The sequence below is a fragment of the Natator depressus genome, chromosome 11, assembly GCF_965152275.1.
Source record: "Natator depressus isolate rNatDep1 chromosome 11, rNatDep2.hap1, whole genome shotgun sequence".
Classification (NCBI taxonomy): Eukaryota; Metazoa; Chordata; order Testudines; family Cheloniidae; genus Natator; species Natator depressus.
Window position 1 is genome coordinate 26217593 of NC_134244.1, and position 288358 is coordinate 26505950.

The 288358-nt window shown below is 41.0% G+C and overlaps 2 protein-coding genes across 5 annotated transcripts; both read left to right on the forward strand.

Annotated features, from left to right (window-relative positions):
• Positions 1 to 5686: 5686 nt before the first annotated feature.
• KIF5C (kinesin family member 5C) lies at positions 5687 to 125819 on the forward strand. 3 transcript variants are annotated; one of them, XR_012641416.1, is made up of 27 exons: positions 5687 to 6123; positions 47121 to 47211; positions 55491 to 55564; positions 60253 to 60357; positions 61826 to 61874; positions 62900 to 62955; positions 64211 to 64298; positions 68673 to 68797; positions 70628 to 70732; positions 71116 to 71264; positions 75949 to 76097; positions 81721 to 81896; positions 85084 to 85152; positions 91575 to 91781; positions 93520 to 93666; positions 95925 to 96113; positions 98269 to 98386; positions 99827 to 99903; positions 103158 to 103267; positions 104286 to 104387; positions 106154 to 106214; positions 110039 to 110110; positions 111164 to 111268; positions 113087 to 113303; positions 114571 to 114683; positions 124232 to 124462; positions 125378 to 125819. XR_012641416.1 is itself a non-coding variant. In XM_074967323.1 (26 exons), exons 1-25 carry the CDS (start codon positions 5998 to 6000, stop codon positions 114678 to 114680), a joined length of 2877 nt encoding a protein of 958 aa, XP_074823424.1. In that variant the 5' UTR covers positions 5687 to 5997; the 3' UTR covers positions 114681 to 114683; positions 124232 to 125155. The 3 variants fall into 3 exon arrangements, 2 of the variants coding, with proteins under 2 accessions (XP_074823424.1, XP_074823426.1); XM_074967323.1 differs by lacking the exon at positions 125378 to 125819 and having other exon boundaries at positions 124232 to 125155; XM_074967325.1 differs by lacking the exon at positions 125378 to 125819 and having other exon boundaries at positions 47124 to 47211; positions 124232 to 125155.
• Positions 125820 to 180087: 54268 nt separating this feature from the next.
• On the forward strand, positions 180088 to 251818 carry LYPD6B (LY6/PLAUR domain containing 6B). Of its 2 annotated transcripts, none has more exons than XM_074966813.1 (6): positions 180088 to 180145; positions 236301 to 236389; positions 238503 to 238657; positions 239889 to 239987; positions 242577 to 242707; positions 247639 to 251818. In XM_074966813.1, exons 3-6 carry the CDS (start codon positions 238543 to 238545, stop codon positions 247801 to 247803), a joined length of 510 nt encoding a protein of 169 aa, XP_074822914.1. In that variant the 5' UTR covers positions 180088 to 180145; positions 236301 to 236389; positions 238503 to 238542; the 3' UTR covers positions 247804 to 251818. The 2 variants fall into 2 exon arrangements, with proteins under 2 accessions (XP_074822914.1, XP_074822913.1); XM_074966812.1 differs by lacking the exon at positions 180088 to 180145 and adding an exon at positions 235373 to 235387.
• The last annotated feature ends 36540 nt before the right edge of the window (positions 251819 to 288358 follow it).

Consider the following 288358-nt stretch of genomic DNA (forward strand, 5'->3'; position numbering starts at 1 on the left):
AAAGGAAAAGTTTTTTCCCCAATCTTAAAAGTTCTAGCCCTCCCATTGGCTCTTTTGGTCAGGTGCCCACTCCCTTCTTTTTACCTATGGGTTTTCTTAACCCTTTACAGGTAAAGCAAGTAGACAACTGCTACCAAGAGGGATTTTATAGCTAACTGGCTGGCTGGGTGTCCATAAAAGGAAGCTACTCTCCCCCCACCCCCCCTTAATTTATCACAGATGTAGTTGCTTTTTTTTAGAACTGTATGGGAGCCTACACTAAATTGCCAGCTGAGTTTATGTCAGCCCACCATAATGAGGTTACCACCATCTAAAGAGAGAAATGAAGACGACTCTCCTAGGAAATGCAAAAGAACTGCCCCCCCCACTTTTTGCATGAGTGTGATTCAGCCTCACACTAATGCAATCTGGTAGGAAACTAACCACAGAGGTTGAGAGTCATAGAATATCAGGGTTGGAAGGGACCTTAGAAGGTCATCTAGTCCAACCCACTGCTCAAAGCAGGGCCAATCCCCAATTTTTACCCCAGATCCCCCTCAAGGATTGATCTCACAACCCTGGGTTTAGCAGGCAGATGCTCAAACCACTGAGCTATGCCTCTCCCAGTCCATGCACACGTTTAGGTAACAGCTCCTACTTACCAGCTGACAAGAATGTTTCTTGCTCACAGCATTCAGCAGCTATGATGAGCTCCTGTGGGGGGTGGGGGGTGGGCGGGTTTGAGAATAAGAAATTTGTTTAGCTTGTGATTATTGTAAAGCTTGTTTGCTTTTCTAAGATTAAAGGTGGCAGAGTCTGAAATGCCTGCCTGTGTAACCATACGCATTCCCTGTCAAGCTGAGCTTCATTTACCTCTTCTGATTGCCTAAGGGTGCTCCCCTGTCAGTATTGTTTAAACAGCAAATGATCAGGCTTATCAATCTTCTCTCAGTTATGTACAGGCACTCAACATTAGCACAGATACTTCATTTAAGCCTCCCCCCACCTTCCTCTTCCTTTGAGCCTAATTTTGCCCTTGTAAAAGCATATGCAGTTCTTATTGAAGTCCAGGAGAAGTGTGTGCACTTATGTGAGGGCAGAATTGACTTCTAGGGTTTTAGGCCTTTTTTGGTCAGTACTTCACATTTTTATTTTATGTACCGAATTTCATATATGGGTGATGCATACTTAGGCAAGGATAGGTGCGTGTGAATATGTTAATGGACACTGTGCAATGAAGAGAGTGTTTGGAGTTTTCTAGTTTATTGTGTTTTACATTCTTCATCTCACACACACATGGATTCTTTATAAAGAAATCAGCATGGTAAACATATTCTGGTATTCAATCTCTGCTGAGTTTTTTTGGAACATATGAGCATATATTTTGTTTTTGGTCAGCGTTAATATGCCATTTTACTGACAGAATAGTTCTAATACATTTATTGAGGGCAACCACAGCTAAATCTTGTATGGCTTAGTCCTGTATAGAATATACAGTGGCAAACTATTGGAGTGGCACAGAGAGAATTCCTTCCTACCCAAACTCTTTGAATGTTTCCCCATTTGTATCTTTGTCCTCTTCTATGCTATCCCTTACACTTGAAATTCTGTTGCAAAATCTTCATGTTACGTATAAAGGACTTCTAACACATGGGATTCTGAAACCAAAGTGCATTTTGTACTTGAATGTTCTTATCTCTGATTAACTTGTAAGATCCTTAGGCTTGAGATTAAGACTTCTATGTTTGTACAGTAGTTGGCATGTTTACGGTACTCAACAAATAACTACTGTAGATTGGTAAAACTGCCTATTTATCTCCGGGGGGTGAGGGGGGTGGGGTGTCAGAGGTCTCATTAATGTTCATAGAGTGCTTTGGAGAAAGATAAAATGCTATAATAATTGCTACATGATACTCACTGGCCTGTAGTTTTGGTTTAGTAGTGGATTGTTTGTGAATAGGTAGCAAGGAAGGTCTGGCATCTACCAGAGAACAAACCAACAGGTAAAATAAAATGAAGCTAAAGCACCTTTGACTTGGCCATGGATTGTAGCAATGAAAACTAATGGACAGCAACTTCTGTGAGGGCCACTTGCAATAATAATTGTGAGACAAACTGATACTTTGTGCAGGTTGTATTTAGCCAGAGATACCCGTTTGACACTAGGTGAAGCTTGCATCCTGCAGTGGACTGAAAAAGTCTGTTGTGGTGATGATGGCTTTCCATCATTATGGAATAATGTCAGTTGTTCCATAGTTAAAGATAAGATTGCAACAGAGGTTCTGTTATAAATTTTTGCATATCTCTTCTCTAAAAAATAAAATAGAGAGCGAGAGAGACACACACAAAACGGGCTCAAAACTGGTAGGTTAGATCTGAGCCTAAGGTAGAATTGTTTCGAGTATCAAGCGATTGGCTCACGAACTGCCTGAGTTATGACACCCTAAAAACAATCCAGTCAGGACAGTCCCAACAACTTAGCACATTACTGCCCTTTTGGAGCATGACAGCTGTAGTCATATGTTTGTTTGATCCATGACTAATCCTGCACAGTAAGCAGGGTATTGTATCTTTCATGTTAAGTTATTAATTGGACCATAATAAAACAAACAGTGATCTATGTCTGTTAAAAAAATAAAGAAAATAGCATCTTTATTACAACATGCTATTCACAGGGGGCTATATTCTTTCAAACTTTGTGGCTTCCCCCACCTCTTGTGAATTTCACAGCCAGATCATTTCAGATGTAGTTGTTTTGCTCCACAATTCAGTACAATCTCAAAAAGGAAAAAAAAAGGTAAAAGCGGTTTTTGAGCACTTTGTTAAGCAAAGAGAGCCCCGCCCATGCTAGATGTCAGCAAATGAGGGGTGACCCTAATCAACCAACCAAATTGAAATAGGTTAGGTGATGGATAGACAACAATTCAGTGGAAGTTTTATTTTTCATGTACCACTTTGCTCCTCCTTTATCACGTCAGAGGAGCCTGGATCAAGATAAACTGCTAAGAAACAAAACTTCTATTTTCATGCAAATGTATCTCATGACAACTCCCTTCCTACTGCCCCACCTATAAATTTATTGTTTCTAAGTAGAACTTTTTTCTAAGCTTCCCAGGAATTGATAACAGCTCATTTAAAAACTTTTATTTGTAATAAAACTGCATAATGAGGAGTTTCCTGTTAGAATTTGGGGTAAGCTGCAGTTATAGCTTGCTTCATGGCCTCTCAACCTAGAGAAGGTTGCAACTCATGGACTAGCTATATCGCTAAAACAGAGATCCCCAAACCATTGTTTATTGTAACATGGAATCACAGTTCAGGCCAACTGCACCTGTATTTCCCCTCAGTGACCCAGCAAAGGCATCTTCACTCAGGTTTCTGGCTTCCTAGCCTTTGCCTTTCTTGGGTGGAGATCTACATCTCTCTCCCTCGTGACCTGGGTATGTCCAGGCTGAACAGTTCAGTTCCTTCACTGTGTTATTCCCAGCAAAAGACAGTCCACCTAAACATGCTTGCTTCTTCCCACAGAGACAGCACACAGTGTAATTTCCTACAGTTATAAGTTACCACACAACTCTTCCTATGCAGGCTTATTTATTATGGTAAAAGTATTAGAGAAAATACATTAAAAACAATAAAAGAATCTACAAGCATGCTAAAAACAAGCTTGCAAGAGATCTCCCCCCACTGTCTGCACCATGCACACTGGCAGGTGAGCTCCCACAAGAGGTCTTGTTTGTGGTCACAAGTTTATAACAGCCTCTGCTCAGAACTAGCACCTAGTCTTCTGGAGCCTCAGTAGGCCATGGTGTTCGAACCCTTCCCTAAGGATTGGGGCCCGCCATGGACCAGAGGTCCTGTCCATTTGCTGGATCACAAAGAAGCCCTGAGTCATCTTAAATTCAGGCTATGTAGTCAAACTTTTTTTCTTTGTCAGTTACTCCCTGCAGAATGCAGACGGGGTCTCTGAACTGTCCTCATGTCACAGGTGACCAGCAGACAAAAAGTTCCCCATCAGGGCAAAACTTCAAAGGCTGAGTCAGTAGGTGGGGGGTTGCAATCCCCTCCTCCCCAGTAACCTCCTAAGAATTCCACTTCACACATATTGTCCCAAAAGATCAAGCATGTCTGCTATATTATTCATCATAGTCTTTTGAAATTCACAGTATCTCCTAGAGATTACATTAATCCTTCTTCGTCCTAAAGAAGTTCCATACAATGCCACAGTAGTACACAAACATTTTCATTTTCAATACAATGGACCCAGAAGTTACTAAGTGTAATTCAATACGGTTTTACTTAATTCCATAAGGTTTGCACATGATATTGCAGGATATTGTCATATCTGTCACAAATGGTATGGAAATGGTTGAGAACCAGTGCTCTACTTACACCCATTCATTAGGTGCTAAAAGAACCAACCCACCAATAGAACATACAATAATCCAATCTATTGTCACATAGACAGACACAAAAAGAAAAGGAGTACTTGTGGCACCTTAGAGACTAACCAATTTATTTGAGCATAAGTTTTTGTGAGCTATAGACAAACACAGGGGGTGAAGTCCTGACCCCCTGGAAATCAATGACAAATCTCCCATTGACTTCAACAGGGCCTGGATTTCATCCAGAGACTACTACAGAATGTTTGCTTCATTTCACATTTTCAGAAAAGCCTGGGATAGTGACTATAAAGTAAAAAATCCTGTGACATATCCCCTAATCAGGTGTACAGAAGCTCTTTAGCATGGTTTAATATTATGGGATATTGATTCTATTATATTTTCCATATGCAAAGAACAAACACACACTTGCAGTCAGAATGACCTTTATTTTATATTAAGAGTCCAACAAAGCAAGAAGGAACAAAGGTAAAGTCTGCAAAAGAGAGTACAGTGTGTGTGTATGTCTCACGTGCAGCAGGAAAGGAAACATCTGCATTTAAAAGTGTACTTCGTAGAACAAGTCATAACATTAACAAGCCACATATACCATAGGGTCTATTCCCCTTTTCTCTCTCTCATTTTTAATTAAGCATAACTGGGGTTTCTGGATTTAGGGTTAAACTGATAAAACTCCATACTGGAAACAAAACAAAAGGAAGAAAAATAATAATAAAAAAGCTAAACAAACACCCAAACTGACATGTTTTGGAGTGTTGAAAATGTTTAGGGGGTGGGGAGAGAGGAGGAGTTATGAAAAATAACTCTCTGAGAGCTCATTCCCTGCTGAGTGGTGTAATGTGAATGTAAATTAACAAAAACGACCAAGACTGGAAATTCAAGACCCTGATTGGAAAAAGAGCTGTCCAAAACCAGGGAAAATATGTTTGTCATTGTGAAACACTTTAAAATTGTGTGTGATTTATGAAACTTTGAATTTCACCCTGATCTAATTAGGAGAGGATTTCCCCTAGCTGGGGAGCTGTAAACGGCTTTCAAAATAGCGCCTACTGCCACCACCCATCAATCCTCACTCCCCAGCTATCGGTAGTTAGCCAGACACTCAAAGAAAGTGGGACACGGCCTATGCTTCCCCCTTTATCGTCCAGCACCCTACCTGTACACCGCTCGGAGGACTACATCTCCCAGCATGCTTTGTTGGCTCCTCTCCCCTGGAGCCCGGGCTTTGGGCGGGGTTGATGTAATGCGGTGAAGTCACAAAGCCTCTCGGGGAGGCGAGAGGCGGTGGGGCTCGCAAGAGGCTGCCGAAGCTGAAGAGGCAAAGGAGCGGCCGCTTTGTCTGTTTGCCGCCCGCAGAGAGCCACCTGCAGTCCCCGCACGGGCTGCGAGCCCCGCCCCGGCGCTCTGCAGAAGTGGTTCTGCCGCGGGGCCGCTTGGTTTTTTGCTGGAGAAGCTGGACAATGCAGGGTCGCTGCTTTCTCTGACTCCCCCCGCCCCATGACCTGCTGACGGTGGGACCCGGGTGTCTGCGGTCCCTCCCTGCCTGGCTGGACGCTGGATGCATTAGGCACGCGGGTTGCAGCTCGCCCTTCAGCATCCCTCCCACCCCTCCGAGATGGCGGACCCAGCCGAATGCAGCATCAAAGTGATGTGCCGGTTCCGGCCCCTCAACGAGGCGGAGATCCTCCGCGGGGACAAATTCATCCCCAAGTTCAAAGGCGAGGAGACGGTGGTGATCGGGGTAAGTCTCGCCGGGATGCCCCCCGCTCCCAGCTACCGCAGGGCCGAGCATCCCGGGGCCGCTGTCCTGCAGCCTTGGCGAAAAGCACCATCCCCCCCCCCCCTCCTTCGCGCGCCGCGCAGCACCCGCGCCCTGGGCACCTGGCTGCCTCCCTGCCGCGGCCCATTGTTCCCGCCCTCCGGTGTAGCTAGCGGGGTCCGGGCAGGCTCCTGCCGCAGAACTGCAGGGGAACCCGCTTCCTCCAGGAGGGGGCTGGGGCAGGAGCACGGGCACACCCCCAGGGTTTCTCTCACTTCCCAACCCTCCCCCCCTCCTCCTTCTCCTTCTTCTTCTTCTTCTTCTCCTCCTTTGACTTGGAGTTTATTGTCTCTCCCTCCCCCCCCCCCCCCGGGAAAGCAGCCCTGCGGGCACGCGGCCCCCTGTGGGATGAGAAGGGTCTGGGGGATGCAGACGCCGGGGCAGGGGGGAGAAGTTCCTCAGAGTGGGGCGGGTGGCACGAGCCTGCTCTGCACACCCCGGCTTTCTCCCGGGGACCAGTGACCGCCTCCGCTGCCCGCGGCTCCAGCCCCGGGGCCAGGGGCTGGGCGGCAGAGGGCAGCCCGCGTGCCGCGCTCCCCTCGTTCGTACCTGCGGTGGGGAGGAATTGAGTGGAGTCGGCCTCGCTTCCCACCTGGGTTGCAGCCTCCCAGCCCCCAGTATTGATTAGGCTGATGTCATTCTGCTCATTGGGCATGCTCGCGCTCTCCCTCGCTCGTGGGGTACCTCAAATGATTGGCAGGTGACAACAATTTCGGGAGAGAACTGCAGAGCTCAGTGTGCGTGTGTCTCTTCTCGTCCCCTCTCCCCGGGCTTGGCTTGCTCTCAGCCTCCGTATCTCACCAGCGGCGCTGTGTAAAAACCTGCCAGGTTGCGGTCGGTGCAGATGGAAGGAGAGAGGTGTACGGGCTGCGTGTGCTCTGGTGATTGATGGGTTCCCTTCAGCCCCTTTGCTGTCACATAGCTAGAGAGAGCTCATTGCGGCAGTCGCTGGAGGCCGCCTTCTTTCCCGGGAAAGTTTCTTCGCTTGAATGGATCGAAGAGCCTTCCGCCACTCTTGCTGTACGCGAGGAGTCGTGCTGGGAGTTCTTACGGGCTTCTGAGCACCGGCCCGTGGTTACTCCGCGCCCAGTGTGTTTTGTGGACAACAGGATCGGTGCTCCCTGAACGTGCTCGGTCAATGATCGTTCTGTTGCACCTGTTTTGCATTGTGTTTGCACTGGAGCCATGTGAGGTCAGGAGCAGGAGGCAGAGATTAAATCCTAACCTGTTCCTTCGAAGCAGAAAAAAAGTGTCGTTTTGCAGTATGTAGTTGTTGAGTATAGTTTGGATGTAAAGCCATCATTAAATTTTATTATGCATTATTTATAGAGGCACATAGACAAAGGGTTACAGATTCCAGTAGAACAAATAGTTGTTTTGAATCGTCTGGAAGCACAGTGTAGTAAAATCTCATTCCATGGGCAGGTTAGTGATATAGTTGAAATGTTCATCCTTAGATAAGTAGATCCGCATGTGGTGGTTCTTTCTACCACAAAGTCTAAAATATATATTTAAGCATCAGTTCACTACTCCAGGTCCTAGTGACAACAGATTTCTGGACAGGCCAATATTCTTGTTCCACCAGCATATCACGCTGGGAAGTAACCTTCATAACAGCAAAGGGCTCTGGAATCACTGATTAGAGCATATCTAACATGATCACTAAAAAAGCAATCTATGTGGTTATTTGGATTCCTGTATGATCTGGGACTAGGGTGACCATATTTCCCTATGCTGAATATGGAACACCTAGTAAAATTACTCGTATTCAAGCAAGTTCAATGGCAATCAATCAGAACTATGCAGTACAAACATTCAAAGTAACATCAAGTTGACTGAACCCCTGTTAAAAAGAAATAGTGCACAGTTGGATTCTTCTTCTTTACCTTCTTATCTTTAAGGCTTTAGGGCTCACACGGGAGAGGTGACACACACACATACTCCCATACGCCTTTCTCACACGGGCAGTGACTGACCCGACCCAACCCTCCCTTCCCGGCGATCTCGGCCCTCCATGCTTGGTTGGGCCCCCAGCGTGGACCCACCTCTCCTGGTACCTGGTGTTGCCTCTTCCTGAGGCAGCACATGGAGGTGGCATGCAGGGTCATATGCCCGCCAGATTTTTGCCAGGGTTCACCCCAGAAAGTGGCCAGCAGCAGCCTTTCGGCACTGCATGGGAGGGCAGGGACCGGAGCTGCTTCCAGTCGAGGGGGGGGGAGGGATGACCTGGCCCCTGTATTTGCAGAGCTCATCTCTTCTTCCCCTCCCCGCTGTGCCTGGAAGCAGCTTGTCCCTTCCTGCTCACATAGTGTCGAAAGGCAGCTAACACCTCCAGGCTGCTGCTGGCCACCAACATAACCCAGCCGCCTCCTGTCCCCCAGGTAGAGGTGGTTCAGCAGGGTCCCTAGGGGACGGAGCAGCCCCACGCTCCTTGGGGGCAGGACCGAGGGCAAGTGACGAGGATGCTAAGACCCTGCCCGGGGGCTGCTATGGAGCCTGCAGGGTCGGGGTGCTAACAGACTGGAAATCACTTCCGCCCCTCTACTCCAGAGCTTAGATGAGGGGCAGAGACACTTCCCTATGCCAGTGCTGTGTGGGGCTTTGGCACGTTCAGGGCTCGGCTCCTCCTGGCCAGCGACCCAGGCCGGAGGGTCTTGGGCTTTCCCAGGGTGCTGTCCCAGCCAGAAGCAGTTGGGGAAGGAAGGAGCCTGCCAGCGAGGCTGTTGGTGGGCTGAGCACTCTGACCTGGGGCTGGTTCTCCGCACAGCGCTGGGAATGGGATGCGCCCCACCGGGGGGATATAGAGGAGCAGCGGGGCTGGGGGGGTGGTGGTGAAGGGGCAAAGCAGGGAGAGGACAGCGAGAGGGGGAGCACATAAAAGGCAGATGGGTGGGCAGCAGAGGTGACACTTAGCCAGCTGCTGCCTAACACCTGCCTGCACTCACCAGCCACTGCAGCGCACTGCCAGTGCCGGCCAGAAACAGGATGGGGGTGGGGCCCTGCTGGCCAAGAGCTGCCATCCAGCGGGGTCTGTGCTGATGGACCAGCAGGGGGAGCGGCCAGCCCCGCATGCTCCAACCTTATCGCACCACCAACCTCGCACGCCCACCCTCATTGTCAGTTATTGCCCTCTCCCCTCTCACCACTGGTGGGCAGGTGGTTGGTGAGCAGGGATCCGGCCAGCAGCAGGAACCACCAGTACAGATGCGGGGTGGGGAGAGAGACAGAAAATACGCCCACTTTTAAGAAAGTCAGGACACCTACAGGAGGGCTTAAATATGGGACTGTCCCTTTAAAACCAAGACATCTGGTCACCCTATCTGGGACCCAACTCTCCCACAGACTGTTTGCTTATCATGGCAGTTAAGATTGTCTGGGGTGTGCTTGCTGTTAGTTCTTGGAGCTGAAGCTTTCCAATGGAGGCCCTTATCTTTGGAATGGCTCCTTTTGGCAGTCTGCCAGCATGGGGCTTTGGTGATCTTCAGTGCATGATGTAGGACCAGGTCATTTCTACTTGAGCTAGTATGTGGTTAATTGTCTGACTTGCTGGATTTTGTTTTCCCTTGGTGCTTTGTTTTGTATTTTGGCCTGCAGTGATCACAGCCATATTTATGCTACTCATTATAAGGTTTATTTTTATAACCAAATACTTAGATAAGTGCTTGAGATAAATAAATAATAAACCACATAAATGGCTAGTTGGTTATTAACAAGGTTTTTATTTCAACTGCTTACAGGTATTGTCAGAATTTATTGGAAGGACAAGCAGTTTTTCATGAGAGAGCTGCTAAATGACTCATGAACGACTGAAATGTTTTGAGATAAATGTTATAGAAAAGTTTATTTCTCTTCTCTTTTTTAATTACTGAGGGCATTGCATCAAAACAGGATATTTGCTTTCTGAGCAGATTCTCATTCCTCACCTTCAGTTTTAATCATAATAATCTTCACAGCAATTAATCTGATGTCAAAACAGAGGATTGTGACTTCAGGCAATGAATGTTTAGAATGAAGGAGAAATAACGAGCAGGAAGAGATGAAACCTTATAAAAGAGAGATCTTCTTCATGCAAATGTCAGTGACCTTAAACAACACATAAAGTATATTAATTAAACTAAAAGTAGAATTGTTTTAAAAAAACTGGAATCTGACTAAATCAGTTTACAGAGAATTTGAACGTAAAGTGGTATTTTATTTTTTTTCATGGAAGTGAAACCATGTGCAAATTGTAATTCTGGTTATAGCTCATCTCTGCTTATAATGTAGTTCTTTGGAAAACACTGAGTTCAGTTTAAAATGATTCAGGTGAAGAAAGAGCTCAAACATCGCTATAAAGCGTTAGCTGCTCTCTCCAAAGACAAAAACGAAAAACAGATATTTTCTCGTTCTTATGCATTGGAGGTCTTAGTCTCTAATTTATGACATGTAAAAGTGTATTTTGAACCTTGTGTATAACTTGTGGTTTGGCAGGATAAATCTTCATCACCTTTAGTTTATCATCCTGGAAAGCTTGTCTCAACCAGAACAGCTTCTTCCTTTCTCTTTCTCATGACATGGCTAGGGTCTGGGAAGAAGACCTAGTGACATCCAATGAGACTTAGGGCTTGTCTACACTACCGTCCGGATCGACTGGCAGTGATCGATCCAGCAGGAGTCGATTTATCGTGTCTAGTATAGACGCGATAAATCAACCGCTGATTGCTTTAGCATCCACTCTGGTACTCCACCTCAACAAGAAGCGCAAGGGGAATTGACAGGAGAGCATCTCCCATTTACACTCCACAGTGAAGACACCGCGGAAAGTAGATCTGAGTACATCAACTTCAGCTACATTATTCACGTAGCTGAAGTTGCATAACTTAGATCGATTACCCCCATAGTGTAGACCAGGCCTTGGTTTGCTTAGTTGTAAGTTTGTCACATTAAACAGAGAAAAAAATGTATCTCTTGAGTTGGGTTCGCTGCCATGATGCCTGTGAGGAAATCAGCTAGTTTAAACTGGCTTGAGGGGCTGATGTTTTCTGTATCTCTTTACAGTTTTTGAATTATAAACATTCATAAGAATATTTTCACACTTGAGGCCTTGACCTTAACTGGAACCTGTGGGTACTACTGCAATATACTATTAATAATAGAATGTATTATTGATCTTCATTATTTAGTGTGTCAGATTGAATGCTCAGCTCCAATAACTAGTAATACTTACCCACAGAAAAATCACATTTCTGCTAGAAAATGTTCCCAGCATAGTCTTCATTTTAGAAGAGCGCTCTTTTTCTTTAACATTCATAAAGTTATTAAGATGGAATTGCCAAGCTAAATTAAACAAATCAACCACAATTTCAAATGGTCCTCTGTTGCTTCTGAATAAAGGCCGCAAAGTGGGTCTTTTGTTAGTCCAGCATCTTTTTCTTTTTCTTCAGCAATATCAGGACTGATTTTTCTATGAGAAGACTGTAAAACTAGTGGAGTCTTGTCATCACAAAAGATAAGACTGAAACCTGAATAACTGAAAGGGGAGAAGATGTCTAATCCAACTCTTCTGAATCCTTAAAGTGAGATTATTTTTTTTCTTAACTCAAGCTCCTGACAAACAACTCGGGGGAAATGCTTTCTTTGTGAAATATTCAACATCATGCACCTCCTGTTGTTTTCTCCTATTACAGTTTTATGGGGTTTCAGAAGGTCCTCCAGCAGCTACAGGATGGGAAGACTTAAAATTACTGCTTTCTCTTTTCTTTTTCTTTTTTTTTAAAAAAGGCAAATGACTCCTCCTCCCCCCCAACTTCTTTTGGGACGTCTTTGAGTCTATTTCTATACATCTTGAGTAAAGCTGTATTTTATCATAACCATGACTCTGTGACTTTCAGGATTTGCTTATCTAAAACAGTCCTGGCCCCATTGAAGTCTATGGCAAAATTCCCCTTGACTTTAATAGGAGTGGGATTTCATCCATGGTCTTTGTCACCTGAACCAGCCTCCTCCATGAATCTTCTTAGATTTGGCTGTACATGTGTACCGTTTACTATGGATAAACTAATATAATTAAATGGCTTTAAACAATTTTTAATGGCAAATTGGAGACTAATTACCTTTTCTCAATTTTCCATGGCCAACAATATAATAATTAAAATTTTAGTGTGTCAGACTTATTTTTAAGTTCAAATTGACTCCTGCGTTTTTACTGTGACTTAACCCTTTTTTTGCCATGATGGCCAACTTACCTTGATCATCCTAGGGCATGAAGAGGCAAAAGCAATAAATAAATTGCTTTCTTTTGCAGTTCACGTTTAACTAAGCTACTGGATTCCTTATTGAGTTTCAAACAGATTTTCAGTAGACTGCTGCTTAGTTTGTTGTCTTTGTTCCTCTGTACCATCAAGGTGACTCTGTTAGCTATTTGGTTTTGCCTGATGTGTCTGCAAATGTATTTTCCTTGACAGGTTTTTTTTTTCCTTGTATTTTGTGAGTGTTAAGCGGTGTGCACAGTTCAGCCAGTGAAGTATCTTGGTGACCTGAAAACACTTAACACCTGCAGCTACTGTACTCACATGCCTAAGTGTTTGCAGGATTGAGGACTGGGAGGGATACACTGGGAGACTCTGCGAGGAAATAAGCTGCCTGTGATGTAAAAAGACTATTTTCCCAGCTAAGTTTGTGGGCCTGCAATATATTTCCCCCCCAAATTTAAAAAATAAATAAAGAGCAAGGAATTGAACTTAATTGAGGGGAAAAAATGCAGGAACAAGTTCTTTCTTTGTTCTTCAGGTGGATCTGTAGTGCCCACTCATTTTGAAGCTTGCTGTTAGTGAAAGGCAGAAACGGATGTTCTTTAGTTTTAGTTATGATATTTAGCATTGTGGATTGCCTGAACTAATTTCTGGCTGTCCTAATGTCAGTGTTTTGTATTTCCAGGAAGGAGACAGAAATTAACTTTTTGGTTCTGGTTTCGCATTCCTTTTTGAGATGAAACGCGAGCAAAATATTGGCATGTACCTCTGCATACTGAATCTGCTGAGTTTTGCACATCTCTTGTTGTGCAGGCAACATAGGGGGAGGGAGGGAGAGGAGTGTTTGTTTTTAGTTGTTGCTCAACAGGATGCATTCCAGCTGACTAAGTGTGGCACTGGTGGGCTTTGAAGCAAGTCCTTGCCAGTTGTGCTTGACTAGAAGGATGATGGCTATGATACAGGACCTTAAAGTGTGTGTGTGTGTGAGAGAGAGAGAGAGAGAGAGAAAAAACCAGTAAGGAAAATGGAACAAGTCTAAGGGTCCATATACTAGCATCCGATGAAGTGAGCTGTAGCTCACGAAAGCTTATGCTCAAATAAGTTTGTTAGTCTCGAAGGTGCCACAAGTACTCCTTTTCTTTTTGCCATTACAGACTAACACGGCTGCTACTCTGAAACCTATACTAGCGTAACTTGTTCTCTCAGAGGGAAGTCCTACTATCTATTGTTTCAGCCTTGATCTGCTCTAAAGAGTCCTTATTGTGTTCAGTGACTACATTTTTTGTGAAGAGACATTGAATAATTTTTTGTTTTGTTAATCGGACACTAGAGAACATGTAAGGATGTAGGGAGCAAAAGGTCAAATGATGTTTCACAGCATAACACAGTACTTGTCAGACGCAAATAATGACAGCCCATTCTTCTAGGGAAAAAATGTCTATTTTTACCTAGTTTTCTAATGCGTTTACTATTGACACTATATTTTTCCCCTTAAAGTATCAGGTCAGACTATTCTCTCTCTCTCTCTCATGCAGGAATGATAGTGAAGTTAATGAAAGTTGCACTCGTAAGAAGAGAATTAGATCCATAAATTCTTTCGGTTTAAAGATCTTCGCAGACTATTTATCTGGATCATTCATGCCTAATTAACTTATTTAGCAAAAAGACCTAAAACGACTGGATAGTAGAGCAGCGACAATGTGGCATAAAAATCCTCATTGGTTCTTGAAAGCCGTTCACATGATTTGGTGGTTCCCTTTGATGCTGCATGGCACATTGCTCTTTTAATGAAATCCACACCGATATTTCCACCTCTGAATGCACAAGGGTAGACTATCATATCTTGATGTGAGACACCCTAGAAATACTAGAAATTATACTCTCATAGATTGATGTGGGGTGGGAATGTCTGTATTGCTAGTGAAGTTGATTTTATTTTAACTTATCAAAATCTAACCTGTCAATTTGTTCTGTTAAATATGTTAATATTTTTTTGAAAAAAATATTTCGCCATGTGTTGAGATTGTTTTCTTTCCTTTTATACAACACACACAATACATACTTGATGTACAGTCATTCATTAGGTGTGTGATATATTTTTTGTTACAATTTTTCTAGTGGGAAAACTTAAGCTGGAAACCTTTAATGTGTTATAACTGTGCATCCTTAGTTCATTTCCCTGCCCTCTCCTAACTTCTTTATTCCCATGAAGTTTAAGCATTGTTTCTGTAAAAGAGCTAGTCTGAGATACCTGTAATGAAATACAAGCATCTTGCAGAGATAAACATATTATGTCTTTGAAGCCTATCATCTCCAAAGACACTATGAAATGATACAAATGTGTGGTGGGTTCTTCTCTTTTAGAAAACATGACTAATCCTCCCACACCATCAAGTTTTCCTTCAGTATGACATAAGTTGATACATTGCAAAGCATGTGGTTGACCCCGATGCCTTTCATCTTTCTGCTTTATGTATAAGATGTGTCATGCTGTGCTAACTTTCCTGTCGTGTTGGGCTGTGTTGTTTCCATGCCTGATTATTTCTAGAGATGGAAAAGTGGAGTGCTGGCAAATCTGTCACTTTATTTCTGTGGTGATTTCCCTCCTACTCCAACCCATGAATTAGCTTAAGGGGAATGGGACACATCTTTTATAAGTACCACATTTTCTGTCAGTTTATAAGGCTTCCCGATCTGCTGCAGAACAAACATGTTTCACTAACTTAAGGACTGTAGTTGTAGCCATCCAGGGAATAATTGTTGGAACTGCTAAAAAGAGTAGATTGCTCTAGGTTCTGTTATGCTTAATAATTAATTGATTGAAGGGGAAGCTGTTTAGGAGGTGGAGTTCTTACTGCAGTGGAATAATTAGTGGAGTAGAGTTTCTGGTTCTAACAGAGGAGTTAATTGTCTGGTACATGAGGGCTGGCTGGATCTGCAGCTGCCTTCTTTATTAGGAAATTAATTTTTGCAGCTTCCCTCTTTGAGAAACAGCCAACCACCCAATGAATTTAAAAATCTAATATATTGCATTCTCAATTGTAATTTAGGGCAACGAGAGATTTAACAGCAGATATATATTTGTACAGATAAGGGCTTTCTGCAGACATTTCTGTATTCTCAAATTTAAATTTGCTTTCCTTCAAACCACCTCATCTCTGATCCTGCCAGATTTCATAAGCTAGGCTGGGTTAGTACATGATTAGGCCACTTCTAAGGGCCAGTCTACACTGGCAATGCGGCAGTGCTTTAATGTGCCTTGTGTGCTTGCAGCGCAGCGCTGGGAGACAGCTCTCCCAGTGCTCTTAAAAAAAAAAAACAAAACACCTCAATGAGGGGCGTAGCTCCCAGTGCTGGGGCACTGTTTACACTGGTGTTTTACAGCGCTGCAACTTGCTGTGCTCAGGAGGGTGTTTTTTCACACCCCTGAGCGAGAAAGTTGCAGTGCTGTTATTTGCCAGTGTAGACAAGGAACATATTGGTGTTGTCTGTTTCTGTGAAATTTCCCTTGTGTGCAGGAGCAGTGGGAGTTCTGGTGTACACTAATTATTGGTAATGTCTTAAACCACTGTGTATGAGCAAGGCTAGATGATGTGATTGTACAAATGCTGGTGGCTGGACTTCATTAACAGTGATTGCACCAGCACAAAAGCTTAATGGTGGGAGGTTCCTGAAGATGCAGCCTTAGGTACTGCAGGAAGAGCTGTTGCTGATTTCACCATTGGTACCCTGTGAGCTGGTACAGGACCAGTTCTCTAGCACAATTTTGAGGCAGAAGTGTTTGCCTTTCAGATGCAAAACCAACATCATGAACCCTGTGGTGGCTATTAAAATTCCTTCTGGAGAGTTATTTGGAAAGAGCATTCGTTATGTCCTATCCTAAGGTGTTGTGCTCCTAATTGAAAAATAATGTTTCAACCCATATTTGCATTTCAGTGGCGGATGAAGCGATCCTGTGGGTGTTTTGCCTATAAAATGCTGTAGGCTGCAGTTGTCTGTGTATGATCCTTAACCTGAGGGGGAAAATGAAATGGAAAAACAGCTTCCATTTACATTCATTTCAAACATGTGTGTTTCTTATAATGTTCATTGTTTTCACTGAAGCAAGTTCCTTTCAGCACTCCTCATGTACTATAGGTTTTTTGAATGCAGTCTTTTCCAAGCCCCAATCCACTTTTATTTTATTTTTTAATCCCCATGTCCTATAAACACCAGTATGTGTGTCAACAGTGTGGAATTATAGCTAAAGGTTTGACATTTTGAAGTTTAGATTCTTGATTTTTAGGATAATTGATTTATAAAATTCTAAACAATTGTAGAAATAGTTGCAGTTACATATCTCTTGTGCCTTGGTCAACCATGTTTTGCTAGCTGCTATATGGCCTCTTTCTCTTGGAGGAACACACTGGGGTCAATTTTTTAATAAATAGAAGTATATGATTTCACATGACTTTTCTGTGTGATGATTTTTTTTTGTTTAATTATATATTTTCTTGTGGACCGTGTTCTAGTCTGGGAAAAGAGGTGATGATGGATTTTTAATTCAGTGCTCCAAGTGAAGAATTTCACAAGGTAGACAGAAGACAAGGGTCTCTCTGGGTCATCCTGTGACCCAGAGTAAGGGAGGAGTTAAATTTATAATTTACATGGGGAGAGGGGAGAAGAGACGGGTGAGGGCTCCTTTTAAAAAGTGGACACATCTAAGATCTTGAAATCAAGGTCTCAGCATTGATGATTAGATTCCTTGACTTCAGGGAATAGTTCTGTCTATGGTTCAGTTTCTAAAGTGGGTTGCTTCCCTTTGTCTTGAATATATGATCATGAGTTAGCTTGAAACTAGGCAATAGAGGTAGCCAGACAGGAATTGGGAAACCTTTATTGAAATATTTTAGAGGGAGTGGGATTGAGGAGTCTTGAAAGTTAATCTAACACCGTGGTTCTCACCAGGGGTATGCATACACCTAGGGGTATTCAGAGGTCTTCCAGGGGGCACTTCAAGTCATTTAGATATTTGCTAGTGCTTTTTATGTAAACTGTTGTACTGACTTTGCCTAGTTTTACAAAGTAAAATTTCATGCAGACAGCGTTTTGTTCATGCTGCTCTATATACTATACCCTAAAATGTAAGTATAATATTTATATCCAATGGATTTATTTTATAATTGTATGGTAAAAATGAGAGAGTAAGCACATTTTTCAGTAACAGCATGCTGTAACACTCGCTTGTATTTTTATGTCGGATTGTATAAGCAAGTAGGTTTTAAGCGAGGTGAAACTTGGGGTACACAAGACAAATCAGACTCCTGAAAGGGGTACAGTAGTTTGGAAAGGTTGAGAACCACTGATCTAACAAACCAAGTGGGATACATGTGTTCTATCTTTCAGACTCCAGCTTGCATTAATTAATGTCTGTAAAGCACTTTGAAGATAAAAAGCACTATATAGGCACTAATAATGTCAATCCCTGAGATGGAGATTGAGTTATGATTCATAAGCATGGGTATTTCATAATTTTTTATTATGTCTATCCTTTATATTACTTAACTTTCCAATAGCAAGAACATCTTAATTGTTACCATATTTTCAATTTCTAGTGTCTGTCTTCTTCCTTGTCAGTCATGTTAAATGCTATCACTTCAGTTGTCCTTGAGTGTGTCCTTTCAGAAGATATCTGGGAAGTACGGTATCTCAAAGAATAACCATGCATTATGGAGAAAACTAACCAACCTCTTTAGCTGGGCATTAAGAGTATTTGAAACAGATCCTGGGCCAAGGTGAACCCCTTAACTTACTGTAGGACAAGCCCAAAACTCTGGACCAGAGGAGCGCAATTTTGGTGATCCTTAGTTCCCAGCTTTGTCATATGAGTGAATGCTGAACATGAGTAGATGTGGTGCCAAGGTGCCTGAGTCCATGGCAGAGAGCTAAATTCCCATGTTGCAGCCTGTTCGTAATGGGAGCTGTGCAAGGTGCTGAAACACTAACCTTCAGTAGATCTTGGTTCCTCATTATCGTTGACTTCTAGCAACCACAAGTGCCATTAATCCTTTTCCAATAACGGCGATCTGGATACATTTGTCTGAAGCATCCCAAAGCAAACCTTTCTTTAGCTACAATATGGTCCTGCCTACCAAATGACAGGCTTTTTCTTTTCTTTTTTTCCTCCTGCTCTTGGTGCAAAGAGGAGGAAATCTAACTGATGTGAAGGCAGGAGACTGTGCATTTAGTCTTTGGCAGAGCTCGGAATAAAAGTCAAGAAGGTCTTATCTTATCTTTCCTGTGACTCACCTATCAAGTGAAGATTAACTAGTTTTTGTAAAGCACTTTGAGGCCCCCTAAAGGGTGTCCTTATAGAAGTGAAAATAAGTCCTCCAATTGACATTTAGTTTATCATATGTCTTGACTTGATGTCACAAGATATGTTTAAAATGTATCAAATACTTCAGTTAAATGTATTGTGCCTTAGTAATGCTGTAGTTAGGCATTCACATTTAATTTAAAACAGACCTGATTTGTGTCTTAGCCTTTGTCAAAGAGTTTAAATGTTTCCCTTATTTAATAATATATTTACACATTCTTTAGTCACAAAATTGTTTGCATTAAGAACTTCTGTTAGCTTCATTGTTGTTTTGTGACCATGTTTCTTAGCTGTTGTAGCTATTCTAGCACATATGAGGCTTCAATGGATTTTCCAAGGAGGCTTTTCCATTTATATTATGTTGTGTGTGTTCGTGCACCAAAGCTCAGTGTTAACAGCAATGGTAGATGTAAAGATTTAGAGGAATGCTAATTGCTTGCAATGTGTTCAGCAGCTGGACTTGTCTATATCTTTCTAGTTTGGCAGACTTCATTGTGTTGTTTGTACATCTCAGGGGAGGCAGTTGATGGTAGTGCTGGGATTGACTTCTGGATATTCCTGTTCACTCTGGTACAGTCATAAGAGACGCTTTCAGAGAATACTGCTCCATCCATCTGGATTTTTTGTATGGTCTGAGGAGACTTTGTATGAAATCTCCACTTCCCCTGAGGTTAAACTGGGGAGCAGTGGCTGTTTTGGTTAAGAAAGTGATGTGATGCTCTATACTGAAAGAAATGCAGAGATGCTTCACACTTTGCTTAACAGAGCGCTGTCAGTGATTGGCTGTAGCAAAAGATAAAATGGAAGAGGAAACAAGAGCTGCTGACCCTGGACCTTCCCATAAGAACATGCTTATTTTTTCCCTATAATTTTTTCAAGATTAATATTTCAGTTTTGAGTGTGAAGAATATTGGAATTTCATAATATCTTGTAAAAATGCACTCTTGATTACCATTACCCCCCCACCACCACTGGTCACCCTATGTCCTTACCACCACCTACCAACAGCAGCCATCAAAGTGAGTCACTTAAAGATTTCCTATTTCTTCTATGTTGATTTGTGTAATACCTAATGTGTTTCTAGCCATTCATGAACCTTCTCAGCTGTGTAAGTTGCATTGCAATCAGCCTGCTAAAACAGCTGACTGTATTTAGATATCTACAGCTGGAAAGAGGGAACCACTTCCATGTGAACAATGTTCAAAGTTTCAGTTGTAAGTAGATGTCTCACCTTTGTCTATTTTCTTGTTTAAAAGGCTTAGAAATGTATAAGACTTAGATGTGCATAAGTGAAGTTATGTAGTGGTGGTTGTGATACCTTTCTAAATGGCCAAAACCGTAACTTACTGACGAGTGCAGAAGGGGGAATATTTTTACTGAAGAAAAAGATGAATTGCATGATCTAGTCTCCTTTTTGGAGCAAGGTGTGTGCATAATTGAAATTACATCCATTTAGCCTCCATGGCTTGGAACATTTTGGTTGATTATCTTTTCCTTTAATTTGCTAGCTCTTGGTGTCTGGATTTTTTTTTTTTTAAAAGTATGAATGTACAGAATGCAGGCAAATTTCGGTTGCAACTTTTCATTCAATGTAATTTTTCTAAACGGAAAGAACTTCTTTTCTTACTAAGAGCACCTAATGCATACAAATACTTTGTGTCCATTTTGTTAAATCTCTTAACTGAGCCTGTAATGCTACATCTAAGTGAAGCAGAACAAGATCTAACACAACCTATTTACCCCATGCAGCTTCTTACAGACCCTTCCTTTTCCTTCCTTCATTTTTATCTTGCTTTAGCCTTTCAAAACCCAAAGGTCACGTCTAGATGAGACCTTGATTCCATAGTGGTGTTAGTCATGCCAGTCTGATCGCTTGAAGAAATTGTGAATGTAGAGTTGAATATAGATGCAGAGTAGGTTTTCTTTTAAGAAACTGTTCAGACTACTGCAGTCTGAAGCAGCAAAGTTCAGAGCATGTCTTTCAGCAGTGTCTGCGGGATATTGAGTGCAAGTCATTTGAGACAGTAGCCTGTGTGTGCAATATACAGTAAACCCTGCTTGAGCTGACACTGTTTGTATGGAAGCAGAAAAATGACATAGGGGAGAAGGGCAGGAAGGTGGGCAATTACTGAGTGACTGTGGGGCAACCAAGGCTTTCCTTAGCTCCAAAGAAAAATCCATATTGGAATATTAGTGGATTCCCCATGGGAATATTTTACAATATACTGAGCAGGGGACTCTACCTCCCTTCAAATTATCAGGTTTTAGAGTGTGAGAAAGCTGTCTATTAAAAAAAAAAACCCATAAAATACCCCAAACTCTTCCCTTTAATAACTCTTAAAGAGCTGTTGCTCAGAGGCACATGTCTGTCCTGTTGGGTCTGTCTACTGGAGAAATCAAAGTCTCTTCGAAATAGGGCCACAATATTTCAGACAGCTTTCCTTCTCTTTAAACCTGTTTTCCTGAAATGGAAATCTACTGACTTCATCTGAAACCACAGTGGTGGAGGCAGCCATGGGGCCTGGCCCTGGAGAGGGGTGTGTGTGTGTGTGTGTGTTATCCTTCAAGTGGACGTTGACTTTAGAAGGCTGATTGTGGTCCTCCTTGTAACTCCAAGAAAACCTCCTAGTTGGGGTTCAGGATTGTTTAAAACCAGAACACTTTTTTTGAAATACATGATTTATCTGGATGAGTGCTTCTTTAGTAAGAGACATAAAATGTCAGAAAAGAGTCTTATATTATGCAAAGTGTCTACAGTATTTCTCTGTGCCCCTCTGTCTGCTGAATGAAATCCTATTGCACTGCAAAATTTGAAACACCAGTAAACTTTGCTGTTCATGCCAGAGACTATCTTCAAGTGCACTGTAAAACTTTGGTTGTTTTAAAACTAGGTACAGTGCTGTCCGTGAAGCTGGTGGAGAGGAAGGAGGTGGCAACAGAAAATAATTTTCATCATTATCAATCTTTGAACTGGCCCAAGCTAATTTTGAGAAGGAAATGGAGCATTTGGTAAAATGAATTCTTTTGTATTTGTTACCAAAATACACCTTCACCTTTGTTTATCTCTTACATACCTATGTGGTCCCCACTCTTATAGTATCTGAATCAGATACTATAAAATTCCTGGAAATTTGAAGGTATGGAAAAAACCTGGGTAAAATTGAAATTTGCAGTAGTTACTTGCTTATCAAAACTAAACTTTATTTACTTATTCAAGAATGAGAAATGTATTCTGTATAATTTACTTGTCACATTGTGACAAGAGTGCTGAGAGCTAGCAGGTAAGCCAGCACTCTGATCAGTCGGCTCCTCTGGAGAAGGCTGGCTGGGGATATGCAGGCTGATTAGCTGATCAAGCTGGGAGAGCTGATGAGCCAATTCGTCCAGCAGCTGAGGGGTATAAGAGACACAGGAAGGGAGAGGTGGGTAACCAGGGCCAGGTGAGTCCAGTGTATGAAGAGGCCTCAAGAAAGGGGGACCACTGTTCCTTCCTGGCCCTGCAAGAGAGGGCTAAAGGCAGAGAAGCATTGTATATAATATTGGTGCACAGGACTGTGTTGGTAGTGATGTAACTCGGTAGAGAGAGTCTGAGGGGTTCCTGGAGCATCTGAAGTGGGGATGAAGTGTGCTCATCCCACGCATGGAAAAAGGACTGTTCGGTATGATATAAATAAGTATCAATTCTTTAGTTTTGATTTTATAGAATAGTGACATCTAGCATTAGGGGTGGGGTTGCAGCTGCAAACCAAGGTACTTAGGTGTATTTTCACCTGTTGGCAAATAGGAAAAAAATGTTGAAAATAAAAACCATCAATATTGTTGTAAACAAAAGGGAAGGTTATCCTTAAGGTTCAAACAGTATGTAAATAGCGCTTACATACATGCACACACAGATGAAATTCAAATTTTTAGAGAGAGCTCAGGAAATGAACTCCTTATAATTTAGTTAGCAGAGCTCAGTATTAAGGACTAATGGTAAATTCGGGTATATATCCTAACTTTATAGTAACAACAACACCAGAGTCTTTAATAGTGCATTATCACTGATACAGTAAGTGTCATCGTACATGAAACTAGCTATTGTATGAACCAGTATACTTAGGGTGACCAGATGTCCCATGTTTTAAAGGGACAGTCCCATATTTAAACCCTCCTGTAGGTGTCCCGACATTGTCTTAAAAATGGGCAAATTGTCCCGTATTTTCTGTCTCTCCCTCCCATTGGTACTGGCGGATCCTGCTGCTGGGCGGGTCCTGCTGCTGGCCGGATCTCTGCTCGCCAGCTGCCCACCCGCCAGCGGTGAGTGGGGGGGTCCAGTGGCCGACGATGGGCGTGGGTGTGGCAGGCTGGAGGTGGGCAAAGCTGCAGTGCGCGAGCCGGATGATCCTACTGCTGGTCCGTCAGCACAGCCTTCCGCTATGTGCTGGCTCTTGGCTAGCAGGGCTCTGCCCTCGGTCCCGTTACCAGCTGGCACTGGCTGTGCGCTGCGGTGGCTAGTGAGTGTAGGCAGGTGCCAGGCACCGGCTGGTTAGGTGTCGCTTCTGCTGCCCAGCCATCATCCCTTTACGTGCTCCCCTGCTCGCTGTCCTCTCCCTGCTTTGCCCCTTCACCTCCACAGCTCTGCTGCTCCTCCATATCATCCCTGGCAGGGCGCTCCTAGCACTGTGCAGAGAACCAGCCCCTGGTCAGAGTGCTCAGCTCACCAACAGCCTGGCCGGGAGGCTCCTTCCTTCCCCCAGTGCCTCTAGCTGGGCCGGTGACCTGAGAAAAAGGGGGGGAAGAGATGAGCTCTGCAAACATGGGCCAGGTCATCCCTCTCCCACCCACCTCCTCTGCTGCTGGAAGCAGCTCCCTTCCCTCCCACACAGTGCCAAAAAGTTACTGCTGGCAGAAATCTGGGGGAGGGGGCATGTGACCCTGCGTGCTGCCCCCCCCCCCCATGTGTTGCCTCAGGAACGTGCAGCGCCAGGTACCAGGAGAGGCGGGTCTGTCCCAGGGGCCCAGCCAGGCATGGACGGTTGGGTCAGTCGGTCACAAGCGTGAGAGAAGTGTATAGGAGTGTGGGTGTGTCACCTGTCTCTGTGTGTGTGGGGGTGTGTGTGTGTGTCTCTCACCCCTCCCTGTGTGAACCTTAAAGGTAAGGTAAATAAAAAGAAGCCAACTACGCAGTACTTCTTTTTAACAGGGGCTCAGTCAACTTGATGTTAATCTGAACGTTTGTACTGCATAGTTCTGATTGATTGTGGTTGAACTCGCTTGAATACAAGTAATTTTACCAGGTGTCCTGTATTCAGCATAGGGAAATATAGTCACCCTAAGTATACTGTTAACAGTTACTCATGTATTCGTGGAAATGCATAGCATTTTTCTGTGTCTAACCAGAATCCGTGTCTGAAAGATCCACAACTTCTGATTCTGAACTTCATGTACTTCAGACTATGTATGCCAATGATATATACGAATTGTAATAGCCTAAGACTGTAAAATTTGTAAATAAAGTACCTTCATTTCTAATACTCATTAAAATGCTTTGTAAAGGACTGAAGGGCAGCAGCAGCAACAATATTTTAAACATTACTTTAAAAATGTTTACTGCTCAGTCTGAGAGAAAATACTTCATGTAACAGTTTCTTTACAATGTTCCCCAAAACTTCCAATTTTTCCATATGGGGCCGTGGGGGTGGGGGTGGCAGGCAGCTGGAGGGGAGCAGAAAAAGGGTCTTCCACCCCCTTATTTCTCTAATCTGAGTGCCTCACAGTCTTTCTAGTGTAAGTATTTTGACAACACCAAGTGAGATAGGAAAGTATTATTATTATTATCCATATGTTACAGATCAGGAACTGAGGCACAGAGAGACTGACTTGCCTGCCCCGAGTCACACAGGGAAGTCTGTGGCAGAGAAAGGAATTGAACCTGTGTCTCATGAGTCCCAGGACAGTTTCCTAACTATTGATCCTTTCACCGAAGGGGAACGTGCACAGGCCTATTATCCAAATTGGGGTAACTGAGTAATAGAGGGTTTAGTGGAGTTGTTAACTAAACCCTGACTACATCGTTCCTCTTGCAAAATACTTCAAATATATGTATTTACATCAACCAAGATTTGGATAATAATACTTGTCCACCTTTGTAAAATGTTTGAGATCTTACATCTGTAGAGCAAATCATTATTAGCTACATTTTTCAAATAGGTTGCCTAAAGCATAGAGTGACTTTGCTGGGAGGGACCAGAGCCTAGTGAGTTAAGTGTTGTCTGGAATCAAAAAGCCAACCTTTGGTCTAGCACTTAATATATTTATGAGATCTCTTGCACATTTGACAACGCTTTGAGCAAAGGTGGACTTTGCTGAATGTGCAGTTGGGACTAACTTAGCTACAATGCACATTCACTGTGCACATCTTGTCAGGTACTCATCGAATGAGACCGGGCTCTGAAGGATTCGTTGTTTAGGCTTGGCCAGTGCATGTGCTCCTTTTTAATTAAATAATTTAGTGACCTTTCTGTTCTCCTTCATCCCCTACAGCTCAGATCTGCTCAGATCTTCCTGCTGTTGTTTCCAAAACACTTCTAAGATCTAACTTTTTTGTTTCTAACCATGCAGCAGAAACGCTTGCCATGCCCTTTTCTCTTGACTACAGCAGACACCTTCTCTCTAGTGTTCCCAATATTGACTTCATAACCTTTCAATTGGTTAGAAAATGCAACTGCTAAAATGATCTGGCCTGTTGATCTAACTTTATTACTCCTTTCTTGAAGCAATCCCAGGGCTCCCTCTTTTCATCGAGTTCAAACTTAATTGTTTATCCCTTTGGCAATGCATAACTACTCCCAAAAACAGTCTACAAGTCAGAGTTAAGGTGGTTGTGCTGAAATATGCATTTCTTTATACTTGATGAGGATTTGTGTTTGTGGACAGTGCAGGATTGATGATGTCTTAAGTGCTGCTTAGGTCTTCTAAATGTCACATAGCAACTGTAACTGTGTGGAGTGTGTGTATTTTTTTTTTAATTGTTTGGAATAAAAATGGCTCCTGCCTACTACTCATGGAGCCTAAAGCACCTTTCAAATGTTAATTAAGCCTCTCCTCTCCCATGTGAAGTGGTATCCTCCATTAACAGACAGGGCAAAGAGAGTGACATTCCTCAGGATACTCTGCAAGCTGATGTCAGAACTGGGAATGGGACTCAGGAGTGGAATGAACTGACTGCCAATTCTCTGCTCCAAGCATTAGACTAGAATGCTTCACTGCCTTTTTCTCTTATGGTATAATCTTGTTAAGGATGGGTTGTTCTATGTCTGTCCTGTAAGTGATGACCCTGATTGATACCCAGTTAATCTAAAATCAGATTTATCACCATCTTGCTGAGGCAGGCAGTACATCCCCCCCACAAATAGCTCTGTGACTTTCTGCATTTGTCACAGCGGTAGAACATGCATATGAGTCTGAAATGTCCCTGTCCTTTAATCAAAAACATTTTAAAGGCTGCTTATTCAATTTGGTGTAAAAACTGACAGTGCTGCACATTCAGAAATGGCTAACTTGTTTGCTGCAGTAACTAAATGCAGTGTTCAGTAGATCTCTCATCTGTTAATCAATCTGCCAGAATACACTTCCTGACAGGGAAGCCTTCCCCGGTGCTGTGTGGTGTTCCTGATGATTTGCTGTTAATCCTGGGGGAATTCTGTGCCAAAAAATAAAAAATTCTGCACACAATAATTAAAATATGCAGTAATTTGCAGAATTTAATTTTGTCAAAATAGCACAAAATAATTACACCAGTTTCAATTATTTTGGTAATTTATTTTAAAATACCTGTCACCAAGTATGTCTGTAACAATATAGACAACAACAAAAAATTCAGGAAATGTGTTTTGACGAATAGATTCCTTATTAGGCATATTAATACAGAACTTGGAGTAATTCATTTAAACTACAATACAGAAACATATTTCTGGCACCCTCAGAAGCAATGGGCAGTGTAAAGGCTTGGGGGAGGTAAGGGTAACAGAGAAGCTGAGGGAGAGGGAAATAATTGCTGGGAAGGAGCCTGGGAATGAACCTGGAGGGTTGTTGGGGGTGTGTGTGTGTGTGTGTGTGTGGAGTAGGGTTGGGGAGGGAAGTATGGAACAGGGTTTCTTTTTGTTTTGTTTTTTTTGGGGGGGGGGGGGGATTATTAGGGAGTTGGGGAGCCTCCCCCCATGCAGACTCTGGCTGACCCCTAGCCTCTCCCATTCAGTCAGGAACATTTGCCCCGTCCCCATGTGTCCCTGCACCCCTACTACCATTGAGCCCTAGCTCAATGCTGTCACCCCACTAGCTCCTGTGCCCTGCCCCAGTCTGTTCCCCCCACTATCGCTTCTGAACCCCAGTCTGTGTGAGGTGCCCCCCAGCAGCCCAGTGTGCCTTGCTCTGTATGTCCGTCCCTGTCTTCCTCCCCTCCCCCCATAACCTGTGTCTCCTTATCTGTCTCCATGGGCAGGGTTTCTGTGGGGAATTCAGCTGTCCTCCCTCTCTGCAGCTGGCTGCTCTGGCCTGTGAGCCAGCTGCCCTTTGTTCTGGTGCCACAGCAGCCCCTGGTGGTCAAAAGTAGTAATTGCAGCAGCTCTCTGGCAGAACCTATTTTCTGCAGGCAACATAAATTCTGTGTGTCTGCAGTGGTGCAGAATTCCCCCAGAAGTACTGTGTACTAGACTTTTGGAAAGGCTTATTGAAGTGGATGTTTTCTAACTGCAGCCTGAACCATTTATTTGCTGGCTACCTTTATTGCATCAGCAGAATTGGTGAATGTCGCACCACACAGAATAGTATTTCTGCTTTTTAACCCATCTCCCTGTTACTCTTGTAATGGCTGCATGAGGCATTTACATTGGACCTTAACTGAAATGCAGAATTTTTATGTCCATTGGGGTGTTCTCTACATGTTGCTCTGGCTTGATGCACCTCATAACCTGTTTAGATTTAACAGTACTTCCGCAGTTGAATGGTTTTATGATTAAGACATTGGACAGGGACTCAGGAGATCTGGGTTTAATTCCCAGCTCTGTCACAGATTTGTGTGACCTTGAGCAAGTCACTTAATTTCTGTGTCTCACAATCCCCTTTCTCTCAACCTTTGTTTGTCTTGTTGATTTATATAGTAAGCTCCTCTGGACAGGGACTGTCTTTAGCAATGTAATTGTGGTTCTGATGATATGTGGAGGCCACAACCATCCTAATGCTTCTAATAATAAATTAATCTGCCAAATGATTAGTAGTTGTGTTTTTTTTTTTGTTTTTTTTTTTAAATAAACATGCTGTTCAGTTTTTGGCCCTTTCAAAGTGTAAGTCAACAGTGCATATTTTACCTAGTGGACAGTGAAGATAGGATGGTGCATGCTGGCAATTGGGATAGGAAATACTGGAAATTAAAAAAAACAAACAAAAAACTGTGTCAAATGGCTTGTATCTTAATAAAAAGAGCAGCTGCTTGTGGCTCTTCAGTGCAAAGATGTTAGTGACTCTTTGTTTTTTCCAGGGAATGCCTGCCAGACACAATGAGAGAAGGATTTTTGTAGAATGCATTGATGGTACAAACAAGATTGATGAGCTTAATGCCGCCAGTGGAGCACAGGTGCTAAATTATCTGACAATCTTGGTCCTTCGTGCTCTGGGAAGAAGGTTAATGTGTGAGAGACCTGACATAATGACCACCTGCACTCTGGGCGGTCTAGCTGTTCTGAGTAGCTGTATTGTGAAATCCAGATCTTCAGTGAATATCCTATGTATGCTGTGTTCTTGGTTTGGTTGCTTCTACTTTCCTAAGGAGCTACGTATTACAGCTAGTTGACCCATCCTCTCGTGGGTTTATTAAGGGAGTACATATTTAGGTGTGTTTTTGTTTGTTTGTTTTGTTTTTTTCTCCCTGGTACTAAGATTTGGGATACCAGTATTTCCCCATCTGAGAATCTGACATTTTTGGCTAGAAAACTTGGTTGACTAACCGCTTCTTGCATGTTTGTCCCAATATGTTTACTGTTAATTGGGTGTAGTCCTTTCCTCTTCCTACATCCTGCAGATTCCTTCTGTTAGGTGGAGACATGCAAGGAGGCCTGGATTAGCCATGATCCTATGTTAATAGTCCCTTGTTTTGATTATTGGGATTATAAGGAGGTTGATCTTGTTGTCTGATGTGGACATGGTCCTTTCTTCCACGGCTTTTTTCAGTGAGGGTGAGAAATTAAGCCTATGTTCCTTCATTTGAGTCTGAAACTAGTGTTCCAGAGGCTGTGTTCACACTGTCTACCTGAATCCCACTACCTTTATTCCCTTAAGACTCCACGTCCTATTAATTAATTTTGTATAATAAGAAATTGCAGACTGGCAAGACTATATACTGTTTGGAGGATAAGTCAGGAAATTCTACTCCGTGTGACCAGTTTTAGCGGAAGAAAACTGAAAAATGTTGTTCTGTTTCAGGCATGCTAGTTGTCTTCATGACGTACTCCAAAATTAGGAGAGGAAGGTACTTCAACGTTCTTGCAAGCTTGAACTTTTTCTGCCCACCTAATATGATTTAAAGACCTAGGTTGATACTTTCAAATGAAGACTGCCCTTATTTCCTTGAAATAAGGTTGATTATACTGAGTAATTCTAAGTATTCAACCATTAGATCAGGGTCCACCCCCAATGTTCCCTCTAATTTTTCCCATCAATGTGCGGAATGAATTTTGCTTTATACACCAATATGGACATGATGTGTGGCGGGGCTGGGGCTGAGGGGTTCGAAGTGTGGGAGGGGGCTCATGACTGGGACAGAGGGTTGGTGTGGGGGGTGAGGGCTCTGGCTGGGGGTGTGGACTTTGGGGTGGGGCCGGGGAGAAAGGACTCCCAGCAGCAGCACCTGGGCCGGGGTAGAGCACCTCTCCCCGCCACAGCAGCTCCAGGGTTGGAGGAGTTAAGTGTGCGGCCCTTGGTGGCACCTTAGCGGGAACTTAGTCCACCCCTCCCTAAAGTATGAGATTTAAAAATAATAAATGTTGGGATCTTTTTATTTGCCATCTAGTTTTTGAACTTTTAGGGTTCAGATTTTCAAGCTATTTTTTCTGCAACCACAAGTGCTAGAAACCTTATTTATAGAATCTGAGATTTTAATGTAATCGCCTGATTCCAGATGTTGGAGCTTTAAAGACAACACCAAATATTGTGAGACTTGTGTTTAAAATCATGAGTGCTGGCAATGCTGATGACTCACCCTTAAAATCAAGGTGATCTGTTTTCTTTCTCAAATTAATGAGAGATGATTCATCAGGAAAATATTTCTTCAGACTGAACAGCAGAAGCTCATGGATTTCAAGATCATGAATAGAAGGGTCTTGACTGATGTTTACAGGGCAGGAGCCCCACTGATCAGGGTCATCTTGTTAGAATCAAAGCTTCCAGTGACTGACTCAATTAGTGACCACTTTGTGCCTTTCCGTTGGGCTGCTGTTCCCTTCCTCAGATTAGAAAACTGATTTGTTTAAAAAAGATGGTCATGGATGCCTCTCAACCCTTCTCTAAGATTGGAAATTACTTCATGTGCCTGACGAGTTAGTATGTTCAAGTGACTTGCTTATGGCCTTATAGTGAGTCAGTCAGTGATGCAGCAGGGACCAGAATTTAGGCGTTCCTGGGCCCTAGTAACATACTCGTTCCACTACTAGATCACAGGCTCTGTTGTCATGCTCTTTCTGCTACCTTGGAACACTACTTGGTTTTGACGTCTAAGAATCTAGAGTTTTTCTCATGTAGGATGGGAAAAACCCCCTAAATGTTCCAATATTGTTTCTAGTACTAAAATTTACTATCTGTGGTTGCACGTTAACAGTAATGGGATTGTTACTGTTATGGTAGTCTGGATGTTAAACACTCAGAGTTTGTGGAAATATCCGTGTCTCAGTTACTTTGACTTGGATATATCTTCAGGATAGTGTTGCAGAGGAAATCGGTCAGTGTGGATAACAAGCAATGAATCTCATGTGCAGAAATACATGGGCTTTTTTTTTTTTTAATATGGAAGTTTTATATGTGCTTGTGAGTTGTGTTGGCTCAAGTGCACTGCCAACAGAACAGGTATTGTATAGCACAGGCAGTGGCAGTGCAAGCTTCCATATGTTTTCCTTCGAATGTATGTCTGCCCTGACCTGGCGGGACCACCTTGAGCAGGAAGCCGCTAATTTAGCTCTCCATTCCCATTCAGGCCTTGGCTTTGCTGAGAGTGCCAAGAAGGATACTGTATATGTGGACCAAGACTGCCATCTTATTTCACGATGTCCCCTGCTGACCTGACTTGGATTTGAATCTGTGACCTAGAATGCTCCGTATCCAATTACTAATCCCCTGAGCCATCTAGTCTCCCATAAATCTGTAAGTGATACCTTGACCCAAGATGCTAAAGTGAGGTTACAATGAAGGGGGTCACATACTATGGTCACTGATGCTGCACTTCTCTTCCATATGCAGAGTTGATAATCAGCAGCTCCATTTATCATTTGTGCTTCCCCAAAAGCATGTTTAATTTTTCTCAGATTGTGTTTGCCTATCTCTTGTGCTTAATATGAATGCTTTTGTAAAAAAACCTCATGTTAAATAGACTTTTTGCTCTATTTGTAGTTCATCTGAATATGACCATTTGCCATTGACTTTTTGAGAGGGCATTGTGTGTCGTCTGTTGCTATTGTTATGATCTGGCTGAGAATATCTTATTAATAAATTCATTTCTGTGTTGTTATGAATAGTAGTATAATCTTTAAATTTCTGGTTTTCTTTAAATGGGACTTAAAAACAATACTTGATGCTTCTCTAGTGGTTCTGCAGCAGAGTTCTTTTGTGTGTTTTATAAAAAATGGAATATTAAAAGCGATGTAATTCTGGTGCCACTTTTAGTGCAAGGGGAGAATAAAGATGGCTTATTAGAGAAGTGCACATGTATTAGAGTGTTAGTTTCAGGCCTAGGGGAGGGTATTACAAACAATAACTGCTCTTCCCCTTGTCCTTCTGTAAAGCTAGGTTTTGACAGTGTACCCAAGTTATTAATTTTACACACACAAAAACAAACCTGGGAGATGAATTGGAATCCTATCTTTTTTAATTTTTACAACCCAATGATTCAGGAAAGCAGCCATGTTATCCTTGACTTTTGTCCTCAAACCCAGTAAAATTTGAGTAAAGGATTGTCGGAAAAATCATGAGCCCATCTTTTATTCAAAAGTCTGCTTGGCAATGCTTTAGTTGGATGCTTACAAGGAACCTGTCATCTTGCTGGCCCTGGAATATCACCATTGAAGATGGAAAGCATTGAACGTGTTGGAAAAGAAAGCCAACATGTTAATTGCGGCCTGGAATAATGTGTCTAGTGTCCTTACCTGACTTTTGTTTACCTAAGGACTTCAGAACATGGTCTGAGAGAGCATGGCTTGTCTTAAGAGCAGTTGGAAAGCAGCATTTTAAAATGTTTAGACTGACTTTGGCTGTGTTTTGTGGAAGTAAAATGAATTGGTTTGTGATTGTGCTGAATAGGACTGCAAATACATTCCATACCAATAAGGGTATTTTAACCTAAAATAACACTGACTTTTCCCCCTTAATGCAGTAACACAAACTAGTGGAAAACTGTGAGAACAAGTATTGGGTTGGACAGAATGTCTTGCTTTCTCTTGTGGTACTATTTCAACTGCATCTGTAGGTAAAAGAGTAAATCCAGTTTCACTGTGTGTTGGAATTGCATCTGTTTATGCTAGTGGTTCATTTGATACATACTGTGTGATATAGTGGCCCAATATAATGGGAGAGATGTACACCTATTTTAGATGGGTGCAAACTAACACCTCAAACTCAGAATAGGTTTTTCCTTGCAATCTCATTTTGGCAAAAAATTACCCTTTTTTGATCTGCCTTTATCTACATTTGGATTCTTAATGCATCCCCCTTTCTGTGATTTAGGAATAAATGCCTAATTTATTGTGTGTCTGAAATATTTTTTTTTTATTCTGCCTTAATTCATATAATTTAGAGGAAAAAGAGAGGGAGGAAGGCCGGGGGAAGCCCTTTAACCTCATGAAAGCAACTTAAGTTGGAAATTCATGATTTTAATTCCGCAGCACATGGTGAATGACCCAAATGGTGAGGTTGTGAATGTGCATTTTAAATCAGTGTTATATGGGGCTCTAAATGAAATCCTCCTTCCAATTCATTATTATGGCTTCTTCTCTGTGAAGACTAAAAATGAAGCTTAAATTAGACTGCAGAAAGATAATGCTGCTGTTCAAATGCCCATTGTTTGCTGTGAATTAATCAAGTGGTGTGTATGAGAGAGAGAGGGGAAAAAACAACCTGATTGGGAGGTGTTACATACATTGAAAAGTAATTAAGGGCCCCATCTGCAAGCTGCTTGGGTCCCCCTGAATGGTGCAGCTTGCTATATAAGGGCCAAAATTAAGATGTAGAGAAATATTATAAACTTTCTCAGAGACAAGAAATGGGGGGAAGGGGATTTCATTTATCTGATTTATGGTTATTTCTTGGTGCTCATCACTGTAGTATCTAAGCATCCTACAAAATGAATTTATCCTTGCAATACCCCTGTGAAGTGGGAAGTATGTCCCTCTTGCAGCAGGAGAAATTAAAGTGCAAATAATAATTTACGTGACTTGTCCAATATCACAAGTTTGTGGGAGAGCTGTGACTAGAATCCAGACCTTTTGACTTCATTCCAGTAACTTACTTATCAGCCCATCCTAATTCTTTGTCCATTATTGCCCTTAATATAGGCAGTAGGATTCCTGATCATATCTGATAGCAAGAAGTCATCCTACTCTGCTATAGAAAGGTGGTGTTTGTTACCATTCTTCTGGATAAATCCATTTGAGGCTTTACTCTGGTAATTTTTAATGATAAACTTGCCCTTCTACCAAAACGCAAATGCAAGAACCAGCCATCTTAGTAAGTATTTTTAAAAACTGGAAAATCCACCAGAGTTTAGATTTATTTTCTCAATCACTGATACGAAGTAGGATTTTTTTTTTTGTATTTATGCCAGATTAATTTTATAGAATCTTATTCTGAATAGCCCAGGCACCAAAATTGGTTCTAAATATATTTGTTCTCAGAGAACAGTTTAAATTTATCCTAGAGATATGAAGTCACTTGCTGTAAAAAGACATGAGAGTGTTTCATATAGACTACTTTATTTTTAGCTAGATAAGCCATCCTAATTATATCTTTTTTGAATATGAGGCCATGTTGTCACTGATAAATTATGGATCTTGATATATTTTTGCTAAAATGACCTGAAGCATTCAGGGCTCATCACCTAGGAAATTGTTGCTGTGACTTTCTTTGTTATGGACTCTAATACAAACAAAATGGAAGGTGGAAAAAGAGGAATGGGTATCTTAGTTAAAGCTCAGGACTAGGATTAGGTACATCTGGGTTCTTTTTTTGCTCTCACAGACTTGATATATGACCTCTTTGCTTCAGATTTCCAGATGTAAAATGGAGATAATTCCTATTTCTGCTTTTATTACTAGTACCTCTGGTAATTTACAATTGATTATACCCCATTTTTAGACTAGCTTTCATGTAAATCTATTATATTTACATCACAGCTTCAGATCAACCTGATAAATAAGGTAATTATATATTTTTTAAAAGTCTATTTGCAAGCTAGAGTATATGATCGGTGGTGTTTTTGACAGTACAGACGCATGTTTGATTAAAGATATAAACTCTGTGGCAAAACTTCTTCTTCTTTTCAAACAAGAAATGTGTAAAATGTTCCTTATTAAAACTGATCTTATGTAAACTACAGATCCTGGATCCAGATACCCTTTGACTTTGAGGTGCTCAAAATCCATATATGATTTTTTTTTTTTTCTGGGTAAGGCCTATTTGTAATTTAAACTTGGTATGTGTAATTGTTACAATTAGTAAAATGGTGAGTTCTGACCCGTTGTCACAATAAGGGCAGATAAGTGACACTTTAAGCACCAAACATACCTATCTGGGGAATCCTACAAAATGTAGTTAATTCTTTTCCTCAGGCTTCCCTGCAATTTCTCCTTCCTCCCACTAGATTTCTGTTTCGTCCATAACAGGATGGGCACTATGGCATACCCAGAATACCAGACATTCTAGTGCTTCCGGGAATGGCATGATTGCACCTTGCCGGAGTGATGTATGAGGTGGGTCACACTGGCTGGGGGTGGCACACACTGAAAAAATGGGGTCCTCCATGCATCCACGAACTGCATGTGAAAATACCAGACAACCATATCCAGTTCTAAATTGCTACTGGACAGGGGGAAGTACTTTAGAAAAACAGGACTGTATGGCTTAAAACTGGATGAATGGCTCCACAAAGCAGCTTCAAAGGTCCAGTGCTGTCGTGACCCTCCCTCTGGCTAATAAGGGCTGGATGTTGCTCCCTGTAGAGCCCTCAGCAGTATTCTTTGCATCTGCACGGGGAGATTGTTAAAGACGAATGCGGGGCTTCCTCCCTTCAGCATGGGTCCTATCTCAAAGGGTACGTCTACACTGCAAACACCTCCCCCCCCCCTCCAAAAAAAAAAATCCAGCCAAACTGACCCACTGAGGCTTGCATTATGGGGCTAAAAGTAAATGTGAATGCTACTGCTTAGGTTGAAGCATGGGCTCTGAGGCCTGTCAAGGGGGGTGGATCTCAGAGCCTGGGCTCTAGCCTGAGCAGTAATGTCCATTTTAGCCCCAGAGTGCAATCCCTGCAAGCCTGAGCCAGTTTATCTTGAACTCTGAGATTTGCTGCCATGTCCCTTTTCCCCCCGCCCCCCTTCTTTCAATGTAGATGTACCATAAGAGTTTTGTACTGCTGCCCATCACCATAGTATCTGAGCACCTTCCATGTAAAATCAGTAGTGATAGTGAGGTCCTGAATGAATTTCATGGAATCTTTTTTTTTTTTTTTTTTTTTTTTTAAAGGGGGTAAAATCCCTGCTTGGGGTATAGGGCTTTTGTTGTTTGATTTCTGTTTGTTTCCAGTTGGTGGTTTTTTTTTTTGTTGTTGTTGGTTTTTTTTGAAAGGTGGGTGATTGAATAGAGTGTCATTCTTGCTATGATGGAAATCTGAGACTGAAAGCTGAGGGTATGTTTACACTCCAGTTAGACACCCAAGGCTGGCCTGTGCCAGCTGACTCAGGCTTGTGGGTCTCGGGTTAAGGGGCTGTTTAGTTGCAGTGTAGATGTTCAGGCTCAGGGTGCAGCCCGAGTTCTGGGACCTTCCCATCTCGAAGGGTCCTAGAGCCTGGGCTCCAGGCTGAAGTCGAATGTGTACATTGCAATTAAACAGCCCTGCGAGCCCACTCAGCAGGCATAGGTCTTCTGCGGGTGTCTAATTGCAGCGTAGATATACCCAGAGACATATTCTATTTAAGGAGGACATGATTGTCTACCAGTATGATCACAAAGAAGGGAGAAGGATGTATCTTGGAATGGAGTGTAATTTGGAGTAATAGGGTAAAATTACACAGAAGGAAAATTTAAGTTAAACAGTTTCCGAACAAAGACCTGTTACTGTGGAATAGCTACTCCAGGGAAGTTTTGGAAATTTCAGCACTTGGGACACTTAAAACTGGACTAAGCACAGGAGGTTGAACTGTAGAGAACAATCCTGCACTGGTAAGGGGATGAATTAGATGACCTAAAACAGTTTATACATCTGTACCTCTTGACAGTGGACACTAGGCTTACATTATCAAAATTTATGAATGGTGAAGACTGCGTGTTCTGTTCACTTAGTGCATTTAGCAGTTGAAGCTTATGGAAAGGTTGGACACTTAAAGAATTTATTTTTCTTAGCTATTTAAGCTATTAGCTTTAGCAGTTAGCTATTTAAGTTGGCTTCATTGTATTATGAAGATTTTTTATGTTCATGCAAATTTAACACCATTAATTTGGGCTTGAGTAGGGACTGGGAGTGGCTGGTTCATTACAAAAGCAGCTTTGCCTCTCATGGAATTGACACCTCGTCATCTATTGTTGGGAGTGGACTACATCCACCCTGATCAAATTGGCCCTGTCAACACTGGTTCTCCACTTGTGAGGTAACTCCCTTCCCTTCATGTGTCATTATATAATGCCTGCATCTGTAATTTTCACTCCATGCATCTGAAGAAGTGGTGTTTTTACCCACGAAAGCTTATGCCCAAATAAATCTGTTAGTTTTTAAGGTGCCACCAGACTCCTTGTTAAATCTGAGGAGTGACTTCTAGAACTTCTATTTCTAGATTGCAAACTATTCCACTGTATCAACAATTACATGGTATAAAATTTCTGTACTCTTTGAACATGTTACAAAAGGTTAAAGATTTTTTCTGCAGAGAATGAAAGTTACAAATTGCACTGCAGCTATGTGCTAGATTCCAGCAACCACAGCGAAATACTCAAGTCTGCTGTGTGGGCTGTGAAGCTATTTCCTGACTTGAATTGCTCTGTGGCGCCTGTTTGTATGTAATTGCTTGGTCTCATTTATTTTTTGGTTGAGGATTAGGATTATTATCAGGATTTAATAGTTCATGGGAGATGCTGTTGGCATACATTGATTATGGTATTCCAGAAAGATTATGAGCTGAGTAATTAATTTAGTTACCTGTAAAACCTTTTCTTACACCTGTCTTTAAATCTTATTTATTGTTAGATGTATTTTTTTTTTTTTAAATAAAGAGCAGTTAGTCAGAAAATGTCCTGACTAAAAAAGGCACATCCTTACTCAGTAAAACCGCTGGCCTCTTCCTTTTTATTTAATCAAATTTGTTTACTTTCCAGACAAATACTTTTTTAACCTCATTTTAATTCTGCTGGCACTCTGAAGCTAACATAGCTATGAGAGAGTGAGATGGGTTCTGTTTGTTGTTGTGCACCAGAAGGAATTGTAAACTAAGGTTCAATTGTAGAATCTGTATTATTGGTGAAAAAGAACCCATTTAGACTTTCAGATCCAGACTGATTTAGGAGGGAAGGCTGTTAGCCCTTTCTACTTGTGAATGAAACAAATTTGATATAGCAGTTATGATGCAATCAACATGGTCCCGACACTTAAAATTTTGAGATGGCATCAGCCTTACTATTCTGACACTAATATAGGCCAGGAAGATGACATGAAATACTTGTTCTCTTCTTGGCAATAATACTAGTAGTAGACATGGGGTGGCTGAGTTAAAGATTGAGTGCCTCTGTAACGGGGTTCACGCTGTGCCCCCCCTTCAATGAGTTAGGCACACTTCAGTCTGGTGCAACATCTGTGCTCTTTATTCTCAAAAGGTTTCCCACTACCAGTTCCCAAGTATATACAGACTTCACAGCTACTTTGCCTACAACAGGCCTGGCCAGCAACAGACTAGGAGGCTCCTACTGCCTTCTGTGCTTGACCTTTCTCTTTCCCTTTTCTCCCCCACCCCTCTCTGCCTTCCTCCCAGCCTTTATAGCCAGGCTAATAAGACTGCCTGGCTGCTCCTACCACGGGGCTATTTGCTCAGCCCCAATCCATCCTCCTTGATTGGGGCTGGAGTGGTAGGAGCTGATTAAGGGCTTCTCAACCAGCACCCTCCCACAGCCTCCAATAATACATTGCTTTCCACTCTCCATAAAACTTACGTTCTTATGTTCCCTTTCAGGCATGCAACAAATATTCTTTTCTTGTTTGTGTTCTATATGAATGGTGTCATTTTTTAAGTATGCATATTTGAATGCTCTGAGATATTATACGTATAATGAAGTCATATGATCATCTATTAGAACTTTCTCTATCCTGGTGAATGTACTTTGTTTGATATGTTAAACCCAGTTATACATTATTTATTTTAGCATCAACACAAAAATCTCTGACCTGAATTAGCAATGATGCAGAATAATGACCAAGTTTTCTCCTTAGTCATAGTGAACGCAATCCAACTGGTAAAGACAATTATGTGGTCTAAATCCTCTGAGAGGATCAAAAGGATTTGGTGCCACTAAATGATTGGCTGACAGTAACTATCAGAGTCGCATCTCTGAATGCACCTCAAAGGCATTGTCTGGACTAGTGGGGGGAGGGGTGGAGGAGGGTAGTGGCTCATTTAAGAGTCCCCGCTCCCTTGATGGTTGTGAGTGGGAGGTCACTGGGAGAGGGGGCCCCATCACCTGAGTGGGGATTGGGGACGGCTATCAAAGCTCAAGTAAGCCATTGGCTCCTGCAAATGTGGGGGAGGGTATATTAAATCCTGTGCTTCCAGAGTCTAGCCTGAGTCCCCTCACATCTCCAGATTAGTAGCTCAACCCTCAGGAGCTCTTTCCCATCCTAATGGTAGGGACTACCTGCAAGAATGAAGTCCCGAGTGAGAGAGGTGATTCTGAAGGATAAAGCAGGCAGTGATCTACAGTGGTAACTGCCAGTTCTTCAAATCACTAGAAATACAAGGTGGACGAAATTTGAGTGTTGGTGTTTGGGGCCAGCCAGCCATTCAGGGGCAGCTAGATCTCTGGAACCTTGGTTCTTGACCAGTTTGACTTGTTGCCAAGCAACTAACATCTTGAACATTCAGGTTGACATTATGGAGGAGTTTACTTCACTTTATTTGAAGGCATGGGTTTGTCCTCTGAGTTGTCGACACTTCACTGTGCATTGTTATGGCTAGTGCAAGGATAGCCTCCATCAGGGTTAATAAGGGGATCAGCAAGGACGGATTTAGATACGGCTTTGGAATTTGGGGATCTGCAATTTGGGGGAGAGATATGAAACTCTGATTCTGAGAGTGTCAAAACAATAAGGAATGGTGAGGTGCGTGTTGGCAAGGTGAATAACCGTACTATGAGAGTATGGGGAGCTGGGATTTTCCCAGTCAAAGCAGGACAGATTTGCTTAGTATTGGATGCTGGTGTCAAGCTGCTCTTTCTTCATGGGGAAGGGAGTTACTTCAGAAAAGGAAACTTCAGTTCATGGTCATGTCAGAGAGTGCATGCTGTTGAGGTTCCCTGGTATAATGGGATCCCATTCATTCGGGATCGCACTGGTTACATCCACAGCACAGCTTGGAATGGGAGCCCAACAGGTTATTCCTAGCTATTGGTCTCATCCAAATGAATATAAGGGTGTATGGAGGCTCCCTGTGTTGAGGTTAATTCAGTGGCTTATATGTTTAAACTTCCTTCCTTCAGGATTGCGTGAACAGGTCACAGTTGATAATTGGATGTGGTGGTATAATATTTTGGTTTAGCCCACAGGTGGGTGGCCAGTTCCCCCTGGAAGTTCACTGATAGGCCTCATTAGTGAGGTAGCTCTTGAGTTGGTGTGGATACAGGGGCACGCTACAGGGAGCAAGGGAATGGGTCATGAGCTGGTGTTCAGGTCTGCGGGCACAGTATTGTGTATTGGGCCCACAGGCGGGTGGCCAGCTCCCATGGAGTTTCACAGCTGAATCTCGGTGGCAAGGTAAATCTGAGTTGGCATCAAAAGAGGGATGTGCTTTGGAACCAGCTGATGCCCCTCTTTTAGGAGACCTTAGCAGGCAGGAAGTAGCCACCTGCAATGAGTTTTCACCTAGATGTACAATAATATTTGGTAATTTGTTAGGGATCTGATTTAATAGCCAGGGCACAGAAATTTAGGCCAGTTCCAAGATTTTTTTCCCCTAGGGTCACTGTAGACTGGTCTGATATGCTGCAGTGGAGGGTGTGGCAGGAAGCTGCCAGGTTTCTATGAGTTGACGAGGCCAGAAGACGTGTGAAGTATTGGGAATGGGGAGTTTTGGTAATCCCCCCCACAAAAATATTGTAGTTGCTACCTGAGTTATCCAGGCACAATGGAGTACCCTTCTCCAACTGGGGAGAGGATCTAGTGTGTCTGATGTTAGGGCAGAAACTGTTTGGTATTTGGCCATGCTAAGTGCTGGTGCCTCCTTTGACAGGCGTCCAGTGCAAGTACTCATCCCATACAGAATCCAGCTCCCTGATAAATCAGAATTTGAAGGGGAATTAGGGGAAGGCATCCTCTAAAGAAGAGGAGGAATGGAACTGGGGCTTCTGAGTCTAGTACAGTGAGGAGACAACCCGCTTTCTAGTACAGGTGAGGAGGCTGGTGAAGTCCCAGCAATGGATGGGGGACCAGCACTGTGGGACTGATGGCAGTCCTCCACCTGGTGGAAGCAATTATGGAAGGAACCATGACCTGCACAGTCTGACTCACTGCTGGATAGTTCCCAGCTGAATTAATTTACCGAAGATGTGGCCTAATTCAGTGGTTCTTAACCAGGGGTATGGGTACCCCTGGTGGTTCGCAGAGCTCTTCCAGGGGGTACATTAATGCATCTAGATATTTACCTAGTTTTACAACAGGCTACATAAAAAGCACTAGCAAACTAAAATTTCATACAGACAATGACTTGTTTATACTGCCCTATATGATATATACTGAAATGTAAGTATAATATTTATATTCTATTTGATTTATTTTATAATCATATGGTAAAAATGAGAAACTAAGCAATTTTTCAGTAATAGCATGCTGTGACTTTTTTTTTTTAGTTGTTTATGTCTGATTTTGTAAGCAAGTAATTTTTAAGTGAGGTGAAACTTGGGGGTATGCAAGACAAATCAGACTCCTGAAAGTGGTCACTAGTCTAGAAAGGTTGAGAGCCACTGGCCTCACTAAATCACATCCCTTGTATCTTGTCTGTCTTTCCATGTGTCTTGCCATCTCTTTCCCTGTTCTTGCTCTTTACTCTTGATTAGCTGAAGTGCTGCTGTTGCCCATAGACTCTAGATTTGTACATCTGGGAGCAGAGGGCTCTCAGTGAAAGGCACTCTTCTCTGTACTTTTTTACCCTTGCTTCATTCTTGAAAACAGCAAAATAGCTGGATGGGTCTTTCCCTGCAATTGCAACTCTGGGCTGCTGCAGGCTGTGTCAGGCCCAAGCACTTGAACTGAGAGCAGGGAGTCTCTCTCTTCTTGCTGGAGGAAGCTGCCTGATTTAAACACAGGCAAAGTTGAGGAGGAAACTGCCTGATTTGAACGCAGAGGGGTCAAAAGCCAGATCTGCAGGGCAGGGGTTAAGGAGCACCGATTGGGACAAAAGCCTGGGATGGGGAGCGGAAACTGTCTGGAAGCTGGGGGCAGGTGAGGAGTGCCGGGGAGGGAAAATGGGACCACGAGTTGGGAGGAGGGTTGGGGACTGGGATTGGGACTGCTTCTCCAGTTTTTCTTGAGTGGGTCCTGCGGGAGGGTGCTCCCCACTCACTTCTGGCCCACAGAAATTAATCATTGGGCCCCTGCCCTGTGAGCCTCCCTGGACACACCCAATATGCCACCTGAGCTGCCTGCACAACATTCAGCCAGTCTGCCTCTGAGGTTAATCCAGAGAACATCTGTATGTGGTCATGCTTCATAATATCCACTTCCTTGCCCTTGTGTCCTGCCCCAACACCAAGTGGCCAGACCTCTTACCACCTTAGAAGGACGAGGAACCCCCGTGGGCCAGCCTGTACTCCACTCTGGTTCTATGGCCCTCTGGGGCTACTAGTTCGTGGCTCCTCTATGGAGTCGTGAACATGGGTGTGCACTGTTGCGATTCACAAACTCCCCTGACACCTGTCCCTTGTGCTGCAAGAGGGAGACCCTGGTGCACATCTATTTAGTGTGTCAGGTTGCAGCCCTTCTTCCGGCTCCTCTAGAACCTTCTACTGAGGTTCTGGGTGCATTGTTCCCCACACCTCCCGATGTATGTACACCCTATTTGTGGCCCTAAAAAATTGCAGGACCTCCTCATCAGTCCTGGCATTGATTAAGATGGACATCCATCCAGGAGGAGGAAGCTGCACACGGGGCGCTCTGCGGATGCAGGGCCTGTTTCTGATCCCTTGTCTTCTCTCATATCCTCGCAGAATTCCTCTGGGTAGTGTCTGACATCTTGGACACCTTTGAGGAGTTGTGGGCACTGTCTGGGGTTCTCTGTTTGATGTCCCCTTCTGGTTCTTTAATTTTTCAGCCTTTGACCTCATTCCCATTCCTGTTTTCTCCTTTGTCCCCCATAATCAGTTGGAACCTGGATAGAGTGGTCCCTCTGCCTTAGTTGAGGGGGAGGACCTTTAGTTATGGGTGGGCTTAGACCCACCTGTACAAGTACTTCAAATAGTACAGACTTTCCATCTTCAGGAAGATCTGAGGGGTCCTGCTGTATTAATTTAGATGGAATAAATGGGCAAAAGTCCTTGCAAAACCCAGTCACTGTTCAACAGTATAAAGAAGATTTGGGGTTTGGTATACGGAGACCTCAGCCCGCTTAATGCTATGGCAAAGACACCATTAAAAATCCTTCTAACTTTTTATTAAAGATACAGAAAAGGAGGGAAACCAGTTACAGCATTTGAAATGTCAAATATTAAGTAAGGCTTTCATTTTAACAATATCCCTCATTCCTTTCTCTTTACCTGGAGAGAGTTTTTAGATGGAAACCTCCCCTTGTTTGACAGTCTTTTAGAGGGTATCAAAGATGGTAATCTCTTTTCCCCAAAAGGACAGTTAAGGTTTGAGGTGGGCTGGAGCAGTTGTTGTTGCTGTTAGTCTGATCACATTTCATCCCAAGTTAGTGGTTGAGATTCATCTGGAGCTGGCAGAGGGTGGCGATGTTATCTGGGTCCCCCTCTCTCCCCTGGTCTGGTCAAGATATCTCTTCGGATTAGGATAAAGAAGCTTCTGAGTTCCAGAAGATGGTGAAGGTAGCAGCCAGGATGGTGAGGCTTGCTTCAGTAGCCTACAACTGTTATTTTATCTCTTCCTCAAAAAAATTTTTTAAGGATGCAAAAAGGGGATGCTGATTGGAATAGCTCATCCTCTTGTTATTTATTGTCAACAAATTAGGCCTAATGTCCGATTTTGGTTCATTATTTTCCAGTTCCCTATCCGTTTATACAAGCATGATTTCAACACTGTCCTTGAACTTTCTAAAGGCCTATGATCTTTGGACTAATTTAGTCTCTCCGTGTTCTCTTTTACCTGCTTGTATCATTCTTTATTGAAAATGTCTTGACCTATTTTCCATGGTAAATACCTAAGCAGGCAGACATTATAGCCCAATTGTCACAACAATCTTGTGGAAAAAATATATGATCATGTAATTGAAGACTGTGTTGTCATGCATATGCATAAGGGGTCTGAATTAAGGTTGTAGACTACCTTAATTCTTGCATTTCCTGACTTTTGAGTGCTTGGTGTTGGAGTCTTAATGTTCCTTTAACATAGGTTTTGTGTGTGTGTATGTTGCTGTTACAAGTTAAAGTGAGCTCACATTAGTCCCTTTTATAAAACATTTGCTACTTGTACCTTTTTTTCACATGTGGAAAAAAACAAAGCAAAGGTGTGAAGAGTTATATATGATACTTTTAAACATTCCAAAGGCAGCTGTGCACAACGTTAAGATTAAACCTGAAAACGAACAGGTGTGGGAGGAGCTCATGGTAGGAGATGGATGGTAGCCTAAAGAAGGGGTGTGGGAGGGATAGAGGAGTTGTAGAACTCTGTTTACACTACCTTAAATGTAATTTATAAACTTTTTCCTAGAGAGAGCACTGTCCATTGAATTGGATGGATTGGGATGCATTCTTTAGTAGCTCCAGAATTTGGCTACCAGTAACAGTGTTTGGTAGAGATTACTTTATACCAAAGCCCTGGATCTAAAGAGCTCCTTACTCTAGGAGTTTGAATGATTGCCCAAACTTGTGCCTTGAGTCCATCTCTAATTTTAGTGTGTGATTTCAGGGATACCTCATAAGGTCAGAAGTGAATGGTTCTAGACAGCTGTGATGAATCTTGCAGTCTAATTTTCTTTAGTTAGTTCTTGTTGCTATTAGTATATCATTTTTGAAGTTCTCCTTTCTAAAGTGCAAGTGATCATCTGGGTTGAAAATTAATGTGGTGAGACTGCTAGAAGTGTTATAAAATAAATTTAGCTGGCATTTTTTTCAAAAGAACTGTATGAGGTAATTTAACCTACATGGCACTTTTTGAGCTGTTTGCTCATACTCTTTTACTTTATAGTTTGATCAATAAAACTATTTAATGTTTGTAACTTGCAGATAGTGCTTGTGGTGAAATTTTCCCTTTCAGCTGTGTACAGCAAAATTGTGATAGTCTACCTGGGTTCTTGAAGATCTCTGACATTTTTGTTGTTGAGCGCTCATGAAAGAGCTGGATTGATTGCCCTGGAGACTGAAGTTCTCTGTGTACATGGTAACGACATGGTGGAAGGTCTGCCATATTGCTTGGCTAATGGGCCTCAACCCTAACCAAGGGCAAATGTCTCTGTGGGTGAGAGGGTAGTTCAGGCTCCATCATCATTCAGTTCTTCCTCAGCCATTCTGCTCATGGCCTGTCTTACATGGGGAAATTAACCAGGATAGCTATTGTGGATTAAATTGAAGTGGGAAAAAATGCCTTTTTTTCTACTCAGGAAGTTATTCCAGAATAGCCATAGCACTTTAAATTCACATCCTACCCTATTCCAGAATAACTTCCCAGTGTAGACAAGCCCCTACGATATCAAAAAAGGGGATCATGCATGTGCATGAGAGAGAGATGGAAACCTATTAACTAGAAACTGGATGAAGGCAACTACATTCATTTCACATAGGCTACTCAAGATCTGTGCTTTGAGACTATACCATGCATGCTTTATTACAGCAGGTCAGTACATAGCTTTATGTGCCTCCAACTTTTTAAAAAATGATTGGTAATATATATTCTTATCTACAGTATTTCATATCTCAAGGATGAGATTTTTCTAATATATTTTATATTTATCTTGTATGTGTTTTACTTTAGTTTAAGGAGTGAATGTTCAGAGTTATGGAGATGTCATGTATATAGCTTAAAATAAATCGGTGCAACAAGAAAACAGTGAGTCAAGCACATATATTTGAACAGCTGGCTACAGATGGCAGATGTGATTGCATGATTGACACGAGCATGACCATTATGTCAGATTTAGCCATTGATCAGTTACTTGGAGATCCCTGTAATGCTGTTTCAGAACAAATATTGTATTTTGGATTGGAAGTATTGCATTCTTTGATGGGGAGAGAGAGAGAGAGAGAGAGAGAGAGAAGAATTGGCTTCTGTTCTTCATGGCATTTAACTGAAGAAATCTTATTTTAAATGAAGATAGCTTAGCATTTACTTGTTTTTACTGATCTCTGAGGATGCTATCTAAGCTTCTGTCTTAAAAATGATTTACCTTTTAATGTCTTCCACATCGAAGGTTTATTTCAGATTAGCTGACATGTATTTCTTTGTAACCAATCCCATGTTGCTGCCAGAAGGAAGAAAAAGCAGAGTCCATTTTGTTAATGCATGCAAATCGTTTTTCCCCTTACTTATTCACGTATTTTTCAGTGCACCATTTGCCATGGTATTTAGAAGCCATGACTAACTTTGTTTCTGTGGCAGAATCATCCTCTGCAACCTGATAAAATCCCAGTGATAAAATCCCCAAAGCCAAATGTTTTTGTTTCATTTCATAAACACATGCTTCACTTTGTAATCATATTTGTTTCTAGCACACACAAAAGCATTCATATCTTTCAAGCTGAAAATCTTTGTAATTCTTCAAGTAAAAGACCAGTCTACTAACTGGCTAGACCTTCCGCTCCTGGGCTTCTTTCTTTGGTTACTGCTATGCTGCAGCTTATTTGCATTTTCAGTACTTAGCTGAAGCCCAGCTATTTTCTTTCCAAATAATCAAAATGTGCTAACAACACTCAAGATTGATATGGGGCTGGTTAGACAGCAGTGCAGGGCTTTTAAAACTGATGATGATTTGAATTCATTTGGTCTGTCTTCAGTGATCTTTACCCCTACGGTTAGAATGGTAGGAAATTGTGATGAACTTTGACACAGATTCCTTTTCAATCATAGATTGGGTTAGAAATATGGATCTTCTGTCTTAAATTCTGGAAGAGAGGGGGAAGAGCTCAGGATTACATTAGTCACATTTTAGCCCATTGTTTCCTACCACTTTCTTTAACTTTATCCAATTAAATGAGCTAAATACGTAGGAAATTTGAGGGCAACAAGTGCCACTCCATTTTTGCTAATGACTGGGAATAGACTTTCAGACACTAGATGTGGTGTTTATTCATCGTTTGTTCACTGAAATACATCATTTCTGTTGCATTCGACATCTTCCCTAATTTAAACAGCCATGCCTTTTATCAGGGTGCCTATTAAATGGGTTCTGCCTTCTTTTTGCTTTGGCTATAGGTTTTTATCATTTTCTAAAACATTATTTTGTGTTTTTTTTTTTTTTTTATTTCAGCAGGCAAAACCTTATGTCTTTGATAGAGTGTTACCGCCAAACACGACCCAGGAACAAGTTTATAATGCCTGTGCCAAGCAGATTGTTAAAGGTAAGTGATGTCACAATTGCTCTCTATTACAGCAAATGTAAATGTTAGGTTTTTTTCCTGGATTTAAATATAAAAACTGTATTGTTCCATTTATATTGGAGTTCAACCCCTGGTAGAAACAAGCTTTTAAATGAGCTTTAGAAGCAGTTTCTGCTAACGTAGGTTAAACACAGTTTGTTTAGTGAGCGTGGAATCCTTTTAAAACGCTGTCGGAAACTATTTTCTCCACTAGGTAAAACAATAGGAAAACACCTCGTCTAGAAAATGGCTTTCTAAAATTGGTTTACATGTTTTTTTGTCTGCTGTACTGTGACTAAGGAAACTGTATTTTAAACCCATGTTAGCAGTAACTGATTTCGAAAAAAAAAATCCCACAAAACAGTCATAGAGACTGCTTTCTAAAAACTTTCCTAAATGTGGGCAGGACCATAGGACAGGGCCTGGTCACCTATCCAACTGAAGATGATAGTGGCTTCAAGAAAGATGAGAAACTACAGTTTTGCTAAAAGGATGGAGATCAGCTGCTGATGAGGTACTTTACTAGAACAATTTATGGCCTCAAAGATGTCTCTTGTCTAAGAACATGAAGGGCTTGATTCTGCTGCTATTCCCATTAAAGGGAGTTAAACACATAAAAAGTGTACATCTACACTGTAGCTAGGAGCATGCCTCCCAGCCTAGGTAGACAGACATGCATTAGTTCTGGTCAATCTAGTATACTAAAAATAGCAATGTGGACTTTGAGGCGTGGGTAGTGGCATGGGCTAGCCACCAAAGTATGAGCATGCCTGACCCCCTGAGTTTGAGCTTGGTTGGCTAGCTCATTAGCATGCTAGCTCAAGTAGAGCTTGCATGTGTCTGCCTGCCTGCCTGGGCTGGGAGTCACGCTCCAAGCTGCAGTGTAGACGTACCGTAGTGACTGTCAGATTGCACATCTGCATCTGAAAAAAAAATACTATAAGTCATTTCAGTTTTATGATTTAACTTGAAAACCCTGAACTTATTCGACACCCACTAAGGTTGTGATCCAGAGGTGCTGAGCAGTAGCAGGTGGCCATGTAGTTATTCAGTACCTCTCAGGGTCAGCCCAGATCTGTTTCATAATGGCAAATAAGACACCCAGGTTGATGATTGTGCTTTTTGGATGTTGAAATCACTTGACAGCCTTGCTTGAAGCTTTTTAACGCTCCTTTAGGGTGTTATAAACTGTCCAGAGGTGCATTGGCTTGTTGTTTAATGCAGTGTTACTCTCAGTGTGAGGCATGCTCCCTGGGGGTGTGAAGGGCTGGCTGGGGAAATGTGGACCGACCTCTCAGTTATTCTCCAGAGTCTCACTCTCCTTCCCTCCCCCCCCCCCCCCCAAATGAAAGCTGTGTCTTCAGCTGTTATGGCTGTAAAGGAAATCTTCAAAACATGAAGTGAGTGTAACAGATGGATATCCATCTACCCGAGTTCATAGAGAGCCTGAAATAACAGCTCTGAGGTATGAACTGCCTCATCCTTTTTAGTGGGGTTTAACTCCGATGCCAATGATGTTGTTTTAAATATCAACGTTAACTATTTCACAGGGCTCAAGGTATTTTTTAAAAAAAAAAAAGTGGTATCCTGTTATGAAGGTCTACACCCAATACTTTCCAAAGGAGGGGGCCCAATTGTAGGGATTGTGTAAATTGGGAAGGGTCTACCTTTAACAACACAATGGGAGTTGGGTTGGGGAAGTAGGGGAGCGATTGGTTTCATTTTCCGGAACTGGGGCTCAGCTTTCAAACGTTTTTGGAAAACGCTGGTTTAATGTATTCCATTGAAGATATTTACTGATGTTATCTTGCTGGCATCCTGGGTGCCAGACTCATTGTTTTTATGTTTAAGTAGCTTTCCAATAGTTATCTTGTATCCTTATTCAAAATATACTCACACAGGACCCAGTGGTTTCATTGTGATTAATATAATTGTAGAGAATGCCATCTAGCTTAATGACTTACCACTGGTTTCTAAAATGGTTATAATAATTGCATTGACAGTAGAATTTTCTAAATGAGGACTTTTAGCAAAAGATCAGAAAAACAGCAGTCCTTTTTAATAAACAGCAATAGCTGAGTCAAATTATTTTCATATCCCTATGTATATGGAACGTATGAAACCATACACTTTTGTACAGAAACAATCTATGTAGGACAAAAATCTAGATTTTAGAGGCATTTGTTAATCTCTCTAGTGTAGTGATTTTTTAAAATCCATTTTTTTGGGAAGGATTATAATATGCAGTGGTGGGTTGTATAGTCATTTTTTCTTTTGCTCTATTTTCCACCCTCCTGTTGCTTTCCACTCTCATCTGGTCTTTTATCATCAGGAAAAAAGCTGAAGCCTTTTTTCTATACAGAGAGATGATTAGGTCTGAGGTCTTTATCTTTCATTCACTGTCCTGTTGGAAGAATACTGCTGACTGAAAGGAATTAAACACCATGGTTACTAGACATTGTTGTTAAACTACGTGGTCAATATGTAATGGCCAACACTAGCTATTCAGTGGGCTTCGCTTTTTAGTTGTAGCAATTTTTACTGTGTGTGTGCAGCCTTGGAGGAAGAGACAATGAATTGTTTTAATGATTTCTTTGTGGTAATTGCTTTCTGGGTAGTTCTCATTGAATAGCCTATTGACTATCTCTTTCCATTACTTGTGTACTTTTTTGAATATTTAATTATAGAACTGTAGGTGGAAGAGAAATATTATTATACTGCCTACCTCTAGGATAATTGATTCAACAATATTTTTAAAACTGTATATTATTTTAGATTATATTTAATATTTGAAAGTCTTCCCTTAGGACCTTGTACCAGATATAAATACCAGTAGTCTGTTTAAACAGAATGAGCAGAACAAGCTTTTTTTTTTTTTTTTTTTTTTAAATAAAAAAACGGTTCATGAATTCTGTAAGGAAGGCATTTTTTCTTCACAGAAAATAGGAGCACTGAAGTTATTTTTTTTAAATTTAAAAACACATGCAAGAAAACTTTCATTATACAGAATCTACAAAGAGGTTTAAGGACACGAGTAGCCTTATTTTCAAGTTTAAGTGTTTCTTTTTACAGGCCATTCTTTAGCACTGCTTAAAAAAAAAAAAGAAACTGTGGAAAGGAGCAGACAGACTCTGTGAGAGGGTATAAGTATGAGAGGGCTAAGTAGCAAGGACAGGAATGATAACAAAGGAGAAAAATGAATGGAATGGACCAGAGAATGTGGTCCCATATGACATGACCGTCAGTGGTCAGCATGCATTAATATTTACTACACAGTACAAGCTGAATGGCTGAGCTCACTGTGTCGATGGAGGGAAGCAGGGAGGGCAGGCATGTGGGTACAGGGGGATGTCGTGGATTAAGGAGTAGTGTTGTTTGGATTTTAATGAGTTTGAAGAAAAGAATAACACTTAAAATGTGTTTGTAGAGAAGGGTTGGGTCAGGAATTAAGTGACTCGGAGGGGCACGTGTGTGTGTGTGTGTGTGTGTGTGTGTGTGTGTAAATGTGTACAGACCACCTCTCACTCCATGACCCTTTGCAGGAGCTGCAGTCAACGAAGGCAATATAACTGACAAAGGCCAGAGCAAAAATCTCTCTCACGAAGGAAGAGGACATTTTACATGGAAAGCTTTCCACTGTGGAACCTTCTCTGTTTATATATTGCAGCAGAACCCTAAATGTTCTAGGCTCTGTCTCAAAGCAGAGGAAGATAGTCCATGTCACAAAGAGACTACAAGCCAAAAGAGCAGAAAACAAGAGCGAGAGAAAGGGAAAGAAAATAGAAAGTGATAAGGGCCAAGTGTGTATGTGCACGTGTATGCATGTGCACACATCCGTCCAAATGTGGTGTAAGAGAACCTGAACCTAGAACTTTCAGGGCTGTAGTAGTCAGGACCAATCCCTTGAAGCAAATGCCGTATTTTATTCTGGAGCCAGTGAAGGTTGCATAGCAATTGTGTAACATGCCATTAGTCTGGATTGTGCCCCGGTATATCATAATGAATAGCTCTGTCACACCTTCCCTGTAATCTGGGGTGTCCCTTATAATGCCTTGCTACTGTAGCCTCCAATCTGGATGGCTCACAAACAGCCTCCAGCGTGTAGTCACTCCCAGATATGGCTGTGTACTGCAGTCAGCCTTGCCTTGGCTCTTACCAGCCTTGGTTATACTTCAGGGTGATCCCAACATACTCCCAGTCCCAGCTGTTCCCCAGAAATATATGTCCTGCACTGCCCAGCCCTCTCCTCAACATTGCAAATATATTTAGTCCATTATACCGTTAAAGGAATACTACGCTATTTTATTATTTTAAATAGCGTACCCAAACAGTCCAATTTAAACGCACTGGATTAGATAAAACAGTAAAACAAGTTATTAACTACAACAAGACAGATTTTTAGTATAAGTAATGAGACTCAGAAGTGGTTACAAGAAAAATAAAAAGAGAACTTCTTTTAGTGCCTAACTTGACAAACGATATTCAATTTCAAGCAAAGTTTCCCACCATATGCTGCAGCAGATTACTGACCAAACTCCTAGGTCAGGACCCCTCCTCCAGAGTCCAATGGCTGTTTCCTTTTGTCTTCACAGATGCAGAGAATGAAGTGGGCAGGGAGAGAGAGAGAGAGGGATCCCTTGGACTGTCTGCCCCTTCTTTTTATAGTCCTGTCCCCCTTCCCTTTCAGAAGCATTTCCATCTGGGAGTCAAGGGGAGAGGCAGGCTGGTGAAGAAAGGAAGCTACATGCAGTATTTTTGCTAAGATGTATATTTTTATCCCAGTCCTCTTCCTTGCCAAAGAATGGCCACTTAGCACGTCATGGTCCATCAGCCTTGCTGACACCTGGCTGAGGCGTCAGCTTGCCCTTTTTCTCTGAGGAACTGGCTTAGCCTCTCCCCAGATTTATCTTGGAAACGTGCTTATGTTCATACCTTTACGTATAATGTTATGTGTATTTTGGCATGATATTATTGATCAGCAAATTGAATTTTTAAATATCTCACAAGCCATACCCTGTGTGACCCTCCTCTCCTCCACCCCCTTCCCACGAGATGTCTGCTGCTCGCTGCGTTCCTCCTCCACCCCCATCCCCAGCAAGGCTCCCCTCCTTGCCATATCCTTCTCCTCTCTGTGAGGCCACCCCCCACTTTGGGAAGAGGAGGGATGTGGCGAGCAGTGGCTGGGGGGGGCTGAGTGGGGAGGGGGTGGGGCCCAGGGGAAGCTTCACCCGCTGCTCTTGCCTCTTCACCACAGCACCCCAACCTGAGTATGGTGCCCTGGGATGTCGCCCACCCCTAAGGTCGACTCTCTGGTTCTCCCTCCCACTTTCAGTATCACCACAGCTATTTCCCAGATTCTCGTTGCTTTAGGCATTCCTCCCTATCCACCCACTCACAACAGCCCTCCCAGGCTGCCCCAGGCATTGTCCGTTGCCCCTAGACCAATAGATAGAAACTCAACATTTAAGTTTCTAGGGCAAGCCATTTTAAAGTTTTGATTATCCACAAAAGTTAAGAAAATGTTAAATGAGAGACTCCCCCATCTTTTAACCATCATATCTTCTAAACACCTTGTCTGATGTGCCTCAAGCTCTCTAGAAAAGTGACATTAAAATCGCACCCATGAAATTACAAGTGAACTTGTTTAGTTTTGGTGTAGGTAGGTATAATAGTGGTCAGAATCAGGGCCTATAAATAATTGAAGGCTAGCTGCAACCAGACCTCTGGGAAGGCTGTTGTGTCTATAATATTCAGGCTAATACTGCTGTAGGCATTTCTGTCTGCCCGAGCTCACACTTCATTTAACTGCAAATCAATAAGACGCTTCTTCCAAAAGGAATTCTGAATGAATGTTGTGAAATAATAAAGAGAAACTCAGACCTGTTTAGAGGCCCCTTGCTAAATGTAATGGGCTGTGCTGAATTCATGGACTTGTTTGTTTATACCAGAGTAGACTTCTTTTAATACCCATTTTCCATTTGTGAATTTATTATGGGCCTTCTCTCGCTAGGGAAGGGGGAAATTACATTTTATTTCTGTGATATTTTTATATATGGAAAGAGGAGAAATGATCTGAGTACAAATGTGTTTTAATCACCTTGATGCGCAGATACTCTGGTGCTCTGCATCATTATCTGATTATTTGAATTCAGGGCCTGAAAAATTTACCCAGTACTACTAGCCTGAGTTCTTAAAAATCCATGAGTGTTATGAACATCTGTGTATATTTCCCCCATGCCTGCCTGAAGATCTTGCTTACATTGTAAATAAACAAACAATTATGCAATGTTGTGTGCAGTATTGAAGTATAACATTGTACCAATCAACTTTCTTTTTAATATATTTTTTAAAATATAACTTTGCTCCTTTTCTTTTTTTAGTCTTATTGTACATCAGATCATGGTGTCTCTTCACTTGAGTTGTCTTCAGTCTCTACTCCCTCCTTTTTCTTTTTTTCACCTTTCCTGTTCATTTATCATTTTCAACTGTCTCCCTGTATTTTCTCTCTCTTGTCCCACTTTCCCCTCTTCATCTCCATCTCCCTCCTAATGTATCCTGTTAATCTCTCTCCTCTTCTCTCTGGGCCCCTCCATGCACATATCCTCCTAATACCCATCAACCTGCACAGAAACAGAGGTTGGAAATCTTATCAGATACCTAATAGCCAGAGAGGACTAAACCTAAAAGCCAAAGACTGCTAGGAAAGATGGAGGGCCCATTGTCAAAGGGCAGTGCCGAGGTGAGGATTCATTTTCCCTCATCCTGTATGCACCAGAGAAAGGACAGAGTACTGGGGTTCCTATGAAGTTATTGTCCCTGGACCCTGCTTGGGACTCTGAGCTGGAGGTTAGTTTAAAAAAATAAAACATAGTTGGTTGACCAATTTGAAGTCTCTATTCAGCCTTTTCTACATTCTAGAAGGGTGGGGGAGAGCATTTTTATTTCTTGTGTACACACGGGCTCTCGCTCTTTCTCTGTCTCTCTTCGCCCTCCCCATCTGGCTGCTACAGTGGCAGGTGGCATGTCTCTGGTACTTAATACCGCTCCTCAGTGGCAAGAGGTGTGTCAGAATGGGACACAGTGCCACACTGAGGGTGTAGCTACACAGCAAAAGCTGTGCACAAGTGAGCCAACCCAGGCAAGCTTGAATCCTATTGCAGTAAAGACATCTCTGTGTGAGCTTCGGAGCAGGCTAGCGAGCAGAGTAAGTACCCAGTGTCCATGCTGGGTTTGTACTATCCAGAGCAGGTGTGGGCTACGCTGGCTCCAGTGCCTACCTCTGCAACCGCTGCGTGAAACTACAGCAATAGAAACTGAGAAGATGTTCATTTTTCACTTTGTGGCAGTATAGGGAAACTCTGAGCAGCCACAGAGGCTCTGGAGCTGTCCCTCTGCAGTGACCTAGGAAGACAGCACTGCATTGGTTATACTCGATTCATATTCAGTGATTTGGTTTGCTTGTTTACTGGCAGCCATGAGGATTAGAAATTTAAGTGGTGTGTGTATTTTAGTGTGTTGTAATAAAAGCTGCGTAAGTATGTGGTCATTGTCTAGAAAAGCTTCCTACTCTCATGGGTAAGTGAGCTTTCACCTTGCTAACACTCCTGGGAGATTCCTGTATTTATATTTGTAGAAACTAATACTTGGTGGTATGTGTTTGTTTTTTAGAGTGCTTGTCTTTTGTGTGATAACTCCTTGTTTAGAACTTTCTGGTTACTCCATTATTTATTTATTTTTAGATTTTATAAAAACGTGTATAGGCATCCATTCTATAAATTAAAAACATAGTGCTAACAACACATTATAAAGGATTGTTTATCCTGCCTTAACAGATAAATATTCACCAGCAAATATAACCAGAATAAAATAAACTCTAAATCCTCCAGCTCTCAGGGTGCCCCTTCCGCACTACTCCCTGGAAAATTAATGAAGCTGTAAATATTGCCAATGCCATGGCTATGGGAAATGGTAGGTATCAAACTTATATCTGAGTTTTTCATTTTCTCTCCAGCACTTGATAAATTTAGGGGGTACAGATGACTTTCTAATTATCAAAATTAGATCTTGTAAAGAAATCCCACGTTTTTCATTAACATAGTGACTCAGTGCATCTGTGTCCTTTTCTATTTCTTTCCACGAATCTCTGGATTTTATTATTGACTTTTGATCGATGTAAACAGTGATTTGCTAAACACTCTTTTCTGAAAATGCAGTATTTAAGACAACAATGTGGATTTTGATTATTTTCTTCTTTCCTGCAGATGTTCTTGAAGGCTACAATGGAACAATTTTTGCTTATGGACAGACATCTTCAGGAAAAACACATACTATGGAGGTAAATTAGCAATATTTTATTGTAATTGAGTAGGAATTTGGGAATTAAATGGAATCAGTTGTTTCAGACAATCTGGATGCCTAGAAAAATGAATTGTACTTCTGTGGCATGTGTCTTGTTTATAATGCTTGCAGAAATTTCTTCAGTGTGGAGTTTTCTCAAGGATTTTTATTGATAAGTAGCTGAAATAAGGAACAGTGAATGACAAGTGCAAACTGCAGCTTCTCCAGATGTATCATACCAGGTTAGATGTATGTATTTTTAGAGGTTTTGAATGGGATTTGTTAATCACAAAACAAAAGCAGTAATAAGGGTTTGTGTACTCATCTTGCATGCAGCATTGTGAAAATTCATCCTTCAATTTTTGTTTTTCTCCTTTGCAATCCTCTTATGGGAATTCTACTCATGCATGCTGCAGCATAAAAAGCTGAGCTTTTGAATCATTGCTCTTGAAGAGAGGAATGCAAGGCCAAAGGCTGAAGTCCCTGTGTATATCCATGTTTCCAGCACAGAGAAGCATAATGTGGTCTGCAGTCTCAGGGCATCTTACCCTTAACAAGGGGAAGGTACCCTACAAGCAGAGGCAGTTAGATGATATTTTGATCTCTTGATCTAATCCTCTGAATCTCTACAAACATTTAATTGTGTGATGGGTTTACTTACGTGTGATGCAGTCTGCGTGTTGGGCTGAGATCTGTCTCACAGCAAGAGCCTCCCAAAGTCAGTATATAAGAAACTGGATAACGTTTTTCCACCATATTTTCAGTTCAAGCTACAAACCGTAAATAGAGGGCTGTGAAAGAAGCAGCTCCAACCAGGAAAGAAGTCCTACTCAAACTTGTTTAGCAGCATCAAGCAGATTTGCTGCATGATTAATACAAGTGACCTAATTACCCTAAAGGTGTAGGGGAGAAAGCCAGTAATATTTTCTTCAACTTTTTAATTTTTGTTTTGTTTTCAGGTGTTTGTAGAATTGCTGTTAGTTTAGCACAATTGCTCCTTTACAGAAGGATTTAATAACTGATGGCTCATGTCTAATTAAGCCTGCCCTTGCTTCCTTTTTGAAATTGAGGGCTGGAGTGGGAGGGGAGAGGAAACATCAGCTCAATCCACACAGATGGTGGGATGACTGAATAATCCACCAGCTCAGAATGTAATTAAATCAAAATGTCAGCAGGGCTTGAGCTGGTGCTTTCACGTACTGTGAGGAAAGATCTCTTCAAGTCAGTTTATATTCAGAATTACAGACTCTGATAAGGAAAACTGCCTGCTGTGGAAAAAGGGGTATTTTCTTCCTTTTTTAATTTTTTTAAAAAAATTAATAAAGCCACCTGTCACATTTAAAGAGGAATCATGTCTTGTTTTCAGCTTTAATCCCTCTTTTTAACCCAACATCCTCTTGTAATGCCATTACAGTACTTTAAAGGGGGAAAACATAAGCTGATCTAAAATTGAAGAAATATTAAATCCTCAAGGTGAAGCTTTTATGGTGGATTTTCTGCAGTATATGTGAAGTATCTCACATTTCAGTAAAAGCGGCAAAGAGTCCTGTGGCACCTGAGAGACTAACAGACATATTGGAGCATAAGCTTTCGTGGGTGAATACCCACTTCGTTGGATGCATGTCACATTTCAGTGTTACACTTAACAGGACAAAGTAGTACAATGGAGCTATGGTAAACCATGTCTTGCATTTGTAACTTGCATAGGGAAGCCTGAGAGAGCCACATTGAACTAGATAAGACTCATATCAATCTGCATTTGTAGGGAGGTACCTTTTTCTTTTGTCCACTAATCTCACATGAGCTTACATTCAGTTGATTCACATTGGCTTTGAGCTTACTCTAGACTCTTCAGAAGCAAGTCTGCCATAGGTCCTCGTTATTGTATCAACGGCCTGAAATAAGAGCACTGCCTCAGTGTTACACGTTGCTAGTGGCTGCTTGTCTGCCGCGTTAAAATGTGGGAAATAATGTTCCCTTATTGAAATGAAGGGTTTTAATGAGCACAGCTTTGCTGTTCTGGTGTGTTCACTGACAGCGCTGTCAGGATAGCAGCAGTAGAGCTTTCCTCTAAACCCTTCTTGAGGTTACAGCTGGGACACTGAGAGTTTTGTAGCTTTAACTTCTGTGTTGCCAGGCCGCCGTGGTTTCTTCTGCCTTCCAACGTTGGCATGAATGTGGGGTTTTTTTGTTTTTTTTTTTTAAATTCTAATACAGTGGAACCTGCTTCAGTGAACTCTGATTTTAGTGAAACTCGATTTATCGTGAGACAGAATACAATTTCCTCCTCTTTCAGTGCGTCACAATGTGCAAATGTTAATAAATCCCACTATGCTGAGCCTCTTGAAAAAAGTATTTCTGTGTGGCAGGAGGAAAAATGTCTTTGCGAGCATGATCTTGCTTCCATTGAAGAAAGTACCTACTGTCCTCAATGGAAACAGGGTCTGGCCCTAGAAGAGGATTACAAAGTGTGTACTGGGTGTTCAGTTTGCATGCACACTTCATTTATCCTTTTTTCACATAGACCCTTTGTTTTCTGGGACTCGGCTATGTATGTGAGGAGAGGGTGGAGCATGAGAGCTCATTAGGAAAAGGAAAACTTTTTATTTTATGTTTTTACATTGTCATTTATTTGGGGTGAGATGGAATGTGTGGAAGATATTCTCTTCCCATTAGAGAAAGCACACTCCAAGCAGTACTATAGGGCAGGTGTGCTTGCAAAGCTGATTGCAGACTGATCCAAAGGGCAGGAATTAATGGCATTAAAGTTATACTGCAGTGCCAGTTCAGTAATAGCGTGTCTTAATGGCACAGATATAGGCAATGAGGCATGAGCCCTTTGGTGGCAAGGTAAAGCATGGGATCATCTCCACTCCCTCCCCCACCCCCCCAAAATAATCAGAGATTCAGAAACAATTTATATTTAATTTAATATATCACCTCTATTTTCCTTCTCACTGACTGCCGCGAACCACTGTGCTGAACAATGCAAGCTTCTCATTCCTTGAGGAGCTGAATGGTTTTGCCATACATATAGGCTTGGCAGAATTTGATTTTTTTTCCCCATCAGATGATGTCAATGTTTATTTTGAGCATTTCTACTTCCATTGATTAAAATTTTCAGTTGTGTGAAATTATGGGGTTTAAGTATTCTTTTTTTTTTTATTTTTTATTTTTTTTTTATTTAAATGTTCCAAGTTGTGGGAAATTATGAGATCAGACAATTATTTAATGACAGACATTGAGAGTCAAAAAGTTTAAACTTTGACCATTAAATCACAAATTGTCAATATATACAGAGTAAATATAATTAAATCAAACACCAAGTTGTCAGGCATTTTTCTTACCTTGCCTATCTGTAAATTTTAATTATTGTCAATGGAAATACTTTTACAGTGGTTTGTATTTGTATGGTGAAATCATGTTTACTAACATTTACCAATAAAAATCTAATTCTTCCAAACCAAACTATATAGTGGTTAACGTTGACTTTTGTATAAATACCAAAACATATAAACGTTTTAACATTAATTGAATATTCATGGTCTAAATGTAGCTGAGCTCTGCTTTTCTAGAAAGGGGCATTTAGCAGTATAACTGATTCGGTTTTTCCCTAGGATCTGTAATTCAAGGGCAGAAAACTAGTGGATACTTTGAACAAAACCCTTGAGATAGACGGCTATATATATAGAACGTACCAGTTTTCATGTTTAATTTCTGTCATACTGGCTTAATGTTTATAAGATGACTGTCACTCCACCCGCTCCAGTGTATTTAAATGTAGCAAGTTGTGTCTTCAGGGACTGTATCTGAAAACAGTAATAATAGCTGACTGATTGGTAGGACAGTTGTATATGACAAACCAATAAGATCCCAGAAATCTGTACATTATATAAAACGCTGTATAACTAGTCTGTAAATTCATAGTTTTTTCTTCCTAACTTGCTCTGATTTTTGTGTGTGTTGCTTTTACAGTTGAAATGGGTTTTACTCGTAGAAATGACTACTGACCATATTTTTAAAATGATTTCTCATGATTCATGGCAACATGGATATCTACCCAATTTTTAAAAGTAAGGGTATGATCGTGAAATCAACATCTTCTCTGATGTTCACCATTTTTATTTGTGATGTTAACACTTTTTTGTATGGGGTTTGTTTTTGCAGGCCATATCTTTGAGTCCATATGTTTTTTCAATAATAATCCATAATCACTGGAAAAATCCTTTTATATTGTATCATCAGGCCCTTTCTTTAAATATGTGTGAACGTAAATGACTGCACAAGGGGTGAGATCTTTTTCTGTTATGTTCATAGAAAGATTTTGTTTCAAGCTCTCATCATAATTCACTTAAGGTTGATTCATCTGTATAAAGGAAAGCAACTGAAAGATGTCATGCAGTTAGGGAAACTGTTTTTACTTAATATTTGGAACTGCTTGATAGGGCATAGGAAGCTGGCTGTGCCCACTAATACAGAGAATGGTCCTGTTTGCAAGACTGCATCTTGGCAACTTGGCCTGACAAGCCACAGTGTAACCAAAATACCCTCCTTCCCAGATCTCTCTTTTGGCTGCCTGCACCAGTGAAGAGTCTGATGAATGCAGCTTCAGGAGATTTTTTTCTTTTCTATTTTGGCACACACAAACAACCCTTTCCAAGTTACAGTTTGCCGTTGTGTCTTTAGGGGAAGCTGCATGACCATCAGCTAATGGGAATAATTCCAAGAATTGCACATGACATCTTTGATCACATCTATTCCATGGATGAAAACCTGGAGTTTCACATAAAGGTAAATGCAAAATGATATGTTATGTAATGGGTCAGATGGAAGACAATGAACTGGACGGTAAAACTCCATTTAGTAACAAAATGTAACATTTCACTGCAGAGTTTTTCATTTTTCCTTAGGTGATTCAAAGACCCATTAATATAAAAGAGGTTTTTGTACAGGAATCCGATGTAGTTGTGTCTGCCGTAGTTAGGCTATGGGAAATATCCTTGCTGGGATTTTTTTCTGTTTGTATTTCTTTCAGATCTCTGTAATAGTATAATGCACTGTTTCTCTATATTCCTTCCCTAACTCAAATACATGGAGTTTCAGATCAGCCCTTGTTGTTAGTTATTAGCAGTTTGGTATGCATGGCACTTTACTGAGAGACTATAGAGCAGGGGTGGGCAAATTGCAGGCTGCGTTCAGCCTGTCAGACCTTTTAATCCGGCCCTCGAGCTCCTGCCAGGGAGCGGGGTCGGGGGCTTGCCCCACTCCGTGCATGCTGTGGCTCCACGTGGCTCCTGGAACCAGTGGCATGTCCCCCCTCTGCCTCCTACGCGGAGATGCGGCCAGGCGGCTCTGCGCACCACCCCGTCCGCAGGCACCGCCCCTGCAGCTCCCATTGGCCATGGTTCCTGGCCAATGGGAGCTGCAGAGCCGGCGCTTGGGGCGAGGACAGCATGTGGAGACCCCTGGCTGCTCCTATGTTTAGGAGCCGGAGGGGGGACATGCCGCTGGTTCCAGGAGTTGTGTGGAGCCATTCTAAAACAAATTGGCAACAGAGTTATGAGTATAGCTTATTTTTTCCATAGAATAAAATTATTCAGATAAAATGGAGCCTAACTATACAAATACTCACTGGACAAAACTTAATCCGGATACTAGTAGTCACAACTCCATTAACTTAAATGGGGTTTTGCTTGTTTGTGCCAATGCTGAGTTAGCCCTTTATTTTGAGGTTTTTGTTCATTGTCTCTCCCAATTTTTTTTTTTTTTTTAAACAAAGCATCGTTTCTCTTCAGCTCACTCCTCCTTTTGGTCCTGATTCAGAAAGCGCTTATGCAGGTGCTTAACTTTAAGGATGGGCTTAACTTGGATTAACTAGATTAATACAGATGTTGTACTAAACCTGCTAAAAGTGTCGTCTTGTAATGTATATCAGTATAGCTTTTGCAAATGTCAAAGTGGTACCTCACTACATATGCTAAGGTAACATTTGAGCTTATTTAATTTTCTGTGATCTCAGTTTGCATTTTCAATTCTGCATATCTCAAGGGACTTCGTGAAAGAAAAGAGCAAAGGTAGATTGATTCACCTTATTTTGTTGATGGACCAGTGTGAAATTACCCTTCACTGGGTAGTACTGTACACCTTTTTAGTGGAGTCATTTGCCTCCTCTTATTTTCATAGATATGGCAGTGTACGTAAAGAACAACACTTTTGAGTCAGTGCTATAAATCTAAAACAAACACTTGTTTTGCCCTAGGTTTCTTACTTTGAAATTTACTTGGACAAAATAAGGGACTTACTTGATGGTAAGTAACGGCATGCTGTTTTGTTCCCCACTGGCTGGGTTGTGGGGAGTTTGGGGAATGTATTTCTTTCCTATTTATAATTGATTCAGTGCTGTCGTATTGAAAAGCTTGAATTAAATTTACAGTTGAAAGACTGAATTTCTAAATTTTATTTAAACTGGCTTAGGTTATCTGATTATCTGTCTCTTACTTTATGATAATAGAAGAGGCATTTGAATTGTTGAGACACTGTGTGCCACAGCTTTTCTGTGTAAACAAGGATGTTTCAGTGGTGTACAAAATCCAAGTGCCAGAGGTGCATTTGTGTCCAGTGTCGATACACATAGCTTGCTTATAAGCTATAGACTTCTGAGATTTTGTACTTTCTTGCCAACCAGACTACTTCTGAGTCCTGCAAACTAACATTTTCATGCATACTGTACATGTAAACCTCATGACTTACAGCCAGTCTGCAACTGAAATGCAGACTTTATACAGTATTTGTCAGAAGTTAGGTTAGATTTACATAATTACATTTTAGCCCAGAGTATGAGAATAGACCAAGCTTTAATCAGTGTTTTTACTATGTTTCTGTCGGTTAGAAGAACTTGGGAACATTACAAAAATAATAGATTGTTTCAACTGTTGTTCCAGCCTGCACCTATTCAGTTAGTCTGGAGATGTGGGAGGGGGGTAAACTGTAATATTAACACAAGAGCAGTGAAGTTGGCTGGAACTCTATTAAGCCTTGGAAATATTTGCTTTGTTCAGGAAATCCAAGTTGGTTTCATGTTTCTTCAATACGTGTTTATACTGATTTGAGCATGCAACAAAAACTCTCAGCCATGAAAATCATTTTAGATAAAAAGCCCGCCCCGGAAATTAAGGGTAACTTTTTTTTAAAGTAAGGAACAGGGAAAAAAATCCTCATTCTGAATTTGAGTTTTATAATGAGTTATACTGTGTTCAGATTATTCTTTTGTCATTCCTACAATTGACAGAATTTGTAAGTGAAATGCTCCTAATACATGTAATCTTTCTTCCAGTGTCAAAGACGAACCTTGCAGTACATGAAGATAAAAACAGAGTTCCATATGTAAAGGTATAAGGAAGACTTTCATATGTTTGATTTAGTTCATTTTTCCCCTTCTCCCCACCCCATGGGTCCTTAAACCAGCTTCTACTTTTATGTGGGGATTTCCATTTGGACCTTCCTGAACATGCACTTTGTGTGTGTGGGGGGGAACAATTAGGAGTCTGGTGGCACCTTAATAAATCTGTTAGTCTTTAAGGTGCCACCAGACTCCTCATTGTTTTGGTGGATATAGACTAACACGGCTACCCCTCTGATACTTTGTGTGTGTGTGGAGGAAATAGAATTTACATAATAAAAACCCTGAGCATGTAGGCAATTGTGAGGAAAATAAGGGGTGTGTGCATGTGCATGCCAACACGTGTTGAACTAGTGAATTTGGTGGTTTTTGTATTTGTTTGTTTGTAGGTGGTTGTTGCTTAATCCGTTCTGAATTGTAGCTGTAATAGTCCTTGCATTTAAACAGTTTTGTGAAACATTGATCAGATTGAATCATTTCTCTTTGCTTCACTTCCCAAGTGTTTTTAAATGATTACATTTCATTATACATGCTTTTAAAGTGAAACATTTATATTAATATTTAATACGGAACATGATAGAGAATTGAAGAGCATAATTTTTTTTCTTCAGAATTCATTGGTATGGATGCTATGTTTGGTTGATCTATAATCTTCCAACAAACATAATGCAAAATGTTGTCGTTTTACAAACAACAATGTAGATTGTTGTTTATCAGCTTCTTGCTCCTCTACTTAAATTCCATAGAAAATGAAATTGGACATTTCTGATGAAAAGGGGAAGTATTCTATTTTCTCTTACCTCTTATCTTCAGATGGGAGAGCAAAGAAGGCCAAATCATTCCATAAACATTACCATATTACAGGAGAGAAGGAGAGCAATCTCCCCCCTGCTCTTGAGCTGGGAATGAAAAAGTAATTGTGGCACCGGAATCTAAAAGAACTTAGAGGTTTTACTGGAAGTTATTTGATACTTCAGCATTTTCTGATTGTATAGAATCCTCTTATTTGGAGTGTTTGATTTGATTGATCCTTTAATGCAATCTGAGAGTAGAATCTTCTCAAGTTACCCACCATAAACCCTACTGAAGTCAATATGAGGGCAGATTTTGGCCATATCTCTTTTAAATGTTCATATTGGATATTTTTTTTTTTTTGCCTGAGAAAGATGAACATTTTACATTACTATGAAAAGATGCAAAGACACATTTTCTATACTTCTAAATACTGAATTTACATGTTTCTAGGGGTGTACAGAGAGGTTTGTCTCTAGTCCTGAAGAAGTTATGGATGTCATTGATGAAGGGAAAGCAAACCGCCATGTAGCTGTTACAAGTAAGTGATCTCAAACAAGTATATAAAGAAACAATAGTGCTTAGTACCTATATTTTGTCTCTTGCTTAGATTAGGAAATAACAGCCCAATCCATCAAAGCACGTGGATAATCCTATTGAAGTAAACAGGACTACTCATGTGCTTACAATTAAGGATGTGTTTAAGTATTTTACTGACTTACTCACTCTAAGATACCAGTGTGCTAGAACAGTTGGTGAACGTTGACTTTTTAATGATGATCTGTGATGTGAGAAGATCTTTTACTTTGGCCCAATAAATGACTCTTGGAGAGCATTAAAAAGCAATTGGGAAAACCAAGTGCAAATACACATTTAGGGCTAGTCCAGCTCCAACTGATAATTTGAAAACTCCTATTGACTTCAATGGGAGCTGAATTGGAACCTCAGTTTAACATGCATTGCAATTTCTCGACATAGGCTTTGTGAGATTCCTTACATTTTTAGCAGCGATATATACTATTGTATAACTGTGCAATGAAAGGTATAACTTTTTAAAGAATGGCTTGTGATACTGTTTTCAAAATAACATGGAGATTATTTTTTTAAGATTTGTCTTAAAACACATTAAAATATTTTTAAATACTATTTTGTAATATTTATTTTAGCAGCCAAAAGTTATAGAATGAAAAGTTATGAAATATTGTCAAGCTAGTGGGTTTTTTAAAATCATTGTTAATTGCTATTTTGTATTGTGGGTGACTGTTGTGTAGACAGTCTGTTAGTGTTGACTTTAGTTATGATGTGTGTTTCATTAAGAAAATGAGCAGTGGATGGATGCAGTAACTACATATAGCTCACTATAGTTTGTTTGACAAATTATACCTGAAAAATAATTTCTGAGCTTTTACCAGGGGAAAACAAGTAATTTTTACTTTTGAGCAATGGATTTCTATTCAATTGTAATTTAAATCAGTCCAAATTATAATGCTAGATTTCATAACTTTGGCTCTAAAATGTATTAGCTTGTCCACAGTTTACTGCTGTTCAGTAAACCTCTGATATCTTGAAAACGTGAATGTAGGCATCCGATGGGTTCCAGGCTGAGGTTTTGTTTTGTGAATTCTAGGTTTTGTTCCATATTCCCACTATGCCCCTGCCCTCACTTTGTGATTTGCTCTAGGTTTATGATTTATCTCTGCCTCAGTTTACTCATCTGTAAAGTAGAGATAATAGTTTCCTACCTAACTGATGATGAGATTCTTAACGTTCACAAAGTGCTCTGAGATTACTAAGTGAACGGTGCTGTGTTTTAATGGAATTGTCACTACTGCTGTTGCAGAATGCATTTGATGGAATCCTACTGATTTGGGGCTTCTTTGCATGCATACATTTCATTGGCTACATTTAGAGTTTTGAGACCTGAATATAACACATAAGATTTTAAAAAGTGGAATTGTTTATCCTTTTCTGTATTATCATTCAAATTTGTGGAGGAATCAGTTGCTCACAATAACACATAAAGACGGCAGAATAAGCTCTTATTCTGCTCTGTCTTTTGCTTTGTTTCCTTATCCCACTGAAGCAGTGGCCTGGACTGAGTTCCAGTAGCTGGAAAGCAAATAAACCTTTTAAAACATGTATTTATTATTTTGTATTTTTACTGCACCCTATACCAGAAATCTGTAACTATTGTCATGGTGCATTATACCATGCTAGGCATGGTGATGAAAAAGACAGATACCTTTTGATCCAGTCCCCAGACTATAGCATAGGCTGCCTTTGATGCAACTAGTGACTTTGGCACAGACAAATCTCATTACTCAAGTATATTTGGAAACTTCTTCCCTAAAAAAGCAAATGACTACCTCCTAGCCAATTCTGGCAGTTCCTTCTGAATCCTTCTTGTTCTTCAGTTTGCTGTTACTCAGTGGATTTTCCCCTACACTCTCACCTTCTTCTTTTCTGAAGTACTGTGCTCTTCTGCTTTTGCTTTGCCTTTCTTGCCACACCTAAAAAACTTCTATAGAACAGCTTTTCTTTCTGTCTTTCTTTTGACTGAACACCCAAATCTACTCTTACCTCATATCCAGCCCCACACCAAGGTGTAGAAGTCCAGACAGGAATCAACCAGAGAACGAACTAGTGCCGGGGTTGAAAGTAGGGAGAGGAAGAGGAAAACTTTGGGAATGTTGTAGAGAAAGTGAGGGGAGAAACAGAGTGGAACTGAAGTGAACACAAAGATTGCAAGCTTGGGAGAGAAGAAAGCCAGTAGTGAGGTCAGTGGTGATAGAGAAGTGGGGGTGGAGGGAAAGGAGGTGGTTACTTTTCTGACATCTTCTCTTGGATATCTCACTACAACCTCCAACACAATGTGGTTAGATCCAAGCTTATGTTGTATGGAAACTTGCACTGCACCTGACCATGCTGTACCTATTGTGTGGATCATTGAGGATTTCAGGCCCCAGAGCTCTCACTCTGACACACAAGCAACAAAAATCACTTTAAAATTCCCATACAAATCCTCATGTGTATTTCTGAGGAACTCTATGGCAACGATTACATCCAGACCCATTTCAACTCAGATGCTTTATGACTTGCATCATAATTCTCAAAAACACTTGCACTCCACACCTTAACAAACTTCCTTCCCATTCCAATATACTGTAGTCATTCTCTTGTTACAGTACTATCTTTCTTAATAATGTATTTTCTAGCCTCTGTGTGTGTGTGTGTGTGCACGCGCGTGCGCATGCTATGTCCTTGTTACCAAACACAGCAGGGGAATTGTCACATTCGGGGGGGGGGGTGCAGTCCAGACCAGCGAGAGGCTGTGTCACCGTCTGCCCCGCAACCTTGGGAGCCTCACAATGCTTTGCTATTGTAGCTTCCAACCAGGGCTGCTCACAAACAACCTAACAGCATGCAGGCCACACCCTGAGTGTCTGTGTACAGCTACACCCCTGGTCCAGCAACCCCAACCCCAGCAGCTTGTCAGCAGCCCTCTAGTCACACTCTGTCTTCTGCCAGCCTGGATTACTAGTTGCAGGGTGATACCAAAACACTCCCAGTCCCAGATTTTCCCAGAAACATGTTCTGCACTGTCCAGCCCTTTCCTGGGCAGGTTAGATATTAAAGTTCTATTGCCCCCACTAAAAGGTCAATATTCAACAATTTGCTACTTTTATTTGGCAACTGGATTAGTTTAGACAAATGTATTTAACTACAAAGAGAAGTTTAAAGCGAGTATAAGGTATTAAAGTTAGAAATGGTTATTTAAAAAAAAAAAAAAAAAAAAGATAAAACGCCTCCTACTAGCTGAAACTTACAAGCTAGACTTGGTGTAAGGTAAAATCTTTACGACATGTTCCCAGCAACAGGGGTAATCAAATTCTCATGTCAGGATCAGTCGGTCCCGAAGTCCAAGGGCTGGTTCCTTTGTCATCTTATGTGAAAAGAGAGAGAGAGCTTGGGATGTTTTTGCCCTGTACTTTTATAGTCCAGTTACCTGTTGAAATTCATTTTCCTGAGGATTACCCCTAGATAAAGTTCATTCCAGCTGTGAGAAAAGAAATATGAAGTCTCTTGGTGAAAGAGGTTCCATGTTTGCTAAGATGCAGATAGATCTGTTCCTGCCCCCCTTCATTGCCAAAGAATGGCCACTTGACCGGTGATTGCCAATCCGTTTTGATGACACCTGGGTAGAGGCATCATCTTGTCGTTTGTTTACCTCCTCCCCAGACTTGTCTGGTAAACACACTGTAGTAATAATTTCAGTTTGTTCATAACTCTTAATATGCATCTTATACATAGGTTACACAAGAAGATTGATCAGTGTGGTGTTAGTTTTTAAATGATACCTGACACGGCATATTTTGCACAGAGATTATTACAATAATGTGTAGCGTGTGAATATAGGGGTGCTTTTGATCACAGGAATATCATCTGTAATTCTGCTTTGTACTCCTAAATCTCTTGGGTTTTCATTGACTTTTTATTTTAATGAAAACAAATTAGGATTCTCAATTTTGGCCCAAAGTGTATGCTGTTTAAGAAAAATTATTTGGTGAGGGTCCTTCTAAAGAAACACTTCACATTTTCCACCCCATCACCCCAAGATCATGTCATTTATCATGAATCTGGCTAATTTTTTAGCCATGTGAGTGGAAAATAAAAGCTCATTCTAGACAGCATAAATGTTATCCACTCCTCTTGAGGGGCAACTGCTTTCAGAAGGGTTCAAGAAGTTGTTGTCTGAAATTTATACTTTCAAGTAGACTATGGTGTGGAGTTTCCATGCTTATTGACTAGTCACAGGCCAACTATGATAAAATGAAATAAGAACACATATTGGCAGATTTTTAAAATTTCTACAAATGGGAGTGTTAAAACCATTAAAAGTATTATTTCTTTATAGATATGAATGAACACAGCTCTAGAAGCCACAGTATCTTCCTGATTAATATTAAACAAGAGAATGTAGAAACTGAAAAGAAACTCAGTGGAAAGCTTTATCTGGTGGACTTGGCTGGAAGTGAAAAGGTAATGAGTACATTTTTATCAGTAATTTTTACCAGGCTTAGAAGTATTATTGTATTCCTAAATTGAGTGTGTTTTGTTGCAACTTAAATCTATGGATGTAGCTTATGCAACTTCTGGAACTAAACGTAGCATATCTATTATTATTATTATTATTTATTATTATTATTATTATTATTTATTATTATTTTATTATTAAAAGTCTAGTATGTAGGTAAGAATATTGGCTCAAACTTAATCTGTGACATGTTTGGAGTTCAAGGTCAGGCAAAGCAACAGGTCACTAGTACTAACTAGAACGAAATGCAAAACACAGCATCTGTAGTTGGTATTTAATTTGTAATGGAGCAAATTGCAACAATATAATTTTCATATAACTTGACACATTCTGTATCAGAGCATGTATCTTCATGTTTGCTTTAATGGAAGGCCAGGTTTGTTCACTAGCATCTAGAGAAAACTGTTATGGGCATGAGTATAGACTTTCCACCAGTTTTTGTTTGGGGGTGTGTGTGTCATGTAAGATGTTAGATTGGGCCATTACTGTAGTTTTAATTCAGACATATCCCATTTCCAGTGCTTCCGTTTTTTAGCATATTAGGGTGTTGAGACATTAGTATTTAATACAGTTGGTATAGCTGAAGGCTACATGTATGTTATTGAGGCTCCCTGCATGATAATTTTCATAACACTGATGGCATAAGCTATTTTTGCTTTCATTTGGATACAGAAAAAATGTTAAGCAGAATGAAATTTATATCTGTTTACTCAGAAGAATGAGCCCAAACAGAATTACAATGGAACAAATCTCCATTTTGTTGCCCAGAATTGATCTGAACATCAAAGAAAATGTTCTTAACATGCAGCCAAACAGAATGTCTGGTTGCAAATAAATAATAATAAAAAATTCCTTGGTTAGAAGGATTACTTCAGATCTAATTTAGGACTTTGTTGCATTTCTCTGCGCTGTCCACCCACACACTTTGGACTAAAGTATTTGAGAAATAATCAAACCTAAATAGTATAGATGGGTCTTCCATAATGGTAATAGACTTTTTTTTTTTTTTTGGTCACTTCAGAGACAAATGGGTAAAATAAAATGTTGTGTTGCAGTATATTGCATGGTTGGTAAAATAGCCTTCTTCATATATTGGTTGATAATTCTATTGGTGATTGGCAGCAAAAAGCACTTTCACTTAAAGAAATGTATGCATGGATTTATTTTATGTCCATTAGAGAATTCAGAATATTGTTATAGCAGTTTGGAAAATGAGTTCCCAGTTAGCTTCCCCTCATCCTTAAATTCACAGATTTGTGATTTTGTTAAATTGGTTTGGGGGCATTAGGAAGACAACCTGAAATTATGCAGCCTCTCAGTAGGTTAGCCTGTTCATTGATGGAAAAATTTTTCACTTGTCCGTGAGGTAGCATCCATTTCCCACAGCTGGATGCAGAAGTAATATCAGACATATATTGTACCTTTAGCGGTACAATTAAAAAGAAATATATGGCCTGATCCTACACTTCTTAAAATTCCCATTGAACTCAGTGGTTCCTTTGACCAAGTAAGGACCCACCCATAGACGATGTTTCTTCTTTGAGCTAATGGGAAGAGAACCAAGAGAAAGATGGGAAAATGCCATTAAATAGACTTTGTCTAAGGTACTTTAAAAGTATTAGATACCCTCAAACTAAAGAAGTTATTTTAAAAAATGTAACATTTTTGCTCTTCCAAGGTTCTGTAACTTTTCCATTGTCTCTTCCTGTATCGTAACATTATTTGCACAAGCCCTCATTGACAATTTAATCTGACATATTTCTGCTATCTGGTAGGTCAGCAAAACTGGAGCAGAGGGCTCTGTTCTTGATGAAGCTAAAAATATCAATAAGTCTTTGTCTGCTCTGGGCAACGTGATCTCAGCCTTGGCAGAGGGAACTGTAAGTAATCCTTTTTACTTTTTGTGCTACTAAATAATAATTAAAAAAAGCTATATTTGTCAATCAGCTTTCTTTACCATGGATACATGAAATAAGCCGACATTTCCATTTAGGAAGGAGAAAGGGGAGTATTAGCTTTGAACTGTAAACTAATATAACACTGTCCTTTTCTACTGAATCTAGAAAGTATAATGAAAACTAACTCCTAGTGACTACCAGTTGAACTATTAGCAGGCACAACACATCTTAATAGAATTAAAACAAGTATACCTATGTCACGCGTTGCAAACTCAGTAAAGTCTAAATTGTTGGTATCTCGTGCTCTTTCTAATGTGCCTATTAAAAACATTGTTTGAAGAGTAATTTATCTGTCTTTCAATTAGAAAACCCATGTTCCATACCGAGACAGCAAAATGACCCGAATTCTTCAAGACTCCCTAGGTGGGAACTGCAGAACTACCATTGTTATCTGCTGTTCTCCCTCTATCTTCAATGAAGCAGAAACCAAGTCTACCCTAATGTTTGGACAAAGGTGAGTCCACCCAGCATTGGCCTGGACGTTGTTTCTTCTGTCTGCCCGCCCTGGCTGCAGGTTCTGAACCAGCTGAATTGCAGAGTGTTTAGAAGAGAACTATGTTAGGTGGACATTGGTTTTTAAATAGAGGCTTCAGTTTCTGTACAACCTGTAGTTAAAAAAAATTATTTTGTCCTGAAGGATGCTTCAGAAATATAAATGGTATAGTTGTTCCTTGGATTATAAGAAAAAATAAATGTTACAATGGCAAGAAACTAAACTAGTCAAGAGTTCAAAGCTTGTCACTGGAAGGACTAAGCACAGTAGCATCACTTCAAAATGTTATGGAAATGGCAACAGCACTGTGTTTTTCATCCCCGAGCTAACCCCGTAGCCAACTTCTGGTTTTGCTTCATCTAGGGAGCTTTCACTTGAGGCTGCTTTTGAAGCTTTTGAGGTTTAGTTTTCCCTTGAATGACAGCTTGATGTAACTGACTGGACTGCAAAGGAAGCATTTTCTGCTGCCACTTAGGAGGAATATAATGTGGATTTGTGTGTAATGTCTTTTTCAGTAGGTTTATGCATAAATGGGATCTTGCCACTTTTAAAGATCTCTGGAGATGAAGGCAAGGATGAAGCAAAAAGGGTGGAAATGGTCAGAATGAAAATCTTTGTCTCACACTGGTCCACAAGAAAGTTCTATGAAGTCCATGGTGGGAGTCTGTAAAAATATGCCAGACTCATTGAATAATTAGTGTTTTTATTATAATCTATGGAGCCTCTGATACTTTTGGAAATGACTTGCTTTGTGTAGTGTATGACTGATAAACAAAACAATATGTGCTAATAATTGCTCTTTGCAATGTAATTTACTTAACCATTGTATAATATATTGGAATCTCATTTATCTGTCAGAAATTGGGTTATGTTTTTTCAGGTGCACAAATTGCAACAAAACCCACCCTTCTGAAGGAGCATTTTACAGGGGATGGTATAAGAATGTGTAAAGTTTTACCTGGCAACCCTTTATTCATTATGGCCCCATTCCAGCTTCTATGAAAGTTGATAGCAGTTTTGCTATTGACTTCAGTGGGAGAAGGATGGGACCTGTATTTCTTAATCAGTGCCTGATGATGATGACTTCCTTGCATATAGACCAAAAGGGGCATAAAGAGTGCAATATGTTGGGGCGGGGGAGCAGTGAGGGGGCAAAGGAGGAGGTGAAAAGGCTCACAATTCCTGTCCCTCTCTATGCATTTGGAGCTTTGCTGTGTGGGGCAGTTAGTGGGTGGAGCCAGAGGTGACAGTGAGTGGAGCCATTCTGCAGCACTCTTCCCTTATGGACATTCTGATGCTGCTCCAGTATTAACTTGCCCTTGGCATCTGCTAGGACCCAGATGTGGCAAAGCAGACATGAGCTATGGGAAGCATGACTGACTTCCTGTGAGTTCTGCTGCCACTGGGGAAGGATCTTTGTCCCCTTCCCACTCTGTGGCACCATAAACTGCTCACTTTGAATAGGAGCATGCGGAAGAACTCCCCAGGGAGAATTTTATGGGGGTTTTCATTCTGGGTTTTTGGTGGGAGTGGAACATCTGGCCCATTGTAGTTATGACAAAATTTTATAAATCAAAAATCACTGTAAAATGGAGAAATAGTCATTTCTATGCTTAGACTGAGGGATTATTAAAGATTTTCTTGTTCATTAATTTTGTTTTCATTTAAATGTATATCATCATGCAAAAATAAATTACATTTCTTGGAGACATTTGCTCCTTATTGATACGTAATAACTGAGTAGTGAAACTGAGTAAAATGCAAATATTAGGATGCAATAATAATAATTATAAAAACATTGCTATGTAATGGATCAGTGGTTGTGGCTTATTGGCTTGAATACTGCCCGCTGTTAGAGGCTGGGAGCGGGGAGTTACTGTTAAACAGTATGATGGGGTCACAATGCTGTCAACTTCATACCTGTAATTTTTTCACTTTGAATTCAGTACATTCTGGTGAATGTTTACACCTCCTCATAACATAACAAAATAAATAGTCCCTATTGCACCAACTACATCTGTCTGAATAAATTGCTTGTCCCTTTTCCTTTTTGGATAGCGCTTCAGTCCAGTGAAGCAGTTAAATAGGTGCTTAACTTTAAGCATGTGAGTAAATGCTTCATTGGGGCCTCGATGAGGTTAACACTGAGCTGCCTGTTTGTAGAGATAAAGGTCAGAACACACCAAGTTGGATACCATATAATTTTACAGTTCCGTTTAGGTGACTATAGGTTAACATATTTTTAAAGCTGTAAGAACATCAAAGGTACTTTCCCTTCATAAACATGTATTAATCCCCTCTAACATTACTGGAAATGATATGCACATTCACTGTGTGTAGATAGTGCCATATATGTATCAAAACCTCATTTTATACATACATAGCGAAGCTCATTGAACATCTGAAGTCCAGTTTCTGTATTTGGATTTTCATCACTCTGGGATTCAAAAATAGACCTTATGTTCAGAAGGCAAATCAGTTTTTAGAAACTGTATGACTTAGCACAGTTTGGCTAACGAGAGCCTTGATTTCTGCTGCATGAATAATAGATGCAGTGCTGTGAATTTGTTTCACTTACTGTGTCATATGTAAAACTAGAAATAAGTTTTTTTTTGTTATCAACCACGCTTTTAGAATCACCTAATGGAGCCATGAAGAAAGTTTGTTAAAAGAATTACGATAATCAGGCTTTTCAGCTAATAATTAGCCTGTGTCTCTGGGCTAGTCATTGGAAGTAATCTATTTAGAAAAGTAGTTTCTTTATCAGCTCTTCTGCATATGTGCTTTATACACTGCATCTTTGGATTGTTAAATTGCTTGTCCTAGGTGTATTTAATATTCCTTTGCTTTAAGTTTGTTTAACTTGATACTGTTGCCTTCACTCTGATCAGCTCAATAGTTGAGCAATCCAAGGGCCGTCAACACTGTAGCTTGACTAACTAGAGCTGGTGATATTTGTGTGGCGAACAGTAAATTCACTGAAAACTGCATTTTTTTTTCCCATGTCACTGAAACTATTTGCTAATTTGAGTTGAATTTATTAAATAGTTTCAGGTGAAAAAAATTGGGCATTTTTTTAAAATCTAAACTGCTTGTTTTGACAATTTTGAAATGTTTTGACTTTTCATTTCAAAATGGCATTTTGTTTCTAAGTTTAGATTTTTTATTTAAAGTAAAAAAAAAAAAAAAAACCCACCTGAAAATGATCCAAAATAAAACAAAAAAACTGACATTTGTATATGGTTGAACAAAATGTTTTCTTTGACCCAAAACAATTTTGTCCCCCTTCCCGTGAGGAAAAAACAAAAAAATTGATTTGAACCTAAAATTGAATTTTTAATTTTTCACTTTGGCCCCCAAACTGAAAAATCAGTTATTTGCTCTGTTCTATTCCTAACTCATTTTATTTTTAGAAAATATATATTCAAAAGCAGATGCCCTGCTAATTCTTCTGCATGTTTTGGGTGGTGAGTTGTGTGGGGATTTTTTTGTGCAAAACTGCAATCACTGCTGGGGTAAAATAATTGCAACTGAATCAACTTCATTCATTGTTACTGTTGATATACGTATTAGGGTTTTGCTTACTTCCTACTCTAACAGTATAATAAGGCTTGTAGTTTTGTTTATGCTTTTCTAAGGCACACAAAGGCCTTTGGATATTGAGTACCAACAATTTAAACATTTATTAGTATTATTGGCCTGTATCGCTCTTGGAGCATATCAGGCAGGATCTCTCAAGTTCAGCAGTTTTGGCCCTTGTCAGTATCTGGATGGGAGACACCCTAGGAAAGGCCAGCGTTCTTCATGCATTTGTGCTGTGATTTTAGTAGGCGGTACTTTTAATCATTTCTGAGACAGTGCCACACTATGGCTTTAGGGGGGGCAGCATGCCATGGAAGGAGTCAGCTTTAGAGGGGAAGTAGTGTTATCCATTTTTACGAGCTGTGGTCACTAAAGATTTTTTTTCTCTCCTTTTGAGAGAACAGGGTTAGCCATGACATCCCAACCACATTACAGTTTGGGTAATTACATTCTGCCTACTTAAACTCCCTCTGCAAATTCAGCTGGATCTAATATTTTTGTGCTAAAGTGGTACACAGTGTTACTTTATACTGTCCAAGGTGAATCACAAAATTTATATTAAAATCTGTTCCTAACTCTACATGCAGAATCCTTCTTCTAACCAAGCTGTGGGAGAGAATTCTTCACAGACATGAGTTTTAACTAAATTGAAGAAAATTAAGGCAAGACTTTCTGGTGCTGAACGCCTCCCACAGCATGTTTTTTTTTGTTTTTGTTTTGTTTTTGGGGGGGGGGTGTTAATTTAAAAGGGATTTTTTTTGAACTTCTGTACCTCAAAGTGGATCTTCTTTTTGAGACTTGACCCCTTTACTAACCAGTTTGCTGTATTTGCCATATGAAAATGTTCATATTTAAGCTCCAAGGGGCCAAGGTGTTTAAGAGAAGAATGAACTGTGGCATTGTACTTTATCCTAAGTACTTTATCCATTGTCCTAAGGTGCAGGCATTCAGTTTTTTGGTTCTGTTTTTTTAAATCTGAATCCTTGCTATGTCACACTGAGAGAAATACTGTGATGAAAACAATTTAATCACTTATTTTCATGCCTTCCTTATTATTGCACAGAGCCAAGACTATTAAGAACACAGTCTCCGTGAATCTAGAGCTGACTGCAGAAGAATGGAAGAAAAAGTATGAGAAGGAAAAAGACAAAAACAAGAGTTTGAAGAATGTTATCCAGCATCTGGAGATGGAACTGAATAGGTGGAGAAATGGTAAGAAACAGTGAAACAAAATATGTATTTATTTTTAATTCTAGATGTTTAAATCTTTCTTTGAATTGGAAAACAGTCATACAAGTTTTCAACACACAAATACAAAATTTCCAAATGATGATGAGCTATATTGAACTGGTAAAAGACACTTCCATGATAAATGATTATTCAGTCTATTAGGTTCATATATATAATACAGAACCAGAAAAAATGGAACATTGGGGTACCAAGGTGGCCTAGTGAGTTAGTTCACTAGTCTCACCTCATGAAGACTGGGTTTGAGTTGCCATAACTAAAAATTAGTTGCATCACCATTAGACCGCAAACTATTGACCTGCTGTATTTGCCATAACTAGCAGGTTTTTTTGCTCAGAGAAATACGAGCACTGGAATAGGAAATAATAAATCAGGATTGAATTGGAGTGACAGTTGTATAAGGAAATTTGCACAGCATCTGTCTGCATTGTACTAGTCTCAGAACAGTACTAAACATTCACTTTCATGAGTACCTAATTTCACCATAGTGTCTTTGGAAGAACTTTAAAGCCTTTGAGTTTGGGGATGGATGTGCATAGAAACTTAATTCATGTATTGCTGCATCTTCTGCCTTTTTTTAACTGATGTTGCTTACCACTTTGAATCACTGTGCTAAAGCAGAATAATTCCTTTCAAGATTACCATTCTGCAAAGTTGGCCATTTTAATGGCTCCTTAGAATCTTTAGATCACTTTTTGCCCTTAGGGGGTATGTCTACACTGCAATTAAAACCCATGGCTGGCCTGGACTAGTGGACTAAGGGGCTGCTTAATTGCATTGTAGATATTCTGACTCAGACTGGAGTCGAGGTGAGAGGGTCACAGAGCTCAGGCTGCAGCTCGAGCCCATATTTCTATATCTCAGTTAAACAGCCCCCACAAGCCCAAGCTGGCTGGCCTCTGCCAGCCATGGGTGTCTAACTGCAGTGTAGACATACCCTTTGTGACTGCAGGTGCCTTCATTGCCCTTATGGGGAACAGCAGCCATAGCTGCCTCTGTGCTTATCTCAGTATCAGAGGTGGTCACAATCTCTTCTAAGGGCTTGAGAGAGGGCAGAGATGATATTCTTAAAAAGCTAGCTTGTCACTTTCCCAAGCCGATCCAGTTCAGGGTAGATAAAACAGAGGAGGTATTTACTTGAAGTTATAATAGACCAGAGGTGCCAAACCCTTCCATGATAAGGGCCATATTTTACAGAGAGAGTCTCATGAACAATCTGCTTCCTCCTCTTCATGAGTATGTGGTCTGCTTCCCTCTCATTTATGATTGCATAGTGTCTGTGGCAACTATAACATTGCTTATGCAGAAAAGTAGTATTACGGAAGTATATATTTTTAGTGTCTCTTAATGCTGTTTAGCAGTTGAAAAAATTAGGAGGAGGAGTCCATGAACCACAATTTTAGGAGCCTATATAAGCAATACTAATTATTGCAGGTTGGATTTTTTTTTTTTTTTTTTTTTTTTTTAAGTTTCAGGTCTCTGTTGCACACTTTAGGAGCATACGTAATACAGAACTAAATCTTAAAACATAAAAAAACAAAACGACCCCTAGCCTAAATAATATTGTTTTAAGTTATCATACTTAACAAACATCTAATTAATGGCACCTTCCACCTCATAGCAACGGAACTGCTGACCATCAGGCTGTAACTACTTGGAGCCAAGCCTAGTAATGCCTGCCATTGTCTGGTTCATCCTAGTCTAGCCTCCACCAGTTTAGCTCATTTCCCGGAATGGTAGAAATCCCCTGACTCTTTAACACTCAGATGAAATGTTCATGCTCCTGGAAATCCATAGAGGCAAGGAAGATCCTAGTGTTCAACAAAGCTTAAAAAAAATCCTACATACAGATACATGTAATATTGGAATTGGACATGTTGGTAATCCCTCTCATGCTCACGCTTGTCTGTAATAACTTTTTAGGACAAGATCATTTTCTGCATTTGGAGTTGATAAAAACACCCAGATGGGGCAAAATATTGGTATTGATTTTTTGTGTGTGTGTGAAGCAAGGTCTGAAAAGTCTTTTGTTTAATTTTAACCTTAACATTTGGTGTGTTCCAATGGTTTTTCTCAAAAGAAATGAAGGAATTTGTGATTAAATGATTTTGTCTTTGTTAACCACTAAATTGAATTAATTTACTACAAGTGAACACAATTTCAGGTAATTTTTCTAGAGCATAAATGGTCATATGATAGCTGCAATTACACAGTTGCTTGTCTAACTGCATAACGAATAGAAAATTATATTTTTAATTTATTTGTTACTACAGTGTTCAATTAAGTTGATCTGAAGTAACTGGGCTGTTGTAGTCATGAAATCATAGAGCATTTACTTGGTAAATAACTGTGAAATTTATAAACAGAAAATGTAATGTTAAGATTTTTTTTTCCTGTAAGAGATCTTCTTTAATGTGGTTTTCACTGTGGTTTGTTACAAAATAATTAAACTAGCATAATAACAATACATACAACTATTATAAGGCATCTAGCTCCAAAGTCTGTTTTCAATTAAACCAGTGTAAATCTGAAGTAACTGCACTGAAGTTAGTGATTTGCTTTAGACTTACACTGTTACAGCTGAAAGGAGACACTGGCCTCTGGAATGGCTATCACTAATTGCACAGAGCTCTGTTCTCTTCCAGTGTACCAACAGCTTCTGGAAGTCAAAAGCTGCACAGCAAACTTTTGAGCTAGACCAATTATTTCAGCTGGCAAGACTGCAAGAAGTTTACAATATGTTTCATAAGTAATAAAATTCACATAGGGTCACGGGAAGGCACAGAAGAGGAGATACAAACATTTATAAAGGATCTTATTAATTTCTCACCTTTATTTTAATTTTTTAATAGCTATTTTCCAGCATGGAATTGTACTTTCTGGTGCATCTAGTATAGCTGGATATCTCCTTGGTGTGAGCTTGTCATTAGAATAAGCAATCTGTTAGAACTGCATTAGAGACTGTCAGTCTGATCACTCGCCTGCCCTCCTGTGGCTTTCACATGGAATTTCTGTGGAGATCAGTAAATGTGCTGTTCTGAGTAGCACAAAGAGTGGAATTGCTATTCCATTCTCTGTGTAGGGTTCGGTTCATGTAGGGGGAGAGAAGGTAATTTGGTAGGTAGTTTTTGTATTTGAAATTTCAGCATGTAAATGCCAATTTATAGGATTTTATCTACTCCAGCATTCTGACAAATAGTGACATTTTGACAAATAGTTAACTGTGGCTATCTTTACTTAATACTTGACTGCAGTTTTTTTCTTCTTAAAAATAAACTGTAATTATGGGGAAAATCACTTGAATGGGGTCATTACAAAAATTTTTTTTTACTTCAGCCAAATCCTGTGTGTTTATGCAGCTAGTAATCGAAAGGTTAATTTGTATGCTACATACAAAAAACACTGATAGTCTGAAGTAAATGCACACCAGTGATTTGGCATGGACAGATAGGTCAATTACACTCATTTTGAATATCATATGTAAAATCTTCTATGGGAAGAGGCAACTGCTTTTGATTTTGATGAAAGCAGGAGAAATCAAACCTTTCTGTTTATATAAATGCTCTCTTTCCCCAGGTGTTGTTTGTGGTTGTATTCCTTATTACAGTCAACTGACTGCAATGATAGCTTTCTTGGGCCATCTCTAGAGACTCAGGCCACTTCCGTGCAGGGAATATTTCTCCATTAGTGCAGTGAAATTGCCATGGAGACAGTTTGCCTGGTGTTGGGTCTTGTGTAGTGCTGGGAATTTATAATCTCCTAATATGCTTGTATGTTTGATTCTATGTTTGTTAAATGTAACTTTCCAAATCTCCTTTCCATCCTAGAGGGACAGTAGCATTTTAGAAAAGGGAACACAGATGCATGGCTGTACACAGAGTAACCAGTTCTTACAGAAAACTGTCTCCTTTTATTTTTTTTCTTAATGTATGCACTTTCTCACCCCCAATTCTGTCTCACTGGCCTGGCCTAGAAGCAGATTAACTGCATTCAGAAATATATTATTGGCTGGCTGTCTGACCTTCTGAATAGCATTGTTTGGTGGAAGGCTCTGTAAAAGGTGACTTTCTCTCCAAATGAAGCTGTAGTCGAAACAAAGATGTGTGCACAAATCCCATTGAAGTCAGTCAGCGCCAAGTAAGTGTGCACATACCCAAGGACAGAATTTGACTTGTGTATTCTAGTAAGAAGGATAATGTCATATAGTTTTAAGACCCAAATTTCGGTAGTGGTGGTTTTTCCATGCAAAGCAATATGAATGGAAAAGTTTGACTTTTTAAAAACCAAAAAAAGAAAATTAAAATGTTTGAACTTTTTTTTTGTAGAGGTTACTTACACATCTTGGGAACCCAAACGTAACAGCACTGTTCTAGTTCCCAAGGGCCAAAAAGTATCTGCTTTCATTGTTTAATATGAGCGAAATGCAAAAGCTAAATCAATAGCATAAATGGTGAAAAATAAATTATATTTAACATTTTCAGTATTAATCATATAAAGTGATATCAGCAATGTAGACAAGGAATATTTTTAATGTTGGATTTCTAGGGTGCTTGATTTTCATGTTATATGTCTAATAATTTTGTTGTTTTTTTAAAGCTTGAAAATTTTATTTTCTCACTAACTTTGATTACAGCTGGGAAATATTGATCATTGCACTCCCAGGCCCTGTTCTTTCTCCCAGGGCTGAATTACCATGTCTCCTTTTGTTTTGTTACATTTGCGTTATTTACTTGTTTACCTAGCAGCGTTATGGATAGTGTCTGCACAGTTGACAGGAGTGACTGCTAGTTATTTCATCTATGGAACAACAATATCGTAGGCTCTCACTTAAACTGTAGCTATTCTCTCGATTTAAAAAAATCTTCATGCAGAATAGTGGAATTTAACCTTCCCAAACCCCATACAATACACACAGTATTTACCAACTACAGGAGTGTTTCCACCAGATTATAATGAACATCAATTCAATTTTTGGCATTAACTACTTGCCTGTTCCTTTTCAATGAATTGCAAGAGACTAGTAATTGGAATGCACATATGTTTTTTGTAAAGAAAATATTGTTCAGAGAAAATTCTTCTGAAGAAAAAAGTTTAAGAACATCATATCTAGTTTTATTCTGCCACTGCATACCAATCTAAATCATTCCACTTTAGATGCCCAGAGTTACAATTGCATGTTGCTTTTCGCTGTTTCAGTCTCTGTGACTGTATTGGAACTTCGCTGTTTTCATGCAACTGTTTTGATCTTTGTATTCCTATAGTAATACGTAGGGGTGGGAAGGAGAGGACAGCAGGAAAATGGGGAAAATAGATACTTAAGCCTAATATGCTTTAAAATGAGTCTGGATTTTTTTTGTCTCTTACTTACATCATTCCTCCTCCTAATTACCAGTGTGGGGTGTGACCATACCATCCCTGAATCTGACTTAATACCTGTTTTTATGGTCTCTTCCTTCTAGCTCCTTTGACTTGTGCTAGGGACCAGTCTGACAGCTGAGTTCCTGGCCTCTTGTTTTCAGAACTGCCTCTATTTCCCATGGATTCTAATAACATGCTTCCTGCAACTGTTTCCTCTCTGCCACTGCAGGAGAAGCAGTGCCTGAGGATGAGCAGATCAGTGCTAAGGAGCAGAAAAATCTGGAGCCCTGTGACAACACACCCATCATTGACAACATTGCACCTGTTGTTGCCAGCATCTCAACTGAGGAGAAGCAGAAATACGATGAAGAGATTACCAGTCTCTACAGACAGCTGGACGACAAGGTCTGGAAATTGTTTCTTTGAGTCTATTCTAAGTACATAAACTGTTTCCAACAGTCAATGGGTACATGTACCCAGCTGTTTCATTATCAGTGCTGTATCCTTCCCAAACTTCAAGCTGTTGTCCCTTCTATTTACTATTTAGAATAGGCCTACACTACATCTTCACAGCTTGGGAGGGACGTGCACGGCTGCCTACCCTCACAGTGGTGAGAGGCACCTGTGAGGCTGCCCCTCTCCACAGGTGAGGGGGCTGTTGGCTTACTCCAGTTTTTTATATAGTTTTAAGAAACACTTTCTCTGCTATATACTTTTATTTAAACTAGTCTCTGTGTGTGTTCTTGGCTTGTAGCCATAGCCTAATTGCCTTCAGTTTTCTTCCTCAAAGTTGCTCATTTTCAGTCTAACCATAGTATGGAACTGTTTGAACTGCTTTAGGGATTTCTCTGTGTTGTGTATAGGAACTTTGTGTTCTTACCGCTGTTACTCTTGAGTGTCTCTGTTTATGGTAAATACTGGTCCTATGGATTATTTTTTCCCCTTATGCAGTCCCACTGTGACTATAACTGCACAGAACAGTAAACAGACTTTGACTTTTCTATTACTGGTTAATCATCCTAAAAACAGTAAGCTCATCTGATATCTACAGCTTGATATTTAATACTCACTAGCTGATATGAAAATAGAACAGGGAGAGCCTTCCAGCCCGGTTTGATTTTTTTTTTTTTTTAACATCTAGTGAATTTTGGCACCAGAGCCATATAATTGAAACTCACTAAACCTCTACCAATCCTCCATTTTACATAATTACTCAGTGTGGAGGTCACAGATTTTCTATATTTTCATTTTGAGCCCCATGAATCTTCTTTCTGGGTGGGTAGGAAGCAATCCAGGATTCGAAGTCCCACCACCAGATCTCCTGTATCCATCTATTTTACTCCACAATTTCTTCATGTATGTCTCTATACAGCTCTCATTGAAGTCTATGGAAAGATTGACATTAATTTGTAAGGGCCTGACCCACTTCCTCCTGAATTCCTCACCTTTTCCAGGAGATCCAGAACCCACATCAGTTATCTACCACCTCATCTCAACATTATTTAGGAGCAGGCAAGGGTGGGAGGGGAAGAGAGCATGAGATACAAATGTTAAATTAAAATTTAATAAGTAAAATCTAAGACCATCCTTTAGGTCTTCTAATGCATCTTGTCTGATCTACGTCAGTCTCCTAGAATGCAAGTACCTTGAGACAGGAGTCTTTTTTATTTGTCTTGTGCAGGTCCAATACATAATCAGTACTTCTCAAATATATGATAGAGGAATTTATTGGGCACCTATCATTCTGAATAGGTGGGCTTGGGTGACAAAAGAAAATACTTCTGTTCGGGAGATTTTAACTATAACATATATGTTAGGAGTGCCAAAAGATAAGGACATTTTGGCAAAAACTGATGATTGCTTAAAAATATTCCTGAATCAAAACTTCATTTTAACTCATGTATTTTTTCATCAGGGTTGTTCAACACAAATGGAAAATCATGCGTAAAAAGCTGCATTGGCTCTCTGCTGATAGCTAAAAGCTGTTGGACTCAGGAGAGCACAGGGACTGCACTTGTCTCTGAGTCCTGAATGCAGTGGGAGAGAGTGTTAGGGCTACTTGAACATGTGCTTTCCATTGTGCTCTTGTCCCTGGACAAGGACCATGCACAGTCTGACCCCAGAAATATCAAGCAGTGTTTTAATCCTTGATTTGATTTTTTAAAATACCATCTGAGCTGCTTGGTGAAATTGCGGATATTCCATATAGCTTATCAAGAGGTAAAAATTCTAGTCATAAAGTACTTAACTACTTACTCTCCCCCATCCCCTCTAAAGCCACACAGGCTATATTATTCTTCAGAGGACTAACTGTAGATTGTTGTAGTCACTTGCACTTTTTTTGAGATTTATTTCTCCAGGAAATATAGGAATGCACAATTCAATCCATTATTACACGATTGTAGGGAATATGAAAGGTGGTGATTTTCCCTAATATAAAAACAAGACTTTCCCATTTATAACTCTCAAGAACCCACATTTTATGTTTACAGGAAATCTGAAAGACCATTTTAAGTGTTGGGAGTGAAGTGTCCTATATACTATACTTGATAGCTAGCCTTGCCATCAGAAATCAATCTATTGTTTAGGATGGCTGCCAGTAAAATTCAGAATTCTGATGGAATCCGATGGGGCACAAAAGCAGCCACTTAAATGCTGAGTTGCTTTACAGATAGACATCCCTTTTCACAAGAATGGATGAGAGCGACTTTGTCAGCTGCCAGGATTGACCTGTCTATCTGAATCCATGCTTTTAGAGAATATATTCAGTGGCGTCCGACACCTCTCTTCTACTTCTGCATTCAACAACAATTTCTAGCTCTGAGGATATTGTCTTAACTAAAAACCTGAAATGTCAATAGAATTGCAGTATCCACACAAAGGTGGATAATGTTTCCTTCAAGGTCTTTGATATGGAAGGAAAGAAATAAATGTAACAAAGTGTACCCATGTTTTATGATGTATTTTTTTAATGAAGTTCAGGACTGGCCCTAGTTCTTGTTTAATAAACCTATCTCTAATCCATTTCCATTCAGAATAGAGTGGCAGACATTTTTATAAAATAATATCTATATTATCACAGCTAAATTAAACTTTTGAACGTCAAACATTTACAGTGAAACTGCTGACTTATCTTTCCGTATAAAAGCACCTCCATTTTGGAGTCACCAGGATTGTCAAGATTTTGGAACTCTTTCAGTGTAAGGAGGGAGAGACGAGATATAAATGTGTGTTTGGAAAAGCCCTTAATTGGAGTCTACAACCATAGCACTGAAGATCTTGTTGTGTTATACAATTACAAATTGACTAACACTGGTTTGTTTGCTTGATGCAGTTACTGCCATTCCAGTGTCTTAGTCATGATCTGAGGCAAGCCTACTTAGCTGCATGTTAAGATTTTTATTGAGACATCTAATCACTTATGTATTTTTTAACCATGTAGCTGTTATTTATAATTCTTTTTCTTCTGCCCATCCATATTTATACTGATTTTATTTCCATCTTGGGGCATTACTGTTGTACAGGTCCCGCAAAAGAAAAGAAAAGGGTTCAAATCCAAATTACAGAAATAAGTCTTTTTATTAAATTGCAGGATGATGAAATCAACCAGCAGAGCCAGTTGGCTGAGAAACTAAAACAACAAATGTTGGATCAAGATGAGGTAAAAAAAAAAAAAATCCAAATAACCTTTGTTAGAAAAATTTTGTTTCACAGGGAGCTTTTGTTTTTTAATATTACTGTATTAGCTATGCTGCTAAATGTTATAACTGGCTAAAAATCTATTGGATGAGAGTTGCCTTATGTGACAGATGGAAGGGTTTAACCTTTGGGTTTGTTAGTTTGGTCATCTTGAGAATTTGAAGTCTAAATGGGCACACATTCGAGTACGCCATATTGCTGGGCCATAATATAGAGCAGGGGTGGGCAAACTACGTCCCGTGGGATGGAGCCAGCCTGTGAGCTGTTTTAAGCCAGCCTGCGAGCCGTACCATGTGGCTCGGCCCTGCTCCGGCGCTCCAGCTGGGGTGCTGGGTTGGGGGCCGCACCACGCGGCTCGGCCCTACTCCGGTGCTCTGGCTAGGGCACTGGGTCAGGGGCTGCACCATGGCCCCGCTCTGGCTCCTACATGCTCCAATGGCCCCATCCAGCACTCCAATGGGAGCTGCAGGGGCAGTGCCTGTGGATGGGGCAGCGTGCAGAGCTGCCTGGCTGCGCCTCCACATAGGAGCCGGCGAAGGGGCATGCCACTTCTTCCAGGAGCCGCTTGAGGTAAGCGCCGCTCAGAGTCTGCACCCCTGAGCCTCTCCCCATACCCAACCCTCTGCCCCAGCCCTGATCCCCTTCCTGCCCTTCAAACCACTCGGTCCCAGCCCAGAGAACCCTCCTACACCCCATAGTCCTCTTCCCCAGCCCAGAGCCCGCACCCCTTCCACACCCCAACCCCAATTTTGTGAGCATTCATGGCCCACCCGACAATTTCTATTCCCCAATGTGGCCCTCGGGCCAAAAAGTTTGCCCACTCCTGATATACAGGATGGTAACTCTGGGGGTTTGAAAGTGAGAAATGCTGGTAAAACATTTTTCACTATGTTCGTCTTGTAAAATGCAAGCCAAGGTGGACGTTAGCCAATTACCTGAGTTCCTTGGGAATACTGACACTTTAAAAATTATTACTACTGGTGAATTAGTAGTGCCCAGGATTGGGCATTACTGATTGGTAGGTTGCATAGTTTAGTGGAGTGTCTGTGGAAAATGGAATCAGTTTTTCTTGAGTTTTCATCCTGGCACTGCCACTGATGTGCTCTGAGGCCTTAAGTGGATCAGTTAATATCTCTTTGTATCAGTGTCTGTGTCTGGAAAAGGAATATGCGTGTGTTTAAATGAGGATGATCCTTACCTACCTCACAGAGATGGTAAGAGGATACAGTAGTAATTGTGTGAACATGATGTAAAGTACGGCACAAATGCTAAATCACTATTATTGAGCTTCTCAAATGTAGTTGTGGTATTTTTTTGGAAAATTGGAGGAGGTGAAATGTTGTATAGTGCGTTAAATTCTCTATTTTTTGCTTTCCTTTCTTTTGCCATTTGACCAACTTTTTTTTTACATTTTAAGCTTTTCTTGGGTCAAGTTCTGCTGTTAAAGCAGTCGAAATACAGAGTAACTCTACCGCACCAGTGCAGCAAGTGAACTGAGATCCATTAAACATAGAAAAATTCGCCCCTTCACCTACCTCTTTTTTCTTTTTTGAGAGTTCTTCGTGCTTATTCCCCATATTTCTCACCTCAGTAACCAGACATGATACTGATTTGATTGCCCCTCTGTGTTCTCTCTTTTCTTTCCCTTTTTCCTCCTGTAACGGCCCATGCTCTGCCTAGATTCTGACCCTTGTCCCAGGTCTCCATGTTTTTGACTTACCTGTGGGCTTTTGTCTTCTGCCCCCATCAAATGTAGTTTAGAACCCTCCTCACTAGGTTAGCTATAGTAAAAAAAGAAGAATGATCAGAAACACAGATGAGCACAATATGTTGGGGAAGAGTCAACACAGCTTTTGTAAAGGGAAAGCACATCTCACCAATCATTAGAATTCTTTGAGGGGGTCAATAAATGTATGGACAAGGGTGATCCAGTGGTTTTAGTGTACTTGGACTTTCAGAAAGCCTTTGACAAGGTCCCTCACTAAAGGCTCTTAAGGAAACTAGGTAGTCATAGGATAGGAGAGAAGGTCCTCTCATGGATCAGTAATTGGTTAAAAGATAGGAAATGAAGAGTAGGAATAAATGATCAGTTTTCAGAAGGGGGAGAGGTCCCGAAGGATCTGTACTGGGACCAGTGCTTTTCAACATAGGGTGACCAGACAGCAAGTGTGGAAAAATCAGGGTGGGGGGTAATAGGCTTCTATTTGAGAAAAAGCCTCAAATATCGGGACTGTCCCTATAAAATCGGGACATCTGGTCACTCTATTTCAACATAGTACATAAGAAAATAAGAATGGCCATACTGGGTCCAACCAATGGTCCATCTAGCCCAGTATCCTGTCTTCCCACAATGGCCAGTGTGACAAGCTTCAGGAACAAAATAGGTAATCATCAAATGTTCTGGAAAAAGGGGTACATAGTGTGATGCCAAAGCTTGCAGATGATAGAAAATTACTCAAAATAGTTAATCCAAAAGCTGACTGTGAAGAATTACAAAGGGATCTCACAAAACTGGGTGACTGGGTAACAAAATGGCAAATGAAATTCTGCACATTGGAAAATCTCAACTATACATACAAAATAATGGGGTCTAAATTAGCTGTTACCACTCTCAAGGAAGAGATCTTGGAGACATTGTACTGCGTTCTCTGAAAACATCTGCTCAATCTGTAGCGGCAGTCAGAAAAGCTAACCATGTTAGGAACCATTAGGAAAGGAGTAGCTGATTAGACAGAAAATATCATCCTGCCTCTATGTGAAGCCATGGTAGGCTTGAATACTGCATGTGGCTCTGGTCATCCCATCTCAAAAATGATGTATTACAATTGGAAAAGGTTCAGATAGGGGCAACAAAAATGATTAGGGATATGGAACAGCTTCCATACAAGGAGAAATTAGAAAGACCGGGACTGTTCAGCTTTGAACAGTTGTCAACCTGTTGAACTCATTGCCAGGGGGTGTTGTATGTTCAAAAAAGAATAAGATGAGTTTATGGAGGATAGCTCCATCAATGGCTATTAGCCAAGATGGTCAGGGATGCAACCCCATGCTCTGCCAGAAGCTGGGACTGGATGACAGGGGATGATCACTTGATACATTTCCCTGTTCTGTTCATTCACTCTGAAGCATCTGGCACTGACCACTGTCAGACAGGAAACTGGGATAGGTGGACCATTAGTCTGACTCGGTATGGCTATTCTTATGGTCTTATGAGTGTCTTGATTAGTGTTGCATTTCACATACTGCCAGCAGTAATACTTCAAATTACATTCTACAACTTGCTGGTGTGTATTCTTAACTTTATAGGGTTTTAAACCATCTACTTCTGTTTCATAAAAGAATGTAGTCCTTTGTGGATCTAATGTCTGTAAGTCTAATTTAGAGTCCAAATCTCACTCATTTTCTCTAGTTTCCCATTTGTATAGTTTCTGTACTCTTGAGTTCTGGCATCTTTTCTTACCTTTATTTCTTGGGCTATTTGCATCACTCTCCTTTTGGATGTTTAATTACTTGGGAGTCTCCTGTATTCTAGCTCATCTCCTGCCTCGGTCTGGATCCTTACTCAATATTAGTTTGTTTTCAGTGGCCTCTAATCCCTACCATGTTGACCATTTTCTTTCTTTTTTGCATTCATTCCTGCGTCACCAACTTTATTATCAAAATCCCTGAGGCTAGTGTTATACCACTGGCTTAGAAGCTTTATTGGAAGTTGGGGGGGATGGCAGTCTGTCACCTCTGGAAGCCAGTGCAATATTTTTGCTAATTTCCTCTTTTAGAGAATGAAACTAAGGTTTTTGGGGATTTGACTTCATATCTGTAAACTTCACCAGCTTCTCACAGCTCTCATTGAAATGATCCACCTGCAGTCTACTCCTGCTTGTGATTAGTTCATTAATATATGATGCAACGTGGCTGTTCTCCCTAATTAGCCAGAGCACTTATTTCTGGCTGATTAAACTAGTAGATTCAATGCTATTATAAACCATGTTACAGATAGGACACATGCTGTTATAATACCCTTAGAATTTCTTTGCCATGGGTTAACTATTTCTTTCTCAGGTGAAAGTACATACACTTGGGCTACCTACTGCTATACGGTATTCTCAGGTGCAATTCTGAATCTTTGCAGGAAGGCCGTGCCTAAACTTTACTAGAACATGAGGGATAGAACTCCATGTACTAAATTAAGATTAATTGCTTGGTAAATTGTTCTGGTCTGCTTTCTTTGTATGTATGTGTGCATAAATTGACCTTTCACAGTGTTCCAACCATCCTAAGATTTCAGTCACTCTTCCTTTGGATGGATGTCTAATAACTTGTTCGCTCCTCTATATTCTGATTCTTTCTCTTTGGCCTCTGTAGTAAATACGCTGCTTCTAATAGCCCCCACAGTGAAGCTTACATCTCAAAGTTGCGAAACATGGGGAACAGAACTCCAGAAACACAGATCTTTACCCCTTAAGACAGAGAACTCTTCCTTGCACCTATCTGTCAGCATTATTAAGGCTTATCTCTTCTTTGTGAACCAGTAGGTAAAGAATGAGATAACTAAGCTCCTGAAGTCTTGATTTTTCCCCCCTTCCCATGCAATCAAGTAAAGGGCAGTGTTGCCACTTACACATTAAGTAGTATATTGCACCAATAGATTTTTAGTGTTGTGAAACCGCAGTGGTAAGCACATCAAAATACCTGAAATAAATTGTAAGGAGTAGTCTATGTCAGTTTAGTGGAGAAATAGTTTTAAGGTGTTTGGTTATTATTGTTAAATCATCTCCTATCCATAGGTCCTGATAAATTAACTTACACTTCACTTTGAGGATACAGTATTACCAGCTGGGTGCATTTCCCTAATGATGAATCCTCTCTTCCCCACTTTTGGTGCAGGGGCATGTGTCCTGAAACTGACCTGCTTGCTTTCTATTTTCCAGCTTTCCTCTTAGTATCTCTTCACCTTCTCTTTCTATATATTCAACATCTAGAAATGTCTATCTCAGTTCTGGTTTTGTATCTAGAGCTGAACTTCCTCAAGGCTTGGGGGCAAAGAGATAGCGGACAGTGGTAGTTCAGGCTGATAACCATATACTTACCTAACTTTTTATCACTCCTATGAAGTATGGCAGTAGAAAGAAGAGCCTACCACACCATCTTTCAGAGCTCCATTTTTTTCTTCATTGTTTTAACCCTCCACTCCCATGGCATGTTCATTATCCTTCTGGCTAAGCTGGACAGGATTTAATTCTTCAGCACCCATCAGGACTACTAATTTGGCACTAAGGGCTGTGAGTAGTTTAGGAGAACTACATCTACAGCACTTCAAGCTCCAGCCAACCCTTCAAGTGAGACCCTTAAAAACAAAAGCATCTACTGAATAAATGTCCAGGATATTGCCATTAGGATGACCCTGATCAATAACCCCTTCTTTTAATTGATGCATGAAATTTGTAGTCTTTATTTGGTGCTGCATTTTGCCTTTATTTTTTTAAACAATGATTTTTCAACTTGTGACTTTCCAAAAGTGTATTATTAGCAATAAATATTGGGAGATACTTTTCAGTTTTCTCTTTTATTTTGATACTGTTCTCCTAGAGGTAACTTTACTTGAGAGGTTTTCCAGTTCAGAGTGTGTAGAATCTGAATTTTGAAGAATTTTCCAAGGTTTAATTTTTTTATTAAGATGGAATAGGATATGAGAGTAGAATATGAAATTGACCTCTGCACACTCTTCGCCATCCTATAAACTTACCTATGTCCCTTCTTATATGAGAATGAAATGGATTAGATGGGTATAACAGGAAGGTTGGAGACAGCCATCAGTCTGTGCTAAACCTGTGTTCTTTTTATTAATCAACAGTTTGCGTGTAAAATTGCTTATTTTAAGTTGATCTCTGAAAATAGGAGCAATTTTTTAAAAGAAGTCTGTCTACAGTTTCTTTTAACTCAACTTAAAATGATTATCACAGTTTTTCCTGTTAAAATATTCCCTATAACAAAATGCCACAAGAGACCCCAAGCTACTTTAGGCAGCTTATTATGTGGTTCACTTCAAAGTTGTGACACTGTGGCTTGAAGTCTTTTTCATTTTGGTTCTTAGCTTGGACAGCATTGAATTCAGAGTGGAAAAAGCATTTGAAGCTATGAAACTGCTCAAAATAAGTTTTTCTGTGTGAATCTTGTGGCATAATAGCATTTGATTAAGCTTTCTTTTCTATGAGGTCCAGAGGTTTTTTTGCTTAGTTTCTTCAAAGATATATTTGCACATTACACCTGCTGCTGATATTGTTTCTGGTAGCATGTCAAGATCTCCTGTAGTCAATGTTGTAAATCTTTTGAGCTAGTTCTTGGGGGAACAGTGACCTACTTGGGATCTTTGCCATCTATTTCCAGCTCTTGGCTTCCACTAGAAGAGATTATGAGAAGATCCAAGAGGAACTGACTCGTCTTCAGATTGAAAATGAAGCTGCAAAAGATGAGGTGAAAGAGGTTCTTCAGGCCCTGGAGGAATTAGCTGTCAATTATGACCAGAAATCACAAGAAGTGGAGGACAAGACCAGAGCCAATGAACAGCTGGCTGATGAACTGTCACAGAAAACAGTAGGAGCATTGCTGGTTATTCCTCTATCTGATGTCTGTTTTTTACATGCAGTTTATCTTTGTCAAAAAGACTGATTTTTAGGAAGATGTAAAAGTTTTTGGGGCATCCCAGATATCCACTAGTCTGCACCAATTTATAAATCTTTTATTAATATTCTAGTCAAGTGTATTACTAGCTGCTGTTGCTAAAAACTGAAGTTGAGAAGCCATTAGAAGGCCAACATTTTCCAAGAGTTACCTCTTGTATCGCCCATCTTGAAGAATAAAATTGTGGTAGACTCTGATACTATTATGTGGTAATTGTTGGCAGATACTTGCATACAACACTTAAAATATAATGGTAATTTGTAGGAGCAAAGCACGGTAGTAATGTTCTTTCTAATGACTAGACTTTCTTCTCAGCGTCTGTTAGCTGTCTCCTCTCTTTGTTCTTCCAATATTCCGGTATGTAGATCAACTTTGTCACTACAATGTCTCAGCCTCACTCACTAAGGGTATATCTAAGCTTCAGGCTGGCAGTGTAAATTCCAGCACAAGGAAACATACCCACGCTAGCTCTGATTGAGGGACCTGTGCTCTATGAATATAGTCAGTGTTGGGAGTGGCAGGATGGGCTAGCTGCCCAAGTGCAATCCTATCCCAGATGCTAGGCATGTACTTAGGGCAGCTAACCCCTCCTATCACTCACCTTGCTGCAGCTACGCTCTCTTTTTACGGTTCTAGCTTGATTGGAGCTAGCATGGGTATGTTGCTTCAAGCTGAAATTTACCCAGTTAGAAGTGTAGGTCTACCCTAAAACTGCCAAGTTGGTGAAAATCTCCCTCCTTCACCACTCTCCCTTCAAAGAGGTTGGAATAATCTGCATCTTGACAAGCCCCACCAGAATGTAACATTAAATGTTTCTTTTCCCTGACTTCTCTGGCTGCAGTAGAGAAAACACAGGCATTGGGGATGATGTAAGAGTGCCAGTATTTACAAGAACATTTTGTATTCATTCATTTCTTATTCTCTTCTCCCATGACACACACCTTAGCTTCTTGGATGTGATCAAACCACATCACCCACTATTTCCTAGTCTACAAGAGCTTCAAATCTAGATTTGGTTTAAATACCCAAAGGGTTAGGCAGGATAGACTCTGGAGCACATGTGAGTCATGTCTATTTGGGTCATTGTCAGGTTCTGATTTCCATTATTTTGTAACTGATACCAACAATATTGATTTCATGTTGGTAATGTTTTTAACATTATATTAGCAATTTTCATTTTACTATGCTATTTGCTAAAAGGCATACTGGCTGTCTGCTGAGGGCCCTGGTGATGAGGACAGGCAGTTAGATAGAAGGCATTACTGTACAAACACTAGAAAGATGTAGATGTTGGTGTGTTTAATATGGAACTTGGATGTCAGACTCTAAGTGAATTCTGCAAAAGGAGGAATAAAATAAATAATCCTGTAGCCTGAAAGCCATAATTGAACAGCCTGTACCCATGGAATGGCACTGAAACAAGGGAAAATAAAAAGTGAGGTCACAATTATACCTCTATCAAAGGGGAGACATAAAAACAACCATTTAAAGACAACCTTTTAAATGCTGAAATAGGAAAACCGATTCAGACTACTCAGTTCTGCTCAGAGTATGAACTGTCGGGTTTCTGAACTATAGTTGCTGCCCTAGGGTAAATCACAGGGTAAATCACTAGACAGGTTTGTAATTTCATCTCTTAAATCTTTTCCAGACAGCTTTGACAGCCACCCAACGAGAGCTGGGTCAATTGCAAGAACTCAGCAATCATCAGAAAAAGAGAGCTACAGAGATCTTGAACTTATTGCTTAAAGATTTGGGAGAGATTGGAGGAATCATTGGTACCAATGATGTTAAAACAGTAAGCCAGATCTTGTATTGCTTTTTTCAAAAGAATATGAAGGTGTAGTTCTGAGGATGGGTGGTTTGGGTATTTACAACCTTTGGGTACCCCAACCTTTCACCTCTGTAGTCTGATATTTAAATCCTCCTTGGATCACGAATTAAAATAATTTTGTTTTGGTCTTAGTGGATGTTTTTCTAGGTCATAAAACCACCATGCAGCTTATGCAATCTATTGTGATGGGCGTGCTCTGTTCTTGAGAAGTCAAGGATTTGTATTAGCACCTGTTCAGCAGATCAGGCCGGAGTCCTGTGAGGAGAAACATTTGTGGCTTACCATTTAAACACTGGCTGAGTTCAGAAATTTCACAAATTTTCAGGGAAATCAAAGTATTGGTGACAAACTCAAGTCTGTCAATTTCCAGCATTGGTGAATTTTTCTGATTACCCAATAAATGTCAGCCTTGCTGTAGCATATGCCTGACTATAGCCAGTGTAGGAGAGGAAACTTATTAATGGTTTCTTCTTCTGTGAAATAACAAAGTGGAAAATAAACTAATGCTATTGACACAGTAGAACCCTGGGTGTGGAGATGATTCTGGAGATACCTGAAATCTTCAGCCACTCAGTGCTCTGAAATTTGCATGCTGACTGGCTCCTCTGAATACAGACAGCTGGCCACGTTCTTCAAGGTTCTCACTTCTCCCACTGTAGATAAAGGAAATTCCAACCATTGGAAATAGTATTTTAATGGCCATTGGCTAAACCTGTGCATCCGTTTAAACAGACTATTCACTGTAGGTCATGTACACATTCTCTTTACGCTGTTGGCCATGTCACTTTTTTCTTTTGAAACTAAATGTTCTGTCTAGTTGCTAGACCCTTCCGGCAAGTTTGCATGAGACAGATCTATTTCTAAGCAGTGTTTCATGTTGTCTTTTTAGTGTACTAACTTTCTCCTCTTTGCTTCACTTGGAATATTGGAGCTGGCATCTTACTTTTTAAACTCTTTCCCCGTACTTAAACGATAAAAAACATTATGTGCCTCTGGATACCCTGGCCATGATATACTGTACCCCTTGGACTTGATCCTGAGAGTTGTTGTGCACCTGCTTCTCTCTCACTGAGGTCAATGGGATTTGCAAGTGCTCAGTTCCTCTCTGATTACAAAGGACATGATCCTTATTTATCTGGCAATGTGTTTCTTATGAAACATCCTGCATCATTATTTCCTGGAGTATGAACTGTTCATTTAAGAGGTGCTAGAAGGCATGTTTGGGTATGGGAGGGAGAGAAAATCCATGCTTGCTTGAGGAATTCCGGGCTCAATGAATGGTGAGAAAATTGGGCACCTGGAATTCTGAAGTGAGCTGTAGCTCACGAAAGCTTATGCTCAAATAAATTTGTTAGTCTCTAAGGTGCCACAAGTCCTCCTTTTCTTTTTGTGGAATTCTGCTGTTATCATTGGATTCCACAGGTTCTGAATGTTCCTCAGTGTATTAGTTGATATTAAAATATCTGATAATTCTGGAAATCTAGCTGTTACAATCTCAAAATAAGCAATATTTAAATAAACTGTCATGCCATTTCAGTTTTCAGCTGATCCAAATAGCCAGTAAATCTAGGGCTGATATAAGACTACAGGGAGCTCTGTCCAAATTAATGTGATCTGATCTGGAAGTTCTTTTTAACCATTTTTTTTCCAATAGCACAAGAGTGAATCTTGCATAAGATGTTACAGCAACCCCTGGTGGCCATGTAATTATATATGAAATGGTACAGTACTTGAAAATAGATGCTTACCATTTAGTGGAGGCTGTGTACTAATTAAGAATCCAGGGCTTTACGGGACAGTTTTCAATGTAAACAAGTAACAATTGAGGGTGCTTTATAATGTCGCTTTAAAAAGGGAGGTTCATGGCCAGTCCAGCGGCATAGGAAAACTCTTCTGCAATGTGTCACTGCAATTAAGGCAAGTGTTCTAAATTATTCCCACTTTTAATGTTGGATCAGTGGTTATAATCTGAGCAGGAAGACTTAATTTTTGGCCTTTGTCTGACTTTTATCCATGAAGTTTCTGAGAAGTTGAGTGATACGACGTCTTGGAATGTAAATGGAAAAAAATCCGAGCTGGTATACCCAGGACTTGTGAGTTCTGCTGTGTATTACTGAGATTTCCCTAGCTCTAGACAACTGGTTCACTAGTAGAAAGTTTTCTACATTGGCTGTTTTCTTTTATAAGCCTGTATTAAGCAATGCAACTCTTTGTGTGTTTAGTTAGCAGATGTGAATGGGGTAATTGAGGAGGAGTTCACTATGGCACGGCTGTACATCAGTAAGATGAAGTCTGAGGTGAAATCTCTGGTGAACCGCAGCAAGCAGCTGGAGAGTGCCCAGATAGACTCCAACAGGAAGATGAATGCCAGTGAGAGGGAACTTGCAGCCTGCCAGCTTCTCATCTCACAAGTATGCCTCTTTCCTCCTCCTCCTCCTCCTCTTCTTTTTGGCATAAGTCTCACTGATTTACCCTCTTCTTCATTGAAATTTCCTGCCTCCACCCCCACCTTCTTAAACATGCTACTTCTCAGTGATGAGAGCATGCCTGCTTGGCTGTAGATTTCTGTCGCCCTCATACTGTAAAGTACAGCTTATCCACACTTGCTGAAGAAACAACTTTATTTCTGCAACTCTATACCTTTAACACTGTGCCTTTAACTTAAAAAATGACATGCAAATGAAATTAACAAATATCCAGCTCATTCGTAAAACATGCCTGGAGAGGCATTCATTCCATTAGCAGATCTACAGTATGGTATATGAAATGATACTGTTAAAACTATGGAGAATGGTACCATATAATTCTGAGCAGCAGGGTTTCCTGGTGGCTGTTGTGTGACCAGAAAAAGAGCTTGGAGGATTCCCCTCTGGGTCAGACTTTTTGTGATCCTAAAGGGGAAAAAGGAAAGGAAATGTGCTGAATACCAGCTATTGCCAATATGGTGGGGTTTTGTTGATTCCACATGGTCATCTCCATGTTCCCTGATTGTGGGGAGGGATTGTGAGGCCACCACTTATAATTTGCTGGCACTTAGTCTGAAAAAACTGGAGTTTATCATTAAAATATAAGTAGGGACAGGCCCAGTTTTGCAGTTGCTGTGGCTCTCCAAGCCATTGAACTTGCTGTAGATCTTGATGAGGAAAGGCAGAAGTTGTTACATGCTTCTAAATGTTCCAGAAAGACATGAGACCAATTTGTGACTGGATAGATCATTTGTTCAGAAGTGTGTGAAACGAACCATGCATATGAATGATCTGATCCCAGGGCTTTTTTTTAATCAATGAAATTTTATACCGGAGTCTGGTAATACTTAACAGTTACATAGCACTTTTCATGTCCAAAGCACTTAACAAATGTTACCTAATTATTCCCCTCAACACCCCTGTAAAGATAGAGAATCTGATGAAAATGGTTAAGTGACTTGCCAGAGGCCATTGAATGAGGCAGGATCAGAAGTGGGAGTGGAACTCACTACTGTGCTGAGATTGATGGTCCATATCTCTGTTTTGGCATTTGAATGCTTTTAGTGCTGTGTGGAAACCAACCAGATTAATTCTTTCAAGCCTGTGAACTTTTTTCTTGTCATTCTGGGAGCCCTGTGAATAAGACCATGCTGAGGCTCTATCTGTATTTAAGCCTAGAAGGAAACTTAGTAACAGTTAACAGAGGTTTGGACTGTTAAATTGAGCCCTTAAAACTGAGTCTCTCTGCCATGTGTTGCTCTAATTCCCCACACTGGGGAATGAGTATTCCAAACACTTCTTGTCAAACTTAGAAATCTAGCAGACTGTCACCATGATAGATGTGGAATTTGACATGTACTTTTAATTGAGAACTCACTCCTGAGAGGTGCTGAACTCTTTCAACTCCCACTAAGGTTAGGAGGTACTTGGCACCTTTCAAGCTTTTGCCCTTAACGCGGAAATATAATGTGAACTCAAAAATCTAGACCTCTTCTTCATACTGAGGCAGGTCTTCTTAAAATGAAATAATTTCATCAGTAGAACTGTAATAGCTCCCACACAGGCCCCTCTTAACTCAGAAATTAGGAATAGAATTTGTTTCAAAATAAAATATATTTTGTTCTTTTTACTTTTGAAATGTGAGCTGCTATTTTTATTAATTAAAGTGACCTTTCTTGTTTAAAGATGTGCTAACAAAAAATAGGAGCAAATGATCAGTGTTGCTATTGACCAACACATCTGGTTTCCTAGCAGTACAGCTTGAGATGTCCAGGAAGCCACTCAATTATATATTCCATCCTAATGTTAAGTGAATTTGACTTTAAAATATTGCTGCAGTTTGATAACAAGCTGGTCCTGCATTCCCTATGGTACTGTGGAAATCCCTGTCATGCTGCATCGTGTTAACCACAGGCCACAAAGAATTAAGATTGTGTTGGTGTTACATCTATCTTGGATCCTGTAAGGCACGTGCTCCTAGTAGGTAGCTCTGGATGCAGAGAGTTTCACACGTCCCTAATCTTTATAGGAAGAAAGCACCTGATTTTCTAAATTACAAACTTTACCAGTTATATCTGCTCACTGTTCACTTTTTTTAAAGCATGAAGCAAAGATCAAGTCCCTTACAGATTACATGCAAAATATGGAACAGAAGAGAAGGCACCTAGAAGAGTCACAAGACTCGCTTAATGAAGAGCTGGCCAAGTTGCGTGCTCAAGGTACTGTACTGAAAATAGGATAATTAATTGTGGGGGGGCCTCTAGTCATAGACTTTTTGCCTCTACAGGCTAGAAAATTGAGTTCTGTCCAACGGGCACATTCTCAACCTTCTGGGGGTCCTGCATGTTGTTGTGGCTTTCCTTGCAAATAATGGTTGCCCCTGCCCACCTGCCATTAATTCGTCCCATTTCTAGAAAGATGACATGGCTGAGCCAGATTGGATAGTCGGGATTTTAATTTGTTTGCCTAATCCTAGGCATTGCTCAGGGTCTCTTTGAAGCAAAAGCAAACTCTGAAGAGGCGGCATGGATGTTACTATTGGGAAGCCTGAATGTGAAAACTTGACAACAAATGATTTCCTCCATCCTCCTAATAAATTGTCCTGCATGCTTAGTATTCAGTCCTAGGACAGTACAACTCAGTCACTGTCACACAGTTCAGTGACTTGCAGTACACACTGTGCTTGCTATGAAAGCTAAGCCACAGCAGCCTAGTTCATGCAGTGGAAACAGCATCAGGCCCTCCATGGTATTGTAATGTTCTTGGAGTTCAGTCCAGCTGGAATAATCCCCCTAGTTGCTGACCCATACAAGCCCTGTGGGTTGCCTGCTTACAACTGGGGAGACTGCTCACTGTTTAATCCTGGGTGAAATGTTCCTTTCCTAGCTGCTATGTTACATCCTTCAAATACATGGGCTTCATTTTATGGATTGCAAATTAGGTTTTTGTGACAACATATGCAAAATTTATTGAAAGAGCAGTTCTCTCTAGTGTCCTTAAGCCTCTGTAGCACACACTGCCACAATGGGTCCTGATTTCCACCATACACCTGCCAACCAGAACATCACCCCATATTCCTTGTCGGGGGTCCTTTCGGACTCCAGGAGCAGCAGCCTGTATCAGAGAATTCATTATTTAACGTTCTGGCAAGTTTTGGCTCCACCTTCAGGCTTCCCCATCTATTCCTAGGGGTAAGTGTGGCATCAGATGCTTTGGATCCTCTGAAAAGGTAGAAGAAAAGGATGGAAGTCACCATGGCCTAAGGAGAGTGGGAAGGGTCACAAGTAGACATCAGGATGCTGGGAATGGGGAGGAGTTGTAGGTATATGGAGGGGGTATGACCTGGTGATAAGTGGAGAAGGTGATGGATGGGTTATCCACATGTCACTTCACATAGAGCCTTGCATAGCCATATGTGAGTCTTTTTCAACAAATGACTGTTAGTGTGCCCATTTATTTTGTTACCGTTAAAAACATATCAGAGATGGGTAATATGTGATATTCCTGAAGTGAGCGCAGAAGTTCTCTGTCTGCTTCTGGAAAGAAAAAGCTGTTGTAGTGATATTTTTTTTTTTTTTTTTTTTAATGGTCTCAGATTCAGTGTGTCGAATAAGTCTCTGGTTAACTCTTAACTTTTTTTTTTAAAAAACTATTAACAGAAAAAATGCATGAAGTCAGCTTCCAGGATAAAGAGAAGGAGCATCTGACCCTGCTTCAGGATGCAGAGGAAATGAAGGTAGCATTGCAGGCCACAATTATAGATTGTTTCTCACCAAGAACACTTGTCAAATTGACAATTAGGTCCAAATTCTGCTTTCGGATGCACACATGGTGCCCAATAATTTTTAACCAACTTTTATAATCTATCAGAGCCATAAACTTCCATTAAGAAACCTACATGCCACGTAGGAGTGACTTTCCCGATTTGAAAGGGAAGAGCTTGATAATGTTAAGCCACTTAAGTAAAGCTGGGGTGTACATTCTAGCCAAAATATCGGAGGTGGATGGTTTGGAAGTTGAGCTAACTTCAAAAGATGAAAAGATTCAGTTGAAAGATTTGTACAAATTGAATTTAAAAGGTTTTAGTAAATCCACTTCTTCATTTGAACCCAGGAAAGAAATTCAGTGCCTAATATGTTTTAGAGTGGTAGCTGTGCTAGTCTGTATCAGCAAAAAATAATGAGGAATCCTTGTGGCACCTTTGAGACTAACAAATTTATCTGGGCATAAGCTTTTGTGGGTTAGAACCCACTTCATCAGTTGCATGGAGTGAAAATACAGGAGCAGGTATAAATACATGAAAGGATTGGGGTTGCTTTACCAAGTATGAGGTCAGTCTAACAAGATAAATCAATTAACAGCAGGATACTAAGGGAAGAAAAAATCTCTTTTGAAGTGGTAAGAGAGTGGCCCATTACAGACAGTTGACAAGAAGGTGTAAGTAACAGTAGGGAGAAATTAGTATTGGGGAAATTTAAGTTTAGGTTTTGTAATGACCCAACCACTCCCAGTCTCTATTCAGGCCTAATCTGATGATATCCACTTTGGAAATTAATTCCAGTTCTGCAGCTTCACGTTGGAGCAAATGTGGTTGTATCGTAGAGCTTGGCTGTAGACAATGGATCGTGTGATGTGGTCTGGATGAAAGCTGGAGGCATGTAGATAAGTACAGCGGTCAGTAGGTTTCTGGTATAGGGTGGTGTTTATGTGACCATCGCTTATTAGCACTGTAGTGTCTAGGAAGTGGACCTCTTGTGTGGATTGGTCCAGGCTGAGGTGGTTCGTAGGGTGGAAATCGTTGAAATCTTGGTGGAATTCCTCAAGGGCCTCCTTCCCATGGGTCCAGATGATGAAGATGTCATCAATGTAGCACAAGTAGAGTAGGGGTGTAAGGGGATGAGAGCTGAGGAAGCGTTGTTCCAAGTCAGCCATAAAAATGTTGGCATACTGTGGGGCCATGGGGGTACCCATAGCAGTCCCACTGACCTCGAAGGTATAAATTGTCTCCAAATGTGAAATAGTTGTGGGTGAGGACAAAGTTCAGCCACCAGGTTTGCTGTGATGTTATCAGGGATACTGTTCCTGACAGTTTGTAGTCCATCTTTGTGTGGAATGTTCGTGTAGAGGGCTTCTACATCCGTAGTGGCCAGGATGGTGTTTTCTGGAAGATCACCAAAGGATTGTAGTTTCCTCAGGAAGTCAGTGGTGTCTCGAAGATAGGTGGGAGTGCTGGTAGCGTAGGGCCTGAGAAGAGAGTCCACATAGCCAGATAATCCTTCTGTCAGGGTGCCAATGCCTGAGATGATGGGGCGCCCAGGATTCCCAGGTTTATGGATTTTGAGTAGCAGATAGACTACCCCGGTTGGAGCTGTAAGGGTGTGTCAGTGTAGATTTGTTCCTGTGTTTCTTTAGGGAGTTTCTTGACCAGATGGTGTAGTTTCTTTTGGTAATCCTCAGTGGAGTCAGAGGGTAATGGCCTGTAGAATGTGGTGTCAGAGAGTAAAAAGAAAAGGAGTACTTGTGGCACCTTAGAGACTAACCAATTTATTAGAGCATAAGCTTTCGTGAGCTACAACTCACTTCATCGGATGCATCCGATGAAGTGAGCTGTAGCTCACGAAAGCTTATGCTCTAATAAATTGGTTAGTCTCTAAGGTGCCACTAATGCTCCTTTTCTTTTTGCGAATACAGACTAACACTGCTGCTACTCTGAAACATGTCAGAGAGTGTTGTCTAGCAGCCTCTTGTTCATATTCCGACATAGTCGTGATGACTACAGCACCTCCTTTGTTGGACTGACCTCACACTTGGTAAAGCAACCCCCATCCTTTCATGTATTTATACCTCCTCCTGTATTTTCACTCCATGCATCTGATGAAGTGGGTTCTAACCCACGAAAGGGTATGCCCATATAAATTTGTTAGTCTCTAAGGTGCCACAATGCCTAATATAGCACCCGTAATTGGAAATGGTTTCCTTACCTACACACACACACAAATGAGCCTGATTCACCTCTGCATTACTTCAGTTTAATACCAGTGGAAATCTATTGAAGTAAATTAGTTAAGTGGTGAATCAGGCCCTGTGGATCAATGTGGTTTTTATACTGGAATTTAATAAGAAAAGGCCAGATCATATATAAACAATTGCCCAATCATCTGGAAAGAATGTTGAGTACCTCCTCCTCAGAATGACCTAATGAATTGTAAAGCCAAAACACATTTTCTGATATTTATCCTTCCTGTTTGCAAGTAGAATGCAAGGAGGAAATATTAAGCAATAATGTAGAGAACTGTTACTTTTTTTGATGAGGATTACAGTTTGTGTGAAGTGGGGGGAAAATCCTGTATTTAACAGGGATAGTAACTGATCTTCAAGAATTTGACCTCTGATTCAAAAACCTAAATTAATGATTAAAATAAATAGCCATGCAGAATTATTCCATGGCTGGTGTGAGGAAAAAAGTCCTATGTAACATCAAGCCAAAAAGAGAGAGAATAAAAATGTAGCTTTCCAAAGTACTTGAAATATCTTTAGCTTCAGGAGTTCAGCAGTAGTGTCATGGGTAAGCTGTTTTTTTTTCCCCCCTTTGGGTGTTCTTCTGCACAACTACAGCGGTAAAAAGATTTTCCTGGTAAACAGATGGGTACAATGGTATAGAAGAGGGCAGGAGCAGCTGTAATTCTTGGGGTATGCTTAGTAACAGACACCTGGCATCTTCCTGTACATGTTCCTTTCAAAGCCACAGAAAAAGAAATCAGGGCTTCCCCACGTAAGACAGCTGCATTGTCATGAATCAAGCACTTGGTGCAAGAGATGGTACCACTGTCTATGTAAATCAGTATATTGAGTAATGTTCTGCTGTGATTTAGTTTTTACATCTAAAACTATAGGTTTGACTTAGCTCGTATGTACAGAAAAGAAAGGATTAGGCATTAGTAAAAGCAGATAAACTATTGAAATACACTGTTTCTGTTTTTCAAACTGCAGAAAGCGCTGGAGCAACAGATGGAGAGTCACAGGGAAGCCCACCAGAAACAGCTGTCCAGGCTACGAGATGAGATTGAAGAGAAGCAGAAAATCATTGATGAAATCCGAGAGTATGCTTGCTCATTGTTTTCCTGTCATTTAGCCCGTTTCTGTACTGTTCTAATGACATTGTAAGATTGTTCTTCCATCCATACCTATGTATCTGAAGAGTTCTACTAGCACTAGCTGGCCTTAGAAACCAGCATGTACAGGTACCTATATAACTATTCTGTACTGATTTGAAGATAAAGGGACAGAAAAGTATAGAATATTATGGATTAAACTGTCCTTTTCCTTATTTTATATCTACTTCAATAAAAAGAATTGTGGAGGGGAGGAAGAAAGACAGAATAATGTTATGCCTAAAGGCTTATAGGTAATAGAAATAGTGGATGAGAACAAATTGGAAAAATAAAGACTCTGAACACCTGTTATGGTCACTGGTCCTGCCACAGCCTTTCTGGTTCTTCAAACAACTACTAGCCAGTAAACTCCAGCTGCTTCCTGTTACAGTACTTGGGGTGTTTTTTCTTGGCATCACCAGTTTCATTATGTATTGGTTAATGAAGTACCCCGAAAACATATTGAAGCCACGTCTGTACTTCTAGTGCATAATTCTGCACTGGAATTCTCTCTCAATAGAATTATGATGTAAAGTACAGTGCGGGGCACTGTGCTTCTTACTGCTATATCCTTGGTTCTGTAAATAATTAAATCTGTCTCATCCCAATGTAATGCTCATATTTTCCACTGCATTTATAAAAGGGGTGAGGCACGATAATAGGAGAATGAGAAATGTGAAAACAGAAAAGTTTTGGAAGTACAGGTTGTGCCCTTGAGGTATAAAAAGAGTATGTGGAGGGAGGGGACAAGAGATGTTTGTATGTTTTGTTTCCCCCAGATATTTAAATTAAGGCTTTTACTCCAGTTAATGATCCTTCATGGTTAGTGTAAATACAAGAATTTTTCAGCGGAACTGCAGGTTCATTCTCTGTGGGTAACTCTGTTCTGGATGTGAAGGTTTCTCTAAGTGTTTTACCTACAATGGTCTGTATCAAGCTGGATAGGTTTCTCCCCTTCTCATTTCAGTATGAACCAGAAGCTGCAATTGGAACAAGAGAAATTGAGCTCCGATTATGATAAATTGAAAATAGAGGATCAGGAAAGAGAAATGAAGCTGGAAAAGCTCATGTAAGTTTGCAGTCTCCTTCTCTGATCTCTTTAAGCTTTGTTTCTTGTATATTGTCATACTTATGAGCTAGCTGCACCTCTGATCCCTTTCTGATCTCTTTGAGTGCACCTGCTCAGGTGATAGGCCTTATCTGTCTTGGGGTGAAATCACACAATTCTTCCATTCTTAGATTGTTGCCCTTTGTATACCCGCCGCTTAGAGGGGAAGGATGGTACAGTGGTTAGGACACTGGCCTAGGATTTGGGGGCATGAGTTCAGTTCCCTGTTCTGCCAACAGACTTCTTGTGTGACCTTGGGCAAGTCACTTTGCCTGTCTTGCCTCATTTGTCCATCTGTAAAATGTGGATAATAGCACTTGCCTATTTCCCAGAAGTGTTGTGAGGATAAATACACTAAAGACTGAGGTGCTTGGATACTATGGGAATGGAGAAGGCCATATAGATACCACAGAAGATGGAATATCACTCAGCAGATCTAGCTGGGTTTCAGGGACAAGTGACATAGCCCTGGTCTACACTGGGGGTAGCTGAATAGCGTAGCTGAAGTCGGTGTATCTTAGGTTGACTTACCTGGCCGTGACGACGGTGGCAAGTCGACCACTGCCGCTCCCCCGTCGACTCCGCTTCCGCCTCTTGCCAGCTGGAGTTCCGGAGTTGATGGGAAGCGTGTTCGGGGATCGATTTATTGTGACTAGACGAGACACGATAAATCGATCCCTGATAGATCGATCACTACCCACCGATCTGGCGGGTGGTGAAGACCTGCCCCTAGTGACCAGCAACCTTCTTAAAACAAAGCATTTTTAACAACTGGATCAAAACATTAGAGAAAAGTGGATTTTAAGTCAACAACATGTAAACATGTCTATCTTACCTAAAGTATTACCATCCCATAATGGAAACTGAGGTAGCCTAGCTTCTTCAGACACCTGTACAGTCTGAGTGTGTCTGTCTGGTTTCCCTCTTTACACCTTCAGGAGAGTCCTTTTTAACCCTACAAGGATTCTTTGTTCTCTAGGAGGCTACTTCAAGTCTTGGCCAGCTTTGAACCATCCTGGTCAGGCCAATTCTGTAGGTTGTCCAGGACCATGCCTGCGTCACCAGAGCTAATATTTATGGTGTTGTCCCTTAACAACTCTTAAGTGGAAGCTGACCATCTTGAGCCATGTCTTTCTTCTTGCCCGACTCATCCCAGATTGTCTCCTAGTGAGAAATATTTACACCAAAATACCCCATACAGAAGACACCATCCCAATAACCAGGCTAACCTACAAATTACAGGGCACATCATATTGGTTATGTCATGGTTATTTTTTGTTTTGGTATATTCCAGAATAAGCTTTTCAGAGCTCGGTTTTGTTACCTTGTGCAAGGAGATAAACTGAAAATGTCTTGCTCATTTCAAGATTGAAGATTGGCTTATTGTACTATAAAAACAAACAATCCACCACTAAGAAAACCGACTAGTTGCTTATTTGGGCTCTTTCTCAGACTTCCCTGAAAATATAGAAGATTAAATTTTCAAATACAGTTAAAAGAGATCTATGTAAAAATGGAGATGGTGGCTCAGTCATTACTGCTGAAAAAGCCTGCATGTATGTGTGCAGCTGGGTAATTGCACATGCAAACAGGCAGATGTGCATTTACTCAGATGTGCAAATGTTCCACCCAAATCTGAAAACTTTGACTGATGCTATTCTGTTTCATGTTTTTATTTTCATGATTTTGGTTTGTTGTTTGGCTTACATAAGGATCTCTCTTTTTAGACTGCTTAATGATAAAAGGGAACAAGCAAGAGAAGATCTTAAAGGGCTGGAGGAAACTGTGGTATGTTATAACTAAAACATCAGCTTTTTTGCAAGGGCTTAGGGCAATGATTTGTTGCCAGCCTTTTTATGTGTGCTTGTTGCCTACAGTGTTTTTGCAAGAAAATGACCGGTTTAGGTGAGAAATAAGTTTTTAAAAGTAGTATATTTCCAAACTGTCTTTCTGTCTTGAACTTGATTTGAATAAATTTAGGATCTGAACCAACCCGCTTTTTGCCCATCTCTAGGTTAGACCTTATTTCTAAATTTCCTAAAGCTATTTTACTAATCTGTTTACTTCTGATCCTACATGTATTCATCTCAAATGGCTCACTTTACAAGTTTTTCAATACTTGATATTTATGATTTAATATGTCATAACTAATGTATTAAATTAATAAATTTAAATTGCATTTCTCAGAGATGTTAGTACTTTGTCACTGTGCAATCAGTATAATCCTGTATAAAATGCATTATGCTCTGCAATCCGTACTGAAAGGACACTTCTTTTGAAGAACTAGTTCTGTCTTCAGATCAGTGCTATGAAATCTTCTTATGAAACTCTTTTACTTTGGCTTTGTGTAATATACAAGACTTTTGGAAGAGGTAAAAGGCTAGTTGAAACAATAGTGGTTTTCTTCTTGATTACAATACAAGTGACCTAATTGTCCAACTCTACTTGGCACTGGTGAGGCCTTAGGTGGAGTACTGTGTCGAGTTTTGGGTGCCATACTTTAAGAAGATATGGACAAATTGCGGAGTTCAGAGGAGAGCTACAAAAATGATAAAAGATTTAGAAAAGCTAATGTATGAGGAAATGTTAAAAAATCTGGGTATGTTTAGTCTTAAGAACAGAAGACTGATGGTGACCTGATAAGTATTCAGATATGTTAAGGGCTGTTCTAAAGAGGAAGATGATCAATTGTGTCCCATGTCCTCTCAAGGTAGGACAAGAAGTAATGGCTTAATCTGCAAAAAGGAGAATTTAGGTTTTATATTAGGAAAAACTTTCTAACTGTAAGGATAGTTAAACTCTGGAATAGGCTTCCAAGGTAGGCTGTGGAATCCCCATCACTGGAGGTTGGACAAACACCTGTCAGGGATGGTCTAGGTGTATTTGGCTCTGCCTCAGGACAGGAGGCTCCTGAGGTCCCTTCCCGCCCTACATTTCTGTCAGCCTATGAAGGAGGAGTAGATTGTATGGTAGGTTAACATGCTAGCTTTTTACTTCTGAAAACTGAATATGAAGGAAAAATAAATCTGGTAGTGTTTCTCATAATCCCAGGTGGACACTGGTGTGTGCCCCAAAACTACCACACACAAAACTACCAAGTTTTTTCTTCTCAAGTTTGGAATATCAGAGGTAGTTCAGGAAAGATGTGTGTATTCAGAGCTGTATGGTGAAACTTGTTCAGCCCTTGTCAACAATTTGTCTGGCTCTAGCCAGCTTTGTTTTTCCTTGAAATGTTTTGCTCAAGAAGGTAAACATTATCTTTTAAACTTTTGACAGAACTTCATTTTTTAGTAATTCTTCCAGTTACTGTATAAGTTGTTGATTAACTCTATGCAAAATATTGTATTTTGAATTCAAGAAGCATAATTGCTTACGTATGTTTTTGTTTATTTTTTTCCTTTGGAGTGTAATTTAAAATTAAGGCTGTGTTGACCCTGGGAGCAGTCTCAAAAATCAGGCTATTTTTATTTTGGAGCTGAACTTTAGGCATCCAGATTTCATATATAAAATATATATAATTTGATATAAACATTTCCTGATTTTAGAAAAAGTGTTTAACTACCCTCCTGATTTCAGATGAGTTCTCTTGCAGCTCATACTGCTCATGAATTGTAAGAATGACCTGTGACGATATTGTCCTGTTCAGTGAGTAAGCGATATAGTTGGAGCTCAGTTTTAAGCAGTAGGACATGGACATTTTACACCAATTTATATCAGATGATGATTTTTTTTTTTTAAATTCAAGGAACTATGTAAACTGTTGTACACTCATGCATTCTTTTGTTCATTCCCATGGCATCTCGGAGGGTGTTGCAGCAGCTATATTAAAATATTAGCAATGATCAAAATTTCAATCGGTAATTACTGCAGCAGGAGGAAGAATCAAGCAAAACAAATTATATGCAACATGTGCCATTTTAGTCCAAGATCGAGGCTTTCCCATGTGAACAAAGAAGTAAGGGACTGTAAACCCCTTGCAAGCACAGTGTGCCTCCGAGGTCACTGTGTGGAGGGGAGAGCTGTCTCCATGGGGTTGCTATTTCCCTGTCCTGTGCAGGTAGGTGAGCATGGCTAGAGAATGGGCATAGCCTTGACTTGGCCCCCCACCGACCACCAGCACAGTTGAGCCAGTGTGGTGAGGGAAGTAATCAGTAGCGGATTGCTTAGTTTCAGGATGGAACCAGAGAAGGAATTGTGACTGAGTTTCTCTGAGGCAGTAGAGGGACTCATGCTGCCCCTTGCTTTGGATAAGAGCTGTGGGATAAGAATAATCTCTGTCTAGCTCTAAATTACATTTTCCCTTCAGAGAGTAGTAATGTCCACCTGTATGTTTGTATTAGAACAGTGTAAGGTATGCGTTTATGAATACAACCGTATATGTGGATAATTGTACATCACATTTTTCTACTGATTTTTGGGTTTTTTTGGGTCTGTGGATAATTGAAAGTAAGCACTTCTATCCGTCCTTTTGCAGTAACATCTCCTGTTTTGGGTTCAGAATCACTTCCTAGTTTTTCCCAGTAAGTGATAAAGATAAGTGGCAGTCCAAAAGCTTATAGCCTTATCGCTCCTGATTTATTGAGTGGCCAGTTCAAATTTCAGTGTGTGAGAAGAGGAAAATAAGATAGAAAAGCAAAGGCTGTGCTTATCAACTTGGGGCATATCCTTCATACTAATGGAACTTCTAAAAAGTGGAGAATAGGTTGGAATTCACTGTTTATCCAAATGGTTATGCACATTTCCTTCCTGTAACTGGTTTCTCTGCCCTTCACAGAATGCGCAAAGGATTAAGACTTTTTGTGCCACGCCTCTCGCATTTCTCTTTGAATAAAGTGGCTATTATGCTGAAGTTTAGCAAAATTAAGTAGTGTTGAAAGATTAGGAACGAACCAGTGGTATTTATAAGGCACCTATCACCTTGGTATCTAAGGGCCTGTATAATGTCACCATCTTTCAGTGCATAGGTTTGATCAGCAAAATTGTCATAGCATGAATCCAAGGCTCAATGATTTAAGCATCATTTAATAGCTGGGTACATGTTACCACAGCCAGCTTTTGAGACTGTCTTTCTGGTTGATTTATTTTTTTCTTCAGTGTGTTAGATGTGTTTTCAGAGAGAACGTCACTGCAGACACATAGCAAAAAACAATTAACTATGGGGATGTGACTGAGTGAGACAGAACATGTACAAACAAGGGTTTGGGTTTTTTACTAATTACAATTGCTTTCTTTTAGTCACATGAACTATGCCTTAACTCATTGTGATGGTTCCCCCCCCCCCCTTTTACAATCAGTTCAATTTTGGCTGATGTGAAATGATTATGGACAGTAAAGTGAGGTGTGATAGAGGTACTGTTTCACACTAGATAATCACTTTTGTGAAACCATCAGATTCCCACATACCAATTACATCCCAAATTCATGCCTTTCTGTCAACTAATGTAATTCATTAATTTAAAGTTACTTAAACAGTAATGATATATGTATATTTTCAGGCATACGTGCATATTTACTTATACTATAATTTACCCTACATGTTCTTATGTGAGGAGAAAGTTTACAACAGTGTCTGCAAAAATTTTACTGACTTTTTGTTTAAATTCTATTTCCAGGCAAGAGAACTTCAGACCCTCCACAACCTACGAAAACTCTTTGTTCAAGACCTCACCACTCGAGTCAAAAAAGTAAGTTCAAATCTTACTTGGATTTTATTTTAACACAATCTCCCTCCTTCCCCCAGTAAAAATCTTGCCAGGCTATCATATTGCTTAGTGTATATAATTCCTGGTGTAAATCCAGCAGACTTGTAATTTATTTATCAATGTTCTTATACCATGCCCAGTTACCTTGGTTTCTGGGAGCCTGAGAGCTTGCTGTCCCCCTGCTGGTTGTACACTGGGGGAGTGGGATTTGGAGTGCTCTCAGATCTGTCTAGGAAAATCAAATTGTGCTTCAGCTCCTGTTTTGAGGCTTTTTCCTCTAACTAGTTATTCAGTGAAATGGGTTGATCTCACTTATCAGTTCACAGAGTAGCAGTTGTATTAGTCTGTATCCGCAAAAAGAAAAGGAGTACTTGTGGCACCTTAGAGACTAACAAATTTATTTGAGCATAAGCTTTCGGGAGCTACAGCTCACTTAGCTCACTACATCCGATGAAGTGAGCTGTAGCTCACGAAAGCTTATGCTCAAATAAATTTGTTAGTCTCTAAGGTGCCGCAAGTACTCCTTTTCTTATCAGTTCAGTTACTGACTCAGAGTTTAGTGAACCAGAACTGCCCAAACTCACACCTAAAACTTGTGCTGACCTGAGCCAGAATTGTGGGCTGTGGTTCTTTTTTATGGTTCAAAACTCCTCATCCTTTCCCCAGGCAAAATAAATTTGAGAAATTCATTGTGCACCTCCGACATATGATTTTTAGCAGAATTTAAGGTATTTTTTATCACAGACAAACTGAAATTTTTGTCAACATGAAAGCTAGTCAAAAGGTTTCACAGCACTCCCCTTTCTGGATCCTTAAGGTTTTTTTGTGATAGTTTTTATTTGTTTAATTTCCATGTTGAGGGAATGTAGCTGTTGAGAACACAAAATGAACAGAAAAAGCAATGTCTTTTTGACCTGTTTGTTGAGAACTAGTCTCTCTTTGGGGAACTTACAAGACCCCCAACAAAACCCTAGCTTTCCCCTCTCCCTGGGTTCAAAGGCTTTGCTCTAATTCTATAATTTGTTCTCTGTGCAGAGTGTTGAACTGGACAGCGATGATGGAGGAGGAAGTGCTGCTCAGAAGCAGAAAATTTCCTTTCTTGAGAACAACCTGGAGCAGCTTACAAAGGTTCACAAACAGGTGGGACTAATACCTCTGGCTTCGATTTTAGCAGTCACTCTTTAAATAGAAAGTGGGCTCGTCTAGTAGTTTTTCTTCAGTTAATTTTTAACCATGGTCTTCGCTGAAATTCTAGCCCTAGGAGAATCCTGTTAACTTGTTACTATTTTATATTATTCCAAATCACATTTTTAATTGACCTTTTTTGATGGATGATTTTGTAATTAATTGAGACTAATTATCTATATAATTACCCCAGGATAGTTTATTGACGGTAGTTTGCCTCAGATATTGTTAGATTGATTGAAATAATGTTTAAATTGCCAAAATACCCATGATATTCAGTTAAAATTCATTGCATCAGGAGTGAATCGGAGTCTGAGTTGGTCTCCTGTACTCAGTGTTTGTGTAATGAATGCATGTGTCATGAATATGTGATGCTTGGCATAAATATACATTTGTGTATATTTATGCCAGTCTAATGTGCTTTGGTAATTGTTTGGGCAAGACTTTGTCAATGTGCCAGTACAACATTTTAAAAAAACAAAACTGATAGTTATCTTCAGTGCCCTTTTATGTAGGGACTAGAGATGAATAAAGCCCCCCTTTTGTGTGCACACACACAAACACACACATCCCTCATTGGGCCCGTCCCTTTGTTCCCCCCTGCTCTCCTCTGTTTCTGGCTCTGTGACTGTTCTTTCCTGTCTCTAGACGGGTTTGCTGGTATGACCTATCTTGCCAACAGTGGTTCCTGTTTTGAGGGAGAAATCTGGAACTGCCAGCAGGGGGAAGTGGAGTGCAGTATGGAAGAGAAGATGTAGGGTTCTCTGTGCAGGTTAAGGATGGGTTCCTCCCAAGAGTCCTGATGCTAGCCCAGCTCCTGGCAGCCAGAAACCCATCCGCCCTCTGTGATGGGGAATGCCCACTCGCTTCCAGTAGATCATCTGAAACCGCAGAAAACTAGGTGTTCCCCCTATGTTAAATATCTGTGGGTAGCCAGAGTGCTGAGGGTTAATGAATTCATTGTTGCTTGATCATTTTTTCCCCTTTGTGAGGTTTCAGCAGCAGCAGACTGATTCAACAAGCTCTAAATCCTTACTGAGGTAGGAAGAAAGAGCTGACAGGAAATGGGAGACTAGGCTCTGTTTCACATGCATTTAACCACTGATGATGGTACAGTTCAAGAAGGTAGTGCTGAAGGCAGTCTAATACATGAAACAGTCTTGTTGTTAGTAGCATGAAGTTTAAGGATATGGAACACAAAGAGCATCTCTAGTTTGATCTTGTATGAATCTGGACAACAAGCTATGCTTGCTGATTTATTTATCTTTGAAATTAAATTTAGGCAGATTTATTTCCTAAAGATGGTGTTGAGGTTTACAAATTAAACACAGCTGTCACTGAAAGAGGTTTGACTCTTGCTTTCCTTGCATATCCAAAACTTTCATTACTGGACTCCTCTTTGAGCAGCACTGTGTAGCTCAAAAGCTTCTCTCTCTCCAACAGAAGTAGGTCCAATAAAAGATATTACCTCACCCACCTTGTCTCTCTAGTATCCTGGGACCAACACAGCTATTAAAACACAGCATACAAAACTTTCAGGTTTTCGGTGGAAGAACAAGGGAATACCAAACCCTAAATCATTATAGTTGAAAAAGCCTCCTCTTTCCTGTGTACTTTACAATGAATTTTACAGAACCCTATTTGTTTCGCCCCAGTACATTTCTGTAAGGATGACAGTGAAATCTTCTATCCCCGCGTGTCATGATGGCTTATCCACTAGACCATATGGCTTTGCAAAAGGAGTAATACCATTTCTTCTTATTCCTACTACAGTTGGTACGTGATAATGCAGATCTTCGTTGTGAGCTTCCTAAGCTGGAAAAACGACTTCGAGCTACAGCAGAGAGAGTTAAGACTCTGGAGAGTGCACTGAAGGAAGCTAAGGAGAATGCCATGCGGGACCGCAAACGCTACCAGCAGGAGGTAGATCGCATTAAAGAGGCTGTAAGAGCCAAGAACATGGCAAGGAGAGCACACTCTGCTCAGATTGGTAAGGACATAAAGCAAACAAGGTATTGGGTTGTTCACAAACTTTGTGTAGGTTTTAAAAGTGCTGTGATAGTAGAAGGCTTCCAGGGCAAACTATGGATTCCCAGCTGTAATTCACCAGTGCACCCTTCCTTACAGGAAGGACACTTCCATGGGTGGCGGGTAATGAAGGCTGGGGAAGGCTAAGCCTCTCCAAATCTCCGCTAATGCTCCCTGCCGCAGCCCTGGGGCCAGGCCACGGTTGGGCTCAGGGCTCCTTAAGGTGCCCCAGGCTAGGGGCTCCTCCGGACTGCTCTGGGTGACCAGGACTCGGGGCTCCTCTGGACTGCTCCGGGTACCAGAGGGTTGGCCGGGGGGCTCGGGGCTGCTCTGGGCGCCAGCTAGGAGGCTTGGAGGGTGGAGTGGGGCTTCTGGCAGAGTGGGGCGGGGCCTCCGGCTGAAGGGCTGAGGCAAGGGAATAGCCTCCCGAACAGGATGTGCACGCCCCACCCAGGGACACTTCAGGGACCTCACTTTTGTAGAACATAACCCACCTGAAGGATAAAGCTCCTCAGATATTTGTTTACTGATTTAGATAGGTCATTAGAAGTACATAAGACACATTAAGCTTTCTTAAGTTGGACTGTCTCTTCTGTCCCCCTTGTTGCTCTTCCTCCCTTTCTCATCCTCTCACTTCTGTACACACTTTATTTTAAAATGTAATTACTGTGCAGCTTGGGGATGTCTGGTGTTACCAGAGCACTGGACAGACTGCACACACAGCCACGTAGTGTTTAAAGTGGAATTCATTGTGGAACCGTTTTCAAATTTTGTGGTGGAGCACACCAGAAAACCTGAGGGGGCAGCAGGGAGCACATGTATTTAAATGCTTTCATTCTGCCTTCTCCAGAAAGTCCCCCAAAGATACCTTCTCCTCTCCTCCATAGTAGTGGGCACATGCAAGTACCTGGCTGGCCAAGCCAAGCAGTGGTCACCATGTACAGTCTTCCCCACTCAGCTACACTGAGAAGCCCTTTTTCCAGAAGCAGAATGTAGGAAGTGGTTGTATAGAGGGATGATCGCTGGCAGAAAACGGGTGCAAATGATCATCTTTGCAGCATGTGGCTGTTGGCAGGGTGAGGGAAGTTGCCACTTTCCCCACAGCCAGAATTTGGCCCAAACTATTGTAGATGTCAGGAAATGCCTAGAACAGTTACTTTTATAACAGTACAGTGATGTGCTAGAGCAGAAAGTGAGTGCTAAATTTTGTTTTGATTTTCACACTACAGCCAAGCCTATCCGCCCTGGCCATTACCCAGCATCTTCTCCAACAGCTGTTCATGCTATCCGAGGAGGAGGAGGAATGTCAAACAACAGTTACTGCCAGAACATGAAATAAACAGTGAGTTCAAGATGACTTTTAAATCTGTTGCTGTTCAACATTCACTCCTTTTTATTTCCCATTCTTGTTTTTAGAAAACCTGTGAAGGCTTTTGTATGGAATCTATTTTTCTGGTGGTTTAGTTATGAAGAACATTAATAACCATTGTAGTGAGAAGGAATGCACTGTCAGAACACTTTGCAAGCTGCTGGTTTAGATTATCTGCTCTCTTTCATTATGCCCAGACCTGAAGAAGAGTTCTGTGTAGCTCAAAAGCTTGTCTCTCTCACCAACAGAATTTGGTCCAATAAAATATATTACCGCTCCCACCTTGTCTCTCTGGGAATAACACAGCTACAACAACGTGCAAGCAACCTTCCCATTGTGGATGTTTATGTAAACTGAACTGTTACAAATATAAGCTAAATTAGGGTTTACTTTTGTACATTCCATATGTTATATAGAGAGGATTCCCCATGTACAGTGGTTGCCCTTGCAAACTTTCCATTTTTTGCTTTGGATAATATAATGTGTCCTCACTGTTTGCAATATTCCCTATATTTATATATTATATAATATTCCAGCATCTTGCAAAGTGTTCTGACAGTGCATTCCTTCTCACTACAATGGTTATGTAGCTGAAAAGTTTAAGAGCAACTATTTTGTGTGTGTGCCCTTGCACACATGCAGAAACAGGCTGTTCAGTGATTCTAGATGCTTGGGTGATGAAGATGTCTACTGGACCCCATTCAGAATGTGAACTTTGAGAAGCAAATCTCATGCCATAAAGGTGAGAAACCACTTGAGAGATGGAGACATTTGGTAGGTCATTCCTGTAGCAATACAGGCCTAGCTTAAAGCATGTACAGTCAATGCTGCTTATGGAAAGTGGCATTCCAAAGGGGAACAAAAAGCAGCAATTTGGAAACTTTGTAGGATTTACAAAAACTGGTGTCTTATAAAAATGCTGATGAAAAGTGTTCTTGATGCAAAATGAAGGAAGGTGAAATTAGGCAATTGCTCTTTGATTAGCTTTGGCTTTATCCAGTACTGAATTAAGGTGGCTGTAATTCCAGACAGCCGGCAAGCAGAACAAGTTTCAGAGAGAACCATCCTCTGTTTTAATCCTCTGCAGCTGTTACACAGCAATGTTCAATTTCTTGCACCACATTCTACCAAACTCAATAACACGAGCAGCTAGAGCAGTGGTAGTAGTTGTAAAGAGAAGGGAGAACAATATGGCAGTGGGCTAATGCCTCAGCCACGCTGCCATTTAGCCGGAGGAAGGGGATCGGTGTTGGCCAACATGCTGAGATTAGCTGTATGTTTTTGCTAGGAAAGTGAAAGAGGAATTGGGTTGTTTACATTAGAACCGGGTGGGAAACAATTTTGTAATCCTGCAAAAATGTTGGAGATTTAAAAAAATGTTCCCATGCCAAATTGGGATGCAGAATCAAAATTGCAAATTTTCACAAACAAAAATCCAAAAGGTAATTGGTTTGGGTCAATCAAAACATTTTGTTTTGATAATTTTGAAATGTTTTATTTTGAATTTGACCATATTTTTTACTATTTACCATATTTTACCATATTTTTTAGCAGATGTTTTGAACCAGAAAACCAGAATTTTTGTTTTGAAAATGTCAAACTGAAACATTCTGATAACTTCAAAGTCTTTAAGTTGAAAATTTTTCATCAAAAACGACCCTTTCCTATGAAAAAGGTTGTTCTGATGAACTGGCATTTTCTGATGGAAAACATGTTGTGTTCAGAAAAAAAATTCCACCCAGCTCTAGTTCATGTATTATGATTTTCATTGATGTTTAGTGGTGGTGAAGATCTTACTGCATTGTAAACAAAGGCGTGAATGGCAAAGCTGACTTTCAGGAAGGCTTTTTTCCCCCTAGGATCATACAATACAAGCAACGTTCAGGATATGCAATAGAGGCAATTACGCTACATCAAGCATCGCTGCAGTTTTAACACACGTGCATTTTGATTAAGAAACTAGAACAATAAAAAATCAACATGACACATGTCAAATGGATTAAAATTTGGCTAACTGATAGGTCTCCATGTTCTAGTAACTGAGAAATTATCATTGAGTGTTTCTAGATGCAGGGTCCAACCTCAGAGATTGGTTGTCCTTATGCTACCTAACATAAAATCATTGCTGATGAAGTTTGCAGATGACCCAAATATTGGGGGAGTGGTGAATAATGAAGAGGACAGGTCACTGATGCAGAGCAATCTGGAGTGCTTGGTAAACTGGGTGCAAGCAAATGTTTTGTGTTTTAGTAAGGTCAAATGTAAAATAATACATCTAAGAACAAAGAGTATAGGCCATACTTACAGAATGGGGGACTCTCTCATGGGAAGCACTGACTGAAAAAGAGTTCGGGGTCATGGTGGTTAATCAGCTAACATGAGCTCACAATGTGATGCTGTGGACAAAAGGGCTGCTTATAGTTACACTAATATCTAGCTCTTGTATAGCATTTTTCATCAGTAGATCTCAAAGTGCTTCACAAAGGGAGGTCAGTGTCATTATCCCCAGTTTACAGAAGGAGAAACTGAGGCAAGGAGGTGAAGTAATTTGTCCAAGGTGTCACAGCAGGCCAGAGGCAGAACCAGGAACAGAACCCAAGTCCTAGTCCAGTTCTCTATCCACTGAGACACACTGTCTGCTCCACAGAGCAATCCTTGGGTGTACAAACGGGGAAATACTGAGCAGGCACAGAAAAGTTATATTACCTCTGCATTTGTCATTGTTGGTGACTGCTATTGGTTGCTATTGGTTGGTACTGATCACTGTGTCCATTTCTAGTGTCCACAATTCAAGAAAGATGTTGAAAAATTGGAGAGGGCTCAGAGAAGAGCCATAAGAATTATTAAAGGACTGGAAAACCTGCCTTTATAGACTCAATCTATTTAGCCTATCCTAGAAAAGGTTAAGGGGTGACTTGATCAGTGTCTTACGAATACCTGTATGGGGAACAGAAATTTAGTAATAGTGGTCTTTTCCTTCTAGCAGACACAAATATACCAAGATTCCATGGCTGGAAGTTGAAGCTGGATAAATTCAGAATGGAAATAATGGCACAGATTTTTGTCAGTGAGGATAGTTAGCCATTGGAACACCTAATTAAGGGCTGTGGTGGATTCTCCATCACTGGAAATATTTAAATCAAGACTGGATGTTTTTCTAAAAGATATGCTCTAATTCGACTCTAGCTATTGCATGTGAAACAGGTATTAATTCAGGGAAGTCCTATGGCTTGTGTTATGCAGGAGATCAGAGTAGGTGATCACAGTGGTCCCTTCTGACCCTAAAATGCATGCATCTGTGAAGCCTAATCCTTTAATCAGTTTGCTGGCTTTAAATGTTTCCTCTCCTCTCCTTTTTCTCAGCTTTGCCTAAGCATTTATCTCTGTGTACAGCTTTGATATGTTCATGTGGCTTTTTCCTCATCTAGGAATTTTTCTCTGTATATTTAGATTGTGGCTAAATATCCCAACTCAGATATAGTTTGTTCATACGTTCTTCATTGATTTACGTTAGCTCCTTGAATGTGAAGCTAGTTAAAAACATTTGCCAAGCAGTGAGAACCATGAAAGTACTTCAATATTTGTGCACCAGGTGGAGCCAGTATGACGCTCCTGAAAATGTTTTTTTAAAGGAATTGCTCATGAAGGGAGGAAATGTGGTTGGTTGGAGCCCCCCTCCCCCTTTTTGTGTGCATGACTGCTTCACAAATTTGTTCCCTATAAAGGCTGGAAATTCCTAGCCATCTGATTATCCCCCTTTCTCAGCAGATTCATCATCTTTAAACTCTAGTAAATGTGGCCTGGATTGCGCTGGGACAGTGTGCTGACGACTTCACATGGTTAACTCCATGCTGATGTTGATGTTAATACATAAGTTTTTTGTAAATATATTATTCGCTTTTTTATATTTTCTACATTTTCCTGGCAGATTTCAACTGAAAAACTATTAGCTAACAGTTTAAATTAGTCACGAGGATTTCAAATGAGCAAAGGGGCTTCTACTCGGAGGACCAGCAATGTATCCTCTCTAGCATATTTTGTAACGCACGGTCTCCTAAAAGTGCTTTATTTCTTTGAAATTTTAAAATTCTAATTATTATTTTAGGCAGTTAGTAGCTTTACTTAACTGTACAGTTCCATCACACTGACTAAAATGACTTGGACTCTAGCCAGGTGCCTATCAATTGTGGAAGAGGCTGGGGGATGGTTACGTTCTGTCCAGTGATTTTGACTTTTTCCCCTCCCTTAAGAACGGCTCTTATTCTGCTATTTTGTGGCTCTTCTCTGGTTTGTTTTTGAAAGTTTGCTGTTTCCTTTAGGCACTAAGCATTCTTGGATACTGTGTGGTTTTTGCTGAGAATGTTTCTTGTCATACATGCATGCAAACCATTCGTCTAATCACATTAAAGCTATGTAATATCCTGTGTGGGTTGTTTTTGCTGCTTGTGTTTGCCTTGAACCCTGTGGCTACAGGCAGCAAATTTTTGCTATAGATGAAATGGGCAAGCCTTTGCTGGAGTTTTTCATGTATTAGCTCATTCTTAATTGAAGTTTGCTTTTTGGTCTTGCCAGCAACATAACCTAAGAACTTCATTGTATTGTCATCGACACATAAGTACAAAGGAAAAGTGTTCAGTAAGAGGCACATAAGAAGTTCTACAACAAGAACTATTCTGGGAAGAAGAAACTGTATCAGTATATAATGAGTGAGCCTTTAGGAAATCATCTGCACAAAAGTACAATAATAAATGGCAAAATCAAATCTGCTACAAAGCAGGTGCAAGAAGCCCTCAAACAAACTGAACTGCAGAAGCGGTCATCTTCTCAGAGACACCCTGTTCAATGCTTCCATGTTGCAGGAGCACACTATTGCTAAACACCCTGTATCAACAGACCTCGGAACTAAATCTGGCTGAAACTGGAAATTTCCTGCAAAGAGATCCTGAAATTTTTAAATTTTGGACACACTGACACATGACGTTTCTGAAATAAAACATGTCCCCTGGATCAGCAGCTGTGCATGAAATTGAGGTGATTCTTGAAAGTTTGTCTAACCTGAAATGTCTTCACAAAACATTTTGGGTTCAACAAATCAGCATTTTTGACAAAACTGTCATATATGTTTTATATTAATTTTCTTTTCAAGTTTTTAATCTCACTAGAACAGAAAACCAGCACAGCTATGAGCAGGATTCTGTTTTGGTACTTGCATCATCCATAGAATTTTTATTTAATTTCCAGTTGCAGGACCAAATTCACTCTGTTACATCTATGCAACCCTATTAAAAATGGTACATGTGTAATATAAGGTAGTTTTTGATATGGGGAATATTTCTTAATGATCATTATGCTTGGGCCATAAAAGACATTATTTGAATTTCAGATCCTAGAATATGACAGTTAATAACTGGTCAGCTGAGTAACTTTGATCTGGAAGTCACTGACACAATAAATATGGAACTTCATGTTACCATATTTAGAGTTGCTACTTCAGAATATAACTATATGCTTTAAATTTTTTTCTTTTAACTCAATTATGTTGCCAAAATATAGGAGGGCAACTTCATTCTCCAGTCCATTAATATCCCTTGGTCAATTTACCAAATTATTTACTCTCTGAGATTACTTTGGCCCTGCAGCTAAGTGCTAGTACGCTGCAACCTGGCTGAGCAAGTGATTCCTGGCTAGATACAGTTGTCCAAATGCTTTGAGATATTTGGATGAAAGCCACTGCATAACTGTCAGTGTATTATTAAAATGGAATGTCTTGCACGGATACTCTCACAGATTATTTTCACAGCATAGCTGATAAATCATCACCATGGCACCCCATCATTTGAGTTGTTTTAGAACTTGTGAAATAAAATTGTGCCTTGCTGAACTTCCTTTATAATCTCTCAACAGCAACGAAACAGGAATGTGATTCTTACATGAACTGTTTATTATTAAGTGGCGTAGCCTACTCTGTCTCCGGAATGGAAATTTTATGACATGATGAGGGAAGTTATCTTAATAGTCCGTTGATCATTTCACACTAGAGATAATAGTTATTTATTGATGTTGGTCTGGTCATTGATGTTAACTTATTAATCACAGCATAGCAAAGCATTTGTTGGTAAGTCAGTGCTATTTTTGCCATTTCTACTAGCTCCAGTGGTACAACTGCTTATCCAAATGTGTGCAAGTATAAAAAACTAGATCTGGACAAAGAAACCAAGTCACTCAATCAAGACTTTGATTGCCCAATCATGGTCCCATTGTGCTAGAAGCTGTACACATCTAGTAGAAAGACAGTCTCTAGTTCAAGTTACTTAGCATATGACAAGACAGCAGGTGGAGGAAAGAAAGAAGGGGAATGAAGAGAAGAAGGGAACAGGGAAATAATTGGCATACATAGCAGTCATAGCAGACTAGCTGCTTAACCATTGTCAAGTGTTTTGTAAGCATCATGTCAGAGGTGTTAGGCCCTATTCACATTAGAGAAATTTGGAAAATGTGCAAACTTCAAATGTAGATGTGCTGCACTGATATGAAGTGGGTTTTTTTGCTGGTGTGGCTACTCCATTAATTTACTAGATAAGTATAACCGGTGTCGTCTTCACTTCACTGTGCACTGTGTCTGCACTAGTAAGTAAGTACATCAATGTAGTTACTCTGGTGCCAGTGTCTAATGAAGATAGAACATCAAGGAATTCAAAATTTCTACTTTGCTTCTACAATTACTTAACCACTTCTGAATCAATTCTTTTAATTACAAACTCAGAGTAGATCAAACTAAAGCTGTTCAAAATTTTTTTGAATTTCAACGAAATTTTCAGAATTTAAAAATTTTGACTTTTGGGGAAAAGTGTGTGGTGGGAGATTTTTGTTTTATTTATAAAAAATCTTCTCACCACGCATGCACACAGTCTCCTCCTTACTAGCTACAAATCAAACCCAAATACCAGAACTTGGTTGAGCATTTTAGTTTCTGTGATGCTTAGCCAGGGAATTTAAAGATACATGGCCAAGTTTAAAAACTACATTTAAAATAAAAGAATCTACTTGTGTTACTAAATGCAACTTAAGTTTGTTTTTTTTTTTAAACTGCAAATTTCAAATGGCTCATTTATTTTTCACCATTAATCTGGTGAAGAGGAGAAGGGATGGTTCAGGGGGTGAGAAGGAGGTTGTTGCATTTTGCTTGGTTTGGACAATGCTAATAGAGTAGTCAGTTTTCATTTTCTGCTTTTCATGCTGTCAAGCAATTGTCTAAGTTGCAAACACTGCAGGGAATGCTCAAACCTAAATGAGTTGTTTTCATGTGTTTTTTCAAGTTATAGAAATAATTTGTATTAATAGCAGCTTTTAAAAAAAGTGAATAAATAAAACAGAAAAAGTCAGGGCCTGACAGATTCTTGAAGTATGACCGAAGTAATTCACATTGTTGACTTTGAGCTGGGGGCTGAAGAAGAGAAAAAAATGTAGCAGTTCTTGTTTTGGGGGCATGCCCAGAGCAGTGTGGCACTATGGCCATTCATGGCTGCTCAGTGGCTTTTGGGGGGCTGTGACATCCAGGCATAGTTTAGAGCATTCCTGATTCTGCTCTAATTATAGCTGGGGCTGGATCTGCCTCCACAGTCCCAGGAATCAGGGGAGCAGAAAAGTATCACTGAGCAGAGCTCTGAGTGCTGCTGAGGATCTGAGCCACGGAGGGTCACGTGTGGAAAGCCAAAGGCTTTCACAACTCTCTCTCTCTCACAAACCACCTTGTTAGAGAGAAGCTTAATGAACACAAAAGCATTCCCCAAAACTTTGTTTGCTACCAGCACTACTACTCTGAGATACTGACCTGCAACCTGGAAATCATTCTCCAGATGATGATACACAAATAAGCAAACTGATGTGCTTGGAGCCCACTAACTGTGTGGAAATACCGAATAGACTAGCTAACGATAGGTAGGAAGCCTACAAATGTATTCAATTCTTCCTTGATGATATATGAATGTCTTCGTGTTTCAGTCTTCAAGGGGGCTTGTTCCCTGCTCCTCCCACTTTTTCTTGACATTTGCTGAAATTTGCATGACACCTTATTTAGTAAGAGGTGGGGAAATTCAAATGGAAATACTTTTACAATAGAAGTAATGCCACTCCGTGGTCTACTGGAATTATTAAAGCAATATGTGTTGGGATGTGTATGAATGACATATTGTGTAAACATAGGCTAGTCATGTATCTCTGTGCCTTTTCCTAATCCTGAAATCTGTGGTATGTTCCCAGCACCTCCCAATACTTACACAAGCTAGAACATTATTTAATCAACCAATAAAAAGCATATATTAAAAACTGCTCTGGTTAGTTGGCAAGAATTTACAAGCAGAGTGAATAGAAGCTGAAATACTGTCCTTGCATTTGTTTCAAAGCAAACTTAAAGAAAAAATTTCAGTGTTTTGGTATTGAAAACACAAGTAAAAAGAAGTATTGGCTCCATTGACTTTTTAATTGCGTTTTGGATAACAGCATTTATTCTTTTTTTGTTTACAATAACAAACTTACAAGAAAAAGTGAATAATTGGATTGCCTGGGAGCAGGACTTTGATCTTCCTCTAATCTCCAATTATTGTTATAACCAGGCATACAGAAAAGTATTAAATATATTAATTGGTTTAGTGATAAGCAAATGAAACCAGGAATTTTGATATATACATAATGGGAAACCTATTACATGATTTAAAATCAAATATTTTTCTTGGAAGCCAGTTCTTCCAAGTTGCTGTTTGTGAAATTATTTTAATGTACTTTAAGTAGCTCCCCCTTGTACTTGGCTGTTTTATATACCTTGAACTTTGTTTCCTTAAATTGTTTGTTTCCATTACTTGTGGTGGATAAGAAGGATGGAGGTTGAACAATCAGATGAGCCTCTCTATGTAAAGACATACATTGAACCTTTGGATGTGATTTCTTTTTCTTTATCCACATCCGGCTGTGGTTACAAACTCAAATACAGATACGTTCCTTACTGAATAAATTTAGACAAATGGGCTTGTTAGTAAAGATATCCCATTCTGAATTGTACATCTCTCTTGTTATATCCGTATACCTAGCAATAGAAGAGGTTGAGGGGAAAGGAGGAAAAAACAATTAAGTATTCTATGATGGTAAATGGTTCAATATTTAAATTATTATTATTATATCATTATATTATACATTATTATTATATTTCCGATGGAAAAGAATGATTTTCACCGTGGTTATTAATATCTTTATGTATTGTGCCAATTGTCTACTCGGGGCTTTAAAAATAGATAAAAAAAAATCCCCTGCCCTTGTAGCTTATTGTCTAAGGCCCCATCCTGCAAACGCTTAGACGCACATTTAACTTTAAGCATATGAGTAATCCCATATATGATATCTGGACTGCTCCTGTGCTTAAAGTTCTTTATGTGGGTAGTGTGTTTACAGGATTGGGCCCAATAAATGTTCCCTTGCTGACCTAAATGTTCACTAACTTTTTTTTTCTTTCTCTTTTCCTCTTTTGACAGGTCAGGCTCCACTTAGCATGTTAAAAGACAGACATTAATTCACTGATATTTTTTTTTCTTCAACTTGCTCTGCGTCCTGTCCATGTACTTTCTACAGCCATCTGCAGTGCACTGTTTTCAAATACTTTGAGCTTCATAGAATCTCCATGTGTACAGAAGTGTGTTCAGCTCAGCTCTTCTTTGGAAACCTGTACAATATCTGTAACATAGCCATCTAAGTAACAATAGAAGGTCTGCCATTCAAAATATCTTCCATTGACTTAATTTTACCCCTTGGCGCTGGTTAGGTTGGGGCTTCTCTGCTGGCACTGATGCTGTTTGAAGTACTCTGTGGAATCAGTAAATCCTGACTTCCGGCATCAAAGAGTTAATCATTCATTGACCAAGTGCCATCAAAGGCAGTTGATTGTGTTCTATCATGACTGATTTACTGTATAATATACATATTATTTTATATTTTTAGGAGATGAAAATGTGCTGCTATATGATTAAATTATTTTAAACACATTTTCTGAAGTAAATTTCCCCAAAGAAGCATTTTTAATATCCTGGTAAAATCTTTGGACCTGTATAAAAATATCCTTTACTATCATACCTGTTAAAGATCAAACTATGGAATGGAGAGAAATCTGTTAGTATAGCATTACGTTTTGGAGTTCAGTGATCACACAAACTAACATAACATCTGATCTGCTTGTAATTCTGCCTATGATGAGATGGGTATGCCCTTAATTTGATAGCTAGCCAGGAGTTTATAAGCACTGTTCATCATGAAATTCTGAAAGTTTTCAAAATGCTGCAGAAATCTTGGTTTGAAAAAAGTGAGATGCTTCCCCCGCCCATCATGTTTCTGGCAAGCCCTGATCAGTTCATATTGGAATTCAGAAATGGGAGCGAGTCGTCTCTTGGGTACCTAGAGAAAATTCTATTAAGTGCTCCTAAGAGAGCATGGGGGTACATTCTTCAATTGTGCTGTGGAAAGAGAATTTAGGAAGATGGCACATGTTAATACAGCATTGTGCAAAGGCAAAGAATGTAAATGATAAATTCATACTGGAACTTGATAATATTTAAGTCTGCCTCTGGATAACTTTAGCTCATTCAACCAGTAATGAGACTACTTGCCTTTTTTGCATTCTCTTTTAGTGCCAGATATGAAGTTTCCATCTTCACAACAGCGGGCACTGGACTCACCGTGGAAAAGCTAGGTTAGCAGGCCAAAGTCAAAGCTCTTATGTTGGATACCTACTGCTTTTGTTTCACATGTGAATATCAAACGGTCTTAAAGCAGTATAGATTTCAAGATGAGTAAAGCAAGATTATACCCCTTTAGTCTTGGTTGCTGCTGTTTATTCTTATTTAATGTTGGGGTTAGTTTTGGGGTTCTGAATGTGTCCTGTGTGTTGGTAGACATATATTTAAAAATATTTAACCTGCTATAGAGAATATCTAAAGATTCTGAATTTACTTCAGACATTTTTTTCTACAGAAATTATTTAGAAAGCTCTTAATTATAGCACAGTAAGTTGGATTTAATTTATTTTTTTTAAATGTTGCACTATTTTGGGGAGCATTTTGTTAAAAGTATTTAATAAAGACTTCAAATTTGCATTTAATTTATTTTGTATTTTCCTAAGTTTCATTTCTTTTATTTTTCTTTAAATATGTGCATAGGCACCACCAGGAAAATGAACTGTGAACTTGTCATATGCAATTTCCAGTAATGGGACTATTTCAAAGTTACCCTGTGCTATCTTAATAGCTGTGTATAGCTACAATGTGTATATGTAAAAAAGTATCAAATCTCCTCTTTTGTTTCCAAAAAACGTTGTCTGAGAGGAATGCCAATTATGAATTACTATCATTTTATTGTACATCAAACATTCTGTATTATTTCTTCATACATGGAAGTCCTATAACTGGACTACTGTAGAATATGTTTTTCCTGTATTCTTGATTTGAAATCTGTCACACAGCTATATTTAAAAATTTCTTCTAGCTTAAAAACAAAGCCCAGGTTCCACATCAGAACAAAAAGCAAAATCATCCTGTTATGCATAACAGTTTAGATAGTTCTCTTTAGTTTCATTGATGAGTTAGCTCTGATGTCTCTTAGATAATCATGCTAGTGCTGATCAGCCAGTCAGTCCATCTAGCTTAGATCACTTAAGTGTCTCAGAGTTAACTTTTAGATCCTGACTTTGATCACTTTATCACTGAAATGTTGAAGAGGTATATTATACTCTAATCCTCAAAATGAAGGATTGAAAATTTACATAATTTAAACTCATGAATGTGTTGCTATAATTTATACTGCTGCTAGTATCTTCCATTCTTAAGACTGTTCTAGGTAACAGTTTAATTTCATCCTACATAATTTGCATTCAACACTTTTGTACTACTTTTACAGTATCTTACATATTTTATACACAAATGGAAACGATGCCTCTGCTCATGAGCTCAAGCTCAAACTCAGAGCTCAAGTCTGTATTTTGCTATTTCAGTTAATGCTGTTGTGCTTCCTTCTTTCCTTTTTGAATGTCAAATTTCATATTTATTCTAGATGTTTGTTTGCAAGGAAACTGATTTAAATAATTTAGATTAAATTTCATATGTAAAACTTCATGCAGGACAAGTTTTACTACGATAATGGAGATACTTTCATGGATTGATTTGCAATATGGAACTAAAATGCACATTTTTCATTTTGCTACTAATTAACAGCATGTTCCTGCTCTGTTGTTTTTTTTACTAATGAGTTCTATTATCTTGTGTTTTATCCTTAAATTCATCATTTATTTATTGAAATGTGTTTTTTGTTTTGCTGAAAGGAAGGAATGCTTTAAAAGCTGGAAAGATCTTGGCTGATATGTGCAACCAAGTGTGTATTTCACCAAACAAGGGTGAGAATAGATTATCCTGAATGTATTGGAAACTTTTTTAAAAATAGATTCTTAAGTATGTTAATGTCTGTCTACAACAGACTTCTGAGTGACTTTTTTAAACTTCAATTTATGAACAACCAGGAATTAACATACCCTTGCAGTTCTCAGGTAGATTTGTAACTGTAGAGTATGTGAAATAGAGTGCTATCCTCATCAGTTCATTAAATATGAACAAATCTCTAACTAAACCAAATTAGTCTTTGGATTCCATATATCTGAAAGGAATAAGTGTTTGAGGATTGTGGCTTCATACAATAACGTGAATGTAATTTTCTGTTGCGGGGGAGCAGGGACAGCAAGGAGGAGAAAATAACTTTTTATAATATAAAGTAGATACCCATGACAAGAAAGGGAATCATTAAATCATACTAGCAGGGTAATCTTAATTGACGTTTGCTGAGATTTTTTGCTTTAAGGACTTTATGAACTGAAAAACACACAAATATCTGCTAAACAAATACAGAAACACCACTTCAGAACCTGTCTTAAACAACTTTGTCAATTTGAAATACTCTTCATTTCAGGAGGACTATGGGGACTGAGGCATTCTGTAGAATTATACGTGTCTAGTTTGTAAAGTGTGTAATGTGTACTGCAGATGTGTATTTTCTGGGCTCTGTGTATCTGTACAGTAGTGTTTATTTTAGGAAAAATTAAATTGTGGACACGTTTTGGTGGTAACAAGGGGAATAAATTGCCACTACAGCAAATGATGCTGTAATGTATTAAACTCTTAACAGCAGATCTGAATCCCTCTCCCCCTTCCATGGATAAATCTTTTAATCTTGGTTCTAAAATACTATCTATTAAAGATGTATGGATACACTGGCAGACTGCATGATGTATCATTTAAAAACTGTTGAAGTGGAAAATAAAATTGAATTAAACTTTCTTGTATGCTGTGTTTGTGGCATGTATTAACAATGTCTGTAGTGCCGACATGTCTTTTTGGCTTTTTTCACCAAGAAATCTCAGCTCCTGGCATTATGGAAGTTAATTATTTTTGTGGCAAGCTGTATAAATGTACTGGAGCACTAGAAAAACGTCTGCATTTTAATCCTCCCCCGAAGGTGTGAGAGGTACTCAAAAGTTTTTCCATGTGCTCTGGGGGAGCATATGCGGGTGTGGGGACTCTACCTCCTGGGTAGGGAGTTGGAAGTGCATCTTCCCTTCCAGCTCCCCACCCAAATCTTCCATCCACCCGTGCTTTGCTGGTTGGCATATGTGAGGGAGAGATGGTAGGGCATCCTCCTTCTCTCATTCTATCCTCTTTAGGGAGCTTAATCATAGTGACACTGTCTGCTTTCTGTGCTCCAATTATAGCAAGCCTGTACACCCACAGTGCAACGGGGAAGGCTCTTGCATCCTCAAGACTTCCCTTTCTGAGCCATCTAATATGTGGTATTTATTGTTAAATTTGTGTTTAAATGATGCACTAAAACACTTACTTTAGAATTAAACTGCGAGGGAGTTTAGGCTTGATATAAAAGTTGATTATTTCTCTGGATACTCATAGGCACTAAAAAAACCCCCAAAATAATCTGTCAGCGAGTCTCAGAGCCTAGGTCAACTGATGTGTTCAAAGGGCTCACACACAAACAAGGTAAAAATAGCTGTGTAGACATTTGTGCTCTGAGACTTACTGCCGCGGGTCTTCTTTTTCCTGTATAAACATACCTTCTGTTGAAAAAGTGCATGAGCTGACATTCATCATCACTTGAATCTTCACCATATGTTCCATTCTGTTGCTTCATTTGGGATCCATACCAACCTTTAAACACTCAAAATAGTATTCGTGGGCAGGGGGCTCTTCTGTCAGCAATAGGCAGCTCCTTGTTCATGATGGCTGCTCAATGCCAGATGAAGGCCTCTTACTTCACAGCAGGCATTGCAAATTTCAGCTGCTGGCCTTCTGATTGCTGACTACTATGCCACTGACCAGCTGAAGTATATGTACATAATCCTGTTCTTGGATAGACTATTTTCCAGTCTGTTTCTCTGCTGATCACTGTGGGAATGGAGGTTATTCTGCCATTAAATCTGGGAGTTAACAATTGATTATTTTGATGCTTAAATTTAAACACTTTTTCTTATTAGTTTTCAGTGTGTGGGGAATAATTTCTATATGCTGGCTCAAAAGCCATGTATACAGAACAAACAGCTTCACTTCAGCAGTATGAGGAAGTTTTCCCATTTTAGGGAGTTAGAGAGAATACATCAGGAAACTCAATCCTGGGCATTTTTTCCCCAGCCTTGCAAGCAAAGGCAGATATTGTGAATTGCCTTACTAGGAGGGGAGAGAATACATTTTCCCATCAGGTACAAAAACCCCCAAACATCCCCCCACCACCAAAAAAGCCCCCATAGATCAGCTTGTGCCTGGAGGACAAGTTCAATAACAGCAAAAGGCTTGCGGGACTATCCCAACAGTTTTCTTGTTCAGAGGGTTGGATTGCATCAGTTAATTACCTTCCCTCTCTCCACTTCCTTTTCAAAATTCAGTTTGCCAAACTGCAATAAAGAGCAAAGGATAAGATTTTTGTATCTCTAGAAGAGATTAGTTCAAGTACTCAAATGTTAATTCCACCTAAAGCTACCAATTTAGATGAGAATGTATCCTTGAGAAGACACTGGGAATGCTATAATACAGTACATTTCTCTTCTAACCATGCCAAACTTGGGTGCTTAAATTGAAGGCCAATATAATTTTTAAATGGGAACTGCAAAATATTTGGCTTAGCAGTCTTGCAAAGAGAAGCTCTTCAGTCCCGAAACAGAAACATTAGTGGATAATTCAGTCCTTAATGTCAAAAAAGTGTTGTCTGTAAAGTTCAGTTGATGACAGTTTGGTGATCAACAGGGTCATTGGTGGGTTAAATGTGCACTCGCACTGCCCATGCTGGATCTCTTATGGCTTCAGTCACCTGGGCTGTCAAGACAGCTCCTTTCATCAGCACTATATTTACTTTAAAATACTGGCTCCAATTTACATTTGTTCTTTCATTCCATCCTAAAGTCAGTGCAGATTCCCACCTAACTGAACAAATATTAAAGTTCAAGGAGCATGGTACACAACACATTTATGTTGTAAGTCACTTTTGTAATATGCCACACATCTAGTTTGAGACTAACTCTCCATTTAATAAAAATAACTAATTGTTCTATCTATGTACCTCACTAACCTAACTTATGCATTAGCTTTAAAAAAAAAAAGTTTAATTTTTGGTTGCAAGACTCCATTCTTTTTTCACTCTAATTCTGCAACTCTGAAAACTGATCAGGCTCATAAAATGAAATGTCTTTCTATACATTTTCTCAACTACAGTTTGTAGAATTAATTGGAAATGTGTCTTAAGCCTTCATCCAGCAAATTTTTCTGCATTATCAGACCCTCCCTCCCAACTCATCAGGATTCCAAGTAGGCATACTTGGAAAAGTTTACAAGATTAGGAACTTTAAACTGGGGAGGAGGTAGATTAAGTGTGTTCACGCCACTGTTTTGATTTTAGGTGGGTTTGGCAGCGGTATCCAGCTCAAATTAAATTAACAATACATGGTCAGTAAAGCAAGATAACTCACCAAATAAGTTCAAGATTTAACATTCAGGTTTAGGAGTAATGAAGTAATTACTAGCTGATGTGCAGTCCTGAAACTGTGATGCAGATAAAAGCTAATACATAGCCCAATTCAACCCCTACACTCTGATTCATAGGGGACAGATGAGTTGATTTTGGTTTTAGTTACAAGAAGCCAAATGCCAGAAATACTCTGAATTTTTATTTAAAATAAAACAGTCTCTAGCCTATGTGGTTGTGAAGATAATCTTAAAGATGTGAACAAAGTGCATAGGTGCGGGAACTATGAGTGCTGGGGGTGCTGCTGCACCCCCTGGCTTGATGTTGTTTCCATTATATACATCGTTTACAGTTTGTTTCAATAGCTTTCAGCACCTCCATTATTTAAAAAAAAAAAAAAAAAAAAAGTTCCAGCACCCTTGACTAAGTGTAAACTAATGGTGTGGTTTTTGCCTGAATCTTTGGACAGCCTAAAATATAATTCAGAGCCATGTAAATTGTCCCTTCTCTATTGCAATGGGCTGTTGACTCAGAAGCCTAAGGATGACAAATGGGTTAACGGTACTTTAATTAGCAATTACGATGTATAGTCTATGATGTATAGTCTCCCTAGAGCGTACCCTGACAGCCCATTGCAGAAAGTAGTTGTATCCTTGTCTCAGCCTCCCCTAATGGTCTTTCGGTTACTTCAGTGAGGCTTTTAGAGGTCTAGTTTATTTAACAAAAGGCCACAACCTGGTACAAGAGGAAGCCTTCACAGCGGGGTCATAACTAAGGCTACACAATTTTTTCACAGAGGAATCCATGACTTCCAGCAACCTCTGTGAATTCATCCCAGTCAACCAGGAGCTTCACGGTCCCCCCTCGTGGCCGCTGGGGGCCCCTGGAGTTCCCAGCTGCTGTGGACAGCAGGGGTCCCTCCACAGCTCCCAGCCGCTGTGGGGCTCCTCCGTAGCCCTGGAGCTCCGAGCTCCCACAGGGCCCCGCAGCTAAAACCCAGAGCCCAAGCACCTCCTGTGAGGCTGAAGCCCTGATTCCCTGGCACCCTCCACAAGGCAGAAGCCCTGAGCCCATGGGCAAAGTTGGGGATCACGGGGGTGTTACCCACCCCCAAACTACAGTGTAAGAGTAGGGCAGTCCTGTCACAGTTGGCTCTACACTCTACATGGGACAGTTGCTGCTGCTCTGGCTGGTACCATGGAGCAGACAATGGCGCTGTTCCCTCATCTCCTACTGCTGCAGTGGTTTGAAGCTGCTGCTCAGCTGCCAGCCTCCTTTGCTCACGCAGCCGGTAAGAGCTGTTGGGCTGGGGACCAACTCCATGGCTGGCAGAGCCCCGGGGGAACAGGGACTACAGCCGCAGGGGAGGCACAACCCCTAGCTACCCCTCTTCCTGCACCCTGAACTACCCCCTCCTTGCAGCCTGAGTGAACCCCATGCCCATACACAGCCCGAGCTACCCTCTCCCTGAACTATCCCCCCCTGCCCACACAGCCCTTAGGTACCCCTCTTCCTAAACTGTTTTCAAACTTTTTGAGCTGAGCCCCCCACCTTTGAGTTATAATTTTTAGTTGCACCCCCCCCCCACCCACGGCTAGAGAGGTGGGTGGCCTGCTGAGGTGAGTTGGGGGTGGAAGTGGTGCTCCTTCCCCAAACCCTGCTGTGTGGAGCTGGCTTGAGCCCTGCTGGCCCCTGCCCACCCAAAATAGAAGTTAAACTACACCTATGCCAGAGTCTCTCCCCCTCCCCCATCCACTGCTGGGCCCTGGAGGTTTTCTGGCATGTTGTAGGGGCCTCAGAAAGCAAAAAGTTGAGAATTCCTTGTGATGTTCCTCTGCTGTTATCTGGACTGGTTACCTGCTAGGTCACTCCAATCCTTGACTCTGGCAGCCAGCCTTACCCTGCTCTGCTGTGAGAACCCCCATTCCTGGGCTGTTCACACCCAGCCTCTAGCATGTAAGCTGCTTGGATTGTGCAATCGAATGACACTAGCCAATATCTCCGGTCCGAGACACAACTCTAGGAACCTCTGTCTTGCAGTGTCCACTTATGCTCGCTGGACGCTACAAGCTTATATGAGCTCATCAAGTTAAGAAAGAAGTTGATATGTACCAGGCTTGTTATCCCAAGGGGAGTCTCTGACACACTTCAAACCAAATGCACTGCTCAGGTAGAATAAACAAACAGATTTATTAACTACAAAAGATAGATTTTTAAGTGATTATAAGTCAAAGCATAAGTCAGATTTGGTCAAATGAAATAAAAGCAAAATGTATTCTAAGCTGCTCTTAACGTTTTCAGTGCCCTTACAAACTTAGATGCTTCTCACTACAGGGTGGCTGGTTATCCTTCAGCCAGGCTCTTCCCTTTGATCAGCGGTTCAGGCGCTTGGTGGCGATGTCTGTAGATAGAGGTGGAAGAGAGATGAAGAGCATGGCAAATGTGTCCCCCTTTTAACATGTTCTTTCTTCCCTCTTGGCTTTGCTTTCCCCCTCCCCCTTCAAAGTCAAGTGAGCATTATCTCATTGTAGTCCCAAACTGCACAAGGGAAGGGGGGGGGGGTGTGACTCACTCAAGAGTCCAACAGATCTTTTGTTGCTGCCTAGGCCAGTGTCCTTCTTTCCTGTGAGCCTGGGCTGGGTTTGTCCCACACATGCCCTGATGAGGTGTGAACTGCCCCTCTGCTCCTGGAGAGTTTTGCCTGGGGTTGTTTTAAGCCCGAGGACACATTTTTCAGCCTCATAACTATATACGTGAAATTACAACCTGTAACTTTACTATCACAACAATGGTCAGTGCATCATGAGCCTTCCGAAAACATCTGACCTGACAAACTTTGCATTGGTACCACACAATCATAAGGATGAACAGAGGGGTGCAGGATGTTCCCCCGAGATACAGAGTGTCACACCCCTGCTCTAGGAGTTCATTTCCTGGGGCACTCGCGGACCAGCTCCCTGGAGCAGTCCCTCTCCTCAGGAGCTTCCTCTGCATTCATCAGTGAGCCCTCCTGGCCTGACCTCAGGCCCAGCTGTTCCTGAGCTGACTAACTGCTGCCCAGCCACCTAGGCACTAAGAAACTCGCAGGTGCCTGGGGGCTGGCTCATTCTCCTGTGGCAAGCCTAGCTCAGCTAGGCTGGGTGCCCACTGTTAGGGGCCAGCTGCCTGTGCCAAGTACCCACAAGCATGACAAGTACTGTCAAACCCGGCTGGAAGGGGGGGTCCCAGGGCAGCCTTGCCCCAGGGCAGAGCTGGCGCCTCCTGCTTCTTCACCCCCCCCTTGCTAAGCAGGGCTCTGGAACTCCCCAGGGGCCCGGCCCTCTCTCGCTGCAGGTGGGAGGGCGCGTAGCCCCGGGGACGGACCTTGTCCCTGCCTTCTGGACCATGCAGCCCCTGGCGCCCCGCCAGCGCCTCGGGGTTTCACGGTCGCTCGCTGAGACGGGAGGAGACGGCGGCGGCCAGGCTCTACAGCTCGGCCCGCGGAGCTCCGAGCCCCAGCCGGCAGCGACTTGCCACCAGGCGCTCCTTACCTGGCGCCCGCCCCGTTCCGCCCCTGGCAGGGAGCAGGCCCCGCCCCGGCTGAGCAGCCGCCCGGGCGAGGCGCCTGTGTGTGAGGGCAGCGGGCTGGGGTCTGGCGCGGCCGGGGGTGCCCGCCCTCCTCCCGGGTTTTGCAGTAGGCGCTCGCCCCTCTGCCTCCTCGCGCCGCGCTCCGGCCCCGAGCCGCAGACGGTCCCCAGCCCCTCGGGGGCTGGCGGGGAAGGGGCTTGGCAGCCCCGGCCGCTGCAAGAGGCGCTCGGAGAGCCGGGAGGCTGCAGCTAACCGGTGAGTGCTCAGGGCTGGGCCGGCGGCTCCCGGCGCCGCTGTGGGGGCGCTCCCGGCTCTGCGGGCTTTGCCCAGCTCGCAGCCCCTCGGACTCTCTTCCCCGGGGTAGGGGCGGGCAGCTGGCGCCTGGGTGTGACGGATGGCGGCGGCCGCGAGGCTTTGGGACCGGTTCTGAGCGGGCAGGGTCGGTCCTGCTGGCCCCCCTCTCCCGCTGGGCCCGCTCCCTTCCAGAGCCCGGGCTGGCCGCTGTCACTGGCTGGGCGCTGGGTTTCCACCCGGGGCTCTCGGCTGGCTTAGCACAACGGCGAGCCTGCCCCGGGCTTGCGCTTTGTGAGCACAGCTCGGCCAGTCTCTGCCGTCAAAAACTTCACAGCCCAGCGAGTCAGTCGTCACTTTATTTGTGTTTCACATGGGCTTTATGACAGGGGCAATCTGCCTGGCCAGGGAAGGGTTCGCTAGAGCAGAGCTTTTTACTAGTACTGTGCTTTGCGTCTGAGTCCTGCAGCACCTTTTAGCCTAGGATTGGGAAATGCTCCCCACTCTTCCCCTCCCCCCCCAATTCAGGTGGAATGTGTAAGTATTATTTCTGTTTTTTAGGGGGGTAAACTGAGGTACAGGTGCAGCAATTTGTCCGTGGTCAGAGTGAATTATTGTCAGATCAGGAAATAGAAGCACACAGGCCTTTGCTTTTAACAATCAGGTCACACTGTGCCTTTCCCATTGACAGGCTTTAAACATTTAACAAAGTAATTCCCAGAAGATGGACTGTGTCAAACAGTGCAGTTATGTAGGATCCCTTTGCTTCTGGGATTGTTGAAATCACTTGGCCTTTGACCTCATGCTTCTCAGTGCATTCAAGGCATGTGGGCATCCTGTATAACCTTACACTCCATTACTCACAGATCTATCCATTTGTCTGCCATATACAATTCACCATTCTTTTTATAGCCACTGTAGTAGCATATAATACATGGGAAAGCAGACAGCATTTACTTCAAAGAGAGAGATCAAATCTAAATTTTCTGGATTAATGAGACAGAAACTTTATTTAACATTCAAGAAACAAAAGTGTGAGTGAAAATCTGAAGGGCATCAGGTGTTCATTATTAAATGCTTTAAATCCAAAGTATAAACCAGGTGTCCTATTTTTATGAGACGTTTGTATATATTATTACATTTACTACTCCTTTGGACCTGATAGTGCTTTACCTGGTCATAGTAATGTTAGCAGATTAACTGATTCATTGGGGTTTATAATAAATGCATTAGATTTTAAAATAAAGGAAAGCAAACAAAGAAAAACACCCCAAAATGTAAAACTTGTGATTAAAATTATGCCAGCAGGTAAAGAACTCCCTTGAAAGTGTATGAAAACAGATGTTCAGACCAGAAAACAGAGAATACAAAAGTAGATGGAGGATGACCCGACTCTGGCTAGTCACCCTATCCAAATAATCAAGCCGCTTTGTGCAAGAAGTGGGTAGCACAAGGTCATCTACTTCCTATGTAGTTCTAGTAATGGCATCCAGATGTAATTGTAGATGTTCATTTTATAGTCTGGATGAAGGGAGTTGTCCCATTTGGCCCTGGTGAAGAGGCCAGTGCTTCATGTTTGGTATCGGTTTGCTCTTCCAGTTTATCAGCACAATTAGCTTAGCTACCAGTTCTGTCCACAGGAGCCATTCCCTCTCCTTCTCCTCCTTTGATCACTTTAAGTGGGTTAGATTTCCCAACACAACAATTACTGTGTTCTGTTTTGCAGCCAGTTCCTTCCCTTTAATGACATCCTTCCCAAAGCAGACAGTGATAGGGCACTTGGTGTTAGCCCGGCTTTATCAGAGCTGTGTCTTGCACACTTGGCATCTGGCATTCTATTCATTGGATAGAATGCATCCGATGAAGTGAGCTGTAGCTCACGAAAGCTTATGCTCAGATAAATTTGTTAGTCTCTAAGGTGCCACAAGTCCTCCTTTTCTTTATCCATAGGATGTTAACTGTAGGGAGTCCAGTAAATCCTGTGATCAGCTTATATGGGATGGATCCAGCATGTTGATACAGGGAGCACATCTGATGATTTCCACCCCCTGCTGGCTCCAGATGGTGCATGCTTTGTCCCTCTCATTCTCTGCTGGATGGTGCAGCAGAGATGAGAGGAGAGTCAGTGAGTTGTGGATCGTGATTAGCTAGTGCAGCCTCTACAAGCTGCTTCAGGGGAAAGGTACAGGAACTGCAGGAGATGAGACTTCTCCTCCTGCACTGTTGGGGTCTCTTTGGGAGAGAGAGTGTCACCTCCTATTAGTGGCAATGCGATCCTCTCCACCCAGTGGATTTATCCTCCTAGGACTTTTCCCCTGCCCATCTGTAGAAGTAGGGGACAGGGAATGCTCCCTTTCACGCAGGCATTGTGTCAGTTACACGGGTGCCATGGAAGGTATATTGACAGAGTTCCTGGAGAGAGAGAGAGAGGGAGGGAGGGAGCGAGCGAGGAAAAAAAAAAGAAAAGAAAGAAAGAAACATGCTAATGTGAACGAAGGTTAAACCTATTAGGAAACCCCTCCATTTGACTGTAGAACCTTTCAGCTTGGAGAGGCTATGTGGTCAGCGATACCAGGTTGCTGGACTTTTGGTAGCATCACACATTCTGTGCAAATTTTTTAATGAGTATATTTGCATATCCACTATAAACTTTGACTTAGTCACACTCCCAAGCAGTTTGGGGAGGTGGAGCTTAGCAGCTGCATCTGGAATGGGTGGGAGGGTGTTCGGGGGCTCTTCAGGGAAGATGTTGGATAGCCCAGTACTGGCACTGGGCCCCCCTCAACTTCTGTCCCACCATTCCTTCTGTTACAGCTGTCCCCACTCAGATCCAGTTGGGGGAACAGTGAGAGGGAAGGGGGAGCAGCTGTGGCCCCAGGTGGCAGGGAGATGGTACTGCAGAGTAATCCCTGCTATTTGTGTGTGGCGGAGTTGCCAAATCCATGTCACATGAGTTGCAGGACACTAGGCAGCTCTGTTTCTTGTGCAAGTCAGTGGAAGAGCACATCTCTCAATATGTGATACCTCTGTCAAAATGTGATGAATTTTGTGTGATATGAGGTCATGCAATAATTAGGGCTGTCAATTAATCGCAGTTAACTCACACAATTAACTCAAATTAATTGTGATTAATTGCACTTATAACAATAGAATACCAATAGAAATTTATTAAATATTTTTGGATGTTTTTCTACATTTTCAATATTGATTTCAATTACAACACAGAATACAAAGTGCACAGTGCTCACTTTATATTATTATTTTTGATTACAAATATTTGCACTGTAAAAATGATAAACAAAAGAAATAGTATTTTTCAATTCACCTCATACAAATACTGTAGTGCAATCTCTTTATTGTGACAGTGTAACTTACAAATGCAGATTTTTTCCTGGTTACATAGCTGCACTCAACAACAAAACGGAGTAAAACTTTAGAGCCTACAAGTCCACTAAGTCCTATTTCTTGTGTAGCCAACCAATAAGACAAACAGGTTTGTTTACATTGACAGGAGATACTGCTGCCTGCTTTTTATTTACAATGTCACCTGAAAGCGAGAACCGGCCTTCTCATGGGACTTTTGTAGCCGGCGTTGCAAAGTATTTACATGCCAGATATGCTGAACGTTCGTATGCCCCTTCCATGCCACCATTCCAGAGGACATGCTTCCATGCTGATGATGCTAGTTTTATTTAAAAAAAAAAGAAAAGAAAAAAAAAAAGCAACAATTAAATTTGTGACTGTACTCCTTGGGGGGAGAATTGTAGGTCTCCTGCTCTGTTTTACCCACATTCTGCATATATTTCATGTAATAGCAGTCTCGGATGATGACCCAGCACATGTTCATTTTAAGAACACTTTCACAGAAGATTTGACAAAACACAAAGAAGATACCAATGTGAGATTTCTAAAAATAGCTAAAGCACTCGACCCAAGGTTTAAGAATCTGAAGTGCCGTCCAAAATCTGAGAGGGATGAGGTGTGGAGCACGCTTTCAGAAGTCTTAAAAGAGCAACACTCTAATGCAGAAACTACAGAACCCAAACCATCAAAAAAGAAAATGAACCTTCTGCTGGTGGCATCTGACTCACATGAGGAAAATGAACATGTATCAGTCCACACTGCTTTGGATCATTATCAAGCAGAACCCATCATCAGCATGGACGCATGTCCTCTGGAATGGTGGTTGAAGCATGGAGGGACATATGAATCCTTAGCGCCCCTGGCATGTAAATATCTTGCAACGTCAGCTACAACAGTGATCTGCGAATGCCTGTTCTCACTTTCAGGTGACATTGTAAACAGGACGCAGGCAGCATTATCTCTGGCAAATTGTAACCAGCCTTGTTTGTCTGAGCAATTGGCTGACCAAGAAGTAGGATTGAGTGGACTTTTAGGCTCTAAAGTTTTACATTGTTTTATTTTTGATTGCAGTTTTTTTTACATAATTCTACATTTGTAAGTTCAACTTTCATGATAAAGAGATTGCACTACAGTACTTATATGAGGTGAATTGAAATTTTTTTTTGTTTTTTATAGTGCAAATATTTGTAATAAAAATAAAGTGAGCACTATACACTTTGTATTCTGTGTTGTAACTGAAATTAATATATTTGAAAATGTAGTAAACATCCACAAACATTTAAAATAAATGGTAATGTATTGTTTAACAGCATGATTAATCGCGATTAATTTTTTTAAAATCACGCGATTAATTGCTTGATAGCCCTAATAATAATTCATTTCTGGTTTGTCATCTTCCCTTCCTACTTTCATCACTTTGGTCTTGGACAATCCAGAAATGAAGGATAATGCTGTCCTCTGAGCAACACTAGAGCAGGGTGCTTTACCTGGCACAGCAGAGTGGAATTGATACGCATCATGCAATTCTCATCCACTTAATTCTGCTGCTTTATTTGGGGCAGAGGCTATCCTTTCCTTTTTTCCTTTTCTTTCACTCTGTGCTTGCTAGAATAATGGGGCCTTGATTCCTGACTGGAACCATCTGAGACTGCTGTAGTATAAATTAAAAATAAGCTTTACCCCCCTATTTTGTATGGAGCAGCACAATGCTGATCCTCCTCTGGAGGTGCCTTTTCCTGCAAAGCAAATGCCACATAAGGAAAAGAGGAGAGACATTGTTCTATGTTTGTATAGCATCTAGGACCATAGGGTCTGGGTCCATGACGGGGGCTACAAGTCTCTAAATCTGGGGTCATAAGTAGGCGGACTGTGGGCCAAATCCGGACTACCAGATGCTTTGAATGGACCCCAAGATATTTTTATTTACTTATTATTATCATTGCTGTTGTTTTAATTTTCTTCTCTGGAATCTGGACCTTGACTATACCTTGACCAAGAACTTTGGGCCTTGAGAAAAATAATCAACGACCTCTGCTTTAGGTAATACAAATAATTAATAATGAGAAATAAAGTTAAGAGGGAGAGGGGACATGACCAACTACATATCAGGGAAATAAAGGTCACATGAAAAAACTATCTTGGTGGTATATCCTGGTACCCATCACTAGGTCTATTGAGAGAAATTTGGGGCCCCACTACATCATGTTCGCTGGGGCCCCATCCCCTCTCATTTCACTTAATTTACACAGACAGTACCTATGTTTTTGGGGACCCTCAAGCTTGGGGCCCTGATACAATTTTCACTTGTTCCCCCCCTCTCATCAGCCTTGTTCATCACCATAATATATGAGCACTTTCAATAGTGAAGGCCCTAGATCACTTAATGGGTCTCTGGCACTTTTTCCTTTTTGGGATAAAATCTCTACTTGCAGTAGAGGTTTTTTGGGGGGTGTGGGGTGTTTTCTGATTTAGACTATTCATTTCCCTTTTTTGTTGTTGCTGCTGCTGTTAGGGATTGAGGGATAGAAGGGAGATGTCAGTGTTGTGCTTGTCATTCTGATGGTGGACTGGCCTTTACAAATCAAGGCCCCTTTGCTATACAGTTGTTTTCAAGAGACGATTGATGTTTTAGTCATACTTGTTAGCTTCTTACTGGCGATTGGTGCCTAATGTCCTTCAACCTAATAAGGAAAATCTCTTAAAACACAAGATGGGTGGTTTCTCTAAGAGAAAGGGAGACACCTAGTAGGATGAGGAGCTAGTCTGACTGTTTAGTGAACATCTGACTTTTGTGATTATTCATCACGCATCAATCCAAAAGTTTCTGGGAGCACTGAAGGAACAACAGATATAAAGAAAATTACTTCCCTAATCCATTTTACCCTTCATAAGGTTTTTGGGAAAATCCCCTCTTCCAACATACAGAAATAAGGTTTCATTTCTGATACATGGAAAATGAGAAATTAAAATAATGTTGTTTATCCTTATGCCACACTCACACCCTGTAACTGGGATTCTGTTGATTCAAAGAACACTTACAGTTATGTTGTTACATGTGTGTAAAGTGAGTAAAAGTTTAATGACTTCTAGGCTTGGGATTAAGTGTACGTTTGACAGTTTGGAGCAGGTGGAAACGTGTGTTTGACAGCTGAGGCGGCAGCGTTCGTAAACTTCCGACTCAGCAGAGCCAAATTATCATTAACACTTAGAGATCAAAACCATTGATACTAAAAGGTACAGTTATGAAGATAAACATTTTCATGGGTAAAACTTCCAATAATAACTTTACTCAGAGATTGAGGCCTGGTCTTGTGTACAGCAGGCGTGATTCCATTTTATTCTACTATTACTTGTTAAATGAGCAATTCAATCTACATAGTAGGTAAAAATCTTCCGGGCTTTGTATTTGCTTAAGGAGGTTGCTGATCACAGTGCTCTTTATTCTGAGCCCAGAATGCCTGAATGAAACCAAAGTAGAGTTCAATTCTACCCCTGTCTGTGCTCTTTTCATGCTCAAAGTGTACTTCAGAACCAGGATATGAGACATATGTTAAAATCCAAAGCTTTGCTGTTTTTGTTTTCACTAAAATATTATGGCAGCATATGTTGAGAGGCTTTCTACTTCTCTAGTTACTGTTGATGCCAATTGGTTGGTTTATGTAGGAATATTTGTTTGCTGGGAGGGGTGGGGTTGTCCCACTCAGGGCCCGGACCTGCAGTCCTTACAATAAATGTGACCATGCACTTTAAATTCTTGCAGTGAGGACTGCAGGATTTACACTTCAATGTGTGGAAAAGCGTTCTTCTAACATGGGAAGCAGATGTAAATGGGGGGGAAAAAACCTCCTTCAGCTTGGTTGCTTTAGCAACAAATTAGTTAAGTAAAACTTTTATTTGCGATGACGAATCCTACAGCTATATACATTCCAAATAGCTGTGAATATTTGTAGTTGAAATGCCTTTTAAAAAATCAAGTTACTCTTTTTTCTTGAGAAATCATACACTGAACAACACAATGGACATTGTTCTGCTTCGTTATGGAAATGCTGACACTAAAGCTGTGCCTGAGATTTGGAACAGAGCTAGGTTTAGGTTTCAATTCCCCAAAGTTTGTGGGCTTTCTGATAAACTTGGGTTGAGCTGTGGCCTTTGGAAGGAACGAGGTGGAATATTGTGGTTGTGTATTATTTTTGCTTAAAACCAGGTCAAGTTGATAGGGAGGGGGGCCTAGTCTACACTATAGAGTTAGGTCGAGAGGGCCGTCCTTAGGATATATGGGGCCCTATGCAGTATTATTAAATTATTAAACTATGCCCGACTTGCTCTTAGCAACACAAACGTAAGCTTACAGTATTGGAAAACTTGCCACATGCACTTTATTAAAAAGAAATTTAAACAAATTAAGCACATTATAATGCTGATGGACTCTACTTACACTAAAGATTTAAAAAATCAAGTTACTCTTTTTTCTTGAGAAATCATACACTGAACAACACAATGGACATTGTTCTGCTTCGTTATGGAAATGCTGACACTAAAGCTGTGCCTGAGATTTGGAACAGAGCTAGGTTTAGGTTTCAATTCCCCAAAGTTTGTGGGCTTTCTGATGAACTTGGGTTGAGCTGTGGCCTTTGGAAGGAACGAGGTGGAATATTGTGGTTGTGTATTATTTTTGCTTAAAACCAGGTCAAGTTGATAGGGAGGGGGGCCTGGTCTACACTATAGAGTTAGGTCGAGAGGGCCGTCCTTAGGATATATGGGGCCCTATGCAGTATTATTAAATTATTAAACTATGCCCGACTTGCTCTTAGCAACACAAACGTAAGCTTACAGTATTGGAAAACTTGCCACATGCACTTTATTAAAAAGAAATTTAAACAAATTAAGCACACTATAATGCTGATGGACTCTACTTACACTAAAGAAGTAGTGCTCTAGAAAAAATTTTAATTTATTGACAGAATGATGCAAATCAATTTTTTTAAATTTGTCAACATTTTACTGGAAACTACTATGAAGAGGTATTGGAACAAGGATTTGTTTTTAATTAAAAGCAGTCTTTCTGGCTTTTTTGGCTGCAAAATCAGTAATAATGTCATCGTATGACAATCTTGTTCGATTGCAAGAATAGCAAGACCAGTCAAGCATTTCTGGTGCTCGTAAAGTATTAAACCTTCCATCAACGGCAGGTAGTGCTTTATCCATCACAACATTAGAAAATTCAACTTCAGATTTCTTTTCTGAATCTTCTGTGGGCTCATCTGCTGCTTCATATTCTGTTTGCCATTTTTTCCTCGAAACTCTTGTCACATTCAGACATGGAAATTTTGGTTCTACACTGAGTGCCTCTGCAAACTCTCTTGCACGCCGGAAATACCTCCTCTCATTTTGGCACCATTATTGTAGCCTTGTCCACTAATGTTCATTACGGACAATCCCATTCGTTTTAGTTCATCAAGGAGAGCTTGAAGAAGTCCAAAACCTGTAGTGTCCTCTACTAAAAATGTGATAAATGATTCCTTAACTGGAATTGTGCTGAATCACTAATGTCGACAAATCTCACTACTAACGACATCAGTTCTTGATGACTTATGTCAGGAGTGCAATCTAGAATTATGGGAAAATATTTTGCCAAAGAATCCAGTGAAGCAATTTTGTCTCTCACTTTACCACTCATTAGCATTATCAGTTAATTTTGAATTCTTGGTCCCAAATAGTGGTCATGTATTTCATTTTCAGTTACTCTCTGGAAATGTTCATTCATCACTGTGTCAAATTTTCCAAGCAGTTGTACAAGGCCCAGAAAATTGCCATTTTTGGGCTGGTATAATTTGTCAACGCTTCCTCTAAAAGCAAGATTGTTTGTTGATAGATATTCAAAAATAGATAATAGACATTCAAGAACACAACACCGATGCTGCCTCTCTGACTCCAGCAATCTTTGACTTTGGGCATGAAGAGTTGTCTGATTTTTTAAACTTACAAATCAGCTCACACCATTTGTGCATACTTTCAATGTGGTGTTGTGCCTTTTCATGTTGCGGTAATGTGTGACTAAGATTTTGCCAATCATTAATACCCACGGTTGCTATGTTAAAATTGCAACTGTTGAAAATCTTGCATGGAAAACAAAATACAGCATCCTTGCATTTAGAGTACACAAGCCACCATCTGTTGACAATTTCATTGTTAGAAAGTCTTTTATAGTAATAGTTTTCTGTGAATTCCCTACCTCTAATGTCTTTAGGATATTTGAGGCCTTCTATTCTCACAAGGCCTTTCTCAAGTATAATGTCATGTAATTTCTTGTTTAAAGATTGCGGCCAGGCGCCAATGTCATTTATATCCCGTGCTAGTACAGTTTCAGCTGTTGTAATTTATTGTTTTGTGTCTGTATCTGTTTCAAATGATTGTTCTGTGTTTTGAGTTTCTTGAACTTCTGCAAAAAATTTTCTTCGGCAATTACTTGATCTTGATCAACTTTGTTGTTTTCATGATGCACAAACTTAAGTATAGAACCCTTTTGTGCTTTTATAGCTAATTCTATTTCATCTTTTCATTTTCTTTTTTGTGACCCGGAAGGTTGTTTTCGATACGACATAACTTATAAGGGTGTTTTTTTTTAAGGAAATAACTGTTTAAATTATTGTCAGATTATCAGAAATATTATTTAAAATAACTAATAGAGGATAGTCATGAGTCTGTGACCTTGAGCTAGTGTAGAGACACCTCACAAGGCGCTCCACCCTGACTGAGACACAATAGAGTTGGAAAACCATGTCATTTTTACAAAGTCACTTTTTAATTGTAAATGTGTAGTGGGCATCAGTCTTAATGCTAGTTACAACTCTATATCAACCTTATACTGTAAATAGATCAATGGCATTATCCAGTTTAATAAGCTAGGTTTCCAAGCAGCGGGAAAATAGGACCCTAGTTTTATTCCTAGGTAAAGCACAAAGTGACCAGCAATGAAGCCAGCACAGAATCATCTCATCTAGATTAAGGTAGGACAGAAATGTTACTGAAGTCCTATCCACTAAAATTAGTACAGCATGGACAGAGACAAGCTAATTTCTTTTTCCAAGCTAATGTGCTCTTGTTACAGAAGGACCCTCTCCAGGTTTTGTCACTCATCCTTTCTGGTAAACAGTGTCAATTATGACACTGAACTTCCATCACGAGTTCATTTTACATAGGCAGTTGAGTAATCAGATTATGATAACTTCTGATCACTTGCAGTCTTGACTGGTTATGAACTGATTAACCTTCTTCTCTTACAGAAATTTTTACAGATGATATTCTTATTGTAATGCCATGTTTGGCTAGCCATTACAATGACTGTCCAATAGTGAAGAAAGACTTTCTAGAAGGAGGGTTGCGGTTTTTTCCTTCTACTCTAGAGCTGTGCATGAACGGTCTGTGAAATCCCATAAAGTTTCCAAAACTTCAACATCAGTACCCTTTTTCACAGACTTTTTTCCTTCTTCACCAATATCTACTTCTCTGCTCCTTGGAAACCCATCTTATTAAACTGGATAATGCCATTGATCTATTTACATTGGGGGCTCTCAACCTTTCCAGACTACTGTACTCCTTTCAGGAGTCTGATTTGTCTTGTATACCCCCAAGTTACCTGAGGGATGCTATTGAGGGATGGGGGAGGGGAAGGTGGGGACTCCTGGGGGGGGGCGATTGAGGGATGGGGGAGGGGAAGGCGGGGGCTCCTGAGGGGGGATATTGAGGGGAGGGGAAGGTGGGAGCTCCACTGAAGGCAGTCCCCAGACAGCACCCCTGACCCCAGTGTGTCGAGGGGGCACAGCAACCTCCCCCGCCCGCAGACCCCCAGAAGACCCCCCACACACACATTGCTGACACACAACAAGCTTCGTACATAGCAGACGCTGCGGCAGCCCATGAGGGATGGACAAGACAGAAAAGGATACCAAGCCGCCCAGCCTGCCTCATGGTGGCAGAGTCACAGTTCTCTGCAGAGACTCTTGTACCCTCTCCCTCGCGCAGAATGCACCTCACCGGTGCATTCAGCTCTGAATACAGCCCCTGCCTAAGGAGACTGCAGCGCGCGCTCAGAGGGCAGGAGCCGACCCGCTCTTACCTGCTGTCCCAGTGGTGCCCCATGCAGCTGCGTATGCCTGAGGACGGCCCTGTAGGTTGACCCAAGGCAACTTACATTGACCTAACTCTCTGTAAAAATGTTCCTCCTGCTGATGTAACTCGCCCACTATGCCAACTTACTAACTCCACCTCTGTGGGAGGCGAAGTGCTTAGGTTGACGTAGTTAGGGTAGTATCGGTGTAGACACTGCATTACTTGCATCGACTTTAGTGGCCTCCAGGAGTGTGTCCCGCAGTGCCCTACCGCAGTGGTTCCCAAACTTGGTTCGCAGCTTGTTCAGGGTAAGCCCCTGGCAGACTGCGAGATGCTTTGTTTACCTGAGCATCCACAGGTATGGCTGCTCGCAGCTCCCACTGGCTGTGGTTCTCCCATTGTCTGGGAACGGCGAACTGCGGCCACTGGGAGCTGCGAGTGGCCATACCTGCGGACACTCAGGTAAACAAAGAGTCCCGTGGCCTGCCAGGGGCTTACCCTGAACAAGCCGCGAACCAAGTTTGGGAACCCCTGCCCTACCATGACCGCTCTGGTCACTGTTTTGAACTCTGCTGCCCGGTGGCCAGATACACATGCATGCGCCCTTCCCCTTTTAAAGCCTTGCAAATTTTTGAAATTCCATTTCCTGTTTGCTTGGCATGGAGAGCTCACCTAGCAATTGCCCAGCAGACCATGCTGGCCCCACGGTGCAGATGCACTCCTGCCTGGAGTCCACAGGAGGCGGTGGATCTCCTGGGTCCGTGGGGAAAAGAGGTTGTGCAGGCACAGCTCTGATCCAGCCATAGAAAGGTAGATATCTATGAGCAGATCACCTGTGACATTGTGGAGAAGGGCTACAAGAGGGACATACAGAATTGCCACCTGAAAGTCAAGGAGCTGTGGCAGGTGTACCAGAAGGCAAAGGAGGCTAACAGTTGTTTTGGTGTGGAGCTGCAGACATACTGCTTTTATAAAGAGCTGTGTGCCATCCCTGCCAAAGACCCCATCATCAATGCCAGGAGTCCTATGGATACTTTGGTGGAGCTGGAGTCACAGCGAGGAGGAGGTATTGGGCAGGAAGAGGAGGAGGAGTATGAGGGACAGGCGACCGGGGGATCCAGTGGTGCAGGGAACCAGGACCTGTTCTTGACTATAGAGCAGTTGAGCCAGCCCCTACAGTCCAGCATGGGTGAGCCTGATGGAGGGGAAGGAACCTTTGGTAAATATGCAGTTTACTTTGATATTGCAGGGACACATCTGTTCATTTACTGTTCTTTAATCATTTTGACTTAGGAAGAGGTAATGAAATAACTAAGAGAGGTTAAGTTGCTATCTGCTTCTCATTCCCCTGCATAATTAGGCAGAGGGGGTCCTGCACAGTTTGTTTATGTGCACCAGGATGTCTTGTGAATCCTCCGTAGAGATCTCAAAAGTTTCCTGAAGGTAGTCTTCAATTCTCTGCTGAAGGTTTCTGGGGAGGGCTGCCTTATTTGTTTTCTGCTGTGGTAGGACACTTCTGAACACCACTAAGCAATTACTTCAGCAGGCACCATTGCAGCACACAAGCTAGCAGCATACGGACCTGGTCTGTAGCCAGACGCGTGCAGGAGCTGTTCCCTTTTGGTCTCCATTACCCTCAGGAGTGTGATATCAGCTAAAATCACCACCTGTAGAAAATGGTGCCAATATTCAGTTCAATGGCCCTATCCGCATATACTCATACCTGTGAGCTACCCTCATCCATAGTCCCAATTTGCCCACTCTCCCGCCCCTCCCAGCCCCTCAAGCTGTCCCCTGGTTGGGACTGCCACCGTGCTCCGTGAATCCCAAGGAGAAGTGAGAATGTAGTGCTTGGAACTTGTGTGGATCAAAGGGAGTGAGTTCAGTATGCCAAGTTTCCATTTATCTTGTGAATACGCTCTCAATAGTAGCTCTGTGCATTGTGTCTTTTGCAGCTGGAAATATGGTCTTGACGGACTCTCCATTCACATCAGCAGAGCAGCTCAGCCAGATAAGGAGGAGAAGGAAGAGGACATGGGATGACGTGGTCCAAGAGATCCTGCAAGCCGAGCAAAGGGCTTGGAGGATCACTGTCGTGGACAGAACAGACAGGGATAGAGCAGAGAGGAGAAAAGCACAGGAGAGAGACATGCAGCAGGACATGATAGCGCTTCTCAAGACGCAAACAGAAATGCTGGAGACACTTGTTGACCTTCAGTTTCAACAGACTTGTGCTCACCTCCCTCTGTAGCCCACAGAGAACTGCATTTCGGGACCTCCCTATCCCCACTCCCATTCCATGTGGTGTCCGGGGCTACTTCTCTACACCTACCAATCACAGCTGCACATACACTGACCTGTGAGAGACATGGTTGGTGTATGCGTTTGTGAAATGAAAATGACTGTTTTTTCCCCTTCAAAGGTTCTTTTCCCTGTATTTATAAAGTCTCATTCAGTTATAAATATGTCTATTTGCCTGGATTTGGAATAAATGGCTAGTTATGGAAACTGAATTCATCTTTACTAGTTCACAACCTATGCTGGCTGGGTCTCGCCTCATTCAGAGATAATAGCAATAGGTACATGTGCGATATTACTCTCTGCACTCATTACAAGGTTCATACCAGGGTGCACAAAAACAATGCCAGGCAGAGCACACTACATAAACACACATTACTGTGGCTCGCTATTAAGACGGTCTTTCAATGACTCCATGAATCCCTATAGCTCCCTGTTGAGCTCTTCTTATAGCCCTGGTATCTGGCTGCTCAAAATCAGCAGACAACCATTCCTCTTCCACCCTCCACTCCAGCAGAAACTTTCCCCCCTTTGCTTCACAGATATTATGAATTGCACAGCAGGCAGCTATAACCACTGAGATTTTTTTTTTCACTGAGGTCTAATCTTGTGAGTAGACTGCACCAGTGGCCTTTTAGATGGCCAAAGGCACATTCAAATGTCATTCTGCACTGGCTCAGCCTGTAGCTGAAGTGCTCCTTGCTGCTATCGAGGTGGCCGGTATACAGCCACAGAAGAAAGGGGTAGGCTGGGTCTCCCAGGATCACTATTGGCATCTCAACATCCGCAGTGGTAATCTGTCGGTCTGGAAAGAAGGTCCCTGCTTGCAGCTTTCTGAACAGGCCTGTGCTCTTAAAAATGAGTGCATCATGCACCTTCCCTGACCATCCTACACTGATGTTGGTAAAACATCCACGGTGATCCACCACCGCATGCAATAGAAAAGTAGCCCTTTCTGTTGATGTACTCTGTGGCAAGGTGGTCTAGTGCCAAAATAGGGAGATGTATGTCATATGTCATCCCACTGCAGTTCAGGAACCCCATTGCTGCAAAACCATCCACTATGTCCTTCACGTTGCCCAGAGTCACAGTCCTTTGCAGCAGGATGCAATTAATGGCCTTGCACACTTGCATCACAGCAACCCCCACAGAAGATTTCCTAACTCCAAATTGATTCCCGACTGATCGGTAGCAGTCTGGTATTGCAAGCTGCCACACAGTCATCACCACTCGCTTCCCCATTGTCAATGCAGCTCTTGTTTTGGTGTTGCTATGCCGGAGGGCTGAGCAAGTCCCACACACGCTTCCAGGAATGTGGCCTTACATGTCCAAAAGTTCTGCAGCCACTGCTCATCATCCCATACCTGCATAACGATGCGATCCCACCAGTCAGTGCTTGTTTCTCTGGTCCAGAACCGGTGCTCCACTGTCTGCAGCTGCTCCATGAATGCCAACAACCACCTTGAATTGTTTCTTTCTAGCTCCAACAGCAAGGCAGCCTCTAAGGAATTGTCTTGTTCTGCTGCCCGGCTCCTCTGGCGGCTCTGCAAATACTGCAGGATCAGGCACATTGTGCTCGTAACGCTTATCACAGTAGTGCAGAGCTGTGTAGGATCCATGCTTCTCACACCAATGGCAGATGCGCTGGTTTGCAGGGCTTTTGAAAAGAGGCACGAAACATTATGGGATGCACATAAAATTCTGGGAAGGAGCAAACTGCATCATGGGATGTTGAAACCATGTTCCCAGTCACCCCTGTGCAACTCGTTTGCCCTGGTGAGGCGTCGCAAACCCTTCCTAAAACACCCTGTGCAAGATGGTGGCAAGCTGCACGGTGGGATAGCTACTCACTGTGCACTGCTCTCTGCATCAGTGCAAACCCTGGTAGTGAGGGGACACACTGCTGACACAAGGAGCATAGTGGACATGCAAAAGTGATTTAATTACTGTGGCAGCTGTACGACAACAGAACTTAGGTCGAATTAATTTTATAGTGTAGATTTGCCCTTACAGCGTGCGTGTGTGTGTAGTGAAACAAATGTTCAAACTTCTGTGCACTGAATCTACTTCATTTTACACAGCTATGGCGAGAACTCTGTGAGCAGTTTAGTGATGTGATTAGATCATGGGACTTGTGGTCAGGAGACCTGGGTTCTGGTTGTGGCTCTAACTAACTAGCTCTGGACAAGCCATTTACTTTCTTTGTGCTTTCCTATCTAAGTGGGAATAATAATGCTTTCCTATCTACTTTACAGGGAGAAACATGTTAGGGCTACTTCCCTGTGAAGTGGCTGTCAACCATGCAGCTGCTTTTAACAGCAAAGGGGCTGGGCAAGGGAGAGTCTTCAAACTTTTCCCCTTAGCAAAATTCCTTTCTCTGTGCCATCTCCCAGTCCCATCTGGCTGTATGTTTTTACAGACAATCAGGCAGAGACTGTAGGAAGAAGTTCCCTGTCCTTCCTTGCTGTAGTTACTGTTTTCATTTCCCAGGCAGCTGTCCTGCACTTTATTTGGGCATTTCCCCCTCTGAGGTGGGAGTCATAGGTTTGGCAGTGCACCGCACCTGCCCTGGTGTCGGTATCCCTCCTTTTGGCTGGAGACACTGCCATGACCATACTCTGTACTGCCTCTGGTTCTCTTTTCAGGGTAGGCAGAGAGCTTAATTCTCTGAAGGATGGGGGTCTTTCATTTCCCCCGCGCATGTATTTGTTTGCATACCCTCTGGAGGTAACCTGATTCCTCTTGGATACTAGCTTCCTCCTTGTCAGCTACTCCATTTGAAGTTTAGCTGACAGTCACTTTCATGTCTGGAGCTACCTGAGGGGGTCTGATTTGACCGCTCCTTCTTTTAAAGCCGCAATATCATTCCCCAGAAGGGAAGACTGTGGGATGTCTGACAATGTGCCTGTACTAGCACCCTGGCCGTTCCTAGGTCTGGATAGACATCTGTGCTGTAGGCTGAGCAAAGGCTTTTACACCAGATTTCACACCCTGGGAGCATTTGATAGGGTTTAATGACTTGGGGCTTAACTATAGTCTTAGCAGCCCCAGTATCTCTCCATCCAATGAATGTCTCCCCGTTAACTACCACCTTCCTCTCCCACTGACGGACAGATGGATCTGTACCTGGGAGGGTGTAGCATGACGTGGGCAGTGATTTGAAGTGTGAATGCTTCAGCATGAACATTATATGCCATTGGCAGACTGGCTGTGTGACTTCCTCCCACCGGAGCTTAATCACACAGCTAACTCTTTGGGGCTAGGGTGCAGCTGGCCTTTCAAGCACTGCACTGGGCCTCAGTGCGTGCATTGGGCAATCCCTGGCCAAGTGATGCCGCTGTCCATGTATGGAATACTGCTTTTGCCCACCCATCCTAGGGTTTCTCAGTGATGGTTTTCCTCGCCCGGGTGTGTGTCTTGTCTTGGGCCTATCCTCTGATCCCATTCCAGCTCTGTTAGGTTCACTATCAAATCAAGCTCAGCTATCTGCATGTTGGTTGGCCCATTTCCAGTTATGATTACATCTCTGGGTAGTACTCAGAACCGGATACTACTGTGATATAACTGGGTATTTCAACACCATTGTATCTGTAGTGTAGATGGGCCATAAAAATCTGACCTCTGCCAAGCAGTTATTTGATTGAAAATGAAGCTTTAAAATAAAAATAAAAATTGAGCCAAGTATTGAAAGACTCAAAGTGTTGAGAAAAAGTGATCTGATTTGAGAATGTACCAGGTTAGGTTTTGCCCTCATTTACATTTACATTGGTGAAAGCTGTGCACGTGCATCATGGGCAGAATTTGGCCCCTATCTAAATTAAATCAATTACAGCACAAACAGTTCAGTCCAGTGAGGTGTTTTATTTTGTTTTTTTGTTAAACTAAATGAACCCATTGCCTATAAATCAGGAATTTCAAACCAGGTGAAAATTTATATGGGCTAACCTGGTTTGGGTTAGGGTTAGGCTTAAACACATCAGTGCAGCATGTTGACAATAGGTGCTTCAGAAGAGCTGATTGTTATCTTACCTAATGATAGGAGGAGGATGTGGTGAGGCACAATACAAGGAGGCAGGAGGTGTGGGATTTTTTGCTCATGTTTAAATTTTTTCTGTCAAGAATATCTCTGTGTGTGAGAGCTTTCAGACAAATTAGCTGATGGATTTTCTCGGAATATTTTTCTTACAGCCTAATAAAATTGTACTTGTAGATACAAGTGATAGAGAAGATGAACCTGAAATACTTAATCTCACCCTGGATTAGGTGATTAGTTAGGATTAAAGATTGACACCAGTGGTAGGAGTAGGAGTAGTGCTTCACTTTATTTTATTTGGTTTATCCTAGGTTTAAATGTGAAGTGCTGTGATTTTTGCCCACTTATTTAAATGGCAAGCTTATATAAAAGACTGTCCACTTTTTTGTAGTGGATTATAAACCATTGACAGTAATAGTATTGCTATTCTGAAAATCCTTCTGTGATATTTGGTGGATTGCTGTCATGTATCCTTAAATAGCTAGAGGAGCAAATAACTGCAGTCTGAAATAAGACTTAATCTTCAGACTATAGAATACAGAGATTTTTTTTGAATATTTGATCACACAAGTTGTCACAAAGACTAGACCATAGATTTTAGACCAGTAATCTGTCTCAGACAGTGCCCAACATCTGTTTCAAAGGAAGACTAAAATCTGTCTATAATACACGTGTGCAATGTCATTAACATGAGGTTGCAGATAGGAATGCCTTTTTGACTCTCACAGGTTATGCCCTGAAATGTGGTGGTGATTACCTTTACTGTAGTTGAAACTTTCATAACTACAGATGTTAATAGTTGTACAGTCATCTAGCAGCTATTCCTTTAAAAAAAGAAAAAGTGCAGCCACAATACTTGTCTTGATGATTGCAATGATTCTGTTGTAACAAAGTGGTACTAAAAGTCAAAGCTCATTTGAATATATAGAGCTAGGATTAGAAGTTTCTGAAATCAATAGGAAAAACATAGGGAACCTAGTATCTCTCAGCCTTGGAAACATTGCGTGCACCATGCATGTCCCCTTGACTCCAAAGCCTGGCCTACTAGCACTGACCTTCCTTCCGCCATAGATGAAGCTTCACTTAGGGCTGGTCTACACTAGAATTGCTACAGTGGTGCAGCTGTACCGATGTAGCTGCACCGCTGTAGTACGGCTAGTGCAGATGCTCTGTGCCGATGGGAGAGAGCTTTCCCGTCGGCATAATTACTCCACCCCCCCGAGTGGCGAGAGCTATGTTGGTGGGAGAGCTTCTCCTGCCAACATAGTGCTGGCCACATCTGCATTTAGGTCAGTGTCACTTACATCGCTCAGGGGGGTGGCTCGGACTGCTGATGTTTCTCCCATCAAAAGTGAAGGCTAGTTGGGAAAAGAAATTTGGCCATTGCTCCTTCCAACCAGATTCCCCACAGCTCATAGCTTCATGACTAGTGTTGTCACAGTAGCATTGTACTCTGGGTTGGGATCTTCTTTCTTTCCAGAAGACCATTGTTTGCCTGTCTGGCTCAGGTAATGCAACACCTCACTCATACTTGTCATTGCTGTTATTTGTACCCAGTTCTCAGCCCCTCATGGTTGCAAGACTGCATGGTATTGTCTTTTGCCTAATGTTCATTACACAAAAGTTACGGGGGAGGGAAAATTATCAGCTGGAATCTGAGCTACCCAGGAAAGTTTCAAACTACTCCAAAATCTGACTTTGCCCACACAACAAGTCCTTTGTCTGCTTTCTACAAATCTATGTCCATGAATTGAATGTAAACAAGCTGAGTTTATTTTTTTTAAATGTTTTCTCAAAAGATAGAATTGTATTAAACAACAAAATAATTAAAACCACAAACATTCAAAAGCCCACATCTATTTCAGTTAAAAAAAAAAATCCAACAGCAAGCTGGCATGTTGGTCCAGATCCTCCAATCCACCTGAACTGTGCTTAGCTGGGGCACAAGGATGGCTTACTGTCCCTGATCCTGGGACTGTCTGGAGGCCATTCCAATTATTAGCATCTGTGTGCTTTGGTTACTGATTGGGTGAATGGTGGAATTATATTTTGCAACCTCACACCTGAAGATTTATACTTCCTTTACAGTACCTTGCTGGTAAACCTCAATTTGATATTCATCTTGTGGAATGCAAATACAAGCTAATGATCATTTCCTACACCTGTTCCAATTCAGGATAAATTTATTTAATTGTCTAAAAAAGGATCAAAATTGTTCTCTTAAAAAGCAAAAGTTGAGCAACAAAGTGTTCCAAGCAAATGAGAGGTGAGATGGATATTGTGTAACATGGCTAGCCCGATTAGACACTGGGCTTCATCTGGCATTGTTTTGTTGAGCAGCATGCACAGCCACTAGGATGTACCTTGTATCGAAACACCATGTGATTGTAAGTTTCAGGGGATCTCACCTACCTGTGCAAAACTTAAAGGCCACCCAGATGCTAACGACTTAAAAAAAAAAAAAGCTTAAAGGTTATTATTGCACCCTGCTTGATCTCAGGTGATGACGATAAAGCTCAAAATGGGAAAGGGAAATGCCCATACAGCTTGCTTACATGCAGTCTATGAGCCCTTACATTCCTTTGCAATTCTTCAACTGCCTCTTTCCCTAGGGAAATTTTACCAAGGGCATTCTTTTTTAACCAGTTCGGATCCCAGCCTATTATCCTATTGACAATTCCACTTGATTGCCCTTTCTGACAGATGATACCTGGTATTCAAGCACGTACTCGTTAACTGCTCTTTGAATAGTGAACATCTAATAGCACATCACTGAGGTTAAGGTAATAAGTGCCTGTCAGTTGGCAGATGCATTCTGATAACCTCACTTATCTAAATCTAAGGGGTGGTTGTTCACTTGGACGTCAGATTGTCATTTATTCTTTTTGGCTTAATACCAAGGCATTGTGCCTGTTCCTGTCCCATGCAATCCTTTTCTGTCCTCGAATAGTGATCATGCCTCATATAGCAAAACTATTTTAGTATACAAATAAAGCAGGAGATTTTACTTCTTCAGATTTATTTACTGGCTAAGAAAAATGTGATCTACATCTGCCTGTTTCCCATGGTCACAATTAGCTGCTTTGGGTCACAGGATTATTTAATTAAGCTATGTCGACTCCAGCTACATTATTTACAGGAGCTGGAGTAGCGTAACTTAGGTCAACTTACCGGCAGTGTAGACAAGGCCTGAGTGTCTGATAAGATGATGTGCTGGGCCTGTGAGGCTCTCTTCCCCCCCTCCCCCCCCACCCTCCCACAGTGAGGTTGCAAGTGAAAGTCAATATTAGAGACAGAAGCTGTGTTTTCTGTTTGCTATTCTTTTATCTTTTGTGTGTGTTTGTCTTGTTTTGTTGTCTTAGGAAATAGGATCAGACTTTAACAATAACAGCAATAACAACAGCTCCAGCCCATCTCAGCGGACTTCTCTTTTCCCCAAAATGTACAGCTATTACCATATTTAATATAATCTAAGACTGTCAAGCAAGGGTTTTTTTTGTCTTAAGAATTCTCTAGCTTAAGGGAACAAGGCATGTTGCTAAAAAGAAAGCCTTATTTAATGCTTTATATTTCAAATGTTTGATTTTCTTTTCTGTATCTTTATTAAAAGGTTAAAAAGATGTTAATGATGTATTTGCCATGGTACCAAGCAGGATGAGGTCTTTGTATCCCAGACTTTGAACCTTGTTTAAAACTGTTTAATATTGGACTGTGACTAGGTTACCTTAACACCTTTAACTCTTTGGGCTCATATATTCCATCTAAATTAATACAACAGTTGCCAGTTTTATAAGCACATCTAATTTTCAAGTTGGGCCCATGTAAAGTTAACTGACTCTATGTTCTTACTGAAGTAAGAATTTAGCTGATTTCATTATAGGCCCAGATGCAGCTAGGTGAACGTGTTGGAGCATGCAATGCGATTTATAGAGGATTGCACACATTGCTGTGCTTCTGACAGACTTGACTTGGTAGTTTTAGAAAGTTCACATTTTATTTTTATGATTAAACATGAACTTTGCAGGCAAGAATTCTTCTCTTTAAATAGTTCTTCATACACTTGTGAGGCAGAAACACTTCACCCAGGGAGCTGCCTATTTGGCTTTTATGAATATATAAGAAACTGAATATCAATTTTTGGATTAGACTAAAGGCTTACATTTTGTATTACATCTGCACCTATAACTCTCATTGAAATCCATGCAAACTTTGAATTCAGAATCAAGCCCAAGTATAACATTTAGTACCTAAACCCATGTCTTTTTTTGTGGCCTTTATGACTTAATCCCTCAAGTGGCATTAATACAGCAGATTAATATGAGATCCTCATAAACTGAGGATGAGAGGGCCGGGTATAGGACTGAAAACCAGAACTATCCTGGGTTATAGTCCTGGCTCTCTGACTTGCTGTGACCTTGGCCAAGTGACTTGACCTAGTCTGTTTCCCTATATGTAAAATCATCACCATTCATCTACTTTGTCCAATGCCAATATTGGGTAAGGGTGACTTCTGTCTGTTTCTTGGTTTAGGTAAGTACCTAGATCACCAGCCATCTTAGATGTAGGCCCATTTTACAAATGGGGAACTGAGGCACAGAGAGGCTAATTGACTTGCCTACAGTCATACAGGAAGTCTGTGGCAGAATAGGGACTTGAACCCAAATCTCCTAGCTCCTAGGCTAGTGCCCCACCACTGGACCATTCTTCCTCTCCTGGTTGTAAATTGATGCTAATTATGTTTACTTACCTGAAGGTGTTGTGAAGATTAATTAGTTAATATTTGTACTTCACTTTGAAGCTGCAAAATGCTCTCAGTTAAGCGTTTGATAAATTGGGCCTTTGTTTTGTTTGGTGAATGTACCTGACATGAAACAATGGAACACAAGAAAATTCAAGTCAGTTACTTTGTAGAGTTGCACGGACATCTCCTGAGCTAATGGCAATCCCTCGTTAACTGTGCGAACGCTTTACTGAAGATGAGATTCTTTCTGAGTCAATATTTGTTTTTTTCTGAGTAATGCTTTTGGGCAGAATTCTGGAGGTGCCATTCATGGCATGACACAGTTGCCATTCTAAATGCGATTTCTGGGGTTTATCTATAGCTCAGTCAAACAAAATTTGCTGAGTACTGAAATTTATCATTCAAGATTTGGCTCAGGAGTGATGCATATAATTTTCCCCTATAAATCTGTATGATTTTATTGGCACCAAGGAAGCTTTAAATATATTGTATAAAGTTTAGCCGTTTAAAATTGGGTTATGCTCAGAAAAGTGATGGTAAAAATGACCCATTCTTATTCAGAGGATTGTCTCTGTATATTCACTATCTTGTCTGCTTATTTTTCTGAATAAAATAGGTTTTTACTACATTTTACATGTCAGCACTTAATACCCAATACAGACAAGGGTGAAGGATCTGGATTCTATTTTGGGTCTTATATGAACAGAATTGTTAACTTAAGGACTTGATGCACAGCAATTTACAGGGCTACTTGTATCAATATCCATTAATCATATTCTATGATTCTGTAATTTCAGTGGAATTTGAGTGTGCTCAGAACCTCTCAGAACTAAGGCCCTAAATTACTAGGCTGTGATTCTGATATTTAAAAAAAGTCTAACTTTAGTCATATGAACAGTCCTATTGAAGTCTGGTGTAATGATGTATAAGTGAGAGAGAGAGTACAGCATAGGTCTGGTTTACACTACAGAGTTAGGTTGAGGTAAGGCAACTTAAGTGGACTTAATTATGTCAATTATGTCATACTACAGTCTTGTTCCCACCAATGTAAGTGCCCTGCTACAGCCACATCATAACTCTGCATCCATGAGAGGCGTAGGGATTATGTCTTCCTCGAGAGGCGTAGGGGTAGTTAGGATGATGCGGTGTCCACCTAGACACTGCTGATGACTTACATTGGCTGTTGACTCTCATTCTTGTCAATTTCACGACTCCAGGCTGGAGCTGTGAAATTGACAAGTCAGCTGGGCAGTCGCCCTGGGCTGGGGGTGGGGCTCCAGCTAGAGCCCAGCTGTCCCCCGGGCTCCCAGCTCCCCAGCTCAGAGTTGAGAGCAGGGGGCAGGCCTGCTCCTGGTGGGGAATGAGGACCTCAGAGAGCAGGCCAGCTCCTGGAGGGGAGCTGAGAGCCTAGAGGATAGCAGAGAGCCGAGAGCCCAGGGCACAGCTGGGGTCCTGGCAAGGAGATGTATGCAGAGCTGAAAACCTGAACCGCCCCTCATAAGTCGATGGAAGTGCTCCTGGTGAGGACGAGCACCACCGACTGAAGGAGAGTAGTGTAGACATTACCTAAATATGCCCTTAGCCTTCAGTTTACAGGGCAAACAGGAAAAAAATTCCATATCTATAAACTGAGTACATTTGATATGGAGTCATTTGGAAGAAACAAAAATGCTGTACTTATTCAATTTTCAAAGTATAATAGCACTTGAAGATGTCTTAGGACAAATGTTAAAACAAAGTAGAACGCATCCTTCCAAATAGGTTTGGCAGATCTTTAGGCTCAGAGCTGACAAACTATGTACCATAGATGGTTGCCATTAACAAGTTGGCAGTTGCTAGCATAGCAGTTAGACTACCACATTCCACCCCTCTCCCCTGCCCCAACACACACACTGTACTTCGCGTACGACAGACTTGTGAGAACTGTTAAGGAATATTGGCTCTTTAATGCTGTCCACTATATGTGGATAATACGTTCAGATGACATAACAATGGGACCAGATGGTGCATGGAATTGGTAATAGGTTGCAGTGTCTTTAACCTTTAGGTGAATCAGTAGTTGTTGAACATTCAAATCATGATAATGTCTAGAGGCTTGGAGTCAGGTCAGGGTCCTGGTATATCTGGCACTGTACAAACGTACAGCTGTGTGGCCTTATCTTCTGCACATTGTTCAAACCCAGCTCTGAAGACTGAATGATTAATTTCCTCATGGACTTTTCTCTGGCGTGCCCCACAACAGTATCGAGTGCTTCACAAGCATTAATTTATCTTCACCACACCCCTGACAGATATTAGCCTCATTTTACAGATGGGGAGGAGAGGGACAGAGATATTAAGGTCCAATTTCCACTAATTTTGGTGCCCACTCTATAGATGACTAGAACCTGATTTTCCAAGGAACTTAGCATTATATCGCTCTTCCCCTGCACTCCATCTCCTTGCCAGATCTTTCTCCCTTCCCCGTGTCTCCATTTCCCCCTACATACTGGTTCCTAATCCTAGTTTCCTTGTTCAGACATTCCCAGTCTCCCCTCCAGCTCCTTGCCTTATCTCAGTGTCCTCCCCTCCCTACATAACTCTTACCGGCTCCTAGTCCCAGCCTTCCCACCCAACCAGTCTTAGCCTGCCCTTCCCACTGGGGCACCCAGCCTCCTTGCTCATTCAGTCCCCATCTCCCCCTGCCAATTTCCGGTTTCTCTCCACTGCCCTCCAGTCTATCCCTAGATTCTTTGTCCCAAGTTCTCCTTTCCCTCCCCTCAGTCCAGTTTTTGTCCCCTCTTTTCATTTGAATCAGACAGCTTCTGTCTCCATGTTGTCTGGATGTCAACAGTGGAGTCATTGAGAGCACAGGAGAAATGGGATGCCTGCTGTCAGTTGCAGTGCCCGGCCGCACACTGGCCTGGAGCAGCTGGAGGCAGCCATTAAGGGAAAGCCTTTCTGAGCCCCAGTAGCCCAAGTCTGGAGCATGTGCAGTCTGGTTAGTGCAAGGAGCTGCGAGAGGCTCAAGCATGCTTAGTAAGGATAGAATCTTCAGATGTTTTAGCTGCGCCAATTTAAGAAGTCTCTATTGAGCATATGCGATCTGCAATCTTTCAAAGGTTTATAACTTGGCCAAATTTGGGAGGATTTTCATGGGGATGGCAAATGGCACATCCCTGACACAAAGGCCATTTCATGCCAAATATCAAAACCTCCTGCTCCAAACTATGGAGGTGCGACAACTGTTCAAAGCAAAGGTCTCAATTTTTTTTTTTTAACATGGGCAAAAGAACTTATTTTTCTTTAACTTCACTTTAGAAAATAGCTGGAACATTTTGGCTGAAATAAAAACCACACACACACAAAATAGCTGAGGCAGCCACCAGGCATACAAAATTTCAGCCAAATGGTTAAATTTTCACAAAATTATAAACAACTGAAAATGGAATCTTATAATAGGAGCCGTCAGGGAACCTTAATAGGTGTGGCTATTATTACCTACAGTGAAAATCCTTGTGCAAAAGCGATTAGAATCTGAAAACTATTGCTGTCAGAAAACTGTCCAGTGGTCTGAGTCCAGTTCTTAGATGTACACATCCCAGCAAGTACTGTTGTTGGCAGGTCATGCAGAAAGAGCATCTGAGAAAGAGTAGTGAGCATGGAAGTGGAACTTCTCTCACCCTAGTTGTGTTGCCTTCAAATCAGAGCTGAAGCATGTTGCTCTGGGGGGCTATCCATTTGTTTTGGTTTTTTGCTAGACTCAGGCCTCTTGTTGTTTTACATCAGAGAGGCAGGGGAGTGGAAGCTGGGAAAGCTGAGGTGTGTTCCAACTTTGCCACTGACTTGTTGTGTGGCCTTAGGCAAATAATTTAACTTCTCTGTGGCTTGCTTTGTTCATAATTAAAATGAGGCTAATAATATTTACCCACCTCCTTCACAGGAGCCTTGTGAGGATTAAGCAATCTTCTTTGGTCATAACAAGGTCTATCGTGGCACTGCAGCAGAATTGGAAAGCACTGTGCCCATACAAAGAAGGGGCTGCTGCCTCCCAGCTTCCCTCTTAGCCCCTAGCTTAAAGAGAAAAGATGTGATTGAAACAAAAGTGCAAAAACATGCTATATTAAGAACTTAGGAAGAATTCAGAACCCATTGGCAGTGCATAACAACTTTATTGAACCTACTAAGGTATGGACAGTGCTCCATGTTATGCACCAGTAGGTACATAATAAATTTACAAACTTTTAGTCTATACAATCATAGAAATGTAGGGCTGGAAGCACCCCGAGAGGTCATCTTGTCCAGCCCCCATGTTGAGGCAGATCCAAGTAAACCTAGACCATACCTGACAGGTATTTGTCCAACCTTCTTAAAAACCTCCAGTAATGTGGATTCCAGAACCTCCCTCAGAAGCCTATTCCAGAACATAACTACCCATATGGTTAGAAAGTTTTTCCTAATATCTAACCTAAATCTCCCTTGCTGCAGATTAATCTGATTATTTCTTGTCCTACCTTTGGGTGGACTTGGAGAACAAATCGATCGTCGTCCTCTTTATAACTGTCCTTAATGCATTTGAAGACTGTTATAAGGTTCCTCCTCAGTCTTCTCTTCTCAAGACTAAACATGCCCGTTTTTTTTAAAACTCAAAGACCAGAGTTTTCTAAATCTTGTATCATGTTTGTTGCTCTTCTCTGGACTCCCCAATTTGTCCATATCTTTCCTAAAGTATGGAGCCCCGACCTTGACACAGTACACCAGCTGAGGCTGCCCTAGTGCTGAATAGACTTTTATTACATGTATTGCATATGACACACCTGCTAATACACCCCAGAATATTAGCCTTTTTTGCAACTGCATCACATTGTTGGCTTATATTCAATTTGTGATTCACTATAAACCCCACTTCCTTTTCAGCAGTACTACTGCCAAGCCAGTTATTCCCTATTTTTTTTTTAAGAAATGAAACATGAATCATTTATGTTTTCACTGATAGTTGGAAAATTTAAGACATTTAGAGCCCTCTCACCATGGGTGCAAGTGGCATTGCTCAGACATCCATTCTCCCACAAGTATAGAAAAGGCAGTGCTGGGCAGACCTCTCTCATGGTTAGAGGTCTCCCTCTTTAGAACATCCCTCACACATAACATTACATCCCTTAAGTGATTCTTCTTATAGCTATGCAACCCCGAACCCTCCCTCCGTTTTCATGGTAGTACCAGACTGTAAAGGAGATGAGATCCTGAGTGGCTTAGTAAGACGTGCTAGATAGCCTTTGTCACCCCATATTAAGCATACACACTAATGAATCAAGTCCCAATGCATCCATTAACATTGCACACTACTTTATCAGCAAGCAGAGGAGAACAGCTATTTTGTAGTAATGCATTTTATTTTTCCTTTCTAAGTGAGGTACTGTGCACTTGTATTTTTATTGAATTTCATCTTGTTGATTTCAGACCTATTCTCTAATTTGTCAAAGTTGTTTTGAATTCTAATCCTGTCCTCCAAAGTGCTAGCAACCTCACTCAGCTTGGTGTCATCCACAAATTTTATAAGCATACCCTCCAGTCCATTATGTGGGCCACTAATGAAAATGTTCAGACATTTACATACTTTCTGTTATCTAGTCAGCATCTACATAGCACTCCCATAAGACAGAAGAGCAGTCTAGGAGTAACAGCTGAACTCACTTGAGACCTGTATAGGAGGATATGGATGTGACTGTTTCTTTCTTTTTTCCTGGTTATCTTGCATATTTGGGTGATAGAGGATCCTCTTCTTCCCGAACTGTCAATTCGCAGTGAGGAACTCGTATCCCAAATAGCAAAGAAATATTTATTGATTACATGGATAACCATTGAGCAGCCATTATCTTTAGTGCTAGACACAGAACAGGTGAGAGAGAGAGAGGAAGAGAAGGCCCTGGAGCAGCTTTTCCAAAGGATTGTCTATACAAACCTGAACTAAAAGGAAAGGAAGGAAGGAAAGTCCCTGGCAGAACAGGGGTAGCTGTTGCATGGTAGTTGGAGGAAGGCTGTTGGTGGGAGAGTAGTTTCCTGGAGTGGAGCTATGGAGCTACCAAGGTTCATGTCTCAAGTATAAAATGACTGAGGGTAGTTGTTCAAACACCAGCTATTCCTTCCTCTGTTTTATTCATCTGCATTTATGTGAGAGCAAGAAACTGATACAGCCTGAGAGCTGTGATGTTGATTCCCAAAATTTCCTCTCAAACCTTCTCACTTATTTTCTGCTTCCAGGAAATCCTTTTCAACTCTGGAAAGAGACACTAAAACAGAGATTAGGATTCGAGCACAATCTACCTGCAGGTGAATGCCATTGATGTTTCATAATAACCTGCCTGAAAAACCCTGTGCAGTTTAAAGACCTCTGTTCTATTAAAAGCACGTGGCTGACAGGTGGTTCTGCTGGCACAAGTTAGTATCCCATCCCAGCTCCACCCAGGAGATTAAGTCTGTATAGCTGTGCAATTACCACACTAAACATATTTAACTTAATTATTGTTTTGCTGGAATATAAAGCTATCCTGGCAAACGCTGGCTCAAGTGCAGACCCATTGTGATCCTGTAAACCCTGGCTCAAGTGCAGACCCATTGAAATTTGGCTGGTTAAGGGTTTGTCAGGATTGGGCCATAAGATTCCTATTTTCCCTAAGTGAGTGGATGTGATTTAATACAGGTAGGTTAGCAGAAGTTTGAGAGATGAGCTTTGGCATTAGTTGGTCTGGTATCTTTACTGCTTTTACATTTTAAAAAAAAAACAATTAAAATCAGCCAATACTAGTGCTTGTTGTTCTGTTAAGCATCAATAATGTGCTCATCACATTAAGACACAGACAGTCTTTGCTTCAGTGATCTTCCAATCTAAAAGTTATGGTGGAGGATAATTTAATAAAACTTGCTAATGGAGGTCCTGTATTGTTAAAGGTTCCTTGTGTAGCATCTTCAGTCCCAACATACAGGGTACCTCTGTCTGTGCCCTGCATCATCCAACAATTCCAGTTGTGATACTCTCCTGAGCAGGGAATAATAGCCAAGCTAAATTGTGTAGTGCTCTGAGAGAGAGAGGGGCATCTAAGACCAGCATCTTCTATGCATGTTTTAAGTGGTCCCATTATGAGGATCACAAAGCAAAGGGCTTTATAAGAAGTGATTTTTATTTTGGTACATCCTTTGATATGACAAATAACTTAACTCTTTTATTCTTCTATCTATAAACATACCGGGTATTGGAATAGATGTAGCTGTGTTTTACTCCTAGTAGCATTTGTTTAACAACTTTTATGCTTCATTTTACCTCCATTCATCTAGCGCAATTTCCAAGTGAATCCCACATTTCAGGCGATTTCAAGATTTAAAAAGATTTCAAGACTAACAAGAATTTGAATTACATATACAGTTTGTCTATTATACCAAATACCAAGAATAAGAATGTTTTCAAAACCTTTCCTTGAAGAAAATAGGAGGGTTTAGAACTACAGAGCATTGGAAGTTAAACAGCATAACGTTGAAGTCAAGCCCCTCACAATTTGCCTGTGAAGGAATCCATTTAGGTGGTTAATAATCACTGTTTAATCAAACAACCAGAAAGATGTGACAAATGAACCAGGCTTTCTACTTCATTAGTTATAGGAAATAAGGGATTCAGTGTGTGGAACAGATGCATAGCTGCTTGAGAGAAATTAGGTGTAGGGTTGAGAAGGAAATTTGAACTGGCTATGTGCACAGATGCTATATAACACTTTGTACTCTCAAAGCTCTGAAGTATAAGCTTGAGCCCTAATTTATACTCATTCAAGTGTGCTGTTAATTTCACACAAATTTGAACCTTGTTTAGAATCTATTAGTCATTCAAAAATGAAGGGCAATTGTCACTATGCTAGTTTGGAAGACTGCAGGGTGAGTTGTTAAAATAAAATGAACTTGCCCACTTTTGGACACTCTAGGATAAACTGAATTTCAGCATTCAGGTTCACAATAGCTTCCCTGCTACCCCTCCTCAAGCCTTACAAATAGCTTGCAACACAGACATAAATATAAAGGCACTGGCCCTTTAAGTTGGAGCCATTTTGTGAGGCCAGAGGGCCAGCCCCACCTCTGTGTGTTGCTGTGGCACCTCTTGACCAACCTCAAAACTTTCTTGTTGGAGGGGGTGTTGCCATTAGTCAATTCTGGGGTCTCTAAAGGCAACTAAGATTGGCTGATGGGACACCACCCTTAAAAGGCAGTTTAGAAGCAGGCCTCTGCCTGTTCCATCTCTGTTATCACAAATATCCTCCTTCCTGCAGAGCTCACTGGTTTTGAGCCAATTTAAAGTGTTGCTTCCTGTTTTTTTATCATGCTTTAGGTGATTGCGGGGTTTTTGGTTATCAGATTGTGTGGGTCCTTTTGGACTTCGAAGCAATTGTGCAGGTTATGTTGAATGGTCACAAAATACCCAAGACATGAGCATGGGTGTTGCGGTTTAATTTACTGATATGTTTTTCTTAGGATTGCAATAGAAACAATTTGTCTTAGTGTGATGGCTGCCATCTCGATCAACACACTGGGAATTCAACTCAGGACCTCCAGAGCCAAAAAAACTCATGAGCTACTACAATGTGAGCTAAAGATCTGTAACAGATTCACGTCCTCTGCAGATCAGGCATAGGGGGGACTTGTAACACACATTCGTCTGTGGGTTACGTTAGCAGCAGGGATCAATCTCCTATTAGTGGGGTTAGAATCATTCAGGTGTGACGGTTGGTTCCCTACCCATTGGAGGTTGGGAAATAGGGTAAATACCCTTTTTTGCATTAGCCCTTCTTCTGTGCTGATGTAAATTAGAGTGGTATGAACAGCTTAGCCCTTGTGAGGTCAAGCAGTTCCCCATGCAGTAACTTACATGGGGCCCACAGGCTTTTCATTCAATGGGTCTGTCAGGACCTTGGGGTTAGATCTTGAACAATTTGTGTGGTCTGGTTTTAAGTACTGAAATGGGGGGCAAGTAGATGGCGGTCTAAGGTCTTTAGATGTTGGTTTAGTTGTCATTTTAAGTTATGAATCAAGTTGAGTCTGCTCAGCCAAAAAGTATCCATCCTCATTGACACCTGCCATTTGTAATTACTCGTTCGCCCCCAGTGCTCTGAAACCTGACTCCCCAGGGATATGAAGTGGTGTTGCTAGAGACAATAGCAGGGGACAAAAGCCAGTTTAGGATTTGTACGTCCCAACTGGGTGAAGAGAATCAGCTGATGTTAACTAGGTGGAACATGTTCTAAGCTAATGTTTTCAGACTGAATCGCATGCATGCAAGTTTTGCATGTATGCTAAATCTGCATTTACACATGCTAGGTGGGTTCTGTAGCATTGACTCCTGTTTTTTGGTGCAAATGCTGTTTGTTCAAATGCAAGTTCTGTAAACACAAGATTTGTGGGTGCTACCAGGGTCTGAAATTCTGACCCTGTTTGTCAACTCATGTGTTTGCCCAGAGATAGTCATTGGTAAATGCCAGAGTAGATTTCCCACCTTTTACTGTCCAGCACTGACTCTAGTAACATCCTAATGATTTAAGAAATAAGGGGTTGTTTGGCAGGAAAGCATTGTTTGCACCAGTCCAAACAAAGCCAGATGCAGTAGGCATAGTGGGGTAGCTCAGAAAGAATAAATAGGAAATGAAGGGAAACTCCTAGCTGGCACACTCTATTTACACTAGCTTCAAAGCCAGAAGTGATTTCATTGATTAACCAGTCTTTAGGGAGCAAGAGACTCATTTTAAAGTCCTTTTTAGTGCATTGCATAGTGTGTATTAGTCACGATACATAGCACATTTAAATTAAAACTGAGAGACTCAAAGTTTTCCTTCCAGGTTTGTGTCATATTTGAGGTTGTGGCGGAAACAAGTCACATACATGTTGACATCTTTACAGCAGCTCCTGGGGGAAAGGAAGGTAGAGATCTCCATGTTGCCCTGGACAACTAACTACCTGGCAAGGAATGAATCCAAGAACTGTCCAACCAGTGTAAAACAGCCAAAACTTCATGTGATAGCACCTGCACCAGTGTAAACACCCTGTCAATTCTTATCCACTCTCCATTTTACTTTGCACTGGGGAGGCCCACCTGGGAAAAGCAAAGCAAATAGGAGTAACCACTATGGAATGACAGCCATAAAGGAGCCATTGGCTAGAAAACTTAAGTAAACCTTCAGCAAAGGAAGCAAGTCATTTTTTTAAAATCCTTCCTGGTTCTCTTTAGCATTTAAGAATAAAGCAGCTTAATAAAATGACTAATACATTTTTGAGTGCTGCATATATAATAGTAGTAATGGATTGATCGGTCCTGCTGCACCTTTATTTGGCTGTAGCCGTTGTGTTTGAATTCCAAACTATTGCAATGTCACCCTCCCTTCCAGAGAAGAATTTCATTTTTAGCTGCATTAATGAAATTAATCCTCCCCCCGCTTCCTCCCGAAAGTCAATAATAAAACTCCCATTGATTTGAAAGGGGCCAGGATTTCAGCCGTAGACTTCAAAATCACATAAGAACAAAACAGGAACTCTGCAAAATCCTTAGACCAGTAGAAAACACTTGCATGCCTACAGTGTGGGCCAGATTTTTGAATGGAGCTCAGCATGTTGGGTGCAGATGTCTTTTGACAATGTGCCTAAAAGTGTCACAATGGGAGCAGCTAGGAGCTGAGCGCTTTTGAAAATATGAATTTATGTGCCTAAGTAGGAGGACCCTCTTGAGAAATCTGGCCAACTGGGGGTGCTGAACACCTGAAAATTTGATCACCCCTAGGGAATTCATACATACTTAAGGGGATGTCCGTGTGGTACACATAAGAGTTAATTTGGAAGAGGCAACTTCTTTCAGAACTATACTAGAAATATCATTGGTGGCTTTTGGCTGGGGTGACCTGATTTTTCAAAGTAAAAGAGCTAGGATAGTATCTCACAGGGGTTTGGGGTCTGGGCAAGTGCATGGTGGAGAGTCAGTAATTGCGAGGTACAGACTAGGGAGGGTTTTGACAGCTTGGAGGGAGGGGCTGGAATCCCTGCTTTCCTCTTGCCTCCTTGTGCAGCTACACATTGTGGCTAGGAATAGCTCTGAAGCAGTCTTCAGAAACTTGGGTGAGGGGTGGGGCTATGTTTAATGTAAAGCTGACCAAAGGGCTTGAATTGCCCTGAAACTGAGAGAGTCACAGCTGGTTAACCTGATTACTGTTGAGAAGAATGGCAGGCTGGCACAAATGACCAGCCTGGCAAGTGATGGCATCTGAATTTCATATCCACTTAGCTTGCTGTCAATTTTGTAGGCTTGGCTGGTGGTTCCTGCAGGCAGCCAGAGTCTACAGGGGGTTACAATGCCTGGCACATAATTTTTTTTTAGGGGCTCTGAAAACCAGGACACTGACAGTTTTCATTGACATATTGGAGTAAAACGGGAAACTGAGTCACAAGACCATCCAATTTAGGCTTAATCAATTTTTGCCTTTATTTATACAATTTCAGAGAGAATTATTGCCACTTAGAGTGTCTGGACATACATTTATGCCAGACAAATAATAACAGACCAGACGGAATTGGTAAATGGGCCCAAGTTACCACATTCAGGGAAATCATTGCCTTCTCTGACTCCTTGGTCTTGTCTTTCCTTCAGTTTCTGGTCTGGTGTTTCTCCAGTTTGATCTCTTATACATTTCTATATTATAGATTACTTAACCTTTATCCAATTGGCTTTTAACACACCAGCCTTTTGGGTTTGTGGTAACGTGTACATTATGCATTTGCAAGTTTCAATTACCCAACTTCTGCATTTGTTTTTGCTGGTTTTGCAGTTTCAATGCCATATTGTTTTTGTGTCTCTGCCCTGGGTCTTCCCAGAAAAAGGTTTTCTTGTTCTTTGAATATTTCTATCTCAAAACTTCCAGCACAATATGTTACCTTTGTTCTGTCAGCAATAACCACATTTTAAGCAGCTCAGTAATGTATATCAAAGAATTGGCAAAAACACACACTTGCCAGCAAGGTGTTGGCCTAAGTGTCTCCTCATCTGTACTCATTCACTATACACATAATTAAAATATAACAAAGCTTTTAATTTTACCATTTAGCAATCCTTCATTTTTATTTTTCAATGTTATAAGTCAGTTTATGTTATCTTCGTAATATATTTGGGGAGGGGAGTTTGGAGAGCACACTATGATTCTGTAATGAAGATAAAAAATGTTGACATTTAACATGCGTTTTTCATTCAAAGTCCAGTTTTGTTCGTGAATCATTATCAAGAAACTTCATTAGAAATTTTCCTGCAAATGCATTTTGTGGGGTGTCTCAATTTTAGGGCCTTGATAAAGTTGCTTTTAATGGTACCCCAACAGATACATTTTCCTTTTCAGGGAATGATCCGTTATGAGAATTCTTATGCTGAGAATGCTTCTAGTGTGTTCCTTCTGAGTCTATTGATGCCCTACTTGAGAGTTTAGATGATGGAATTCAGTGGAAGCTCAGAGGCATTTGTCTCTTAATGTGTGGTTTAACGCCAGTTGTTTTTAAAACTTTCCTCCAGACTCAATTACTATTGTTTAAGACACAACACTTCATCAGTAGTAAGTGGAAAGGATGACTTGTGTAATATATTGGTCTTGACGTAATTACTTTTACATAGATATAAAAACATTTTTTGGCTGTGTGAATATTTAAGTAAGTGCCAGCGTTGAAGTTAAGTGATTAAATTGCAGAGGGATATTTTGAAAGTAGTCATCAACCTGGCTAGATCCATATTGAATGAATTCCATGTTAAAACTGATGTAAACCCACATTAAAGAGGTTATGTAACTGAAAGATACATTTTAATCTGTACAGTTCACTGCCAGATCTGAGGAAATGAACTCTAAGTGTAGAAATAAGAAAAGAGACCGGGTCTAACTGATAGAATGCTCTTTTAATTAGTAAAATCCATGTTTGCAACCTTGTCTGTGGTTAACCACTTCTAGATGATGTCATGGGCCTTTTTTTACAGGGACTGTTAAAATGCAATGGAGCAATAATAAAATTCACAATTAAATTTTATTTCTCTGTGTTTTGTTTATTTTTTTAATGACTGTTCCTGGCTTTGAGAGTGGTTTTTTTGTTGTTGTTGCAGTGAATTTAATCAGCATATTAAATGGTTGCAATCTTTATGGTTGAACAATAATAGGAAGAGATACTTAATGGTTTGCCTGTAGTAATCCTACAATATATGCCTGTTTGTCCTGCTACTTCTCTGTTTCAGAGGCTTCTGCTGTAAGTGGAGTGTTAATAATTTTTCTAATATGGTAAATCACATGTCTGGTCATATGCAAGATATGACATGAAGCCTTGCAGAAATCCTTTAAAACAAATATGACTGAAAATGGCCACAGCCTATGGGTTGCCTTGGCTACAGCTGTGAATAATGAAACCTGACTTTTTGTTTCTTTGCTATCATGTATTAAGTTTATGGAAAGTACTTAAGTACAACAGTGACCTCAACCTTTGCACAGTAGTTAGTAGTTACAGTTGAAGATGTTTGCTATTGGCTTATCAGTTAAGTGATGGTTGATGTAAAGCTTTTGGGTTATGCTGGTTGGGTCCTTTGTTTGCTACTAGTCACATTTATGGTACGGGGATTGCAGTACATATATTTTTCAACCATAAGGGCAAATGTACTACCCAGCACTCAGCCAAAATAGTTTGATCAGGTAGACAGATGCATGGGTTACGTTCCCTCAGACTATGCCATGCCTGCCGAGCTGTTCTGTAGAGGTTATTTCAGCTCAATGGCTGAAATAGCCTCCTTCAGTCTTTACCCAGACCACACATGTGGGGAGAATGAGACTATCAGTGCAGTCATGGGTCCTCCATCTTCATCACTCCCCTTGCCCATCTGTGTCCTGGCCCCTCCTCCCCTGCACCTTCCATACAGGGTTCTTTCCCTGGGTTGGGCTCTGTGCAGGAGTTGCACATCCCCTATTTGCCACCACTTTGCCACTTTCTCTCATACAGTGACGTGCACTGATTCCACTGTCAACAAGCACTTTGCATTGGGACTAATGGCAGTTATCCCCTCATTTCTGTTTTAAAGGTGTCAGCTGGAATCTGGGTTGTTTAATGACATTAAGGGACTGATCCTGCAATGGGTTTGAGCATCCGCAACTACTGACTTCACTTGGAGAAGAGAGTGCTCATCATCTTGTAGTATTGGGTCCACAGTACAGCCCTTTGGCTCCTGGCAAGTTTTATTTAATTTCTTCATATGAGATAAAACCACACTATCCCATGCTTGAAGCACCTATAAACCTGTCACTGTGGCTTTCATTTGGGTGAAGTTTGGACACACCTAGAACACAATTTTCTTTGTGGTCTCTCTTGATGAGTCTCACTTGGATTGCATTTTATTTCTCTAATGCAGGGGTTCCCAAACTGTGGGCCACAGCCCGAAGGTGGGCTGCGACGCAGTCCCTGTTGGTCCATTGACACAGCTGCATTCTCCAATTAAGCTGGGAGAGGGTTGTTTTTTTTGGGGGGGGCATGTAGGGGCATTGCTCCTTCCCCAAAAAGCTGCATCTTTCCTTTCCCCTCCCCTCCTGACCCTAGCCCTTCAGCGCAGCTCCAGGGTACATGGCCCCATCCGCTTGCCCTGCCTGACAGAGCCTACATAGGGAAAGCATATGGGTGTGCACTCAAGGGCTGGAGTAAATGGGGATGAAAATTGAAGATGAGATCAGGTTGAGCCTCACTAACATATGTCCCCACCTAGAAAAACTGTGCAAGGAGAAGCAGGCACATTCATCTCATTAAGAAGACTCCAGGTCTGTAAGTAATTTGGTTTTTATTTACAGTATTTGATACTTTTTCTTATTTGTAAAGAGTAGGGTTGGGCCTTTACTTAAACAGCACAGACATGTAGATTTTACACTATAAAAATTGAAAACAGAATACAGTGTTCATAGTTGGACAAATATTTTGTTTTAAAATTAACAAATAGTGTTTTTTTAAAACAATTTTGTTCGCGCTGTGTTGCTTATTAATCTGTTTTATACAAAATTGTGTTTTCCCTATTTGAACACCACATTTTGCTCTCAACATTTTTTTAAAGTGTAGTTTTACTAAAACTGTTTGGTTTCAAAGATCTTGCAGCATTTCTTTGAATGCATATTGCTTGGGATTTCTATCATTACAATTGTTTACATTAAAATGAAAAGGAAACGTGCATTGTTTATTTACAGTGACATTTATATGTAGGTAATAATTCAAATTAATAGTTTTCCTCAAGAAGTGTTAATAGTGGGCTGCAGTGCCTATTGCAGTTGCACAGGTAGGCCTCGGGGAAAAAAGTCTGGGAACTCCTGCCCTAACATACCATATTTTGTGCCAGAATTGACATGCCAAGGAAAAATTCCAAGTGGAGTTTTGGCATGTATTAGACATCAGCAGTACTGACAATAAAGGTGTGAAGCTAAGATTGCCTTCTGCAAGGGCAGCTTATCCAAGGGTTAGGGAAAAACATAAACTGAGCAATAAAATTACAGGGAAAGATTCATGTTTACTTTACTCATTTTACTACTGCAGGAAAAAAGTGTAATATCCTCACAATGTAAACAGATGTGTTCTATATATATAACTAAATATAGTTAGTGCCCTTTGAAGAGGGAGCTAAGAGACATGGGAATCCCTTGAGAGGCTCAGGTAATAGTTATAATCCTTGTCAAGTGGTCATTCTCATCTAGCAAAATCCTCCTTAGTATAGTTGAACAAACATTCACCAGTAAAGCTTGTTTTTTCTGTACCACAGATGCAGTTGTTAAACAACTTCTTCCAAACCCACTTTGGGACTGAGTTCAATCATTAATCGCAATAAAATATTGTTGGCTTCTAACAGTATCTGGTTTAGATTTGATGAAATTTATTACATTAAACCCTCTGTGGTCATTTAGGGATTTTTCCAGCCACAGAGAGTACCACATGTTTTTTTGTTTTTTTTTTGACAATCTGCTATAGCTGTGGACTAATTAAAGTTCTGCTCTGGACACAGATAAATTTGCCATCTTTTTGTCCCATGGAAGAAAAAATATTCAGAGGTTTTATGTACCTCCATCCTAGCTATTCTGCAAATTTCAGGACTGGTGGCAGTTTTGATGGTGATGTACATATATTTAAATCTCCCCTGACATCTGAGGCTAATGCAATCAGCTTTGCAATAGGAATGGTTCAAATAAAGAACTTCGTAACTCTTTCCCAGCCTGGATGCCTCTGCCATGAAAGGGTTAATAATGACTTAGCAGCAGGTTGTGCATGGATGCACTTTCACATCCTGAATGTTGACAAATCACCCAAATATCTTTCTCTGCTAGACATATTGACCTGTCATTGCAATGATCAGTGATTCAGAAAACTTCCTGAATTTTTAACCCAAGTTTTAACAGAAGTGGCTTTGGCTGCGTATGTGTTTCCTGCAGTGTAATGGCCAATAATGTATCCGACGTGCAAGGGCAGTTCCTGGAGGCTGCAGTTATAATGGTATGCTAAACACTTCATAAAAAGCACATCAATCTTTTTCTTCACCTCAGAAATATGTGCCACAACACCTACTAATGTGGTTTTTCTACATTTTGATCTCACCAGCATGTAACAATTCAAGAAAAAGTAAAGCTTAAGATCACATTTCAGAGCATGACTTGGGGGTCTTGAATAATTACTACCATGTCAAAACTACAAATTATTGTTACTTCCATGATCTTTACAGTATTACTTGCATGCTTCTGGCTGGTTTCTCTCTCTGTGTATATATGTGCGTAAGAAGATATATGTACATATCATCCAAAACATTTTGGGTCTGATTCCAGCTGATGATAAACATAGATGCCCCTCAGAAAACCAAGTTTAGTCTTGTAATACACATCATTTTTTTCTGAGGCCCACACTTTAGTTTAAATCTGCAGTGGAATTCCATGCATTGGGAGTGATGTTCATAGAGTACAGGCAATATACGGTCCTAAGGAAATCTATCCAAACTTTAATTTGGATTAAATTAAACTTCTGGCACAATTCATTTCTGCCATCTCTCTTGGCCTGACAATAGCTGGACATAACGATAGTATTTATAACTCTCTATATTGATTTTGGTTCCAGATTGTCTCATGTAGTGCTACAGAAGCCTGAATTGTTTGCAATGTATTTCAGTAAAAGCATCTGTTGTGTAATTCCAAAGATACTTTGTGCAAAGAAAATGATGCTGTCCCATCAGAGTATGTTCTTGGAAATAATTTTAAGATCTAACTGAGCTGTAGTGTCTTTGCTAGGACAGAATAATTTGGTTTTGGTTTAATGAAGCTCTAATTGTTCAGAAACGTAAGAGTGTGCAATAGAAAAGTCCCAAAGTCCATGCTTTCCATGTGCATGCATGCACAACTGTCCAAGGTCCCAGGTGTGTGTGATGCTAAGTGTTTCCTGACAGGTGGCTGACAAGTACGGCTGGACTCCTTTGCAGCCTTAGTACTATTTGTAGTCGAGTACTGTCAGATGCCTACGTGACCTAGCAGGAGTAGATGATGAAACACTATAATGGCTCCAATTGTTCTTCTCCAGAAGAACTCCCTGAGTGGGGGTGGGTAATTGGTTCTCCCCTTCTGGGGTCGCAGAGGGATCATATAATCACTGTTTCTCTTCAATATCTACATGAAACCATTGGGAGAGATAGTGAGATGCTATGGACTTGGCTGCCAGCACTGCGTCAATGACACTCAACTCTGTATGTCATTTTCAGCTGATGCAATCACTGCTACTGCTAAAATGTCAGAATGCCTACAAGATACTGGCTCTTGGGTGAGGAGTAGCTGTCTCAAGCTGAATCCAGGCAAAACTGAAGTTATGGCTCAGATCACTGTGAGCACTATCAGGCCTGTGCTCATGTCTTTCCACTGGCTCCCAGACCTCCTCCCAAAGCCAGTTTAAGACCCTGGTCCAAATTTTTAAAGCAGTTAATGGATCAAGCCCCAACTACATCTAAGACTAACTTTTGATTTATGGACCACCATGATGGTTGTGCTCCTTTAGGACAATGCATATTTCAAAGCCCAGCACATGGCATGTGAGAGCTGGGGTCAAAGCATCCTCTGTTGAGGACATCCAGCTATGGAACAGTCTTCCACAGGAGACCAAGCAAATCAAGAGTCTGACTATCTTTAGGAAACATTGGAATGCCTTCCTCTTTGAGAAGAAATTTCTGCTGTTAAGTGATGCTCACAATTAAAATACTCCGTTTCTTCCCAACCCCCTGCCAACTACCTCACAAAAAACAAAAACAAAAACTCTTACCTGCAAGCAAAGCTTTGACCCTATAAAGGGAGGAGGGTCAGTGACTCCATGAAAATCCCCTAGGAACTTTGCTATTGTTATTGATTTTATGTGGGAGACTATGGTGATGGGCAGCAGTATAAAACCTTAAGATCGGATTACAATCAATTTCAGTTGACTTCCGCTGGAGTTAAGGATGCAGAGTTTCTCACAGGGTTTCTACCCTTTAAAAAAATGGGCTATGGGAAATATTTAGGTTTTTTTTAGAAAGCAATTGTATTTATCTTTAAAAACACACAGTATTTTCAACAAGTGAGCTCCACTGATCTTTTTTCCAAGTATGGTTTTCAGGGATGTTACAGGAGAAACATGAAGTTTGAAAGACAACTATTAAAGATATTTTACCCTTCAGTATATACTGGAGTGCAATATTACCGTCTGAATGAACATTTGGCACTTTTCTGTTGTTTGTGAGATTTCTGAATAATGCCGTGTGCATTCACTCTGGACATGGCGCAGACAGTGTCATTGTAATCTTATTTTTAGTGTGAAAATAAGGTACTAATAAGACAATTGGCATTTTTCTTCCTTGTCTGTTTCAACTTTAATATCTTGGGCTTATTCTAGAAAAATAAATTCTTGTGGTAGCCTTAAAAGATGGTATCAAGACAAGGGAAGAGTACAAGACACCATTGCAGAAAGAGAGGTCAATGATGATACATACCATTATATTTTGTGCTTGAAAAGCAAGAAAAATGGAACCCAAAATAAACAGTATAACTTTTTAAAAAAATAGCCACAGACAGCAGAATGATGAGGTACCAGGAATAAAAGTGATGTATCCCCTGCACCTTCCCACACACCACATCCTTGAGAGAAGAAATTGCTTTGTAAATGCAGAAGACCTAAAAAGTCAGCCTTATTCTAACATGGGACTGTCAGCAGGCATCAAATGAAGCTTGTGGGAATGATGAAAACTTTAAAAGCTCACTTTTATCACCACACAAAAGTTCATACAGGGCTGCTTAGAGGGTTAATCTGTAATGACAGACACAAGCTGAGAGAGTGGTTGTACACTGTAGACCAGAAATCCAAAACCCTTCTACTAGTCCTGGCTTCTATTTATTTCCAGTCTTAACTTATAGATATCTTCTGAACATTAGCAGCTGCCATATTAGCATGGACAAGGTCTATCTTCTCCAATAACCTGTCTCCAACAGTGCCAAATGCTTCAGAGGAGTTTTCTGACTTTTTGGGATAATGCTTCTAATGGTGCTGTACTGTACAATGAGAAATTCTACAGAATATTACCCTGAATCAGCAGGAATCATAGTCCTTATAGCTTTCACTAGAATTTGTATCAGGCTTTTGGGAGCCTACAATACCCTAAGAACTGGATTCAGTGTGTCAGTGGCCACAGAGGGAAGCTGGCACAAGGCCCCTGGGACCTGTAAGATAGGGTTCTGCATTGCTGAACTAAATCTAGTCTGGGCTCTGAGGAGAGGGTGCACAGCTTCATGGCCCTGATTCAGCACAGCATGTATTCATGTGGTTATGTTCCACTTGCAGTAAATGAGATGTAATCACATGCTTAAATGTTTTGCTAAATTGGGATCTATGCAATATAAATACAGAGGGCCAGATTCTTCTCTTATTTGCTTCAGTGTGTAGGTGGGGTCACTACTGAAGTCAGTCTAGGTTCTCTGGGTTTTCACTTCTGTACAGTAATTGATAGCTGAACCTGAAGGAGACTTCAACCTTGAGATCTGTGTGATGTCTAGTTCAACAGTTAAACACGGTGAGATACAACAGAACAGACTTGGAAGTTTAAACGTTATGTGAAGTTACTTTTGTTGTATCTGAATTTACTGAGTTGACATACTATCCACACCAACCCTCTGGGGTAGGAAAACTTTTTGCAGAAGAGTAGAGACAGAGCCACAGACCTGGTGAAGTGATTTGTCCAAGGTCACGCAGAATGTCAGTGGTAGAGCTGGGAACAGAGTCCAGGAATTCAGTTCCCAGTCCCCTGCTCTAACCATGCATCAGCACGGTGTGCCCTACCTTTGAAAAAAACCAACCCCAAAGTATTGGGGCTGCCTGTATCTTTTTAAATATTATGATACATTTCAAGGAAGTTGCACAACTCTTGTGATAAGAAAAGGAGTACTTGTGGCACCTTAGAGACTAACCAATTTATTTGAGCATAAGCTTTCGTGAGCTACAGCTCACTTCATCGGATGCATACTGTGGAAAGTACAGAAGATCTTTTTATACACACAAAGCATGAAAAAATGGGTGTTTACCACTACAAAAGGTTTTCTCTCCTGCTGGTAATAGCTTATCTAAAGTGATCACTCTCCTTACAATGTATGATAATCAAGTTGGGCCATTTCCAGCACAAATCCAGGTTTTCTCACCACGCCCCCAACACACAGACAAACCCACTCTCCTGTTGGTAATAGCTTATCTAAAGTGATCACTCTCCTTACAATGTGTATGATAATCAAGGTGGGCCATTTCCAGCACAAATCCAGGGTTTAACAAGAACGTCTGGGGAGGGGGTAGGAAGAAACAAGGGGAAATAGGTTACCTTGCATAATGACTTAGCCACTCCCAGTCTCTATTCAAGCCTAAGTTAATTGTATCCAATTTGCAAATGAATTCCAATTCAACAGTCTCTCGCTGGAGTCTGGTTTTGAAGTTTTTTTGTTGTAATATCGCAACTTTCATGTCTGTAATCGCGTGACCAGAGAGATTAAAGTGTTCTCCGACTGGTTTATGAATGTTGTAATTCTTGACATGTGATTTGTGTCCATTTATTCTTTTACATAGAGACTGTCCAGTTTGCCCAATGTACATGGCAGAGGGGCATTGCTGGCACATGATGGCATATATCACATTGGTAGATGTGCAGGTGAACGAGCCTCTGATAGTGTGGCTGATGTTATTAGGCACTGTGATGGTGTCCCCTGAATAGATATGTGGGCACAGTTGGCAACGGACTTTGTTGCAAGGATAGGTTCCTGGGTTAGTGGTTCTGTTGTGTGGTATGTGGTTGCTGGTGAGTATTTGCTTCAGGTTGGGGAGCTGTCTGTAGGCAAGGACTGGCCTGTCTCCCAAGATTTGTGAGAGTGTTGAGTCCTCCTTCAGGATAGGTTGTAGATCCTTAATAATGCGTTGGAGAGGTTTTAGTTGGGGGCTGAAGGTGAGGGCTAGTGGCGTTCTGTTATTTTCTTTGTTAGGCCTGTCCTGTAGTAGGTGACTTCTGGGAACTCTTCTGGCTCTATCAATCTGTTTCTTCACTTCCGCAGGTGCGTATTGTAGTTGTAAGAATGCTTGATAGAGATCTTGTAGGTGTTTGTCTCTGTCTGAGGGGTTGGAGCAAATGCGGTTGTATCGCAGAGCTTGGCTGTTGACAATGGATCGTGTGGTGTGGTCAGGGTGAAAGCTGGAGGCATGTAGGTAGGAATAGCGGTCAGTAGGTTTCCGGTATAGGGTGGTGTTTATGTGACCATCGTTTATTAGCACCGTAGTGTCCAGGAAGTGGATCTCTTGTGTGGACTGGACCAGGCTGAGGTTGATGGTGGGATGGAAATTGTTGAAATCATGGTGGAATTCCTCAAGGGCTTCTTTTCCATGGGTCCAGATATGAAGATGTCATCAATATAGCGCAAGTAGAGTAGGGGCGTTAGGGGACGAGAGCTGAGGAAGCGTTGTTCTAAGTCAGCCATAAAAATGTTGGCATACTGCAGGTACCCATAGCAGTGCCGCTGATCTGAAGGTATACATTGTCCCCAAATGTAAAATAGTTATGGGTAAGGACAAAGTCACAAAGTTCAGCCACCAGGTTAGCCGTGACATTATCGGGGATAGTGTTCTTGATGGCTTGTAGTCCATCTTTGTGTGGAATGTTGGTGTAGAGAGCTTCTACATCCATAGTGGCCAGGATGGTGTTATCAGGAAGATCACCAATGGATTGTAGTTTCCTCAGGAAGTCAGTGGTGTCTCAAAGGTAGCTGGGAGTGCTGGTAGCGTAGGGCCTGAGGAGGGAGTCTACATAGCCAGACAATCCTGCTGTCAGGGTGCCAATGCCTGAGATGATGGGGCACCCAGGATTTCCAGGTTTATGGATCTTGGGTAGTAGATAGAATATCCCAGGTCGGGGTTCCAGGGGTGTGTCTGTGCGGATTTGATCTTGTGATGTAATATGAATAAATCTGTTGCAAGAATTATGCTCTGGAGCAATTTATTGTTTTTTACCTTATGAAGTCTCTATGATTGAAGTACTTCATGAATGCCTGAATTTAATTTGATGAATAAGAATTAACTGCGTGCGGGAGCGTCATGTTATATCTCTGACATGAGGGAAGTATTTCCCTGACACCATTTGCTTCAAGCCCTTGGGGGAAAAAGTCTTTCTTTTGGAATGTTCTTTTAATCATGACATATGTTTTTTGTTTCAGGACTTTACACATTAACTTTGAACTTCAGAAGGATGTGCGAAGCATAGACTTCTGTTATACGATTTGGCTCCCAGCCCACAGAAACTAGCAACAACCACCTTCATTTCATTAAAAACAAAAGTTTGAAGAATTTTAGGGTCATAACCATTAATCTATTATCAGTTTTCTCAAGGAGGCATGCAATGCTCAAAAAATAAAATCTAAGGAAGAAAAATTGCTGAATGAGGTAGGTCATCTTAGGAGATTTTTGATGAAAGCATTAAAGCCTTCTGTTTAAGTTTCTGTAATGGAGTCAACAAAGCATCAGATGTGCAAACTGTTTTGAAAGGCTGAGCACTACTGTATGTTGCTGGATCTTGATTTAACTTTGGTAAATACATTCTATAGAAAAGCCGTTGGTACTCTACCCATGAAGATATTGTTTTCTGACTTGAAGAACTGCCTCTCAGGAGATTTGATTTTTTTATTATATGCTCCTCATCCCTTTGAAATACAACACTTCAATTAGCCCAAGGACAATTTAAAATAGAAGGCTGGTTTCATACTTGTCTAGCACACCAAATAGCCTAACTTTTAGCAAATTAACTGTAACTTCTCTTAGAAAAAACCCACAGCATTGTGTCTAGCTCAGTGCACAGTATTGTTCAAAAATCAGAGTGGTTTGAATGTCTCAAGAATGGGATAGAAAATCATACTGAATATTAGAGCTGGTCAGAAAAATGTTGACAAAAACAAAGTTTTAATGGAAATCAAATGCTGTGAACATTTTCACTCTCCCCATACACCCCTTATTTTTGATCCCCTCCACTGAAAATACTATAGTCCTGTTATATAAATTGATGGTTCACTCTTACCTGGAATATTATGTTCAGAGACCTGACCCCTTCTCAAAATTAGATATGGAGGATATTGAAAATGTCCAGAGATGGGTGACAAAATTGATTAGAGCCATGGAGAGACTTCTGTATGAGGAGAAATTGAGAAGACCAAGATAGTTTAGTTGAGAGGAGAGATGAGAATACAAAATATGGAATGGTAGAGAAGAGGTAAATCAGGTTCTCCTGTTTACCTTTTCTCATATTATAAAAAATAAGAGAATAGAATAAAACTGAAAGACAATATATTTAAAGATGATAAAAGGAATTTTTTGCACCATATATAATTAGTCTGCAAAACTCCTTGCCACTACATATCATAAGACCTTATGTAAATAATGAGATGATCCACACTTACAATGAATCCACAATTATTTCTTAGAGGACAAAGTTATCAAGGATGTAAGCCCTTATGCCTCCAGTCCCTTTTGGCCTTGGAACCTATGAATCTATAATCAAATCACTAACTGATATGGGCTAGGTCAAGAAACTCCCTTTATGGGCAAGGTATTCCACTGTGGTGTTTCTTGCACCTTCCTCTGAAGCATTTGGGATTAGCTACTGCTGGAGACAAGAGACCGGACTAGGTGCACCACTAGCCTATATTTATAAGGCACCTGTGATAGCAGTAATGTGTCATGTATGCACAGACTGTTTATGGGGATGAGTTTGAGTTCTTATTTCCTGTGTAAACATTTATTCAGGACTATTTGTATTCCTTGGAAAAGAATCCATGGTGTTTTCTGTGTTCAGTTTTCACTGCATGTTCCTAACATCCATTTTCTTCCTGGAAGAAATCTCAATACCTTTTTGTTGCTGCCCTTTGTAGCTTGATTTCTGTAACTGAATAATGTTCTGCACAGTCCGTATGCTGCTAGCTGCTAAACTGTTGTGTTGATGAGAGATGCCTCTTGTTACCAAGTTCTCCATGACCTTTACAGGCCTCATACAGGGACAACTTTGCAAGTATTTTGTGTGCTTGCTATATTATTTGCAAATCCACTCTTCCTCAATGCCCCAAGCCTAAAATTTCCATTACTGTGGATTTGGGGGAGTAAAAGGTGTGACTGTAATATTTTTATGATGTATCTGTTTTTAAAAATACGGTGAAAAACTGATTTTTTGAAAGGCCAGTAAATCCTCCCGGTCGGGGGCTAGTTTAAAACATATTAAATTACTTATTTACTAGAGAGTAATACCTGGAGCTGTGCAGTCCATTTGCAATCAAACTCATTTTATTACAAAAAGTCTAGTCAGTTTCACAGAAAGGTTTGCCAAGGATGAACAGGTCATGGGGACTCAGAGGAAGGGATGAGCTTGTAGTTTTGCACAGCACTGGAACTTAGGGGATCTAATTCTACCTGTAGCTCGGCAGGCAACTCTAGTGTGACTTCATATGGGATAAATGACTACTTATTTAAGGGACTTGCTTAAAATGGGGCTATGCAGATAATGCACATTTGTCATTTTAAAAAAATCCATTGTCTCATTTACTGCATGTTTTGCCATGTTTTTTTTCCCTGCTGGGACTCATTGTGCTGTGATTCTGTGGGTCAAGTGGGAGATTGCTACTAACATGGGAGAGTAGGAAGAGTTGTAGCATCTGCTGCTAATAGCGCTATTAACTTGTAATGCTCAAAGTTGAAGGAAGGCTACATTCTAGTCACACTGCTCTCTGCTAATTCTTGCAGTGCCCCCAGACTGTATTGGTAGAACTGTGGCTAGCTACTAATGATACATGTAACTAGTGGTGTGAACTGTTTCAGAGTGGTAGCTGTGTTAGTCTGTATCAGCAAAAAGAACGAGGTGCCACAAGTACTCCTAATGGTGTAAACTGTTGCTAGAGCTTGCGAGAACACATTCGCTGTTTCTTTAAATCTCTACATCAGGAAGTCAGGTAGGAGGGAAGCTAGGGAAAGTTTTCGGTAGTAGCTGGACAATGAAGAAGAGAGGGGAAGAGTAGCTTCTTGGGCTAATGCTGTTTCCTTATTCTAACATTGTTCAGCGTTAGAAGTGACTCCCTCTGTACTGCTTTGCCAGTGTCACATGACAGTACTGATCAATGCTTAGCTTCCTTTCCCTGATTTCAGGGAACTGAATGCTGATCAAACTAATGCTCTCTGCTGCTTGCCATTAGACCAGGAGAACTGAGCCCTCTGACCATCTCTGTTCCCTCATCATGTGGCGCTACCAAATACCCAACATTTGTTTGAGGAAGCAAGACTAAGGAAAATCCATGCTTGGAGATGGCTTGGAAGACACAGGAGGAGCTAAAATGAAAGTCAGGGAGAAAGTGTGGTGGCTGGCCCCAGAAAGGGAAAAAAAGGAGGGGGGCTTTCCAGTTACAAAAGGGTAATAGAAGAAATAGGGGAGGGGAGAAGATATTGCTGGGAAGCTGTATGCAGGGCTGGTGATGCACACGTATAATATGTAATTATAAAAGATATAGGCTGCATAGTAAGTAGTTCCTGTCTGTGCTGTGAAATGAAATTTACCTTGAGAACAGTAAATTAGTTCTTCATTTCTGTATTTTGTTCTTCATCCCAAGGTCATGCAAGAGTGCTGCAGAAGATCTGTTGTGTGAAAACAGCTCTAATGCCAGCCACCTGCCATAAAGCCCACTCCATGTTTGTAAATGATCACTTTCACCTTGTGAAATGCATCTTTTATTTAATGAATAATTCATCTTTTATTGAAATGCACAGTTGAATCCCTAATAGATATTCTGGGCTATGAATAGTAGGATTGTTTGCTGAGTGAAAAGACAGACTTATCCTGAAACCTACTTATAGTATTTAGCCTTCAAAGTTAACCGGCTCACTGAATTCTTCCTGTGTCCACTATTCGGACTTTCTTGTTCTGGAAGTTGATTTTATATCTATATTAATTTGTAAATATTTTGTAGATGTTCCTGCGTCTATCACTCCTGTATAATTTTTTATTACTTTTGCCCGATACTCTGATCCAAGATTAACATAGGATTTGAATTATTATTCCCTTCTCTCAAAACTGAAGGCTGTTGCTGAAGGTCAAAATGCAGAAATGTTTCCCTTAGGGTTACTTGAACTGCAAAAACATTCTTAAATTTCTTAGCACAACTCATTGAAAGGTTACGAGTTCCTACAAAGCTGTGATGGTGCTGCTGCTGCTGTATGTCCAGAGCCAGTCCTTCCTCTTACCAGGGTACAGAAATTGAGAGCCCAGGTATTTTACAATGTGAATGGTTTTTGTATCACACCTTACAAGCCGATGTTCTGTCTGCCCTATGTGGACATTAGAGATCCTGTTTAAGCTTGGCATAAAATTAGCGTGTCCTTGAACAAAATGTCCCTTTCTTGAATTCTAATTACTTGTTTCTTATTTCCTAAAATTATTTGAAAATGTGCAAGGAAGGGGGTGGTTTAGTTTTTAAATCAAGGGCTAGTAAGATGCTGTGCTCCAACTGAAAGGGATGTTCTGTAACTTGGAAACAGATTATGGGGGTTGGGTAGGAGGAGAGGGAGGTATATTTGAGACTGCTTAAAAGCAAGGCATGTGACCTACAGGTGTAGAATATACACTAATTGTACTTGGCCTTACCCCCCCATTAAATTAGTCCCCCTGCTTTCTTTAGCTTGTTGAGAAAATTGTAAATGCACTGCTTCATGGCTCCTTGGCAGTTAGGAGTTTAGCAGGACACGGATACCTTATGGATTTCAAGACAGACTCCCATTGTTTATAATTAAAATCTGCCAAGAACTTATCAGATGCTGTGTGTATTGAAGCTCTTTCTTTTAGGGTAAGCTCCAGTACTGTTGAAGAACTGATCGTAATTATTGATCTTCATTTAATAGTAATCACTCTGAAGGCTAAAAGCTTATTCTGTTTCCAGCTCTCTCCACATGGTTTTGATCCGGAACAAAAGAATAGTTGGTAAGGTGCATTTGTGATACTTGTTAAATGGGCTGGGGCTACTTGCAGTGTTAGTGCATTGACAGTGGATTTTCTCAGGAATGGACCTGTCAAGCTCTTTTGTCTAGTTTGTGGTGTGTTTCCACCTATATGGTATTCAGATTTTATTTTCCAGTGATGATGTCTTTCCTTTAAAGCAATAAATCACCAGGTAATGCATCAGGACTTGACATAATCGAAATGTTTGTGTGCATAGTTGGGAACTATATAAACTGATTTTTTTTAAAAAATTGGTATTACCTAGGAGCCCCAGTCATGGAAAAGCATCTCATTGTACTAGGCACTGTACAAATACAGATCAAAATGTGATGGTCCTATTTGCCAATATCCATAGATATAGTGGTTAAAGCATAGGCGTTGTAATAAGGAGATGTGGAATCTAATTCTGGTTCTGCAACTTCCTGTGTAGCTGTGGGCACACAGGTCTGTGCTGGTGAGGATTTGTGCTGCAAGTAATAACTCCAACTGCTATGTGTGTGACCAAGGAAACTCTTGTGCTTTTCTCTCTGATTCTGTATCCTGCATACAAGTTTAGTTCTCCTTTTTGGGCCTGCACGTTAATGTAGGACCTACTGAATTAATCTTTGGTAATGGAGCTATGTGACAATGGTGATTTTTTTTTTATTACATTGTTACTTTAAAGAGGCACCATCAACTTGAAGATCACACTTCTCCCTGAAAACATGTGCTTCCTGTAGTTTACTCATAATTTCCAAGATGGCTGGACCATATAGAAATTAGTAAAGAAAAATCGGTTTTTCAGTTTGTTTACTTTAATTTGACAGCACCAGGTTTATAGTCAATCATTTTCTTCATTGTTGAAAAGCCCCTTAAACACTTCAACAGGGGAATAGGGAAAACCATATAACTTTTTAAAATTTTGTTTGTTTGTTTGTTTTTTAAATGATAGGATGTAAAGGAAGCTCTATCAAAAACTGGCTTAAAAAACCCCAAACCAGAAAAACCCTTGTCAGTTTCAAATGATTGCACTTGTGTCCTTTGAGAGGTTTCAGGCTAACTTTTGGGACTCACTGGTGTGTTTTGCTGTAAGATGTTAAAAATGGCTTTTCCACAAAGGACACAATGGGGGTATGGTGAAACCCCACCAGCTTTCTCCCTATTTATCAAAGTGTTTGCACTGCAGCTCCCATTCAGGGAAATTAATGGGCACTGAGCAAAGAAAATTAAACTATATCACTTTTAAACAATAGGCTTTGCTGTAGACTTGTTAGCTGTTGCCATCTCTTGTTTCTTATCCCTTCTTTTAAGCAATGCTATAACTAAGCACTAGGATTGGGAGGGGAGATTGATGGGATCAGGGGCCAGACTTGCACAGATACTGCGTATTTGCAGTCAAGTTATGTATTAAACTGAAGGGAAACTGGCAGCCAAGTAGCTTGCTAGTGTAAGTTTTCTTAAATACCTTGTGTAAGAGGCTATCTCCATTGTTTTTACCCTCTGTGCCCATCATGTGGATTAGCAGTATAGATTACTACTGTGAGTGTACAAATGTTATAATTTTAACTGCTAAGAAACAATCTAGGCACATCTAAGTCAAATACACCTGCTGAATGTATTAAGTATATCCTACCAACCCTTAGATACCAATGAAGTTGATGATAGCAGCACAACATGTGTGGCAAGGGATCTAGCAGTGAAAAGGTTAATTACAACAGTTGGGTAATCAGATTTAGGAAGGTTCAGGTTAGGTTCATCCAGCCTTGTATGAGCATCATCACATCCTATTACAAATAGTCTTCTCTTTTATGCAGGCGCTAGCCGATTTGCTCCCTGTGGCTTTGCTTTCATAGTTACTGCTAGCTTTGGTTTTTCATACTGCAGTTTGTTTTTCCACCTCTTCCTTTATTTATTAGCCATTTATGATTAAACACTAATAAGAACGTCCTATAACACAGTTTTCAGGGTGGGGGTTATTTCTAATGACTTTATCGTTATTCAGTTTAAAATGGGGCATAAGCAGAGTTCCATTGCTTTCTCCTCCATTTGGACCCTAGATTAAAGAGAGGTCCTGAATTACTCCAGAGGGAATTTGATCCAGTCCTCTTTAGCGAGAAGGATGGTCTCTAGTATCTAGAAGCCTTGACAATCTGTTATGTTCCCACTGTTTTTTACACTTCTCCTTGCTGAGAGACATTAGGCCTGTTTAAATATGTTCTGGAGCTCCCGGACTTTTCAAGTCCTTCAAGTTACTTGAGCAGTTAACTTTGTTCATAATTTCATCAATTCATGGGTGAGCCTTGCTACCCATCTAATCTGAAAGCTTTCTTTCCTCGAGACTTGGCAGTCACCCTTACCCTCTCCACTATTGGGCCTTTTATATGCTTTCCACAGCCCATTATTTCAATATGGCTTTCCTGATTTTCTTTCCATAAAGATGTGAAACAAATCCACTTCTCAGATGATATGGAACACAAGAAACTTCATCTTACAATTAAAAAAAAAAATTGAGAAAAGGGGATTAGGCTGGAATGACATCTTCAGTCTTAACTTCTGGATGTTCATTAAAACAAAGTTCTCATATAAATATAACTGTATTCTGCAGTTTTCTTTTTGGGTTCATGGAAACCGTTCAATGAAAATCCTTTTTGAAAATATAGGGTTAAGTCCTGGCCCTATTGAAGTCAATGGGAGTTTTGCCATTGATTTCAATACTCAGGATTTCAGCCATGCTAAAAAATGCACCCCCCCCAACCCCCCCCCCCCCAACAACTACCAACCAAGCCCCTCCTGAACTTTGGACATTTCTGTCTTTTTGATCTAGCATTATTTATAGATAGATAGCAATTTCCACAGTATGCATCCGATGAAGTGAGCTGTAGCTCACGAAAGCTCATGCTCAAATAAATTGGTTAGTCTCTAAGGTGCCACAAGTACTCCTTTTCTTTTTGCATTATTTATAGAGCTGGTCCAAAAATTTTCAAACGAAAAAGCCTTTTTTTTTGTCTGAGAAATGGCCTTTTTTCAAAATCAAAAATTTCCATAAAACATTTTTTTTCAATTAAACTGGAAATATTAATTCTTACTTTTTGTTTTATTACTTTCTTCTCCCCCCCCCCCATTTCTTTCCTCTTTCTTCTCTCCCCATTTCAATGGCAAAAGGGGGGCAAATGAGAAAAAAATGCAAAGAGGTAGGGAGAATGAAAATGGAAAGTTTCTATTAAAAATTCACTAAAAGTTTGGAATAAAGGAAAATGAATTCTTTCTTGAAATCTGAACAACAAAAATGGCTTCTGATCCTTTCCCTCTCCCCCTCCCCCAGATTCTCTCCTCCTGTCCCATTTTTTTAAAAAGCTCTAATTATTTTGATTGGGCTGTGTTCAAAATGTAATTTCTCAGTGTCCATATAATGGAACCTGTTTATGTCTTCTGAGTAGTAAAGAATGGTATATAAATAGAAATGCATTTTCCTTGTATCTGGATGATTGCCACTGTGGGTTAACAAAGCCCAGATTTTCTCATGGAATGCAAGCACTGATATCCTTGCTGTTTCTGTTAGGGCTATTAGCACGAGAATGAAGGCATTTCATTTTGTGTCAGGTGTGCACAAAGAGTGTTGCTGTTAGAGAGAAAAATAAGAAACAGTGACTTTATGCTGCTCAGCTGTACACGTTTTCAGAGGGAGACCAGGAGATGTAATCTGACATCTCATTAAGGTGACCCCATTTCTACCTCTTCTTGTAATAATGTTACAGGAGTACCTAGAAATTTTATGCAAATGCTGTACGTGTTGGTTGAAGAGAACTTCAGGGTAAGTGGTGACAGGTGTTCTAACATGTATTTAGCAAGTAGCTGTTTTGTCTTAAACTGGGTAAGTAGAAATTATAAGAGTTTTTGTGAAGGGGAAAATGATTTTAGTTTAAGTGTAAACATTTACCAGGGTACAATGATAGAGCAGGAGCCTCAATGCTCATGTTGAGATATTCGGGGGATGGGTCCATTAAAAATAACTTGGACAGATAAACAGTTCAGGCTTAATTACTTTGGTCTATGACTTAATTATGGATATTTGATTTTCTTTTTAAGGGATTTGTAGACAACAACCCTTCAGAGGCAGTGAGAGAGAGAGATGAAACACAGCTAGACTAACTTCTGAGATTTAGTGAGGACTCATTTTCAGTTTTGGCGGTAACTGAGCGAGAAAAGGCTGCAAAGAGTCAAATTTCTGGGCCTCATTCAGAGGTTCGCAGCTCCCTGGTGTAGTGGTCATTACAAGGATGGAACTAGACATATAAACAACATTGGAAATCGTTATCTGCTGGCCTACAAGTTAATCATTCTGACTTGGGAATGAGTCTAGGGTTGCTAACTTTCTAATAGCACAAAACCAAACACCCCTGCCCATCCCTTCCCAGAGGCCAGGTCCATGCCCCGCCTCTTCTGAGGCCCTGCCCCCGCTCACTTCATCCCCCCTCCCTCCCTCGCTTGCTCTCCCCCACCCTCACTCACTTTCACCAGGCTGGGGCAGGGGGTTAGGGTGAAGGGGGTCACGAGGGCTCTGGCTGGGGGTGTGGGCTCTGGGGTGGGGCTGGGGATGAGGGGTTTGGGGTGTAGGAGAGGGCTTGGGACCAGGGATGAGGGGTTTGGGGTGCAGGAGGGGGCTCAGGGCCTAGGGTTTTGGGGTGCAGGAGGGGGCTCTGGGCTGGGGCAGGGTTGTAGGGTGTTGGGGGGAGTACAGGCTACAGCTGGGGGTGTGGGCTCTGGCATGGGGCCATGGATGAGGGGTTTGGGGTGCAGGAGGGGGTTTATGGCTGGGGCAGGGGGTTGGAGGGGCATGTGGGGTGTGGGCTTTGGAAGCGAGTTTGGGTGCAGGAGGGGATTCTGGGCTGGGGCAGGGGGTTGGGGTGCGGAAGGGGGTGCGGGGTCCTGGCAGCGCTTACCGTGGCTCCCAGGAATCGGCTGCCAGGTCCCTGCGGCCCCTAGATGCGTGAGCAGCCAGGGAGGCTCTGCAGTGCTGCATGCTGTCCTCACGCCTGCAGGCACTGCCCCTGCAGCTGCCATTGGTTGCAGTTCCTGGCCAATGGGAGCTGCGGACCCAGCACTCGGGTGGGGGCAGCATGTAGAGCCTCCCTGCGCCTAGGGGCTGCAAGGATCTGGCGGCCACTTCCGGGAGCCACATGAAGCCAAGGCAGACAGGAAGCCTGCCTTAGCTCCGGGCCCCTGCTGCATTGCCAACCGGACTTTTAATGGCCCAGTTGGCAATGCCAACCGGAGCTACCAGGGTCTGTTTTCAACCGGGCGTTCTGGTTGAAAACTGGACACCTGGGAACCCTAGGAATGACTCTGGGTTCCACAGTAAGAACAGAATAAGGCCTAATCTTGTAGCTTTTATTCATGTAGTTTTGACTTTGGCTTGGGAGTCAGTAGAATCGCTTTTGTGCATCAGGTCTTCAGTACTGGGCCCTTAGAGAGGAACTCAACTCTGTCTGAGGAAACTCAGCACTTTGGGCCTGATCCATCTCCCATTAACTTCAATGGGAGGTTTTCTGTTGATTTTTATTGGAGCAGGATCAGGCCCCATCTGTCTGTGGTGTTTATATCATACAGGTGTCTGAGCATAGGCAAGTACATACCTGCTGTGAGTGAAATGATTTATTGCCAAAGCACATAAGCAATAGAAACCTGTTACTCAAGAGCCAACATCAAGAGCAGGATCAGGTGGTCATGGAGGATAGTAAGAAACCTCAGAAGCTTCTTTGATTTTTTTGATTTTTCCTGTACTTCTGAGTTCCATGACTTTTTCTTTTTCTTTGGTGGGTTTATTTAGGAGGGGATAAGCTGCAGGGAAGGGAGAGGGGAGATTGCAGGGAAAGGAGGTGCAGGGGACAAGAAAGGGGTGAATAGGGTAAGAGAGTGACACTGAGATGAAGTGACTGAAGGAGGAGGAGTGGGATGGTTAAAGGAAACAGCCAATCAGCACAGGGCAGAAAAAGTCCAGAGAAAACTGTAGAAAGGTCTCAAAAGGACCAAAGGTTCTGCTTCTGCCCTTAACAGGATGGAGTCTCAGGATAGCTCCTCTTTGCAGCTTTCTCCCAAGCCCACATTGGTGGATGCACGGGACACCACCTAGGTCCTGGTGCTCCCAGAATGTGTGTGCAGTTTCCCAGAGATGTGTATTTTCCCATTTTATGTAAGGGCAAACTGAGGCAGAGCAGTTAAATGACTTGTCCAAGGTAACAGAGGGAAGGGGTGTGAGAGCTGGGATTAAAACTCGGGAATTTTAAGCTTTTTGCCTCTTTTGATTCTGTTTTTTTCTTCTTTTTGCTAGATCTTAAAAACAAGGTCCAATTAATATATATTAAAATACAGGTTTTAAAAAATCCTTGAGTGCAATTTAAAAAAAATGCCCTATGACATATGAAAGAATATTTGTGCTGGAGTCTGTTGTTTGGAGAAGAAAAGAGACCGGACTGTCAGTAACATAATAGAAAACTATGGTACAGTTGCACAACACATATAGCATTGTGTATTAGTGTCCTAGCAGCTGTGACATTTATCAAGATAGCTAAACCCTTGAAACTCCTGTTCAGCATTTTTAGAAACAAAGTACTGTACTTTAAGTGGACAACTCTGCCAACAGTCCTACTTCTGTAAATAGGGATATTGTGAAACATAAGCAATCAGAGACACTGTTAGTTTTGTATTGTCTGCCAAACCTAAATAAACTGAGATTGATAAACCATATAACTTCTTGCACTCTATGTCTAACAATAAGCTTTGGGCAGTTTTCATTGTGAAGGATATATGGGATGTGTTTCAGTCCTGTAGCAAATAGAAATATAAAGAGAGTGCAATAAAAAGCCAACTTATATGTTACATTTAGTATAATAAATGTTCAGTAGAACTTCAACACCATTGGATTTGATTTTAGAGGAATCAAATTAGAATTAGCTATGCAGCACAGTATTTCAGTGACATGAAATGAGAGGAATATAGCCATGATCTGTACAATATTTTAAAGATCTAACATGAAAGATGTATTTTGTCTGTTGTGCTTTAAAGTGTGCAGTATACTGGAAAATGGAGTGATCACTTTACTCACAGCAAAGTCAGCACAGCTAATGGGAGTAGTACCCTTACCTTACTGGAGTTGTTGGTCCACCATAATGTGCAGCCATCTTTAAGGTGAAAGAGAGTGATTGTATGTTTTCTTTCAGAGTAGCAGCCGTGTTAGTCTGTATTCGCAAAAAGAAAAGGAGGACTTGTGGTACCTTAGAGACTAACAAATTTATTTGAGCATAAGCTTTCGTGAGCTACAGCTCACTTCATCGGATCACTTCTGGTTCTGTGGCAGGATTGCATGAAGTATCTGCTGTATTTATAACTTCTTACCAAGATAAAACACGAGAAAGTGAAATGTATAAAACATAAGTACACAACTTTTCACTCTAGATTTTTTAATTAGCTGTAAATAATGAATAGTTCCATTTGCCGACTCGTAGATCCTTTGTGGGTGGCACTCTGTGTTCCTATTGAGACATTCCGTGCCATCCCCTGTCAAATTAATGAAAGTGTGGAGTGAAGTAAGTAGTGTGCTTCTGTAGCTATACGTGTTGAGAGGAGGGTGAAGAGGCAGAAATAGTTCCCAAGACCCAAGTCCTTAATCTATTCAAAATCATGGGGATATGTAGAGTGTCACATGACTTGTCACAAATTATATCTGTTCCTCAAAATGTATATCTTAAAGGCCCGAATCCTTAAGTCTTTACCAGGTTTACGGAAGCAAAAGTCTCATTGCCTTCAGTAAATGTTCCGGATAAACTTTTCTATTGAAGTCGTTTGGAGTTCTGTCTGTGTTTAAAGCCTTGTCTACGTTATGAAGGGTTTGCTGATGTAGCTTATACCAAGCAAATACACTATTCTGACAAAACACTTTTTTGCTGGTATAATTGTATCTACACCAGGCCTTTATCATTTCAACTATGTTGGTAAAAGAAAAGAAAACAAACAAAAAATCATACCTGTAACCAACATAGCTATATTTACGTAAATTTTGAGTGTAGACCAGGCCTCCTTCATTTGGCATATAGTGCCTTTCATCTTTGAGGGTCCCAAAGCACTCTCCAACCCATTTATAAATTAATCACTTTATGCATCACTGGATTCAACCAGAGCCGCTCAGGCGTTTTTCAAAGAAATGTTCTGATTTGTTGAAACCAAAACTTTTTATTGGGGAAAAAGGAGAGACAAAGTGGGTGAGGTAATATCTTTTATTGAACCAACTTCTGTTAGTGAAAGAGACAAGCTTTCTAGCTACATAGATTAGTTCTTCAGAGCTGCTTCTTCCAAGAGCTGAAGAACTTTGGAACTTGAAAGCTTGTCTCTTTCACCATTAGAAGTTGGTCCAATAAAATATATTACCTCACCCACTTTGTGTGTCTCATATCCTGGGATCAACAAAGCTAAAACAACACTGCAGACAACATTGGAAAAGGGTCAGTTTTGATGAATTTCCCATTTTAAACAATTTTTGAAAAAAGTTTTGAAAATGACAACTTTTTTCACAATTTCAATTTTTTTTTCAACAATAAATCCTGGTAAAAATTTAAATGGAAAATATCAAAATAAAACATTTTGATTTGCCCAATCTGATTTTTTTTGGGCATGGTTCATGAAAATTTCAGATTTCAACTTTTTGTACTGATTCAGGATGGGGAAAAAATTGAATTCTCAGTGCATGGGAAAACCATTTACTCCCCAGCTCTAGATTCAACCACTTCTGCACTTCCAGGCAAAATGTAGGACACTGTATTCAACTGCATGGGGAATTAAGCTAGGCAGATTGTAGTTCTCTAAGTTAGGATTTGGCCAAGGCAGCAGCAATAATAAAATTCCCTTGCAAAATGTACCGTGGGTTGTTTAATGATCACAAGTGTTCAGGATCCCTTATTTACATAGCATCTGAAAAATAGCTCAGTACTTACTTCCAACGCAACAGAGCCCCTAATGCCATGATTGATTCAGAGAAGTTTTGGAAGGAAAAGCACCATCTAATGGAGCCCCAGCACCATATCCTGCAACACAGACTTTTCTTGAGGTCTGTTATCCAAACTTGGTGCAGCTCTTAGCCGTTCAATCCTCCAGGAGAATAAGCTTTAATTTATTCTTGTCTTCTTCAATTTAAAAGCAAAAGTAAGCATAACAAGAATTTTTCTGCACATAGCTATAGGTTTCTCCATAAATAAGACTCCTATTAGTGAGATTTTTACCTTTGCTTTTGGGGATTTGGGTTGTGCATGAGAGGCGTAGTGATGATTGTGCTTGATGTTGTTAGGGCATGTGCCACACGATTCTTAGAAATTATGGCCCTGTATCGGTAGTCACAGTGATGCTCATTTTCTAATTTGGTTCAGGTCATTACTGTGACTTTCACTTGCCATTTGTTAAGTTATTTATTTATTTTACTGTGTAGATCTTAATGGTTCCATTAAGCTGAGATATGCACTATAAATGAGAATGATACTGGTTTTATTTTTATTCCTCTAGTGAGTGAACAGAAAGCAAGTATTTCTGAGTGTGGAGAAAACCACGACTCTCCCAAGAGTTAGATATTAGTACTTTTGCAACAATAGTGACTAAAGGCTTCAGTCAGGATCAGGGCCCCACTGTGCTAGTCAGTAGAACAAAGAGGGAACAGTTTTCCTGTTCTGTGAAAATTGCGGCAATTTCAAAAAATGTTCCCATTCTGCACTAACAAAACTGAGACTTTTTGCATTTGGGGGGTGGGGGAGAGCGAAAGCATATTTCTCCCCACTTCTGCCCAAATAGTCAATAGCCCAATGGTTAGGACACTTACCTGGGATGTGGGAGACCCCAGTTTCAAATCCCTGCTCTGAACAGGCAGGACTTGAACCTGGCTCTCTCTGATCCTAGGGGAGTTCCCTAACCACTGGACTTTTGGCTATTCTGGAGCGGGTCTGTCTCCCCTGTTGGAGCTTTTTCACTATGTGTAAATTATTAAATATTCATCAGGCCAGAGAGTGGCTGACTCTATAGCCAAGTAGTTAGGACAATCAGATGGGATGTGCTTGTCCTTGCATCTCCCACATCCCAAGTGAGTGCCCTAACCACTGGACTGTTGTCTGTTCTTGTTGTGTGCACTCTGGGTTTGGTTTTATTTGAGATTCCATCCTGGAGCTAAGAAACCTTCCTGGTAAGCGTTATCAAAATGGATACATTTTTGCAAGAAGTTTTGGTCTTGATGAAAAACTGTTTGTCGAAAAGTTACTGACCAGCTTTATTAGGCACTATGTAAACATATAGAAAGAGAGACAGTCATTGGCCACCAGGAGCCCACAGTCTAATTTTAAAAGTGCATGTAAGGAACAGCAGAAGGGAAGGACGACAAGAGTAACAACAACCAGATCACACAAGGACCTAGGTTATCTCTATATACAACTGGATTGCTCCAAATTTTTGAAAGTTTTTTAAAAAATCTATGAATGGTAGCAGCTATCTCCATCTGTCCCAGAGCCCAGCCAGCATTTATTGGCAAATTTCTTGTAGGAGTCACAGCTGAAGTGGGCCTGGAGAAGGGATTTCAAGGAGAGGCTGGTGGCTTTCCAGATCAATTGCAGGAGGAGGTTTTACAGTGCAGAGTTAAATGGTTTCTTTGGAAATCTATGTGCTTCATCTGTTCTGCTTACACTTGGGATGCACAGTCTCTGCTTGTCTGGTCATCGTGTGTCATCTATGTAGTGAAGTCCAGTGAGCTGTCTACACTGATCCTTCAGAAGGGCTTTGTGCATATTGTAGTGTATTTGTTTGGTCATTTGGACTCCATGGTTCTGTGGCTATGTAATTTGAGCTGGGCCAAAGAATCTTCTCCCAGCAGCAGCAGCTTTGAGTATAAAAGTCTGATTGGAAACCTCCTATATAGTCTCCCTTCCCTCCAGCAGTAATGAATTCAGGGGGAAGAAGGGGTGGGGTGGAAAAGGAAGCTGACAGTGGGCTGCTCTGTGTGGTCCCCTTGTCCCACCTCTCCTGCACTAGTGGCAAGCCCAGGAAGAGAAGGCTGATGCTAATTTCTTCCCACTTTTTCTGTGACCATCAACTGCATGCACCTATTTCCTATTAATATCAGACCCCTGCAGTGGAGCTGTTATTCTCTATGCATCACTTAGAATATTTTCCCTATTACAATTCTAGGCTGAAGGATGAATGTTTCTGAAACTGCAGATAGTGGCTGACTAACTCAGAAGTGTAAATTCAATTGATCTCTGCTCAGGTTTGACAAATTCCCCTTTGCCTGGTAATTATAGAATTCTGATTTTCACAGAGGAAAATCTGCAGTGAGTCACATTCCTCTGCTGTTTGCACAAAGATAAACCAGAAACCCAGGTGATACTGAAAAAGTTGCTGTTTGCAGACCTTGGAGTACCCGAAGGTGATTTACTTTTAATAACAGAGGTGTGTTCCACATGTATTCACAAGGAAATTCCTTCTGGGAAGAACCAAGGAGGGTTGTGTCAACAAATCAGGGTTGCATGTAAGCTCCAGGGAGCTACCACCTTTAGCAAAACAAAAAGAACCCCCCCAAACACGCCACCCCACACGTATAATGGTGAGGCACAGAGAGTGCAGAGAAGGAGTTGGATAGCAACAGAACAGACAGGAGGCCTGAGGTCAGATTAGCAAAGGGAGGGGTGAAGCTCAAGAATTTAGTTTCAGATCTCTGTGAGCTATGCTAGTAGTGTCTCAATGCTCAACCCTCTTCCTCTGCTGAGACTGCCAGTGGGACATAGGGGTGGTCATCAGAATATTCATGGAGACCATATATGATGGCAGTGGGTATATCAAGTCTATTCCGACTCCGAGTAAAACAACTCATGGTTCTGTGTGTTTGGGGAATGAACACTTATTTAGAAATATCTCCTTTCCCTCTCAACATGAATAACTGCTTAAACTCCACATGCAAGAAGCATGTTCTAAGGGCTTCCTGTTCAAGGCTGCTTTTGAGTCCTGCAGCCATGCCTGGCTTAAGCCAAGAGAGGCTTGATGTGGGTGGGAACCCAAAGCTATTTATAATTGAAGTGTCTGGGATTTTTATCGCTGTTTTTTCACTGTTTCGATGAGCTCTTCTGATGGGAGGTCAGCTCTATGGCACATGTACCATGGCTACTCTATTCCTGGAGTGCTTCCAGCATGCATCTGTGGCAAGGAGATCTGTGATAGGTTGAAAACCTTGTCAAATGTGTGTGTGGGGGGAAGTGATGATACAAACAGAGCTGCTGCATTCTTCCCTGCCCTTTTCCTGTTGCCACCAAGTAAAGCAAGGAAAGATGTGCTCACAAAGCCTCAAACTAGGAGGGAGGAGTTGAGATTGCTGGGATCAGCGTGCCGCTAGATGTGGGTATGTATTGGAACATGTGTATGTGCTCCACATTCTGACTAGGGTACCCTAGGCTCACTGAGACTGTCCGGTCCTGCCCTCAAAGACAAGTGTTGTAGCTAAGGCAGGCTAGGAGAGGCCCAAAAAATGAGCGTGAGGAGCAGAAGCCATTCACTGGGGTTTAAAAGCAGTTGCCTCAGCTGGAAAAGAGGAAGGAGAGCAAGATAGAAAACTATCTCGGTACAGCTTTATAACAATGCTAGAATAATTAGTTTGGGAGAGCGAAGGGGTGGCAAAGACTGGTTCTGGGGGAGCAAGGATTTTACTACACACACTTTATAGAATGGGGATAAATAACATCAGTGACAATTTATTTGCCTTATTGAAGCTGGATACACCTGTTTGTGAGCAGCAGCAAATCCGTGACAACTCTCTTCAGATCAAGAGACTTCAACAACTTTTTGTCAATAGCCATGACAGCCAAATCTCTTAACCAGTCATTTGCCCTGTGGTTCCTCGTGTAGCCTTTCACCCATTGAAGGCATGAGAATGTTATTTCACGTGCAGCACTTGATGGAGGAATACTCACACCAGTCACACACAATTTATGCAGTTGGTGGATGGCAAGTTTGTATTTATCCAAAAATGTTAGCAGCTGCAGCAAACTGTCAGTCTTGGAGTTCAGCTCTTTTGCATAGCGTTTAATCACTTTTGGCAAGACTTTTACCTCGGCCTCCACACTGTGTGTATTGCAGCCACAGTGTTCTGCAAATGGTTTTATTTTGAGACAGTCAAAAAACTTCTCATACTCTGGGTTAGGGCACTTGCTACCTACAAGAACAGATTTATTTTCAGAAAATCTTCTTTGAAATTCTCCAGTTATTGATCAAGCACTGGCAAAAAGGTGGATTTCCTGAAGTCTCCTTTGTCTAAAAGGGACTGTTTGTCAGTTGGCACTTCTTCAGTCAAAATGTATTCCTGAAGTTTTTTAGGCAGCTTTAGTATGTGATGGCATACTCCCCAAACTTCAGGCAGCTTCAGATAATTTTCTGTAGCTATGGTAATGGCTTCACTGCCTATTTCCTCAAAAGCCTCTTATGAATCCCTCGTGTTCAGAAGCTCACTGATTAGGGCATTCACACATAAGCATGCCTGAGACAGTTGCACTGAACTGCTTGCAAGTAGTCAGATATAACTTTAAACAGTCAAAGAATTTTTGTGAACTTGCAAAAGGAGGACAATAAAGTCAAAGACTAATACTAAACTAAATACCTCAAGATAGTATAGTGAGTGTCACAAGAATGGATGAAATTGTCTTTTTCACAGCATTAAAAGCAGAAACTTGTCGTGCCCATTGAGTGTCACAGAGCTTCTTGAATTCTAAGACTTTATTTTTGGGTTATACTTTCTTTTGAATGGCTATGAATTTAGTGTGTATGGCTGATCCAGAGAGACAAGGGTACAATTTCCCCAAAATAGTAAAAAAATTCAATGTTTGTTTGTTTCCTTTGCATACATCAAAAATAACTAAATTGAGGCTGTGATGGAAACAGTGAATGTACAATGCTTAAGGAACTTCTTCCTGTAAGTGAGCTTGCGTGCATTAAGATTTCCACTCATGACATGGGCACCATCTTAATCTGGGCAATCCAGTTCTGTATATCCATACTACTCTGTGACAATGTGCTCTTCACATACGGAAACAGACACTTTGCATCAAGTGACTCGGCAGGCTGGAAACCAAGAAATCTTTCACATACAGTGCTGTGCAGATAATGTCTCAGCACAACTGACAGTTCTGCTTTGCTATTGTTTTTAGTTACATCAGCCATTCTAGAGAAAACATTAGCCTCTTTCACTTCTTGGCTTCTTGCATGCAAGTACCATTTCTGACATGTGAATTATTTCATTTTGTATTGATGAATGGTATATTTTGCATTGCGTGGTCCACTTACAATGACTTGTTAAGAAAGAAAATTAAATTCGGTGATTAGTGTCAGGAGCTGCAGGAAATTGCCCTTGTCATCGATGCTTTCACTCTCATCTTTTCCTCTTTGAGCAATCCCCCAGACTGCAGAGAGTTGCAGGACATCTGCCATAACTTCGATATACATGCCGTTCTCTTGAACTAAAACAAAATATGCATCAGTAATTTGCAACTGAACTGGACTGAAAGACCATCACCTTTTGACTAAATATCTTTGAATGAAGTCTGTTGCACTTGACAGCTCTTGTGATTGACTATTTTCATGCTGTCAGAATCCTGCATCCATAACTTTTTGTCCAGTTGCTGAAGCCATTACAAATCAACAAAGATTTTTGTACAGCAATAGATGTTGAAAAAAAATCTGTATGGGAATCAGTAGGCTGCATTCGTTATTTCACTATATTCAACCCATGGATGCAAACCAAACCATTCTCTTTTGAAACCTCTCCACTCATTCTTGTATTTTGTTTTGAGTATAAGACCTTATCTGTGGTTGTTTTGGGCCATCAGATACAGTTTGCACAGTATCACTTGATCCTGGTGGAATCTTATTCCCTGGGCTTACCTTATTACCAGGTGGGTTCTCTTCTACTTTCCATTCACGGTACCATACTGCTCAGTTGTTTCTTTCTGCCTCTTCTTCTTCTGATATGGAATGTTCCATTTTTGATTCTTTTAAAATACAGTCTTCTTTTGTCAATACCTAAAATACAGAGGTCAGAGGTAATACTGGTAGAGCACTCACTCATTGATTTTTTTTTCTTAAATTAGGCCTATTTCTGAAGTTGAGAGTCAATTGTATTGAATTTTGATGTACTTGCTTCACTTTGATGCATTTTGTTTGATGAAAAGTTCTGAAATTGTCAATGATCACTTGCTTGACATTTTTGAAAGTATTTTTTTTTAGCTGCCTGTGCTCAGAAACAGGGGGGAGCCTCAAAGGCGGAGGCCCAGGTCAGGCCCTCTTGCAGGTTATCTGTTTCTGCCTCCTTGCTGCTTCTTCCTGTCCGAGTCCATACATCAGGAAAGAATGTGTGTGTATGTGGGAGGAGGGCGCTGTGCCAGCCCATAGCCCAAGCCTACAGTGGGATATCACCTGGAAAAGAAAGGATCCATGCACTGTATTCTTCTGCACATGGACTCACTTGACCCAGGATCTGGCCTGAGAAGTGTAAGACAGTGTGTGTGTGTGTGTGTGTGTGTGTGTGAGTGAGAGAGAGAGAGAGAGACACTCCATTGCAGACACATAGTTTTCAGAGATATTCCCCAAGCAAGCAGGTACACAGGATGGTCATTGGTTTGAATCTCACTTATGCTAGTGTGTCCTGTAGACTGTGCATTTTGGCAGCAACCTCCTTGCTCACTGAGGTGAAGAACTAGCTGCTTGTATTTTACTAATCACTTCCACAGTTACATCTCGTACACTACAGTAAGGGAACAAACTGCCTTGGCTGCTATTCTACTTCTCTGGTCAGGTGGGGTAGTGGAAGGGGTAGTGGGAAATATTTTGGAGGGATGCCTGCTATCCCTGGCTACCCCTTGGCATGATCTCTGGGCTGCCCTGTGACTGTAAATGCAACACTTTCAATCCTTACTCACTGGAAACCAAGCTCTGGATATGAATGAGTCCTGTAGATGACTAATTAGACATCTACTTCTCACAGCTATTGTTTTTTTGGGAGACAACATAGTTTTATTTTTGTAAGTTTAAAATGTGGGCTGCTTCTCTCTCTCTCTCTTTCCTTCCTAGGAATGTAAAGCCAAGGGAGGATGCTGTGCAGGCTTTGATTCAGACCGCTGCCAGTGCAATGTTAACCCAGTCACAAACAATCAAAAATCACAAGGCTGGCCCCAGAAAATCACGGGACTGGATTAAACATCACAAGAGGTTGAAAATAAATGTTGGGTTCTTTGTATTCACCTTCTGGCCTTTGACCCCCTTTAGGGGTCACATTTTCAAGTTTATAGCCACTACCGGGAGGGCTAGAAATTTTAAACAAAATAAAAAATAAAAATACCCACCTTTCCCTAAGATTCTGAGTACTAACATGGGATTTAAGAAAAAAACTAAATATTGCAAGACTCATGATAAAACAGGAAGATTTGGCAATACTGCAATGGACTTCACCCCTGGCCTGTAAACCCCCCCATTTCCTTCCTTGTCTTTCAAGAGTAGAAGCAGTTTTGTTAAACTGTACTGGGTTTTGTGATATGGATTAATGTTTATTGTGAATTAAGGGGACTCCACTAACCGTATTTCACTTGTGATTTAGCATTGGATTTGAACTCTATATGTATCAATTTTAAGTATTTAGTAGTCCCTATCACCATAGGATCTGAACACTTCGCAGTCTTACGGTATGTCTACACTTTGAGCTGGAGATGTGATTGCCAGCGCAAGGAGACGTGCCCATGCTAGTTCCGATTAAGTTAGTGTGCTAAAAGAGCATAGCAGCAGTGGCGTGAGAGGCTGGCCACCCTGAGTTTGTGTCTATCATCTGACAGGTATGTTCATAGGGAAGCTAGCCCTTCCTGCCACTCGTACTGCTGTGGCTACACTCTATTTTTTGCTCGCTACCTCAATCAGACTAGTGTGGGTATGTCCCATCCAGCTGCCAATCACACCCGCAACTCAAAGTATAGACATACCCTTAAGCGAGTGCCCTAACTACTGGACCATCCTTCATTTCTAGGTCTTCAGGTAAATAGCCAGTGATTTATCTTAGGCCACTTAGTCCTGCAGTTTATAGTTTTGTCTCTGTTCTTTATCTTCAGAATATGTTATACAAAGAGTAGTACAACAGTTAATGCTCTGGAGTGAGATTAAAGCGTTCTTCTTTCGTTCCAGCACCTTTATCACATTAATTTTCCTGTCACTAGTTATTGTTCAGATTGCTTCAAGTAAGCTGTTCTCAGTGCAAGTTAGCAGGTCCTTAACTTTACCTTATCTCTTGTTATCGTGGGTGGACTGACCTGCTTTACTTGCAAGCAAATATCTTCATTCTCCAGTTGAGCAGCTTTATAGCTTCATTCTCTAAAGCAAGGGTTTAAGCTGTAATAAAACTGCATCACGTTCCTGAGCTGGGCCTGCTTAATTTGGGTGCATTAACTTCTGACCCCATTCTGGGATAACAGTAGCAACCATCTGTGCAGGGAGAAGCTTATCTTCCCATGGCTGTTATAATGTTTACCCTGTATCTAGAGAATGAAGAGCAGAATACCTTGGTCTCTTGCATTCAGTCAGAAGTCGCTTTGTTGCATTTAGTCAGAAGTTACTTTGTCAGAATATAAGGAAACTGAGTTTGCAATATGGATACAAATTAACTTGTATATGAAAATCATCGTTGGATAGAACAAAGTCTACATATATATGCCATAATTACAGACACAGTATAGACATATTAATAGTTTAGAAGGTTCTGTTATCTCTCACTGAAGATGCTTTTCCCCAGTAAAAATGCTATCTTCCTTGCTTTTGTGATAGTATTGATTGGTGTGACTCAACTGGCTGCCCCATTTTGATGGGGCCCTTTTTGAGCTGGGTGCTCTTGATTTAGGAATTTGCTTCCCTTGCTTCCCTGATAGATCCAGACTGTCCTAACCTTTAGGACAGATAATGGGGTGCAATTTATATAATAAATCAAATAAATTAAACAAATCCTAAACAAGCGTGAATGTTTCACAGCTTACTGGTGGCAGTGATGCAACTGGCAGCTACCAGATATTTTCCCTAGCACAAGCAGTAGAGGCTTATGTGTTGGAGGAAATTATGCTATATTCCAAGGGTTCTCAAACTTCATTACACCATGACCCCCTGCTGATAACAAAAAGTATTACATGCCCCCAGGAGGGGGGACCAAAGTCTGAGCCCCCCGAGTCCTGCTGCTTCAGGTAGGGGGCCCCAAGCTGAAGCCTGAGCCCTACTGCCCTGGGTTGGGGCACTAAAGTGGAAGCCTAAGGGGGGGCTTGTAACTTGAGCAGAAGCCGAAGCCTGAGTCCCACTGCCCAGGGTGATGGGGCTCAGGCTGCGGCCCCAGGCCCCAGACAGTCTAACGCCAGCCCTGCTGACCCCATTAAAATGGGGTCCCGACCCACAGTTTGAGAACCACTGCTATATTCTATTCCCATATGCTATGTGTTTATTGAATAGCTGATGGCTGGTGAGGGTGGAGGGGGTGTGTGTGGCCACAGATTTGTTCTGACAAGTTTTGCTAGTTGCATACTTGAGAGCAAATTTAAAATACAGGCAAAGGGGTTTCCGTCTTTAAGTACTGCAAATAAACAGTGCACATCAAAGATCAGACAGGCACACTGTCTGTGGTGGAATTACAAGACTGACTGACCCTGGTGGTCCTTTCTAAGCCTTAAATCTATGAAACATCAAAGAGTCAGCCAAAGTCAGTGTAGGAAGTGACACACACATACTAACAGAGCACTTAGGTGTTTAAGTGTTAGCTGCTCTTCTGTAGCCTTTTGTGTGTGTCAGCAGGATTTCAGTGTGGCAGGGGCTTGTAGGATTTGTTTAAGCGCTGTTGGTGGGAATGTTTTCAGATTATTTTTCTAGGCTTTAACATTGTTTTGCACTTAATATTACAGCACATTGCATCATCTAGACATTTTTGGGTTAGAAGAGCTTGGGATCCCCTTGTGTCCATCTCATTGTTGCCTCGTCCCCTCAAAGAGACTATTGTAGTACAGAAAGCTGCCTGAGATTATCCTCACAGCTCATCAGATGTGGAATAATGTCTGGGCAGGCCTGATGGAGATAAACAGTTCTCTCCTCTCCCACTCTTCCACCTAGGAACTTGGTATGCTGCCACTATAGTACTCTTAGCCCATGTGGGCTTGAGGCGCAGGGGATCTACACTAGGATGCTTTGTGTGCTGGCACATTTAGATGCCAGTAGCTTGCTACCCAGCTCAGTTTGCTGTTTTTGATATAATCTTATCAACTTTGTCAAAGCTGTGTTGTAATTGCCATACAAGCAGATACCCTGAACTCTTACTGTGTATTCATCTGCATCACAGCTGCTAGTTTCAGTATGACATAGTAGCAGGTCATGTTGTATTGCAGCTATAGCATGACACTGATTAATTTAAAAAGTTGGTTATATATAATCTGGCACCAGCAGTACCACCACTGCGGACCACATGCTGGGGCCTAGTCGGGAAGTAAGGAAGCCTACCCATAAAACTGGGAATAAGTCTTCCTCAGAAGCAAAGGAAGTGGATGCTCCTTCCACAGGTTTGAGCCACGGAGACTGAGCATACACAAAATCACATAGACATGACAAAAAGTGGGGTACCCTGTGGTTCCGAGCACTGGCCCACCGGTACTATCAACATCGGTGCCCCATTAGACGTGGGATCTGCCTGCTCTGGGGAGGTCTTTGGCACCGAGTAAAGAGAGGTTATCTCTGACACCAGGGAGATTGGGAACTGTGTTTGAGCCCTAGGATGTATTTGCCTTATCAGAACCGGTATCATCCCATCTGTTGGGCCCTCCTCCTTTTAGGGAGGCTATTTCTCCCCCTGTCATGATCTGTCACCACTGTGGGACCCCTCGCTTCCCACTCCAACAGTCTATGCCCTTCCACTGGCCCCAACGGTACCACCAATGGAACCGGAGTCTGTTTTCTCATACTCCCACAAATTGGACACCACAGAGGGACCACTGATGTCGTACCACCCATACAGGCTTTCATGGAGGCCATCCTGGTCAACTCCACTCTCTGCTCCAATCTCCATGGAGCCACTGGTATCCCATGCTATGGGGACCACCTCAACATCCTCTGGATCCTAACTACTGGCCATACTGGGGACCCTGGTCCCAATACCCTTCCTCAGAACCAGCTCAACCTGTGAAGGAACCTTTATCTCTCTTCCCATTGAGGGTCTCTTCTCGCAGATGCTTGGATCCGTTGATGGAGGAAGAACCCCTTAGCCCAGCTCTGATGGTGCCACCAGAGCCAGTGATATTTCCCACCTGTTCCCCGATGACGCACGCCCTTCACCTTTGGATGACTTTAGGCAGTTTCAGAGCTACTGTGCAGAGTGGCTGGGGAACATCACATTTCCCTAGAGGAAATCCAAGATACCCAGCATTAACTCCAGGATATCCTCCACCCCTTGGGACCAACTAGAGTTGCACTGCCATTAATGAATGCCATTCTTGAGCCTGTCAGGACAGTATAGCACACCCCAGCCACATGCACACCTGTCCCCAAAGGGGCGGAAAGATGCTACTACATTCTGGCTAAGGGGGTCTGAGTTTCTCTTTTCACACCCCCTCCTTCCCAAACTCCCTGGTGTCTAAGCAGCCACTGAATAAACCAGACAACAGCACCATTGCAACACTCCATCTGACGAGGAGGTCAAGCATTTGGACCTTTTGGGGAGTAAGGTCTTTTCCTCAGCCAGTCTGCAATTCAGGATTTTGAACTATCAGACATTACTAGCCAAATAAGACTGCCTGAATTATAGCAAATTTGAGGAATTTGCTGACCAACTTCCACAACAGGACTGGACTCATTTTCAGACACCCACTGAGTAAGGGAAGCTAGTAGCCAGAACAGCACTTTAATCAGCTGTGGAAGCAGCAGATACCTCTTCCCGGGCTGTGAGTACGGCCATAGTTATACATAGAGAATCTTGGCTCCACTTTTCCAGTTTCCCTCAGGACAATGCAAAACACTATCAAAGACCTCCCCTTTGATGAATCCCATCTTAATCAAAAGACAGATGATTCCCTACATACCTTCCAGGACTCTCGAGCCACCATTTGCTTGCTGGGCATCTACACTCCTGCCCCGAAGCATAAGTTCCACTGCCTGCCACCCACGTTCTACAGGTCCCTCCAATTCTAGCTTCAGAGACCTTATGATCCACCAGTGAAGTGACCGAAGACCCAGAGATCCAACCTCCTGGGACCCCCTTCACAGGTTTCCACCTCCTAGCTTCAACCTCTGACAAAGATATTTCTGAAACAACCTCAAGAGCCACTGACCACCTTGACTGCCACCTCACAACCATGCTACCCACTTTGGGGGTTGTTTAGCACTCTTTACTCAAGCTTGGAGTGCAATAACAATGGACAAATGGGTGCTGAATGTCATCCACCATCGTTATATGATCAAATTCATCATGCTCCTCCAAAACTCCCCTCCTCAGGGACCACTCTCATGACAGCATTCTCACCTAAGAGGTGAATTCCTTACTACAGTGGGGAGCAATAGAACACGTTCCCCTGGAATATTAGGGAATGGGAATCAACCTACTTCCCGATACCCAAGAAGAAAAGCGGATGGAGACCAATCCTGGACCTTCATCATCTCAGTTGCTTCATCCACAAATCCAAGTTTCATATTGTCATACTGGCAGCTATTATCTCATCCTTAGAAAAGGCATGTGGTTTACAGCTCTTGATATGCAGGACCCTTATTTTTACATTGATATTCACCCAGCCCACACACACATCCTGAGATTCACAGTCAGCACCCACCATTTCCAGCACAGCATGCTCCCCTTCAGAATATCCATTGCTCCCAGAGTCTTCTCCATCATAGTGGCCTATATCAGATGTTACAAGGTCCTGGGGTTTCCATATCTCTATAGCTGGCTTCTAGTCGCACGATCAGGCACGAAACCGGAGTTTCAACCTCCATGCTTCTCGACCTTCTTTCATCCCTGGGAGTCAGCAGCAATGTTGAGAATCAATCCTAGACCCAACATACTCTCTGGACTTTATAGGGGCCACCATCAATCCAGTCGCAGCATAGGCCTACCTACTAATGGACAGGTTCCACATATGAGACAAATTATACTACAACGTCAACAAGCTTTATGTACCAGCCAGGACTTGGCCACTTGGCTTCGTGTACATATGTGACTGCCTTCACTCAACTCCATCTTTGCTGCCTCCAGATGTGGCTCAACACCATTTACCCACCAAAATGTTACACCATGGACCTCATCAGGAAACCCCCCAGACTGTGTGTTGCAGTAGCAGAAACACTTGGGACAAGCCATCTCCACCAAGAGCATCTCTAAATGGATTTTGGGTTGCATTAAACTTTGCTATCAACTATCAGGTCTGCCTCCCCTCACCAGCATGCAGACCCATTCCATGAGAGCCCAGACTTCGACCGTGACCTCCGTCTAGGATGTGCTACTCCTGGACATATGTAGAGCGGCCACGTGGAGTTCTGTACACACCTTTGCAACATGCTATATCTTAGTACAGAACTTGGCAGCAGATGCCTCTTTCAGTGTGGCAGTTCGCCACACAGCCATTCCATCTTCATCCTCACACCCTTCTCTGATTTAGGTACTGCTTGTTAATCACCTTCAGTGAAACACAATAGAGACCATCACTTGAAGAAGAGGAAGAGGTTGGTTACCTGTAACTGAAAGTTCTTCAAAATGTGTGGTCCCTATCTGTATTCCACTTCCCACCCTCCTTTCCCCTCTGCTACAGATCTGATACACAGTGCAGAAGGATCTGGAAATGCTGTCAGTCCACCCTTCCCTTTATCATCTCAGACAGAAACATGAGGTGAGCCAGGGTGCATACATGGACCAATAGACTACTTTCAAATTCTCCAACTCTGGGCGCATGGTGCACATGCATAAACCCTCAGTGGAATACAGATCAGGACTACACATCTCAAAGAATCTCCAGTTACATGTAAGTAACCTCCTCTTTTCAGACCACTGCTGGGCAAAGGCCTCCCATATTAAGCATCACTTTGATTTTGCATTATTCCCATCCAAGCAACTGCTGTATGTTTTGTCAGCTTTTCTCTCCATCTAACTTGCAGCAATGCTGTGCTTCATTTGCAATTGTTAGGACACTATTCTAAAAACTTGGACCCACTCTCATCGATCCATCTTGTGGTGTACCATCGAACTTGCTGCTTCCTTTTCTTTGCATAGACTACGATGTAAGTTATTAACAATCAGCTGTCCAGTGGCTGTATTTACTCTACCCAAATACAATTATTATAGAAATTGTATTAGAATGTAAATATATTGTAAAAGTGCTTTGCCTGATAATTATGTCATGATATTGTACATGTCCTTCTGTTTATATGTTAACTTAGTTTATGGAATGGATCAACCCTATACCATGGCATTCAATGCCCAGTGTGTTTGGTTTAGGTTAGGATAAGCATGTTCCAGGTTTTAGGGGTGGTGCTAATGTTTTTTCTGTTGCATTTGAATCGCTCAAATCCATTCATGACAGATAAGTGGAAAGCAGAGAATTCCAGCAGGAAGGTTCTCGTCTTTCAAAAGGCTGCTCAGCTTCTTTTCTCCTGTAATAAACTTAATTGCTTCCTGTGCATTTGCATGGTTATATAGAAGACAGTTACCTGCCACCTGCTGTGTAAATTAATGCCACAGAATTTGTCAATGTATGCTTAAAAATAAAAGATATTTACTAATTCAGTGCATTTTTTCACATTCTGAGCTAAGTCCTAGATCTGTTGCCTATGATTTTTATTGTCTAATTATTTTATTAATTCAGTCCACATTAGGTTTTATGTTTGAAGAGGGTTTTTCCCCCGGCTCTTTTGTTAAGCTATATTTTTTCAGGACAGTAATAATTAAGAGTCTGTCAGTATATCATTTATGTACCCCTCCCTGTTTTCAAGAATGAATACTGTAGCTCAGCCATAAAAATTTGCCCCAGGCTTACACTTTGGTTAGAAGATCTGAACTTGGGAATGCTTTGTGAAAGATTTTACTACATATTCACACAGCTACAAAGTCATGCAGTAGATAGTAATTTTCTGTTGTCAATTTTTAGATAATCCACTTTAAAATAACAGGTAATAATAAACTATGATTCCACTCTTGCTTACATGAGCAATCTCATTGATGGTGGTAGGATTGTCCATATGAGGAAGACTGATTCCATGATTTAACATTCATTTTCACATTCTGCATGGTATAGTGCAGCTCATACAATATGTACAGTTATCCTCTGTTTGGAGAGCTCACTTCCAGGTTCTAATACATATTTTCTTCAGGAGCCTAATAAGAAATGCATATTCTAAAATATGGAAATTGGGGATATCATTATCAGAAATGAGACAAAGCAGCAGCTGAGTAGACGTGGAGGCCAAATAGTCGCTTAACATTTTTAATATTTTTTTCAGATTGTAGGGCCAATAGCTAGCAAGTCCATGACATTGAGCACAGTGTGCATACCACATCTGGTTTGCAAAGAAAGAAGAGAAGAATTTCAAAACTGCTATCCTGCAGCACAGTCTGAATCATTATCTCCTCCTGAGAACAGCCAGCAGTAGAACAATGGTGACCTCTTGGAAACTTGAAAATGGCTGTTCTTATTTTCACATAAAAAGTACGGATAGACATACTCGCAAAAATCATTTATTATTTAACCCAATGTAAATACTTAAGAGAATTTTTTTTTTATTGCTGATGATTTTCTTTTTAGTAAGGACATAAGAACAGTCATACTGGGTCAGACCAGTGGTTCATCTAGCCCAGTATCCTGTTCTGACTGCATGCATATTCAGGATGGGGCATACCATGATTTGTATAGTGGCAATATGATATTTTCTGTTCTTATTATCCATCCCTTTCTTAATGGTTGCTAACATTGTTAGCTTTTTTGACTCCTGTTGCACATTGAACGAATGTTTTCAGAGAACTGTCCGTGATGACTCCAAGATGTTTCTTGACTGGTAACAGTTAATTTAGACCCCATAGCTTTGTATGTATAGTTGGGAGTATGTTTTCCAATGTGCAGCACTTTACATTTATCAGCATTAAATTTCATCTGCTATGTTGTTGCCCAGTCACCCAGTTTTATGAGATCCTTCTATAACTCTTCTTAAGTAATTTTGTATCATCTGCCACCTCGCTGTTCACCCTATTTTCTAGATCCTTTATGACTATGTTGAACAGCACAGGTTCAAATACAGATTCTTGGAGGACCCAGCTATTTGCCTCTCTCCATTGTGAAAACTGACCATTTATTCCTACCCTTTATTTCCTATCTTTTAACCAGTTACTGATGCGCAAGAAGACTTCCCCTCTTAGTTTGCCTAAGAGCCTTTGGTGAGGGACCCTGTCCAAGGCTTTCTGGGTGGCATTATTGTAATTTATCATTTCAGCAACTCAAAGCCCCCTATTGGATAGGGCCTTATTGTACTAGGAAGTAATACATGCACCGAGGAGAAAAGCGATTCCTACCTCCAAGGAACTTACATTAAAAAACAGTTTGCATTTAATACCTGTGGTTGGTAAATTTACCAATGTATCTGCAGTATTTCTTGTGTTAACCAACTAAGTAAAATATCATGCAATAAATGTTGTTTGTTAATATCACTCACTGTATATTGATTGACACTATAACGATAAGTTATTTGCTGATGTAAAATGCTCCACAGAGGAAGCCTTTTACAGTACAGAAGAACAAGTAGTTTTAGTGGTCCTACAAAACCCAGGATCTATGCTAAATATTCTTGAGCACCCTCTACTGAGACCTTATTTATTAACTATTTACAAATATACAGATGTCGAGCAATCTTTTAACAGCTGTCATCCTAGGTGATTTGAACTCAGGAATTCCAGGCTGTACTGAGTGAACTAGCACTATGGAACAAAACAAAAGTGATGGTAGTGGGGAAACCCTGCTGTAATTTAGCTGCAGTACAATGGATTGGTAAAATGGTTTGGAAATGTCGAAAGCTAACACTCATGGAGTGTGTCTCCCTTTTACTTTTAGAAAGTGGATGTTTGGGAATCTTAATGTTCTGTGAGCACTTGACTCATTCTTAGTCTTAGAGGATTTGACAGACATTTGCTGATAAATAAAAAATGTACAGTGCAAGAGTGTACAGTACAGTGTTCTCTTTAGAGAACCTTTATGTTTGACAGAAAAATTAATATACATTAAATAAACTTCAGTGAATTGAGGTGAAAATGCTGTTCACAAGAATAAAAGCCAAAAATTAAGAGAAATGTAAAGACTTACTGCCTGTATTGCAGTAACTGAACACAACGATCTAAGGGAAGTTGGAGCAAGTGGAAAGAATTAAGTAAAAACAAATCACCGTTACAGCTTTTATGACTTAGTTTGAATTCAAACTAACCTATAACTCAATGTATTCTCATGTACACCTAGTGCTCTTATGCCTTATGTAAAAGGATGCCTTGTACTGTCAGTAGTTCTGTTTACCTTTTAATAAAAAATAGGAATTAAAACTAGTGGAGGTATTGCATTCTCTCTAGTTTCTGAGTATAAGAAATGCCAGATTTTTGCTAAACTTCACTTGTTCTTGCCCTTTGATTCAGGAAGCAATATAGTAGCAGACTCTGTTACACACCATTACACTTGCAAAACCAACTTGATTAATAAAGTCACTGGTGGTAGGCAATAATTAATTAGAAGTGTTCAAAGCAGTCAGCTTTTTTTTTCTGCTGTTTAAACAGCCCATTTTCCAAGAGACTTTTTATTTCTCCAGTGTAATAACAAGGATTATCTCAGCTGCTTTTTAATATTTAATGTGGGATGAAGGCAGGGTGGGAGAAGGCAGGGTGTTATGGAAGGTGAGACCTCACTAGAATCAAAAGCTCCACCCTTGAGGAGCATGCCTGGTTTAGATTTCATTATTAATAGAAACAAGGCCCAGAATAGTCAAGGTAATAATATCTTTGATTAACTTTCAAGGCTGGACCGATATATGGTTTTGCCTTGAAACCAGAGATATGGCCAAACAGTAAAATTCGGATATAGGATCATCTCTAAACCCCACCTACTCCCAGATCTGATGTGTGTATGTGGATCTGATATTCCAATTCAGACCGCCTGTAGTTGAAACCATGTAAGCCCCATGATTTCATCTCAGAAGCAGGTACAATTTATTGGTTTTCAGCTCAGTGTTTGTTTAAATCCCAGACTTAAGTTAAATCCAGAGGCTGTGAACGCGTGTGAACTGGGATGAAAAAAAGGTTCTTGAAAACTGCCAAATTTTCACAATTCTAACTCGAATAAGGCTTAATGTTACTATACCTTGGCATGCACACTAAAAATCTAACCATTGTCAGCAGGGTTTGTAGAGGCTGCATTTGTTCACAGAGCATTTGTTCACAAGAGAAGTGAATTTGCTCTTCAATTGCCAATTGCTGGCATTCCCAGTTCACTCAAGAATTCCAAGTTTAAGCAGAGGCAATTAATTTTTCCATCTTACTATTGAGGAGGCATTTCCCATCGTTCATACTATGAAAACTCATGGCGGTCGGGGGAGGTCCTGGACGACTGGAAAAAGGCTAATGTAATGCCCATCTTTAAAAAAGGGAAGGAGGAGGATCCTGGGGACTACAGGCCAGTCAGCCTCAGCTCAGTCCCTGGAAAAATCAGGGAGCAGGTCCTCAAGGAATCAATTCTGAAGCACTTAGAGGAGAGGAAAGTGATCAGGAACAGTCAGCATGGATTCATCAAGGGCAAGTCATGCCTGACTAATCTAATTGCCTTCTATGATGAGATAACTGGCTCTGTGGATGAGGGGAAAGCAGTGGACCTGTTATTCCTTGACTTTAGCAAAGCTTTTGACACAGTCTCCCACAGTATTCTTGCCAGCAAGTTAAAGAAGTACGGGCTGGATGAATGGACTATAAGGTGGATAAAAGCTGGCTAGATTGTTGGGCTCAACAGGTAGTGATCAATGGCTCCATGTCTAGTTGGCAGTCGGTATCAAGTGGAGTACCCCAAGGGTTGGTCCTGCGGCCGTTTTTGTTCAATATCTTCATTAATGATCTGGAGGATGGTGTGGATTGCACCCTCAGCAAGTTTGCAGATGACACTAAACTGGGAGGAGAGGTAGATACGCTGGAGGGTAGGGATAGGATACAGAGGGCCCTAGACAAATTAGAGGATTGGGCCAAAAGAAATCTGATGAGGTTCAACAAGGACAAGTGCAGCGTCCTGCACTTAGGACAGAAGAATCCCATGCACCGGTACAGACTAGAGACCGAATGGCTGGGCAGCAGTTCTGCAGAAAAGGACCTAGGGGTTACAGTGGATGAGAAGCTGGATATGAGTCAACAGTGTGCCCTTGTTGCCAAGAAGGCCAATGGCATTTTGGGATGTATAAGTAGGGGCATTGCCAGCAGATCGAGGGACGTGATCGTTCCCCTCTATTCGACATTGGTGAGGCCTCATCTGGAGTACTGTGTCCAGTTTTGGGCCCCACACTACAAGAAGGATGTGGAAAAATTGGAAAATGTCCAGCAGAGGGCAACAAAAATGATTAGGGGACTGGAACACATGACTTATGAGGAGAGGCTGAGGGAACTGGGGTTGTTTAGTCTGTGGAAGAGAAGAATGAGGGGAGATTTGATAGCTGCTTTCAACTGCCTGAAAGGGGGTTTCAGAGAGGATGGATCTAGACTGTTCTCAGTGGTAGCAGATGACAGAACAAGGAGTAATGGTCTCAAGTTGCAGTGGGGGAGGTTTAGGTTGGATATTAGGAAAAACTTTTTCACTAGGAGGGTGGTGAAACACTGGAATGCGTTACCTAGGGAGGTGGTGGAATCTCCTTCCTTAGAAGTTTTTACGGTCAGGCTTGACAAAGCCCTGGCTGGGATGATTTAGTTGGGGATTGGTCCTGCTTTGAGCAGGGGATTAGACTAGATGGCCTCCTGAAGTCCCTTCCAACCCTGATATTCTATGATTCTATGATACACTTTGTAGGGAAGGAAAGATTGAGTGTGAGTGTGTGTGTGTGTGTGTGTGTATAATGGAAAAAGTTCCTAGCAGTGGAACAAATATTGTATTCAGGAGAACCTCTAGTGAATTTATAGCATCATCATTAGCATGATGGTCTGTTCTTGACGGTGCCAAACCCAGTTTTTGCAGGCCCCTAAAAGCAATGTAATTTGTACAACTCCTGTACCTGTGTCTAGGCCTTTCAACCTCTGCATGCCAACTGAGTGAAAAAACTGCTCATGTGTTTAGTAGCGGGTCGTTATGCCAGGAATGCAACAGGAGAGCTGGACCTCTGTTCATGAGGTGGAGAGGAGCATTGGCTCAATCTGTCCTGATACATGTGCAATGGTTGAGGAGAGCAGGCATGCACAGAACTCTTATTTACTTCTCTTTTGGGCTCCCCCCAACCAAGGACATGCTGCAGCCAGCCCTGCTGGTGGGAAATCCTCTTTGCCTGGTTGGGACCACTTTGTAAAAAGATCAACAGAGCCTCTGAGTGTGGAGGGAGGTGTACATAGCAGTGAGAAAGGCAGTCCATTTGGTGGATCTCTGTTTGAGCAGAGAATGCCGGTCATGTTCAGTACAGTGTTTTTTGTCATGCACACAGATTAGGAAAAAAGCCCCCAAAATTGCTTTGATTTGTGATCAAAACAGGATTTGAACTCAGTTCTCCACAGGCAAAAGGTTAGAGCGCACTGGCTTACTGCATCCTTCCATGATGCTATGGACTAACATAAGGATGGGACTGTTCCTAATATCTGGAGAATGGAAGGGTCCCAAGTGTGGGGATTTGTATTCTTCAGATACAGGCAGGGGTATGGAAAGGAACCTGAGACTGAGAGATAAAGTGACTTGCTGCAGTTCACATGTGAGTTACTGGCAAAGCTGGGGTTGGCAATCAGGTGCTCCTGATTCCCAGGCCTGTGCAGGCTAAAGTGCCTTTCACATCAGACTAAAAGAAAAGAGAATCATTGGTGAAAACGATTTTGTAAAATAAATGTTGTTTGCCATGTTGCTGTAGCCGTGTTGGTCCCAGGATAATAGAGAGACAAGGTGGGTGAGGGTAAGAAGAGCTCTGTGGAGCTCAAAAGTTTCTTTCTTTCACCAACAGAATTTGGTCCAATAAAACTATTTCTTCGCTCACCATGTGTCTCTGATAAAATAAATATCAGCTTGGCTTAGACAACAAACATCTTGAAGTGCCCTTTGTCTTTGGACGTTCTGATTCTTTCTGAACCCTGGGATGGGTGTTTGGTTGATTCACTCTGGCAAATGAGCCTAGCAACCCAGAGATGATGGAAGCTAGGTCTCACTTTCAGCCGGCATGTGCTATGGTTAATTAAGTTTCTTGTATCCTCTAGAATAAACTACAACTCCAGCTCAATAGTCTGGATACAGGTTATTCATAGTGAGGATGGAGCATAAGAAATTGTACAAAACCTATTGCTTAGCACCAGATTGTCCCAGTGGGATTTTGTGAGTAGAAGTTGTGTGCTCACAACTGTGTAGAAGATTTGACCCTTAGAGTGGAATGAAGCAGGGCAATATTTGTTTTTTCTAGTTGCAGGTACGGCATACACGTTTGGACATTTCTGAACAGGAGGTATTTATGTTCACACACCATTCAGCAGTATAGGCAATTCATTTTGCTATTATATTGCCAAAAGTAATGTATTATGTTGGAAAGATAAATTGAGCCAAACAATGCTTCACTAAAATAGTTGTGAGCTAGCAAGCCTGAAAACCAAGCAGCATGATCTGCCATTTGTTACGTTCCACTTTCTGGGCTGTATTGTTATATGGTGTGAAACAAAAGTTATGTTACACAGAGGTCAGACTAGGTGATCTAACAGTTCCTTCTGGGCAGGAAATCTGTGAAACCAGGCCCAGAGATACAGCAATGAACTCTTTATTCTTTTGAGTTTGTTAGTGTTTATGTTCACAGTATACACACAGAAAAATTAGATAAATAGAATTACCTTTGTTGAAAAGTTGTAACACAGTCTACTTCATTTCTGAGAATTGAGAATTAAACCATGCAAGAACCCCAAAACAGAAAACAGGCTGCTCCCTTCGGTAGACTCACACACAACTTGCCCCATCTTATTGTAAGTTGTCTTTCAGAAGAACTGATTGCTGATCACACAGAGCAGAGCCTGCCTCCTAGCTTGCAAGCAAAAAACAGGAAAACCCCAACCACACTCTTAAAGTGATAGCTTACAAATCCAACACGGCCCTCAATACACCACAGTTAGCATATAAGGAATTAAAACTGACTTTACATCTGTCCACTAATACTCATGGGAAACTTTTAACGCTAGTCAATCATTATAAAAACAAACAAACACTGCTTCTCCTTTCCCCATCACTTGCATTTATTGTGAGGTGGAGGGGATCTGTACCTTGTTTGCAAGACTCGAATTAAAAAGCAAATGCTGTCATGTATACTGCCACACATGTCAAGCATTAGTAACTCTCATCAGCTCCAGCCTGTCATCTCATCTGATGGCAAGTACTGAGCGTGAAAGGGTTCAAGTGGAAAGAGTCCCCAGTGGATACTGTAAACAGAAAACTTCATAGTGAAAATTGGATCACATTTATTTCTCTCCATAGTTTTTTTATAGGCTTCCTACTACTACATCTTTAAGAAATTTTAATTGGAGCATCCATCAATCCACACTGATCTATTTATGCAAAGTGCTTCTGAGAGAAAAATCATAGAGCAATGCATGATATGAATGTATCAGGTGGCTCAGGCTTATCTGAGAAAAAGAGGCTCTGCAGGCTGTCCAGTGGAGACATCTCAAGAGCAAAGACGTTTAGGAGGTTATTGTCAGGGAAAGGGGAGTTTCTGAGATAGCAGAGAAGAGAGTTGGGGCAGTCTCTTTAGCTCATGATGGATGTGGGTGGGGAGAGAGAGTATTTTCCAGTCAACTGCCAGAACCTCTGTCTATATGAGAAATTGGAAGAGTTCAGACTTGTACAATAAGGTCTGCGTTATCTGGTAGGTATAATAGGTGGTACTGTGTATAATTTTCTGTTTGAAATTAATTGTGCTACACGACTTCACTGCAGCATTAAATGTGACATGTTATGCTATGTTATAATGATACAAAACCATGTAGGGTCCAAAATTTTAAGTGAAGAGTTTTTATACGAATTAGCTAGTTGCTGCTTTCAGCAAACCTCTCAGAAAACACAAACACCATAGGTGAAATCCTGGCTTGATTGAGTTTAATGGGAGTTTCTCCAATGATTTTAATAGAGCCAGGATTTTTTCACCCCTGGCTTCCAACATATTTCTGATTAAAATCAATTCACGCGATAAACATAAGAACACATGAGCCATGAAAACATAATATTCAGACCTGAAATCTCCATTCGCTTAAGTTTTACAAAAATACATTTTTGTGGTTGTTTCATAAAAGCTGGCCTTGCTAGATCCTTCAATGTGCCCAGGCAGCCTCAGCCTGCTTGCACTGGAGATAGAATTGTAGGCCTGGAAGGGATCTCAAGAGGTCATCTAGTCCAGTCCCCTGCACTCATGGCAGGACTAAATGTTATCTAGACCATCCGTGACAGCTGTCTGTCCAATCTTCTCTTAAAAATCTCCAACAAAGGAGATTCCATAACCTCCTTATGCAATTTATTCCAGTGGTTAACCACCGTTAGAAGTTTTTGCTAATGTCCAACCTAAACTGCCCTTGGTGCAATTTAAGCCCATTGATTCCTGTCCTATCCTCAGAGGTTAAGGAGAATAATTTTCTCCCTCCTCCTGGTAACAACCTTTTATGTTCTTGAAACCTATTATCATGTCCCCACTCAGTCTTCTCTTCTCCAGACTAAACAAACCCAATTTTTTCAATCTTCCCAATAGGTCATGCTTTCTCAACCTTTAATTATTTTGTTGCTCTTCTCTGGACTTTCTCCAATTTGTCCACATCTTTCCTGAAATGTGGCACCCAGAACTGGACACAATACTCCAGCTGAGGCCTAATCAGTGCAGAGTAGAGCGGAAGAATTACTTCTCGTGTCTTGCTTACAACACTCCAGCCCAGAATGACGTTCGCTTTTTTTTTTTTTTTTGGCAACAGTGTTATATTGTTGACTCATATTTAGCTTGTGATCCACTGTGAGCCCCAGATCCATTTCTGCAGTACTCCTGTCTAGGCAGTCATTTCCCATTTTGTCTATGTGCAACTGAGTGTTCCTTCCTAAGTGGAGTACTTTGCATTTGTCCTTATTGAATTTCATCCTATATTTGTGAGCATGATTGTTTTGCCTGTGTAGCTGCACAGCTTACCTGGCTCTTGCGCTATGTGTCGGAGGGGGGAAACCAGACTCCATGGGGCCACCACTTCTCCCCTTCCTTCCTATTCTTGGTTCTGCCCCTGACATGCCAGTCTGCAGATCTGACCTGGCTTGGGGGCAGGAAAGTTATCTGTGCCTGATAAGGAGTGAGACAGTTGATTTCTCTCTGGATATCCAAGATGGAACCAAGGTAGAAACTGCAACTCTAAGTCATAGTTCATTCCTGGGCTGCTGTTAGGCTCAGCTGTGTACTGCTTCATATACAGGGTGAGAGAGACAGTCTCATTCCAGCCCTAAGCAAAAACATTGTCCTACACAGAAAGCCAATACAGGCTTTGTTTCAGTTGCCAGTGCTGTCAGATCACTGTAGTGTACAGGGGCAGTGTTTCTTTGTAATGTAACTGGCTGGAGATAAGTTAATGACAGGTTCTGTAAACTTAACACAAATTAGATAGACCATGAGCAGTGGTTTATGGCTACTGCAATACAGTTGTGATTCACTGGGTATGAAATTACAGAGCATGGGCCTACAGGCATCCATAAATTGTCCTTGTGGTCAGTCCCAGTGCATTAGAGGGGACTACAAAATCTATAATCATAAAACATATACAGTAACTATACTTCGTCAAACATGAGGCAAAGCTCACACCAGACAAGTGTTAATGGCATGCTGATAGGTCTCAAAATGCAACTGTAAATGGGGAATCATCATCAAAAGGGTGTATTTCTAGAGACGTCCAGAAGGGATTAGTTCTTGGCCCTATATTTTTAACATGTTAATCAATGGCCTGGAAGAAAACATAAAATTATCACTGATCAAGTATGCTGACGATATAAAGATTGGGAGAGTGGTAACTAATGAAAACGACAAAGTCACTGATACAGAGCGATCTGGCTCACTTGCTAAGTTGGATGCAGGCAAACAACATGTGTTTTAATATGACCAAATGTAAATGTATACTTCTAGGAACAAAGAATGTAGGCCATATTTACAAGATAGGAGTCTCTATCCTGGGAAGCAATGATTCTGAGAAAGATTTGGGGAGGCGGTGGATAGTCAGGTGAATGTGAACTCCAGTGCTACATTATGGCCAAAAGGGCTAATGTGATCCTTTGATGCAGAAACAAAGGAATCTTGAGTAGGAGCAGAGAGGTTATTTTACCTCTGTATTTGCACTGGTGCATCCACTGCTGGAATACTGTTTCCAGTTCTGGTGTTCGCAATTCAAGAAGGATATTGATAAATTGGAGAGGGTTCAAAGAAGAGCCACAAAAATCATTAAAGGATAAGGGGATATGCCTTATAGTGATAGACTTAAGGAACTCAGTTGATTTAGCTTAACAAAGAGAAAGTTAAGGGGTGATTTGATTACATTCTGTACATACCTACATGGGCAACAAATATTTGATGATGGGCTCTTTAGTCTATCAGAGAAAGCTATAATACGATCTAATGGCTGGAAGTTGAGACTAGACAAATTCAGACTGGAAAAAAAGTGTAAACAGTCAGGGTAATTAATCATAACAGTTTACCATGGGTCGTGGTGGATTCCCCATCACTGGCAATTCTAAAAAATATGCTCTAGGAATTATTTTGAGGAAGTTTTATGGCCTATGTTGTACAGGAGCTCAGTCTAGATAAGCACAATGGTCCCTTCTGGCCTTTTAATTGATGAAGATCCCACTCGGTACATCCCTGTTAATAGAATCCAAGGCTTAATTTTTAGGTTTAAATTGAAATGTAAGGTCATTTAGTGACAGAATCTTGATTTGGCACATTTTTTTAAAATGTGCTTTACTGCTGGAGAAGAAGTGGAGAAATAGTCCCTCTAGTGTTCTGTTGTTGCAGAAGACTTGAGGAGATCTATTGTGTTTCAGTGAGGTGTGTTACTGTAGGAAGTTACAAAAGAACATCCCACTGTGAGATCCAGAGACTGACACAAATTACAGTAAAACTAGACATTGAGGGCTAGTCTAGCTACTGTGCTACATCAGTGCAGCTCACCAATGCAGCTGTGATGCCGTAGTGCATCTGGTGAAGATGCGCTATGCTGATGGGAAAGCGCTCTCCCGTTGGCATAATTAGTCCGCCGCAACGAGAGGCGGAAGCTATGCTGGCAGGAGAGCGTCTCCCGCTTTAAGTCGATGTAACTTGTGTTGCTCGGGGGACTGGCTTTTTTTTAAGTTACATCAACTTCAGCGGTAGTGTAGACTGCCCTTACATTCTGGTTTTCAAGTCCTTGTAGCTCACATTTTAAGACAAGTGAGACACAATTAAATGCTGAGCAAAGAGAGTGCAGGTTGGATCTTGGAACCCTTACTCATGCAAATAGTGCTGTTGATTTCCATTGTGTGCATAAGGGGTGCAGGATCTAACCTTTAACCTGTGATTTAGACATGGGCAGAATTAAGGCTGGTCTTGGATCTGATATATCTCTGTTTCATTTTATCCTCTGAAGTTCAGCAATAGGACCTCCAAGAAAGAATGGATAAATGGATCTGAGTATAGCTTATCTATCACCAGTGTACATGATAAATAGAAATTCCAGTGTGTAATTAGTGGAGGAGATATCAGTGATGTAGATGCTTCCAGATATAATTTGCCTTATTTACACATACACACCATTCCTGCAACAGGGGCAGCCACAGCGAATAGTCAGTGCCCTCATCCAGAAATCTCAGCCCATATACTATAGTAGAAATCAGAGTTACGGACACCTCAGGAATGGAGGTGGTCCATAACTTTAAAGTGTTCGTAACTCTGAACAAAACACAGCTCCGACTCGAGCAGTTCACGCTGTGGGCCAGGTGCCAGAGGCAGCTAGGCAGCTTTCTTGCAGGCAGCTTCTTTCCCTGCCCAGGCAAGCTTGTCCCCCTCCTGGCCAGGGGTTGGGAGGGTGGTTGTGGTGAAAATAGTGCATCCCCCTCCCGGCGGGGGTCAGTGGGGTGAAACAGCACCCCCTCCCAACCTGGGGATGGGGAGCGGGGGTGTTGAAAACAGCACCCAGGAAAGCAGCACAGACCCCAGTGCTGCTCCTGCTCCGATTGCCTTGGGCTGGCAGTGGGGACTCACAGCTTTGCCTGTGAATCTCAGTGAGCTTCTAGCTGTAAGTGGATGCCCTGCGCATGGACATGGGGTGGGGGAGACAGGCAGCCTACATGTGTCTACCTTTAAGAGGCAATACAGACACAGTACAGTATTTGCTTTTTTGTGTGTGTCTCTGTTGCTGCCTGATTGGTTACTTCCAGTTCCACATAATGTCCAGTTGACCCGTCAGTCCATAACTCTGGTGTTCATATCTTTGAGGTTCTACTGTAATGCCCTCATATCTTTGAGGTTCTACTGTAATGCCCGGAAGCTACTCTGTCCCATGAAATGCATCCAAATATAGAAAATAAAGTGGAGAGCAAACTGTCTGCCACAACGTCTTTCCAAGGGCTGCTACAAACAAAACTAACTATACAGCATTCCTTCAAAGACTAAAAACTTGCTCACAAACTAAGAAAGAGAACTTGTAAGGGTATATGTAACAGCATCGTCTGGTGATTCCTGCCAAAACATGTTTATGTAGTGCCTAGTACAATAGGGCCCTGGTTCGGCGGGTAGATGCAATAAAAATGTTTAATAATAATATGCATTTGGACTTCGCTGTTCTTCAGTTGTTTAGAATTCAAACATAAGGCTATGTCTTATCCTGTTTGTTCACAGGAGAGAAGGAGGGTATAGGCAACTATAAAAGCATCTCTGCTTGGGGTTTCAGCTGCTTTGCAGCATTCATCCATAGCTAGGACATATATTTTGTTAGTATACTGGCCTGGGCATTGCATCTCCCAGGTAGGCTTGGTCTTTGGTGCAGGCTGTGCTCCCGACCTCCTCCCCAGCTTAACACTATGAGCAGCAAACACTACCTGGTAGATGGTGGACATCTTGCTTCTGAGGGTTAGAATAGCAGAGCGCACATCATTGTCTTGTGCTGGCAAGTCTCCTGCAGCAGAGGACTTACCTAAAAGCATCTTTGCACACACACGCTTCCCGTGCTAGTGTCAGGGCAAGATTTAGCTTTCCAGGGAGTTTCTAAAAATTCTGCCTGGTTTTACTTTCTCCTCTTTGTGTGTTTGGATTAATTCGTTGCCAAACAGGAACAGCTCTGGAGATAAACATGGATAGACCACATCTGCCAAAACATAATGCTCTTACTCTAAGACTGGGTGCAATTAACCAAAGAAGAGTATTTCAAGTCTCGGTGTATGGACTACATTTGTAAATGTAATCATTCTGCAGCTGCTGCTGACACATTTTCACAGATTTTTTCTCAGACACAGTCCTGTTAAATGCTTACTCAGTGTAGGCTGGGTTTTTCAGTCATTTCACTTTCATAACTTATCTTTTAAAATACCCTTAAAATTGAATTTGCATGTTGCTATTGTAATGATGTTGGGGTTCATTAAATAACAAACCCAGTGAATGAGAAAGGAATAAAACTTTAGTAAAACAAACTGGAGAGCTCTGGTGAGCTGCTGCACACAGCAATGTGGTGTTCCCAATCCGTGCCTTCAGGGCACATCTCTCAATTCTTATGAGGGAGCATCTCTAAATTATAATCTTCTACAAACATATCTCTACACCTATCACAAATGGCCTTTTAAAAATCTTAATGAACTCCAGCCATGCCACATTCCACTAAACTCAGTCGTTGAACTGTAGGTAATCCCTGTTGTTGTTCAATGCTTCATTTGCGAGTCTGGAGTGGAAGGGGAGAAGCTCATGAGCAACATCAAACAAAACAGCCCAGCTAAGGAGGTTGATGAAACCTTTGATGCTCTATGGAATACGGATGACCATTTATAATATTCTGGATACCCAATATTACCAAATTGCAATGAATCTTACAAGATACGCCATGTAAGGCATCAGTGGAAAAGTTATGATTTGCTAAGTATGATAATCTTGTTTATATGTATGTATCATCTTTGTATTGTGGGTTATAAATATGTGTGTTATATTTGTATTTCAAACTTGTGCTGTGTTTCTGGTGACAACCCCAGACAGATTGGCATCAGTACTATCCAGTCTGCTTAATGGCCCATCAAAGGCAATCAGCTGTACAATGAACCCATTGAGAGAATCCAGGGGCCACGCTTATGAGTCAACAGGACATGTAGGGACATGCATATGGTCAGGGGTCTCCAAGAGCTTTTTCATGCCCATGTGCTGTGAGTTTGTGTTTGGGACAAAGGAGGTACAAGCCACATGGCAAAGAATTTAAAAGGCTGCTGCATCTTCTCCATTTTGTCTTCAGTCCTGCTTCACACCTCTGGAGTACTTTCTCTACAAACTGAAGTTTTGTATAAAGGACTGACAGACCCATCCAAGCTTTGGATGTGTTCCAGTCTGCTTTACAAGCCAGCAGACTCACCAATGCCTCGAAGAACATGATATATGGACTCTGAAATCACATGTATGTATCTGATTGCTTTGACCATTTAGCAACGCTCTTCTCGTTCTTTTCTTTTATAATAAACCTTTAGTTTTAGCTACTAAAGGATTGGCTAGCAGTGTGGTATTTGGGTACCATCCAAACTAGTATTGATCCGGTAATGTGGCTGGCTCTTTGGATGTCAGAAAAACATTCTGTATATTGAATAGAGTTTTAAATATCTTCTCACTTTACTGGGCTGACTGGGAGTCAGAGACTGGAATGCAATAAAAGGGGCTGTGTGATTTCTTTTTTTTCAGCTTCTTGATAACTAATGTTGGGGATCAGAAGCACAGGTTGTGACTGGTCGGTGAGTCTAACTACAGTGTTAACCACCAGTTTTGGGGAAATCTGCTCTCCTTTTTGCAGTCTGCCCTGACTTTGGCATTTTCAGTGTGGGCTAGCCTAGGCACTTCAGGTCACAACAGCCATGTGAACAAAATTCTCAACTGATCTTGTTAATCTCCGCATGGAATTTTAGGCTCACTGTGGCTGACTGAACAGCATCACAACATCTTTCGGGAACTCTGGGGAGAGGGTGTCAAAGTCTGAGTTCTGTACTACTTTGTGATGCTCAGGTAGTACAAAATGGTCAGATTCTGGCCAGTGGAGGCTAATGCTATTAACTGGCACAAAGCCCAGCCACCTCTCCCATCCACATCATGGGGTGGATGTACTGGGACAGGGAGAAGGTGGGTGGTGGCATAGCAGAGCTAGGCTGCTCCAATTCAAGTAGCCTAGGGGTCTGTCAATGCTGAAACAGGGACTACTTAAATGACTACTTGATGCTCCCCTCTGTGCTGAATAGAGCTTGTATGCAGGGAAGAATTAAGCCTTGATCTCCACGTGAATATATATGTCAGGCTTTGCCCATTTTGAGCAGTGATACACTGTGATACACTGATAAAAGGTCAGAACTTAAATGAATAACAGTACAACAAACTGACTTTGTGCATTATTCATTCAAACTATTTTGATGTGCTAGGAAATCCAAAGGAGCATAATTTAGGGACCCGGGACACTGGAGTATGTGCAGTTGCGTTGAACAGATGCAGACCTTTCACTAAGGTCCGTGGTAGTGTCGAGATTAAAGCATGAGTTGGGGGCTCAGGAGAACTGAGGTCTATTTCCAGCTCTGCCACAGACTTCGTGTGTGATGTGAGGCAAGTCAGCCAATCTCCTTACTTCAGTTTCTCTGTTTGTAAAACTGAGATGTGATTGTTTCCCTGCCTCACAAGGCTGTTGTGAGGCTAAATTCATTAATGTTGGTAATTTGCTTTGATAGACTGTGGCTCTATTTAAGTGTAATGTATTATTTATTATTCTGTCCATTTAGGGTCATTCATGCTACTAGAGCAAATATATTTCTCTGTAACTTGCTGTGTTTGTTTGTTTTTTCCCCCCTCATCTTTCACATGAAAAAATGGAAGTTAACTCTTTCCTGCCTAGTTCTTTGTTCAAAAATTACAAAATAAACTAGGGGCAGAAACATTTTGAAAGATGATCTTGCATGTTTGCTTTGTGCTGGAGCCAGGAACTGATTAGTTCCTTCTGGAGTGTTATATCTTGTGTTGTCTGTTAAAAATGACATAACCAGTGTGCTACTAAAATTGACCTTTGGAGAAATAGGTGATAAGAGACCAAAGTTTCTGTTAATGAGCTAATAGGGGCAGGAGTGGGAGGCGGGGGGAGAGAAGATTGTAGGGTTAGGAATGTGGCTGTTCAAGTTTGCAGCATGAAACATATGAAAGAACAGCATGTACACATTGTAAAAGTGGAGCTATTATTGTATGACACAGTTTTTAGTTTCGAACCTCTAGTGCTTTCGCTGAAAGGTTCCGGCAAGAAAAAACTCCCTCCTTCAAAGTTTGAGTTGATCACTTATTCAAAGAAGAAGCTGGCATCACTGATTAGAATTTACATTAACATGTATGCTGCTCTGAACTGGTTTTGACTTGGAAGATGTTAGCTGTAAGTGGGGAAGAATAGGAAAGGTCAGGTAGAGAGAACCCAAATTTTTGGTGTGTGTGACTGTAATCAACTTTCTGCTGGTGGGAAAGAAGACAAAGTGCCATGAAATGAGATCAATGAGCAGGTGTAGATAAGTGGAGGCTGATATCAAGGGGTTTGCCCTATGTGTCAGTTATGTTGGGTTACCAGAGTGAGAGAAGCATTCTCTTCAGCTCTGAAATCAAGGTGACAAATTATTGAAATCTTGGTTAAGACATGTAATTGAGAGTGAAGCTTGTGAGAAATATTGTTTATGAATAATGAGACAAAGCTGTCAGGCCATATCTACTAACCAGCTTAATCACAGTTATGCTTCTTTAGTTTAAAATTTATTTTTAGCTGGTGATACAGTTGTACAAAAGAGATTTATTTTGCATTGCTGTGACTGAAGATTATTTGTTGCTATAATCCTTTTGATAAAAGCTTAAGATAGCATTTTAACTCATGATAAACAAAAATACCTTGTGCAAGTTCTCAGTTTTTATTACCTAGAATGACTTTCTTTACAAGATAGATTGTAGGTGCATAATCTTTGCATTGCATCCAGATGTATGTTATTGGGGCCCACTTTGTATCAGGAACAGAATTCCTCCTGAAACATAAAAAGCATCAAAAATGAAGCAACTGGAATTTTATGCTATTTTTAAAAAACAGCAAAAAGTTGGCACTTCCATTTTCTATTCAGTATTACACACGATGAGCCAGATCCTCATGTGGTATAAATCAGCATGAAACCATTGACATCAATGGAGCCAGGCTGATTTAAGATCCGGTCTATTGTTTTTTGGACCACTGTCTGTCTGTCCTCCCTTTCCCCCTCCCCCCCCCCCCCCCAGAAGATATACTGGACAAGTCTGGTTTGCCATTTGTGGAACATACAGTTTAACACTGCATCAATTCATGAATTACACAGGGTAGGAATGATTTAATCTCAGCCCACTGGAACAAAGTTGTTTATGGTACCAATTGTCACAAAAAGAATAATAATTTTACCTAATGACAGAGCAACTGTTTGAGAGAAACAAATGAGAATAAAGAAAGAGAATAAAGAGAAATATAAACTATGTACGTAATAATGTAGAACATTATAATGTAAAAGAAGGGAGCCATATCTGGAGCAAGAGACTGCAAGTCAGGAATCCTGGGTTGTGTTCCCAGCTTGTTTGATGATGCTTTATATGATCCTTATTTAAATCACTTAACCTGTCTGTGCCTCAGTTTATTCATCTGTAAAAGAAGTGCAGTAATTTTTACCTACTTCACAGGGGTATTGAGACTCAGTTAGTTAATGATGATTTAGTGCTTCGAGGGACTTGAATGATAAGTTCCATACAAGTGTAAAATAGTAAAACTTACAGTCTAATTTATGAGTGCTTTTAGCAAAGAAATAATACTCAGTCATTGACCGTTTAAAGTGCTAAGTCAGCTTTAATATAAAATATTTTACAATTTTATACAGTACCCTCATGTTAAAATAGTTAAATGAGATATTGAAAGAAGCTTAAGCTCGTAAATATAGAAATTTTGGCTATGTGGAAAAGAAATGAGAAATGCAGAAGCATTCAGATATTTTCAGAGGTAGCAGGAAAGGGGTGTGTGTGGGTGTGTGTGTGTGTTTCAATTTGAAGCAAGGGTGGATAAATCCTTTCCTTCTGATTTTTCCACAAGGAAAGTAAAAGCTTACTGCTGCATGGGAAACATCTCATTCTTCTTCAAGGGATGGTCCCTATTGTATTCCACTGAGGGTATACACATGCACACCATGCGTCTGGAGTCAGAGAATTTGAAAGTAGTAGTGTCCGTTGCTCCATGCATGTGTCCTTGCTTTGCCTCATGGTTTCAACCGAAGTGATAAAGGGCAGGGCCTCCAGTTCCTTCTCATGGCTGCATGGTCCGAGCTGGAGCTGTTACTGTCCTCTTGTCTCTGCTGCATTTAAAAAATCCCCACGTAGTATTAGAATTGTGTAAAATTTATTTTCTTCTAGTTTTTGCTGTATTAAGTCAGTTTTGTGTAAAGTAGTATTTTTTAGGAGATAAGAGTCTTTGGGGAATCCGTTTACCAGTGGGGCTTCCCCAACCCCTGATCCAGAACCCATGCCTGGATGCTGAATTATGCCAAAGACACCCAGATTCAAGATCTGCGCCTTCTGCCCGTGTTCTTTCTCAGTAAGCGACGAGCACCAACGCTGCCTCTATTGCTTTGGGAGAAGCCCACATTTCATCCAGGTGCAGTATCTGCCTGTCCTTCTCAAGTTGTACCCGAGAAGGTTGGGCTTTCTACCTCAAGAAGCACCTCATGGAGGTCACCATGAGGCCATAGTAGGATCCAGGCTGGGGAACCCCTCCAGTGCGTCGGCCTGAGAAACCCAGGAGCGCGTCTCTGACCACAGAGATCAAGTCCAGTTCTGGCAGAGATTGAGGCACTGATTCCAGTGGTACCAGTGTTACAGACCCTGTGCTGTGGCCTAGTCGGGAGGCAAGGAAGCATGTGCATAAGCCTCGCAGTAAGTCTTCCTCCAGGCCTAAGAAGGGTGATGTGCCTTCTATGAGTTCCAGCCACGGAGAAGTGGCATGTTCCAAGGCTCACAAGCAGGACAAGAAATCATGCAGACCGGCAGATCTGCTGGTACTGAGCCACACATGCCTTCCACGTTGGCCCCCCCCTTAAGTCAATCATTTCGAGACAGTCCTCCACTTCGGCTCTGGTTCTGGCTACGAAGTGTGTGCCGCTGACACCAGGGAAGTTGGAGACTGCGCTGGAGCCACATGAACTCTTCGCCCTTGGGGAACCGTCATCTCCATGCCTTCCTTTACTGTCTGTACCTAGGGAGGTATGATCTTACTGCGTCCTGCTTCCACCCATTCCCCTATGGTGTACACAGCGCCACCAGTTCCAACGGTACTGCCATTGGAACTGACATCTGAGTTTTTGTCATCAGAGGATTTGGCTGAAGCGCAGGGGGTGCGCATCCCTTACCGCCACTATGAATACCCTAAGGGATCAACAGCTTCATGGGCAGTACCCTCCTCTCCAGAGAAGCTACTGGTATCTTACTCCATGAGGCCATCTGCAGCATCCTCTGGATCCATTCTGTTGGCTGTACTGGGAGTCCTGGTCTCAATATTTTCCTTTGGAGCCTTCCTGTTCAGCAAGAGAGGGTCCACCCCATCCCTGCTTCAGCAACTCTTGGGTAGGCTTTTGGAACTGGTTTTGGAGAAGCCCCTCATTTCGGTACAGATGGAACAGGAACATTTCCCAGCCTCTCCAGTGGTGCTGTGACCTGCTGTGTTAAGTCAGTTTCGTGTAAAGTAGTAGTTTTTAGGAGATAAGAGTGACTGCTGTGTGACCTCTTCTTCCCCTCCTTGCCTCCAGATGATTTTCACCAGTTCCAGGACTTCCTACACAGGGTGGCTGCTGACCTTCATATTCCACTGGAGGAAGTACAGAACAAACAGCATCAGCTGGACATCTTTCGTGCCTTGGTACTGACCCAGGTTGCTCTACCAATCAATGATTCCATTCTTCAGCCAGCTTGAACTGTTTGGCATGGCTCAGTCACCTGCGCACCTATCTCCAAGGGGGCAGAAAAACAGCACTATGTACCAGCTAAGGGGTCTGAGTTTCTGTTCTCTCACCCCCCGCCATATTCCCTCATGATCCAAGTGGCAACGGAGCAGGCCAGGCAACAGCATCCATGATCCACCCTGGCAGACGGGGAGGGTAAGTGACTAGACCATCTGGGTCACAAGGTCTTCTTGTTGGCTAGCCTCCAATTTCAGATCTCTATCTATCAGGCCTTATTGGCCAAATATGACTTTCTCAACTACAGTAAACCGGAGGACTTTACTGACAAATCCCAGCAGGATTGAGCCTGTTTTCTGGCTGTCCTGGAAGAGGGCAAACGGATAGTTAGAATGGTGCTTCAGTCTGCTGTGGACACAGCGAATACCTCTTTTCACACTGTGGCTATGGTTATTGTCATGTGGAGGGAATCATGGCAGCATTCATCTGGCTGCATTCATCAGAGAGGTACAAAATACCATAGACGACCTCCATTTTTATGAGTCTAACCTCTTTAACGAGAAGATCAACGATTCCCTCCACTCTCTCAAAGATTCCAGAGCCAAACTACGATCGCTGGGTATCCATACATGTGCACCCAAGTGAAAATTCTACGGTCCGCCACTTGCACAAGTGTTCAGGACTCCCCAGTTCTTCCACCAATGACCCTACAACCCACCTCACAAGCGACAAAAGTCCCTGCAATCCCGTCTTCCAGGACCATCTTCACAGTCTTCAGCACCACATGTTCAGTCCTCTCAGAAGCGATATTCTGAATGCACCTAGAGAGCTGCCAACCACCTTGCCTCCTGCCATGCACCTGACCCTTCGGGGGTCATCTAGCATTCTTTTTACCAGCTTGGAGTGTGATAACACTGGACAAGTGGGTCCTGGATGTCACTGGACATGGCTATACAAACTCATTCACAATGCTACCTCATCGACATCCCCTACCCCAATCCCTCCTCAGGGACCACCCTCATGACGGTATCCTTGCTCTAGAGGTAGACTCCCTACCTCAAAGGGGAGTGATAATTCAAAGGAAAGTGTTCTATCAGAATGTGGGGTTCTATTCCACTTATTTTCTGTTACCCAAGAAGACAGGTGGGTGGAGACCAATCTTGGACTTCTGCCGCCTCTGTTGTTTCATCTGCAAACCCAAGTTTCGTGTGGTCACCTTAGCAGCTTACTGTTGCTAGAAGAGGCATGTGGTTTATAGCTCTCGATATTCAGGGTACTTATTTTCACACAGACATCCATTCAATCCACAGAAGGTTCTTGTAGGCCCTCAGCACTTGCAATACAGGGTTCTACTATTTGGACTCACCACTGCTCCATGGTCTTCACCAAGGTTTTCTCTGTCATAGCAGACCACCTCTGGTGTCATGGGGTCCTCAAGAGAGGAGGCTCGAGCCTTGACCTCCATGTTACTCAGAATCCTTTCCTACTAGGGGTAAGTGTAAATGTCAAAAAATCAACTTTGGTTACCACACAGTCCCTGGATTTCATAGGGACCTTCACTGATGTGGTCTCAGCACAAGCCTACCTACCAAGGGATAGGTTCCAGATCCTGCAGGAACTCGTCACACAAGTGGTCCACAATCCTTCTGTTCCGATCAGGATTTGCCTATTCCTCCTTGACCACATGGCAGCCTGCATATACATCACTGTTTTCGCTCACCTTCTCCTTCGCTGTCTTGTGGCTCCAGAGAGTCTATTCTCCCATGCAACTACTATGGACTTTCTGTTGACAGTCCCCTCCAAAATGCACTCCTCCATCTAGTGGTGGACTGACCTGAGGCAGATCTGGGCTTGGATGCCTTTCCTCTTATCCTCCCTAGACACAATGATCATAATGGATGCATCACTTGCTGGATGGGGTACCCATATGGGTAAGCACATGACGCCAGGGACTTGGACCCCTTGGGAATCCAGAATGCACATCAACATTCTGGAGCTTTGGGTGACATGGAGAGCATGTCAAGCATTCTTCCCATCCATTTGCTCCCATCATGTTCTCATCATGTCTGACAGCACCACCACCATTTGTTACATCAACAAACAAGGGGGCATGAGGTCAACTGCACTCTGTGCAGAAGCGGTTTATCTATAGAATTGGTGCATTGCCCACAAGATCCTGTTGTCAGCAGCCTATCTTCCAGGGACTCAGAATGTGACTGCAGGCTTTCTCAGCAGGAAGTTTATGGCCAACCACAATGGGAACTTCATGACACTGTAGTCAATGATATTTTCAGCCAATGAGGGACTCTTTGCCTCCCATGCCAACAGCAAGTGCACCATCTACTGCTCCATGGGAAGGGGTATCAGTGTCCATTCCCAAGGCGATGCCTTCATCCTCCACTGGTTGGACCAGATCAATTACGCCTTTCTCCATCTCCCGCTCCTGCAATGAGACCTCCACAAGATCAGGCAGGAGAAGGCCATGGTCATTCTGGTTGCCCTTTTCTGGCCATTCCAATTCTGGTTTCCTCAGCTTCTTTGCATGTTGGCTAGTCCCCTGTGTCCCCTTCCAGCTTTTCTGGAACTCCTCATGCAACATGGCAGCAGGATCAGGCATCCCGATCTATACACACTTCACCTGAGAGCTTGGTTTTTGGATGGGCATTTTTGCTAGAATGGGTATGTTCATTGGAGTACAAGACATCCTTTCCTTGAAGACGTTGGGACTTGCTCTGAACTCCATCAAGGTCCATACAGCGGCTATCAGTGCCTTCCATCCCCCCATCCTCCCAATGGAAGGCCACTCCATATTTACGCATCCATTGACTGTCAGATTTTGGAATGGTCTCCTCAGAACCTTCCCACCCTTCTAACCTATTGCTCTTGAGTGGCACCTCAATCTCGTTTTCTCTATGTTAATGAAATCATCTTTTGAGCCACTGGCTTCCTGCTCCCTGTCCCACCTTTCCACGAAAGTTGCCTTCCTAGTAGCTATTATTTCCATGACAAGGGTAACTGGGGGCCATGATGGCAGACTCCTCCTTTCACCATATTCCATAAGGACAAAGTCTCCCTGCATCTGCACCCCAAGTTTCTACCAAAGGTTGTATCCTGGTTTCATCTCCACCAACCCATACACTTGCTTTCTTTCTGAAGCCTCATGTCTCAGTGGAGAAGTGGTGCCTTCACTCCGCAGGGCCTTGGCCTTTTACCTGCAGAGAACAAGATCGATCAGGAAATCCCCTAGACTGTTTGTTGCTATAGTTGAAAGGATTAAGGGGTAGGCAATCTCCACACAGAGGATTTATAAGTGGATTTTGTGATGCATTACACTTTGCTATCAGTTGTTGGGACTTCCTCCACTCCTTGGGGTGAGAGCCCATTAGACAAGAGCACAAGCATCGACTACAGCCACTCTGCAAAATATACTGCTTCCAGATATATGTAGGGCAATCATGTGGAGTTCGGTACATACCTTCGCTAAGCATTATGTCTTGGTGCAAGACTCTGTGACGGATGCCTCATTTGGCATGGCTGTTCTCCAATCCACCATTCCATCCTCTTCCTCGTACCCTCCTCCAAATTAGGTACTGCTTGTTAATCACTCACAGTGGAATACAATAGGGACGATCACTCAAAGAAGGAGAGGAGGTTACTTACCTGTAACTGGAGGTTCTTCGAGATGTGGGGTCCCTATTTGTATTCCACTTCCCGCCCTCCTTCCCCTTTGCTGCAGATCTGTTCAATTTGCAGTGGAAAAGGAACTGGAGGTGCACCCTGGTCTGCCTCGCCTTTTATCACTACAGTCAAAACCATGAGGCAAAACAAGGGTGTATGTGCAGATCAACAGACACTACTACTTTCAAATTCTCTAGCTCTGGATTCATGGTGCACATGTGGAAACCCTCAGTGGAACACAGATAAGTAAACTCCTCTTCCTGACTAGTGTAAGCTCCCATTTGCAGTTCTCTAGTGTTGGGAGATGCAGATTTTAAAGTCATTACATTGTTCTACATAATAGCTATTATAGGCCCAGGATTGAATTGGCTGCCTATCCCTGCCCTTGGGCAGGTGTAATTCTTTGATGAAATTCAATATTTGCAGAGCGGAGGAGGAAATGTTCTCGTGACAGGTTCTGCTTTTAAAAGAGGGAGGGAAGGAAGGAAGAAGGGAAAAGGCGATTCAAAGGTGATCCGAGTTTTGCAATTTAAGAATAATTTTCATGGACACAGATCAATAGGCAGAGAGCAGGTTAGGCAGTGAAAGGTAAATGATAAATCATCATGTTAAATGGATATCACTTTTTCTTATGGGTAGGGTTGCCAGTTTTGGTTGGACATATTCCTGGAGGTTTCATGCGGGTATGTTTGTATACAAATGTAGCCCTCAATCAGGCAAATGCTTTAGTGGGAATATTCCCATTTCTAATATTACTCACATCCATAGGTGTTTGCAGGAGTGGGGCCATAGTGTGTGCATTGGATTGCCAGTATTCCAGTGCCCACATATGTCTATCACCCTTTGTCATAGGCAGCAGGTGGCCAGGGCTAGAGCAGGGTCAGCCCTCACCTCCCAAATCTATTTCTGAGCCACTCTGCTGCCTACATGCCTGTCCACCTTGGCCCGTGGAGGGTGTTGTGGGGAGGGGCGCTGCCTGCCTGCTGGATTCCTGGTACTGTATGTGGAGCTAGATTCCTGAGTCCCAGCAGGGGATGCTGGCTCATGAGCAGTGCTTCTCGAGAAAGTTCATTGCAGAGAGTGAGTCCTAGGGGAAGGGGGAGGGGGAGGGGAGAATGGGAGTCCTGGGGAAAGAGGAGAAGAGATTTGGGTGAAGGAGGGCGATCCTGAGGCCCTGTGTCTGGAGTGTCGTGGGGAAAAAGTCCTTGCCTGTGCACGGATGACAACCCGCCTTTCTGTATTTATATTCCCTAAAATTTGCCATTTGCCACAGGCTATGTGATTTGAGCCATGGGAACTGGGATAGGGTGGGGGGATCTTGAACTTGTAGAAAGTTGGCACAGGTGTAATTGTGCTTCTATGTGCTATCAGATGTATTTGATAAAGTTCACTGGTTTTATAGATCTTTCTTTATATAAAGGCAAATTGCCAATACAAACTAAAGGAAATGTATATGAGGAAGATAAACCTCACTACTGCTGTGCATTGAAATGGTTCAGTACTCAGCCTTCACAGAGCAAGCATAAAACAATAGGCTTGCTAGCCCAGCTGTCAGAAGTACATTTAGAGTCAAGATTGATTAAAATTCTCCTGACTAGGTAAAACCAACTAAGTGAAGAGCATAGCATGAGCTATTTAATGAAAGAATGGAAGAATAATTGTTTGCATTCAGAACAACAACAAAAAAAAGCAACTGAGTTGGTGCAGTCCCACCAAAATGTTCAAAGCATCATGCAGGGATTCAGGGCCTAATTAAGTGTTTAGCCCTTATGGGTTTGATGCAAACATTCAAAATTGTTCTGAGATTAAACACATGTCATGCTGCCTGTCTAAGGGGTGCAGGGATTGAGGTGGAGGCATAAAGGCAACTTTCTGTCACCCCTGTCCTGGGGCCTGTTGGGGGCCAGTTTGCCCTGGCACTAGTTAGAGCAGCCTGAGGTCAGACATAATTTTAGGGGTGCACCAGTGGCCATTCATGTCCTTACCCCTTCTGTGTCTCTGTTATACTAGGGTATGTGCAGGAGGGAGGGCGAAGGGGGTGCTGTATCTGAACGACCTCTACTGCTGCAGAATCCCACCCTGCCCTTTTAGGGCAGCTTAGTTCCCTTTGTGCAACCAGAGTGACCCATATGGTATGTTGTGTGAGTGGGGACTGCCCTCTGTATTTGTAAAAATAGGCATAATGGAAAAGAGCTGGCTATTTAAATGGATCATAATTAGGATTAATTAATCTCCCCTCCTAGGTGTTCTAAATGTACACACTGGTGCTATCATTTGAGAGCTAGGGGAGAGAACCAAGTTTTAGCCCCAATGTATCTTGACCATTTAATTTGATCATTTAAACAGAAAACCTTTTTCTAATGTGGCTGTTTTTAGGGGAAGTTCATCTTTATAGGAAATTTATTTAAATGGGAATTTACTTTGAAGACCTTTAATACACCTGCACTTTTTCATTTATCCAGGAGTGGTGGTATGGCTCTATTAATGAATGACTGCATGGCAGCGTTTGATTTCTTCTCTTGTGTGGTGCATTGAAACTGGAGCAGAAAACTTCAAATTTAATGTAGGGTGAGGACTTTTTTAGCTTTGTCAGTGAAGCAAAGAAGGAACTAGTCACTTTTCTCAATGGCTCTCTCAGAGGAAAGGAACTGAAAAACTTCCCTGTCTTGAGACGGATAATATGTTAATCTAGTAGCAAGAACTGACACAGAGGAATGAGCCACGTGATTTATAATGTACAGGGTGGGAAAAGAACATAAGTGGTGTTTCTGCCATGGGACCTTCTTCAGGCTTTGATTTAAAATAAAAGCAAATAATGCAGAACACTCAGAACTTTTGGGGGACTGTTGCTCTCTCAACAAATGTTGGTTCAAACAATTAGTTCTAGGAAGGATCAAATGAGGACAAAATAAGACAGATGACATGTTGTGCTGGGGTCACCATCCTGTTTTTTTTCCATTGTTGGTTCTGATTTCTATGGGATAATCCCATTCTCTGCAAATCTATCTTGTAAAATATTAAAGGGTCCTTAAATAGACTTCAGCACCCATGGAACATCACTGCATCATGACATCAACTTACAACATTGTGATGCAATGTTATGTTGATTTATGCCTTGCCAGCAGGAAAGTATCACTCATGACACAAACACTTATCCCATCGGTTAAATGTTGGGGTTCTTAGGAATTGGCTTGTTTTGGCCTTGTTTTGAAATGGGATTAGCTTGATTTTTGGCTTATTGTGAAAGTCGGGGTGTTTATTTACCTTGTGAAAGTTGGCAACTGTGATTAGCATGGCACTCACTAGTGAATAGTAGGGTAATATAGTTCAAATCTGTTATGGTATATATATTATCAGCCTAGATACATACCCTATGTTCTTTTCTTTTATTATCAATAATATTAAAGGCATATTATATCTGAGCTGACTCTTTCCCTGTGTACCGAATAATGATCACAAAGCCACTGTTTGGTTCTTTCAGATGCTTTTCTTGATCTGTTTGTGAACAATTTGGGCTCCAGTACAAGGAAGACCTGGGGCATCCGCAGGAAACAGTCCTGGGGATACACTGTAAGTGTGGTGCAAAAACAGTTTCTCAAATATCTGTTAAAATATCCTAAAAATAAACACACATTAAAAAAATATATATGTTCACAAAAGTTAGTAAGGCCTAGTGCACAAAACAAAACCTTCTGCCACTTGTTGGTTGCAGGCCAAGAGTCTGTTTGAAGTAGTTCTTCCCTGAAGCACAGGAATGGGAAGAAAGTCTCAGGCCCCTCTCCCTTTCCCCTCAGTGTGCCACACGTGCACTGCGTGTAGCGTCTGGCCTGGAGTTGACTTGATGGCACTTTGACTCTCCCCACCCCATGGACTTGGGTTGACTGGAGGATTCAGGAATCAGCTCTCCTTTCCCATCCCTGCTCTGCCTTCAAAGGTCTGCTAGACATTTGTTTGCAATGGGCCACTAAGGGCTGCCCAACGTCCATCCCAATCCCAACCCCACCCTTCTCCATCCAGAATGTCACCATTCCACTGAATCTGGGGTCCTCAACATCCATGCAGAGGGGCACAGGGTTTGCTCCATAATGCACATGTAAATGCCTGCAAAGGTATTTCCCCTGCACTAGCACACACAGGGGAGAGGACTTAACACCTGTGAATGCAGGCGATAGAATTTACTAGAACTGGCTAAAAAAAGAAAAGTAGCATGAGTTGTTTGTGAAAATGTCTGCAAAAAATGTGTCCCTGTTTTTCAAAGAAAAACATTGAGTTGTGAAATTATTTCGACCAACACTAGAATTTACGTGCACAAGCTGAGGAGACAAATAGAGTTTCACACTGAAGACCTATCACCTGTACATGCAGTTGCTTGAAAAGTATGAACACAAGCTGAATGTGCACAAAAGAGAGGTTCGGTGGGGCTGATATGATGATTGGACCCTGTACTGCAGGAGGCCAAGTTTAAGTGCACCAGGGTAAAGGAATGAAAGAATGCTGCTATTGGTTCGCCCTCTAATTTGTGGTTATGATGACAGCTTGCTTTGGCTTTTCTTTGAAAAATACATTTTTTTAAAGATAAATCAGATTGTAAAAACCTATGCAGTTAAATACCATGCCAGTCAGAAGTATGCTTATGGAAAAACAAGGACCAACAATTTAGACCAGATCTTGCACTGCTGTATATTGGCATAGCTCCATTGATGTCAGTAATTCTACACCAATTTAGGCCAGCTGGGATCTGGGTCTCTGAGCTGAGTTTTTACGTTGCTGATGTAAAGAATGATATCTGAGATTGCGTCTTGCCTGGTCTACAAATATTTTAATTTTGTCAAACTCATGTTATAAGCAAGATATGAAAGTATTTTTCCATGAACACTAGGGGGGTAGTTCTTCACTGCAATAAAAGACCCTGTGGCACAGCCATGACTGGCCCAGGTCAGCAGACTTGGGCTCGGGCTGTGGGATTATGAAATAGCAGTGTCGATGTTCAGGCTCAGGCTGGAGCCTGGGCTCTGAGTTCCCATGAGAGGGAGGGTGTCAGGCTCTGTCTACACTGGAATAAAAAACCCACGGCTGGCCTGGGTCAGCTGACTCAGGCTCGTGGGGCTTGGGCTCTGGGGCTGAAAAATTGCTGAATATCTACACAGCAGTTTTTAAGCCTTGTGAGACTGAATCAGCTGACCTGGGCCAGGTGCAGCCATGTTGTGCGCCTTTTATCCCCTTGTAGACATACCCTTGGGCCTGGGTTCAGCCCAAGTCTGAATGTCTTCACTGCTATTTTTAGACTTGCAGCCTGAGCGCCCATGAGCCCAAGTCAGCTGACGTGGGGTTTGAGACTCAGTGCCTCAGCTTTTGTATCACGGTGTAGACATACCCTTATAAGCCATTTCTAAAACTGATTGCCTGGGGGAACTCATCATGTAGCTGAACAACATAGCATAACAAAATTACTACCGTACTGATTGTAGAAATATAGCTGTCCTGTACAAAATGCTAACCAGTAGAAGGCAGCAGCTGCTCAGCTTTGAATTGCTCATAATGGTTAGGAATGTATGCTTACCTGCACTAGCAGTCTGGATCCAAGCACTGAACTGTCAAGGTTTCAGATATAGGAAGTCCAGTGCTTCACATTCTCAGTTCTTTATGGTTCCTCTGTCATAATTGTATGTTTCTTCTCTTCTAGGCACAAGTATTTTAGATTTCCCTGTTCAGTAATAGTCAGCATGCTACTATTCTATCACATGTTGGCATTAGCTTCTCTTCAGATCTTCATCCTCTCAGGGAATTGGGCTCTAGCCAAGAACATCAACTTCTATAATGTGAGACCTCCACTAGACCGTAAGTAGCCAGTTGTGGCTTTCTTGTATTTGAGAATATAGGTTAATATTTCAGCTATCAGCTTTTCCATTGTTATCCCTCATTTTCAGGGCTCTCTCTTAAACATAAAGTGTCTCTCTCTTAGACATTGGGGATCTCCTCTAGAGTTTAAAACAAAACATTCATTTGGGTGCCTCCTATGGTTGCTCAGTATCATTCTTAACATTTGAGATACAGTCTGAATGAAGTTGAACAGAGAGGGAGAGAAGTGTTTTCTTTGATTTGTACTTTGATAATAAACAGTTTCAGATTTTGGATGCTTTTGCCCTTTTATGTCTCAAAATGACTTTATTTTGTACAATGTAAATGGTGCAATGGACTATCCATTTCTGTTTGTTGTACTGCTTTTTTGTGGGTGGGGTAGGGAGGTACGTGTTTTGAACACTTTTAAAGTTAGCACTAAGTGAAAGTATGAAAGTTAGTACAAAGTTAAAACCACCGTCGTAGCTGGGAAATCAGCTGTCAGTAATAGCATCATATGTCTGCTTCTTACCTTGCACTCCAATTACTCTCCCTGTGCACCCAACTGGATAACAGTATCTCTGATATAAAGGATTAAAGTGGAAAAGTAGTGATGTTTAGCAGGTGGGGTGTTTGATGCCAAACTGCTTTAAAACTCCTGTATGTGTGTATATAAAATGTTATAAAAACAGAATTTGAAATCAAACGCACTAATCCCTAATTGGCAACTGCTTGTTCAGAGTTGGGGGCAGTGACTTGGAGCTGGTTTCAAAGCAGTATCTGCCACATCTAGGGAAGCAAAAGCTGATTAAATGTAGATTGTGCAACAGTGTACATGTGTGCATATACAGAGGAGATATGTGTATCTTGTATGTTATAATACTGTAGATGTAATGTGCAATGATACGCTCTCCATTCAAACAGCGTTTTGATTGTGAGAGAGAATGAAAAGGCCGGGAAATGTTTTAAAGTTAAGGCATGATGATGTTAGTACAAGAAGTAAAAGCTTCTATGGTAAGGTATGAAATAGTTCTTAATTTACCCAATAGATTGACATGAACTGTATGTGCTATTCTTATAAACATGTGTATAAATGTGTGAATATGTGTAAATATAAACATTAGCATATATATAAGTATTTTTGTCTAATAAATGTAAAAGCAAGCACTTTTTGTTTGACATTTTAATTTTTGATATTTGCAAACTTAACATACTTATTGTATTTTTAAAGCCACTCCATTTCCAAACAGCTTTAAGTGTTTCACCTGTGCAAATGCAGTTGACAATTACAACTGTAACAGATGGGCTGAAGATAAATGGTGCCCTGAAAGTAAGTGTGCCTGTCTTAGGGAGATTCTTTAAGGTATTTAATTTTGTTTTTCCCCCGATTCAACCATCTCTCAGACAGCTAGTTATATAGGATTAACATACCATCATACTGATGCCCTGGGGATAGAATTAGTAATCATGAGCCTTATGATTTCTCTTGAAATGGATATTCCAGCCATATGAATACGCTAAGCAATATTGCAAATCATGTTGAAGACCTTGTATGTTTAGACTTACACTACAACCTCAGAGTTATGAATACCTGAGGAATGGAGGTTGTTCGTAACTCTGAAATGTTCATAACTCTGAACAAAACATTACGGTTGTTCTTTCAAAAGTTTTACAACTGAACATTGATTTAATACAGCTTTGAAACTTTACTACGCAGAAGAAAAATGCTGCTTTCCCTTTATTTTTTTCATAGTTTACGTTTCACACAGTACTGTATTTGCCTTTTTTTTACTTTTTGTCTCTGCTACTGCTTGATTGCACACTTCCGATTCCAAATGAGGTGTGTGGTTGACCAGTCAGTTTGTAACTCTGGTGTTCGTAACTCTGAGGTTCTACTGTAGTACGTATTTGAATGAGTATTGTGTAGAGTATCTTTTTATAGAATAAGGAAGCTGCTCACTAGAGTATGTATAACTAGAAATTCGTTAATGTAACTCTACCATTTTTATGGGTTGGCAAGCTTGTGCTAAGGATTTTAGAGGAATTTTTGAATACTGTAGTCTTAAAGCATAGTCACATTTCTGGGTGGATGGACACCTTGTAGTGATGTGTGTGCAGTGAGTGGAGAATATAGGATTTGAGATTAAGTATACAGCTGAATTCAGCCCTGTATACATTCTAGATTCAAAATGAATGATCAAAGCACAGCCCTAGCTGAGACTTCCATTTAATTACTTAAGATAGCTAGTCCAAAGCTGACTGTGAAAAGTTACAAACATATCTCGCTAAACTGGGTGACTGGGTGACACAGCAGCAGATGAATTTCAGTGTTAATAAGTGCAAAGTGATACAGACTAGAAAAAACAATCCAACAATACATATGTGCTGAAACTAGGGGAGCTGCCTCACGCCCTGGCTTGAAGTGGTTTCACACAACCCAAAATCAACCTGTAGAACTCGTTGCCAGGGGATGTTGTGAAGGCCAAAAGTATAACTGTATTCAAAAAAGTATTAGGTGAGTTTGTGGAGGATAGGTCCATCAATGTCCATTAGCCAAAATGGTCAGGGACATAACCACATGCCCTGGGTATCCCTAAATGTTTGACTGCCAGAAGCTGTGACTGGTGATGGGATGGATCACTTGATAATTGCCCTGTTCTGTTCATTCCCTCTGAAGTATCTGGCACTGGCCACTGTTGGAAGACAAGGTACTGGGCTAGATGGACTATTGATCTGACCCAGTATGGCCATTCTTATGTTATCCTCCCTCTTTGTAGTTCTATGCCAGATTAATCTAATATATATCGTAAATCTCTATAAACAGACTCTGGATTCCTGTTTTCCAATCCTTTTTTCCTATTTTCCTTGTGCTTGTGAAGAAACAAATAGTTTTATTAGGTTGTCTTTATACTTCTAATGTAATATTGGTCTTGTTTGCATTTCCTCTGAACTTAGCGGTTAACTTATCCAACATTGATACATGGTGGGAAAACAATTTGCACTGTCAAATTATATTCCCCTCGCCAAAGCCAGCTATTACTTTAGTACTGTCTCCAAGAGTCAGCTGTTCAAGGGTAAAGACTATTTCTTAATTCAGTCCCGCAGTCAAAGCTAAATGTGCTGCCAAATCTACCATCATTCCTAGTGTCTTTTGCAAAATTAACATAGGAGCTGAAACAATTACTTCTAATATTTAGTGCAGTTTTGTTAATTAGGGATGACTTTATAAAAGACAGCTATATAAAAGGCCTAATGCAAGGTTTATGCTAAACTGTAGGCGTACATCATTGCTGCATGTGATTTCAGATGTGTTGTATGTGAACTCTCAAAATGGAAAGTGTCATGTTAGTGCATCCATTGGTAGTGCAGACACGTTTGGCAATAAGGCCTGAAGATCACACTTGGAAGAGAGAATAGCAGGGTCACTGAAACTAGGGAAGGTAACATACCCTGAAGAGAGGGGAAAGGAGGAAAAATGTTGGAAGAAGGGGAGTTGGGGGCTAGGGGAGAGGTGGGATAGAAGTGGGAAATGAAAAAGGTAAAGAAGTCTAGGTGGAGGGGAAAGGGAATGAGAAGTGAGTGCAAGAGGGAAAGGAAGAACCAGGAGAGAAGCTGCTAAAACTAGCTAGCTAGAGATGAAGTGTTAGATAGATAGTACAAATCTCAATGCCCTTTTTCATAAGTTGCAGCCTAGGGGCCAAATGGCACATTTAATTTAAGGTCTACCTAATACGTCATGACTGTTAAATGACAATTTTTTGGGAATATAATGCCATTTTACTGCTCTAAACCCCACACAATCTCTAAGTTTTCTAAGTGCAAGCACTTTATTGTAACTTGTCATTTAGTGAAAACTTTTGAAGTATGTGAAAGAACTCACACTGTATGAAAATAAACCTGATTTTGATGTATTTCTCAGATACAAAGTACTGCTTGACAGTTCATCATTTCACAAGCCATGGAAGGAGTACATCTGTGACCAAAAAATGTGCTACCAGGGATGAATGCCGTTTTGTTGGCTGTCACCCACGCAGAGAGACAGGCCGTACAGTAAGCATCAGTTTTTTGTAATGGTGAATGTTTTTTTTAAGACATTCTAAATAAGGGTCCTGTTCAGCACTTGTTACTCAAATAACTACTGCTGGAGTGAATAACACCTGCCAAATGAGACTATCTAATGTTTGTCAGGGCTGGGTCATGGGCAGCCGGACCTTGTGGTCAGAGCTGCGGTTCACAGTCAGGAGCCAAGGGTCAGCTGGCTCAAGATACCGGGAGATCAGAGGCAGAAGACAAACTGGAGATCAGAACCACAGGCCAGATGCCATGAGCCAAGCCATGTCAGGGCACCAGGAAGTCAAGCCAGGTGAGCTGGTGCAGGAGGCACAAGGTATACAGTCCAGAGCATGGTGGATCCCAATTGTTTGGAGAGCGTCCTGTTGCTGGTTTAAGTAGGTTGGCTACCCTGACATGTCAGGGGTGGAGCCTCAAACTGGGGCTAGGCGTCCAGGGTCAGCAGTTGTCAGCAGGCTGCCAAGTGGAAGGCTGAAGTGTGGCTTCTCCTGTAAACCCTGTGGATCATGAAAATGTTTTAGTAATGGAAGTCAAAGTTCTAGAACAGGACTCAGATTAGCACCTCTCCCTATTTTTCTGTGAAGAAGTTAAGCTGTAGTTGCGAGGGAGGGTCAAATTTTTCAGTCAAACTTAGCTCTATAACACCATTTGCTATGGTGATTATAACATCAAGCTCTCTTGTAGAGGATCCGAGTTCCAATTCAAACTTGGCCATTCCTTTTCTAGGTGGCAATTGGCTGTCTTGCTCATAAAAGGAGTAGTTTTCCTTTGGAGAGGATGCACCTCTTGTAGCTCTATAGTGACCTTTCTGGCTGGAGGCAGCCATGTTCAGCTTTATTCAGTTAGAAGGATAATTTCCCCAGTGTAAGTCATGGAAACAAAACAACACTAGATTTAGGCTTGGAACTTGCTATATTTCTTTGGGCAGCAGTGTCGAAAAAGCACTGCTACATTAAGGGGCTGGTTCTCAGGTCAGGATTTCCCCCCAAAGTCAAGGGGCTGGTTCTTTTGTCATATTAGCCGGGGGGGGGGAGGGTGGGAGAGAGAGAGAGAGAGAATTTAGGGTGTTTTTGCCCCTCATTTTTATAGTTCAGTCACCCTTTGAAATACATTTTCCTGAGGGTTACCCCTAGATAAAGTTCATTGCAGCTGTGAGAACAAAGACATGGAATCTCGTGGTGAAAGAGGTTCCATGTTGTTATTTGCTAAAATGCAGATCAATCTGTTCCTCGCCCCCTTCACTACCAAAGAATGGCCACTTGACCAGTGATTGCCAATCAACTTTGACATCTGGCTAAAAGCGTCAGCTTGTCGTTTGTCTTTGAGAAACCAGTTTACTCCCTCCCAATACCTGTACAGTATACAGTATACTTGTCCAGTATACACACTGTAGTCATAATTTCAGCTTGTGTTCATAACTGTTAATATGCATGTTGTACATAGGTTACACAAGAATATTGATCTGTTTATTAGTTTTTAAATTATACCTTACAAGGCATATTTTGCACAAAAATTAATACAATAATGTGTAGGGTGTGAATAGAGAGGTACTTTTGGTCACAACCATTTGTAAGTGGAGAAAAATGTACTACAACATTTGTTGATATGTTTGATTAACAAGATACCAGACTTTAAAACCATGTCATTCTTATTACTACATTGCTTTTGTCCCATTTCAGTTATGACCTAATTTTAGCATCTGGTAAATTACAAATAGCTAAAATTACAGATTATTACTTTATATAGATGGTATAAACCATTGACTTCTAGTCCAATCCACTGTGAAAATGAATATCTTTATTTTTAAAAACATAGAGTACAGTATAATGTTGAAGAGTTGTGTAGTAGTGTGTTATACATACTGACTGACGTAAGCAACCTTTGCTATAACTCTTGCTTCTGAAAAGGAAGTATAGCAAATGTTCCAGGTAAAATGGTTAAAATGTTTTATATCCTGTATAATACAGAACTGGAAGGATATTTTTGAAATCAGTGTCATAGTAAAATCTTTTAGCAGGATTTGAATGATCTTAGTGTGTAAGATTTCAGATATCTTGAAGATAGCAGACAATCTGTATGTTAAATATGAAAGGACATATATATGCTGCCTTTGATCTGAGCACAGATTCCCATTGATGTCAATGAGTGTTGATGGATTGAGGGAAGTATATGGCCTTTAGAAGCTCCAGCCTGTCTTATGCTGCATTTTATCTTGTAAAATATACTAATGTTCCTTTGCATACAATGCAAACTGCTGTGTGGAAATGGGTACACTCTGCATCTTCACACGCTCCAATAAGGAAATCAGTTTCAATATTTCCCCAAATAAACTACTAGTGAAGAAGATGATGAACATTAACAGTTCTCTAGCACTGGAAATTTGACAGGAGATGCAAATGTAAAGATCAAAATATGAGATAATGCTGCATAAAAGCTTATGAGGGAAATTAAACATGATCATAGTCTATTTTCATTAAAAATGTGTGACAAGAAAACATTCAAAACCAGTTTGTGCTTCATAAATAGGAAGGTGATAATTATGGGATGTTTTCCCTGCTTTCTTATATGTTGGGAAATCTGTCAGACATAGTTAACGGTTAACTATCATCAGATCATGGTAACAGGAGTCCATTAATTACAATGCATGATAATGAGCCGTGAGAACACTACTGTGCATGGTTTTGCAGATATAACTGATAGTCCAACTCAGCTCACAGGATACCAGACAGAAGTAATTAGTATTGCTGGTTGGGAATTTTCTGGCAAAATGTGTTTTGTTTTGTTTTGTTTTTGGCTAAACTTTGATTTTGTGAAAACTGAAACTATTTGTGGGAAAGGGTCAGTTACAACAAATCTGATTTCCTAATTTTGGGGGGGGGGGGAGGGGAGGGGAATTGAAATTGTTGAAAGGACTTTTCATTTCAAAATACTAGTTAATTTATAGTTTTATTTTTAAAAAGGTCAAAATCTAAATGAAACATTTTGATTGATCCCATTCCAAAAATTCTTTTCGATTTTAGGTTCACAATTTTTTTTGAGATGTTGACTTTTTGTCAAGATTCAGGGTGGGGAAAAAATTTCAAAATCTGAAACTCTTGTGGGACAGGACAATGGTTTCCTGCCCAGCAATGGTGATTAGCTTTTTTTTTTTTTAGTAATAACTAGGGCTGTTGATTAATCGCAGTTAACTCATGTGATTAACTCAAAAATATTAATCATGATTTAAAAAAATAATCACGATTAATCATAGTTTTATTCGCTCTGTTAAGCAATAGAATACCAAGTGAAATGTATTCAATATTTTTGGATGTTTTTCTATATTTTCAAATATATTGATTTAAATTACAACACAGAATACAAAGTTTACAGTGTTCCCTTTATATTATTATTTTTGATTACTAATATTTGCACTCTAAAATGATAAAGTATTTTTCAATTCACCTCATACAAGTACTGTAGAGCAATCTCTTTCTTGTGAAAGTGCAACTTACAAATGTAGATTTTTTTTGTTACATAACTGCACTCAAAAACAAAACAGTGTAAAACTTTAGAGCCGACAAGTCCACTCAGTCCTACTTCTTGTTCAGCCAATCGCAAAGACAGACAAGCTTATTTACATTTACGGGACATAATGCTGCCTGCTTATTATTTACAATGTCACCTGAAAGTGAGAACACGCATTCGCATGGCACTTTTGTAGCCGGCATTGCAAGGTATTTACATGCCAGATATGCTAAACATTCGTGTGCCCCTTCACACTTCGGTCACCATTCCAGAGGGCATGCATCAATGCTGATGACACTCATTAAAAAAATAATGTGTTAATTACATTTGTGACTGAACTCTTTGGGGAGAATTGTATGTCTCCTGCTCTGTTTTACCTGAATTCTGCCATATAGCAGTCTCGGATGATGACCCAGCACATGTTGTTTGTTTTAAGAATACTTTAACCGCAGATTTGACAAAACGCAAAGAAGGTATCAATGTGAGATTTCTAAAGATAGCTACAGCACTCGACTCAAGGTTTAAGAATTTGAAGTGCCTTCCAAAATCTGAGAGGGACGAAGGTGTGAAGCATGCTTTCAGAAGTCTTAAAAGAGCAACACTCCAATGTGGAAACTACAGACCCTGAACCACCAAAAAAGAAAATGAACCTTCTGCTGGTGGCGTCTGACTCAGATGATGAAAATGAACATGTGTCAGTCCACACTGCTTTGGATCATTATCGAGCAGAACCCGTCATCAGCATGGATGCATATCCTATGGAACAGTGGTTGAAGCATGAAGGGACATATGAATCTTTAGGGCATTGGCCTGTAAATACCTTGTGACGCTGGCTACAACAGTTTCATGTGAACGCCTGTTCTCACTTTCAGGTAACATTGTAAACAAGAAGCAGGCATCATTATCTCCTGCAAATGTAAACAAACTTGTTTGTCTGAGCGATTGGCTGAACAAGAAGTAGGACTGAGTGGACTTGTAGGCTGTAAAGTTTTACATTGTTTTATTTTTGAATGCAGGGTTTTTTTACATAATTCTATGTTTGTAAATTCAACTTTCATGATAAAGAGATTGCACTGCAGTACTTGCAATGGGGGAATTGAAAAATAATATTTCTTTTGTTTTTTACAGTGAAAATATTTATAAACAAAAATAAATATAAACTGAGCACTGTACACTTTGTATTCTGTGTTGTAAATGAAATCAATATATTTGAAAATGTAGAAAACATCCAAAATATTTAAATAAATGCTATTCTATTGTTTAATGGCGCGATTAATCATGATTAATTGCGATTAATTTTTTTAATTGCTTGACAGCCCTAGTAATAACCCTGGCAATTGAAAGCATATACACTATAAACTTCTGTTGCAGCCACTTCTGCCTACCAATCTCCTTTTTATTAACAGGAATGCATTTCTTGCTGTGAAGGGATGATCTGCAATGTAGAAATACCAACCAATCACACAAATGCAGTGTTTTCAGTAATGCATGCTCCGAGGACATCAGATGGCAGCAGGAGGACAATTAGCATTCCAGTACTTGCATCAGTCATAACAATTATGTTGTTATGATGCAGCTTTCCATGTGCCAAATGTGATTCAGAGGGATAAACTTTCTGGGCTCAGCTATAAGAAGAACATTTCAGTTTGAAGAAAGTCTCCGGCCCCCTTCAGATGATAGAAGATGGTAGGAAAACATGGACATGCACATCATGAAGTTTGTTGATCATTTATTGAAAATTTTTGCAAAGAGTCCGAAGTATTTAAAAACAAACAAACTGGTGACCAGACACTATAGTAGACTTTAACCAGTTATCTGAATTCTTCATTTGGTGGTGGAAGCGTGTGTACACTCTGCACATTACTTGAACAAGGAAACTGGTTGTCTGTAGGCAGTCAATTTACCAGGTGAGATAAAGGGATACTTCTAGATGCAAAAGCTGTGCCACACTTATCTCAAGAGAAGCCACTTTTTTCATAACTTTGAGTATTGACTTGTAGCGTTGTAGTCTCTTGTCTGCCTTATTGATGAGAAAATGTTATGTTTAAGTTCATCCTTTACAGTTCTCCATGAACACCCTGTTCATTGAGAACAAGGTGTCTAAGAAATAGACAAAAGTGCTTTTTTTTATTCAGTTTTGGTCAGAACTTTGATGTCCTATGGAAAAACTGAAAAATATTTAAATTTTTTTTCTCTCCTACATTGTGACCCCTCCTCAGATTATAAAATGATGAATCCACCAAAAAATAAATAAAATCCTAACAAAAGATGACCAACTGCTTAGGCTCCTATGAGTCTCTATTTAGGTATGTAACTAAAGCAGTCTGAAAGAGTGCTGAGTACCTGTATCTCCCGTTGTCTTTGATAGGATTTGTGGGTGATCAGTTCTTCCAGATACCTCACCACTTTTATTTAGGAGCCTAACGTTAGGCACCCAGCTTTGAAAAGTATGGCTTAAGTTTCTAAAAATAATGTTGCCAATCTTACCCTTTTTTCCCACAGTTGTAGTAGATTTTTTTTAAGGCCTGGTTTATTGCATATTTTGACTAATGTTGCACATCTGACCAGTTGGAAAAATTAAAAATGGTAGAATTTAGGTTACTGTTGCATGTTACAAAAAAATCTTTGTTTTCCTTTGTAAGCCTTGCAATGAACAATGTGTGTGTCATATTTATGTGTATTCTCATCCCTCTGGTTCAAGGGCTGGATACTTTCAGATTCACTGTCTCTCTCTTTCACATGAAGAAGTCAATTCTGAAGACTGATAGAGAATGATTTCACTTACTTTGTCAGTATTCGGTCTGATTTACAACATATGCCAATGTTGACTATTTTTGACTATTTTTGTTGTTAATATTTTGGCTCAGATTCTCTGTGCTTGCCAACACCCTGATCCTGTGTACCAGCATACGTCAGCCCTGTCCTGAGCACAACCTCAAGGCTCCCAGGACTCTCTGGAACCTGTGCTGATGGTTATGGATGGAGGGAAGTTTCAGCCCTGCCTCCTTTTTTGCCCAAGCTTGTGCCCAGAGTCGTTACTTACTGGATCCACCATCCCCTTTGCACTGCAGCATGGTCATGAGTCTGACCCATACAGTTTGAACAGAGCGTTGTGTTGCATTTTTTGTTTCAGAATTTTTTTTTTTGGTACTTTGTGAATTCACAGATGTAACCACTAATAAGTTAGACTCTATATTGAAAAGCTAAGCTGATGAGAAATCAAAAGTTTTCTTTGCAATCAGAATTGGTTGAAAAATTGAGGGGGGAAAAAGTTGTGAAAATTTTGTCCAAATATTTTTGTAGGATTTGTAATTGAAATTTTCAGTGCAACATAAAGATTTAATCAAAAATTGAATCTCTGAAAATGTTGACCAACTCTGTAGTTTCAACCAGTGTGTGTCAAATCTTTTTTATTTCTCTCTAACTTGTTTAAGTACACTTAGCTATTTTAATTTTAACTGGCAATTGGAAAACCTACTTTACTGATGTTTTCAAAATTGATGATGATCTACACCAACATATATCCAGAGAAGTTCTTAGAATGGTGACCCTTTTTCTTCTATTTTTCCTATATGCAAATATGTGACATGTCTAAAATCTTTCGCCACAATCTGATGAAGAGGCACTTAAAAAAAATAATTAGAGTTGTAATAAGTTACAAATGGAAAAGATCATTCACTCCCTTCGCTTGCCAGTGCAGGGTTCTTTCCTGTCATCTAAATCTAACTATTTCAAGCAATGGATTTTTGACATCTTCTTATGGAAGACTGACTATTCCAAAGTCCAATAGATCAAGCTATAAGGAAGAATTTCCTAGTATTGAGCAAAATGTTTCTTTCTTTAAAGGTAATGTCTTTAATGCTTCTTTAATTGTTTTATCAGTCTAGCAGGTAATGACAGCTGTAGCTGAGATCACAGAACACTTTCCATTATTAGTTCCTGGTTTTAGGTTTCTGCAACATTCTCTTTTTGGGCTGACATTTTCTGGACTTGGTTCTCTGCCCGAAGGTGAATTCTTCAATGAAATTAAAGCAAAATCTTTTCAATGGTTTTCTGAATTATGAAAGCATGTAAAAATACACTTTCCTGACTTCTGCCTCTTCACCTGCATACTCCTACCCCGGCAGCCCTCCAGGCTCGAGGTGCTCCCTCAAATTCTGTTCCTTGGAATGATTTGTGCAGTTGAAAATGACAATATAAAGCTTAACAAGGCTTGTGGCCTTAGATGAGTGTACTGTAAATAGTTTAAAAAGATCTAAAACTTTAGATTTGTTTATTCTCCAAATAAGATTCCAAACTACACAACTTGGGAGCAGAGCTAGGATCTTAAAGTAGTGGCCAGAAGGTTGGCCATGCTGATGCTACTTTAAGATTTTCTTGAACTGATAAGATTATCTCCTGTGCATGCACAGGTGAGGAATGCAATTGACAATAATAAGAGGCAGTAGTTCCTCATTGGCAGTCTGGTGCTTCTTAAATCGGCACATGTGCAGGCTGCTAATGACATTGATAGGCTCTAGTTGGCCTTGGTTAATTGGTGCCTGTTAGTTATAGAACTGTTTGGTTTTTTTCCCTATTAAGAAACTCTAGGAAATAAATGCAAAAAAATGTCAATTCAACATGAGGGTTGCACAATTGAGCACTCGGATCAGAAGATGTGAAAGTTAAGATTGATTGTGCATCATTGCCTCTGCCGTTTTGCACATACATAAAACCTCTATATTTGTGATTGTATTTTATCTTGGACGTACTTGTGAATCTAAGTTCATAGAAAAAGATTGTGTTCTAGTGTGTTAGAGAAATAGGATGTGATTACATAATTTAAGACTGCATCACGATGGGATATAGGGGTTTCATATTAAAGCTTAGCTTTCACATTTTTTGACTTTATAAGGCTTGCATGTGGAATCATGTTATATTAATGTAACATTTTTGCATTTAAGAAATAGGTTAAAATATGGGCTACGTTCTACCCGCAGTTATCAATGTGCAAGTCCTATTAATTTCAGTGGGAGCGTCTGGGGGCACCATTTGACTCTAGGAGTATGATTTTCAGTAGCTAGGCATTGCATGTACTTAAACACACATGAATGTTCTCCTACCAAACAGGCATTAAATGTTATTGCACTGCCATCTGTGATGGGCTAAACGTCTTTGGATGCAGCAAGCAATCATTAAAATCAATGGGAGCCATACTCAAGTGCATCCCAGGACAGAATGATCCCTTTGTATTCTGCTTTGAAATAAAATTAAATATATGCTGTGAAATCCAATCCATGGAGTTATACCAGCGTTGAATTTGGCCCTTGACTGCTATGAAGATTAAGATATCATGACCACAAAATGGTTATTCCAAGATTATAACAAATAGGACCCAAAAAGGGTATTGCTCTTGTCTTTGAAGTAATTTGAACAGTTGAGTGGCAAACAGCTTTATTTAAATATTGCATTTTTACATTGTACTAGGGACAGTCTAGAGTCAATTGTTTTTTCCAAAGTTTGAATGTATTTGTAACAAAACATCTTCAACTATTCAATGTTTGTGTCTGTATCAATGTTTCTTATCTCTCAGTGTTCCTGTTTTAAGCCTCCTTTGAAAAACTGGCACTTTTGATTAAAGGTATTAAAATATTAGTTGGTGGAGAATATTTATATATTGAAATAGCCTAGAAGAAAGAACTGAATTTTGCTACTTAAAAAAAATTAAATAGTGTGGGCCAGAGACTGTCACTCTTCTTAGCACTTTGACTCCAGGAGGAGTCATTCCAGTCCGTTGATTCCAGTGCACTTATGTATTACTCAATTTGGTAAGTAAGAGTGGCAGATTTTGGTATTGTGGGGTATATTGATCTAGAATTTGAGGTTAGATGTAATGCTTATACTCTTCTTGTTTATTGCTGTTACCCCTTCTTCCGATGGCAATGCCCAGCTTCTGACACTACTATTGTCAGGGAGTATTGATTGGTAGCAGAGTTCTTGGCTTTGAAGGTCAGCGTCTCAGTGGAGGAAAAGTCTCCAGTTGGGCACAAAGAAAAACCGCGGAACATGCAATTAGAGATCACCTGTGAAAAGTTTGACTTTCCCAGCATCACAAAGGAAATCTGTGGCTGAGGCAGGGATAGAATCCAGTCTAGCATTCAACTGTTTTACCCACAAGACTATCCTTTCTTTTTGTGCAATCCCCTATCTCAGTTGCATAGCTTCCAGCTTCTGTAACTAATGAGACAGGGTCCTATGGACAGCAGCCTCCTTCACAATACAACTCTGTGCCCTGAATGAGACAGGGATCCTGTGGAAGGAACAGTATTTTGTCATGTATTTAAAGACTGCATGCTCTTAATGAGGAGACTGAATAAGGGCTGCTTATATCTGGCATTTCCTAACTTTTGAGTGCTTGATTTTGCAATCTTAATATTCTTTTAATTCAATTATTATTAATAATATAACTTGCTATTTAAAAAAAACCCTGACAAAACCAGACGTTGAATCATATGGAACCATATTGACTCCTCAACTGGTGGCCAACAAGGTTGCAATTACAGCTGGTCAAACTTTTGTGACAGAAATTTTATGTCAGAAAATGCTGAATTCAATGAAATCTAAACATTCTATGCGGACGTGTCTATTCCATCAAAACTTTTAACAGAATACAGGCAGGTTGGTCTGGCTTCCTGCCATCCCTCCTGGCTCCCTGGCAGCCTACCTGCTAGGCTGCCTAGCACCCCAGCATCCTGCCTGATGGGTTGCCTGGCTCCACATCCGGCTGCCTGCCCAGGTACCTGGGATACTGGGTCCCTGGCTTCCGAGGATGCCTGGCTTGCAAGTTCCCTGGGCTGGTGAGCTTCTTAGGCTGTCCAGTTGCCTGCATGGCAGGCTGCCTGGCCAGTATGCAGGGAGCTGGCAGCCTGCCTACCAGGTGGAGAGCCAGGCTGTGCCTGCCTGTCTCCTAGGCAGGCACCTGGTGCTTGGCAAGCCCAGGCAGCCAAGGTGCTGGCAAGTTCAGGCAGCTGGTGAGCTGGGCAGTCACACCCACCTGCCAGGGGGACAGCTGGAGAGCCAGCAAGCCCAGGCAGCAGGAACATTTTAGTCCCATGAAAAATTTTGAGGTTTTGAATTATTGTCCCAGTTCAGGCCATTTTTTTTCTCCCCCAGAACTCGCTGTTTTTTTAGTGGTATGGAGATTTTGTTTCCTGGCCAGCTCTAGTTGAGCCTTTAAGATCCACAGCGTTGACCCCTACCAAACCATGCTGCCTGTAATGAAAAGAAAAGCTGTATGTATTTAGATTTTCAGGGGAATATCTCCATTCATTTTGGGCTTGCTCATATGGGCTGAGCAGTTCCGGCAGTATTTTGAGCACCCTTAGCTCACACGAACTGCCAGTGGTAGGAATTGACCCCTCCGCTCCCGGCAGCCATTAGGTGTATGTGTAGTGCCTTTTCAAGCATATTATGAAACTGACAAAAGGAGGTTTATGACCTGAATTTTCACATGCTCTGGTGTTGTGACCTGGGGGCACCAACCATCCACAACAATGTTTTCTGGCCCCACACTCCAACCCCAATCCCAGCCTGGTGCAGAGGGCAGGCCCTGGCGGGGGTGAAAACAGAGCAAGCTGTGGGCTATGTTGCAGTGCCACTCCAATTTGGTCCAACTACCTCTCCGCTATGATGGAGAGGCAACCGGGCAAAATTGAATGGCTCTGCCTCTCCATGCACAAGGTCTCCATACCCAGAAAAGGGAGCTGGGCCCAGCACCGCGGAACAAGAGTCGCTGCTACTGGGAGAGTGTGGGACAGGTTTGCCCTCCCCCACCCACTCCAGAGCTTCCCCTTTGCATCAGGCTAGGATTAGGATTGTGGTGCTGGGGCAGAGGGTGCTGCTATGGATGGTCAGTGCACCCTCATCAGAAGGAGGAGGATTGCATCTAGGGCTTACATTCTTATAGAGTATTTCCTGGAGTGCCCCCCTCCCCTATCCCCTGCAGTGTGCTATACAAACTCCTCCAGGGGTTTTGAAAATAGCTTGGCTGAATTTAAGCCCTGATTGAATCCATTGAATATGGAGGCTACATCCACCACTGCTTAGCAAGTCTGTGTTAGTTTTAGTGGTTATAATCCACAGGCATGACAACGTGTGAAATTAGCAAGCCAATAGGTATAATTGAAAGTAGCACCACCAATGACCCATTGCCCCTCCTGGTTGCAAAACCTGGCTTTGCAACTGCAGAAGTGGACCAAGATGAAGTTGTTTTCGGGAGTGGGCTTGCTTTTCTAAGTGGAAAAAAGAATAAGACCATGGCCCTGTCCCTCCATGTACCATAATAGATGCTTTATGGGGTGTGCTTACTATACTAACTTAGCACCAGTGGAAACGTAGGGTGGAATCCTGGTCCCAGTGACGTCAGTGGGGGTTTTGCCATCTCAGACTGTGGTCATCATTCCTTGTAAGTAGGTTTGGGCCTGGTGCATATGTGGGTGGAGGATGGAAAGGGAAATGAACATACTTATTGTATGTATACTCATTGTGCTGGACTGCTGAACTTCCCTTACAATTTGGCATGGTTGCTTTAAAATTTAGTATCAGTGGAAAGTATTCTGTTAGAAAGCTCCAATTATCAAAAGTAGGAAAACACTCTGAAGATGTTCAGTGTTTTGAATGATGGAATATATTTGTGCAAAGATAAAAGCTACGGTACTGCAGGAAAAGGTTTAAAGGTCACATCACAGTGTTCCTTTGTTTTCCTTTGCTTTGGCCTTTTACTGCTGCTTATTAGTTTTTAAACCACCTCCCCTTATGTTGTGCCACTATAAACAGAAGAAAGAGTGATGTGATGCTATTCTGAAGTGACAAACCTATGGTAGAGTTGAATGTATTTACTTTGGAATGAGGTACAAATTAGGAGGTGGGGATAGAACCACTCATTTCAGTAATATGAAAACAAAATGAATATAGTGTTTGGTTAGTACAGTGTAGCAGTTCTGAAACTTCCATTTGAACTAAACAAAAGTTCTGTTTGGCTTTTGTAAACATATTATTCTTGCACTTGTTTTTCCTCTTTTAGTTTCCATTGTACAGGTTGTGTTGTCTGACCTTTCCCACTGTGTTCCTACAGAAGTGTTACACTTGACTACATCATACCAATGTTTGTGTTTAACGTGATTTTTCATCCTCTATTTCTCATCCCTATTGAGCTTTCCTTTATTATTGTTTGTTTTTACTGTTGTGGCACCCGGAGGCCTTGTTCAGGATGGAGCCCCACCAAGTGCTGTTTGTACACAGAATAAAGGACAGTCCCTGCGCCAAAGAGCGAACAGTCTAATTTGTGACAAGGTGTTAAAATGGGATGTAAAGTCAGAAGGAATTAGGGAAGGAGGATGAAGGGAATAACAACTTACATTTACTCAAGTTAACTATAATCAAGTTAATTAGCCAAGTTTAGAAAGGTATTTTTTCTTTACAATATCCTGTGGCCAAATATACTTTGTGTTTAGGAAAATATTTCCTTGTATCTGTTTTAAATGTGTTTCTCTTCTCATTCATTCCATCTTGTTCTTGTACCACACTTGGTAAGTAGGAGTAGCTGATTGACCTTTCTGTGACATTGATTTTGGATTCCAGGGAGAAAAAGAACTACTCACAGAATAAACGAGAGAGAGAGTGAGTGTGTGTGTGTGTGTGTGTGTATACACACACACACAGACACACACACACACACAGATATACACTGTAACCACCAGCTATACCACAGGCAACATATATACCAAAAAATAAACAAACAGCCCCCTGTTCCATGCTTGAATTAATGTTGTGTCTATGACAAAAATATCTGGGGGCCTCACAGACATTATTAATGAATTTAGACTCCTGAGTATGGTGGGGAAATAATATCCTCACTTTACAGAGGAATCGGTATACAAGAGACCCCTTTTCTCCTAGGGATGCATCCCATGCTTTAACCACAACACCATTCACCCTCTCGATCTGCAATTCTTGATTCATGTTCCAGCTTCCAAGAATTGTGTTAGCATTTTGAAATCACTTAGCTTCTCTTTCTTTCTCCTTAAACATTATCAGCTACATTGTCTACATTGTCAGCAGGACACACACAAGCGAATATGGCTTATATTATGGCTATTTTCTTGTAGTGAGGTACCTCTTCAATCTATGTTTAATGATACTTATATGCTTCTTCCCTTGCTGAATACAGGTAGAACTCAGAACACTACTGAGTCTATCATCAGATATATTTTGGAATCGCATTCACGCTTTGACAAACAAGACTGTGTCCCAAAACTAACTCTATGCAAGGTTCTTATGCTATTCTTTCTTCTACGTTGTTTAACTTTGAAAAGAATATATGGCTGAAGAACAGTATGACACACTAAAGGAAACATGGGATGTGTATTTTGAAAAGCAATGTTTAAATGATCAGTGTAAGTTTTGAATACAATAGGTGAAATCCTTGCTCGATTGAAGTCAATGGGAATTTTGCCATTGACTTTATTTGGGCAAGGATTTCACCCAATATATGTGGTGGTTACATGCACAATTCCTTATTTTAAAACAAAATGAGAGTAGTACAAATGGCAGGCAAAAATCTGTCAGCCTACAGTCCATTAAGCCATTATTGTGATAATACGAATGAATTACTGTGATAAGGTTATTCTGGGTAGATCCTACTAATTTAAATAAGGCTGGCTAAAGTGATTTGTATATGGTGAATCATATGAAGAATACTGAATTGTTTCTCCTAGCACTTGAAAATTTGTTTGTGTGTATAAACAATATTTGAGTTGACAGCCAAAGTGGCAAAGCTCATTGACCCGAGGCAATAAATATCCAAAGCCTTACCTTCTTACTGTGATTGTTAAATGAACTATGCAGTACAGAATTGATGGAAGAACCGATGTTAGCTGGGAGAAATAATCTAAAGAAATAGAATGAAATAGAATGTTACTGTCGCCATCTGAAAGAACAGTAATAATACTTAGCTTTTTATATAGCACTTTTCGTCAGTAGCTCACAAAGTGCTTTGCAATGGAGGAGAGCATCATTATCCCCATTTTACAGTGGAGAAACTGAGGCACAAGGCGGTGAAGTGCCTTGCCCAAGGTCTCCCCGTAGGCCAATGGCAGAGCCAGGAAGAGAACCCACATCTCACATTAATCATCATCCCCTGATTTATAACTTTTAAATTTGGTGCCAGCAGGCACATTGTGTATCACCCTGGGACAAAAACATGATGAAGATGGGTCTTTACATGCAATAAGAGTTGCAAGAATCACACTTATGAGGAGACATAATTGTCAATATATTTTAATTAAGGGACATGGGATATTTCCCATGGTACAAAGACTGTTGGGTACTCAGCTCACACTGAAAGCCAGTGGGAGTTCGATGCTTAACTCACATGTGTGCCTTTGAAAATCTGCTCTTTAATCTGAATCTTCCTCCAAAGGTTCTCCGTGTATTGTCTTTTATTCATTTTTATTCTCCCCCAAATCAAATAAAGACAAAGTGCATCCAAATAAAGGCAACCAGTATCCAATTTTCTGGAACTTGAAACATGATTTTAAGGGCCAGCTTGTGGTAGCATTAGTCATATTGGGTAGTACCTCACCCCATGTATAGTCCCAATGAAGTGAATGAGGCTATGGGTTGACTAAGTTTAACCCAATGTGACACAATCTGCCCTAAATTTACATTGCTTATCACAGGAAACTTGGGAATCTGAAGGCATCCTCTTCACCTGATTCCCCACTGCTATTCAGTATCTGAGCCAGTGTTATGGCCATGAGTTCCTGAAATATTTAAGGTTACTGAACTCGGCTTACTTTACAGAAAACACAGTGGTAACATGATGATGCTTGGTAAAAGGAGCTCCAGCTGTGGGGCCATTCCTAATCATTCAGTTATTTTATGAAAGGAGATGAATGAAGGGACATGAGAGAGAGAAACAAAAAAGCTTCCAAATAGGACTATTTTCTGCAGATCATAGGTCAAGTTTGACAGTGTCACTTTAAGAAATAGCCTTGTGTGTCTGGCATAAAGGGCTTAGAAAATTATGGCGATAGGCACCATAGAAAATGCTAAGATAAACAGGCATCGTAAAAGTGTGCAAAACCTGGTCATCTGAAAGAAAGAAAATTGAGTAATTTAAAATCAGCAAAGTGAAAGCAGAGACGGATGGGAACTCTGACCAGAGGTACATCTAGTTACCCTTGCAGGTTAATTTGAAGCTCCTCTTTACAATGTCTTGCTTGTAGTTTCCATGACAATGCACATTATGGTTCTGACCCTTAAAAAGGGGCCTCTTCCAGGTAACATGCAATGTCATTAGTTATTGTTTTGACTAATTTCTCACTGGCTCTGTCACCATTGTGACACCAAGGAGGTCTTTCTAAAAAGTAGGTTCTCTGAATGTGTTACTCATAGATCAGTCTTCTGGAGATTGAACTTGATTAATGAGCATTTTAATTTCCATAGAGCCTGGAGAAAGTGTGGGCATATGGTGCCACCTTTCAATTTCTTCACATTTATTTGAACACCACTGCTTTTGGAATTTCACTTATACATTATGAGAAGCCCTGAAGTCCTCTCCCTGACCCTTTCTTTTTCAGTTTGGTGTAACTAGAGGAAAATCTAGAATAAGAGTAGTTTGTTTTTCATTTTACTTTACAGTAACAGCCACTGCTGAAAACCAGCAGGTACCCCCGCCAGTCTAAGCCAGTTTAGGGAGATAGAATGGCTAATGTAAACAGCCTGGACGTTTGAAAGACATGGAAAACACAATGTCTCTGTAGAACCCTTTACAAGGGTTTTGGATTTACAAATGTTTTCATTAAGGCTTGATCTGCCCCTGGGAGGTGCTGTACAGATCAGCTGAGATTACATTATTGAGCGGGTAGGTTCACTGAATGGAAAACGATGAGCTCTTGAATGAAGTGTTAATGGATATTTGAGACCAAAAATACACAAGATTTATTTTAGAAAAAGTCCCCCTCCTGTTTCAGAATTTATATTCAGATGTGGGGCAAGGCAGAACTGGCAGGTGGAGGGTGTAAAACAACTGTGTTTTCGTGGTTTAAACATTATCCTGCATGGCACTGAGTCACCACAAATGCTATAAACTCATGAAACGGCCTTAGGTTTGTGTTCTCCAGAAACCTTGGAAAAATGCATTTGGGTTCTCAAATTTCAGAGCCTATGCATCTAGCTATTATCCTACTATATAGGTGATTTTATACTAAAAGTTGTCTAGGTGACATTTCTTTTTTGGATAATGTATTTGACTAGTTATTTATTTCAGAAGGGTGTATAAGGGCTTGTCTACAAATGGAGTTATTCAGGGATAACTCCGCACGTGGACACTCTTATTCTGGAATAAGGATGCCTTGTTCTTGTTTAGCTTAACATACTTTGAAAGTGGAGTAAGGTAAATAGGAGCAAGGCAGTCTTATTCCGCAATACATGTATCCACACATGGACTTATTCCAGAATAGCTATTCCTGAATAACTCCATATGTAAACAAACCATTAGTAGTTTAAAGTGTCAGGTGTGAAATGCCTAGGTTCCCTGAAATCATGGTTTTGAACCATGGCCCCGTTACCTCAGCCCTTCTGTGTTAGATAATTTGAGATTCATGCAGTGTAATGGGCATGTGACTTAGGCTCTCTCTGCTCATCATGAAAATTAAATATCCCATGGCGCTTTTCATAAGAGCAAGGGTTTCCTCTCAAAACCATTGGCCAACTGCTGCCTTCCTCTCCCTACCAGCAGGAGTGGTTACATGGTTCCCATAAGAAAAAACTGCCTGATCCTGAGCACCCGCAGTTATTGAAGTCAGTGGAATTGCACATGCTCAACCCCTCTAAAGATCAGGCTTAGAGTATGCAAATCCACCATCCACCAGGACGAAATTTGCTGTATGTAAAATTATCATTTCTTACAAGCTGCCCTAGAGCGGCTTAATCATTCCTGTGTGTGAGGCTTGTTAATTGGAAAAAAAAATCAAACCTAGTGTTGGATAGAGCATGCAGACCCTTCCTCTTGTGAGTAGCCCTTCTTGATGATCTCAGTTTCAATAGGTAGAGTTCAGAGTAAGGGTTTCCAGGACTGAGCCCAAAGTCTTTGTAATTCCGTTTTTGCGATTCAAGTCGGGTCCATGTTTTATCCTTCTAACTCATTTAACCCTTTCCTGGCAATCTGCCTTCTCACAGCGGAAAGAACCAGATATTTTCAGCATTTTGAAGAGAGATTGTTATGATAATGTAATAATTTATGAGCATTTGAGTGATTACAACAGTTTCTTGTAACTACCTCTAAGCCACTCTGCATTTACATCTGAAAGAAAGGGAGAGATAGAGAGATTGCTTAGAGGAATGTACTACTATATTTTAATTCCTTCGCTGCCTATTTTCCCCTCAGGTTGCTGACATACTGTAATGCCGGTTAGCTTCATTGGAAATTATACCCATGTACCCAAGGAAGCATACGTTCCCTGTAGTGGTATTTTTTGGAAAAAATATTTATGAAAATGGGTTGCTATAAGGATGATCATTGTAGTTTGGGGCTCTTTTCTCATTAGCATTACACCCTTATTACTTTTTTCATTAAAATATTTTATTCAGAATATTTTTACATAAATAATGTAAACTAAATAAATAAATAATGAAGACCAGCAGAATGTGGTCTCTTTCTCTCCTCTTTGTTTTATTCTTCTGTAAAACTGCACTATTGTATATTCTGTGAATGCACATGTTAAAAAGACAGGACAGCACACTGTGAAAGCTCCGTGTACAGATTTTGGACAATATGTTGACTATTCATTTTATGAACATCTCTGTTTTATACAGAGATGGGCCAAAGCAAAACCAGAGAACCAGAGTCCCCATATTTTGTTAAAAATCCAGAACTGAAATTAGCAACTGTTCTTTTCTTTTTAATAGGCTGGTGAAAAACATTGGAGCCAAATATCTTTTGTGTGTTTGAAATCTGATTCAAATATTGCACCTTGCATCTACTTGTAATGTTTTGTATTCAGAGGTGGAGTCACTAGCACTAGTCAACCATTTTTGAATTTTGTGTATTCACTGTGCCTGATGATATCTTCTGATGAGGGGAGATCATAGCCATTGTAGGATCCTTCATTATTAAGCTCAGCACTGGAGATGCTATGGAAGAGTTATTGAAACTCTGCACAGTTTTTATCTTCCTGAGTGCCAGCAGACTTACAATAAACAGGAAACTTGCCTTTTGCTGTCTCATATTTGATCCAGACATTTGTAATGAAAGAGGTCAAGGGACTGAAGCAATTTTTTTACTTTCATAATTGACACAGCAAGCCCAGCGATGCCAGGGCTCAGCCCCGGCAAGCCCTGGCACAAATTAAGCACTGGATCCAGAAAGTGCAAAGTAAAGATCTTGTTCACTTAGCAGAACCAAAATTCAGTCCCGGGCACTGGGAAGTAGACAGTTTGCCACAATAATTAATTATGGCTTGTGTTAATACAATACAGTAATTTGGTTCGAGAGGGCAGTTGTCATGCTCAGTTGATCTGTTCATATTGGCACTAACTCAAGTTCGTTAAAATACTTTTAATGGAAAACATATTTTACTAATGAGCTTTTTCCATTGGGACATCGTTCTCTATTGTGTGAAAAATTGTCCAGAAAACTAGTCAACAAGGGACCGCAATTGCACTTACATTTTCCTCCCTCCCTGTTCTTGCTACAGAGCATGACTGGTCCATTTAATGTGTGAACTTTAGAAAACAAAAATTATCTGGCTTTAATGCAATATCTCTGAATTGCAGAAGGCTGGAGTAATTACTGCAATGCCTGCTTATGTTCTGAATTTCCTTTCATTTTGCTAAAATTAACTGAGATTTGTATGGGGACAGATGGCAATGGGATGAATACAAACTGTCTTTTGCTAAATCAAATGTATGTGCACAAATTACTTTAAAATATTTTTAAATTAAATGTGAAACTAGAAGGAGACAAGTCACACAATGTTGCCCAGGGGTGGAATTCTCCCCATCATGATGGCCAGCAGGAGGTCTATGCAGTGCTAAATTCATGTCCTCAAAATAGGGTTAAAATGGATCTTGGTGCATTAGGCCTTTTGCTATCTCTCAGTGCATGGATGATTTTTACCTTATGTGATCTGAAATTGAGACACAAATGGCAAAAGAACTGTTTCTGGATTGTTGGGACAATGTGCATGCTAATACATAAAACCCAGTTGCTGAAGATCATCAGTTGGTTCAAGAGGGCAGTTGTCATTCTTAGTTAGTCTGTCAATATTGGCAGTAGCTCAAGTTTGTAAAAATGAGTTTCATGGAAAACCTATTTTAGTAATGAGAATCTGCCATTGGGACATCATTCTCTGTTGTTGATGATCAGCTTTTCTTTAATCTTTAATCTTAAAAGAATAAACCATCTCAGGAGATACAACCATTAATAATACAAGAATGGAGGTGTTCTTGCTAAATATTTAGCATTCTGGAATCATTTCTGGATCTAAATAAGTGATCCCTTAGAACAGCATTAGCACAAAGGAAAAAGTGATGGGATGAACATGGCATTGAACCTTGGCACCAGGTCTTCCTACTTCAGGTCAGAGTTCACAGCTCAAGCCAATCTCTGCTCAGCTTTAACTATCATAGTGCTAACATCTCACTATAGCAAGCAGAATCAAGACACCCAGTAAATTTACATCAGGATTTCATTTCAGGAGCGTTTAAGTCCAGAGTTTAGGTGATGGAGTTACTTTGAAGAACAGCAGACTTTTGTTTGTTTAAAAAAAAATGTGTATGCTACAGCGGCGTATTATCGCCTAGGCCGACAAATTTGCAGGGACAGCAAATTTATAATAGCAGCATTTTTGTAATCTTGGCATCAGTGACGCCATGATTCTGCCAATCACAGCACGTATTGAAACCACCAATGACGGTGCGACACCATTTAGTAAACATACTCGCGAGAATCCCAAACATTAATAATATGACCGGAAGGAAGAAATTAAGCGGTTCTCAGTTAAAAACAAACAAACAAAAAAAGGCTATACAAAAGAAAGAAAGGGAAAATGAAATGACAGCAAAAATGCGCAAAATAGATTCCTTTGTTATCTCAGTTAGTGCTGACAGTGAGACAGAAAAAATAGTTGAAAGTAGTAGTGAAGTAAAAAGTGAAAATATTGGTGTTGATACTGAAAATATTGATGTGATTAAAGTACATATTGAAACTAACGAAGAAATTCCGGCTGCGGTTAGTGTTGAAGAAAATACTCCAAATACTAGCGTATCAGAGACTACCGGGAATCATGCTGATCTGGATATCTTTGACAATACTGCAGAGATTTGCGAATCACATCAATCAGAAATTCAATCTGACATTGAAATATCTACCATAAGTGACGACCCGGCCCAATGGATATTGAATGATGCTACAATTGAGTATTTATCAACGCACGGTATTAAACAAAATATCGACAGTGATTTTACTAACTCAGAAAGACAATATACTGATAAAATGTGTGTTCTAACAAAAAATGTGTTTGAACGACATCTTTTAAACAGTGAAGTAAAGCCACGGCAATATCTTGTATATTAGGAGAACAAAGGAACCGTGTTTTGTGCCCCATGTCGATTATTCGGAGGGCTCTCTAGTCTGGCAACGAGTGGATACCATGACTGGAAAAACATATCAGCTCGACTACGTGAACATGAAAATTCGACTGAACATAAAACATGTGTACTGACAACGGTGAGGAGAGGCGAGATATCCGGAAGAATTTATACGAATTTAAAATTTCAAATGGAAGAAGATATTATTTATTGGAGAAATGTGTTGAAGAGGATTGTAGCAGTGGTAAAGAAACTTTCAAGCAGAGGACTTGCATTTAGAGGTAAGGTGGAAAAATGTGGATCATCTTATAATGGCAATTACATGATGGCCCTTGAGCTTGTCACAGAATTCGATCCATTTTTAGCAAATCACATTGCACGTTACGGAAATGAAGGTTGAGGTAACATATCTTATCTTTCATCCTATACATGTAATGAATTTATAGAATTGATGGCTTCAAATGTGATCTCAAATATTATTAAAGAAGTAAAGAAGCCAAATATTTCTTGATAAGCATTGACTCAACTCCCGACGTATCTCATGTTGATCAATTGGCTTTTATACTGTGATATGTAAACGATGATGGCATACCAATAGAGAGGTTTCTTTGTTTTTTACCAAATACTGGCCACAAATCAGAACAGTTAGCTGATGCTGTACTTTCAACTTTTGAATTGTTATGGATTAGATATCGCAAACTGCTGTGGCCAGTCGTACGACAATGCCACTAACATGTCTGGTGTATATCGCGGGTTGTAAGCAAGAATAAAGAATATAAATCCTTATGCTGTGTTTGTGCCTTGCTCTGCGCATTCTTTAAACCTGGTTGGAGTATGTGCAGCAGAAAGTTGTCAAGAAGCATGTTCATTTTTCTTAACTGTCCAACATCTTTATTTTTTTCTTTTCATTTTTTTCTGCCTCTACTCACCAGTGGGAGATTTTACTATCTGATTTGAAGCGAGGCAGTAAAGTAATAAAAAGACTTTCTGAGACTCGATGGTCGTCTCGAGTGGAAGCTTGTCGTAATTTGAGTGAAAACTGGAATGCTATAATTAAAGCCTTAAATACAATAAAGGAAGATGCTACTGAGAAACCTGTTACATGTAATGAAGCTGCAGGCCTGCAGCGAAAACTCGATCGACTTGAGGCAGCTTTTATGGCTGTATTTTGGAGCTCACTCTTGGATCGATTTCATATAACTAGCCAAAAACTGCAAAATGTTAATATTGATATACAGACAGTTGTAGAACTCTACAACTCGCTAAGAGGATACATTAACTCTATACAGGGCTTGTTTGATATGTACGAAGAGAAAGCCAAAGAAAAATCTGAAACTGATACGAATTTGACACAAGGCAAAAAGAAAGCGTAAACTTCAATCTGATGAGACACGCAAAGGTGAAGTGGAAATGTGTGGTAGAGATAAATTTAAAGTAGATACCTTTTAAACAATACTAGACCTTGTATGCTCTGAATTAAAATGCAGAAATAATGCGTATCAAGAAATTTATGGCAGATTTCAGTTTCTCTCTAACGTTACCAATACTTCAACAACAGATATAACAGTTCACGCTAAAAAATTACAGCTGTGCTACCAAGGAGATTTAGAAGAATCATTCATGAATGAGTGTCTTCCTTTTTTATCATATTTGGAAGGTGTCGAAATTCCTGAAAAATGAAAAGAAGTCAATTTTAAGATATTGCAGCCTTCTTTGAAATCGAAACATTCATTCAGTATATCCAAATATTGATATTGCCTTCCGAATGTTCGTTTGCACACCTGCTACAAACTGTTCAGCAGAACGATCATTTTCGGCATTAAAAAGGGTGAAAAACTATTTGAGGGCTAATCTCAGTTAAGAAAAATTAAACTCCCTTTCTCTCCTGACAATTGAAAAGGATCTAACAACTTCTCCAGATTATACGGAATTAATTAATAAGTTTGCCGCTCAAAGGTGTAGGCGTAAACAAATGTAACTACTTACTACTCACATACTTTTATTTCTTTTATAGTATCTACATAAAATAAAAAATAAATGTTTGATATACACTGGACCGCAGCTTGAATGTGGGGTTTTGGATCCATGCGCGGTCCCGCACTATAAGAAAATCGTGCTATATAGACGCACGTTCAAGCGAGGGTCCGCTGTACTTGTAATTTTATTTATAATAAAACTTGTAAATGTTCAATTATTTTAGTGATATTTAGATTCATTTTAGTTCAACCAAATTTGTAAAAAAACTAAAACTAGTTCATATGGGGCCAGGGGCAAAAATTATTTCAGGGCCTAGGGGCGGCAAAATCATTAATCCGCCACTGGTATGCTATATTTACAGATGTTAAGGAGCCTTCTCCTTTTGCTATACCGCTGCATCCTGGGGAATTTCTCATTAGGTTGTTTAGCAAAAGATTCTGACGAACTAATAAGCACCAGCAATAATCATACTATGGGAAGTCTATTGATTTCTTTTCCTTTTTATTAATTCCTCATAGACAGTTGTTTAATGCTGTAATTTGTGCACTTAAAGGGGAATTTTAGTGGCTCAATGTCAATTTAATTATCTCACTCATTCACTGAATAGTAATTTTGTGTTAGCTTGACCATAGCTTCCTTTAAGCTGCTGCATTTGGAAATATAATCAGATCTTTCTGTGCCTGTGCTCCCCAGATAACTCTCACAAACACACACATATGCAATTTTTTTCCTCCAGGCCTCCACACAGCTTTAAGGGCTTGTTTATTTTGGCATCTGATTCAACGCCAAATCCTGCTAGACTTACACAATTAGTCTGTAAGGTGAGCAGGATGTGGGCATAGATCTTGGCACTAGAGATGTAGATATTAATCTGCATGAAGCAAATAAGCAACGAGTGACCTCACTTTCCAGAACCCATCATGTCATCTGCTGATTTATATGTCTGAGTATGGACAGGATTAAGAAGCTTTCACATGGTGTGGATCTAATTCATATATTTACAAACAGTTTTTAAGCTGTCAAATCTCTGCTTTAAAATATTTATGCAGCTGACTGTAGATTGTTGGATTTAGGACATGCTGTGTTTTCTTTCCTCTGTCCAACACATCAGATTATCTGGGTTAATACATATCTCATTAGGGCAATGAGAAGGGCTACAGTGAATTCTTATTCCTCCTAGGGGGAGGTTCATGTCTTAACCATGTTTGCCACAATAATCTATTAGCTTCAAAACATTGCTCCAACAGGGTCAATAACTATAGATCAACCTGTTCCCTATATGAGGCAGGAATTTTTATAAATTTGGATTCAGTAACACTGATGTAGTCATTATGAATTTATGCACTGAGTCCTTGCAGGGTTGGGAGGAAATAATGTCTCTGAGAGTGTCTGTCCCCCTCCCTATCAGTAGAACCCATTTTCATAGCGCCAAGGGAAAAAGAGAGCATGCCATGCAATTCACTTCCTTCGCATAAGTCTGGATGGAAAATAGTGCGGCTTTTAAAACTGCAGCTTTCAGCGGAAGGCCTGGTCTGAACTCCAAGTCTTGGTTTGTTGTGTTCTCTCTGGACGTTCTCAGCCCTTAGAGCCTTACAAAGGGAGTCCTTTGCAGCATTCCAGAGGGAACTTTCCAGTCAATTAAAGAGCAGTAGGAGAGGCCCCAAAGAGAGTTCTGTCTAGTCCTTCCTGAAAGACGATGAGATGACTAGAGCTGGTTGAACATTTTTTTGACAGAACATTTTTCCATTGGAAAGTGCAGTTTCATCAAAATCTAAATGTCAATTTAGGAACATGTCAATTTTGGTGACATTTTCTACTGGAAAACTTCAGAACAATTTGTTTCAACTTTCTTGTTGTATTTTGATAATGTTGAAATGTTTTATGTCAGCTTTATTACTTTGTTTAATTTTATTTTGACGTTTATATTATATTTAACATTAATGTTATATTTATGTATTATATTTTAATTTATATTAAATGTTTTCATATTATCTATATGAACCAATTTGATGCTTCAAAATCTAAATCTTTTTGGAATTTGCATTTAATGGAAAATGTCAAAATTCTGACTTTTCATCCTAATTTGGGACTTTTTTTTTTTCCAAAGTATTGTAATTTCTTGCTGGATGAAAATTGCACTTTTTCATCAGCTGCGATAGTGACCATTGCATGAGGTCTCACGGGTGGGGAAGAAATGGGGAGATCCTCAGTGGCACAGCAGCCATTCAGAAATGGCTCCTCTCCCAGGATACAAAATCTTGATGATTTCTCAGTCACGTTATTATTGAGAGGTTTCAGAATAACAGCCGTGTTAGTCTGTATTCGCAAAAAGAAAAGGAGGACTTGTGGCACCTTAGAGACTAACCAATTTATTTGAGCATGAGCTTTCGTGAGCTACAGCATCCGATGAAGTGAGCTGTAGCTCACGAAAGCTCATGCTCAAATAAATTGGTTAGTCTCTAAGGTGCCACAAGTCCTCCTTTTCTTTTTGTTATTATTGAGGTAGCTGGTGAGATTTTTGGCTTAGGGAGGTGTGAAAGGTGAAGTGCAATTCATAATAAAAGGCCTCATGCTGAAACTTCCCAAACTTTACTGGGTTTATTTGAGCCTAGTAAAAAGTATAGCCGGTCTGTATCGCTGCCAATGGCTTGGAGCTTCTGAGAAAGAAGTAGAGAAGAAGAGCTGAGAAAGAAGGAGTTGGAGAAATGGTAAAAACTTCCCAGAAATATACATTTGTGCTGAAAGGCCTCTGAATACTCAGCTACCCTTTGGCAATATGCTGCAAGACAAACCAGAATGAATGGGGCTCAGTTTTTCTCTTGCCATCTTTACTTTGGCAGAGAACATGCAGAAGATAGTAAATTGCTTCTTGATTTGATTTTAAAAAATCGGATACTTTACACCAGCAATTAGTTTCTCATTATTGTAGTCCTACTTAACATCTAGATTTCAGAGATTTCTATATACAGCATCCTGTATTTTAGAAACTGGGAGATAACAGGGGTATCTATTACAGTTGAATAATTTTTTTTAAAGTTAGACTAAAGTTCATATATTTGCCTGGGATTTAAGATCTCGGCATTTGAAATGAATCAGGAATATCTTGTCTTGTTAAAACCTAACCACATTTTTTTGTGAATTTTAATGAAACACACCTTACAACTGGTTACTTATTTGTAAAAGATGCAAGCCGTATTTCTTTAAAAATTATTTTCACAGTCCAGTACAGCTGCAAATGCTCCTCTACCATGTTACCAGTATTTTCACTTTAATTGATTAGTGCTGCAGTGTTTGAATTTCACACTCTTCAGGGGGGATGTTTATTTACAAACAGATATTTTTCATTTGCAATCTTTTAAAATGTAGAAACATTTCTCTTGGTGATACCCTGTATAAATGCTTCTTTTTATTAAACTTCAGTTTGGGACCAAATTTAAATTGACAATATTGTTTTAAGTCCATAAAAAACCTTTAGTTCACCAGTCCACAAAATGATCAATAATAAGAATGATTTTCAACAACAGGTCTTAAAAACAATTGCTCTTTAAACATTCAGGTAGCATCTGTATGTGAACTGCATGGATTGCAAATGAAATTTACCTGTAGTAATTAAAATAAGGTTTTATAATTAGTTCCTTTTAAATTATTCAAAGTGAAATTACATAGAGCTACCTTGTAAAATAATGTCTGTCCTAAATGGTTTTTGAGCACAAATGCATTCCCTCCCTTATTTCATAGCAGTCGTTAAATTATTACAAGATCTGTGGGATATTTTCCATTAAGGTTTCGTAGGAAGTATAGAATGCAGCTTTTTTCTATCTTTTTTTCCTTCTTGTAAAAAAGAGAGAGAAGATCTTTCAGCACTGCATGTCTGTAGGATGTCTGGATCCAGGCCTTACTAAGGCCATCAATTTTTGTCTTTCACAGAACAGGAGCCAGTTTTCTGTCTTCACTATCTGACAAGATTACAGACATCTTCCTCGGGGGGAGGAGAGAATCACATCCACAAACACAAACTGTAAAGATCCTCTTTTCACGTTGTTGTTGTTGTCCACGTTGTCATTAATTACAACACAAAGCTTCTGATTGGGGGAATGTTATATCAGAGATGCCAAACGGTCAGCAGAACGCTAAACTCTGCAAAATGATATGCCTCATGAATTTATTGCTGGGCAAAGGTGCTGTCGTGAGAGCCTTGGAGATTGAAGTCCCTGTTTTATCCACACAAAAGGCTTATCACCAGCAGAAAGAGCGCGGAAAATGTGCCTTCACCTCTGCGAGAGAACACGACCACTTTGACAGGAGAGAGTGGTTCAGTCTCCAGGCCTATTTATCCCTTCTCCTCTCTGCTGACTTCCAACCAGAGTGAAATTAGTGCCCGGAGCCATGGTACTTTTTGTGATAGGGACCAATCCACTAGGAACCGGACTAGGGCTACCAAATCCATTTTCCACAGGTCACCAAACAGCCATCAGATTGTAAATGATATTCCAGAAAAGATACTTGCTGTTAATGTTCACTCTTAAATTGTTAAGCTTTTTAGGATAAGGACCATCTTTTTTGTTCAGTGTTTGCACAGTTCCTGGAACAATGGGGTCCTGGTCCAGGACTGGGTCTCCCAAGTGCTACCACAATACAAATACAATACAAATAATTCAGTTAACCTTTTATTATGTTAATGTCAAATGAACATAGACCAGATCTAAAATATTTTAAACCTAAAGTCAAACCACAGTGTTTATTTGTTGCCACAGTTCATTTGATCTTATATAAAACCAAAACTCCCACTGGGATTTTTTTTTGAACAAATCAGTGTAAAAGTTTCAATTATTTTAATAAATCTGGGCAGGGCTGCTTGAATATTTCATCATTGGGATTGGTAGGAGTGAAAGAGGGGGGAAAAGAAACTAAGTGAATAAATTCTGCTTCCTCTTTTCTTCTCCTTGGCCAAACCTAGTTTTTAACGTGCTTTTAAGTTTTTCCTGTTGTCATTGCCAGGCTGGCTGAGTTAGCTCTTCTGAAAACTGTGCTCTTCCCGACAGAAGAATCTGAGCCTAATTCATCCCTGAAATAACAGCACTGAAGTCAAAGGAGTTACACTAAAGATGAATTTGGCCCAGTGTTTCCAAAATGTCCATTCAGCTCAGTATGGGAACAGCAGAGGTAGGAAGCCATTAAAATCTGGTGTTACTACAGTGCATGATTGTTATTAATCACTTATATGGTGGTAGAGTTTAGAAGCCTCAGCTCAGTTGGGCCCCCTTTATGTTAGACTCTCTTCAGATACAGTACGTGACAGTCCCTGCCCCAAAGAGCTTGCAGTCTAAAAAACTAGGGGAATCAGAATGGACAGAAAATAGTTATTTATCTTCTTAAAATTTGAGATGTTGATATCAGAGGGGTCCAGGGATGCTCCTGGAAGGCATGACAAGTTTGAGTCTTCAACAGTTTTTTTTTATTGGGGTGCACGGCTCCTCTGTGTTTTCGTCACTTCATAAGTTCTTTCACCCGTCATGTTTGTTAGCTCTTCTGTTACTTGAAGTCTTTACTTCTCACTCCCTATGTGCAGATATCACATCCCCGAGGGATGCTCATTAGAGAGAACATTTTCTTTAGCTGATGCCTCTTTTCAAGCTGTCAAAGTACATGCAAATGAAATAAATCAGATAGCTTCCAGGGGGTGGTAATGTATCAACCTTCAGAAGACAGAGAAGATCAACCAGGAAGTTGTACACCCATTAAATTGTCTTTTATATAATGTGCAGGAAATGAACAGTAAAATTAGAAGGAAGATGATACTGTAAAGGACAGGTAACCAGTTACCATCAATAAACAGAAGATGCTGCTGTGATGTGATATATGACTTTTCCTTGCAGTTAAGGCATAGATTGGAGTTTTTGCCTCTGGACGACAGTGATTAAGATGCACCAGTTCATGTTACATTTGAGGCACCTGGAGAAAAGATGGTCCCTTCTACTGGAAGAGAAATGACTCTCAGAAATTGGGAAGCACATCCACAAGCTGTTTTCAGGCCCTCCTCTGCCTACGCTGGAGCATTGGCCTTGAGCCACTGCGGCCTTCCATTGCAGGCCAGGGAGCAGTGCCCAAAATTAATGTCCAGATCATCCAGTGTTGTCTTTTAAAAATGCATTTTCAATATAAATACTAAAGAATACATGTCATATTTAGTAATTATTATTATTTTATTAGCATTCATGAAGCACCCATCACTGTAATGTCTGGGTACTATTTAACATTTAGGTTTAATAGCAAATTACATTTCCTAAACGTGGGAAGGTGCACTCTGTGATCCCCTGTGGCCACAAACAATCGGTATTTAATTTTAGAGATGGAAAAGCCTAAACTGCCTAAAAATACTTATTAATCAAAAATGTTTATAAAATGCAAGGGGGATACAAATGCATTCTTTCATGAAACTCCTTGGAACCCTCCTTCAAGGTTTTGCTTGTTTCTAAGTGGTGGTGCACTAAATAATTTTGTCCCATTTAATAACAGTCCATAAAAATCATTTTTCTTCTCTCTGCTTTGCCAATTAAAGCCGCACTTGAACTCCGACAATGTGGCTTTTTCTACAGTCAGCTTCCACCATGATGGAAGACACATAAGAACAGAGACAGATAGATTAGATAGAAACTGCGATCTAAGGGCCTGATCCGATTCCTGCTGAAGTCCATGGACAGCCTTCAACTGACTTCATTGGACAGCTGACTGATGCCTAAAAGAAATGTAACTTTTTGAGCACACATATGCATAATTTTGCATGTTAAAATTGATTACTGGCAGCTTTCTCCAAAATGTGAGATAATGTTCTTGGGTGAAAATGATCTGTCCCTCACATTCTTGTGCAATAGCGAACAACAGCAGTCACCTTGTGGAGTTATAAATTAGTGCAAGAAAATAGATATACAATTGTTACTTTTGAAAATCTTGCCCTGTGGTTACACCACATTCTGTACATCTTACAGAGAGTGGAGTTAAAACTGTTTTCAACCTCCAGCTAGAAAGAGTTTCATAACTACTCAAGTCAGAAAACTGAAGGCAGTCAACAGATGTGTACAGTTTCCATGAGTGCATATCATGCTAGAATGTGTATGTCAGCGTTTGTACACATTAGATTACCACTCCTAAGTGAAAGTAATGACACTCTTCTGTCTTGATTTTCCTCCCACATTTCAGACATTTAGAGAAAGAAATGTCATTGTCAAATGTACATTGAGCAATAGGAATGGTCTGGGAAAGCAGTAGCATGCCAGTGAATTTCTCTCGTCTTGTTTGCTCTTTTATAAAACAGAAATTGCAATGACAGTCTTTCACACTATATACCCATGTGACTTTCTATACAGCAATATTTATCACCCAGCTTGATCAAAATCTTTTAAGAATACCATTGAAAAAACAGATCCTTTCTTCATATTATTTTAAGTCGAAGGTGAATCTGTCAATTGTTTTTGTTGTCAAAGTAGAGAACACCAAAGTGGTTTTAAATAGCAAATCAAAGCTGTGGTGTGGGTCTAATGCAGTGGTTTTCAAACTTTTTTTCTGGCGACTCAGTTGAAGAAAATTGTTGATGCCCACGACCCAACAGAGCTGGGGATGAGGGATTTCGGGTGTAGGAGGGGTTCAGGGCTGGGGCAGAGGGTTGGGCTGCAGGGGTCAGGGCTGTGGGATGGAGCTGGGAATGAGGGGTTCAGGGTGTGGGAGGGGGCTCAGAGCTGGGGTGTGGAGGGGGTCAGGGCTCTGGGCTGGGGTGCGGGCTCTGGGCTGGGGTGCAGGCTCTATGGTGGGACCAGGGATGAGGGGGTTGGGGTGCAGGAGGGGCTCCGGGTTGCAGGGGGGCTCACGGCTGGGGCAGCGGATTGGGGTGCAGGTTTTGGGGGTGGGCTTACCTTGGGCGGCTCCTGGTCAGCGGCACAGAGGGAGGACTAGGCCAGGCTTCCTGCCTGTCCTGGCACCGCAGACCGCGCTCCCCCCAGGAAGCAACCGGCAGCAGGTCCGGCTCCTAAGCAGAAGCGGCTCTGCGCAGCTCTTGCCTGCAGGCACTGCCCCCCACCCCCAGCCAGCTCCCATTGGCTGGGTGCTCGGGGACAGTGCCAGCGTGTGGAGCCCCGTGTTCCACCGCCTAGGAGCCGGACCCGCTGCTGGCTGCTTCCAGGGTGCAGCGCGGTGTCAGATCAGGTAGGAACTAGCCTGTCTTAGCCGGGCAGCACCACTGACAGGACTTTTAACAACCCGGTTGGCGGTGCTGACCACAGCCGCCATGACCCAGTGCCTTACATTCTGTGACCCAGTACTGGGTCTCAACCCGCAGTTTGAGAACCATTGGTTTAATGTACGTCCGTAACAGATTTCTGCTGGTAGTAGCTTGAGCCTTTAAGCTGTTTGATTTTGTTTTGTTACATAGCCCTAGGAGTGAGCTCTGTCTCCCACTAAGAAGCTTCTCCAGCCATCAGACTTTCTCCTCTGTCATTGTTCACTTAGAAAACCCTTTGATTAATTTGGCTTTATGACAAATTTGTCTTTTAACGAATAATGCAATTAAAATCAAATACAGTTGCTGCCCTAACCATCAAAAATCTGCAGCTTTGCAGGATTTAATTGAATGATATTTGATTTGCTATTTATTTCCTCCTGTTTATGGGTTTTTATCTAGAGCTAGATTTTTCTGTCATTGCAGCCATTCCAAAGTATTTCATTCGCATACAGAAGATGTGCTGAAAAATCCTGGAATTGGTCTAGATAAACACATATTCTCACTTTATGCTTTAAATTTCATCACATATCATCTTGATAGTTTATTAATAACGAGAAGGCTCTAAATCACTTTTCAGCTCCCTTCAGCCTGGGGCTGCAAGCCGCTGAAATGGCCCTCAGGATAACGTAGAACAGTATAAAGCCAGTCCAGGGTTTGCCAGAGAGCTGTGTGCTCTGGTCCTGGCTCTTCCTGCCTTCACATGTTCCCCACACATATATCTTAATTATTTGTTGGCAACTTCTGCATAATATAACAATGCTTAAGATTTAATCCCTACTTAGCACTTTGGTATGCCCCACTTAAGCCCCTTGGCATTAGCCAAATGCATCCCCATTAAGTGGAATTTTTGCTAATATTGGTAGTAAGGTATTTTTGCTAATATTGCTAAAAGTCAGGATATCTGGGTTCCATTCTTGATTCTTCCAATGGCTCTCTGTATCTCAGTTTCCCGATCTGAAAATAGGCTAATATTTTATCCACTTTGTAAAGACCTCTCAGATCTCTGGGGGGGAAATGCTATTAAGTGCTATGTCATTTATTATTACGAAAACTCTGTGAGTTCACCTACATGATCATTATCAAATTCACCTGTGATATTTAAGAAATTATTTAAGTAGCATCTTTACATGCAACAATATCACCATGTGTTCTGATTCAGTTCAATATCAAATTTAAGCAGGCTTAAGACTGGATGGTACTTGAAAAAAAGCCTCCAGGAGCAATAGTGCTGGTGAGTGTCTAGGTAATAGGGCTATCTGAGTAACTGAATATTTGCATCAGGTGCAGGTCTGAAACAAAAAAATTTCTGGTTGACCCAAAGCAAAAATGTTTCAAATTTTTCAACAAAACAAATTAAAAAAAATTCATTTGGACTTCAAGGATTATTACATTAAAAAAATTAGGAGAAATTCCAAAATGAAACCTTTTTCCAAAACAAAAGTTAAAACGTATCATTTTAGAAATGCCAAAATGATCCATTTTGACATTTTCTTTCTTTCTTTCTTTCTTTCTTTCTTTCTTTCTTTCTAACAAAAATTGTCCCAAATTCATGTTGCTTTGCTTGACCTGAATCTGCATTTTGGGAGAGGGAAGGGGAGAGGTTCTGCATGAACAATTTCACCCAGCTCTACTAGGTAACTCTTTCTCACCCAAGTCAGTACCGAACTAATGTCCCAGCGTGGCGTGACAAGGGACTATGATGCCAGATGAAATCTTTTGGATGAATTACAAAACAAGGGTCTGAATGCTCGAGTTTAGAACTCCATAGTACTCTCCATAAAAGTAGAGGTGTAAACACTGGTATTCTAGCCAAATTCTAACTCAGGTAATTGTAGACTGCCTACCTCAATTTCCCCTGCAGTTGTAATTGGATAACGGATACTTCCTTACTCCCTGTCCTAAAATATTTTGTAAACCAGCAGTTGGGCTCTATCTTCAGGTTGGAGTATTTTAGCAGTCAGCCTTGGTGACTCCTGCTTATCCCATACTTACCTTCTAAGGCTTAATTATTTGTAAAGTGCTTCAAGATTCTCAGATGACAGATGCTCTAGAAGTGACATTGTGCAGCTTTTGTTTTGGTAAGCTGAAGAATCACTAATTTCTGTGGTCTGAGAGGCTGTTTTTAAAATCTATATTCAGTTGCTTGAAAATTCTCTAATATGTGTCACATTCCTTTTCAAGCAAATATTTTCACTGGCTTCCTTTAAGATTTTGGATTAAATCTGATAACACTACTAAGCTTATTTTGCTCTGTTGAAAGAGATTACTATTAATTTACTCTTTCTTTAGAAACTGAGAGGTGCTATAATTTCTCTGCTTAAGAAGCTGTCATTTAATACATTCATCATTTCTATCTTTCTCATGTTCCTGTCTTAGATGGTTTCCAATTAATACCCTGGAGGATGAAATTCCTGCTTATTATCTTGTTATCTTTACATGCCCCTCTCATATCATCATATCACATTTAATGCTGTCATTTATATCCTGGGTATTTAGAAGGCATGTTAGTTTAAAATACTAAAAGACATGAGCTCAGAGGAAAATGAAGTTAGAAATTTTTTTGGTGAACGTAAGCAAATAGCAAGCAGAGGCTGTTGAGAAGACTCCAGAAAATAAGTTTTGATCTTAAAAGCCAAAGTTGAATTAAACTAACAACAATAATTTGTTGTGCCAAACATCTTCTATTAGATGCTTAGGGTGAGGATTTAGGGATATGAATATTAATATATTTCTAAAATATTCTTTGGTTGATCAAGATGATTTTTTACTGCATCTTGAATAGGGGATGAATTTTCAGACATATGGTCAACTGAAGTGTACTGGTAAAAAAAAATATCAACATTAATACCTCCCCCCATGTATTTATTGATTCGTACTGGTGGGCGTCAATATGAGGAAACCAAGCAGGAAAATCTTGAATTTTAACAAATGTTTGGTGAGGTAGGTAGTGTGTGTGTAGGATCATAGAGTAGTCAACAAATATCCAAGAGAATGTGACAGAAAATCCTGATTATAGTGATGGAAGAGTTTTATTGATACGACCATCTTTTTAATAAGAAAATCTTAGATTTAATGGAAAAGGCTAAGGCGGGGGAGGGGGGCAGACAGAATAAATTTGGAGATCTCAGTGGAGTACAGTATGTGACTGTGTGTGAGGAAGGAATGAGAAGGAAGTGAGGAATTTCAGTTGTTACTGACTGGGTGACCAACAGCAAGGAAGGTTGGATAGCCTGGTCATCTTGGAAACAAGAAGGTTAGGTGTTGAGGAAAGGGAAACCTAAATGTGGGGTAGAAAAGTCAAATAGTATTAGTAATATGGGGAAGCATGGCTCATGGGAAGCAACTCTTGGAGGGAGGAGGATAGAACACGTATGGTCTGGGTGGGATGACCAGACAATTTGTGGTGCTGCAACAGCTGTGGAGCAGAGCTCAGTAGTTCCACATCACAGTTACAGAGAACAATTTGAAATGAAACTTTAAATTCAGCTGAGCTGAAGCAGGATATAAAACTTGTGTTAAAATGTGAATGGATCCAAGTTGCAATGATGATTAAACTGAAGTTGCCTTTTAACTCAGATGAACTGAAGCTGCAGGTGTCATAGAGGTACTGAATGACGTGGATAAGGAGAATGATTAAGCTTTCCATACGAACACATTGGTGTTATACATCTTAGGTTTACGGACTCCTGATAAATGACTTATAAATGGTTCTAAGTGTTAAACATCCTTGTATGTTAACTGTGAATGATTTGTACTGAAAACACAAATAATTGGGAGAATTCCACATGCAGAACAACTTGAACCATTTAATGCTTAATCGTATATCTCTGTCTGTCATGAGTATATGCAAAGCAGTCATTATGCCTGTGGTCTAGTGAAGCTGCTTTGGAATTCACTGTCCTTAGGCAAGTAATCTCTGAGCTTCCTTAACTAACCTCCAACCCCTCCTGCCATTCTGTCCTATAAATCTTTCTTGTATGAATCCGGCAAAGTCGACACATTGAGTGAGGGTAAAGACAGCTGAATTACAGGTTGTCTAAAATGAGTTGAGAGAGTAGGCCGACAGTTAATCATACAGATGGGGCAACAATTTGATAGCTTTAAAGTGTAAGTATCAATAACCAGTTGTGCTATATTTGACAGATAAGATTATAATTAACTCTTTCAGGTCTTAGTATGTGAGCCATTTGGGCTAAAGCAACTGATTAAACCAAAACAGAATCAAAATAAAGCTTTGAAATTTTTAACCTGCTTTCTACAGATAAATGAACCCTGTGCTTTCCTGGGCATTTGGAAGAGAATTTCATGTATTATGTAATATACAGAAGACTAGGTAGGCTTGTGATTAGGCACTGGACTGGGACCCAGGAGATCTCTGTTCAATTCCTGGTTCTGTCACAGACTTCCAGCGTGATCTTGGACAAGCACTTTGGCTACATCTATTCTATGAGCTGGGGTGTGATTTCTAATGCTCGTACGCGTACTGGTGCTAGTGGTCACCTGAGCTAGCATGCTAAAATTAATAGTGCATCAGCAGCATGGGCTAGATGCCCCAAGTACAAACCCCCCTGCACTCCATGGGGACATACTCTGGGTGCTTATTTACCATGGCTACGCTACTATTTTTAGCATGCCAGCTCAATGAGGGGTAGAACAAGAATGTGTACAAGAGCTGGAATCACACCCCTCGCTCGTAGCGCTGACGCAGCCTTAATCTCCTGGCTTCTCGGGGTCTATCAGCACGGGAGTTGGAGGGGTAATTTCCAGTTCTAGGAGCCTTCCCCCCACTATCACTGATTGAGCTGGCGCACTAAAAATAGCATGGTTATGGTGGTGCGTGCAGCGGGATGGGCTAGCTCCCTGTGTATGTACCTTGGGTTTCAGATGGGAGCTGAACACTGGTAATGACAAACTGACACACTTGACTTGCAGGCTGAACAAGCCACTCAGCCATAAAAGAGGGGTTTAATTACTCATTTTTGAAAAACCAACACAACTTCTGATAATGAAATAACCATCCAACATGTATTCACAAGAATTAAAATATAATTAGGGGAATTTTCCTGCACAACTCCCATTAACATTATTTTCAATGGGGTTAGTCTGTCCCAGTGGTTCCCTTTCCTTCACTCTGTGGCTGACAAGGAAATCCAGGTATCTTTAGCTCAAGGCCTCTTTAAAATTCATGACCGGCTGACTGACATTCATCCAATGGGGAAGGAACTTTTCGGGCACACTAAGTTCAGAGTGTTCCCAGTCTCTTTGTCAAGCATGCAAGCACCATACGTGGCAGCTGGGCCAAGGGTTAGAGAAGCTGAGTTGTCTTTAAATACAGTGTTGTACTAAGTTTTCTGGGAGGTGCCAATTAGATGCCAGGTAAAAGGGCCCAATGCTTCCCTCGAGTTGCACTGGCGGGGAAGAGCAGGAGCGAGTATAAATGGGGCAGAAGGCTGCAAGTGAGGAAAAGTGGCTCCTATGCCTCTTCCTTCTATGTCTCTGAGCTCAGTGGGAGCACAAACCCATGTTACACAGACAAGCAGAGCATCACAGAAAGGGGCAACTCCATGTGCATGGGAACATGTCTCCTGCAGAAGCCACACTGCCAAGTCCAAAAAGCAGTACAGAAGCTGGGCACTCGTTGTTTGGAAATACCACGGGCATGAGAAGTCACTTGTAATAAACCCAAACTGATTGTTTAGTGAACAAGAGTTTAGTATGTGGAATGCAATGCAGCTTCCATTTAAGCCAATGAAATTTGGCCAATACCTTTCAAATACCTTTCAAATTCTGGCCCTAAGTTGCTAAGTCACTTCTGAAAATGGGATGTAGGCTCCTTAGTCACTAAGGTATTAAGGCCCCTAATTCCCATTAAACTCCATGGAAGTTAGGCTCCTAAATACCTTTGATGATCTGGGCCTTAGGCACATGCAAATTTTACCCATGATGGATAAACTCACAGTTGTATACGTCGCTACTGAACCCCAGTACTTTAATTTAAGAAGCTCCCAATAACAGGGATACAACATTACGAGTCATGTTGTGGAGCACTCACCCACTGTTCTGAGCACTTACTCATGGGAGTTGTCCTATTGATGTCAATGGGTCAACTTGCATGAACAAATGCTTATCAACCTAAGAACTCCACAGTTTGTCCCTAAGCAAAATGCAGATTCACTATGGCTCTGTATTCCTTCCTCTACTATGCTGGCTGTTTAGCTATAATACAATACACCACATAGAGCTCTGTCTTATCATAATCTAAAGGCACAGTGAAACTTATTAGTAAGGATCACTCAATGGACTGTTGTTTGTCTGGCCATTGCAACAGAAGGCCAAATAATGCTGTGCAATTAATGTGAGGGGACTGAGATTTTACTGGCCACTAAGTCAGATGACTGCAGGTGACCATTAGCACAGGCTTTCACAGCACTTCTGTTTCATGTTTTGTAAAGTAACTAAACTTGAAATGCTCTGTCCTCTGGAACTTTTAAGTGCACAGCAATTACATGAAATTTACTTGACTCTTTCATGTATCCTTTGAAATTTAAGTGAAGAAGAATGTAGCATTAGACGATAAGATTGATAGAATCCTCGATACGCTATGGAAGCTCAATAGCTCTGTGTTTCCTCTTTGGATTTTTCAATATTCCCATTGTTACTTTAAATTTGATAAATGTAGTGAGAGAAACAAAAAAATCCAGCCTTCCATTTGCATTATCTGAAAGAAAGATATTGTTTTACATCTTGACAGCTAAACCAAAGCTATAATTTTGATTCATGAATAAAAGCTGAAGAGTGCTACATTTAACTGCAAATAATATTTATTTGGTATATGACTGTATTTTAAAAAATAAAATATTATTTGTGTGGCAGTGGTAGTACTTCGGTAATTTATTACCAGATATAAATGAAATCCTAGTCTTGAGCATTGGTATGTAACAATGGTCTTATTCATACTGGTCTTTAAGGACTGAAAATGAGTGAGTAAATAGATTGTCCTTTGCTGTTAGAGAAAAATGAGGACTATTCTTCTCTTCTGTATATAGAAAGAGATATTACAAAAATAAAGTTGTGGGAATATTATTTTGCAGCTACAGAAATAAAAGTCACATCTACCACTGGGGGTGAACCAAAACTGTGAATGTTGGGGGTTCTCAAAATCTGGTTCCAGAGCTGAATTTTGCAAATAGTACATATCTAATAATGGGCTGAAACAAATTATTGTCTGCCTGATCCATCAAACCGATTTATCAGGCAAATCTATTGTATTTATAAGTAGCCTATTGCTTTACTATCTGAGGGCGTGATCCTATGCTTGAAGTGAATGGTAAATTTGCCATTGGCTTTAATGTTGCAGGATCAGGGCCTAAATTCCAAGATACCATAACATTCAAACATCCCCAACTTCAGGGCTCTTTGAAATCCAGACCCAAATTTGAATTTTGGTATCTGCTCCTGTCTATTTACCAAAAAATCAACAGAGTAGGACAATATGATCAATCCAAATCACTCTAATCAGAATACAAGAACTCTGAATTTTCAGGAGAGGAATAATCTGGTGGTTGTGACAATATGCAGAGGAGGTAGCCAAGATACTCCCCACTACAAATTCAACAAAAGGCCTCAAGAATAGCTAGACTAGTGGCTCTGAATTCAAATATTATTCAACTTTGGGGAATTAGAGATCTGGTTTTGGATCTGAACTTCAGATGAAATTTTCAAATGCACCTGAGTGACTTTGGAGCCTAAATCCCATTGAAAGCCATGGGATATAGGTTCCTAAGTCACTTCAAGCACGTTTAGCTCGGGTGAGTCCCTACAGTGTTTTGCTGTTGTTCAGTTTGGAATTGTCCTGCATTATGCTCATTATGCCCTTATACTGTAATCTCCTTTTGTGTGGGGGGCTACAGCTGTATTATTTTTTCAATACAGTGTATACTGGCCCAGAATGAATGAATAACCCAATCCAATGATAGTTTTGATAGTTCTCTAGTAAGACTCATAGTTTCCATCTCATTTGTGTCGCTAAAATACAGCCATACTAACATGCCAATGTAGGCATCAGCCCCTGCTGACAGTGTTCTGCTTCTGCTAACACTTTGTGCTTTTATAGATAGATAAAATATAGTATTATGAATCAATTGAGGGGCCTAATGAACTTTAAAAACTTTAATATTTAAAATAATTATCTGTGGTAGCCAAGTATTATCCCCATTTTACAGATGGGGAAAATGAGGCACTGAATTGTTCAGTGACTGGCCTAATGTCACTCAGAGAGCTGAGAACAGAAGCTAGAAATTCTCTGTAGTGCTATTTCATTATTATTATTTATTATTTATTAATTTGTTTGTTTTATTTGTTACTATAGAGCCTAAAGGTTCCTACCAGCTTTGAGGCTCCCTCCTGCTAAGCAACGTATGTGCACGTAGTAAGAGAGAGCCTTGCCCTGAAGTGCTTACAATTTAAATAAGCAAGACAGAAGTGGTCTGAGAGCAGGCCAGTGGCAGAGCTGAGAATAAACTCCTGGTCTCTTGATTCTGGTGGTCTATCCACTAGACCATGCTGCATCTCACACTGACCCAGTCCCATCCTGACTGACGTCAATGGAGTCGGGGCACTGATTTCATAGGAAGCAGGATTGAGCCACTAGTGGCTGTTAAAAGCTGAATGATGGATTCACAGTTAAACATGGACATCTGCTAATAGTCCAATGGTCAGTCATAATTATGTCCTGATTTCTAAAGTATGTCTGATAATGTCCAAATTCCTAATTGCTGGACAGGAGTGCTGGAACAATTTGTATAGTGGGGGCGCTGAGAGCCACTGAACCAAACTAAACCCTGTATAAAATGGAAACCACTTCAAGTCAGGGGGTGCTGCAGAACCCCCAGCACCATTCGTTCCAGCACCTGCGTTGCTGGACATTCCCAGCAGATGTGGTGGAAGGGATTACATTCTTCACATACTCTCCAGTGTCTATCAGACCCTGACCAACATATACAACACAGCGTGACAAGATGAGATAGGTGTGACAGAAGTGGAGTTGCTCTGTAATAATATATGAATACTGTTTGCTGACCTGGTTATTGGGATGTTTACTGTATGAACAGATTGGTTTAATTTAACAGAAAACTGTGAGGAATCAAGCTAGAAAGACAGAGTGGCTCAGGATGGCTCTAGAGAGGGAACGGAGTGTAGCTTGCCTAGTAGTGGTGACAGTACTGCTTGTATGGCACTCAGTTATTACAGCAATGCGGGGCATCTAAGTGCCTGGATAGGTAGATATGCATTTATGACTGTACTGTCTGTTTCAATAAGGAAGCACAGGCAATCTTGGTGCTGATCTGACCCAACACCACTTTATTAATAGAATTGTTTCTAACTATTCAGCCTGAGTTATCTTAAGTTTTGACAAACTTTACGAGATAAATGTTTAGAATGTAGTGCTTTTTGGCCAGATCCTTAGCTGGTGCAAATCTGTGGAGCTAAACTGACTTACACCAGATGTAAATCTGGCCCATTATTTGTATATGAGCTAGGAAATTAGCTTATATGGAGGGATGACTTGGGGTCAAAGTGAAGTGTTAGCAGTACCAGTGAACTCATTTGACAAAGGCTACCTGAGACTCTCTAGCCAAACACTTGTCTTGCGGGCTCAACAATTTGTTTCTGCTTCCATTGAAGTTCATGGCAAAACTCCCATTGACTTCAACGTGAGCAGGAGCAGACCCTTTAATTATGAAAATTTGAAGCTACTTTTTGATTAATAAATTTCACAGTTAGTACAATTTCTTCACTATTGTCAATTATATTATGCTGGTAAAATATGCTTGCAAAGTGCAGGAAACTTGCTTCACACACTTTTTAAAAAAATCCCTGCCATTAAGCCTATTGGCAGTTAAAGTATATGCATCTTTTTAGACTAACATGATAAAATATTCTTGGGTGAGTTAGAAAAGCAATTTAGCACTTTTTTTCAAATATAAAGAGGACAGTGACCAACTGTTCTCCGTGTCCACTAAGGGTATGACAAGAAGTAATTGGCTTAGTTTGCAGCAACAGAGATTTAGGTTAAATGTTAGGAAAAACTTTCTAACTATAGGGATAGTTAAGCACTGAAACAGGCTTCCCAGAGAGGTTGTGGACAGCCCCCATCATTGGAGATATTTAAAAACAGGTTGGACAAAACCTCCCAGGGATGGTCTAGGTTTACTTGGTCCTGCCTTAGCAGAGGAGGATAGACTAGGTGATCCGTTGAGATCCCTTCCAAACCATTATTTGTATGATTCTATACTTTGGATTGTCTGACTCCTCTCAGGGACTTTTCATAGCTTGATTGTCATAAAGCCCAATGATGCCCAAGAGCACTATTGTACCATTAGTTTTTCTGATTCCTTCCTTTGCGGATCTCTCTGCTCTCATTTGCTTCCACACAAAATGTCTCACAAAATGTGAGGTTTGGGGGTTCAACCCAGCCAGTAAGGGGTTTTGTCACCAGCTGCCCTGCAACTCTGGGTGCCTTAAATGTTATGCTGCTGTGGCTCACAGCCCGGACACCAACAGCGAGCAGACAGCATGCAAGTCACATCCTGGCTTCCACCACCCAGTTACTGTTTGCAGAGTGACCCTAACATCCGCCAGTCCTGAATTCCCCCCCAAAATGTCTCCTTGCAGTGTCCAGCCCTTTCCTGGAACACTTATGGAAGTTATTAATATTGCTGTTTCTTTAAAGAGACAGAAACAGCAGCTAGTTATCTTGACTGTAGTTAACAGTCACTTCAATTCAATCAAAGCAGTGGGATGGTTTAGATGAAAAGTAACCTGAATTTATTTTATCAAAAAGCGAGAGGTTTTAAGTGAGTTCAAGTCTAAGGTATAGAGACAGAAAGGATTACAAAGGGACAGAAGTAAAAATACGCTTTTTAATGGCGAAGACCTAACATCATAAGCTACAGTCTTTGGTCAAGGTAGTTTCCTCTCCAATCTTCCATGTCCATCAACAACTGACTGGTTCTTAGTCAGGATCCCCACAGAGGCCATGGCACTGGCTTTCCTTGTCTCCTCAGATAAAGGATAAACCAGAAGCTCTCTGCCCCTCTCTTTATAGTCCAGTAAAACTTTGAAAAGTATCTCTCTCGAAGTTCATTGACCCTGCTTCAAGAGGCAGGAAGGCTTCCTAGGGAGTGCAGTCTCCATCCCTTGTTGAGATTGTTAAGTGATCACTTTTCTCCCCACCGGCTTTCCTGATGGTTTTGTTTGCCTGGCATGCAAATGTGCTTTTCTTTGTCTTTGGTCATACCTTGCTCAATTTACATGGGAGACACATTCAAGGAGCAGAACCGCATTCCTTTGTCTGGAAAAAAAATCCTGTTTATCAACTCCCCCTGACTTGCCTGGTTTAAACATGTTTCAGCCATAATTCCAGCATATCTATATAATCCTTTATGGGTTGCCCATACATACATCATGCAAGAATATTAATGATCAGTGAGTTATTAGTTTTCCAGTGACCTATTAAATGACACCTTTTAGATATAGATTATAAAAATAGTGAGTTGGGGTATAGCCAGCTGAAACTCAGTCCTAGTTACCAGGAAGCCCCTTGACTTCTGGCACAGTGATGCTCTTAGGGTCACAGTGCCAAAGGACATTTACATCCCAGTTACCTTTATAGTTTTCTATGGTGCCCACAGCAACACAGTCTAAGTTGTGGTAGTCTGAAATACCCATGAATGTTGCATATCTTCCTTCCATCCACTTCAAGCTGCCACAGGTTTGACTGGGATAGTCCTGTTTAAAAGACCATTGTCCTATAGTACCTAGCCAGTTGAACACAAACTATCCAGTTTAATCCCTAAGAACAAGAGCAACGAGGAGTGGAGCAACAAAGCTGAGGCGATGTGTCTTTGGCAGGTTGATATGGTATTAGCAATCAATGATAGAGCCAAAGAGGAGAATTAAGCTGATTGTGTCCTGCCAGCTTTATAAGATCCTCAAACCTGTGTTTGGCAACTGATGTGAAAAGAGTGTCAGGGATGCAGGAACAAAGTCCCTGCCTCAGCACTTTTCTTATTTATAGCAAGGCAAAACATCATTCCTCAGGATTATTTTGTGCCCTCACCTAGAACAGGGAAGTATGTGGTATTGATGCTTCCTGCAGAAGAGCTGCCACTTGCAATGGTGCCCATTGAGAGCCTACACTGCCTGCCACCTATTTGCTGGGGCAAAGTTATAACTAGCTAGTTAGTGAGTATCCCATTATCCTAAAAATGGAAACATTTCTGGCAGGCAAGATAGTATTCATTCTGCATTCGTTCTTCGTATGAATGTGAAGAACAAGATTTCCAGTTCAAACATCCTTCTACCCGCTGTTCAGTTATGGCTGGGGAGCTGCCCCATGGTTTATAGAATAGCAATCTGAATCAGATGTGGGGGCAGCAGTGTTAGGACAGGGTGCAGATTAAAACAAGTCCTTATCCACTTTTGTGTCTTTGCAACAGGTCCCTGGGAAACAACTCAAAATAAGTCTCTATATCTTGGCTGCCTTTTGGCAGAAAAGTTCTAGTGGCAGATGTTACCAGGCACCGGCTCCTTCTGAGTCTGAACCAGATGCTTAGTTTACATTGATTTTTTGATAGATTCATACTGATTGTGTGGTATTAGGGTTCCCATATGGTTACAAAACTCTATACAACAAACAGCTACACACTAGTCTGATAGGGAGAGGGCCTTTGGGAGGGACAGAACCACCCTCAGTTGGTGCAGGGTAGGTTGTATAGCTCAGGCTGGAGTTTTTGTGTGCTCTTGTTATGTAAAATCATTTTACTTTGCTTCTCTTGCAACCCATCACTCTGAAGCCTCGGGAATGAAGCCCTGATGAGAAAAACTCACTGACTAAAGGAATGCTCTTTTTTTGCTGAACTAGCTGATCCACTCTGCCACCTTACACTGTAATCGTATAATCTGATAAACCAACATGTCTGGAGATCCTCCAATTGTTAAAATTTCTTAATGACCTAAATATGCTGAAGGCTGGTGGGAAGGGGAACCTTTGTAAAACAAGCAAAGAGAATTTGAGAATGGACAGCAAGGAGTCGGATAACAGTGCTGGAGGCTGACTTTTTAAAAACACATGCAACTCCTGGGATAGGACAATTATATTAATATCCAGGGTTTGAATTTAAAATGTAGAAATCTAGAAATTCCCCCAACCCATATTATATGGCCCAAGTTATTCTCACAGTGGGTCATGATTCTAATATTCTATTCTCTTTATATGTGCAGAATTCCCCCTGGATGCCAACGGAAAATCCACATGCACAGGGAGATCAGAATGTCAGTGTTGTAACCTGGCACTTAGAATTTTGCTTTAGATTAAATTCAGCCCAGGTGAAACGCCAAAGATGATAGATTTAGAAATAGCTATGTCATCTACACACACTCATGAAAATAATGTTTACTTAGATTAGATTGTGTTTACATCAAGTAAAGATCAAAGAGACTCGGGGCCAGATTTTCAAAAGAGCTCAATAGCTCCCATGGGAGCTCAAGGGTGCTGAGCCCTTTTGAAAATCAGGCCATTTCATGGAGGTGTCTAAATGGGAGACGAAGTAATCTGTAGGAAGAAATAAAGTGATTATTAGCTGAAAGACTGGGGTTTTTCACCTTCCTCTGCAGGACATGAGTGCAGGTAACTTGCAAGGATTATCTGAGCATCTGTTACTTAATCATTTCTCTGCCATTGCAGGGGGTCTCAGGCACTGGTGCACCTCAGTTTGTCCTATTGTCTGCCTGTGGCACACAATAATCTAGTTGCCTGTGGTCTGATTGGACTATAGTGTAATTTCAGTTGTTGGGTTTAGAGGGCAAGTGCTGAGTGGTGTTGGTGGTCTGTGATATACAGTAGGTCAGACTAGATGATCTGATGGTCCCTTCTGGCCCTAAACTCCATGACTATGGTAGAGGTGAATAGGTGGAGAGAATTTCATATTTTAAATTATGTTGCATTGTATTGATCCGAGATTGTTCACTCTTTCGTATTCTCAGTCATCAGTCTGGCTATAGCCACCTCTCGGAGGAAGATGCATCATCAAAGAGTAACAGCCTAACCATCTCACGTAACCCTCTCTTACCTTTCTTTGCACCTAAATTATTGACTTACATGCTGAAGGTCTCACACAGGTGCCTCTCTGATTCCCAGTGTTGGGAATTCCTTCTGTTGTAATTGAAAATTTCCCACCCCATTT

Coding starts and splice junctions, on each gene's coding strand:
- KIF5C (XM_074967323.1), top strand. CDS start 5,998: ATGGCGGACCCAGCCGAATGCAGCATCAAAGTGATGTGCCGGTTCCGG. Junction 64,299..68,672: donor CCGCCATGTAGCTGTTACAA/GTAAGTGATCTC, acceptor ATTTCTTTATAG/ATATGAATGAACACAGCTCT. Junction 110,111..111,163: donor TCACCACTCGAGTCAAAAAA/GTAAGTTCAAAT, acceptor TTCTCTGTGCAG/AGTGTTGAACTGGACAGCGA.
- LYPD6B (XM_074966813.1), top strand. CDS start 238,543: ATGCTACTATTCTATCACATGTTGGCATTAGCTTCTCTTCAGATCTTC. Junction 238,658..239,888: donor TGTGAGACCTCCACTAGACC/GTAAGTAGCCAG, acceptor GTATTTTTAAAG/CCACTCCATTTCCAAACAGC. Junction 239,988..242,576: donor AGATAAATGGTGCCCTGAAA/GTAAGTGTGCCT, acceptor TGTATTTCTCAG/ATACAAAGTACTGCTTGACA.